The 274,026-nt window shown below is 40.8% G+C and overlaps 1 protein-coding gene, 1 non-coding gene and 2 pseudogenes across 2 annotated transcripts; 2 read left to right on the top strand and 2 right to left on the bottom strand.

Annotated features, from left to right (window-relative positions):
* Positions 1-31,170: 31,170 nt before the first annotated feature.
* Positions 31,171-178,343, bottom strand: LOC145414654 (uncharacterized). The gene is made up of 4 exons (XM_080284174.1): positions 178,285-178,343; positions 52,487-52,610; positions 51,198-51,393; positions 31,171-31,952 (listed from the first exon to the last, which is right to left on the bottom strand). The coding sequence occupies exons 1-4, from the start codon at positions 178,341-178,343 to the stop codon at positions 31,171-31,173; spliced, it is 1,161 nt and encodes a 386-aa protein (XP_080140300.1).
* LOC145414744 (5S ribosomal RNA) lies at positions 116,317-116,434 on the top strand (annotated as a pseudogene).
* On the bottom strand, positions 139,443-139,560 carry LOC145414761 (5S ribosomal RNA; annotated as a pseudogene).
* An 84,814-nt stretch (positions 178,344-263,157) lies between the features above and the next one.
* Positions 263,158-263,276, top strand: LOC145414803 (5S ribosomal RNA). The gene has a single exon (XR_013899956.1). It is a non-coding gene; the product is annotated as a 5S ribosomal RNA (ribosomal RNA).
* Positions 263,277-274,026: the final 10,750 nt, after the last annotated feature.

Below are 274,026 nucleotides of genomic sequence, written 5' to 3'. Positions count from 1 at the left end.
ACGAGAGTTGCAGTGAGGGGAGACACATGTCATGGTAGGTATGATCACACAAGAAGGTTGGGCTTGTTCAGAATAGCGGTCGTGGCCACAACCACAAGATATTAGATTAAAAATGTCTTAATACATTGTCAGATGAAACTTTGGTCACTGTTTTCGCATTAACGTACACTAATTAACAGTGAATATTTATTCCACATTAATATTCATGAATTTATTGATAATACACGAGTAAAGGACTGTAAATATGTCATCTAACCAAGAATTATACCAAAACAGTTGTTTATCATCACAGTAATCCTTGCTAAAAACTACTCGACCGAAGCCATTGCTTTTTAGCACGATTAATATTGTATAAGGCGACACACTCACAAAAAAATGGCTTTTCATGTAAACGTAATAAAAAGCATGTTAGCAGGCTGCCGATTCAATAATTGACCACCCAGCGATGAATACTATATCATTATGTTTTCGATAATCCCGCTAAGAGAGTTTGAGGTCAAATTTATTGTGATAAACACAATGGCCACACTGCCTTATCATGGTGATGTGCTTTGTTGTTTTGTCCGTTGAGGAAAATTTCCTCCAGTTAAGACTGACACCATGATTAATGTGGTCTGATCTATGTAACGTTACATTTGCCTCATCTCACCTTGACCGCCGCGCTCTGTATGGGTACTGGTGGTGCTGGATCATGTGTTGACAACCACAACTTGTATCTTTCAAAGAATACTCCTAGGAGATACCTATAAAGTTATCATTTTTATTAACCTCTTTGCTAGGCAACCAAACTGAATATACAGTGCTGACTGTATAGGGTACACTGTAAGAGGAAATAAAATGTAGTGGTGCACTTTTTTTCCTGGGAAATTCTCGCACAGAACGCAGTAACATAGCTTTTGTTTTTAATGGAAAGACTTGAAAACTTTTGAATATCTGATTATAAAATAAGTCCAGTATTTGTTGGTTGCTGTAATTACCCGCAGGTACCTGCAGTAGATGTACAGTGCATCAGTTTCCAAAAACTATAAGAAAGGACTGAAAGCGCTTACTAAAGTCTATGTTTGTCAACCAGCGATTCTAGAAGGATGTACAAGTATTCAGCTCTCTTTTCTACTTTCCCAGCATGGCTGGTGCTGGTGTCATCTAACTTATGTCCCACTCTCACTCACCCCTTGCAGGCTGCTTATTATTTGTTCATATATCATCTAAGCTTTTCTGTCTGTCTATCTATTCATCTCCAGAAGCCCCAATCCCGTAAAGGGTGGCCACAAACAAATCGCCTTCATGTCGTTCCCAGTCTCCCGCTATTTCACTGACCTGCTCCCAGCTCTAATCCCCCTCTCTCATATACCTCTCCACTCCATCCCTCCATCTCATCCTTGGCCTCCTCCTCCCTCTCCCCCCCTCCACCTCACTCACATACATTCTCCTCGTCAGTCTCTCACTCTCCATCCTCCACATGGCCAAACCACCTCAGTGTGTTTCTCTGAACGCTTCCTATCACATCCACATCCACACCACAACGCTCCATCACATCCTTATTTGTCAGTCTGTCTCTCCATGTGACGCCACATGCTCCTTTCAAATAACTAATTTCCACTGCTCTCACTTGACTTCTGTCCCTCCAACAAGGTCCAAGCTTCACTTCCATATGTTAGAGTTGGTATCATAATACTGCCATGCAGTAACTTTTTCACTTCCATGCTCACATCCCTGTCTTATCACTGCTTTCAGGGAACCAGCAACATTTCTTCCTTGTTGTACCCTTTCAAGCACTTCACCCTCCAAACTTCCATCCTTACTCATCACACTACCCAAGTATTTATACGCACTCACATTCTCCACTTCCTCCTTATCCAACCTCACTGTACATTCAGTGACTTCACTTCTCTCGAAGACCATAACTTTACTCTTCCCTACATTCACCTTTAGATTCTGTTTCTTACACACTCTTCCAAACTCATCCACCAAGCCGTGCAGCTCCCCTTCATCTTCACTTAACAACACAGTATCATCTGCAAACAACAGTATAGGGATTTTCCAAACACTGCCCTCTCTCATTAAAGCCACTCCAACTTCCACTGCCCTACCTTGTATCTCTTTTATAACCCCATCCATATACAGACTGAACAACCATGGAGACGTGACACAATCCTGTTTCAATCCAACCTTCAAGTAGAAAAATTCACTCAGTTCACTATCCACATGAACTGCAGCCTTAGCACCCTCATGCATACTCTTTACAGCATTCAACAACTTCCCATCTACTCCATATATTCTTAATACATTCTATCCACCCTGTCATATGCTTTCTCCAAATCCATGAAGGCCACATACAACTTCCTTCCCTTATCTAGAAACTTTTCCACTAAAGATCTAAGAACGAATATCTTATTTACACAACATCATCCCTTCGTGAAACCTCCCTGTTCTCCAACTAATTCTTCTGTTATTTTCCTAACTCTGTCAATCAGTATCCCACCATATACGTTTCCTATTATAATAAGAAGACAAATGCCCCTATGATTACCACACACTTCTTTTTTTCCCTTTTCATTTGAACAAGGGAGTAATTATCCCTGACTTCCAATCCTCCGGGACTCTACCTTCCTCCCAGGCCAATCTGTACATCTTCCACATCCATTCTACTACTATCTCTTCCCTGTGCTTCAGCATTTCACCACACACTCCATCAATTCCTTGGGCTTTCCCAATTTTGACTTTCTTCATTGCATCCACAACTTCCATCCTATTGATTTCTTCCTCTCTTCTCACATCCCTTCTTCTACCAGCCATTCCCCAGCCACTTATACTCGCATTACTTTCATTCTCTATGTTGAACAATTCCTTAAAGTGCTCTCTCTATCTGATCATTTTTTTCTTCCTTCTCCACTAGTAATCTACCATATTTATCTTTCACTCCCTGTCTAACGTCATTGCCACCTTGTCTAATTCTCTTTACCCTCTTTCCAGAACAATTTCTTACATTCCCTCCACTTTACACTCAAATCTCTTCCAAATTCCTCATCCACTCTCTTCTTACTCTCTCTTAGTAATCTTTTCACCTCTCCCTCCCTCTCTACATATAACTTTGTCTTCCGTCTCTCAACTTCTTCCACACCCCTGTTTCTCAACCACTCACTATATCTATCTATCTTTAGCCCGACGCCCTAAACCTACATAGGGGGCCGCAGACAAAACGTCTCCAAGTCACTCTGCCAACCACCATTTGACTGCCCTTCCCCCAGCTCACTCCCCACTACCTCATATACCTCTCAACTCACTATATGCTTTCTTCTTTTGTGCCACAGCCTGTCTCACCTCTTCATTCCGCTATGCTGTTCCTTGCACCCCCTTTCGTCTTCTCTTCATCCCACACACCACCTCACATGCTGCACAGATTTCTTCTGTGAATATCTTGCACAGACCTTCCATGTCCCCCATCTGCTCCAATCCATATTTACCCAGTCACACTGCCACTTCTCTCTTATATTCTGCCTTTTTCTCATCCCCTTGTAACCTTTCCACTTTCCTTGCATATACTACTTCCTCTCGTCCTTCCCTTCTTCTATTTCTCCATTTCATTTGGACCTTGATTCTCACCACCACCAAGTGGTGGTCAGAAAGTCCACTCCCCCAACCTCTATATGTTCTTGCGTCTATTACACACCATCACATCCCTTCATCCACACACACATGATCAACCATTGCCTTCCGTTCATTCATTTCACCACGCAACCTTCTCAACACTCACCATGTATACTTTTGGATCATTTTGTGTCTGAAGAGGGTATTGGCTATCACCAACCTCCTCCCGGCACAAATGTCCACTAAAGCACCACCAACCTCATCTATCACAGCGGGCACACCCCACTCATCAACTACTCCATCTACCTTCACATTCCCTACTGTACCATTCATATCGCCAATCAAGAACACTTTCTCATTCCTTTCAAACTTTTTCATGCAGGCGTCCACATTTGTCCAGAACTCTTCTCTCACTCTTCTTACAAGATCTGGCATTGGCGCATACATGCAAGCAATTGCCCACACTTGTAGTCCAGCTTTCAATCTTGCCCACACAATCCTTGAGCCAACTGAGCCATACTCTCTTATATTCTGCTTCCATCTGTTACTCACCATAATACACACTCCTTCTTTTTCCTCTCATTTTCGCCTATTCCTGCACATGTACCCCATCCATACTCCCATTCTCTCACACTCTCACCTCACCATTTAGTTTCAGTTAATCCACATACATCCACTTTCGCACCCACAAGCACCTGGACAATCTCTCTCTCTTTCACCTCATCATTTGCACCCCTTACATTCCACGTCGCTGTCCATTTCATGTCCTTTATTCGGTTCTTAGTCGTCACCTTTTGGTAAGTCCTGGTCCAAGGCTTCTTGTTCGTATTTTTAGTTAGTTGTTTTCCGGTTGGGGCACTAACCCTCCGCCAACCCACTTGTTGTCACGTTGGGAACACGTGTTGGTTGGTTATAAGGTTACCACCCAGAGTTGTACATTCTTTCCTGGTTTACCGGAAATTATTTGGCTTGCCGCACCATGTAGGGCTACCCCAAAAACAGAGTACCACTACACTACATGGGTGGATGATGGGCTCCCCCACCTACCACTAAGCTTTTATAACAGTCTATTCATACATTACTGGTATTGTTTGCAATAAAAATTCACAATCTTCTTTGCTATGGCCAGATAGTTGCGACCAATGATAATATATAAATATCCAGACTGGTAAACATATTGAGCTTCAAACAAGAGTAATTTCATGATCTTTTTTTTTTTTTTTTATGCGAGGAAGAAGGAACCAAAGGCCATGAGCCCGCAGTAACAGTTCCCTCCAAGAGAAAAACAAAATACAATATAGAGCCAAATTCAAGATCCGATCATTTTGAGATGCCTGGACACATTGCGTTTGAAAGACTGGAGATCATAGGCAGCAGGAAATACAGACAGAGGGAGACAGTTCCAGAGCTGACCTGTTGCATAAATGAAAGACTGGGAGTAACGGTTAACTCTTGCATTAGAGAGTTGGACAGAAAAAGGATGAGAGTTTGCTGCCAGACGGGTGCTACGCGCCCGTCGTAGAGGTGGAGGAATGCAAGCAGACAGTTCAGAGGAGCAGTGACCATTAAAGTAGCGATAGAAAAGAGATAAAGATGCAACAGTGCGGCGAAGAGACAGAGGTTGAAGGGAGTCAGTAAGAGGAGGAGAGTTAATGAGACGAAAAGCCTTTGACTCCACCCTATTGAGAAGGGCTGTATGTGGGGAGCCTCCCCACACATGAGAGTTGTACTCCACACAGGGGCGGATAAAACCCCTGTATAGAGTCAACAATTGTGCAGGGGTAAAGAAAGAGCGGAGTCGGCTTAGCACACCCAATCTCTTGGAAGCAGATTTTACAAGAGATGTAATATGATCTTTCCAAGATAAGTCCCGAGTAAATGAAACCCCAGGCATGTTCAAGGATGATGCAGGATTAAGCTGAATATTATTAAACATTAGTGGGTATACCTGTGGAAGATTTTGTCGGGTTGATAGGTGCAAGAACTGAGTCTTAGATGCATTAAAGACAACCATATTATTTTTACCCCAGTCAGAGATACGAGCCAAATCAGACATTAGGTGTGCCATAGCCTCATCCCTTGCTTGTTGAAGCAACTGTTGAGATGGGCGTTGCGGGAACCGAATGGAAAGGTGAAGGGTGGAGTCGTCAGCGTATGAGTGGATAGGGTTAGATGTACAGCTTAGAAGATCATTGATGAATAAAAGGAGGAGAGTTGGTGATAGGACAGAGCCCTGAGGAACACCACTGTTGATAGATCTAGGAGAAGAACGATGGCCGTCTACAACAGTGGCTATAGAACGACCAGAAAGGAAGCTAGCGATGAAGGCACAGATAGAAGGATAGAAACCGTAGGAGGGCAGTTTGGAAATTAAAGATTTATGCCAGACTCGATCGAAAGCCTTTGAGATGTCAAGTGCAGTGGCAAAGCTTTCGCCAAAGTCCCGAAAGGAGGATGACCAGGAGTCTGAAAGGTAGGTGAGAAGATCGCCAGTGGAGCGTCCCTGACGGAACCCATACTGACGATCGGAAAGAAGGTTGTGATAGGAAAGATGCCTTAAAATTTTTCTATTAAGAATTGACTTGAAAACTTTTGAAATACAGGACGTTAAAGCAATTGGACGATAGTTGGAGGGTTGGGAGTGGTCACCCTTCTTTGGGACTGGCTGAATGAGAGCAAACTTCCAGCAAGAAGGAAAGGTACAAGTTGACAGACAAAGGCGAAAGAGTTTGCCTAGGCAGGGTGTAAGCACAGAAGCACAGTTCTTGAGAACAACAGGAGGGACCCCATCAGGCCCATATGCCTTGTTAGTACTGAGGCCAGTGATGGCAGAAAATACATCAACTGAAGAAATTTTAATGTCAGCCATGAGGAAGTCAGAGGGGGGAAGTGATGGAGGAACAGCACCGTAATCGTCTAAGGTAGAATTGGAGGAGAAAGTCTGTGCGAAGAGATCTGCTTTATCAGTAGAAGAAATAGCTACAGAACCTTCAGAGTAGAAAAGAGGAGGGAAGGATGATGAGGTAAAGTTGTTAGAGAGATTTTTGGCAAGATGCCAGAAGGAGCGGGAAGAATTCGAGTTGGAGAGTTGAGAGCATTTAGTATGGATGAAATTATTTTTAGTAGAGCGAAGAACAGACTTAGCACGATTCCGGGCAGAAACGTAAAGATGATGTGATTCAGGGGTGGGTTGGCTCCGGTACCTTTTGTAGGCCCTCTCCTTGTTGCGGACAGCATTAGAACAAGCGTGATTAAACCAAGGCTTTCTTGCATTAGTCAAAGGATATGAGAAAGGAATGTATGCTTCCATGCCCGAGAGAATAACCTCCGTAATGCGCAAGGCACACTCAGATGGCTCACGGCCATGGAAGCAATAATCATTCCAGGGAAAATCAAAGAAGTACTGCCTGAGGGCCTCCCAGTCCGCGGCTCCAAAATGCCACAGACGACGTTTCACTGGAGGGTCCACAGGCCGTACCGGAGTGATAGGACAGGTTAAGGTAATAAGGTTGTGATCGGAGGAGCCCAACGGAGAGAAAAGATTAACAGAGTAAGCGGAAGGATTAGTTGTGAGGAAGAGGTCAAGTATGTTGGAGCTCTCTCCAAGGCGGTCAGGGATACGGGTAGGGTGCTGTACAAACTGCTCTAGGTCATTAAGGATAGAAAAGATGTAGGCTTGTTCACCAGGTGGATCTGTGAAAGGAGAGGAGAGCCAAAGGTGGTGGTGAACATTGAAATCTCCAAGAATGGAGATTTCAGAGAAAGGAGAAATGGATAGAATGTGTTCCATCGTAGAAGTAAGATAGTCGAAGAATTTTTGATAGTCAGTAGAATTAGGGGATAAGTAATGCTAATTATTGAGTCTTCCACATATATAAATAGTTTTCTGCATCACAAGCTTCCCTGGCACTACATCCTTCGTTATCACCCTTATAGCCCTTCCTTCTTCCCCAGGAACTACTGTACACCAATCGTTATATTTACATACATATTCATCTTTGAATTATTTACATCACTGTTTCTCCAGATTTATAGGAGGAGGCGGAGTTCGCATGGCCTCCTCTCCTCATACCTTTAACCAAAGTAGATGTGTACCTTACTGGCCCTTTCACTGTCAATAAACATAACTCTGCTTTAACTTTCCCCAAATTCAGTTTTACGTATGGTCAAAACTTTATTATAAATGCCCATCATTCTTTCGATTTCAATCAATCAATCAATCATTTCCTGTGGCACCCTCGGGGATGCATAGGGCCTCGATGAACTCACACCACCACATCCTATCTTGTGCTAACTCCTCAAGATCTCCCCAACACTCATCTCCAGCTTCCCGTCTCATTGTCCTCACCCACGTCTCTTTTGGCCTTCCTCTACCTCTCATACCAAGTGCCACCCACCCTGGTGTACCTCGTACTATTCCCTGTCTCCTATACACATGTCCTAGCCACTTCCATCGTGAGAATCTAACATATTCATCGATCGGCTGCACTCCCGTTATTTCTCTAATTCTACTATTTGGTATCCTTTCCCACCACTTAACTCCTAATATTCTTCTAAGTGCTTTATTTTCAAACACCAAGAATTTATTTTCCATAGTCACTGTGCTGTACCAAGACTCGTGTCCATAAATTAAGATACTCCTAACCATTACCTTATAAAGTTTGATTTTTGTATGAACAGAAAAATTGTTATTATTCCAAATATTTTTAAGCATTCCCATTGCCTGATTAGCCTTCTTTAACCTTTCCTCGAATTCAAAGTTCAAAGAACCATCCTTGGCTAAATAAGTACCTAAATATTTAAACCTATCAACTTGCTTTACAACCATACCTCCAATTACACATTCCTGCGCATTTTCCATATTCATATTGATTATTTCAGTTTTTCCACAATTAATAACCAAACCCACCTTGCGACCTTCACTCACCAAACAGTCCAACACTCTCTGCATCTCTTCTGGCCCATCACAAATCAAAACTATATCATCTGCATAATCTAAATCCAAAAGTTTCCTGTTCTCTCCCCAAAGTATACCTGCACCGGTTTCTGTTCCAACACGTTTCATAATGTAATCAATGACCAATATAAATAATAAAGGCGATAGAACACCACCTTGAATTACTCCGGACTTGACTTCAAACGAATCACTCAGACAACCATCAACCATCACTTTACAAAATGTGTCCCCATGCATGTTCATAATGACCCTCACAAACTCCTCTGGTATTCCATAATGTCTCATGATCTTCCCCATAGTCTCTCTCGAAACACTATCAAAAGCCTTTTCAAAATCAACAAAACAAAGACTTAACGGTACTCTCATTTCATTAACTTGCTGCATCAAATGCCTAACTATAAAGATATGATCATTGCAACCACGTCCCTTTCTAAAACCAGCCTGTTCATCCCTCAGAATACCCTCAACCACCGGCTCCAACCTATTTAACAACACTCTACTGAAAACTTTCAAAGCTATCGGTGACAAAGAGATTCCCCTCCAATTACCACATTCACTCAGGTCTCCTTCTTCGGAATTTTAACAATTACACCATTCTTCCAAACTGATGGTAGTAACCCCGTCACCCATATCTTATTGAATAGCTTGGTCAAGATCATTATTAATCTATCCCCCTCCACTTTAAACATTTCCGGAAATAAACCATCCTCCCCTGGTGCCTTATTATTCTTTAACTGTTTTACTGCTTTCTCCACTTCTGCAAGCCTCAACTCTCCTGTTTCTATATTTAAATCTTCCTGAGCAGACGGTATATCCTCTTCTGGTGGTATTGGTCTATTAAGAACTGTCTCAAAATGCTCTTTCCATCTATTTTTAATATCTCCAGCTTTGGTCAATAAATTTCCTTCCCTGCCTCTAATTGGTATTTCCTTGCGTTTACCTGCATTACCACTCAGTTCTCTAATCGATTCATATGCTATTCTTTGACTCTGTCCATCATTTTTGTTTATTAAGATTTCAGTCTCTGCAACCTTTTCATCCACACATCTTCTTTTATCTCTCCTAGCTAACCTTCTTACTTCTGAATTCAAACTCCAGTACGCAGCTCTTGCTAATTCAATCTCTCGTTCATCAACGCATTGCATCTCACTCCTCAATTTAGCCTCACCTCTCCTTTTTATCATATCCCACGTTTCCTCTGATATCCATTTCTTTCTCCTGAATCTATGTCTCCTTCCAATCGTACATTCAGCAGTCTCATGCAAAACTTTGTTCACATCCTCCCACATCTCATCTACACTTCTCCCCCCCTCTTCCAACGTTTCCAACACCAAAAACCTATTTCTGCATTCTAATCTGAATTCCTCCTTTTCTTCTCCTTCCCTTCTAAGCTTAACAATATCGTATCTACCAACACCAGATTTTTCCTTCTTCTGATTTTTAAGTTTAAACCTTATTTTTGCAATGCTGAGTTGATGGTCACTACCAATATCCGCTCCCCGTTTAACATGAACATCTAGCAGAGAACTTCTATGCCTCCTACTGATAGCGATGTGATCAATCTGATTTTTATATTTTCCACACGGCGACACCCAAGTTGTCTTGTGTATATTGCAATGCTGAAAGAGTGTGCCCCCAATGACTAAGTCATTTGCTAGACAGAAGCTTCCAAACCTCACTCCGTTTTCACTCATCCTACTACCAACTCCCATCTTACCCATACATGCCTCAAATCCCTCATTTGAGCAGCCCATTACTGCATTAAAATCTCCAACGCAGATCAAAACATCATGTCTAGGTACCCTTCCTACTCCTTCTTGCAACTTTTCATAAAATGTGTCTTTCCTTTCATCGAGTGCATCATTAGTAGGTGCATAACACACAAACAGACTGATGTTGCCATGATTTGATTTAAACCGTGCGTATAACAATCGCTCATCTATAGGATCCCACTCACATAATGCCTTATTTGCCTTACAACCCAGTAACAATCCTACTCCCTGATAATGCATTCCATCCTGTCGGCCAGATATCAATAAACGTATACCATCCTCCAAATCCAACTTATTGACTCCAGTTAATCTAGTTTCTGTCAGAGCACAAATATCAAGTCTGTAATTTTGAAAAAACCTTCACTAACTCATCGATTTTACCGTCATGATTTAGCGTTCTCACATTCCAGTTACCAATTTTAATTGTATTTTTTGCATTAACAAATGAATTAGATTGTAATTGAGGCAACCGTGAGATTCTTAGCACCCCCTGCCCATTTAAGGGCTGCACGGGACTGGGGGCCATTATTGTTCTTTCGGAGTCCATCAAGGTTTCTTTGGCTAACTTCCTGAACACCTCGCCAATGTGTTGCAGTCGCAGTAGGCAGCTAACTTGCCTGATTGCCCACACCCGAAAGACCCAGCTATGCTGTAGCCAGTCACGTGCCGGCATGCTTCCCAGCCATTTCACTCTCAAGGAGTTCCTCTGCCTGAGAAAGCAACCACCCCCCTGCTCCCGAGGGCTTTTGATCTGTGTAGGTAGAGGGCGATCACTCCCTCACAAATAATAATAATAGTAATAATAATAATTACTTTAATAACCCTGTCTCCTGCCATTTCACTGATCCCCCCCTCTCATATACTGATCCCCCCCTCTCATATACTTTTCCATTCCAGGTATGAATAGAAATGTAAAAATAACATACTGCAATTCAACACATACATAACTATAGTCAGTTTACTTTCATCTGATCAGGCCAATTTTTTAAACTTCAATACTAAATCATGAGTGTATAAAATTCAATAAGCCTTAGCGATGAGGTAGGAATGAGCCTCCCCGGCTACTAGCAAAATCAACTCTCCAGTCTGACTGCACTTGGCCATCTGTCAAGCCAAGAGTTTATGAATCTCTGTCAGGTGAGAGCAAACTGACTACAGTATAAATCATTGGAAATAAAATGGTACCAAAAAACACAGCCACAACAATATGTAAATGCACAGTCAGCCACAAAAAAAAAAAAAAAAAAAAAAAAAAAATTAACAAAAAACGTATTTACTAGACCTTTACTACAGGAAATATTTCCGAAGCAGAATATAATTATCCTGAAACAGAAGCTCACAACAAATATATAAGGAGGCTATCTTTTTGAAATGTGAAATAGAATGTTAAAACCGCACAGTACAGATCACCTCAAGGCTCAATCAAGTCTTTTGGTATTACAAGAATAAAAAAAAAATTACAACACTGAACACAAATGGTTTATGTGCCCATTCTAGCGTTGTCCTACCTGATGCTGTATCCTGGTGTTATATACTGGTGTTGTATACTGGCGCTGTGTTTTGGTGTTGTGTTCTGGTGTTGTATACTGGTGTTGTATACTGGTGTTGTGTTCTGGTGTTGTATACTGGTGTTGTATACTGGCGTTGTGTTTTGGTGTTGTGTTCTGGTGTTGTGTGCTGGTGTTGTGCTCTGGTGTTGTGTGCTGGTGTTGTGTTCTGGTATTGTGTGCTGGTGTTGTGTTCTGGCGTTGTGTGCTGGTGTTGTGTGCTGGTGTTGGGGCCTATGCGATATCGCATCCTGCTATTGTGTCATGGTGTTGTGCGATGGTGTTATGTCTTTGTGTCGTGTACTAGTGGTTACGCTGTATCCGGGTGTTGCGTTGTATCCTGGCTTTATGTTGTATGCTGTTATTGTTGTGTCGCGCGCGCGCGCGCGCACACACACACACACACACACACACACACACACACACACACACACACACACACGGTGAAATATTACCATCCGCGTTTATGTGAGTGAAGTGTTTTGAACATTGGGCAATTTGTTATTTGTCAAGGCTGGCAAATGCAATGGTACATATTCTTCCTGCACGTGGTAGAGCAAGAAACAGAAAAGAGCTAGATTACTTGACCACACCCGTTATTCTCAATCTACATTAATTTTATGTGGCAGGGAGTAGAAATATTCACTCTGATATACATTTCTGAAGTTATCTTCCTTCCTCATAAATAAATAAATAAATAAATAAATAAAAGATCTCATACCAGGTGTAATCTCTCCAATCCTGGAGTACTATGCACTGGTACTGTTACTATATTTCAAAAGTTGTGTAAATAATGGCTTTTCCAGTAATGAGATATTTGTGTGAAAGAAAAGGTAAGGGATTCTGATAAAAGGAGATCATTACAAAAAAAAAAAGAAAGAAAATCACGTGGAACGTTTCGACACCAAATGAATGGCATAGTGGATGTACAGTAATCAAGCCGCTGGAACAGAAGGGAGGCCATGTAAGAAGTGGGAAGATAAGGTCTATGAATCGACTTAAGCTTTCAGGCAGACAATAGTTACACTTCTATCTTCATTAAGTGATGGAGTTGAATCGAACAAGACAAAAGATCTAAACATAAATAAAAGTGTGATCAGTTTGACTGGAAACTCACTCTTCCTGTCTCTTTTATTTTGATCACTCTCATTCGAGTGGATGCAAGTATTTCTTGGTAACCCTAATGGCGTAATTTCCCATTTTGGGGCCCCGTCCCAAGAATCGACTCCGAGGCATAATTATGAAAATGATGTTCTGAGAAATGTTGGCCAATGGGCAATACCGTCAGGAAAAAAAAAAAAAATCCTGAATATTTTCCGAGCGCGACTGCACAACGGAGAATCTTTTGCGTGAACATTTTCCCCCAGTGTGCATCCAGCCTTAGTTTCTAAGAAAAAAGAAATGCAGATTGTTAAGCCTCCTATAGGACCAGGTTTTGGACTGACTGCTACTCTCACAATAACTTTGTAGATGCTTGTAGAGAAGTTTTGTAGATCAGTTATATATATATTAGACTTGTAGACGAGCGGTTGTTATACTTGAGTAGTTTTGTAAGTAGATAATCTTGGTTCCCTTTTGTCATGCAATGACAGGAGAGGTAAAGAATAGTATGAGACTATTTTTATTTGTCTTGGGAATATTAACAAAGTCTCTCACACACGAGTGAAGTATAAGCAAAGTCCCGCGAGCTACCTCCTGTCTCGCTCTCTCTCTCTCTCTCTCTTCCCTCTCCTCCATGTTGCTAGGCTCCTTCTCCCTACTACCTGTCGGTTCTATGGCCTGTCTCCTTCTGAGCTCTGCTTCCTAAATTCTGGTGTAGCAGGGGTCGTGTCACGTGTGTTACACTGTTGTTGGAATGTTCTAGAAGCCTGTGTGTGAGTATGTGTGTATGTATGGTCACGAGGCGCTGTCATGTGCCTATAAAGCATTCCTTGAGTTAGAGTGTGTAAGCATGTTTAGCATTGCTCGATTCTCGCAAACACAATACCTTCTCATCATCTGACTTGCTGCTTCTATATGTCTGTCTGTCTATCTATTTATCTATCTATCTATTATGATTTGTAATTATAATATGGAGTCCTGACACTGCTCGGCCATGCCGCTGAAGGTCCTCCGACAGCAATCATCATTGACATATGCTAATCTATTAGTACATAATACTGATTATAATATTGTATACATATAATATTCATAGTAAATTGCAATGATCTAGTAATATTACATTTTAAACAAGTTGTATACATATTTGAATAAATGTAATTGTTGTTGTATGACATTTTGTAAGATGTGTATGTATAACAGACATACGCATATAATTGTGCAATGGTAATACTGCTAGGTTATTACATTACATATTGAGATATCCCTTTAGTAATGTCTAATATTTCACCTAACTTGTATGATGATTCTGGTAATACAGAATTGTGGTAAAATTGTATGATTTTACATAATATTGTAGTAACATTGTGGTAATACATAATTGTAACATTGTGAATTGTTACATAATTGTATTGTAATTGTTACATTGTAGTAATACATAATTGTAACATTTCATGATTTGTTACATAATACTGTGGTAATGCATAATTGTGTTGGCCTTATAATTGTAGTTACATTTTGTTAATGCAACTGTTACATAATTGTGTTGGCCTTATAATTGTAGTTAAAGTTACATAAAAGTTACATCTTGTTAATGCAACTGTTACATAATTGTTACATATTGTTTGTAGTTACATATCGTTTGTAGTTACATAATTGTAATAATTGCAGTCCTGACACTGAATCTGGTCATGCTGCGGTCGATGATGTGCCATGCCACTAGCTTGTGGAGACAATAATTTGCTTTTTATTTCACTTATAGAAAGAGTTTATGTGATGATGCGCCATGCCACTTGCTTGTGGAGACAACAATTTGCTTTTTATTTCACTTATAGAAGGAGTTTATGTGATGATGTGCCATGCCACTTGCTTGTGGAGACAACAATTTGCTTTTTATTTCACTTATAGAAGGAGTTTATGTGGTATTTTGGCATTTGTAGTAACACTTACGCTTATTTTCATTTGTTTGTTATGTGATCGTACTGTTTTTTTTTTTCTTTTTTTTTGCATGTATTGATTTTCTATAGTTTGTTTTTCTTCGTTTGTCTACGCTTTTTCGGTGTTGTTCGAGGTTGCATAATTGCTGGCTAATTCCCTTGGGACCCTTTTTTAAGGTTTAGTTTATATTGCACAGATATTACTGAAAATGATATTATATAGCCCCATATTTTGTTATATATATATATATATATATATATATATATATATATATATATATATATATATATATATATATATATATATATATATATATATACTGTATATACACTATATACAGGATTAACTATATACACTGACTTGTTGTTCAATTGTACCTATCGTGGGCAATATATGTGTCAGCACTGTGTGGAAATCTTTGTCTTCACGATTGTGTTGAAGATTTTCATTCTTGCTAACGTCATTTGTGTTGGCCATTTTTTTTTTTTTTTTTTTTGGTTTTCTTTGTAACGTAATTTGTCTGTTTCCACTTGGTAACTTTAATTAATAAATGTTTAATACAGTTCTTTTAATTGCTCACTGAGTAACTGTGATGGTATATTTTCTTTATTACTTTGTAGATGTAATAATGTATAGCTGTATGTATGAAACACGTATTTTATGTAGGTATAAATGGTAACACTCGTTGGTAGTAAATAAATGCTATAGTAAATGTATGAATATATACAGTGTAGAATATTTATTGTTGGTGATTATTTAGTGTTTGAGTTATGCAGATAATTGAAGTAAGTATGTGTATGTAAGTTGTAATTATACAGCAAGTTTTATATGTTTGTGCAGCATTTTTATGTCTATCACTGTGTATTGTATAAATGAAGTAACTATGTAACTCACTAATTTTTACCGTGGTGGGAATGGTGTGAGTGGTGTTGCACGTGGTGATAGCGTTGTTCTTCACGGGTTGATTGACGTGTGGGGTGTCAGACACACGGCTCGGCGTCGTCTCAGCACACTTATGGTGACGTCGACTTCCCACACTGGTAACTGTGGTGAGTAAATGAGTAGCGATGAGTAACTTGAGTGAAGATGAGTGAGTAAGATGAGTTGTGAATATGGACTTGGTATTTGCTTCGTTGTCTTGACCTCCTCACTCCTGCGTCAGCGGTGGAGGTTGGGTGGATGTAGCAGAGAGAGGAAGGTGAGTCCTGGCGGTTGTGAGTTGTGAGTTGTGTCTCATTCTTCGTTTGTTTGTTTTGTTTTTCTTTCTTGAGGTATTCGCGGTCCTTTTTTGGATGAAGACTGCCGCTACTTGTAGGTGCATGTAGAAGATTATACAGACGACTTGTAGAGTTATTACTTGTAGTTGATTGTAGATGGTTGTAGTTCATTGGTTCGTCGTAGAAATTGCAGGATTGTTTGTATCAGTACATTGTTAAACTACTGGCAAGACGTCATGTGATCACTTCTAAATCAGCGTGATGATCGTGGAGACGGAGGGGGGGGGGGGTTGGAGAGAACTGTCAGGAGCTGGTTGTGAGTTGTTGGTTGTGAGAGGTATTTTTTGTTTTCAATCTTGATAATGCAGAATCAATTGTACACTCGTGGGCTTGTATTTTGTAGGAATTCACTGTCGATTCGTACGTTCGCTGCCGCCATATCTCACAATAACTTTGTAGATGCTTGTAGAGAAGTTTTGTTGATCAGTTACATATATATTAGACTTGTAGACGAGGGTTGTTATACTTGAGTAGTTTTGTAAGTAGATAATCTTGGTTCCCTTTTGTCATGCAATGACAGGAGAGGTAAAGAATAGTATGGGACTATTTTTATTTGTCTTGGGAATATTAACAAAGTCTCTCACGCACGAGTGAAGTACAGTATAAGCAGAGTCCCGCGAGCTACCTCCTGTCTCGCTCTCTCTCTCTTTCTCTCTCTTCCCTCTCGTCCATGTTGCTAGGCTCCTTCTCCCTACTACCTGTCGGTTCTATGGCCTGTCTCCTTCTGAGCTCTGCTTCCTACATTCTGGTGTAGCAGGGGTCGTGTCACGTGTGTTACACTGTTGTTGGAATGTTCTAGAAGCCTGTGTGTGAGTATGTGTGTATGTGTGTGTATGGTCACGAGGCGCTGTCGTGTTCCTATAGAGCATTCCTTGAGTTAGAGTGTGTAAGCATGTTTAGCATTGCTTGATTCTCGCAGACACAATACCTTCTCATCATCTGACTTGCTGCTTCTATCTGTCTGTCTGTCTATCTATTTATCTATCTATCCATTATGATTTGTAATTATAATATGGAGTCCCGACACTACCCCCAGGGGTCGCTCCTTTGAGAGAGCAGATGCAAAACGGGGGCGTTCCAGTTGACTGTGTTGCTGATGGTGCCATAGTCTCTGTTCTAATGGGACAGTTATGTCATTGTTTTATCAGTATTCAGGTTGCCATGATTTGTTTCCCAACATAACTGTGTGCTTTACACACACACACACACACACACACACACACACACACATATACTATATATGTGTTTGTGTGTATTTTATCTATCTATCTATCTATCTATCTATATTTAGAGAGAGAGAGAGAGAGAGAGAGAGAGAGAGAGAGAGAGAGAGACAGACAGACAGACAGACAGACAGACAGATAGACAGGTATAGATAGACAGATAGATAGATACAGATAGAGATATATAATTTTTACACATTAAGATACAATCACGAACTAGTACCAGGACGCTTCAAGCATGAAACATTTTGTAATATGCGATCGAAGAATTTGAGAATAACCCCCTTCTCGTGTACATCTCAATGGTTACTGTACCATGCATCAGTGCACCATACATCATTGCACTAATGTTTTAGTGTAATGATTTCACAGTGCGTCATTCCACAATCAGGCATACCAAGTATTCCATAATGACAAATTGTGTTAAGCTCATTTTTACACAGATCTTGCTCACGTGTTGAGTTGGTGAGAATCTAACTCAGTGTTTAAGCTGATACAATGTTCTTCCTGCGTATCATCACCAAATGTAATTAGTCAGAGTTTCAAATAAATTGTGAATACTTCGCTTAAATTATCGTATTCACCCTCGGTGTCTGCTTTTACCTACATGAAAATTTCTCCCTGAGATCCGGGAGTCAAAAATCATGTTCTCCATATTTTCATTTTCGGGTCATGACAACCCTATCAATTCAGGCACCCAGCGTAAAGCTGCTTTCGATCATTATCCGTACATTCTGCAACGAAATTTTTATAATATGGCCTCGGTTATGAATATCGTGCTTTTAATAATTGATTCCTGGAAAAAATACACTGTGAAAAAAATGTCTAATCAAATAAACACGCATGATCGACTAAACATAAGTGAAGTGAATCGGGACGGTAATAATTACTTGTGAGTGTCCGTGACTACCAAACTCCTATCTATTTTATAAAGAATTCTGCGACCTATTTCTGGCATTTCGTCTGAACTCGCAGCAGTTCTATCGTAGTCGATCAGTGATCCTTATTTCACTTTCCTTGTACAATTTATATTGATATGATGTCACGGAAATCCCTGTGCATTTCTAAAACATAAATGTAAGTTCCAAATTAAACGTTCGGAGCTCACCCTCATACAACAATGTAATTGGACCAGTTAGCTTAAATTAGACAACTGAGAAGTCCGACAGTTACCTACATATGCATAAACTGTAAGTTGAACCTCAGTTGGACGATAATATACTTGTATGCAGCCCCGTGTTCGTTGTGCGAAATGAGGCACTGCTTCACTGGGAAAAAGATGTGTGCGGGTTCGTCTATGAAAAATTCCCCTCCCGTTAAATCGGCCCAGGTGACCCTATTTCATATCTTCCTCGTTCCTCTAATAACATACCTATGAATTTCATATTGCGGGGCTGCGTATTAGACAGTGTATGCAAAGAAGGTTAAAAATATCACAGAGTTAAGAGACCCGATCGAAGAGGCACTCGCTTCCATAACACTAGACATACTTCATAACACATCGAATGATATTCACTTCCACCTTCATACTCTACGTGCTAACAAAGGGGCACACGTGAAAGTTTAATGAGCTACAGTCACGGAAGACAGATACATGACAACCAATTTTAGTTCTTTTATTAACAGCAGAAAACCGTTTAAAGTTAGCCTCTGTAGTAAAAATATTATGAAACTTCGTAACTAGGTGAATAATTTATGCATATCATCATCATCATGGTCATCGCGAAACCATTCTACATTTGAGGATGGGGCGAGAAATGATCCGGAGAGTTGGAAAACACCTAATGGAGAACTAACACAGTCAGCTATACTTAATGGGTCACACATTCATTCTGCATTCAAGCAACTGGAACACTGACTCCATCTCGCAGGCATCACCGTCCATCATCTAGTCACTTGATGTTGTGCTGCCTAATTCTTCCTTCACCTTTATCATTCTTTTTCTGTCTGCCCCCCTCTCTTCCTGTTTCCTCTATTTTTTCATGTTATCAAAATCTCCGCATTCTGTGGAGTTCTAATTGATATTGTCTATATTATTATTATTATTATTATTATTTTAAGATCTAGAAGGCTTGCATTCCAAGACCGTTCGAGATACAGGCTTAATATATTCAGGAGTGATATATCTTGGTTGCAGGCTCCTTTGGCACAATTTTTTGTCCCCTAGCACTAAAGACCTCTGTTATTTTTTCAATTTTTGCTCTGCTGCGGAACAAAAACTACTGAATCGATTGCTTTGCAAATGTTTCAGTATGCAATCGTCAGCATATACTACTGCACCTGGGTACTGATACTGAGATCCAGCAAATACTTTCTGAGATACTGAGGAAAATCAAAATGGCGCGTCATGCCTGAAAGTGCTAAATCGAAAAGTATTTGGCCGGTTTTTACCAAACTCGGTGGAAATGTAGTGGGTCATGAGTGAACATGATTTGCACGGTAATAATGACCTTGACGTTGATCTTAAGGTCAGAAATCAAAATTCGTAAGAAATATTCTGTCATCAAAAGTCCCGTAATATTAGGTCTACAATGCTAACAAAAGTATTTTCGTCTGGAATATGGAGTTATTTTGATAATGCTTCAGCAATTTCAGAATTTTATCATTTTATTACTTTTCTTTTCAAGTGGCTTTACACTGAGTGACAAGCCAAATGGTTTCCTGTAAGCCAGGAAATCATGTACAGCGCTGGGTGGTAACCATATAATCAACTCGTACGTGTTCCCTACGTGTCAACTAGTGGGCTGGCAGAGGGTTAGTGCCCCTCCCCGTAAAGTAAATAACTCAATGACAAACGGCTACCCTTTATGGGATTACGGAGTCTGGCTGTAGACAGGCATTACCTACCAGCTAGAGTCAGCTCGACGATTAACAAATCAAAACAGGTTTGCCAAACGTCTATTATTAACATCTCTCTCTCTCTCTCTCTCTCTCTCTCTCTCTCTCTCTCTCTCTATATATATATATATATATATATATATATATATATATATATATATATATATATATATATATATATATATATATATATATATATATATATTGTTACATAGCCTATGATTTCATCATCCTTTGTGTAATTCTAACGTACAGTATGCTGCATGTTTGATCACAGGCGTGTTCAACCTCACTCCCCCCCTCCTTCCTTATAGTAGAGTAAGTCGTTCTTTCTGTTGTTCAGAGCAGGAGTGTCAACTCTTTGTCCCCTCTGGCTTCATTTGCGCGTCCTTCTTACAAGTTGTATCAAGCTCTGCCGGCCCCTATATAATGAGCTCAGTCTCTGCATTAATTGCCACTTAGATCTACTCCTCATTTTGCTCACATCTCTGTCCTCCCCTGTACAGTTGTTATTATTGTGAGTGCTCAGGAAGTCTCCAACCATCTAGGAGCAGTGTAATTTGAGTATGAGTGTTATTACATTTTGTTCTTGTGCTGTATAGCATAAGGTGTTGATTCGTAGGCCTAGTAAAGTTTTTGTAATCCATATTGTCAGCCAGTGGTAATAATATTTTGTATCTGTAATAATATATCTTGCATTCACTAAGTATTATCTGGTTTTCTCATTTTATCAGGGCTGACTTAGATAAATTTACTCTTGCTAATTTCGTGTTAATAGAGGCTATTGCAGTTAACCATATATTTAACCTGTTTTTTGCCATTACATTATTCTTATGAGTCCTGAATGTTTTGTTTTTATTATGAGCATTAAACTTTAACTTGTAATTTTACCTAACTCTTTTGTTTTGAACCTGGAACTTTACGGGACAGTAGTGATTTTTAGTATTCTCACTTAAAGTGTACATTATCTTTCTCTGTTCCGTAACATAAATTTGGCGAACTCTTATCAAGATATTCAGGATATTATCATAAGGATATTGCTTGCTATTTTGTGACTGTGATTTATTCATGATGTCTACTATTACTACGCTTGATGAAGCCAAAGATATTATGTCAAATGTGCAAACAGTGTGTGATGTAGAAAACAGAACAAAGAATGAACTTAAGCTTGTTGCTCAACAATTGGGAATTGCTGTTCGCTCTCATCATTCTAAAGATAAAATTGTTGACATGATTAATGAAAGCTTGTTTAATGTAACTCCTCCAAATGAGCAAACGCAGATTGAATTAGCTAAGTTACAGCTAGCCCTACAGGAGGCTCGTGCTAAGGAGGCTGAATTTCAGGCAAATGCTCGTATTCAGGAGGCACAGGTACAGGCTCAGGCACAAATTGAACTTGCTAGGATTCAGGCAGACCATGAGTATCGCATGAAACAAGGTGGAACTGGATCATCTAGCTCTGATGATTTTGATGTGGCTAAAAATGTTAAACTTGTCCCTCCTTTTAATGAATCTGATTTAACAAAGTATTTTCAGTTGTTTGAGAGGGTAGCTACAGGTTTTAATTGGCCTAAGGAGTATTGGCCAGTACTCCTTCAAACTGTTCTCACCGGTAAAGCTCAAGTAACTTATGCATCTTTGCCTCAGGATCAGTCTGATAATTATGATGTAGTTAAGAGCTTGATTCTTAAGGCCTATGAACTTGTTCCTGAAGCCTATAGAGTAAAATTTAGGATAAATTATAACCAAGATAAGCAATCCCATGTTGAGTATGCAAAAATCAAAGAAGATCTGTTAGAGCAGTGGTTAAATTCTAAGAATGTGGATTCTGATTTTGACAAATTTAAGCAGATGATTTTGCTGGAGGACTTGAAAAGGTGTATTAATAAAGATGTAAGCTTATATCTTGATGAGAAAAGAATAGATAATTTGTCTGATGCTACAGTTTTACCTGATGAATATGTTCTCACTCACAAGAGATATTCTAAAGAAAAAAGGAAAGCTGAGAGTAAGTACGTTGCCTCTACTCAGAGTACAGGTAACAGGAAAGAGAATAAAGATGATGTTTCTCAGGAAGTAAATACCAGCTTCACATCTAGATTTCAGAAAAGTAAATGTACTTATTGTAGTAAGCTTGGTCATACTACGGAGAAATGTTTCAGGAGACAGCGTGATGTGAACAAAAAGGAGTCTTTAAATATTCAGTCAATTGGTCTAGTGTCCACCCTTCAGAGTTTCCAGAATTCTTTAATTGAGTTAACTGAACCTGCTTTGAGGGGTAAATTAAATTCTCATGATGAACCTCCTCTTGTGAGCAGTAACGTGGGTGACACTCTCAAGAGTTCATGTGCTAATTTCCTGTCTGATGGTTTTGTCAGTCCTCTGGACAGTAATGACAGGAAATCAGGTAAAATATATCGTGATACAGGTGCTTGCCAATCCCTTATGCTGACCAGTGTTCTAGGCTCTAATGTTAATTTCTCTGATGAAACTGTAATCCTACAAGGTGTAGGGAATAATTACTTCTCTGTCCCTCTGTGCAGAGTGAATTTAGAGTCTGGTTTTGTTAATGGTTCCGTTATGGTTGGGTTGGTTGAGACACTCCCAATGTCAGGTGTAACTTTCTTACTTGGAAATGATATTGGTGGAAGTCAAGTGTGTCCAGCTCCTCAGTTGTCTAGTGAGCCAGTGGCTGCGGCCCAGGATTGTGATGTCCCTGATGTGTTCTCTGCATGTGCTGTCACTAGGGCTAAGTCTAAAGTTACTGGTGACTTAGAGGATAATGATGATGATGATGTTATCCTAGCTGACACTTTTCTTGCTAATTTGGACCACTCACCAGATGAGGCAGTACCCCGTAGTGTTGATAATTTGTCTCGTCAAGAGTTGGTTGAGTTGCAGGTTGCTGACCCTGAGTTGAAAGGTCTAGCTAACTCTGCTTGCAGTGAGGAAGAGTCAGCCGGTGCTTCTACTTGTTATTATATAAAGTCAGGAGTACTTATGGGGAAGTGGAGACCCCCAACAGCATCAGCCGACTGTGAATGGAAGGTTGTACATCAAGTTGCCATCCCTCGTGTTTGTAGGCAGGACATCATTAGAGTGGCTCATGATTCCAGTTTGGCCGGACACCTTGGAGTGAGGAAGACTGTGGCACGCATTTTGGAACACTTCTACTGGCCAGGTATCTTCAGGGATGTTTCCTGGTATTGTAAGTCTTGTCACACCTGTCAAGTTGTGGGGAAGTGTAATCAGACCGAAAAGGTTGCACCTCTAGTTCCCATTCCTTCTTTTGAGGCGCCATTCAACCGTGTGTTGGTGGATATTGTGGGCCCTCTTCCTAAGACTTCTTCAGGATTTTCTTATGTGTTGACCCTGATTGATATGGCTACTCGTTATCCTGAAGCCATTCCACTTAGAAATATCTCAGCAAAGAACATGGTTAGGGAAATGTTAGGGTTCTTCACAAAGTTTGGTCTGCCCAAGGAGGTACAGTCAGACCGGGGAAGTAATTTCATGTCAAATGTTTTCAAGCAGTCTCTGAAAGAGTTGGGCATCACCCAGATCACGTCTTCAGCTTACCATCCCCTGACCCAAGGAGCGTTGGAGAGATATCATCAAACACTCAAATCGATGCTCAAGAAATACTGTTTGGAACATCAGAAAGACTGGGATAAAGGTCTTCCATTCGTTGTATTTGCTGCAAGAGAATCTCCAAATGAATCACTGGGCTTCTCACCTTTTGAACTACTGTTTGGCCATGAAGTAAGAGGACCCCTTAAGTTACTCAAGGAATGCTGGCTGTCGGAGGAAGATGACGTCAACCTGCTGGAGTATGTGATGAAGTTCAAAGAACAGCTGTCCACTGCTTTACAGCTGGCGAGAGAGAATTTAGGAGCTGCTCAGGAGAAGATGAAGACTTGGTATGATAAGAAGTCCAGGTTATGCCACTTTCAGCCAGGAGATCAGGTTTTGATTCTGCTACCAGTGCATGGGCAACCTCTTCAAGCCAAGTTTAGTGGTCCTTATTTCGTGGAGAAGAAACTCAGTGATGTCAACTATGTCATCGCCATACCAGATCGTAGAAAGAACAAGCAACTTTGTCACATCAACATGCTAAAGTTATATCATAGGCGGGACGAAAATAACCCAGTCTGCACTGTAGCTGTTCCACCCAAGTCTGCAAGTGAAGTTCTCCCATGCAGCATGAGCCTGAGTGATAGTTTGGGGAAGAATCCTGATATCATGAATGATCTCCAGACTAAGCTTTCTCATCTACCTCCCAAGGAAAGGCAGGAGTTTTCGACATTACTGCAGGAGTACCCGCAAGTGTTCCGTGCCACTCCAGGAAGAACCACTGTGTTGATGCATGATGTCGATGTTGGAGACGCAAAGCCAATTAAACTGCCTCCTTACCGTGTGAACCCAGTGAAAGTTCCTCTCATCCAGAAGGAGCTTGGCTACCTGTTGGACCACAAGATGACTGAGCCCTGTCAGAGCGAGTGGAGTCCTCCTGTCACACTAGTCCCTAAGCCAGGTGGGTCACAGCGGCTTTGCATCAACTACAGACGTGTTAATCAGATAACCAAAACAGACACTTACCCTCTCCCTCGCGTGGAAGATTGCATAGACAAGGTCGGAAAGGCTAGGTACATAAGTTAGTTTGATTTGTTAAAGGGATACTGGCAAGTACCTATGACTGAACGTGCTAGGGAGATCTCATGTTTTGTAACACTAGGAAAGACTTTTGCATGTTCGGTAATGCCATGTGGTATGAAGAATGCACCAGTCACATTTCAGAAGCTCATGAATGTTGTGACAGAGGGTTTGGCAGGGTGTGTTGTTTATATTGATGATGTATTAATCTTCAGTGACAACTGGAAAGATCACCTATGCCATGTCAGTAAATTTCTTGAGCGTTTGGTTCAGGCTAGTCTTGTAGCTAATTTATCAAAGTGTGAGTTTGGTCAAGCTAAAGTTCAGTACCTTGGGTAAGTAATTGGTGATGGACATGTTGCACCACCAGGAGCTAAGGTTCAGGTTATAAGTGATCTTCCCAGACCTAAAAGTATGAAAGAGCTACAAAGATTTCTGGGAATGGTAGGTTATTACAGGAGATTTGCAACGTTGGGTCTGGTTAGTACTTGGATGGGTGACCGCCTGGGAACACCAGATGCTGTTGGCATCCCTACATGTCAAGTGGGGTTGGTGGAGGATTAGTGCCCCTCCCTGTAAAACAATTAACTCTAAGCCATTGGCCACCCCATCTGGGATACATGGCGTCTGGCAATGAATGAATGAATGAATGTTCTTAACTTTTCAATTCTTGTATCACCACTTGCAGACCTACTGAAAAAGGGAGTTAAATTTGTCTGGACCAATAACTGTGAATCCTCTTTCAGCAAACTTAAAGCTATCCTATTAAGTCAGCCAGTGCTCGCTACTCCAAATTTTGCTAAGCCTTTTAAGATGGCTGTTGATGCAAGTGATACAGGAGCTGGGGCTGTTTTGCTGCAAGAGGATGATCAGGGTATTGAACACCCTGTATCTTATTACAGTAAGAAGTTCACTCCACCTCAAAAGAACTACTCAGCTATTGAGAAAGAGCTTTTGGCCTTGATTTTGGGTTTACAGCATTTTTCATTTTATTTGTGTTCTGGTTTTGACCCCATAGTCATTTATACCGATCATAACCCACTGAAATTCCTTAGTAAGTTTAAAGATAAAAATCAGAGATTGACAAGATGGAGTCTACTTCTTCAGGAGTATTCATTAGACATACAACATATCAAGGGGAAAGAAAATGTAATTGCAGATTGCTTATCTAGACTTTAGACAGATTGTTTTAGGGTAATAAGAAATTTCCTTTGTAAATTTCTTTTTCTTTTTGGGGAGGTGTTACATAGCCTATGATTTCATCATCCTTTGTGTAATTCTAACGTACAGTATGCTGCATGTTTGATCACGAGCGTGTTCTACCTCACTCCCCCCCTCCTTCCTTATAGTAGAGTAAGTCGTTCTTTCTGTTGTTCAGAGCAGGAGTGTCAACTCTTTGTCCCCTCTGGCTTCATTTGCGCGTCCTTCTTACAAGTTGTATCAAGCTCTGCCGGCCCCTATATAATGAGCTCAGTCTCTGCATTAATTGCCACTTAGATCTACTCCTCATTTTGCTCACATCTCTGTCCTCCCCTGTACAGTTGTTATTATTGTGAGTGCTCAGGAAGTCTCCAACCATCTAGGAGCAGTGTAATTTGAGTATGAGTGTTATTACATTTTGTTCTTGTGCTGTATAGCATAAGGTGTTGATTCGTAGGCCTAGTAAAGTTTTTGTAATTCATATTGTCAGCCAGTGGTAATAATATTTTGTATCTGTAATGATATATCTTGCATTCACTGAGTATTATCTGGTTTTCTCATTTTATCAGGGCTGACTTAGATAAATTTACTCTTGCTAATTTCGTGTTAATAGAGGCTATTGCAGTTAACCATGTATTTAACCTGTTTTTTGTCATTACATTATCCTTATGAGTCCTGAATGTTTTGTTGTTATTTTGAGCATTAAACTTTAACTTGTAATTTTACCTAACTCTTTTGTTTTGAACCTGGAACTTTACGGGACAGTAGTGATTTTTAGTATTCTCACTTAAAGTGTACATTATCTTTCTCTGTTCCGTAACAATATATATATATATATATATATATATATATATATATATATATATATATATATATATATATATATACAGTATATATATATATATATATATATATATATATATATATATATATATATATATATATATATATATATATATATATATATATATATATATATATACAGTATATATATATATATATATATATATATATATATATATATATATATATATATATATATATATATATATATATATCTTCACCCAATACAAAGCTCTCTGTTCCTTATGTCCAGATTCTTAATTCCTCCTTATCCACTTCAGTCGCCATGTGCAGTGTTCTACGTCTAGTTTCATGTTTTCATTAGACTGCACTGTTCCTTTCACCTCATTACATTTTCCCCATCCCTCACACCACCCAATAAGCAACACAACCTGCGTATGTGAGAACCTTATTTAGATTTTCAGCCTCCTCAGTCTGTTCCAAATTACATCCCCCTCTTTCCTGTACTCCATCTGATTTTCCTCCTCCTCTAACCCTTTTGCTCTTTTTGCAATAACAGCTCCCATCGCTTTTCCTTTAATTCTCGTCACCGATTATTTTTGCACCTTTATCTTTGACACCACTAAATAATGATCAGATGGGTCACTCCCCAATCCCATTTACTCTCTAGTAATAACCATAGACTTCATTCCGTCACCCACCCACACAGACAATAATTGCCTTACATTCAGCTAGTTCTCTTTTCATCCTTCTTCGTCCTACACATATTCTTGTGGACCAACTTGTGCCTGGACAAGATGTAGGATATTTCTAATCCATTCGCAGCAGAAATGTCCACCAGGGTGCCATCCTTCCTATCTCGTTCTGGGGGCGCAATCAACTGCGTAGCCACCCAGTCTATACGAGAATTCTTTCAGCAATCCGAAGTTGCAGCAGGCTTTTATAGAAAAAGAAAAAAAACTGATGCGCGTATCTCGGAGATGTGCGGTTTTATGCCAACATCTCAGCCCACCATCCTACTGCTGGAGGAATCGGGAAGATGTGAGGGCTGTTTGTGGAGTCTACAGGAGTCCTCGCTTGGGCTGCGATGTCTTCTCTCCCGAGCAGGTCCTTTATCAAGCCTCGTCGAGTCCACCACATGAAGGTGGCTCTCTCCAGAGGGTAGTGTATTGGTTCGGTTCAAGACCCATCTCATCTTTGTAACGTCATGTTGCATTACCTCTCTCCAAGAAGAAACAAGAAACTAACAATTGCCCAACAGCAGACTGAGTAACTCGAAAACAAACCCCCTCCTCCACCCAACAACCACTTCGCGAACATATATAAACACGTCACCACAGCAGTCAAACATTTCCACCCAAATAACATCCTTCATGAATCTCCCCCAGACATGCACCCGTCAGAAACTACTCTACCCAGGAAGACTCAAGTACACCTAACCAGACTGAGATGCGGTCACCTCCCTTCCCAGTTACAATACTAACACAAAATACAACTCTCAAACAATCCACTATGAAGCCACTGCAATGTAGCCTCCCCCCACCTCCACACACACATACATCACAACACACATTTACCACATGCGACACGCTGTCACAACACAGACAGTCCTTCAGCATAACTAAACTAACGACCTCAGGAAGCGGCACGAAGTGGCTGACTTGCAACAGTTCACTGGGTTCACAGCCACAACAACCCAGAAATCCTGCTTGTACTTTAAATATCTTGTCCTCCGTTAGAGCATACATGCATGCAGTCACTTCCCTGAGTATTTGTACTTTTTTTCTTACCAAGATAATTGTTGATTCAACTGATCCACATTCCTTTAGACTCTCCTTCCATCCTTTACAAGCAGCAACACATACACCTGCCTTCTGTCTCATTCTCATCCAGTCAGTACACGCACCCAATACTTACTCCGTTTCTCTTTTACCATTACCTTTTCATTTGGTCTCGGTCATTTGGCATTTATCTAAGTCTGTATCTAGAGATACTTAAAAGTCTTCTTTTCTTTCACTTCGTCAGTTGTACACTTTACATTTCATATCATCATCTCAGCAATGTCTTTTGACAAGTCCTTGGTGGTCAACTGTTGGTTTCTCCGAAACCAACAATTGACCCGCACTTGGAAAGCGCTGACTAAATTCCGTAATGTTGATGATGGCTTAACACACACACACACACACACACACACACACACACACACACACACACACACACACACACACACACAAATTACCTACGTTCCAATTATGACTGTCAAACGTTAGGGGCAAGTTTATATTTTCGAACTCTCAGTTTTAATAACACGGGTCATAGGCTGTTCACCCCACTGGGTCCCACCACTATACCAGGCCAGATCTTCCACTGAACTTCACTCATCCCATCCAGTTTTGTGGTGGCTACCATCCGACCTACAACGCCAATCTTCACAGGTCATGATTCCCCCTCAGTGTCCCACTACATTTCTATGCCATCCTGCTCACTCGTCTATGGCTAGCCTGAATTGTTCTGACTGGGCCAGAAATGGCTGATAGAGATGTAAATAACAGTAGGCCTACCCGAAGTAATTTGAACGGTTTGGAATGAATGAGAGAGCTGACTGCATCTGAAAAGGACCAAATACAATAGGCAAGAAAGTACCGCCACGACCAGGTATTGTTGTTGAATGCGCTTATCTACATGGAACATCTCAACACTGGCACAAGCAGGAAGAGGAATGGCGGCAAAGTGATACATGGGGCAAATATACCATACTGAGTACAGTTATAAACACAGTAAAGAAACACGATACGATAGGAAATTGAAGTAAACAAATACAGCAGAAAAACCTAAGAGGCACAGAAATTCTTCTGTAAGTACATTCATGTATAGGCATGTATGGAGACACACGGACACACAAATTGATAGATATAGATAGACAGATCATATTATATATATGCATAAATATACAATATATATTGATAAACAGATAGATTTTATATATATATATATATATATATATATATATATAGATAGATTTTATATATATATATATATATATATATATATATATTTTGTGTGTGTGTGTGTGTGTGTGTGTGTGTGTGTGTGTGTACTGTACTGTATATCTATCTATCTATTTATCTATCTATCTCTATCTGTCTATCAATCTGTCTATCTGTATAATAGTACACATACACACATATGCAGAAGAAAAGTTTGGTAAATTATAAGTTACCCTACAGCAGGTCTGTGCGGCACTAACATGAGTTGCCACTGCGGAATGTTTCTCTCCTCTACTAATGTTTTCCAACACAAAAAGATACTATACAAACAGATATCATATACAGTACTGTATCTACTGAGCAAAGTGCCCAGTGAAAATGAAGGAAACAAAGTGTATGAAATGCCCAGTGATGCACGCAATACAGTTTGCTTCCGCGACGTAGCAGTGACGTCATGATGATGGTCCAACTTCTGACGTCAGAGTTATGTAACATTACTCTGAACGCCATAGCAACATAGCTCATAGCGCGTCTTGGGGCGTACTGTTCCTCTTTGTGTGTGTGTGTGTGTGTGTGTGTGTGTGTGTGTGTGCAGTGCAATTGTGAGAACATTAGAATAGGCATTAAGTACAACATAATTATAACTGTTTTATTGTACATTGTCAAAGATTAATGGAAGTTTAAAAGATAACGAAATATAATTGAAGTACTTTTAAATTATTTATTTATTGCGCTTAGCATAGTATATAAACAGATATATTAGATACATTTACATTTTCTAGCCTAACACTAGTAGTGAGTTAGTCTTATCAGTTTCTAAATCAGTTTGTGGTCGTTCGTATTTTTGGCTTACTTTTATATTGAAAAAAAAAAAAAAAAATTGTCGCTAAAAATGGATGGATACGGTAAATGAGAGTGTGAGAAACCGATGCATGGAGGCTGAGAAAGCTTACTTGACAAGAGATGAATGGATGGATGAAGTATGAACGAGATGCATATGATAAAGATCTGGATAACCCTTTTAACTTAGCAGTCGACGGAAACCCGTAAACAATACTATATAATAATACGTGCAAATGGCATTCCCTCTAAGATGGAGACAAAATTCTGAAGACATGAACTTCATGAATGACAGTGTGGCATATTTCACAGGCCATACTGTTCAGTAGTCTATAATACTTTTTTTCATATTTTCTTTCTATTTTTCAGGAACCCACCTTACCCCAAATCTTAGGTGCTAATTAAGATTGTGATGGTGATAAATGATGATAATGATGGTGATGGTGAATTATATCTCGTCATAATGAGCTATGGTTTCCCTAATTCTGATGAATTCCTCCACACTTTCTTGCAGGATCTTGGGCAGGATCTGTCGGTAGTGCTGGAGGCGATGCTTGTTGTCGTTAATAACTAGGTGACACAGGAATTTCAGCAAAGGCACGTTGGTGGTAAATCCCCGGCGGGGGTTGAATTCGGTATAGCTGTCGATATGGTACCCATCGTTTATCAGAGAGTCATATAGGTTGGCTCTGTTGTAGTCATCCCTGAGAACCACTTGGAAAAACACGTTGGCATTGGAGGTGACGAAGATTTCGCCTCCACCCTGGCAATCGAAACCTGTGTAGTCGCAGCTGGCGATGAATTCAACAAATAGGCGCTTTTCTGTATTGGATTTGTGCTGCACTCTGGCCAGGAGATGGAAAGTGCTCCCACACCCATCATCAGTGCGGTCGATGTAATACAGGCGATCCACATTTTCCACTTCCATTTTAAATTTCTGCAGTTCCTCATAATCCCACTCTGACATTTCCCAGGGTGATGTCTTGCGATTAAACATGTGTTGGTAGTCCAGTGCTGGGAATAGATAGTCATACATGTCCTCCACGCTACTGACTCCGGGAACAAGAGACCTGAAGTCCGTAAGGTGAGACATATGCTGGGGCAAGTGTGGTTGGTGTGTGAGGGCTGGGTAGACTTGGCCGGAGGTGCCAGACAGCCGCACGGGCAGAGCGTGGACTGGTGAGTCAGTGATTCTGAGGTGAGCTCTCCCTATATTTATCCGACTGGCTCCTGTACCATACGTTCGCATGTTATTACGAAACATACTTTCTGCCGTTGAGTAAGATGATATCACCTTTCCCTTCACACACACACACACACACACACACACACACACACACACACACACACATGCACAGAGAGAGAGAGAGAGAGAGAGAGACTCTGTACTTTCATATACGTCATTCTTCCTGCAGACACATTTTGCCCCATTCAGTACTTGTCAGTGTACAAAAAGGTTAAATTCTTGCTTTCCATCCGGGGAGTACTCGTATTATTATAAGACCTAAAGAATCATATATGATGTGTATCAACTGTATAAAGCTTTGACTGATTACAGTGAAATTAATTACTGAAAACTGCATTTTCATTTCGTAAAACAGACATGTGTGCTCTGCAAAGGGATACTGGGTGGAATTACAGAGCTAAGAGAACTCTACGGAACTAATGATATTTAACCACTTTCGATTAGATAAGAATATCCTTATTATGTTGAATAAAATTCATAAGACCTTCCATGGGAAATACTGCAATACTTAGGGGAAGATCTCTACCCAAATAACTTTTATAACATAAGCCTGCCTCAAGGCAGTTAAAGAATAATGAGGGACAGCATATACAGTACTGTATATGTGATTTCCTTTACTGAAAAACTTAAAGTTTGTGTTGAAATTAATAATCCATAAAATTTTCTGCTTGGTGGTGTCGTCTGGCGTTAATCTCTGTGAAACGCACGTAGATATCCCCATACTGTAATCGCATCGGGTCTGGATCGATTACTTAACCTTAACCGGAAGTCTCCTTCGAGGTGTATGTATACATACTTTTCTATGTGGTCTGTTTACCACACTATAGGAAATGGCTCCCACTAAGCAAACGTTCACCTCTTCTTGCAACAGGTCTTGGCAGCGCAATCACCACGATTCTCTGGTTTACCGGACTCGTTTCTATGGCTAAGAGACAGGAACGTTTAGGAGCGTTAAATTAAATAGCCCCTGTTTTGCACTAGGTAAGTCTTCATTTGGCTCTTGGGTTTGCAAGGCTCTTCGGGTCAGCCTAAAAGAGTCTCTTGCACCTCTTCCTACGCGATTTATTATGTCAATAATACTTCAACAGAATGTACGTCGCTCTGATATCTACATAGACTGCATAATTAAATACAAGGAAGAAATAACGTGGCACATGCAGAAATAAGCTGACAAGGAAAGGGGCTGAAGGGATCGTCCTTATCAGTGAGGCATACAGGCTTTAGTAAATGAACCGTCTTTGTCTTCTTGCGTGTCTTCCTTCATGAACAAAAATGGTGGTCAGCACATTATGTTTAATTAAGGATTCATAGTTTGCATTGCAATTTTCCCCGCCTTTAATTTATAATAAATTCCAACATAACTTGCCACATAGATGAGATACATTATAAAAAAATATATATTTTCAGCAAAACTTATGAATGTTACACATCCTCCATCCTACCGTTCACCCAGCGCTGTGCTAATGATCACATGGATTTTTAGCAGCGAACTGAGGTGACCTTCAACTACAGTTCTCAACATTATTTTTTAATGATTATCACAGAGTTTTAGCATGACGAGAACACATAAACAGTAAACAAATAAATAAATTCTGCCACCCTTCCTCCTGTAATGACAAAAGCCATCCGAATTCAAGTTAACTCTCTTATGCCTAACAAAACTATATCAGATAAGAGTAAGTTGAATTCCGTTTGTCATCGTGGAATTGCTGTGTGCCAGAAATAAAGTGAGATTATTTAGCAAATTCAGTGAACGACTAGCATTAACAAACGAGATGGCTCCGGGTAAAAACATTTGCTTTATTGTAGGACGAATTTTTTGAGCAGATGCAAAAATGATTCATGATAATATCGACAACGGTAAGGAGGTCTGGGTGAGAGATAGACAGATAGGTAGATGGATTGATTGATAGACAGAGAGAGAGAGAGAGAGAGAGAGAGAGAGAGAGAAAGAGAGAGAGAGAGAAATAGGACTGTTACACATGCTTATCTTTAAACTGATACATACTGACTCATGAATTATCCCCATTTCAGAAAGCGATGTAGTAAAGGATACTGTCTAGCCAAAAAAGCTTCATGTAATCATATACTAACACTCAGGAGGACTGCTGGGCCTTGATAGCAGGCTGTGAAGCCTATGCCCAGAGTCGGACACATTTAAAAAAAAAAAAAAAAGTTTTTCAAATACCGCACATACAGTTTGTAAAGGGATGTCCCAGAGCGTTCTTGTTATGCTTAGGGAAAAGCCTCTCCCACTAAGGTTCCAAACTACAGCGTTCGTCACCCAGTCAAGTATAAGTAAACTGAATATATATATGACATTTAGCCAAACCGGTACTTGGATACGTCGAGCACAGATTTCTACGTCCACCTGCGTTAAAAAATCAAACAGATCACTTTTCGGGTTTACACATGTAAATTTAGTCTTTGTGGGGTCGTCCTATACGGTGGTGAGAGGAGTGAGTGGTGACGCAAACGTTAGACTGAGTGTAGGTGGAAGTAGTAATTTTCGACTGTGTAAGATTAATTTAGGATCGTCCAGTGCAATGTCGGAAAGTAAAAAATATTTCCTACCTCGCAAGATGAGCCATCACCGAGAACTGTCGTTCATTGTCATCAGAAGAGGAAATGTTAAGAGGCGTGTTAGCATGAATGAAGTGCTTTTACGAGAAAAATGTAAGAATAAAATAACAAAATGAATGGCATTAAGCACATATAAATGTTCATATATACAGGTATACAAAAATGTAATTATGAATAATGTAAATAATATCTATAAAATGAATATACGAATATCAAAGAAAAAAAAAACACACAAAAGCAAACTGGGAAAAGTGAGAAACTAAAGCAATGAAAAACTATGGGATGGGGACGACGAACTAACGGTAACGCTGGGACGGATGTGGAGAGGCGGTGCGGGGCAGAGCGAAAGCGGGGTGGACACACACACACACACACACACACACACGTACATACACACAGGAAGAGCAGTCTAGCCCCACAATGCCGGCTGCACAGGATGATCCTGATGACATTCATAGCCGAAAAAACGACAGGAAAAAAAAAGGGGGGCGAGGGGGAACAGGAGTGGTGACAGGAACAAAAAATAAGCCGAAAACAGTAGACATAAAAACCGGACGACAGGGAACAATTATACGAGTTAGCCTGAAAGGAACCCATTTTCTAGTGACGGGAGAGTGGGGAGGGGAAGGGCTGTGGTGGGTATGGCCTATTAGGGTGGAGGGTGACTCGAGAGACTGGGAAGCAGATAACTGCAGGGCTAAGGAGAACCGCAGCAGATAGGAGCAGGCCCTAAATAGTATGCAGACGCACAGCCCCAGGAGGTTCCGGGGGACAGGCAGAGCCGCTACCAACGCGCGCAGGAGACGACGGCAAACACGAAATGCAGGTAGGCCTCGGTTCTACTCGAATATAATGGTGTCCGGTATGTTGCTTAGATTTTCTGCAGAATAGTTAGATCCGGTTATGCACAAGAGCACAACAGTAGGATTAATAATGTGAAGAATTTATAAAAGACTCATGTTCCATCCAACCTTATTTAGAGCAGCACTATAATCCACGAATAAGTGGAAAATGTCTCTCACATTCTACTAGCCTCTTACAACTGTCAATCACACTGGAGGATGGAGAGGTGGGAGAGCGCGCCTTTTTGTTATGAATAAATTAAACCAGTAGCCACTGAAGGTTTCTTCATGTATAATAATGCCCTTAACAAATTGTAACCCAGCCATGCGATTTCAGGTTCATTCAAATCACTTCCCATACTCTCACCTCATTCTTTTTTTTATTTTTTTATTTCACCTCAGTTCGTCATGCCCATTCTGTTTCGCTCACTCCATTTATTTTTGATATAGTGGATATTATAATAGTCACTGATGTGGTTGTCGACCGGCTTATAACCCCAATCTTTACAGGATAGCCCATGCTTGCCACTTCATGTTCCACTGCTATCTAAGCCCATCCAGCCCACTCCTCTACCCCAGCATCAGCTGCTCTGAGTAGGCCAGAAAAGGGATTAAGCAACTTATAAAAGGATATAATAATACATGAAGTGACAAGCATGGACCTGAATTGATCTCGCTATGTACTAATGATGTGCTGGGCCTGAATGGATCAGAAGTGGCCTCAAATGACCACGAGACTAATTTCTTCCTAATTAGGTCAGGGAGGAAATTAATAGGCCACACGACTATTGCTTTTCTGATACCTATGCCGACATAAAGGTTTGCGGTCCATGAACGAGCATATAAAAATCAAGTAAGATATTTTATGCTAAAACGCAAAAAAAAAAGAAAAAAATATAGTATGAAACTATGATGTACAAAACGTTAAATAAGTCCATCATACTCTATATATATGATTCAGTACAAACCCAGACAAAAGGGAACGATTTCTCTGAGGCTGAGTGGGAACGGGTGGAATAGAAAAACTTTGGGTTGGGTAACATCTTTGAAGGGGTCTGAATAATAGTAAATAATGAAAGAAAGAAAGAAATGACACAAAGGTGGAAGAAAGGAAGAGGGAACGGGGAAGGGTCAGAGAGATAATTATATACTATTGCAAAGATACGGAAATGGAGGAGTTCTGCTTAGGTTGGCATCCTTTAAATGTTAAATGAAATACAAAGAAAAGTGATATATCCGACGAAGAAGGAGGAAGATGGAGAAGAGGATTCGATGCAGAGAGAGAGAGAGAGAGAGAGAGGGGCAAACGAAAAGCAAAATTAGAGCGATGGGCGGATTCTGGGTGGTGCTTGATATGTTGGATGAAGTTTAAAAATCAAAAAGTTGAAACAAACTTTACGAATCTATTATAAGATCCACGGACATGTTGAAAAATCACCCTCACTAATATCAATACACTAGTCCTGTATGAGACACCCCTACCTTGTATTCAATATGGACGGAAGGTGTTAGCGTCGAAGTGATGTCATGTGGAGGTGTGTGGTACGTAGGAGGACAGCTGTGCGTCAGGGATAAGGTGTTAAGCCTATGCCCAGACTGGGACGCATAAAAACAAACAAACAAACAAACAAACAATGACTAAGGCTGATGCTACTGAAAATATATTGGGGAATTTTTCTGTACATCACCATTCGACTTCATGGAATTGACTGGACATCGATATCTTGTATACAATGTTGACTTATTACACGGAAATGAATATGATGAAAACATTACCTTGTAGGCCTAGGATCAAATAAAGATTGGGAAGCTGAAAACCGTATCTAGTAACGTTTCCCGATTAGCGGGCAGTGCAATACGGAATAGTGAATTTGAGAAGGATATTCAAAATGATCTAAGCAAATGGAGTGATGTAAAAGACTGACTTGGCTAACTGTAAAGTGGGTGGCATTTATTTAATTTCTCTTTACCGTTAGATTATTAGATTTAGCTTAGGAGAGACCACTTGTGGAGAAAGGGCAGGGATTATTTCCAGTAACCTACAGTATTAGACAATACTCCTCCTCCTCCTCCTCCTCCTCCTCCTTCTCCTTCTTCTTTATTATTTTTATTATTATTATTATTTTTATTATTATTATTATTATTATTATTATTATGATTATTATTATTATGATTATTATTGTGATTATTATTATTATTATTATTATTATTAGAATTTTAGCATTACTTTTATTATTATCATTATTGCCATTCATGTTATCCCCAAGAAGATACTCTAGTAGGAATGGGGTTAACTCTACCAGAATTCAATCCCCTTCCATCTCTGTATTTAAGATTGTTCTGTATTTCTGGTAGAAAGTAGGAAGTAGTGCTATTAACTGTTCTAAATTCTTCAGACGTGAAATGACATCCAGGGTATTTTTGCACAATCGTTTTTTGAACATCAAATGGCGTCCAACGTTATCTTTACCTATACTTCTCATAATTTCCATTTCTTTAATCTTCAGACACTTGTTTTTATACACACTAACTCTTAAATGGCCTGGCCATCGATGGTCATGCATTTTGAAAGTAAAAAAAACAGTCATCATGAGAATAAAGTAAACAAAATGGAAATCGCCCGCTGAGTATTGAATTTTGTTGATTAAGTCCTCAGCTCACACACACACACACACACACACACACACACACACACACACACACACACACACACACACACACACACACACAGTGTTTCCATATCACAGAATTTAAAAATGTGAGTGTGTCCTGCTGAGAATCAGCATCGTCTATGCGGTTACGTACACGTATCTTAATTTCTGGGAAAATTCTCTATGGAGTTTTTAATAAATACTTTATATACATTTATAGCTATGTCTATATCTACATCTATCTATCTATCTATCTATCTATAAAATGGAGAGGTTTCAACTATGTTCGTCATAACCTCCACAATTTTACAGTTTAAAACTCTGGGGACATTATTTTACAGCCTTCCATGGGGATACTTGAAAATCTAAAAAAGCAAGTTATATTCATAATTAGCTCGAAAGTGACAGAGCGTAAAATTTTAGACTGGGACATGCAGTGAAGGAAGGAATGGAACTTGCAAGTGAGAGTGAGCCGAATAGTGATCATATCCCAGTAGTTTTACTGTGGTCGTAGTTATATTTTGTTCACACTAAATCCAGGTGATATTATTCAAAAGAAAGAAACATGGCGCTTTCAAAGACTTTGAAACCGTCTGTTGAAACCTTTCACCCTGATGGTTGAAAATGTATATATTTTATTTTCTGATTCCCTTGTTGCCTTAATGAATACAGAGAAATTGTACACAGGCAAATGATTGATAAAACGTTTAGAACACCAGTATTTGAATCAGATCTAGTTATTGGAAAGCGGGAAATGTCTATCGTAGCCCTCGTGTTCACATTCTCGTATCTGGTCTACTTACGGAAAGATGGGAAATGTCTCTTAAAGCGAACGTTTACCTATTCATTCAACAGACCTTCACAGCGGAAGCGGAACGTTTTTCTGGCATAGGGCGCTGATTTCTTTGCTGAGGGACATAACCCGCACTGGGGCTGTGGCTCGGCTCACTCTTCCTCCGTCCCGCACTCGGTTAGACAGCATTTCGCATTAAGGTCTGTGTTTTTGTAAGTTTAGCACTTTTTCCTTACTTTTTAACTAACAGGATGGATTATACTATACTAACCTTCACACCTTGCCTTCACCGGACACTTGTTTTAACTATCACCTGGGCCGTTTTTACTAACGATTGGAAGTAAATTATATACTTAGTGTTACAGTTTAAATTTCTGTATGGCTCAAGAAATCCTCCTACGAACTGAAAGAAAAAGAAGAATAGTGAAGGCATATTACTTTTCCAGTCTTATATCCGTAGTAATAAAAGCTATGTGATCAGAACCAAGATAATTAACTGTTGTGCCTAATCAAAGTATATCAGATTAGATAAGGGGAAGGTTGTATGATGCGGTGACATCGGTTTGTGACGAAACAGGAATTCCCTATGGGTAGATATAGGTACAGTACTTTCCTCATAACCTCCCTGGTTCTGGATTAGGATGGCTAAATTTAAGAGGTTGATTTGGAGAGAGAGAGAGAGAGAGAGAGAGAGAGAGAGAGAGAGAGAGAGAGAGAGAGAGAGAGAGAGAGAGAGAGAGAGAGAGAGAGAGTTATATAACATCACGTGGAGAATTCTTGAATCTGAAAGCAAGAACTTTCGAGTACAGTATGGTGACGCCTGATTCTTTTTATGCTTAAAGAAAGACATCCCTCAGCGAAGTAGATGAAAAAGAAAAAAAAAATCTAAATCTCGTTTAGTCTGATGACCTCTTTTTACTTTTTTCTTTTTACTCTCATATGAATTTGTACTACGTAAAGGGAGATATCTCTTAGTGAAGGAGCTGGCCACTTACCTCACGTGACGTATTTTTTGCTACGTTCCATTTACCCACGGATGATTTTATTTGGCGTAGGGGAGACGGTTTGAAATGGCGTTAGACATCGTTTTATTTTAATCTCTTCTCTACTGTCTCCAGTTTAATCTGATAAGTATTTTGCATCTCCGTTTAGTCAACTGCTTGTTATTTAATAGGAAAATACGATAATACCACATTCATACACCATATAATTAAGGTTTCTCCATAGCTACCAACTTATGTCACTTTCCGTTACCTATAAGAGTAGACTATTTAGTACAGGCAGGCAGTAGCTTTGTCAGGTGATAGTAAACCAAATAACCGGTGATCAACGCTTACTAAAAATTAAGTAATGAGGAATAATACAACAACGGTAAGTCACCGGGTGTAAGGGGCAAGAATGTTAAATCAAATTAGTAATTGTCCATTGAACTGGTCTTTCAGATGCGTAAGGACAAAGCAATCCAATGTGTAGTGGTACCATGGCAATTTTATTTTAATCATTTACAAAATCTGTCGGGTTTTTATTCGCTTAATGAAAGGATCTCTTCCACTCGTGGGATCAAAAGCTATCACGCCTACCTTATTTTGTATGAAAAAAGTCAAATTTTGTATCGGATGCCGCCATGCGTTAATTCAGCTCAAAACATAACCTATCCCTATTTAAATTTTAACCGTCTCATTCTCGGGATAACTCTGGTATTTTATATTAGTTGACGCTAGACTATTTTTTTTTTTTTTTTACCTGAGAGTAAGCCATAAGAACCTGAGAGAGCTAATACTCATTGGAACTGTTAACTCTCTCACGGAGGAGTTAATTTTAGACTACTGTTCCAGCAACACTTGACCATTATATTTAGCTGACTTACAAAAACCCGAGTGTTATAACCTATCCAGCATAGTCCCTTTTTTATAATAACAATTTATCTTTTCCACGTACTGGCCTCATGCATGGTCTTTTGATATTACTCTAAGCTCAGATTTTTTATCATGTTACGCTGATATAAGAGTAAGCAGCATGCTACATAACACCCACTAACATGCAAGTCCAAGCAGGTAGGAGTTGCTTTTGGGATTTCTCATATCTCGCATACACACAAATCTTTTTATGACACTACTGTATAATGCTGCATATTGTGAAGGATGACATCGACTAAAGTAACTCCAGGTGTATTTCTTCCTCCTCAGTAACGACCCCTCCTCCCAATTCGCACTGTGTAAACGTACATGTACGGCTGCACCTTCAGACCATTTTCATGTCAAGATCCCTCGGCAACCATACATCACAGTCGCATCCCGGTGCTGGTTTTGGATACACTAACAGAATTTACTATCAGTTCCATGGCAACAAAGATTTTCATTTGCAGGAATATCACGAGATATGGGTAGTTCTGCACTCACTTCTTTGTCCTTCCTGAAAAATAAGCTTATGATAAAAGGTTCTCTTATAACGAAGATATTATTTTGCCGAATGAACTACAGGGATGGGAAGCTCCAACGTTTGGCAGGCAAGCAGCAAAGAAATCATTTAACGCTTGCCCAAAACTGCCTTGCAGTCTTTTGGCCACAACCGTTCCAGGACCAAGATTTTACTCTGGGAATGCACCTGGGATGTATTCACTCACGGGACAGTTCTTTTGCTCGCTCGCGCTCGTGTGTGTGTGTGTGTGCGTGTGTGTGTGCGTGTGTGTGTGTGTGTGTGTATGTGTAATTCACCGGGTCGGTCATTATCACTTGATGGTCGGAAGGGAGCTGAGAGCTCATATAGTCCGATCTAAGGGCAAGGCTGTGACCTACACACACACACACCCATCCCCTTGCTCAAGGGGGACAGTAACCACCCACTTCATCAGTGAAACTTTTCGCAACCTGAGCGAGGCGCGAACTCCCGTCCACCAGTTGGCAAGCGAGATCGTTACCACTGCACCAGCGAGCGGTGTGTGTGTGTGTGTGTGTGTGAGAGAGAGAGAGAGAGAGAGAGAGAGAGAGAGAGAGTGAGCGAGCGTGCGCGCTGGCGCGCAAGTACTCTCTAAAAAGTCATGCTGAAAAAGAATTCCTTGCCCTTACGACCTTTCCATGTAAAAAAGTGTTTTGTATGTTGCATATTTCTGCTTGGCATTACTGGCCAGCACCTATCATCCACAGGTCTTGGTCTAATGCAAGCGTTCGTCACATTTATCTTTCCCTGCGTCGTTGATGAATTTCCCTGCAGATTACCGGACCTGATTACCCCATACACATACCGTAAGCACGATTATCCCAGGCATATCTAGTATTTTCCCTGCGACCCATTATTCACATATAACCCCATGAGGTCCAGCTCTATCTTTGCGTCTGCACAGTTCTTCCACAACGCCACACTTCACCTCCGACGAAACAAAGAAACATGGCATTTTTATTCACTGAAAAAGAAGAAATAACTAAGGACAAATTATAATCTTTTTCTCCTCTCTGTTTTTGATATACGAAAAAAAAACTAAATAAAAAAAGTATTAGATAGTAGTTATAAACGAGGGTGGTCTCCTAAAGTGTGTATAATTTTGCCGAGATATTTGTAAGTAATCATCCAGTAAAACTCCTTGATCACATTGGTCCCTTTCTCTCTTTTTTCTTTCAGCTTGTCAAGTACATATCATTGCTCACATAGACCCCTATATGGCCTACTTTCTCTCCCCCATTTTTAACAATCTTTCGAGTTTTTCTACTTTTAGATATACTTCTATTTTAATTAATACATACATATAAAGACTGCATTCATTACCCTCCTACGAACAAAGACCAGGAAGAACATGGAAATCTGACAAGAAAGGAAAGAAAAAAGGATATGACCAGTAACAAATTGATATCATATAATTTTTATTAATAAGTACGATTACCTTTACTTCAGCGTTCGCTTCAACTTTCAGTTTCCACCATTTTTGTTTGCAGCTTCTTTAACACGATATGTAACTACCACATTTTCAAAATTAGTCTTAAAAGGCGACTAAAAGGAATAGAGGTTGGAACTTGAAACTCCCCCTCTTTATACTGACGTACAAAGATGTGACGATCCCATCGCCCATCAGTTCGAAACTGCAACAGTACAGGAGGAGGATTATACAAGGAGTTAGTTACACTTTGTTTTAACCTGTTTCCATTGACATAAAAACTTTGCTTTGGATCCATGCACGCCATGTAATGTACAAACTTGGTATAGGTTGATTATGAAGATCTGGAAAAACTATCTTGATATGGATATTATCTAAGCTTCGGTAATGAACTTGACCTGATTATGATCACCATGTCACCTGCAGGGATGCACAGGTAAATAAAAAGTAACTTCAATAACTGCTAAAAGTTATACTGCATGTTCTTATGAACCCTCACCCTTTCTGGTAATAACATTAAGCCATGACTCCCCTCCCCTCGCCTGGCCTCACAACTCTCCTGCAGTCGTGCAGCCAGGGCCTACCTTTCCCACACAGCAGGTTAATTACTTCCTGTACACTGAACTCTCCGCAATTTAGCCCTCTCTACTTCCCCTACAACCATGTTTATCGTTCAAACCTCCATTTCCAGCACCACCACCACCACACCCATCACCACCATCATCCCTTGCCTGCCCTCCCTCGTGTCAGCTTGTTCTTCCTTTCCTCACTGTATTCTCACCTAGGGAGAAGAGATAAACAGACATTCTAGACTGGGAAATAATTCTCATTCTCTTTCCCAGCCTCACATCACAATATATGAAAACTTCTGTGTGCGCTTTCATATTTTCTTTGTTACATCAGTAAGTTAGCATGTCAACAGTACCAAAATAGATTGACTCAGTTTTCAGCTCCGTGTTTAGCGATACTCGGCACACATGAGCCACAGACTTTTCTAATTACGAAAATGAGTTGACGGAATGAATAACACACAGTTGTGTTTCTTACCTGTGCATTTATCTTCCTCATACTTTTCTCCCTGATACCAGTTCAATAAAAAAGAAAATAATGAACTCTAATTTCCGATAAAATCATAATGTATTCTGGATAGACAAACAGTGATTAAGCTAAGCAATATGGAATAGTGTTCTATGAATGATTCGGCGATGGTGGTGCAAGAGCCCCTAAGTGTTATAATATTATATGGTACGTGACGTCTTAAGACTCTTCTTCAAGTATCGATGATATTCACATTCTACGCACTCTTCAAGGCATCGGGATTAATACAAATAACTGTTCACTAACGATGCATAATGTAACAAAAACAGGATGATTGTCACGTTATATACGTGTATGTAAATAGAATTATGCGATGTTAAATTCATAATGAGATTAGTAAACTCTGAAAATAAACAGGAATTGTAATTGTAAGGATATGATATGATATTCCCAAAGTATGGTACTCCACTGACACGTAGCATTTTCATTAAATAGTAATGATCGGAGTATACCTATAATCAAAACAGTAAGAATATTTGTATAGAGTATATTATGATTCTAGACAGGCTGAAATTAACCTCTGACTGCAAATAAGTCACTCTACATAATTGTCACTCCGCAACAGGATTTCACCCCCTTGAATTTTTATCGTCATTCTTGTATGGCGGCCTTAGATATATTCCGCAAAAACTGGCTTCAGACGTTTGGCAGTTTTTGCAAGGTTACATGTTAAATATACTTAAAGGTTTGGAAAAAATATAAAAAGTTTAATATGCTATGGTGGATACGCTTCTGTGTGTGTGTGTGTATGTGTGTGTGTGTGTGTGTGTGTGTGTGTGTGTGTGTGTGTGTGTGTGTGTGTGTGTGTGTGTGTGTGTGTGTGTGTGTGTGTGTACTGCTTCAGCCATCTCGTCAACAAAATACCTGTTGCTTTATGCGTCTGCCTATAGATAATTATAATACAACATTAGTAGCAGATCCAGACTGGTTCCAGAGGATCTGCTCCCTCCACCCTATCCGCCCCTCCTCCATTTCCCATTGACATCTTATCTTTCCAGTAAAAAAAAAAAAAGGGCTCCTCTTTGAACTGACAGCTAATGTATAACAACAACCAGTATATTGAGCACCGAAAGATTCAAAGCCACACACGTTTTCTACTGACGTGTGATATGCATTGGGCCATACTTCTGAAACGTGGCACATTATTTTTGCAAAATAAAACCTAAGAAATGCATATTCCTTTTGCTACAAACTCCGATGCATGAAAATCATCAAAAAAAAGTAAAAATTAGTGGACCTCTGTGTGTTCTTCCCATTTGACCAACATTCTTTTCTTCTCAGTAAGTCTAGCCTTCCATTATCTTTTGTTGCCATTGCAGGCATTTTCCTCTTACCTTCATTTACCCACTGCAGTTTATATCATCATAAGCTTCCGCCGCATCCCCTTTCTCCTTGTTTATGACGACATACTTCAATCCCTTGTCCCTGCTTTCTCTCTCGTAAACTGTGTGTTTGTCATTGATATTCTTTGTGTATTTTTCATCTTCTTCAACAGATGGGCTTTTCTCCGTTTTCTGTTCTTTTGTATTATATATACATACATCCTCTGCTTTGTCAGGCAATCTAACTTCTTAAAGCCTTCCAACCTTCCTCTTGGTATTATTATAGATAAGAGGCAGCCAGGGTGTTGCCTGGGTCGCCCCACTGAGCACAATATTTCTGGGCCATTACCCCGACCACACTGTTCTTGAGTCAGCACAATAACCAAGTCGGGAGTGGAGACGACCGTCCTAAGTCTAAGCCAGCGGTCACACTCGCTTGCTTCCGCTTTGGTCTCTCTTCTCCTCTCTCTTCTTCTTTCGCTTCATCGCCCCCTGATACACTCATTTCTCTTCTTTCTGGTCCTTCACTGCCTTTCTTCCTGGTACTTTTATTATCCTTCTTCCTAGTGTTTTTCATTGTCTTTTCCTGGTATGTCACTGTCCTTCCTGACCATTCACTTCCATTTCTCCTGGTGCTTTCACTGCTTTTTCTAGCTCTTTACCGCCCTTGTTACTGTTCCTTCACTGTTCTGCTTCCTGGTCCATCCTCTGTCATTCTTCGTGATGTCTTCGCTGTTCTTCGTCCTGGTCGTTTCACTGCTGTTTTTTATCCTCATGTAGCTGCGAATTTTCCTGTTTTCATAGATCCCAGTCCCCCCCTCCCCCGGGGGCATAATGAGTGCTTCGAGGCATGAGATGTAGTTAAAGTCAGTAAAGGCAACGGGAGTAAACCACCCGCTATAAGAAAAAACGTTTTGGTAATGAAAGACGGGACGAATAGAGCCGCTGCTAGAGATGCTCCCGCATCTGAAAAATATTTCCAATTATTTTCTGATTCGGATTTCTGGTATTTGCGTGGGACTGGGAGATCCTGAACACGGCTCTTTAGTGTTACCGGGAGCATGATCCAGAAGGGAAAAGAAGCTCCTGGCACAGCCATGAGAAAAGTTCGCATCAGTACTCTGCCGACAGTAGCGATGAAAGGTGTTAAATGAGTAGTTTTAATATGACGGGAGTATAAAAGTATAGTAAGGAAGGATACTGTCAGTTGTTTGTGTAGGAATGAGAAATTAGAAAGGCAGGACACAGTACTGGCAGAGGATTGTCGATGACTGTTCATGCCTGTTTATATTGTATAATCATGCTGTGGTATTAATGCTTCTAATGCAAGTGCAAGGTATTGGAGTGTCTACATTCCTCTTGCAGTATTATCTGCACAGATCGACTGTTCTCAGCTACTGCAGCTACCTCTGTTTAGTCCTCAGCTCATCATTTTTTCTCCTTAAGTATGAATATATATTGGTCTGATCTTAATATAAATTATCTCAGTCAGCAGGCTTCTTGAATATTTGATTACTTTTATAAACTACTCAAAGTCTGGGAAGAGGAGGATTAATGAATTAGGTAGGCAGAAAAATAAATGTTCTTCCATCGATTTTTCTAAATGGCCTACAAGTTTAATGAACAAGGAATAGACCTGAGTTAGCTGGTTATTGCTTGCATAAGCTGCTTGATAACTGACGGTTACCAAGAGAAAAATATGTAATCGCATTTACTTGAAAGCAGTCTGGGCTGATTCATTAGGGTAATAATGGTGCGCATGTATTATATCATGCTAAAGTCATCGGATGCTCCATAATACATGTGGCTGTGTGACAGCAGAGGCCTTATTAAAGAACGTTTCTTATGTCACAAATTGCTATTGTCACTGAAAATGATACAAAAACATTTTTGGTGTTATCAGTAAAGAGCTATCGTCTGATACTGTGAAATCAGAGAGTGCATTGATCTTACTATCCTACTTTCTACTCGCAGACAGCGGTGGTGAGATGTAAGGGCCGCCTGATGGGGCTAAATGGTCCATCGGTTCGCTGCAGATTGGCATGGCTAGTGACCTGGGTAAGAGAAGGTAGGAAATGGACCGGCAAGATGGGACGAGACTACTTGTGAAATACAGGGAGGGATGCAAAGGAACAGATCTGAAGATAGCAAAATGAGCACAGAAGAACAAACATGTAACCTAACAAGTGATCCAGAAAATAAACAAATGTGAGAAACGAAAAGTCAAAACGACAGGATATGTTGAAGTTACAAAGAACATAGAAAACAACAATGGGGTATTTTACAAGTAGACTAGCCTCTGTGGGAAAAGAAGCGACTATGAGGAAAGAGGATAAGAATTTTAAAAGACAGACATCATTTTGGGAAAAGGATAGTAGTGTGCAAGAGACAATGAGGACATTTTGTGGAGTCAAGAATTATGAATGAAGAGCATAAAAGGCAAGAGTACTGAAAAAGATGTACCCTTAATTATAAACCTCTCTCTCTCTCTCTCTCTCTCTCTCAGGCTGGAGGTAGGAGTTTTTCGTCTCTATTATCCTGAAGACATATTATTCCACTCTTCATCAAGAACGAAACATTGAGAATATTTGTTTCACCAATACAAAAAATAAAACTTGACATCAAATGAGATAGGGATCTGAAACTTTAAAGAAGGACGAAGAAAGGTGTCAAGGGTTTACTGAATGTTGAGAAAGGTGGTTGAAGAGTGGGAAGAAATGAGGGAAGATAATGTATTGATAAAAAACAGAGGGACTAAATTTGCAGCCGGGAGGTGGGGAGATATATTAACTGGTGAGAAGTGAATGAGGGGGTGAAAGTGGAGGACCGAAGTTAGGGAGGAGTGATGTAAGTATTACCGGTCCATGTTTGTACTGACCGCCTGAATGATCCCGGGTCAACACTAAGGAAGTAAGCGTGTGTGATTTATATACACTGGTGGTTCACCTTAACTGAACGGACACATCATTGTCACTTCATGTAAACCGATCAAAGGGGTTCATCTTAAACTGTTCTTTCTGATCAGAAGTCGTAGGTAGTGGTATAATCTGATGGGAACCGACTACTGCTTTTTCCCTTACTCTATCTTCTTCTTAGGCCAATATATTAACCAGAGTGCAATGCTTATGCATTAAGTAAGGATCTCTGATGAGGGTCTGTGAATGGTGTCTCAAAAGTCAATCATTAAGCTATAAATAATGAAACAGAGGCTGCGTAGCTCTGCTGAGTATGCCTGAAGACTTTGTGTACTGTAATCCCCATCATGATAAAGACAATTAATTGATAAACATTTTGTAACATAAGCACCACATTTACAGAGAAAAGATAACGTGAAACCTTCATGTTAAACAGGTAATGATAACGCTATAATACTGACTGGTAAAGTGTATATTACTTAGCAACATCAAATGTATAAGTAAGTGACAATATGTCATGGGAGGTGGAGGAAGACGAGGAAGAGACGGGAAGTGGGAGGAGAAGAGGAATTTCAAAAATAACTGATGAAAAGTTTCTTTTTTGTATTCTAGGAAATAGACTCTAACGAAGATCAAAGGATGATAAGTCATTTGTGATGAGTGTGACTGTCAATCAGCCTTAATCATACTTCGCGATAAGAATTGTTAATCAATTTTTTCACGCTTACACAAAACATTTTACAATATGTGCTATCAAAACATTGCAAGAAACACCATGAAGCCTCTGTGTGACTGTCATATGGTATCCCCCCCTTTTTTTAATCTTTTTGCCCTCCGAGTGTTTTCTCATCTGTATACAATTACTTGGCAGGAGCCTTCACCAAGAAGCTAAGTAACGAAGGAGGTTATGGTAAAATGAACCTGTAGCATAATCGATTTTAGTGTGAATGTATAAAGCCTTATTTTGAGTTCTTGGGGCTCAAGTCAAACTATAGAGGTAACACATATAATTTATTTGTATAAAAAAATTTGTCTTTTATTACTAAAAGCATTGACGCAACTGGTTGGGATGGCAGAGAGTTTGGAATGTCCAGATATAGAAAATAATCTGTGGGAAATAATGCGATACCTATTGCATTTAAAATCTGTAAGGTGTGGAAGGTGGTGGCGTTCATCATCCACCCATTCAAAGTAGTGATTCTACACTAGGTGAAAACCCTAATGGTTTCCTGTAACCCAGGAACCATTCACTAAGTTGGGTGGTAACCCTATAATCAAATAAGAGGATGAAGTAGAGTCTACTATGGTGTCTCTGTTAACTGGGTGGCGAGATGGAAATGTGGCGTCCATCCAGGAACCAACTCCCCACACTCATTCCCGTTCCTCATTGTGGCAAGGCGATGTCTGCCGCAAGGGAATATTGGTCCACTGCACAGGACAGCCCTGCTGGAGTGGTCACTTGCATGCAGCTGAAGGACCTACTCGATCAGACACACTCGGATTGATCTACTACAAATTTTAAGTTGCGTCGGGGCTCGCGTACACACACACACAGACACACACAGACACACACACACACACACACACACACACACACACAGAAAGAGAGAGAGAGAGAGAGAGAGAGAGAGAGAGAGAGAGAGAGAGAGAGAGAGAGAGAGAGTCGAAGAAAGCAGTTTTGTTCATAGAAATTTGATCACATATTTCTACAGATCGTCGTTCAGAGGTAAAACTGTTCACAACTGTTGTTTCCTCTTTTGTCTTCTTTCATTGGAGTTTACTCTTTATTTAGGTATGACTTCACGAACAATTCTTATGTAAGTGTAGATTATTATCTTTCATCTTCCACCATTTCCGCAGCCATCCAAAACCTCTAGCCGAGCAGCTTCCTTCCTGAACCACCAACAGGCATCCACGTCTCAGACGCTGTCGTGCCGAAAGAGATAAGAGTGCAACTAGCCAGACCATGATGCAGTTGCATTTGTTGTTGTTCCTCAACCCTGTCCTACCTGGCCCAGCAGACCGTTGACCCTAGGTAAGCAACTGATCCTTTGGGGTCGTGCCATAGGTTTTCCACATCCGGTGATGTCGTGCCTACGTCTTAGGCCCGACTACAGGAACAAGGTTTTAGTCGGACTAGGGCTTGGAGTCAGTCTCAAGGCGAACTTGAGACGCGCCCACCAAAAACCATTTTGCAGAAACAAAGCTTGGGCTTCGCACCGGTGAAGCCAATACTCTGAAGTCCAAGTGCCTCTGAATGGGCCTGAGTTGGACTTGAGCACTGAGAATTTGTTATTTAATGATTTTGTATGGCAGACTTATTGTTAAAACGATGATGAGGACTTGTTATTTAATGATTTTGTATGGCAAACTTATTGTTAAAACAATGAATAATTCATCGGCAATTCAGCTTATTTTAAAGTAAGTCCCGTTTTGCACTTTTTATTCCACTCATTACAATTTGTACTGTAATAAGAATATTGACTTTATTATACATTTATACGCCGTCCACAATTATTGGAGTTTGTACGATATACAAGGAATCCTTGCATAGTCTATGCCACTACTTTTATAATATTATGATTGTGTAGGCTACTTATGCAATTCTTTACTAGTTTTCTTTATTGGAGAGATTATATGTAGGCTATTCAGCTGCATGAAATTGTGTGCTTCTTATTTTATAATAGGCACACAGTTTCCTACAGCATACTGCTAACGTACAAGACCCCATTCATTATATGGCTGATACTTGGCACAACTCGGCACATGAAACAATCATTGCACAAACATTACCTGAACGTCTTCAAAAATATCCCGCCTCTAGACATTCCAACAAGGTGCATTTAGGTTTAAACTGTAAGTGAGCTGTGCGAATGATGCTGGTGGAGACAGCGATGATGCATAAAGCGTTGTTCTGTTTTGTGTTCATAGTGTTGTACATGGTGTTTATTTGATTAAGAACCCATACAGAGGAGATAAAGGACATCACTGGACTGAAATATTGTCTGTAGAGTTATGAGTGTTTCTTGTTTGTCCAAAGTCTGTCCTTGTAAGTGCCCTGTATGAGATCCTTGAAGGTGAGTCCAGTGTCATATGTCACGCCAAGGTCCTTAGTGAAGAGGATGTGTGTGGCACAGGTACAATGACAAGTGTGATTTACGGGTGTTCTTGTGCTCTCGGTTGCTGCTGGTAATGGGCGTGGTAGGGGATTTGGCTGGAGTGATTGTTAGCCTGTCTTCGACCTGTGCCTGAAATGCATTGTGGTAGTCTTGTTGCAGTACGCAGGCTGTGTCTGGGATGTGTTGTGTGGATGTTATAGTAGCACTATCTGCATATGAGGCAATGTCTGCTGGTGGCTTGGGTGTGGGGATATCATGCAAGATTGAAAAGTGTAGATGGAATGGAGCTCTCTGGAATTACGTTATGAAAGTCTCGTGCGGTGTAATATATGCTTGTCTGCTCGATAAGTAGTTGCCAATTCAAGGTTTGGTGTTGTTCTTTAAGTTTGTGCTCAACATTTTGATAGTTTGCATTAGTGGATGACATCATAGGCTGCACTAACCTCTAATGTTACAAGAAATGTACACGTTGTGCGGGTCTCGTAGAGTTATCGCTATCAGATGTATGCTGTATGAGGTTGGTTTGTAAGGTGTTTGTGGACTGTAAAACTCGAACGCTGTGATGTGAGGGAACAAGGAGAACTTGAGCTGTGACTCTGATAAGACAAAATGTAACTCACAAACAAACCATGTGTTCAAGCTGCAATGCATCCGTCCCACACCTCAACACTATCCCTTGCCTCATTCACCACACTGTCACAACACGTACAATCCTTCAACACAGCTTTGTCAGAAGTTCCTTTGGAGCGCCCAGCTGAAATGGCTGGTTTCCCATACTCCACAGGTTTCACGTACAGATGAACATGGAGATGTTACAATAACAACAACTTTTCACCATTACAGAAAAAATGTAATGTTTGGTGTTACCGTTAACCAACATTCTATCGCGTCAAGCAAAAGAAAACTGACTTTTTTTCTCTTTTAATCGAGACCGGCCTACTATATGGCCGTAAAATCTTTGAATAATGAAGAGGGAATCGAATTAGACGCTTCTGAGATCAATGGTTGCTTCGTCACATTATTTCGTCTATGCCAGCAGTAGAGAGCTTTTGAATGGTATTACACCTAACTTCTGTTCAGGAGAAAAAAGTTCAAAATGTAAGATTTTGCCTCAATTATTTTATTCTTTTACCTTTTATTACATATGAATGTACGGAAATCCACGTTACAGTGCCTCCCTCTTCTTCACAGAATCATTACTGATTACCTGCAGTTAACCAATTAACATACTTTACTTACCTAACCATAAAGTTTTGCATACCTAAGATATTTTGCCAACACTTATTCCATGCAACATATTTAGTAAGAAAAAGAAAGCATTAACCCTAACCTCACTTTCAGTTCTCCTCAAATATCGCCGCGTACTGGCCCCTCGGAGTATATTACTGCTGACGGTATCCGAGGTTCCAAGTTTACTGCCGAGTTGGTGTGTCCTGACTCGGTGACCTGGTACGCTGTTTGTGAATTTATTGGACAAACCAAGTTATCTCCCAGGGAACTGTCTGCCCCATCCTGCTATTGTTGCGTTTCAACACAACCACCACCCTCACGTCCCCAACCCACCCTCTACCCACTGCACAACCTTAGTCCACCCTCCACCCACCATACTTTTCCAGTCAGCCTTCCACCCATCGCACTTCCCCATCAGCCTTCTCCCGCATTTAATTTCAAATTTCCTTTTGCCAGCAAGGCCATCCCTTCCTTGATAAATCTTCAGATAGCTAGTAAAAATGCTTTTACACTTTCATTCTATCCACTAGAGCAGATGGATTGCTCGGTCTACTAGCTGGGTAATTAGTTCTAAAACTTATCTCGTTCGGCTAACGTTTCCTCAGCTCTGTCTCTCCCACTCTATCGATCACTCTGCTACAATATAAGGTACCTTTCGGGCAACACAAATGAGCCAAATATCCCTTGCTTTGCTACGCAATCTTCTTTTTCCTTTACCTTAGCACAAGGGTATATTGTGCTTGGTATTCAGTCTACTCTGCCATTCTACAAGGCCAGTATGCACATTTTCCAAATCCATTCACTCACTATCTCTCCACCATAAATCTAACATATTGTCACGCAAACACTCTATTCTTGGTGCTTGTCCCATTTTAACTTTCTTCATTGTCTCATATACTTCCGTCCTCTTGATTCTTTCCTACCTACTTCCCTATCTCTTGCTGTCATTACCCAGTAACTTATACTGGCATCATTTTCTTCCTCTACATTCGGCAACTCTTCCTCATTAGCAATCGGCTGTTATAAAGTTGGACCCCTCTACTATCTCCTCTCTTTCCTTGTCTTACATTCTTGACATCCTTCCAAAATTACTCCTTAAATTCCTTTCACTTCACACTCAGGCTTCTTCCACTCTTCATCCATTTTTTTTTTAATTTCTCTTTCTTTCAGACAAGTCTCTTCACTTCTCTCTTCCTCTCAATATGCAACTCTTCCGTCTCTCCACACCCTCATTGCTCATATTTCTTTGATATCTTCTCTTTAACAGCTCATTTCACTTATTCTCTTCACCATTGTTTCTTTCATACCCTAACCTGTTCTCCTAACCCAACATAGTGCTTTATACAGCGCACATATTCCTTTTCCCAACACCTTACTCACTTCTTCCACTTTCCCTGTCTACAAAAGTTCAGTGCACGCGGCCACGTCTCCATTGTCATTGAACACTCCACGTCTTGTCCTCATCCTGTAGCTTATTTACTCTCTTGGCAATATCTGCTTCCTTCTGTATTCCCCTGAATCTTTCCACTCATCGCTATTGCATATTTATCTTTGCTTAAATTACTCAATGTGCAGCCAAGCCAGCCCAATTCACTTTTACACTCAAGCGTTAAGAATTGATAATCTCGTTGGCTGTACACACACCCAAACGTAATCAAGCTCCCATTCGCTCCTATTCTAGTGGATCACTTTGTGCTTGAAAATGATACTGGTGATCATTAAACCTCTCCTGGCACAAATACCCAACAAGGTACTGCCACTTATATACGCTTCAGTGGGTGCAGCCCACTGGCCAACCACCTCATCTATTCCTGCACTCCACACTTTATCATTCACATCTGCGGTGAAAAAAAAAACTCTAATTTCTATCAAACTTATCCAAATTTGAAAATTCTACCGGGGCTCTCTCTCCACTCTAACCGCTTCTCTGTGGGTGTCTTGGCGTATATAATCGTCCACGTTTATATTTCTACTTCAGGTCTTACATACACAATCCCTTATCCGACTGACCCAAACTCCATACTCCCTGATAATCTCCTTCCATCTGTTAAGCACAGAATTGCAGGCACTTTCTTAGCTCTCTTATTTTCATCCACTCAGTTACACATGCCCGATTCATTGTCCCATTTTTTTTTCACATATTTCTCACTTCAGTTGGTATCAGTTCGCATATGTCCACTTTCTCTTTTCATGAACCTGCGGACTCACCTTCTCTCTCTCTCTCTCTCTCTCTCTCTCTCTCTCTCTCTGTTATATGTATATACTGGGTAAGTCACTAATTCCCTGCAAACTTAGTCGCCTCCACAACACGTAGAGAACACGTAAGTTGTGATTTTTTCCTTATCCCAGAGAATATGTTGTAGCTGTGAAGGAGACATGTTGGAATGAGTATCATTCTCAGCAAGGATACTGAATGTTTAAATGTGACAGAGTCCCTCGGCTGGGAGTGTTAGCTAAGGCCAGCTACTATGCTTTGTCTCCTCACCAGAGGTATTTAGGCTGGCAAAGCAAAAGGCAGGGGAGGAAAATTACCAACATCTGCTGTTTTTATAGGAGACTCTTCGATGTTTCTGACCAGAATCCGGACAAGTGAATTAACAGGAGGGTGAAAGTAACTCAAAAAATATAAAGATAAGAGAAGTAAAATACCTACAGCCATCAAACGTCACTGCTGAAGGGATTTTTACCTCTGTTTCAGAGATGGTTCCTAGTGCGATTAGCAAATTAGATTAGACAGGGGTGAAGAGATAGTAGCTGCCAGGTAACGTAAGGAGAATGTAGTGTGGGGCCTGAACTGAAAGGAAATGGACTATGAGCAGAAGTGCAAGAAAAGGTGGTGTCTCGGCCTTATTTAGTGCAGCGTGGCATGGACATAGGGTAAACTAGATATCTTGCATACCATGTCAGAGCCCATGAATAGTCCTACTACTGTAAAATACAGCAGGTTTTCCTTTAAGGACAGTCATCCTCAGTGGTTTCATCATTCATTAGTCATTTAAGAAGTCAAAATGACGTCATGCTTATTCTTAATGAACACCCTGCTGAAGTTCACCATGCTATATAGCTACTGTGGCCTGGAAACTTAACCAAGCGGCAAAGCCAGGTAAGAACTTCCCAACATTTATTTAAAACCGTTTTGAAAGAGATAAATGAAATATATGTGTTATAATTCTTGTAATAGTGTCAGTATCTGACTGTATTTTGTATCGGCGTACTTCTGAGTGAGGATCTTGCCCAAAAATTATTCTTTTGCCTAAATAACAAGCTTTTAGCCACATTTCACTCTACTATTAGTGCTTCTAGATAACGATAGTAGGTAACTGTGTACAACCATTACACAGATGAAATATGCAATACCTAAGCTAACCTGACTACTCCTCCAGTGCACAACTGCAGACCAACTCCGTAGCAAGAAATGTAATCACCCAGTCACAAACTCCCCCAAGCTGCCATCAAGAGATCACACGAAGAGGCTATTTGTATGAAAATTGCTGCCTCCTCAAAGGAGGCAAGTGCCATTTGAAGTGGATGTAAGATGCAGTCTGTAATACCGAAGAGAAACAAACGTCTCTCCTTGTCTTGAAGAAGAACTGCATATCCCAAATACATTCGGAGATCAAAGAGTCTGTATTTCCTTCTACAACTCATTCTTCCTTCTTCTTCTTCTTCTTTTTTTTTTTTTTTTTACTTTTCTTTCATACCCGAAGCATCGTTGGCTGTGCTCCATGTCATATTTTTTTTTCTTTCCTGCCAGAAGATTAGGGTTCTGATAGACATCCGTAGTGCTGATCCACCTCGACACTGGATTCCTTCACAAAAGGGGGCTAGAACTGTTTTAAATTAGGAATGAGAAAAAGCATCTTTTACAACACAGCTTACTATTGTGTCAGGTGTCGGGGAGCACAAGAAAAATTCCAGGTTTCATCATACTGAGACGAAGACTGGGCTTAAACTTGAAAATCTTGAAAGACGAGTCTTATCTGGGAGTGTTTGGACCCGAATGTACACTGTACAGTGAAGACACTGGGAAGTGTCTGGTTGCTTACGGTCTGATAGTGTGCATTTTCACGAGAAGGCTGTGTCTAACCTACCTAAAAATTATAGTATCAGCATAATTTCTGTTTACCAATTCATTTGTCAGCATTTGCGCCAAACTGTTACACTCCCGCACTAGTAAACAGAATGTCTCAAAGACATCTCACCAACTCAACCAACTTCACGCTACACAGACATACACACAAGCACAAGGCTATCACAGCCACCCACAACTTTTGCCAAACAATATTCACCAAGAAATGCAATGAGGTATTCATCCCACAGTACCTGTCCTTGCCGGAGAGATACGAGTTCACTTACCCAGATGTACTTGTGGCTATAAATCTGTCCCATCTCAGTACCAGCTCAAGCTGCAATTCAAACATATAGTTTATTGGACCTCACATTCTTGCCGTCCCTGACAACACAATTTACTCACCTCATGCACATTAGCGTCACAGCACAGGCATCACAATCTGATCAAAGAATGTCTATGAGCACGTGGGTTGGATTCCTGTTCCATCAGGTTTATGTCCAGCTGAGCATGGGACTACAACAACAATTTCTTAAGACTGATAGACAACAGCTCCATGTAAGTCTTGGGCTATCACAACATGAACAGCCACTTTAGAGTAAGAGAAGATGTAATAGACCTAACAGCCATACTGTTCATCAGAAATGTGATATTTAATTGTCTTCCTCTATCCCCTGCTGGGCTGATTCTTTATGAGAGAGTTTACCTCCCCTGAGTCACTGTTTTATAAACAGTGTAAATTGTGCCACAGATAAGGCTTGGAGCATGGCTGTGCTCCAGACTGGGTCGCAGCTGAGTCAACACAAAATGGTCAGGAGATAAGCTGCGGCTAAGATCAACATTCACAGGGCCGGTTCCCCCAGAATAGAACTCTGAACGGTCAAAGGTAGTAACTTCACACGGTCGAATCGCAGATTATTGGCCAAGCAGCAACCAGTAACAGTTGGTGGACACTACGTAGGGATGGCTTCGACATTCCCACAAAGCTTAACAAATAGTGTTAACACGCTAGAACACAATCAACAAGAATCCATGTTGTTGTTGTTGTTGTTGTTCTTCTTCTTCATCTTCTTCTTCTTCTTCTTCTTCTTCTTCTTTCTCCTTTTTTCTTCTTCCCCCTTATTTCTTCTCCTTCCTTCCTTCATTCATTCATTTCTTCTTCTTTTTCTCTTCCTCCTCCTCCTCCTCGTCCTCCTCCTCTTCCTCTTCTTCACTGACCACACTTGCTCTAGAACGGCGAACCGGATCACCTTGCTATTTTCAATGAGGTGTTTCATTATCCACCATGTCGGAAGCACGGTAGATGTTTCCCGAAAAAGGTTGAAGGTCACAGGCAGGGAATAGGTCAACTTTTACAGCTCTGATCTGATTTAGACAAAATTTGATCGAAGGGTTAAGAGTGACCAAAGAATGAAGTGTTGCAATTTTGAGAACAAATGGCCAAAATTTAAGGTGACTAAATAATGTCAAACACTAGAACCTTTAACTAAAAACGCTGTTGTCTATTTCGGATTAAGTTTCATGGAACAATTTAGGGTTAATCATAGACTGAATTATTCAGTTCTGAGAACAATAGGAGAAATAACACGGTCACAAGGCAAGCTCATCTTATACACTATCGAATCTGAACCAAACTCGGTCGAAGGGCTCGTGGTTATGCAAGGATGAAATATTTTAAGTTTGGGAATAATTGGTTAAAACTCAAGGTCATACAGCTTGGTCAAAATTTCGGTCATAGACCGTTGGCGGGGAGCAGGTGTTGCTCTTTCTCGGAGCTCCTTATCATAATTTTCTCCTGATGATTTCAATCTGTTCAAGAGAGACTTTTCGAAGTGGAGCACGTTAGTCAGAGCCTTCATTAATTCGATTACTACTGTGACTTTAGTTAGATGAAAAATGTGCGAATTCCTTTGGAGCTATCTTACAAAGTCCTTAATAAATAAGAAAAACATGTATTTAAAAAATATTTAATAAACTGTATGAAGCTGTAGGGATAGCAGTACGCCAAAAAATGCTGGAACAAGGTCGAGACAGTAAAACGACATGTAATTCTATCCCTAACTCCGTTTTTTCTCTTTTCCAGTACGAGCCATTACGGTGTAGCATAAGTGCACCCGAAAAGCGTCATGATAATGGTATAAGTATTAATGAACCATGCACTGCACTAAATTATGCTACATAAAAAAGGGGGGGAGGAGGGGGGATGCACAGACGGAACTACCTGTACTTGTTTTACTGCCTCGATCTTGTTCCGATGATTTTGAACGCGTTGCCATCCCTACATCTTCGTACATTTTATTAAATGTTTTCTTACAATTGCTATACATTGTAAATTTTTTCCCTGTTACACACTGTATGCGAGGAGTACGGCAAGGTATACTCATTTTCCAGGAGGAGGAGGAGATGATGGAGGAAAAAGAGGAGAAGGAGGAAGCATAGGATAAAGCAAATGTTAAGAGAAAGCCAAGTAAATGGGAGCATCTTGTAACATACTGCTAAAAAAAACACGTATTGGGCTAACTAGCCCATCGTTACGAGCATATTTTTAGGGTATCCTATGTTGTTTTTTACGGATACTGTGAACCTCTTGGGCTCATAGGCACATGTTTTGGAGTGAAACTGAACAGTTTTGCTGTTTCTTAAGATTTTTAGTAATAATAATACTAATAATAATAAAAATAATGATAATTTTATTCATCATTCAATCCTACGTTGCCTCATGAGAAGCGTAGGAGCTCGGGGCTAGGCAAGTTGGTTCTGACATTTAAGATGAGAGTGATCAGCCTCACTCATCCCTGAGTGGCATTATGTGAGCAGTAAACCCCAACCATCCGTTGGATATAAACCTTCACCGGCTCAGTCCGATTGGAGTGCCGTAATTAAACACTAATAATTATAATAATAATAATAATAATAATAATAATAACAATAATAATAATAATGATGAGAGAGAGAGAGAGAGAGAGAGAGAGAGAGAGAGAGAGAGAGAGAGAGAGAGAGAGAGAGAACAGAGTGGAACAAAGGAATCTGAGATAAAAAAAATAACATCAAGACACTGAAGAGGATGAGGAATAAAAAGTAAACGGAAGAATCAGTGGTTATGAAACTAGAAGATTAAGAAAGAGGAACTGAATGAAAGACAAAGACAAAAACAGGACTGAGGATAAAGGGAGCAAGTTTTTCTTTTTATTCTTATACCAGGGTAATGGCACAAGTAAAGGTGAAGAATTAATGAAGAAAAATAAAAAACAAGTTAGGAAGCAACTATCTACTTTTAATGGCCACAAGCAGAAGAAATGAGCGATGCTGCGGGAAACTGTTGTCGCAGTATTTGTGGTTACTGGAAACGTAAAAGGTATTACAGCAAATTATCAAAAGAACTGTACCAATAAACAAAAGTAAAATCGAGGTGAAAAGATAGATGCAACTCATATTGTCCAAGTTTCTGGTAATCCATTTCGACTATCTTCCCAATCATTCTTGAGTTCAGTCTTTCATGATCAATGTTTCCCTACAGAACCAACTTTGTCTTATGAGTAAAGTTTCTTTACAAAGATTACGATTTTTTTTTCTTACCTCAAGGAAATCATATCTTTATGAAATACTGAAGTATAAGAAGTATGTATGGAATTCACTTGTCTTTCGACAACTTTTTTCACGAAGATTCGAAATATGACATTTCAGATAAGACGAAGATAGTAATATGAAGGTTTTGATAAACTGTGTTAGCACAGTGAATGATGTTTATGGCAGCAGAATATCCGCCATGAGAAGTACCACAACACCGTTATAAGAACATTATATATCTAGTGTTGTGCATGTAACTAAAACAAATATCTAATCATTTGTAATGACATAATCGTAACTAATACTGCATCTAACTATAGCTTTCTATAGCCAATTTTCTATTAAGGTCTTTCCTGTCTGTTTCATAACATGTTCATATGGTTTCAAATAGCTTTTAGTTTCCATGTCAAAATGGGTCAGTCTTCATTTTTTTTTAAAAGGACGACTATCGGCAGTTTCTCAGTCGTGATTATTTTTTTTTCTTTGTATAAAAAAGCTGGTCTCTGCATTCTTGTCAACCAACCTTTTCCCTCGAACGACAGGTGTTTTCTTTCCTCCACAGCTCGTTTTCCCCGTTGCCGTCCTTCCAACCCTCACGAAGTCGGCTGTTCTTATTTTGCGACAACAGATTTTTTTTTTTTTTTACACATCCTTTCATAAACATGTTATAATGGAAAAAAAAAAAAAAAAGGCATTTAGTTTATCGTATTCTTTGTTTTCATGAAGGCGACATAAGTGAGTAGTGGAGGGGTTGGAAACAAGGCAGATGACAGAGAAGGAGAAATGAGGGGGTGAAAAGCGAAATAAGGAGTGGGAAAATGACAGAAGGTAAGGGAGAGAGAGACCTAGTAGAGAGTGAAAAGAAAGAAAGGAGGGATGGGATTAAGAGAAAAGAGAAAGAAATGATAAGAGTAATGACACATTTAAAAAAAAAAAAAACTTGTTTGGTGTCCTAGCCCGACCGTGAAAATGATCCCGACCCTCATTTCTTTTTACTTTTCATTAAAAAGAAAAATTCTTAAAAATACGGCAAAATGTTTTCAAACAAAGGATCGAACAAGATGTTCATGTTTTCGTCTCTTCTTGGCTTCATACACGGCTTCTATGGCCTTTTATATATCCCTACCATACCATACGGCTATGAATGTACGCCATGGATCTTTTGCATATCATGGTATACAAAAAAAAAAAAAAAAAAAAAAAAAAAATCCACCCGACCGTGAAAAAATGAAGTGAACAGACGCTAAATAAATAACTTTTTTATGTGGCCTAAGATAGACCATACTGAAGGACAAGAGAAATGGGAATAAGTAAAAAATAGAACTGAAAGTACGATAAGGAAAAGAAGAGAAATAGAAAATAATGTAAGTGAGAGCTAAGGAGGGCACAGGGAGGGGAGGAAGTAGCGAAAGGCTAGAGGGAAGGAAAAGAATGAGAGAGGGGAGAGAGGAGGGAAGCAGAAGCTAATGGATAATATGGAAAATATGATGATTATTAAGAAATAAATAGGTACAAGAAAAAAAGAAAAAAGATCTGAGAGAGTGAGGAAAGGAAAAAAATGAAAAAAACGAGGAAGACTAGAAAGAGAATGGTGAGAAAAGAAAATGAAATAATTCAGCAAGAGAAAGGGGAACAAAGGGGAAAGAGGAGATTAAGAAATATGGAAAGTAAAGTGGACGAACGGAGAACGGAAATGGCAAATGAAAAATGCAAAAGAAGTGAATCAGGAGAGTAAGAGTGAGGAGAGAGGTGGAGGGAGTAAGAGAAAATGAACAATAAGAGGAGGAGGAGGAGAAAGCCAATGGTAAAGGCAAGAGGAAGTGCAGTAAATAAGAAAATATAATAAAATGGAAGTTGTACTTGTAGAAACTGAACGAGAAACAAAAAGGCAGTAAGAAAAATTACAATGAAAGGGGAGGGATGAAGGAGGGAATAGAATAAGAGCGAAACGCAAGGATCAGGGAAGAATGGATATAAAGAGAGAAAAGAAGAAAGACAAAACAGGAAAAGAGAAGTCAGAAAAATGCACAGGAAGACTAGTGAAATGCGGAAGAGAAGAAAGTCAATAAAAAAACAAGGCAAAGGACCAAAAGCGACAAATTAACGCTTACTTTCGGTACAAATATATTCAGAACAGAGAGAGAGAGAGAGAGAGAGAGAGAGCGTTTTTTACTAATCGCTGTTTGGTCCTTTGATGTCTGTTGCATCCAAACCCTCCATGTGAACGACTGATAATGGAGTGGCATCACTTCGCAGTTTTGATAACAAATATGGGGCGGACTGAGGCGGATTAATCATATATACACACTGACTTTTACTTAAAAGAACTGAACATTATTCGAAAATGCAATCTGATACTATTAGGTTATTCACAACTAAAGCTAAGCATATTCTGAGAACTGTTAAGGTACGCGCTGGAGAACCTCACCGTTGATGTGTTGTGCACTCACCGTCTTATGAATACTCCTATGACAACAAAATATATTTTCTTACACACGCGCGCGTGTGCATACAGCGAACGTTCGATACAGCAAACACAATGATCTTGAGGGACTCCGGCAGCGCGTGTGAAGTATAATATTCTACGATTGCCAACGGGGACAGCAACACGTCTGGTGTGGTGGCCGACAAGCTGGCGTGAAGTGTCGCAGTTCAGCATGATGAAACTGACTGTCTCGCTGTGGCACGGGAGGTGAGGTGGGACAAGCAATAAAGACAAAAACATTTTCAAACCCTTCAGTACAATAACGCATTAAAAAATTTCGTTATCGCCAAATGGTTTAATTAGGTTACGAAAGATCTTTCAGTGTGAAGGGGATTATTACAATCTGCAGTACTTCGGCAATACCCAGACGCCTTTGAGTAATTATTATTATAACCATCAGAGGATTTTCTTCTAATAGCGATAGACCACGCATAATTTACAATACCTGAATAACTTTGAGCGAAGTTCCCTGGAGACATCAATTTTCCGTCAGCATTAGAAAATGAATCCAACAATGGCTGTCCATATTATCTGGGCTGGTAAAAGGCCGCCTCTCCGATAGCAGGGAGATGATTTGAACTCCTCAGAATGAATGAGCACTTTGAACTTATTAAAATCGTATGGCAGAAACACTAACAACATTATATATATATATATATATATATATATATATATATATATATATATATATATATATATATATATATATATAGTCTTCGTAGTGAAAAGTTTATCGTACTTTGCTTGTAACCCTTTCATACTTGAGTTGTCCCCCAACTTTAATAAAATTTGCCAATGGTATATACAGCGCAATTAAAAATGGCACCGTCTTGAAATACTGCGATAAATGATTTCTGATTCCTCCAATGAAAATGAAATGTAAGATGTTGACCTACCATTTGCCCAGATCAATTAAGATGAAAAGCAAGCAGCCTGAACTCACTAGGATTCTACGCTAGCTGAGAGAGAAAGAGAGAGAGAGAGAGAGAGAGAGGAGGGGGGGACTCCTGTGGAATAAAAGAAAAGAGCCATGGATAAGTACTGAAAGGATGAGAGAATGAAGAAGTAATGAATGCTGCAAGGAACAGACAGGCGCAAGTGTGCATGCATGATGCTGATGGGGTGTTATCTTATTAGTTATTGAGACTTCGTCACACCTCTTCCTCAGCGATTTATTCTGCATTAGTTAGCACAGTTTCCTTTTGTATGGTACTGATGGAAACTATGTCGGTGTAAAACATATATGTTGAATAAAGCGCTAAAGAAAAGGTGTTATGGCATCGCCTATATCACCCATAATACGGTCCGATGTCTATATTATAGTTTTTATAAAAATGTGCATCTCACTCAATAGGCTCGTCAACTAACTTGACAAAAATAAGCCTGATACTTAAATCTCACCTGCTAGAACAAGACCCCGATTAAAATAATGGAGCAGTAAAGGTTTCCCACTACAGTTTATTAATTATGAGGATCAGAGATAGTTTAATCTCTTCATTCCGGTTATGCACGACTTTTTATGTTCTTTATGTCTTCGCACGATTTCAATACGAATTTATTTATTCAGGATAAATTTTTCAACCTGGAGATTATAATACACTTCACTGAAACCTTCACTTCAAGAGGTCTTCTTTCAGCTGAATAAACTCGTTCACTCTTTATTTACTTTTCAGGATCAAGATAAGCCCCACCCATCGACGTACAACTATCCAATCACAGGCTATGACTACTTCAGCAGAAAGTTCATGGGTATTCTTTGCGCAGATTCAGTTGGAAATGCTGATAGTGTTCCTTCAGTGCCATTCCTTTTACCTAGTACCTTCGTCACTTGAGCCCTTTGTAATAATACAGATGCTGAAATATTACCATATGTGTTTGTATAAACTCGGAGCGCAAATATATCACTCACATTATCATTGCTCAAGTTCCGTCAGTACATAGCCGGGAGACGACAAGATACCTGAGGGATAATAATTTTCCTCTTCGACTGCATGAACGAACTTCCAACCCCTTTGCAACCTATGTATTTTTACAATGATAATAAAGTAATGCTTGTAATGAGTAAAGGCATGGTATTAAATGAAAGCTTATCAAAACATACAACCATACCCGAGTCAGTAAGCTTAAAAAGTATCTGTTGCGGTTGGCATAGCCTGTAATTATATAATGATGCACAAGACATAGGGTTTATCTCGCCGTGAACATTAAATAAATAGAAGTGGTTTCAGAGAATCTTGGAAAATTGCCCTCGGTATAGAGGGCTTAACGGGCTTTGTGTTCATGAAGACGTGGTGATCTTGAGAAAATTCCTAGACCAAAACTTTTTATTCCTGTCACCGTGTAAAAACTTCCTATTTGTATACAGATAAAACACTTCCGCAAAATTAAAACCATTACAAATTGTTTTAATTCTGAGTATTTTTTATTGCACTTATTAACTCATCAAAAAAATACATTTATAATGTTTCCAGCACATCACGTTTTACTACAAAATTAAAAAGAAATTTAATTAAAATAAAGATTATTATAAATTTCAGTCGATCTATACAATATCGTTCTAAACTATCTGAAAAGAAAAATATTTAGTTAATGGAAGTTAGAGTGAGCGAGCGAGCGAGCGAGCGAACGAGCGAGAGAGAGAGAGAGAGAGGAAACAACACAAATTTTTCCACGACTCACATATAACATCTCTAGTCTTTGTAACTTTTTTTTTTTTCGTTCTAAAACTTCGTTTAGTAGGCAGACGTTTATACACTTTTTCTGGTACGTCTCCATAAATCATTCAGCAGAAGTCCGCCATCATAATGACTTCCCAACGTCCCTAGTTCCTTTCCATGTCCTTAAAATCCTGATCGAATCAAAAACCCTGTTCTTCACTCGCCACTCCAAGATTTTCGTGTGAAAATTCCAAATGCTAATCCAAAAAGTTAACTTTGAGACTCATGTTGCAACGCAGATCCTTAAACTTGACCAACAAATTTCTCACAGTTTCTTTGTAATATGGATCCTTATCTAATATACTACAGAAGTAGCCGTGTGTGTGTGTGTGTGTGTGTGTGTGTGTGTGTGTGTGTATTTTGGGCAGCTGAAACTACATATTCAAATCGCAACAAAATTGGCACAATAATTGCAAAAATTCCCTGATGTGAAAAAACTTGGTCCCATTGCGATTGATAAACTTTTACTATATTTAATGAGCAATCAAATTTTGACCAAAAAGCTCCGCTCCCGGCGCCCGGTCGGTTGCCGTGGCCAAGTGGTTATTATCTCGGACTTGTGTGCGGACAACTTGGGTTCAATTCCCGAAGCGAGGTGAGGGCGCCTTTCTTCGGTACGGAGGCGTCTTGGTGCACCAAAATTGGTATGAAATAATTCGTTAATATCGAAAAACTTGGTCCCATCCCGATTGATGATTTTTTATTGGAGTTAAAAGCGATCAAAGTTTGGTTTGGAAAACAGTTCATTCGGTACCGGGACTTTTAGAAATCGAGTCTACTCAACCCATGTGAGAAGCATGAGGAAATGAGTGCGAAGCATGAGAACGCGAGCATGCAGCACGAGAGCCCTCTGCAGGAGCAAGTGCAAGAGGGCCCGAGGGGCCCACGAGCACTTGTACTGTATATATATATATATATATATATATATATATATATATATATATATATATATATATATATATATATATATATATATATAGAGAGAGAGAGAGAGAGAGAGAGAGAGAGAGAGAGAGAGAGAGATCGTCATCGTCATCAGCCGTTTGAGTATCCACTGTAGGACGGGCGTATCCCTACCGAAGTAGGGACAATACAGCCAATGTATCTCTACCAAGTGGCTTAGGTTGTCTAGTAGAGATTGTATGTAGGGTGAGAAGTGCTTGTAAGTGTGACTGTTGTGTTAGAGTGGCTTTGGATGTGTGTGTAGTCCGTGAACCAAATGTAATCGGCCCGCACAAGCCGACTAGATGCAAGCATACTTTACAGTATGCGACACTGGTTCAACCACAGCACCCCTGATGTCTGCCAAAGCAGTACATGGCCAGAAGAACTCTCCCAAAGTTTATTACCCTGGCGGGGCGCGAACCCTCGTTCTTCAGTGTACGAAAACGCACACTTTACCACTGTACCACAAACGCTCCATATATATATATATATATAATTTTTTTATTCATATGTATATAAATAAATAAATACATAAATATATATATATATATATATATATATATATATATATATATATAGAGAGAGAGAGAGAGAGAGAGAGAGAGAGAGAGAGAGAGAGAGAGAGAGAGAGAGAGAGAGAGAGGGAAGAAGAAATGTGAGAAAATGAGTGACGGATTGATAATGCGAGAAGTGGGCAAAAGAGAAGTGAAGGGCGCCTAGGAAGGGAAAGGTGAAAATGCAGGAAAGGAAAACATTGGATAGGTGTAAGAAAATGAAAACTAAAAGATGAAAATGTGTGAAATGACAAAGAGGTGAAGGAAAATGAAGAAGCAAATGACGAAAATATAGTTTTTGAAAAGAGAGTCTATATGAGTAGACTGTAGCACCAGTCGAGCAGGGCAGTACTCCCGAGGTGGATGGAAAGCTGATGACAGGGAGTGCTGGAGCTCCCGTTTCATCAGCCCTCAGGACTAGTTCCTGACCATCCCCCTTTGCTGAACTTTTTCAGTGTCTCAGTTACACAGAGAGTAGGCCAGCATGCTCTCCAGTACAAATTTCTCTAACTATCTTCACGAAACTACATGCACAGTACACACTACACTTCCTATTCAAAATTCACCATAATGGCGTCGATACACCAAGCCTCGGAGTCCCCAGGGGGGGGGGACCATAAATGCCCCCGTCATCTGCCCCTCTCCCGGTGACGACTCGAGGTGCCTGGAACAACTGTCTGACTCTCTTCTTCTTCATTTCTGCAACATTCGCGGCCTTTCCTCTAACTTTCGCTCTGTTGAGCACCACCTCTCCTTCTCTAAACCTCACCTTCTTTTCCTAACTGAGACTCAGCTGTCTGAGGCAACTGACAGCAAACCCTTTTCTGTATCCTCCTACTTTCTCTATACTCATTTCAAAGCCAAAGGTGGCTGTTGTGTATACATACGCAACGACTTATCTTGCTCTCGTGTTCCTGAACTTGATTCTTCTGAATTCTCCACACTCTGGCTTCGGCTTTCCTGTCATTCTCTGACTAAATATATCTGTGCTGTTTACTTATCCCTTAATTCTACTGACTATCAAAAATTCTTCGACTATCTTACTTCTACGATGGAACACATTCTGTCCATTTCTCCTTTCTCTGAAATCTCCATTCTTGGAGATTTCAATGTTCACCACCACCTTTGGCTCTCCTCTCCTTTCATGGATCCACCTGATGAACAAGCCTACATCTTTTCTATCCTTAATGACCTAGAGCAGCTTGTACAGCACCCTACCCGTATCCCTGACCGCCTTGGAGAGAGCTCCAACATACTTGACCTCTTCCTCACAACTAATCCTTCTGTTTACTCTGTTAATCTTTTCTCTCCGTTGGGCTCCTCCAATCACAACCTTATTACCTTAACCTGTCCTATCACTCCGGTACGGCCTGTGGACCCTCCAGGGAAGCGTCGTCTGTGGCATTTTGGAGCTGTGGACTGGGAGGCCCTCAGGCAGTACTTCTTTGATTTTCCCTGGAATGATTATTGCTTCCATGGCCGTGAGCCATCCGAGTGTGCCTTGCGCATTACAGAGGTTATTCTCTCGGGCATGGAAGCATACATTCCTTTCTCATATCCTTTGACTAACACAAGAAAGCCTTGGTTTAATCACGCTTGTTCTAATGCTGTCCGCAACAAGGAGAAGGCCTACAAAAGGTACCGGAGCCAACTCACCCCTGAATCACATTGTCTTTACGTTTCTGCCCGGAATCGTGCTAAGTCTGTTCTTCGCTCTACTAAAAATAATTTCATCCATACTAAATGCTCTCAACTCTCCAACTCGAATTCTTCCCGCTCATTCTGGCACCTTGCCAAAAATCTTTCTAACAACTTTACCTCATCATCCTTCCCTCCTCTTTTCTACTCTGATGGTTCTGTAGCTATTTCTTCTACTGATAAAGCAGATCTCTTCGCACAGACTTTCTCCTCCAATTCCACCTTAGACGATTCCGGTGCTGTTCCTCCATCACTTCCCCCCTCTGACTTCCTCATGGCTGACATTAAAATTTCTTCAGTTGATGTATTTTCTGCCATCACTGGCCTCAGTACTAACAAGGCATATGGGCCTGATGGGGTCCCTCCTGTTGTTCTCAAGAACTGTGCTTCTGTGCTTACACCCTGCCTAGGCAAACTCTTTCGCCTTTGTCTGTCAACTTGTACCTTTCCTTCTTGCTGGAAGTTTGCTCTCATTCAGCCAGTCCTAAAGAAGGGCGACCACTCCCAACCCTCCAACTATCGTCCAATTGCTTTAACGTCCTGTATTTCAAAAGTTTTCGAGTCAATTCTTAATAGAAAAATTTTAAGTAATCTTTCCTATCACAACCTTCTTTCCGATCGTCAGTATGGGTTCCGTCAGGGACGCTCCACTGGCGATCTTCTCACCTACCTTTCAGACTCCTGGTCATCCTCCTTTCGGGAATTTGGCGAAAGCTTTGCCATTGCACTTGACATCTCAAAGGCTTTCGATCGAGTCTGGCATAAATCTTTAATTTCCAAACTGCCCTCCTACGGTTTCTATCCTTCTATCTGTGCCTTCATCGCTAGTTTCCTTTCTGGTCGTTCTATAGCCGCTGTTGTAGACGGCCATAGTTCTTCTCCTAGATCTGTCAACAGTGGTGTTCCTCAGGGCTCTGTCCTATCACCAACTCTCTTCCTTTTATTCATCAATGATCTTCTAAGCTGTACATCTAACCCTATCCACTCATACGCTGATGACTCCACCCTTCACCTTTCCATTCGGTTCCCGCAACGCCCATCTCAACAGTTACTTCAACAAACAAGGGATGAGGCTATGGCACACCTAATGTCTGACTTGGCTCGTATCTCTGACTGGGGTAAAAATAATATGGTTGTTTTTAATGCATCTAAGACTCAGTTCTTACACCTATCAACCCGACAAAATCTTCCACAGGTATACCCAATAATGTTTAATAATATTCAGCTTAATCCTGCATCATCCTTGAACATGCTTGGGGTTTCATTTACTCGGGACTTATCTTGGAAAAATCATATTACATCTCTTGTAAAATCTGCTTCCAAGAGATTGGGTGTGCTGAGCCGACTCCGCTCTTTCTTTACCCCTGCACAATTGTTGACTCTATACAGGGGTTTTATCCGCCCCTGTGTGGAGTACAACTCTCATGTGTGGGGAGGCTCCCCACATACAGCTCTTCTCAATAGGGTGGAGTCAAAGGCTTTTCGTCTCATTAACTCTCCTGCTCTTACTGACTCCCTTCAACCTCTGTCTCTTCGCCGCTCTGTTGAATCTTTATCTCTTTTCTGTCGCTACTTTAATGGTCACTGCTCCTCTGAACTGTCGCTTGCATTCCTCCACCTCTACGACGGGCGCGTAGCACCCGTCTGGCAGCAAACTCTCATCCCTTTTCTGTCCAACTCTCTAATGCAAGAGTTAACCGTTACTCCCAGTCTTTCATTTATGCAACAGGTCAGCTCTGGAACTGTCTCCCTCTGTCTGTATTTCCTGCTGCCTATGATCTCCAGTCTTTCAAACGCAGTGTGTCCAGGCATCTCAAAATGATCGGATCTTGAATTTGGCTCTCTATTGTGTTTTGTATTTTTCTTGGGGGGAACTGTTACTGCGGGCTCGTGGCCTTTGGTTCCTTCTTCCTCGCATAAAAAATATATATATATATATATATATATATATATATATATATATATATATATATATATATATATATATATATATATATATATATATATATATATATATATATATATGAAATAAGAGCAAAACAAGAGAAAACTAATAAAATGAGAAAGTTGAAAAAAGGGAATGGGAAGAAAATGAGGTCAAGGAAATATAAGAGGAGAACAGGATGAGATGAAGAAAAGAAAAACGTATGAAAGTGGTGAAGAAGAAGATGAGGTAAAATGTAATGGAAAAAAAAAATGAAAGAAAAACGAAGAGATGGAAAAAGCCGAAGAATAATGTAAATAATTAGCGAGAAGATACAGAAATTAAAAAGAAAATAGGGATATACAATAAAATGAAAAAGTAAGCGAAGAAAAATAAAAGGAAAATGGCTTTTTAAAAATGAAGGTATATTAATTAGATGAGAACGTGGGAGGAACACGAAAGAGGTGAAGAAAAGAAAGAGAGGAAAGACGGAGGAGGAAGGAATGCTTAAGAGGAGAAGGGAACATTTTATCCCCTTCTGGACGATGACACCAAATTTTTATCATAGTTGCTACCGGATTGTTACTTTTTTTTTTTTTCCCCCCTGTAGGCTCTATCAATCTTGTACTGCAAAGCAATTCTCTTAATATGCGTATAATTTTAGGTTTGGAGGTCATAATTAATGAAAAAAGGTGTCATCATCCTGCAGACGTTACGGATCGGATATATATTTTTAGGGATGGTTGTTTTATAGTTAAATATGAGGGAATTCTGAATATGCAAATTTCACTGTTGGATAATTTACAGACGGATAGTTCAGGAATAGTTGTCTTCTTGTTGGATATTTGAAGTATTTCAGAGATGGATATTTTATAATTGGATATTTTGTTGGCTGGACAGATATTTTATGACTGGATACTTTTAAGATATTTTAGAGATGGACAGTTTGCCCCGATATTCAAAAATGAAGATTATACAAATTGATACTTTACGGACTGATTTATTACACGAGGATATTTTGGCACTGATAGTTTATGGATGGATTTTGTTTTATGAATGGATATTCCTTAGTCGGATATTTTCGTGATGAATTTCTTAGAGATGGATATTTTTCAGTTGCACAATTTAGGCTTCGATAATTCTCTGAAGAAGGGCTTAGGGATGCCTGTTTCATGGTTAGATATTTTAGCAATGGATATTTCATTACTGTGCACCTGTGGGTAGAAAGTTAATGGATTTATATTTTAGGGTTGACCATTTTTGACTGGATACTTTAGGGAATGTTATGACTGGATAATAAAAAATGACTGTTTCTGGTATGGATTATTTAGGGAGGATATCTTTTTTTTATCGATATTTTATAACTGGCCATATTAGGAATGCCTAGCTTGATGAGTAGATATCTTATACTTGAATATTTTCGGAAATTTAAGGATCAACTTTTATTGGATTAGATGCTTTAGGAAATTTTAGGGACAAGTAATCAACGACTGGACTTATAAGGTATATTAGGGATGGCTGTTTAAGGATTGGAGGTTTTAGACATTTTAGGGGTGGCTATCTGATTACTGGACATTTAAGAAATTTTAAAGGTGTAAATTTTAATGGCATGGACATTGTTTGACATTTTGGCATGGATATTTTACATTTTCCTTTTTTTCTTTTTAGGTTTGGATTTTTTAGGGTACTGCAGCGTGGTGGTGCCGCGGTCTCAGGGGAGGCAGAAAGTCAACAATGTACGGCCGACGGTAAGGGAGGGGTGGGGGGTATTCAGAGAGGAAAAACTGACGTGAAGAGGCAGGCAGGGTGAATCAGGGCATGCAGGGTGGAGAGGTAGTCAGGATGAGGCAAACACACAGCATGAGGCAGGCAGGTAGGGTGATGGAAGCATGTCGGGTGAGGGACGCGGGAAGAGTTAGGAAGATAGGCAGGATGAAGAAGGCAGGAAGGTGAGACTGGTTGGCTGAGTGGAAAAAACAGGCAGGATGAGGACGGAAAGAAAAGACAGGCAGACCACGTGAGGTAGGTAGACAGAGTAAGACAGACAGGCAGGGCGAGGATGTGCAAGGCAGAAAACTGGTCAGAGATGCAGACAGAGTGAGTTCAGGAGGGGTCCGGAGGGCAGCTAGAGAGGGAGGGATACAAATAGAATATATGTCACGCCGGCGGTCATGTTGGTAGGGAGTAAGACAGAGGAAGACAGACCACGAAGTCGACAGAATGAGAATGTGTAAGTAGTACAGAGTGAAAGGGAGGAAGACTTAAGGAAAGAGAGCCAAAGGCAGCCAGGCTGAGAAGCAAGTAGGCAGAGTGGATGGGAGACAGAGACACGTGAGAGGCAGGTGGAAACGTAAGAAAGAAGACAGAGTAGGTGGATTAATGGCAGGTAGGAAGGCAGGGCAGGTATGCAGGCAGACAGGCAGGCAATTAACAAAGGGCGCGGGAAGCAGAGAGGGAAAGTGGGGGAGAGGAAGGTAGGCTATATAGGCAGGCAATGATCCTGGATAAGAGGCTGGCAGGAAGGGAGGGAGGTTGGGTGCAAGAGAACAGCAGAGAGATAAAATATGTATGGGAATTCCAGAGAAAGAGAGAGGAAGATTAAGCGAGAGAAAATCAGAGTGAGAGAGAGAGAGAGAGAGAGAGAGAGAGAGAGAGAGAGAGAGTGATGTTTAGGAATTCTGGTTGTCTGTTTTGCTTTGAGGTTCCACTTCCTACTGCCATTAATCTTTCCCTCTTTGCTCTCGACATTGTTTTTAAGGTCGCGTCTCTCACTGTCCCCACTCCCTGCCCTCTCATTTTCTCCTTTTGACTTTCCCCTCTGTCTTTTTTTTCACTCACCCTTCACACACATCCCTTGTCACTTCGGGAAAAAAAAAAAAACTCTTTAATCATTCTTGACCTAACGTCGTTTCATACAAATCTCTCCCACTTCAAAACTCTCTCTCTCTCTCTCTCTCTCTCTCTCTCTCTCTCTCTCTCTCTCTCACGGGCACACGCTTGTCGCCTCACCACAAAATCTGTTACCTCTCTGCCCATTCATTATCACACTCCTCCACTCATTTTCTTCCTGCGCATCACTCATATCCCCCCCTCTCAACACCTCTGTCCACTCACTTGCAAGCCTCTCTCCACACTCTCCCCACTCATTTCCCCCCAAACCACCCACCCCCACTAACACATCCTTCCAGTCTTTCACGCATCTCTCCTTTCCCATATTCCACTCTCCTTTCTCCAGACAGTCACTTTTACCAGTCTGACTCTCCACTTCACTCTACTCCCTGGCCTCTCACAATGCCCCCACACTCACCTCTCATCCACAACCTTCTCATTTCCCTCTCACGCCCTTGTCTCCTTCCAAACTTAAACGCATCATTCACCTCCTACTCCAACCCACTCCAAACCACTCCTCCCACCTCTCCCAACCCGTCCTCACTCACTTCACACCGCCGTCCCTCTCATATCCTTTTCACCATTCATTTCCCTCTCTCCATCCTTACCTTCACGCTCCTCCCCCTTTTTTAAGAAACTGCCCTTTCCAAAACACACGTCTCACCTCTCAGTTTTCCCCCACTCGCCTCCTGCCCACAGCCCATTCATCCGACTCTCACCTCCCTCTCATCTCCCCCTCAGCACCCACAACCCCCTCTCTTCTCTCGGCTCGCCTGTGAAGTGAGAGAGCCTTAATTAATCTCAAAATCCTTCGTAGACTCTCTCTCTCTCTCTCTCTATCTATCTGTGTGTGTGTGTGTGTGTGTGTGTGTGTGTGTATTTATTCTCTCTCTCTCTCTCTCTCTCTCTCTCTCTCTCTTTCTCCAATCACATCTAGTGTCGTCCTTTCCTCAAAACTTTTCTTCCAACTTTATTTTCTTTCGTTTCCGCTCTCTTCTCCATTTCCAACCCTAATCCTAATATTTACTTTGTCAGTCTTTCATCCTTACCTTCCATCTCCTTCGTCTTAACCCCTTCATTATGACATCCTTATTATCTTTATCTTGCTAACACCAGAAATTTTTATATAAGGAACGCCTCGTAATGAATGGGTTTGGAGCGTTTTTTTTTTCTTTGACCCGTTCAGAATATCGACGTCTTTTGTAACGTTAAAAAAAAAGACGTAAGTTAGTGTTATTGTCTGATTTTCTTTGTTTTAAAGGGCGTTGCATGATGAAAGAATACTACAAAAAACATTCTCTTTGAACGCCATCAATACGACAACGACTAAACTATTATATTCCGTATTATATTTAGCTTACAGAGTCAAGCATCGGTATAGCAAAGGAGTTAAAATAATCTTTGTTAACATCATTAGCATTTCTTGAAGGAAAATTCTCTCTCTCTCTCTCTCATACCAAATGAATTCACTTTATGATAATATTCTTACACGTAATGCATTATTCTTATGCCATTTCTCGTTTTTCATCGTCTGATATATCACTCATGTAGGCTGTGACAGGATCTTTTTAAATTTCTTTTCTTTTCGCTTGTCAGGGGTAATCTGTATCCGCCTATGATCTCTCTCTCTCTCTCTCTCTCTCTCTCTCTCTCTCCTTTAATAGGAAGTCCTGCAAATATTGGACATTCTCTCTCTCTCTCTCTCTCTCTCTCTCTCTCTCTCTCTCTCTCTCTCTCTCTCTCTCTCTCTCTCTCTCATGCAAAGTAGCTTTCTCTTCCTTTTCACTGCAGTCAAACAGCTTTTGGAAACCATAATGCGTGTGTGTTCGTTTATCTTTCTCAGCCCCCCTACTCTCTCTCTCTCTCTCTCTCTCTCTCTCTCTCTCTCTCTCTCTCTCTCCCTTAACAGGATATACAGTACCGCAAATAATGGAAATTCTCCCTCCCCTCTCTCTCTCCTTTAACAGGATATCCTGGAGATAATGAAAATTCTCTCTCTCTCTCTCTCTCTCTCTCTCTCTCTCTCTCTCTCTCTCTCTCTCTCTCTCTCTCTCTCTCTCCTTTAACAGGATATCCTGGAAATAATGGAAATCCTCTCTCTCTCTCTCTCTCTCTCTCTCTCTCTCTCTCTCTCTCTCTCTCTCTCTCTCTCTCATACCTAAAGCGCCAACTATCCAATCTCATTCCCACAGACACTTAGCAGGTACATAAACACACAGACATATAATCTAGTCAAGTGCCACTCCTTCACTAACAAAAAGTAGGGCCGGATTACTTCACTGAGGAAGGGATGATGAGCTGAATTAACCCCTTTCCATGCAAGCCAAGTACGAATCTGAAAACGAGTCGGTACGGAAAGGTAGAGTTCACATGCAGTATACATTATAGGGTGTATTCCCGTTAGCTTGGAAGTTTACGTAACATCTTTTCTGCGGCGATTTATTTTGTTTATTACACTGATGTTAAATACATCGCTATTCGAAAGGTATTAATCTGGTAATAACAGGGAAAAAATATAATGTGTACTAAGTGTTATAAATCGCTTACGAAAAGATTGTTACGAAAGGTCCGGCAGAAAAAAGGGAGTATGATCATTATCTGTGAGTGTACGAATCTGTATATATCTCATACTTCATTTAGGTGCTGAGGGGTGGATATTTTCATGTAGTGGCACCGATATAACCAGCTCGCTCAACTGCCTGGTTATAAAAGCGCCTTTTGACTACTTCCCTGTCCTCCATCGATGGATGGTAAACTGCAAGAGATCAGCTTAAGGCTGCAGTCCTCTGACTTCACTATTCAAATGGGCCCGGGGCCACAATTACTATTACAACTGCTATACTTCTTTCACCTTGATTTGGCTAAGATGTTCGTTCATTTGCAGCTTGTTGTTACCTAAAAACTTAGAAATTGCTTCTCTGAATGACAGCCAAGCCTTTCGTTCCGAGTCGTTCATTGACCATCAAATCTGCATCAGAAATCAGTTATATAATATCTGGTCCAGTAAATACGCCCTCTTTCAATTTAGCTTCAGACAAACCAGGAAACTTTCGGCACAAATACCGAAAACAGGCTTCATCTTTTGATTGGACTTCGACAAAGTGCTTCATTAATCCAAGCTTTATATGAAGCGGTGGTAGCAGCACTTTATCTGGATTCACCAGGCTAGGTCTGATGATGTTTTTGGCACCAAGCTGTAGATTTTCCTATTTGGCCATTCCTTCTGAACTCAATGTAAATAATTGGCTCTGCCGTCCCAAGCCCCCCCCCCCTCTTCCGAAAAAAAAAAAAAAAAAAGGAATTTTATATACCCTGACTGCTGAACCAGTAAGATACACAGAACTTTCAGGTCCCCAGATATGAACCAACGGTGTGTAGCTGATTTTCTCGAGAAGATTTACCAAATTCTGATAGGTTTCTTTTCAGTGCAAAGAATGATCAACACGTATTGATGCATATTTATTACCATTACGAAGGAGAACCCCTCCCAGGCTTCTTTTAGATGAACCTATAATCTTCATTCTTCTGCATTATAATCTGTGCCAAGTTTCTGCATTAGGTCAATTACGTCAGTGCAATAAACCAAGTATCCATCTTTCCTAAAATATGGTGCAAACTCTTTCTCTCTGTTTCAGTACCAAGAGAAAGTTTTGTCTGGAGGTAATAAGTTTTTACCTTTTAATCAGGACCCCAAGAGCTCTGCAGCATCTCTGGAGAGACCAAGGTCTCTTACTAAAGCATTAAGTTCATCCTGAGAGAATTGTTTTGGCTCATTACTTGAACACTTTGGAACAATTTCTTCACCGTCTACTGCTGCAGTTTCTTCCCCTGAGTGAGTTTCTACCTAATCAAGATTATCAGGTGGAGTAGGGATTGGTATATCAGGTTCATGTGGTAAAGGTCTCATTCCAGAGGGAAGATAAGGATAAACAGTTTCTTTTTGATTAGTTTTGTTGTATCCTTGAATTTTTCAGGAAAAGAAATAACAATCGTTACAAAGATTTTTGCGTTTCCTCCATATCATCGGAATACGTAAAGTAAAAGCCTTCTTCTTACCTTTTGTCCATTGTCTTGGTTCCTCAACACAAACAGAGCAGCCATTGTGAGGGGCCCACTTTTTGTCTGGTCACCAAGTTTCACTCCAAAGTAGGCGTAACAAGCTTTTTTAACAAAATCTCTTATGTTCTGTTTGTTTGTTTTTTTTGTTTTTTTTTTAGTACATACTTTCCATAAATATAGCAAAAAAAGATCAAGACTGTTCACGCAACATCTAGACGCCATTATATGATCGTTACCTGTACCCCCCCCAAAAAAAAAAAATCTGTAAAGAAAAAGCAGTAAATATCACATCTTCTTTCATAAAACTCGACTATTTTCGATAAATATCACTAATAAAAAAGAAACACTCCCCTGAAAGTAATTTACAAGCCCACTAGCCAACTAACCGAATCACACTGGGATATCGGTATGTTTGCTGCACTCCAAGACTGGTATGACACATTATTGTGTTGTGTTCCAGCTATGTACGGGCATATTATCAAAGTAAATTACTGTGTTGTCTTAAAGATGATTATTAATATTAGAAAATACTAAATTAAAACGTATTATCATTGTAAAAAATACCAATATGTTTATAATTATATAGTGCGAAATCGTAAAAAAAAATAATAATTGAAAACTAAAAGTAAAAGGTTTTGTGAAATTAGTCTATTGGTACATACATGCATATATACCGTATATATATAATATATATATATATATATATATATATATATATATATATATATATAATCATCATCGTCAGCCGTTTAGTATCCACTGCAGGACCGGCCTATCCTGACCGAAGTCGGGACGGGACAGCCAATGTATTTCTACCAAGTGGCTTAGGCTGTCTGGTAGAGATTGTATGTAGGGTGAGAAGTGCTTGTAGGTGTAACTGTATTGTTGTAGTGGTTTTGGATATGTGTGTAGTCTGTGAACCAAGTGTAATCGGCCCGCGCAAGCCGACTGGGTGCAAGCATACTTTATAGTAAGAGACACTGGTTCAACCACAGCACCCCTTCTGTCCGCCAATGCAGTACGTGGCCGGGTGAACACTCCCAAAGTTTATTAATAACCCTGGCGGGGCGCGAACCCTGGTTCACCAGTGTACGAAACGCACACTCTACCACTGTACCACATAAGATCCATATATATATATATATATATATATAATTTGTACATAGATAGATAGATAGATAGGAATATTAAATAAATAAATTAGTATATATATATAAAAGAACATAATATATATATATATATATATATATATATATATATATATATATATATATGTGTGTGTGTGTGTGTGTGTGTGTGTGATACTGATGTCTTGATAAATTAGAATAGTCCTCCTGAACACTTATAAACGAAGTCTGTTAATTTTAGCCTGTAGTCAACCTGGTTCATGTTTCAGACGAACCTGGGATTATAGATGTTACTGTTTTATGGCATGAACAAAATAGCAGCTGAGAAGCTAAGAGAAATAATAAAAAAAGGGGCCAGTTGAAAATAGGAAAGGTTTCATGTTAGCTTTCTTGCTGAGTGTGACTGAGGTTGGATCCCCTGTTTCTCTTTCTTCAAAGGTCTTCAGAGGTTAGGTGATTAGACGACTGGGATATGTAGGTCAGATTTGTAAGGTCTGTGTAAAGTGAGCAGACACAGAAATTCATTGAAATTCTTGAGAACAAAGTAAAGGCTGAGATACAGAAAAGGATGCTGATTTTGAAAACTTGATACAAGGAAGTGCAACGGCTTTAGTAGGAAGAGACTGGAATGAGGACATCGGTAAGAGCTCCATAAATGCCTGAATAGGAAAAGTAAAAATTTTGTAATTTATGGCATTGATGCATTTCATCAACGAAAATCTGTGTACTATACGGCATGGGAGAGATTCCGAAATTACAGGTCTTGAGTAGAAAACTGGTTTTACTATTATCAGTGCTATCACACTTTTTCTCTTACCTGTACACTCAGACCAGAAAGTATCGGTGCAAAATATGTGTTAAATATTATGATACATGGAACAAAGGAAACTGGAAATTGCAGTTCTGTCCTCCCAAACGCAGGCACCCCAGACGATAAATGACAGCTATATCAGATATAACTCTTGTGTCCTTCATAATGTGTAGGAAATGGCCGTAAATGTTATAATACATACAGGTGTTAACGAGCTGTCAGTGCTGCATGGTCGAATCATTCCGGATGGCATCGCACCCACAGTGCACCGATACTGTATAAATATATATATATATATATATATATATATATATATATATATATATATATATATATATATATAATCATATGCCTTCACACACACACACACACACACACACACACACACACACACACACACACACACACACACACACAAACACACACACAAATAAGAAAAACTATTATTCCGTTGTCCCCTGTGCTTTTTCATCAAATATTTTCTTTCCATCAGGGTTACAAGGCAGGTGAGTCAAGATAATATTGAAATTAGATATTCTAATTTCCTGTCACAGCCTCCACGACCCTTTATGTCGCCAAAAGGCTTCTCCAAGGGTCTCCAGTGGTGTTCGGAATTAGTATAATCTGGCTTCATATACCATAATATTCGCTAATAGTTATCTTTGGCTCTACAACCACAGCTTACCTAACCTTGTGGCGATACTCAGATCTCGTCTTAATCTATTATAGAACCCAAGCATTTACAGGTTTGTTGCTACAGCTGTGCCACCACAATCCATGACTATAATTATTACCTCAGACGTAATCTTGTTAAGTACTGAGATCCCTCAAACTTTCCCGCCATGAATCATGACCTATTAAATATCCCTTTCAATGGTCAGTTTTCCAGTAGTTAATGAGCTAATAGTTTCACGTTATTGTTCGACCTAAAGAAGAGAGAGAGAGAGAGAGAGAGAGAGAGAGACGCTTCCGCAACATATTACCCAATATTTACTGCGGGGTGGAGATATCCCGGGCGACCTAGTATGACTTAGATTATCACTTCGACTAAGGCTAAGATCACACAAATTGTCCTAAGACCTAACGTGTGGACAGCTGTGATGAACCAAGCCATATCTGGATGTAAATTATTTTAAATTATTGGTGTGACTCCATGCAAAATAAAATACAACCGTTAAGTATCCTAGCATATGCAATAATCTGAACACTTTAATTCCTGATGGTCCAGTAAGTCGTCAGCTGAGACACCTTTACGCTCAAACATCAGGTGGCATAATTAAACACGTCTTTGATACTCACATCAACTACTATCGTGAATTACGAAAGAGAGAGAGAGAGAGAGAGAGAGAGAGAGAGAGAGAGAGAGAGAGAGAGAGAGAGAGAGAGAGAGATTCACCAGAAAAGAGAATAGTAAGAAAATGGAATATTAACTGGTGTGCAAGACTCACGTTGGTTGACCTCATACTGCCACCGCTGAGCGGAATGGAAGGATGAGGAGATGGGAATCCGTGTTATAACGAGAAGTAATATGATGTGAAGACGAGGGAGAGAGGTCGTGTCTCAGTGTCGGGGAAACAAATTATGAAATGGTGGAATCTGGGCACCAAGAAGAGAGAGATAATGAAAGAAGGGTAATAATGAAGGCATATTAGCAAGAGGAGAGGTTAAGATGGAGAAATCAGCAAGAAGAGACATTTCAGTGAACACATCTACCTAAATATCTATCTGTCTATAGCTATATATCTATATCTATCTACTATATATATCTATATCTATCTATCTATCCTATATATATATATATATATATATATATATATATATATATATATATATATATATATATATATATATATATATATATATATATATATATATATATATTGCAGCCCATTTCTAGCTTGTTACAGGCGTCGCTCAGAAAGCGTTCTCTAAACATGTCTATTTTTCGTTTTGTCATATAACTCTTTTCATACTTTACAGTGTTGGCTTTAATGCACAACTGATTACTGATTTCATGAAGCTCTTCACACCAGCAAACTGAACCGTACTGGCCATTATAATGGAGCGCACAATATACGGAACCTTCCTCTACGTAAAACAAGACACAAGATTGTGAGTGAAGTTTAAGATGTATTGTGTTCACATTAACGTATTTAGTTGAGTGACTAGAACGAATTACGGAACACATCACAAAATATACACAGGCAACCTGTGTGTGTGTGTGTGTGTGTGTGTGTGTGTGTGTGTGTGTGTGTGTGTGTGTGTGTGTGTGTGTGTGTGTGTGTGTGTGTGTGTGTGTGTGTGTGTGTGTGTGTGTGTGTGTGTGTGTGTTTATAGACTTGAAGGGTTTATCTAAATTCTGTATCCAAAAGCGAGGTATAAATGGACAATAATATACGTTACGTAAGTATAAATTCTGATAGCAGACATGAAAACTGATATATACATTGTAAATATCTATTGATATTTTCTTTATAGTAATGCATAATTTTCCATATGAATTTAGTAAGATTTCACAGGGCAGAAAACTTTTGGCATTAAATAATTCATCCATCATTAGAATATTTACGTTGGGGTAGTAATATTTCTTAAAATATTTTATATTTTTGTTGTTAAAGATCGGATATGTGAAAGACTGGCGAATCTTGTTTCCGATATCATCTTATTACTTAACGGAAGAAAATATCTGCCGTGTATGTTAATATTATTATATCTACCCCTGACAATAAGTAAATTGTAGTCTTCACACTTCAACTTACGGTAGGTAACATAATCGGAGATGTGAAGGCAAATATGGATGCCTTGCCGTATACAGACATTATTTTGGAGTGGGAAAAAAAAAAAACACACATTCCAACAAACTAAGCATAAAATATAAATTGGTGGCCTGAAGCTAAGGCTGAATAATATAATCAGATAACCCTTCTAGCACTGTAGAAGTTCCAAAGAATTATAATCTTGAAATCTCACGTACTGTATATGATTGTGAAATGTTATGAGTGTGAGTGAAAGAAAGTTATCTCCTCCAAACACTCAATGCAGCCAGGAGGTAATTTGCCTTAATGAAAGAGAAGAGGCAAGTCCAATGACCTTCATCCCTTTTGACCCTCCTTGGCCGTGATGAGCTCATTAGGTATGATCAGCCTCTTCCCCAGGCTACCAACGCCTGAAGATGTAAGCTGAACGAATAGTAATAAATATTAAATACAGTGTAGTGCCAATCATATGTGCAAGGACCGTGACCTGAATCATTAGTTTCGAGTTTCATATACAGAGACAGTGTCGGTATCATGAATAACAATGTTTATTTTACAGCAACTGAACTGCACACATATTACTCTGTGTAAGAAAAAAAGGGGGGAGGGGGGATCTGATCCTGGATCTTTTAAAATAGTCCTCGCCAAAGAAAGCTGAATAAAAGCAAAACTATTAGGGGATCTTTTCACGGAGTCATATCCGGACGCATTGCTTTAAGAGACAAACAAAGACTGAAGGAATCCGTTCCATATTTGACCATTTGTGTATAGGAACGTCTCAGAGTACCGGTTAATTTTGGATCATAGAGTGTGTAGCTGGATGTATATTGCATACCAGTCATAGTCAAGAAGAGCTAAATTCACAGACTTCAGAAGCGCAATGACAAGTGAAACAGAGGCTGTAGAGAGTTGCAAAAATGCATAGAGGAGAGAGGCTGAAGAAAGCCAGTGAGAGAAGTGATTATGATTAGATGAAGTCTTTGAGTTCACCGTGCAAAGTGCAACTGTGTGTAGTGACAGTTGTACTGAACAATGTAAAGAATAAGTCGCCTGCACAAAATCAATAACTGAACAAAGTTAAGCGCATTACAGAATAGTATCAGGGCAACCTGGCTCGTGAGAAGTTGAATTCGCTGAGGTAAGGCGATTTTTTCAAGATAAACATTCATCCTTTATCAGCCACTTTTCACAACGTGATAAACATTTATCTTTGTAATCCAGTTTTCAGGACATTTCTAATTACCGTCAGCTCTTCCGTTTTCTCTTCTTTCATCGCCTTATATGGAACTCACAGTAAGTGAGAAATTGAATCAACCTACCAACACAGTGTATTTTCAGGTCCCGCTCTTCACATCACCTGAAGCAACAGTAAGTGAGAAGGACAAGTCGTATTCACAGGCTTTCTATTCCAAAAAGAAGTGGATAAATCCTGCTCTCGAGAGAAAACACGTCGGTCTGTTTTCACTGGGAGAGGAAGAATAAATGTTTGCAGAATAACGCATCAATCACTCAGTGTCTCGAAGCGAAGAATTTTACATCCGTCGAGAGCCAATATCGCGTATCTTATGGGGCGACACTTTAGCTTTCTGCATTGGTAGTTCCCCGATTTTATGTATGAGGATCTATGCAGTGAACTCTACTTTCCCGCCTATATCCCCGTCTTCCTACACTACCACTGTTAAAATCGGAATTCAAGAAAATTGGGTAAATTTATAAACATCATACAAAAGCTTCCAATGAATAAAACATACCGTAATAATTCAGTAAATTCTGTATATAAATCTGACTCGGCGTGTGAAAATTAACAACGGTGGAGCGAATTGCTTAAATAGCTGTCGTATGTGCTACCCCAATCTGTTTGATCAAGAAGATCCATCAACCGCAGGCACGTCCCGTGCAATGAATCGATATTTCCATGAGGCTGACAGGGCCTTGTCACAGCGAGGCGTTGAGATTAATGTAGTGGTCTGGTTCCTGGGTGGATGCAGCATTTGCATCTTTCCATACAATTAACTGGGACACCAAAGCAGGCTCCACATCACCCCGTTAAATGACCATATGGTTACCACCCAACGTTGTAAATGGTTTCCAGAGGTACAAGAAACCATTTGGCCTATCACTCAGTGCAGCATCACCTGAAATGGAAGGAAGAAAAGTAAACAGTGACAACAAGGATGGAAGAAATAGGAAGAGAGCATCACAGACACAGAAAAAGAATGATAGACATGAAGGACGAAGTAGGCACAACTGCATGAAATGAGTGGATGATGGGCGCTCCGCCTACCACCATGCTTAAATAGTAATGGCAAACATGAATTCATTATTTACTCCTTGACGTTAACCTCCCGAACGGTAAGATCCATGAAACCCAGAGAGCCAGTTCTGTCAGTAGAAAACAGTCAGAGGATCGAAATAGCTCCTTAACTCAATGACCTCGGGAGGCTACTCGGCGGCGAATTAGATTCTGTGATATTAGCCACAGTAAAACAGATAATTCGTCCCCTGAAGTTTAAACTTAAAGCTCCAGTCGGTGTAACGGTTACGTGACATGAGCATAGACTCAGATCAATAAACAATGGCAGTTGGTTATTCAGTTAAGTACTCCCACCAGACGTGCAGGCAGGGAATTTATCCTTGAACGTTCCGGATCACGAAAGTTTATCGTTGACTCACTACGTCTGAAAAAGGGCAACGTGAGTCTAGCTCTATTTTACCGTTATATACGATTGGAGTTGCCTCTGGGGACAGAGGAAGCTGAAAACTACCTATGTATAGCCGGCGTGTCGTAAAAGGTAATTTACAATAGAGGGGGGAGAAAGAATGACAAAATCCCAGATCCTTCCATTCTGCCCAACTCCTTTTGAATCGTCGTAAGGCCTATGCTGCCACTAAAACCAGTGAATTTGTGACCAACATCATCGTAAATCCTAAAGCATAAAAAGGAAGTGGAGGGATTGTATAAAGAACTTCTTTCCTCTTGAATCGTACTTCCACCTTCCCAACATCCCCTGTCCATTTGAATCAGCGTAAGAGTGTGGTGGCCAAAACCAGCCAAAATCTCCCACTGCGCGGAAGGGGAGAAAGGAAGAGGGGCTGCGCAAGGAGTTTGTATTCCTCTTTAATGGTTTGCCTGGTAAAGTCGAGGAGTCATACTTGTATGAAGATAGACTGGGATGAAGATGATGATACACTTTGTGGGCGGGTTCAAGTTTTCGAAGTGTTGGTTGATGTGCTTACACCTGAAAGGCTCATTTCACAAGACATGCTGGCTGTTATTTCACTTAGTTCGTGTTTTCGCCTTCTCTGTTTCTGGACCCTATCTCACCCCATCTTTTAAGCAGGAATTATGTTAGAGACGATTATGGTGACAAGTGAGAATACGAGTATTCATGAGAAATCATACGCAAAAAATAAAAGAAATATAGAATCTGTTCATATATCAACACCATTATCAAAACACATTACTCAAATACCAGTCCGCAACACTCACATATTAACACCTCATCACTCACATATCCGTACCACAGTACACACACATTACTAGCTCTGCATCAACACATTAGCATCTTAACACCTGCACACCTCAACACCTCAACACCCACACATTAGCACCACAATACTCACACATCACTGCCTCTACGCCCACACATTAGCACCTTAACACTCACACATCACGTAGACACCCACGCATTAGCACCTCAACACCCAAACATTAACACCACAGTACTCACACATCACTACATCTGCACCCACACATTAGCAACTGAACATCCACACATATAAATACCTCAGCACCCACGCATTAGCACCACAATACCCACACATCATTACCTTTGCACCCACACAATAACACTTTAACATCCACACAACAGAACACCTCAACATCCACACACATTAATGCCTCGGTACCCATAGATCAGTGTCACAATATCCACACAACACCTTAAAACACACACACACACACACACACACACACACACACACACAATAACAAGAGCAACAACAAATCAGTGCCAACAGACCAAGACGCACACTTCAGCAAAGCCACATCAACCTCAGAATCCACGAATCAACGTCCACAGAGGAACACTTCATCACCGACACATAAACACCCGTTTCCACGCATCAACACCCAATATCAACACTCCAACATACATATCAACATTTTCACAACAGCACACATCAGTTGCTCAGTGTCTATACATCAACACCCACACACAAACACTTCAACATATTGTCGTAACACCTAGCACCCACACTTTAACATCCACACTCCAACAAAAACAAAATAGCACGGCATATAACTGATGGGAGTGCTTAAATATCTTAGTGCGGATAGCTAAATAATAATGTATAAACGACGTTCTGCGTGTAGTGATGAATTTGATGACCCCCCACTTCCATTCTGTCCAGAAAACCGGAGGAAGGATGTTAACCAGGTTGTTCTGTCAAGACTTCCGCATACTTTGTCATTAGTAAGACAATAATTTTATTTTATTTCTGTATAAATTTCGTTGTCTAAGTGAAAACTTCATTAACAATATAACTTTTCACGCCATAATAGTGCTATGCACAAATTATTAACTGTGTCATTCCTTCCGGCTCTCTTCTTACTTATGACAATAATTAGACCCAGCATCTGCCTAAACATTAATTAGCAGTAGGATAAAACTGTACCTCAAAGGCCATTTGTAATGAACTAGTTAATCTGTAAAACGAATACATTCGAAGATACAAATGATTTTCGAAGGCTAATTAACTGATACGTAATAATCATACATCACAGAAATATGTCATATTAAGTATGTGTAATCCTATGACATGTGTATCAATTGCTTTACCTGACTCCACCCCTTCCACCTGGTTAACACTCTGAGGCAGACACAGGGGTTGATCCCTTTCGTCACCCGGCTTCACACCCGACTCTCTCCCAGCCTCTCCTGCTACACCCGACTCTCCCCCTTCTTCTCCTACTAATCGATTCTCTCCCTGCCTTTCCCACTACCCGACCCTCCCCCTTCCTCTCCTACTAATCGATTCTCTCCCTGCTTCTCCCACCACCCTCACCTCCCCCTTCTTCTCCTACTAAGCGATTCTCTCCCTGCCTCTCCCACCACCCTCCCCTCCCCCTTCCGCTTCTCCTAATCGATTCTCTCCCTGCCTCTCCCACTACCCGACCCTCCCCCTTCCTCTCCTACTACTCGATTCTCTCCCTGCCTCTCCCACTGCCCGATCCTCCCCTTTCCTCTTCTACTATTTAGTTCTCTCCCTGCCTCTCCCCGTCAGTGGACTTCACTCCAACTCTCATGCTGAATAATGGTTTAACTTTTATATTCTTGGCAACTCTACGTAAAATTGCAGTGAATAAATAAAAAAATCTTTTCCTGGTTCATGGAATGTGGAAAGTTTGAAGGGAAGAGCAGGGCAAGTCGTTCAGGCATTCAGCAGGAGGTGGGTGGATGTGGCACGTTTGCAGGAAGTCCGGTACAGGGGTGGATCAGCCAGAAAGATTGTTGGGAAGAACTGTTATTATAAGTTGTTTTGGTAGGAGGGAACAGACGGATATGGGGGTGTTGGTGTGATGTTTGCGAAGAAATGGGTGGAATATGTTATGAATGTTATGAGAGTAGGCGATAGGATAATGGTAGTGAAAATTCTGTTCGTGGGGAAAGATAACTACAATTATATCGGCACATGCTCCACAGGCAGGATTGGATGAAGCAGAGAAAGATAGATTTTGGGATGACTTGATAAGTGTAGTAGGTGGTATGCGGGATGAGATAGTGGTTTTGGGAGGGGACTTATATGGTCATGTAGGTGAAGCAGCTCAAGGTTATGAAGGAGTACATGGGGGATGTGCGTATGGTATAAGGAATGTGGAAGGGGAAAGGATACTCGAGTTTGGGAAGGCAACGGACGTGATTGTGTGCAACACATATTTTAGGAATAGAGAGAGTAGGTTAATTACGTACGAGACAGGGGGAAATAGCAGTCAGATAGATTATTTTCTGGTTAGGAGGACTGATAGGAGGTTAGTGAGGGATGTTAAAGTTATAGGAAATGAGGAGTGTGTGCAGCAGCACATACTATTGATTTGTGATATGGTGCTTAAAGAACGAGTGATGAAAAAGAGGACTTATGTACCCAGAAGGAAAATATGGAAGCTGAAAACCAAGTAGTAAGAGATGCCTTCTATAGCGAGATGAGAAGCATGGTGGCTGAACAGGGAGCCGTAGACAGAGGCGTACAGAGCACTCAAGAACAATCTCTTGAGAGTTACTGATGTAATATGCGGTTGGACAAGAGGCCCACCAAGACATAAAGTAACTTGGTGGTGGGATGAGGATGCAGAAGCTGCAGTTAAGGAGAAAAGAAGGCTTTTCCGGGAATGGAAGAAGGGTGGTAACAAGGAGGAATACTTGGCTGCCAAGCGTAGGGCTAGAGGAGAAGTATACAGGGCGAAGTCTGAGTCACAGAGACTTTTACTTGATAACTTAAACCACGAGGAAAGGAAAAATATGATATTTAAGGTGGCAAATCAGATGAAGAGGGATAATCGGGATATTATATGTGAGCAGTGTGTGAAGAATGATGAAGGATGGGTCGTGGTGAACAGTGGGGACATTAAAGATGTATGGAGCGAGCATTATAGCCGGTTGTTGAATGAGGAGTTTGACTGGGACAGGGAAGGTTTGGAGCCAGCAGATCCAGGGTTTGGCCCTTGGCCTTTGATTGACGCTGCTACTGTGAGTGAGGCAATAGGCAGGATGCAGGTGAGGAAGGCAGCAGGTGTGTCTGGGTTGACTGCCGAAGTATTGAAAGTCTCAGGAGATATAAGGGTGAGGTTAGTCACTGACTTGATAAATATGATTATATAAAAGTGTGTTGTCCCAGATGACTGGTTGAAAAGTGTAATTGTAAATGTGTATAAACAGAAGGGAGATGCCCTGGAAGGAGGAAATTATAGAGGTATAAAGCTTTTAGATCAGATAATGAAGGTAATGGAGAGAGTTCTAGAAGGCATGCTTAGAGAAAGAGTGAATATTGATGAGATGCAGTTTGGGTTTATGCCAGGCAGGGGGACCACTAATGCCATATTCAATGTTCGAGAGCTTCAGGAAAAATATATTGAGAAGAAAAGGGATCTGTATTTTGTTTCTGTTGATTTAGAAAAGGCTTTTGACAGAGTCCCTTGAGAGGTGGTGAAGTGGGCAATGAGAAAGCTTGGCTTGGAGGAGTGGCTGGTTATGGTGGTTATGACTATGTATGTGGGTGCTCGCACCCAGGTAAGAGTGAATGGAAATATGAGTGATGAGTTTCCGTGAACGTTGGTGTGCATCACGGGTCAGGTTTGAGTCCCATGTTGTTTATCATGGCACTTGAAGCCCTCTCACGTGACTTCAGAAAAGGACTCCCATGAGAGATGTTGTATAATGATGATTTGGTGTTGATTGCAGAGAACGAGAGGGAGGCGGAGGAAAAATTTAGGAAGTGGAGAGATGGTATGGGGCACAAGGGCTTAAGGGTAAATGCAGGTAAAACTAAAATGATGATATCTAGGGTTGGTGGCGGTACTGCCAAAGACAAGGGAGAGTGGCCATGTGCAGTTTGCCACAAGGGCGTGGGAAGTAATTCCATCTTGTGTAGTGTTTGTGATAAATGGGTGCACAAGAGATGTAGTGGTATCAGAGGTAGACTGCGAGATAATGCTGATTTTATGTGTATGGCGTGTCGGGGAGAGCAGGTGGAGATTGTCAGACGGGAAAGGATTGAACTTGCTGGTGAATCTCTTGAGTGTGTGGAAGAGTTTTGTTATTTGGGAAACATGTTGTGTGCAGGAGGTGGGGCTGGAGCTAGCTCTGTGGCTAGGGTGAGAAGTGGTTGGGAGAAGTTCAGGGAGCCATTGCCTCTCCTGACATTGACAGGACTCTCCCTACGTGCTAAAGGGTCTTTGTATGCAGCCTGTGTTAGGAGTGCAATGCTGTATGGTAGTGAGACCTGGGCAGTAAAGGAGGAGGATATTCGCCGGCTCAGACGTACAGAAATGACAATGATTAGGTGGATGTGCAGTGCGTCCCTGCGTGCAAGGTCTGGGGGGGCTGGGTTTACGATGGAAGAGTTGAGAGGTTGGATGGGACTGGAGTGTATTGGTGTTGTGATGAGGAGAGGTAGATTGAGATGGTTTGGGCATGTGGAGAGGATGGAGGATTATAATTGGGTGCATAAGGTGAGAGGTGTTAATATTGTGGGTGGGGTTATAAGGGGTAGACCGAGAAAGACATGGGACGAGGTCATTAAGTGTGACCTCAGGGTTAAGGATCTGAACAGGGAGGCTGCAGCAGATGGTGCAGCATGGAGAGCCGCCATTAGGTGACCAAGGCCGACGCATGCAAGCATGCTGGAGCTTTCAAAAATGAAAGCAAGAGTGGTAATGCAAGGTAGAGAACGATTGACAAGAAAAAAATAATATTATGATGCCCGGGAACAGTATAGAGAAAAGGCAAGTGAATACAAGAAAATATACCAGGAAAGTGTAAAATAAGAGATGCAGATAGTGGATGATATACACTTAGATACTTAGGCAGAAGCAGCACTGATCCATCGTGGTTCCCTGTATGTTATTTCACTGGAAGTCGAAGTGACTAGTTTCTGAGAGAGGTTTTCAAGAATATTGTTGCGGGAACTGTTGATGTTTCTTTATCTGCCCTTGTGATGGACGATTAGCATTAGGGTAAATATTAACAGACAGAAAAAACTCCGAAGGAGGAGAGAGATATTTAATGTAGAGATATGTGTGGGAAACTAAAGCAGACAGGTAAAGGAATTAATCGTCTAGGATTTTAAACAATTAAAATTGTTGATTATACTGGATAAAGAACTTTACATGTAAATTTTACTGAAAAAATAAAAATCTGCCCATGCATATGTATATAATTCAACTGAACTGTAGCTGAATGTCAGTATGGTACTTAGATGCTATACCACACACAGATTTTAGTAAAGGTAATTGATTATATAATCAGATGGATGAGTAGTGACCGCGAATATTCCCTGTGGTGTGTGTGTGTGTGTGTGTGTGTGTGTGTGTGTGTGTGTGTGTGTGTGTGTGTGTGTGTGTGTGTGTGTGTGTGTGTGTGTGTGTGTGTGTGTGTGTGTGTGTGTGTGTGTGTGTGTGTGTGTGTGTGTGTGTGTGTGTGTGTGTGTGTGTGTGTGTGTGTGTGTGTGTGTGTGTGTGTGTGTGTGTGTGTAAGGTAGTCAGTGCCATGGATGTGTACAGAACTCTAATCAAAAGATCATTTCTGAAGTCCTGCACTTTCATAGTTGAGCGGGAAAAGAATATTCAAACATCATTCTAACTGTTCTTCTTGCATGATATCACTCACTAACATGGATGCACATATTCACACAAACTAACATACATTTCCTTCTCTACGAATTTATTCATACCTGTGTCCATAAACACACACACATTTACGAGAATAGAACTTCATATTGTTACAACCTTAGAAAATCGTTGATATGTTGCAAACTACACGTAAACAGGCCAGGCGGTTAATCAAAGGCAGCTGAACACTTCTGAGTTTTGTTCCTTCTAAGCACAGCTGAAGTACGCTTGTAAAACACTGTGACTTTTCTTTCTCACGTTACCTCACTCCATCACTCACTACTGCTCGATCACTGCCTGATTAACTCTATTTTACTGGCTCTCTTGTGTGACTACTCCATCCTTCACTGATTACTCTTTCACTGATGACTCACTGACTGTTCGCTGATGAAAAACTGAACTCCAGTCCACACAACTCACTCCATCCCTCACTCTTGGCTAACTCAGTTGAACTGACACACTACCTGAACCAACATGAAATGAACTGGCTTGGCGGCAGGAAGGTCTCTTTAAATGAGTCCCCACCCCTCTCCACCTACCAGTACAGAACAGAACAATTCAGAACCTAGGAGAGAACTCACATTTCCTCACGCAATAATGCACTTAAATTAACAATACACAGAACAGTAATTACAAAAAATAATTCGTAAGGGAAGATAGAAAGACGACAAACACACATGCTGAAGTCTACAGAATGTTCCTCATATCTCTAGACACAAACATTAACCAAACCCTATGGCATAACACTTAATTTCCAAAATGTTCATCACATCTCCAGATATAAAACAATAACCTAATCCTACCAGCATAACACTGCCCCTCAATCAAGACTGTGTTGTCCCTGACACAGCCACCTAACCTTACTTATATACAGGTATATACAGCATAAACTTCCAGACTAGTGGGCCGTTGCCGTCGCCTCTGCTGTCTAAGTCGCACAGCATGAAGAGCTTGATCGCCAGTGCTGTTAACTTTGTCTTTCTCCTGAACCCTCCTTTCATCCCTGGCATCCACCAGCTTCTCAGCTCCATTCTAAGTGTACTTCCCAGGTCCAGGTTTCCTATGGAAAATGCATCAGCATGACTAACCAAAAGCCCCTCCAATTGTTCCATCTGTGGCTTCTCCATACACTGGGCACTCCTGGCAAACATATCCTATTAGCGGTGGGGCAGTTATTCCTGGAGCTTAACCGTACCCCTCCAACATGCACTACTCAGTGCCTCATGGTCGACATCTCGGCACATTCCCACAACTGTGCCCCAAAATATCCTTCTAGGACAAAGTCAAAAGTTGACTACGATGAAGGGTACTTCTGCTGTAGGGTCAACTAAGGTCCTGCCCACCGTCACTCTCTCTTCTATTATGCCATGGTTCCTGTGCTAGGTCAGTCCCAGGACAGTATGTAATATGTCGTAGCTCTTGCTGGGCAGCAGCATCTCTGACTGAGAGGGGGGTATGTGTAGTCCCTCTGGCCATCACTAGTAACTTTCCATGCTCCACGGCCCTCAGTGGAGTACTCTTTCCTCCTAGCTGCATTCGCATTTAATGGAAGTCAGGTAGGCACTGGCATGACACCAGGTAGCTCAGACCCAGGATGAAAGGGTCCCTGATGGCAGCATCACACACGGCCAGGGTCTCTTCCTTACCTCCCTGTTGCATCCCGACATCCACTGGTCCAAGAAGCCCAACACAGTGCCCTGTAAGTCCCCACAGCTGCTATGAAGTTTTTGGACGTGGCCTATAACCCACATTTTCCAGATGTCTCTCTGTTCCTGTGTCAACAACCATTGGGTAAGCAACTCCCTCAATCTCACCATCCCCCTCCGCGCACCTGTCACTGGCACCTAATGGGTGTGCTAGATGCTGACCCTCATCCAAACACTGTTCAACAGCCTTGACCCTGTTACTCACTTCCTGTGTTTCATTTTTCCATTTTATCATCCACTGGACAGGAAACCACTTTCCTCACTTCTCCTACCTGGATGCTTATTCTCTCTACCTCGCTGCATACCACCTCTTGTTGTTGCTTCAGTTTCCTGGTCCCATCTTGCAGCTCCTCTCATAGCTGGTGAAGCTCCTGTCTGAGCCCACTTAGTAGTTCCTCTGGCCTTGCGTGGTGTTGTGCTTGAGCTACTTCCTGTTCTTCATTATATTTCTTCTGCTCTTCTTGCTGTGGTTCCCAATACTTCCTTTGTTCTTCTCCCTATACTTCCCAATATTTCTTTTGTTCTTCATAAATTTGTTCTGTTCTTCATGAAATTTCTTTTATTCATAATCCTTCTCTTGTTCTCTATGATGTGCTCTCAACACTACAAAAATATCTGCCAGAGATATGCCCACCATTTTGTCATCCTGTCCATGAATCTCCATCTCTGAACACCAACTGTTACAACCTTAGCGGTTCGTTGATACGTCATGAACGACACACAGACAGGCCAGGCGGTTAATCAATGGCAGCTGAACACTTCTGGGTTTGATTCCTTTTAAATACAGCTGAGGTACACTTGTAATACACTGACATTTCTCTCTCACATTACCTCACTCCTTCACTCACCACAGCTCGTTCACTGGCTGACCAACTCTCACTTACTCTGTGTCATATTGCTCTGTCCTTCACAGATTACTCTCACTGTCTGACTCATTCTGTTTCTGACACACTGATGACAAACTGAACTCATGCGCAAACAACTCACTCCATCTTTCACTACTGGCTAACTCAGCTGAATTGATACACTGCCTGAACGGAACTGAAGTGAACTGACTTGGTGGCAGGACGGTCTCATTTAAAATGAGTCCCTGCCATTGACTCCACCTACCAGTACAGAACAGAACAGTTCAGAACTTACAAGGGAACTCACATTTCCTCACGAAATAAAGCACTTAAGTTAACAATACACAATAAAAATAATGACAAGAGTTAATTCCTAAGGTAAAACAGAAAGAAAAAATTCACATGCTGAAATCTCTTGAATGTTCTTCACATATCCAGATATAAACATCAACCTTATCTTACAGCACAACACATAATATCTACACGGTTCCTCACATCTCTAGATATAAAAAAAATAACCTAATCCTACCAGCTTAATGGCATATAGTTCAAGAATCATGTGGCATTTGTTTTATATTTGACTCCAGACAGCCAGTGAAGGCTGGTTCCCATTACATAAGATCTTCACTGATATTTTTCCTCTATCATATTTCATACTACTACAAAGTAACATATTCATATAATGCACAATTTTTTTTTTTTTTTTTTTTTTTTTTTGTCACTGGGCATCGGTAAACAGCACAAATCTTTTATCTCACTGATCTGATTTTTTTTTTTTTTTTTTTTTTTTGCCGGAGCAAAAATTTGTGAAAGTACAATGTAGATGGACGTACTGATGTTAGACAAGGAAGTGTGATGTCCCCATTTCTATTCGTATGCATGAATGGTGTCATGAGAGACGTCAGTGTACTTGTGGGGACCAGAGTAAAGATGGTAAAGAATGATGATAGTGGGCATATTTAAAATCCAGTGTCTGCAGATGAATCCGTGGTGCTTACAAATAATGATGGCAATCTTCGTAAACCTTTGTGAATGTTTGTGAGTAGTGAAGTCTGAAAATAAATAAAGGAAAGGAAAAAAAAATAATAGCTGCTGAGATGGAAGGGAGTTTATAGTGTAGTTTAATGGTGAATGGGGAGAGTCTGTATGTGGTGGGAGAGTTTATGAACTCGGAAGTGGAGAAACAGAAAAGTGGAGTTAGGCTAAGGTGCACAGGAAGTGAAGAAATGTGTGACTCAATGGAGGTAAAGTGGTACGTGGTTTGAGTGTGCACGTTGCAAGGGACTGCATGAAGGCGTGTTAATGCCCACATTAAAGTATGAATGTGATCCCTGAAGTAGCGCAAATACCAAAGCTCATGAATAAGATTAGTAGAAATGAGAATGTATGTGGTGCGAGGGTGGAAAGGGTAAGAAACGGGGAGATTTGTGAAGATTCAGAGTGAGGAGCTCTGTTGATCTAAGTGTCCTTAACTGGTACAGTCAACTTGAGAGGATGGATATTCAGGTACAGTACAGTACATACACAGTGTAGGGATCCAGTTCCCCATTGTGGTAGACAGCATCTCACCAGGGTTGAACCTACAGGTATAGCACAGTACATACATTATGAAGTGATCCGACACTCCCTTGTCGTAGATAGCGTCTCACCAGGGTTGGACGTACAGGTACAGGTGAATGAGATGGGGATTGTAGCAGAATGCATAAAAGGAGAAGAAGCGGTAGAATAGGGAAACTGTATGTGAATGCACTGAAGGTAATGGAGAAGTGGTGTGATGGGAAAAGAGTAGTGAAGCGCAGAGGAGGGGAAGGAGAGTGCAGTGGTGTGCGGAGGAAGAATAGTGAAGCAGGGTGCAAGAGAGGCAGACTGTAGTGGCGGGCAGGGAAGGAGAGGGAGAGTGTAGTGACGTGCAAAGGAGGAATGAAATAATGCTGTGCAGGAGAGGGAGAGTGTAGTGGTGTACAGGGAAAGAAGAAGAGGGTAGTGGTATGCTGGAGAAGAGAGGGAGAGTGCAGTGATGTGCAGAGGTGGAAGAGTGTAATGGTGCGCTGGAGAGGAAGAGTACAGTGGATTACTGGGGTGGGAAAGGAAGAGTATAGTGGCGTGCAGGAGAGGAAAAGTGTTGTGGTGAGAAGGGAGGAAGAGTGTAGTGGTGTGCAGGAGAGGGTATAGTGCTGTGATGGGGAGGAGTAAAACTTCATTTCTGATTTCCTGTGCAGGTGTTCGCACGTCTCATTACTAAGAAGTGATACTATCAAATGTTTACTGTGTTCTCAGACCCTCTTGTACCACTTCTAGTCGGTTTTGTTCCGCAATGCTCTCTTTTCCAGTTTTACTCTAACTGGGTCATTGCCACTCATCTTGTTGTATTTGCTTCTGTGTGACACTGCTGTTGTTCCAGGCCCTCTATCACAACAGAATTCTCGTCGACTGTTTACCACTCATCCTTCTCCATTTGTTCTGCAGATCTTGCTATCCTCTCTCTCTCTCTCTCTCTCTCTCTCTCCTTCAAAGTATTACTACCCTTATTTGTATGTTCTCACTGTTACATTTCGCTAAGCTGGTCTCCTTCATGGTTCTACGTCTGCTTTCTATAAAATTATCCCCCCAGCTGGTCACTGCGTGTTGGTGGGAGCTTTTGTTATGTCGAGGATGAGAGAATTATGCAGACGACCTCTTACGTCTTTTGCTGATAAACCTAATAGAAGGTGCACTGACAGGGATTTTTGTCTCACAGTTTATCCCACAACTACTTCACCTTCTTTTTGGTCTTACTCGGCCCGTTGCATCTCATTCTTCCTCAAGTAGTTTGTACTGTAGTAATTTTTTTCATTATTTTAAGGAAGATATTTTAAAACCTCGCTGCTCAGTGGGAAATATGTGAGACATTCAAGCTATATGCTATTTCAACTAACTGACCATCAGCGAGTGAAATTTTCTTCTGCTTCTTGAAAAACCCTCACCAGCTATATATGGTCCACAGATTACGTTGAAATGCATTTATTTTTTACAGTAGGTTCAAGTTTTAAACAACGAATCAAATTATCATTCTAGGAAAATAAGTTTCAAATGCGATGATTCATTAGGATAGCAATTTCAGTCCCTAAAAAATTATCCTTATTCGTAGGCTAACTTACTGCCTGGGCGAAAGGTTAACTTGGTTCACAGATTAATGCGTTATCGTTGTCCTGCTATTTCTACCTATCGTGTCCCTTCTGACGTAGCCTCTCTCCTCTGTTTCATCTTCCTCATTATGCTCATAACATTTTTGTTCTTAAATATAAAATGTGAGTAAAAAAAAAATGACATTTAGAGCACATTAATGCTCTGCAAAGCATGTGGTGTGGTAAAAGCTAATTAGGGTGAAAAAGGACAGCTGAAAACTAATACTCTTGTCAATTTCCTCAATTTATTGTCTCTGAGTAGTAGTAGTAGTAGTAGTAGTAATAGTAGTAGTAGTAGGAGGAGGAGGAGGAGGAGGAGGAGGAGAAAATCACTCTCCTGATAGCCAACTACAACAATAACACACTCATCGCCTCATTCTCTCTTAAGGTCCTTGTACTAATACCACATCTCTTCCTCAACAAGACCCGCCCAAGAGCTAGCATTGCAGAAAATATTAAGGCCATCCAAAGGAGGGTTGAAACATGGAAAAGAGGTGAAATCGACAACCTACTTGAGGAAGCAAGGGCCTTGCAGATGAGAATAAACAACAGAGGCAGAAGAAATAAGAATACCAACGATGTGGCAAGGATTTTTGGCAGCAAGATGAGACAGAGGAAGGTTTCGATGGCAACAAGATCCCTGTCAGCTGACTCACCAAACAAAGTACTTGACCTGACAGATGAAACAATGCAACAACTAAAACAAAAACACCCGACTGCACGACAAGCAAGTGCCCAGTCAAAGCTTGACGGCAACTACACTCCTCCCAATGCCATCATATATGACAGGATAACTGGAGATATGGTGTGGCGGAAGGCAATGCACACACAGGGAGGGGCAGGACCGTCAGGCCTGGATGCAAAATCTTGGCGAGTAATCCTCAGTAACATCAAGTTTGGGGAGGCAGCAACATACCTATGTAACACCATTGCCTCACTGGCGAGGAAGCTGGCTTCAAGTCAGTGTAGTAACATCGAAGCACTGACGGCTTGCAGACTAATCCCCCTTGATAAGAATCCTGGATGCAGGCCCATCGGGGTGGATTATAGGAAAATGCATCATGGAGGTGGTGAAAGATGATGTGAAGCAGGCAGTTGGCAACCTCCAGGTGTGTGCAGGCCAGCAGGCAGGAGGTGAGGCAGCAGTTCACTCCATGAGGAAAATATCTGGGGAAGAGGACTGTCAGGCAGTATTATTAGTTGATGCCTCAAATGCATTTAATTCCATCAACCGGGAGGCAATGCTGCACAATATCAAGGTTAAATGCCCAGCATTTGCCAAGTATGTGGAAAACACCTACAAAGAACCAGCAGACCTCTACATTGTGGGTAAGACAGCGGCTCACGATGTCGGTGTAATCCAGTCCACAGAAGGAACTACCCAGGGGGACCCCGTTGCCATGACTATGTACGCCCTGGCGATGACAGTGCTGCAACAACAGATCAAATACGAGGCCACCAATGTAAAACAGGTAGCCTATGCAGATGATCTCACGGGTGCTGGCAAGGTGGAGGATGTGAGGAAATGGTGGGACCTTGTAACATCTCATGGCCCTGAAATAGGTTACTACCCCAATGCAAGTAAGTCCATCTTGATCGTGAAACCAGCTTACTATCAAGATGCACAAGAAGCATTTAGAGGCACAAACGTGATAGTGACCAAGGAAGGTCAGAAGCATCTAGGGGCTGTGATTGGAACTAAGAAATTCAAAGACAAATATGTGAGTGATAAGGTAAAGACATGGGTAGAGGAAATTCATACACTATCCAGCCACGTAAAAACAGAACCCCATGCAGCATACAGTGCATTTACCTATGGCGTAAAGCACAAGTGGACCTTCGTGATGAGGACCATACCAGACATCGAGTTGCTGCTACAACCACTGGAGGGTGCAATCAGGGATTCATTCCTCCGATCTCTAACCAATGGCCACATCCCCACACCAGAAGAGAGGGACCTTCTAGCACTACCACCCAGGATGGGAAGCCTTGGCATTATAAATCCAGTAGCCGTGGCAAGCTATGAACACAGAAATTCACTCAGGCTCACCGAATCCTTGTCACAGAAGAACTGCGCCCAGGTTGAGACGAGTGAAATCGATCACCAATGGCAGAAAGACATAAAGACACAGATAAGCAAGGAGCGTGAAGCAAGTCAAAAAGACCAACTGCAGCACAAAATCGAACATCTAACACCAGACCAGTGCAGAAGAGTTGAAATTGCACAGGAGGATGGGGCATCGAACTGGCTCACAACCCTGCCTCTCAAGGCAAAAGGCTTCCACTTCAACAAACAAGAATTTATTGACGCCATAGCCTTGAGATATGGGTGACCAATAGAGAACCTACCTCAACACTGCGCCTGTGGCACTGCCTTTGATGCAAACCATGCAATGGTATGCAAGAAGGGAGGCTTTGTTTGCATCCGACAGGATGAAGTACGCGACCTCACTGCCAAAATGCTGCAGCAAATATGCCATGATGTCACGACTGAGCCAGCTCTGCTACCCCTGGACGGCGAGCACTTCACCCACAGAATAGCAAACACATCAAATGATGCAAGAGTGGATGTCAGTGCTCGAGGTTTCTGGACACGTGGGCAGAGGGCGTTCTTCGACATCAGGATATTCGATCCCATGGCAGCATGTCATCGTGAACTTTCTCTCGAGGCTGCACACAAGAGGAATGAACAAGAAAAAAATAGATTTTATCAAGAAAGGATCCAACATGTGGACCATGGTCGATTCACTCCCCTTGTGTTCACGACATCAGGTGGGATGGGTCCAGAGGCAGTGAGATTCTACTCGAGACTGGCAGAGGTTCTTTCTGAGAAGAAACGTCAACCGCAGAGTTCTGTTATGGCCTGGATGAGATGTCGACTCTCATTCTCCCTCGTGAGGTCTGCTCTGCTATGTCTCAGGGGCACAAGATCATCAGCCCTCAGGTCTGTCCTGGCGGGTATGGATTACGAAGCTACAGTGGTCGAGAGTCGCATAGACCAGTGACTCCAATAGTTTAATGTCTTTATTTACACTGTAATATCAATAAATAAAAAATAAAATAATAATAGTAATAGCAGATGGTTGGTAACCACAGCCGTTGGCGTGCTTGGGGCCAACGGATTGTAATATGAGGGTTAGTGTTAACCTTCACATTACAACTCCAAATGGTGAACTGTATTAGCAAGGTTGGTTTTGATCTTCACAGTATAATTCACTAATGGATGGAGGTGATTTTTAATCTAAAAAAAAAAAGTAGTAGTAGTAGTAGCAGTAGTAGTAGTTTTTCAATTCAATTCAATCAGCTTTATTTCGTATCTCTCGATACATAGTAGTAGTAGTAGTAGTAGTAGTATCAGGTTCATTCAGATGAATCTGTGGTTGCAGCTACTACTCAGTAGACTGCAAGCTCAAACTGCCCTTCTCCCACAGTCCACCATCTCCCTTTCAGGGGATAGGAAGGGAGTGGTACTGTTGCAAGGTGCATTAACTTGAAGAAATCATCGCCCATGGACACACTGAAGCAAATGCTTAATCATATATAATGGTATTTTGAATACATACTTTATATATTTGACCCAAGACCTACAATGACAATAGATGGAGGGCAGAACTAATTATTGGGATGTGTTGGGTATGATAGTGAACTTAGTGGACGATGCAGAGATCACTAGAAGGTATACTCAGCGTCAAACAGGTAGTGAATAAATAAATAAGGAAGTACGCAGGTAGCTGAAAGTTGTATTTGTCTCATTCACCTACTGAAAGAGTATCAGTTTATCTCTCCGGTGCCACTTGATCCTTAATTCATATATTTTCCAAAATCAATATGGTTAACGTACTACAAAACCCTGTGCCCATATTCCTCCTTCACTCTGAGCCACAGCAGCTCCCGTGTCAATACCATGGCGCCAAAATTACTGATGCCATTATAGAGGTAAACACTCCCAGCCGGACAAAGGTGGAAACGCAAAACCATGCACAGACAGAAGGAGAAAAATCGAACTTGAACCCTACAACAGTTCTAACTGCATCAAAAGTAATCTGAGAACACAGCTATGCCACACCTGAAGTTTGACCTTGAGATTTGATTGATCTACATCAAAATCGAACCACTCTTTCCTATCCACAGAATCAGCGTTAGTTCAAGCCTAATCCCAATCGGAACAAACATTTATGAAGTAACACCATTCTGAAATTTTACCTCAACCAGTAACCTTAATTTTTGACTGACTTGCTCCAAAATGAAATATTTCCTTCCACACATACAGACACAATGTACTGGCAGTTTAGCTTCAAATCTGTTCAAGCATTCATATTTTGTTAGCATGCATACAGAGACAGATAGATACATCAAACGTATTGGATGATGCACAGTTGCAGTCGGCGTCGCTAAAAATTATAGTATCACTCATGCTATACCCACCACTATATTTATCACCACTCAGTAAAGTAATCGTTTACATTATCAATCCACTAAAATTCTACTTAAGTAATTGAAGATGTTGCTTGCATAATTCCCCTTGAAGCAAATGTGCATTTATAGTTAATATTCCTTTTTTTACTATCCTGCCGTACCTATCTAGATTCAAACATTCATTCACCACTCGGCATCTAACATCTATTGTCACCAGTTGCCCAACGTGGACCCCACAAAAGGCACAAAAGTCAATGACAACAAATCAAAGAACAATCTATTAGTGTCTCTCACTGTTGCCTCAGTGCCGAATAATGTCCTCGTTGCGGTAAGCTGGACCGAAAACTGATTTATATATATTACTTTCATGTTAAAGTGTAACCTTATTGCCAACAAGGATAGCTTTTTGGTATAATTGTTAGCTTTCACTCTGTCCTACGAGCATTGTAGCAGGGATGTTAAACACCACGTATATAGCCGTTCTATCAGCTTTCTTTGTTAGTAATGGCGGGCAAGAAACTGTTCATGGATTATCATCAGCGATATGGAATGAAGATAGGAGGAAAGTGAGGTATGAAACTTGTCTCTTTCTCCATCAGTGATCTCCAGATCAATTTTCTGTCTCAGTTATCTCGCTAAAATATCTTCTCTCTCCTGCTTCCGCACCCCAAACAACTCTCCCCACCCCCAGCCCCACACACACCACTGCCACCACGATGTACCCAGATCTCTCATCCACACGACTAAATTTTTCCTGTCGTCTCGTTAGGGATAATACACTTCCACCTCATGGGCGTCGCTGCCGCAACCACTAATTCCCAGCCCTTCAGTGAGAGTCTGGCGGGATTATCTGGTGTTGTGCCCTGAGCTTCCTCTCCTCTCATCTCCCTCCACCACCACCGTAAATACAGTATATGGTACTGAGTTGTTCGTATACCACCCCTTCCCCTCGACCAAAGCATTTTTTTTTTTTTTTTTTGAAGGGTGGCAGATAATAGAAAGGATGATGTGAATGCATTAAAGCATGAAAGAGATTAGAGAGGAAGTGGTGTGGTGAAACGGGAAGAGAAGCAAGGAGAGAATATAGCGAAGTAGCGAAGAAAAGAGCAGAGAATGCTATGAATAAGAAAGATAATGTTATGTTTGTGAGAAGGAAAATATAAATATAAGATGTAGGTATCTTTCTAGAGGGAACTCTAGAAAAATGGGTTCATTAACCATTACATCGCTGCAAATCCCCAAGCGGGAAATCAGTACTGTAGCAATGGAAGGACAAATGCCTTTACACAAGACACTGCAACTTCTGGATCATTCATTAAAAACTCCACTTTCCTTCCTGATGATTCCCATATTCCACCTAGCATTAGACACAGTGCCACGAAAGCAAATATCAGATGCCAGCTTAAGGGAAGTATCCACTAGCAGGGGGCATCTGCCAACAGTTACAACAGGATCCGGGGAATTAGGCATTCGGGAACGATCAACAATTATACTTTTAATTTCCCTTCCATTAAGCTCCATTTTCAAGGCTTGACACCATTACTCAGTGCGCCTAACAGCCTTTGTCATACTACCGGCCACCACTGGCCTGCTCACTAACATATCAACCAGAGCACTTCGCATAACGTGAGGTCCAAACACTAACACTCACGTTTTTAGCACTCTAAACACAACTGGCGAGTGAGGACTGAGGACAGTGAACCCGCAGAAAGAGAACAGAGATATGCACTAGTGATACCCGCTGAAAAGCAATGGATAGCAGCTTCGTACAAGCAGAAAATTTGTTATAGATTATCTCGCAAAGCATAAAGTTATAGACTGATTCATTCAGAGGAACTCTGAGTTGATGCCGAAGCTTATATCCAACAGGTTAATATTCAGTGGATAAAGTGATGAGGGCACGGAGAGAAATACCACCCCTATTTGCTAGAATTTGCCAACTATCTTTTTAAAAAAGGAAAAACCACTCCCATACTTCCACTGCTGCGGTATAGAGGCCTGACGATAGGCTAACATGGCCCATATATATCGCTAGTGGGAGACACATCTACGTCCTTTGCTGAATTTTACATACTAATTAATCCTTCCGCCATCCTTCTAATTCCAACCGTTGGATGTGGATGTAAGGTGAGGCATTTTCCGACCTGACTACCCATCCAGCAGACCACTAGGCGTCAGTAATATGCATAGTTGCAATAGTTACAATGAAAATCCTGGATAGTTGATGGACACCTTAATGTCAAAGCAAATGCATGTACGAATACTCATGCACAGATCTTAATAATATTTACCATGATATGTTTCCCAGTGTATTGATACATGAGATTAACACAGTGGAATGACAGCAAGGTGAACGAATAAACATTTGCTAGATGTTGGCATTACGTGAAGTTTTAGATATCTAAACTTAACATTGTGGAACGTGTGCAAGTGAGCAATCTTGCTTATGCAAGCTTTTGACACTCAAACTTTGTGCTAAGCCTGCTGGAGCTTCAAAAATTTTCCACGCAGTCAAGTTCTAGTGCTCATTTTAGTATATTCGGTGTTAGCAGCAATATGATTGACAATTTTAAGGAAAGTGACTTCAGGGATATCATTACTTTCCCGTATCCTTTCACGTAACATGCGTAAGTTCGCGGCAAGTATAATAATTTCCTAGACAGGGCAGTTTTCGTGCTCATTTCGGCACTTCTTGTCTTGTCGAATATGGTGGCATACTTTGAGAGACGCCACTTTAGTATCATCATTTACTTTTCCAGTTGCTTTCCCCAAACCCACCCAACTAAGTCCAAAAATAAGTTTCTATCTCACCTAAACCCCTAAATCGCTTTAAAACAAGCTAAACTAAGCCTAAAAGTAGTTTACAACTCACTTAACCCGAAAAATAAAATCTGAAAATCATCAAAAATTAGTCTGGAAAAATCAAACTTAGTAAACTGTACCCAAAAATGACAGGGTTCACCTCACCTATGACTAAAACACATTAATCTAAGTCTAGAAACAGTTTATAAATCAACCTAAACACAAAATTTAAGTCTAAATATCGTCAAAAATTGGTTCAACAAAACCGATCAGTTAACCGGGGACTGGCCATCGAAAGGCGGGGAGGGATGTTAGTTTTTTAACATTGCTAAGGTGGGGTATTGTATAGCGATGGATCGTATAGTAGGGAATGTCTGTAATTTCCGAAAAAAAATCTAGGTTTAGTGCTCCATTATGCTCTGTTTGGCTTTCTTCAGCAGTGTAGTGGTGAATTTTAAGAAAAGTATCTTAAGTAACACTTTTTACTTATTTAATGAATTTCCAAAATGTACGAGGATCCACTGTAGCTTTAAAGACCTGTGAAACATCGCACATTTGGTACTGATCATGGTTTAAGTTGATAACCTATTACATGTCTGACAATGTTTTCCATTGCACGCTGTAAGAGCTAGATGAAAATTGATTTATAATATTAATGAACTTAAAATAGACGAATTTGCAATTCATTTAATAGAATAACAAGGCCATGAAAGGTCTTCAAGGTAACAGATAACAAGGAGACTTCTCAAACATTTGCAAGTAGATTAAAATGATGTTTGCTTTCAATAATCATGTTAATTATTTAGGCAACTGTTAATTCAAGAGCAAACCTAAATGGAGGGTTTAATGATCGTTTAGGCTATAGCTCTGTGGGAAAATGGAAGAGGGTAGTGATAGTGGTGTGGTGCAAGTTGGTGGTGGCGATGTTGGTCGTCCATGTACACCAGGACTACTATCAGCTTACTATATCACACATATCAGTTTTCTCATTGAAAATGTCATGACGGTTGATAAACCATGATTATTCCAGAAACCATGTCGTGGTTCTGATAATCTTCTTCTAAATGGAGATTTGCAGTATATTAACTCTAATTGTGATATGTAACAATTTAAATGCTAGTAATATTAAATTCATTTAAACTAGTTTCTGGGTTAATAAAAAAAAAAGCGATACATACGCTAATTTCCAATCAAGTTACGGTACAGTGCCAATCCTTAGTGATACGTTGATATTTTGAGCTATAGGTACTGACATTTCATCCTGTGGCTCCTTTATACGAATATCCTTTTGGAATATGCTCGTATTGTCTGGTCTTATTTAGCTGATCTTCAGTTTATTGGTAACAAACAGGATACCTTTCTCATTGATCGTAATGTCATGGATTATGTTATCTTATGCTAAGTGTATGAGCGAAGTTGGAGAAATCGAACATGAATTTTCTACCGTCAATAAAAATTTAATGAAATCGTCAAGAATTTCAGTCGTCTCGGTTTCATTGTTAATATCTTTCTCAGTTAGTAAACTATCAGGCTACACGCTAATTATGTTCATGTCTTTAAGCTTCTGATATGACAAAAAAATAATGCTGGATTTTATTTACTGTTTTGGTAATTATGACATCAAGCTTTTTTCATGCACTTCTCTACTATATTCCTCAGGAATACGATACAACAATCGAAACAAACTTTATTTAACAGCCTGACCTGTCCTAGAATCAAACTCTAGGTCTTCCAGTTCTTAGATGGATATAGTATATTATCATTGCACCACCGACTCTCCAATAGGCTACAATGAAGGGCAGAGAAGAAGGTTAGTTCAACAGTGATTGTTATTAATGATGGAAGCCACCTATGATTACAAGAGAAAATAAGAATTACAGACGTATGCTAGTTACTCAAACACAGGTAAAAGATTCACAAAATCACAGTCAATTTGCTGTCTTATCCTAGATGTGTTTTCACAGGAAGGACATGGAAAACTTGAATTCGTTCCATGTCTCTTGTCCTTCTTGCAAATACAGATCCTAGTTACAAGAGCTGTAACAAGAAAAGGAGAAAGAAACTTTCCATGCCTCTTATTCTTCCTACAAATCAGAAATTGAGTCATACTAGCGAGTCCAACGCCAACATGCTCGAGTATCGAACCCTGGTGTAAGAAAAAATTCCACCAAAAGGCAGATAAATGGAAAAGAAATTTTACAGGTACAGTAGATTAGCTTGGTAGGACGATAGTAAAGAATGACAAGTTAATCCTTGAACTATGAATTAAGACACCTGCTTTGGATTTCGTTCCAACTAACATTATATATAGTATTCTTCTATGATTTAGAGAAACATAAAACAAAAGACTTAAAACCATTACTATTAACGGTTTATCTAAGAATAATGAAATTTATATTTCATTCAATCACTACATACACATGGACACACACCGCAGCCAGTGAGTTAAGTCGGCATGCAGTTGACAACGAGAAGTACAAGGCGGGTCAGCACGTTAACTCCAATGACGTACGAGTATTAGTGCAGTTTGTTCATGCTACCTCCACACGTTTTCATTCAGCTCAGGAGGGCCTCTTTTAGTGCAGGAGGCCATGAAAGCTTTGTCTTACCCCTTTCAGTTCGCAAGGTCTCTTCTGATAATAAACTCGTCTGGAGGTAACAAAATAAACCAAAAAGTCCGTCAGCAGATTTGAAGGAGTAAAGCTGATGTACAAAAAGGAAACGAGATAAGTTTGGTTATTATGAAGAAAGGAGTTTAACCTTTCTGTCCGATGTGTGTGTGTGTGTGTGTGTGTGTGTGTGTGTGTGTGTGTGTGTGTGTGTGTGTGTGTGTGTGTGTGTGTTTTCAAGCATTAGACGATTTTATTCAACTTGCAATCTTTTCAAGAGACATCATTATAAGAGGCATTCCCTAAGCTGAATAATATCTTTTAATGGCAGGAAGAAAGGAGGAAAAGATAATACGAGCTCGGAATGAACTAAAGTACGCCAATGACTATAGCGCGTTTGTACTAACCAGACAGAGATCCTTAACGCCTTCCAACTCTTTATAAAATCAAGTTTTGTCAGGCTAATACTCGTAACATTGGACAATCTTCTCTGCCTCATAATTAACGCTGTTTCAGTTTCATGCGGCGACTACAGTACATATTGTTTGAGTTGTTGCAGTGATGCTGATGCCAGTCTGTCAAGTGATAGCAAATGATCAGCAGGAAGGAGAAATGGAAGGTGTAAAATAAGCTGGCAGACAGGAGATAAGAAGGTTGTCTAGTTAGCAGGTATGAGGGATGATGATAATACGTTTACAAACAAGCAAGAATGGAGAAATTCAGGTAAGAAAGAGCTTCGTACAATGCTGATGCTTCTCTAGTTAATCAGATGGGAGGGTTGACGAAGCAGACAAGACGGATGGAGGAAAGGAGTAACAGTCAGAGAAAAGGAAAGGGAAAAATAAGCAGGAAGGAAGCAAAACTGGGCAGTCAGAGAAGTACGTCTCTTGAGGTTGGGAGGCAGGTACGATCGTTATCCACAGAACTGTATTATAAGTGAACATGAAGATATCATAACTCTTCACTTCTTTCTTTCTTAGTAATGTAATCTGCACATTGCACCTGATTATTCTCTCCTATATTATTGCTGCGATAATGCATGCACGAACAACAACCTGGCGCGCTCGCACGCACGCACGCACGCACACACACACACACACACACACACACACACACACACACACACACACACACACACACACACACACACACACACACACACACACACACACAACCACTTTTCCCTTTCCTCACCTACCCCCTCGGGGTAGGGGGGGTTTTCAAGAATACTCCCCCAGCATCCCTGCTTGTCGTAAAAGGCGACTAAAAGGGATGGCGGAGGGTTAGTGCCCCTCCCCGGAAAACAACTAACTAAAAAAACAAATAAGAAGCCTCGGACAAGGACTGACCAAACGATGAAGACCCAGGACCGGACAAAGGACTTGGTAATGGCTACGTGGAATGTAAGAGGAGCGAATGATGAGGAGAAAGAGAAAAAGATTGTCCAGGTACTTGAGGGTGCAAAAGTGGATGTATGTGGAATGACTGAAACAAAATGGAGAGGAGAAAGTGTGAGAGAATGGGAGTATGGATGGGGTATATGTGCAGGAGTAGGTGAGAATGAGAGGGCAAAGGAAGGAGTATGTATAGTTGTGAGTAAAAGATGGAAGAAGAGCATAAGACAGTATGGATCAGTTGGGTCAAGGATTGTGTGGGTAAAGTTGAAAGTTGGAACACAAATGTGGGCGATTGTGTGTGTGTATGCGCCAACGAAAGATCGTGCTAGAAGAGTGAGAGAAGAGTTCTGGACAAATGTGGAAGTGTGCATGGAAAAGTCTGGAAGGAATGAGAGAGTGTTTTTGATCGGTGATATGAATGATAAAGTAGGGAATGTGAAGGTGGATGGAATAGTTGGTGAGCGGTGTGTGCCTGCTGTGATAGATGAGAATGGCGGTGCGTTAGAGGACATTTGTGCTGGGAGGAGTTGGTGATGACCAATACCCTCTTCAGGCATAAAATGATCCACAGGAATACATGGCGAGTGATGAGAAAGGTGGGTGGTGAACTGAATGAAAGGAAGGCAATGATTGATTATGTGTGTGTGGATGAAAGGATGCGAAGATGTGTAATGGATGCAAGAGCTTATAAAGGTTGGGAGAGTGGACTTTCTGACCACTACTTGGTGGTGGCCAGAATTAGGATACAAGTAAGATGGAGGAATAGAAGAAGGGAAAGACGAGAGGAAGGAGTAGTTCCAAGCAGAGTGGAAAGGTTACAAGAGGATGAGAAAAAGACAGAGTATAAGAGACAAGTGGAGGAACGATTGGGCAAATATGAAATGGAGCAGATGGGGGACGTGGAAGGTGTGTGCAGGATATTTACAGAAGAAATATGTGCAGCATGTGATGTGGTGTGTGGGAGGAAGAGAAGACGGAGGGGGGTGCAAGAAACAGTGTGGTGGACTGAAGAGGTGAGACAGGCTGTGGCACAAAAGAAGAAAGCATACAATGAATGGATGAGAAATAGGGGCGTGGAAGAAGTTGAGAGGCGGAAGAGAAAGTTATATGTAGAAAGAAAGAGAGAGGTGAAAAGGTTAGTAAGAGAGAGTAAGAAGAGAGTGGATGAGGAATTTGGAAGAAATTTGAGTGTAAAGTGGAGGGACTGTAAGAATATGTTCTGGAAAGAGGTGAAGAGAGTAAGACAGGGTGGAAGTGAGGTTAGCAGGGGAATGAAAGATAAAAATGGTAGATTACTAGTGGAGAAGGGAGAAAAAGTGAGCAGATGGAGAGAACACTTTAAGGAATTGTTGAACATACAAGATGGAAGTAATGCGAATATAAGTGGCTGGGGAATGGCTGGGAGAAGGAGGGAGGTGAGAAGACAGGAAGAAATCAGTAGGATAGAAGTTGTGGAAGCAATGAGGAAAGTTAAACTGGGGAAAGCCCCAGGAATTGATGGAGTGTGTGGTGAAATGCTGAAGCATGGGGGAGAGATAGTAGCAGAATGGATGTGAAAGATGTGTTGATTGGCCTGGGAGGAAGATAGAGTCCCGGAGGATTGGAAGTCAGGTATAATTATTCCCTTGTACAATGGAAAAGGGGAAAAGAAGTGTGTGGTAATCATAGGGGCATTTGTCTTCTTAGTATAATAGGAAAAGTGTATGGTAGGATACTTATTGACAGAGTTAGAGAAAGAACGGAGGAATTAGTTGGAGAAGAACAGGGAGGCTTTAGGAATGGAAGAGGTTGTGTAGATCAGATATTCATTCTTAGATCTTTAGTGGAAAAGTTTCTAGAGAAGGGAAAGAAGTTGTATGCGGCTTTCATGGATTTGGAGAAAGCATATGACAGGGTGGATAGACAAGGATTGTGGAAAGTATTAAGAATATATGGAGTAGATGGAAAGTTGCTGAATGCCGTGAAGAGTATGTATGATGGTGCTAAGGCTGCAGTGCGTGTGGATGGTGAACTAAGTGAATTTTTCTCTTTGGAGGTTGGGTTGAAACAGGGATGTGTCATGTCTCCATGGTTGTTCAATCTGTTCATGGATGGGGTAATAAAAGAGGTACAAGGTAGGGTAGTGGATGTTGGAGTGGCCCTGGTGAGAGAGGATAGTGTTTGGAAACTCCCTATACTGTTGTTTGCAGATGATACTGTGTTGTTGAGTGAAGACGAAGGGGAGCTGCAAGGCTTGGTGGATGAGTTTGGGAGAGTGTGCAGGAAACGGAATCTAAAGGTGAATGTAGGGAAGTTTAAAGTGATGGTCTTTGAGAGAGGTGAAGTCAATGAATGTACAACGAGGTTGGATTGTGAGGAATTGGAAAATGAGAGTATGTTTAAGTACTTGGGTAATTTGATGAGTAAGGATGGAGGTTTGGAAGGTGAAGTGCTTGAAAGGGTACAGCAGGGAAGAAAGGTTGCTGGTTCTTTGAAAGTAGTGATAAGAAACAGGGAAGTGAGCATGGAAGTGAAAAAGTTACTACATGACAGTATTGTGATACCAACTTTAAAGTATGGAAGTGAAGCTTGGACATTGTTGGAAGGACACAAGTCAAGAGTGAGAGCAGTGGAAATGAGTTATTTAAGAGGAGCCTGTGGAGTCACATGGAGAGACAGGCTGACGAATGAGGATATGAAGAAGCATTGTGGTGTGGATGTGGATGTGATAGGAAGTGTTATGAGGAACAAACTGAGTTGGTTTGGCGATGTGGAGAGGATGGAGGACTGACGAAGAGAGTGTATGTGAGTGAGGTGACGAAGAGAGTGTATGTGAGTGAGGTGGAGGGGGGGAAGAGGGAGGGGGAGGCCGAGGATGAGATGGAGGGATGGAGTGGAGAGGTATATGAGAGAGGGGGGTGTGAGTTGGGAGCAGGGCAGTGAAATGGCAGGGGACAGGACGACGTGGAGGCGATTTGTTTGTGGCCACCCCAAACGGGATTGAGGCGTCTGGCAATAGATAGATAGATAGACGAAGATTTCATAACACTTCACTTCTTTCTTAGTAATGTAATCTGCACATTGCACCTGATTATTCTCTCCTATATTATTGCTGCGATAATGCATGCACGAACAACAACCTGGGACGCACGCACGCACACACACACACACACACACACACACACACACACACACACACACACACACACACACACACACACACACACACACACACACACAACCACTTCTCCCTTTCCTCACCTCTCCCTGTTCACGTCCAATGTGAGGCAGTGATACGAGGCAGCTCCAGGTAAACCCGCCTGAGTCCTCCACAAACAAACTCTCTGATGGTCGAGCTGCAATATGATCCCTGTGAATCGCCTGGTTTTATGCTGCCTTTTCTTTATGCTTGGTGGGTATCTTTTTTCTTTCTTTCATTTTCGTTTTTATATAAAGGTTGAAGGCTAACTTCACAATTATTATATATCATCACATAATCAACCTTCCTTTAGCTTTTGATTTCTCCATAGTTTGCTTTCAGACTTTCAAAAAATAATGTCTCATCGCCTGCCGTCGAACATCTAATAATACACATTAGGTCGTTTACATTCATTGGGAGCTTTTGATCTTGTTGCCTCTGCGCCTCCACCCCCCTCTTCATCCTGTGATAGCTTCCCAGAAACACCTCATCTCGCTCGTCTTGTTAAGGTGAAAATCTAAGTCTGGTACACTTATGAACCTCGAGTCCACACTAAGTACTGGTTTGCAGTTGCCTTTTGTGTAATCGTGGTCTTGCAAGGATATGCTTTGCTGTTGTTGATGGTGATCGTAAGTTTACACACCCTGTCAGACTAACACGTATATTTCTGTGCAAGGGATGTTATTTTTTCCCATCCTTACGAGAAGTCAAATAATAATTAGAAGTATACGAGTTGTCAAATTGGGACTTGTGAGAGGTAATACAACTAAGCTGGGAAGCAATGTTCTGCAGGTATAAGTTACTGCTACCAGAAGTCGTTGAAACCTAAAAACTTCACATATAACACTGACTAACCTTAACGATGCTGGCTAACAGTGAAAGACTAACTGAGATGCAGAATTCGTTGTTGAACTTATTGATAGTTGGGAAGATTTTGTTTAGGAATTCCTAAAATGCTGTGGATCATTTAATATCTACATTATATGAATGTTATAATAGTAGCCAATTAGTAACAGCGTATCAATCTTAAGCGTTGCAGTTTAGACATTTTTTTTTTGTCTGATCACACTTCCTCGATTGTGCTGATGATTAGAATTAGGTAATTTGGGGGTTCAGAGACAGGTAATTCACCAGTGGTACTAAAACATTAATACTGCTGTCCTGTTAATTTTTAGACATTGTGATGGGAGGAGGTGATAGTGGTGAAGATGCAGAAAAGTGGACTGCAGACCAAAAGGACGTGAGGTCGATTCTATTGTAGACCCTAGGAGTGAACAGTTAGGGGATTTGCATTTCGTTAAATCAGTCAAAAATAATATCTCGTAAGACTGACCTAATTCTTTTTGCATTATGTCATGGTAAGCCCATGGAGTGTCAGAGAAATACCAAACAAAAATTATGGCAATCGCGCGCGACGCGACGGCGCGAAAGTGACGGAAACTGCGACACTCGAAAATATGCAAAAGTTAATTTTCTCGACATTTTGGTTAGAAGTTGTCACCGCAGGATCAATAACTGTGTGGAAATAAAGATAATGGTATTTGTAAACATTTTGTGATGGAAAGACTCTTAGTTAATCCCACATACTTTTGTGGGCAAGCACTAGTATATATATATATATATATATATATATATATATATATATATATATATATATATATATATATATATATATATATATATATATATATATATATATATATTGGAGAAGTTCATCGTTCTTTGTAGTAGTAGTAGTAGTAGTAATTGTTCCCTAGGCAGTCTGGCCGAACAGCCCCGAGTCCCTAAGGAAGGCCATGGACGAGATCGGGCCCCAGAGCTCTCAAGAATTGTATGTTATTGTTGGCATAGGTGATTGTGTGCAGTGCAGACTTCCATGATGTGCTTAATAGTATGGGGTGCTGTGTTGCATTCTGGACATGCATCAGCGATGGAGTCATCCAGCCTCTTCTGGTAATTTAAGAGGACTGGATGATGCCCATACCTCAGCCTGGCCAGGTGGACCCTGTCCTCACGAGGGAGATAGGATTCGGAGGGATAGATATCAGGAGGCCGTACATGTAGCTGTGTGTCGTCTTAAAGTGACTGAATGGAGCGGCGAGTGATTTGAGTATGGATATGCATCTGGAAGCTGGTCTGAGGCAGGCAAGGGGGGAGAGATGACAGTATTTGTGTATGATATTGTGTGCTGGGTGTTGTTTTAATGTACCTTGGTGTGTGTGGACGTGTTGCCATGTAGTGTACTGGATGTTGTGGGTTTGTGAAGGCTGCAGCGAGAATTTGGGTGCCTCTCATGTCTAGGTGATCCTTGATTTTGAGGACTTCGGTTCCTTGATGTAGGTGGTCGGTGGGTGTAGTAGCTGTGCAGCCTGTGATTATTTATAGAGCCTTATTCTGTATGGTCTGTAGAGTGTTGTAGTGTGTCTTAGTGAGGTTAGGAGCCCAAGCAGGGCTTGCATAATTCATCACTGAACGTATATAATGTTTGTATACTGTGGTGGTGGTTCCAAATGTTGTGTGGGCAAGTGACCTTAAGGCATTGTCTTGGTGTTATTTTATTATTAATGTTGGTGATGTGTTGTTTAAATGACATTGATGTATTGTATGTTACACCAAAGATTGTGTGTGTGTGTGTGTGTGTGTGTGTGTGTGTGTGTGTGTGTGTGTGTGTGTGTGTGTGTGTGTGTGTGTGTGTGTGTGTGTGTGTGTGTGTGTGTGTGTGTGTGTGTGTGTGTGTGTGTGTGTGTGTGGTAGGGGAATGTTGTTTATGGTGAGGTGTGGAATGTGACTGTGTTCTGCTGTCCAGTTTGTGAGAAGGGTCACTGTAGATTTGGCTGGGGCTATTTTGAGCCTGTTTGTGGTGAACCATTCGTGTAGTGTGTTGAGGTAAGGTTGGAGGATGTGTGCAGCTGTGTTTGCGTTTTGATGTGTACATGTGAGTGTTATGTTATCTGCATGGGAAGCTATGTGTATCTGTGGTGTGTGGGCATGTCGTGCATGTATATGTTAAAGAGAGTAGGGGACAAAACAGATCCTTGGGAGATGCCATTTGTGAAGTTTCTGATGTTTGAAGACTGACCGGCAAATGTTACATGTGCACATCTGCCTGATAAGTAGTTTGCTAGCCATCTTTTTGTGTTATTGTGCATGTTTGTGTTGAATATATTGTTTGTGAGGTTGCGGCGGGGGATGGCATCAAAAGCTTTGCTAATGTCTAGTGTGACTAAGAGTGTTCTGTGTGGTGGCCTAGCTGAATTCATGCCAAGAAAAACTCTCTGTTTAAGGTCTGTAAGAGGAGTGTTTGTGGAATGTAGTGGCCTAAAGCCATGTTGTGATTGGGCTAGGTGGGTGTGAGGTGTAACTAGTTGTAGTACCAGTCGTTCAGTGACTTTAGAGAGGGTGCAGAGGAGTGTGATGGGGCGGTGTGAGGAAGTTAATGTGGGGTCTTTGTTGAATTTAGGGATAGTGATGATAGTGCCATGCTTCCAGATGTTGGATATTATGTTGTGTGAGTAGCCATAGTTAGATATGTTGGTGAGTGCTTGTATGCCTTGTGGCCCAAGGTGTTTAAGGTGAATGTTACTTATGGTGTCTGGTCCACAGGCAGATGAGTGCTTAAAGTTGCTGATGATGTACTTCGTCTGGTTGTAAGTGAAAGGTGCGTAGTCTGGGTCTGTGGGGAACTGTCTCTTACGTCGGATGATAGGTCGGTCATTACTATGGGGGTTTAGATGGCTGACATGTGAAAAGTGATTGATTAGAGTGTGCTTGTTGTTTGTTTGAAGATATGGTGCCTGTTGTTGTGATGGCAGCGTGTGATTGTGTAGTGTTGTTCTTGGAGAGTGTGATGCTGTTTAGTGTTCTGAAGAGTTTGCTGATGTTTGTTTTGTAGTTATGTGTTTGGAGATGATTTTTCCAGTTTAATGTTTGCTGTTCTGATATTTTATTGTTTATTTAAGTGTTGCGTTCTTGTATTTGTTGTACTTTGTCTTGGGTATGAGGTGTTGAGAAGTGTCGTTGTGTGTCCCGTTGACTGATGAGGCCTTTAATTTCTGGTGTGAAGCTGGGGTTGTGTCTCTTTCTGTTGCCTCTAGGGATGTGTCTTTTGTCTGAGTTTTGTATAACTGCACTGAATGTGTGCACAGCGGTGTTGATGTTTGTGATGGGTGTTTCGAAATGTTGTTCTGTTTCGGTTGTGAAGGCCTCCCAACTGGCTCTCTTGTAATTAGTGTATGTACAGTATGTTTGTGGCCAGCTGGGGTAATGCTGATTTTGGTAGTCATGATGATTGGGAGGTGATCAGACCCAAGGGTTTTGACCATTCACCAGGATGTTGTGGGGGCGAGATTTGGGGAACAGAAGTGATGTCTGGGGATGATGGGGGAAAGAGGGGTTGGTGTGGGATATGGGTATATTGATGGAGATTATTCAGTATGAAAAGATGATCTGTTTGGGATTGTAGTACCAGCCCTCTGTCTGTGTCAGTGTTGTTGACATGCCAGGCCGACGCCTTGGCGTTGAAATCACCACACATGATGAAGCTGGGTATGTTAGTGATGTGGTGTATTTGTGGAGAGTAATTGTGTGGTACTGTGTGGGAAGATTAGGGGAGAATGTATGTGTTGGCGATTGTTATATGTGATTTGTTACCAGTGCGTATTTTAATTGATTGTATTTCTGTTGTGGTGTCATGTGGGAGGAGAAGTGACTTTGTGTGTGCACTGGTATCTGAGAAGTTAATGGATTTGTGTACGAGGGTGATGAGTCCACCGCCGCCGCCGTCGGCCCGGTCTTGTCGAATGGTGGTGAAATTATGAAACGTAGGTGTTTTATGGCATACCACGTTGAGTACACCGTTTCCAGTCCGATCAGCGAAGTTAAGCAACGTTGGGTCTGGTTAGTACTTGGATGGGTGACCGCCTGGGAACACCAGATGCTGTTGGCATCCCTACGTGAGTGGGGTTGGTGGAGGATTAGTGCCCCTCCCTGTAAAACAATTAACTCTAAGCCCTTGGTCACCCCGGTTGGGATACATGGCGTCTGGCAATGAATGAATGATGAGGTGTTTTTTGTGTTCTGTGTAGTTTTGTTTCTTGTAAGATGGCAATGTGTATGTTTTGTTGTTTGATAAATTGTGTGAGTTCTTGTTTTTTGGTGTTTATGCCATCTATGCTTAACAGAAGGATGTTTATGTTGTGTGTTCTTTGTTTCAGAGTCAGCCGTAGTTTATCTGGTGATGACTACACGAGGTTGTGTTAAGAGTTCGGACCGCTTCTGTTACATCTGTCGTGAATCTGTCATAAGGAAATAATCGAGAAATAGCGCAGACTTTGTTAAAAGAAAAAGCGTCATATGCATACTTTGGAGCAAAACTAGGAAACTAGAAGAATCTATGGGCTTCCAATAAAATCAGTACTATTTGCGCTGAGTTAATGCAATTGGCATAGGAAAGAACAGAGTGTTTTCGCTTTGGTGTTCCTATGATTTGAAGGGAACCGAAGAATCACAGTGAAGACTGCTGCTCATGCCCATATTATGTTCAAGGATTTAATATTATTAATGGAAAAAAAATTACTCAAACCTCTCCTCTGCCTTACGACGTATTGCTCATGGACCAGATATACTGTCGCAATACTAGCTGAGAACCTTGAAAACATATAGTGTATTGTAGCTCTGACCAAGAAAGCAATGGAAACAGTGATGAGGCAAATCTCCAGTGTGATACGGATAACACAGAACCTCAAGTTTTCTTCTCAGTATGATCTAAATGATCTGGTGAGAGACATAAGTCTTGTTAAGGAGTCTGCTGAGATTTTAGGCTGCAAACTTAAATCCAAAACTTTATACTGTAAGCGCCCGTAAATTATTTTCTTAGTATCGGAACCAACAAAGTGATTGTTTCCCCATATTTTACCCAAGAAAATAATCTGGTTTATTGTACAGATCCTGCTGGATGAGCAGAAATGTTTGGTGTCATTTACAGTGTTGATGAGTAGAGACTGGTCATTGATTTTTTGAAAAGAAGTCTTAAGGAAGTTCTTTTACGTAACATGTATGATTCTGTTCCTGTTACCCATTTAGTGCACCTCAAGGAAAGTTATGAAATCTTACTTATAGTTTTATATAAGATTAATGACAAAGATATAAATGAGTGATTTGTGGAGACTTAATGGTACTCTGTATGCTGCTTGAACAGTAGTCGGGCTACATAAAGTATTCGTGTTTCTTGTGTGAATGGGATAGCAGGGCCAGGAATCAACATTGGTCCCAGAAATAATGGCAAAGTAGGAGACAATTTTCTCCAGGGACAAAGAAAACTGTACGAGAATGTTTGGTTCATTCCCCTCCCCCCCCAAAAAAAAAGGTTCTATTGCCCACCTCTACATACAGTACTTGGCCTACCGGTAATGAGGAAATTTGTTAAAGCTTTGCAACAAGGCGGAGAAAATTTCAGGAATTTGTGAAAGAGGTTTCCAGGGACTGTCGCATGCCAAGCTCAAGGTATATTTATCGAACCTTATGTATGGCAGGGACGTAGCGAAGGGGGGGGGGCAGAGGAGGAGGCCGCCCCCCCTTTGATGATCTTGAAATCGTATAGGGTTAAACAAATAACAATAAATCCTTAAAAATAACAAGGTAATGAATATATAAATCACCTTATATATATATATATATTGTTACATAGCCTATGATTTCATCATCCTTTGTGTAATTTTAACGCATAGTTGCTGCATGTTTGATCACGAGCGTGTTCTGCCTCAGTCCCCCCCCCTTCTACCGTTATAGTAGAGTAAGTTGTTCTCTCTGTTATTCCGAGCGGGATTTTCAGCTCTCTGTCCCCATGGCTTCATTTGCGCGTCCCTCTTACAAGTTATATCAGGCTCTGCCGGCCCCTATATAATGAGCTCAATCTCTGCATCTTTGCCACTTAGATCTGCTCCTTATTTTGTTCACATCTCTGTCCTCCCCTGTACAGATATTATTATTGTGAGTGCTCAAGAAATCTCCAACCATCTAGCAGCTGTGTGTAATTTGAGTATAACTGTTGTTGCATTTTTTCTTGTACTGTATAGCATAAGTTTAATTTGTAGGCCTAGTGAAGTTTTTGTAATTCGTGTGGGGTTCTTTATGTCAGTCATTTTTGATAATAGTTTGTATCTGTAATTATTTATCTGGCATTCACTGAGTATTATCTGGTATCTCATTTTATCAGGGCTGACTTAGATAAAATTTACTCTTGCTAATTTCGTGTTAATAGAGGCTATTGCAGTTAACCATATATTTAACCTGTTTTTGCCATTACATTATCCTTATGAGTCCTGAATGTTTTGTTGTTAATTTAAGCATTAAACTTTAACTTGTAATTTTACCTAACTTTTTTGTTTTGAACCTGGAACTTTACGGGACAGTAGTGATTTTTAGCATTCTCACTTAAAGTGTACATTATCTTTCTCTGTTCCGTAACATAAATTTGGCGACCTCATATCAGGATATTCAGGATATTATCATAAGGATATTGTTTGATATTTTGTGACTGTGATATATTCATGATGGCTACTATTTCTACACTTGATGAAGCCAAAGATTTTTTGTCAAATGTGCAAACAGTGTGTGATATAGAAAACAGAACAAAGAATGAACTTAAGCTTGTTGCTCAACAATTGGGAATTGCAGTTCACTCTCATCATTCTAAAGATCAAATTGTTGGCATGATTAATAAAAGCTTGTTTAATGTAACTCCTCCAAATGAGCAAACGCAGATTGAATTAGCTAAGTTACAGCTAGCTCTGCAGGAGGCTAAGGCTAAGGAGGCGGAGTCTCGTGTTAAGGAAGCAAATGCTCGTATTGAAGAGGCACAGGTACAGGCTCAGGCACAAATTGAACTTGCCAGGATTCAGGCAGACCATGAGTATCGCATGAAACAAGGTGGAACTGGATCATCTAGCTCTGATGATTTTGATGTGGCTAAAAATGTTAAACTTGTCCCTCCTTTTAATGAATCTGATTTAACAAAGTATTTTCAGTTGTTTGAGAGGGTAGCTACAGGTTTTAATTGGCCTAAGGAGTATTGGCCAGTACTCCTTCAAACTGTTCTCACCGGTAAAGCTCAAGTAACTTATGCATCTTTGCCTCAGGATCAGTCTGATAATTATGATGTAGTTAAGAGCTTGATTCTTAAGGCCTATGAGCTTGTTCCTGAAGCCTATAGAGTAAAATTTAGGACAACTTACAAGCAAGATAAGCAATCCCATGTTGAGTATGCAAAAATCAAAGAAGATCTGTTAGAGCAGTGGTTAAATTCTAAGAATGTGGATTCTGATTTTGACAAATTTAAGCAGATGATTTTGCTGGAGGACTTCAAAAGGTGTATTTATAAAGATGTAAGCCTATATCTTGATGAGAAAAGAATAGATAATTTGTCTGATGCTGCAGTTTTAGCTGATGAGTATGTTCTCACTCACAAGAGATATTCTAGAGAAAAAGGGAAAGCTGAGAGTAAGTACGTTGCCTCTACTCAGAGTACAGGTAACAGGAAAGAGAATAAAGATGATGTTTCTCAGGAAGTAAATACCAGCTTCACCTCTAGATTTCAGAAAAGTAAATGTACTTATTGTAGTAAGCTTGGTCATACTACGGAGAGATGTTTCAGGAGACAGCGTGATGTGAACAAAAAGGAGTCTTTAAATATTCAGTCAATTGGTCTAGTGTCCACTCTTGAGAGTTCCCAGAATTCTTTAACTGAGTTAACTGAACCTGCTTTGAGGTAACTTAAATTCTCATGATGGAGCTCCTCTTTTGAGCAGTAACGTGGGTGACACTCTCAAGAGTTCATGTGCTAATTTCCTGTCTGATGGTTTTGTCAGTCCTCTGGACAGTAATGACAGGAAATCAGTTCAAATATATCGTGATACAGGTGCTTGCCAATCCCTTATGCTGACCTGTGTTCTAGGCTCTAATTTTAATTCCTCTGATGAAACTGTAATCTTACAAGGTGTAGGGAATAATTACTTCTCTGTTCCTCTGTGCAGAGTGAATTTAGAGTCTGGTTTTGTTAATGGTTCTGTTATGGTTGGGTTGGTTGAGACACTCCCAATGTCAGGTGTAACTTTCTTACTTGGAAATGATATTGGTGGAAGTCAAGTGTGTCCAGCTCCTCAGTTGTCTAGTGAGCCAGTGGCTGTGTCCCGGGATTGTGATGTCCCTGATGTGTTCCCTGCATGTGCTGTCACTAGGGCTAAGTCTAAAGTTACTGGTGATTTAGAGGATAATGATGATGATGATGTTATCCTAGCTGACACTTTTCTTGCTAATTTGGACCACTCACCAGATGAGGCAGTACCCCGTAGTGTTGATAATTTGTCTCGTCCAGAGTTGGTTGAGTTGCAGGTTGCTGACCCTGAGTTGAAAGGTCTAGCTAACTCTGCTTACAGTGAAGAAGAGTCAGCCGGTGCTTCTACTTGTTATTATGTAAAGTCAGGAGTACTTATGAGGAAGTGGAGACCCCCAACAGCATCAGCCGACTGTGAATGGGAGGTTGTACATCAAGTTGTCATCCCTCGTGTTTGTAGGCAGGATATCATTCGAGTGGCTCATGATTCCAGTTTGGCAGGACACCTTGGAGTGAGGAAGACTGTGGCACGCATTTTGAAACACTTCTACTGGCCAGGTATCTTCAGGGATGTTTCCTGGTATTGTAAGTCTTGTCACACCTGTCAAGTTGTGGGAAAGTGTAATCAGACCGAAAAGGTTGCACCTCTAGTTCCCATTCCTCCTTTTGAGGCGCCTTTCACCCGTGTGTTGGTGGATATTGTGGGCCCTCTTCCTAAGACTTCTTCAGGATTTTCTTATGTGTTGACCATGACTGATACGGCTACTCGTTATCCTGAAGCCATTCCACTTAGAAACATCTCAGCAAAGAACGTGGTTAAGGAAATGCTAGGGTTCTTCACAAAGTTTGGTCTGCCCAAGGAGGTACAGTCCGACCGGGGAAGTAATTTCATGTCAAATGTTTTCAAGCAGTCTCTGAAAGAGTTGGGCATCTCCCAGATCACGTCTTCAGCTTACCATCCCCAGACCCAAGGAGCGTTGGAGAGATATCATCAAACACTCAAATCGATGCTCAAGAAATACTGTTTGGAACATCAGAAAGACTGGGATAAAGGTCTTCCATTCGTTGTGTTTGCTGCAAGAGAATCTCCAAATGAATCACTGGGCTTCTCACCTTTTGAACTACTGTTTGGCCATGAAGTAAGAGGACCCCTTAAGCTACTCAAGGAATGCTGGCTGTCGGAGGAAGATGACGTCAACCTGCTGGAGTATGTGATGAATTTCAAAGAACGGCTGTCCACTGCTTTACAGCTGGCGAGAAAATTTAGGAGCTGCTCAGGAGAAGATGAAGACTTGGTATGATAAGAAGTCCAGGTTACGCCACTTTCAGCCAGGAGATCAGGTTTTGATTCTGTTACCAGTTCATGGGCAACCTCTTCAAGCCAAGTTTAGTGGCCCTTATTTCGTGGAGAAGAAACTCAGTGATGTCAACTATGTCATCGCCACCAGATCGTAGAAAGAGCAAGCAACTATGTCACATCAACATGCTAAAGTTATATCACAGGCGGGACGAAAATAATCCAGTCTGCACTGTAGCTGTTCCACCCGAGTCTGCAAGTGAAGCTCTCCCATGCAGTATGAGCCTGAGTGATAGTTTGGGGAAGAATCCTGATATCATAAATGATCTCAGACTAAGCTTTCTCATCTACCACCCAAGGAAAGGCAGGAGTTTTCGGCATTACTGCAGGAGTGCCCACCTGCAAGTGTTCCATGCCACTCCAGGAAGAACCACTGTGTTGATGCATGATGTCGATGTTGGAGACGCAAAGCCAATTAAATTGCCTCCTTACCGTGTGAACCCAGTGAAAGTTCCTCTCATCCAGAAGGAGCTTGGCTACCTGTTGGACCACAAGATGATTGAGCCCTGTCAGAGCAGTGGAGTTCTCCTGTCACTCTAGTCCCTAAGCCAGGTGGGTCACAGAGGCTTTGCATCGACTACAGACGTGTTAATCAGATAACCAAAACAGACACTTACCCTCTCCCTCGTGTGGAAGATTGCATAGACAAGATCGGAAAGGCTAGGTACATAAGTAAGTTTGATTTGTTAAAGGGATACTGGCAAGTACCTATGACTGAACGTGCTAGGGAGATCTCATGTTTTGTAAAATTAGGAAAGACTTTTGCATGTTCTGTAATGCCATGTACAGATTGTTTTAGAGTAATAAGAAATTTCCTTTGTAAATTTCTTTTTTCTTTGTGGGGAGGTGTTACATAGCCTATGATTTCATCATCCTTTGTGTAATTTTAACGCACAGTTGCTGCATGTTTGATCACGAGCGTGTTCTGCCTCAGTCCCCCCCCTTCTACCGTTATAGTAGAGTAAGTTGTTCTCTCTGTTATTCCGAGCGGGATTTTCAGCTCTCTGTCCCCATGGCTTCATTTGCGCGTCCCTCTTACAAGTTGTATCAGGCTCTGCCGGCCCCTATATAATGAGCTCAATCTCTGCATCATTGCCACTTAGATCTGCTCCTCATTTTGTTCACATCTCTGTCCTCCCCTGTACAGATATTATTATTGTGAGTGCTCAAGAAATCTCCAACCATCTAGCAGCTGTGTGTAATTTGAGTATAACTGTTGTTGCATTTTTTCTTGTACTGTATAGCATAAGTTTAATTTGTAGGCCTAGTGAAGTTTTTGTAATTCGTGTGGGGTTCTTTATGTCAGTCATTTTTGATAATAGTTTGTATCTGTAATTATTTATCTGGCATTCACTGAGTATTATCTGGTATCTCATTTTATCAGGGCTGACTTAGATAAAATTTACTCTTGCTAATTTCGTGTTAATAGAGGCTATTGCAGTTAACCATATATTTAACCTGTTTTTGCCATTACATTATCCTTATGAGTCCTGAATGTTTTGTTGTTAATTTAAGCATTAAACTTTAACTTGTAATTTTACCTAACTTTTGTTTTGAACCTGGAACTTTACGGGACAGTAGTGATTTTTAGCATTCTCACTTAAAGTGTACATTATCTTTCTCTGTTCCGTAACAATATATATATATATATATATATATATATATATATATATATATATATATATATATATATATATATATATATATATATACTGTACATGTGTGTGTGTGTGTGTGTGTGTGTGTGTAAGGTGATTTAGTGGTAGGTGGGGGCGCCCATCATCCACCCACTCAGTGTAGAGTGATGTCATATGAGCTCTACACTGAGTGACGAGCCAAATGGTTTCCTGTACCCATGAAACCATTTACTACGCTGGGTGGTAGCCATATAACCGGGGTTTCTGGCAGGGTTAAGTGTTCCCCAGATTCCCCTATCCAAAATCACTTAATCATGGCAGTTGTTTTAGAGAGCCTCGGAGGGCCCAATACCTGCCCAGGGCCCCAACCAAATAGGCAAACTGGCGTGGCCATGTGGAATGTGTGAGGCGTGAATGAGGAGAGCAAGAGGGTGGAAGTGATGAATGTGTTCAAGAGTGAGAAATATGCTGTGATGGCATTGTTTGAAACGAAGATGAAAGGGTGCGAAATGGAGGAGTGGGAGGGTGTGATATGTGTAAGACTGGGAATGAATGGGAGAGGAATATGTAAGGAAGGAGTTGCTTTGTTGATGAATGAGGTGTGGCAGAGTGGAATGAGAGACTACAAATGTGTCAGCTCGAGGTGTATGTATGTCAAGTTCAGGTCTGACAAGGTGAAGGTGGCAGTGATAGTAGCATATGCACCGTGTGAGGACAGGAATGAGAGAGAGGAAGACAGGTTTTGGAATGAGCTGGGTGAAGTAGTGGGAGAAATGCCCAGGAGGTATAAAGCTATCGTGATGGGAGATATGAAGAGAAGAGTAGGCACTGGTCCTGAGGATGACATAATGGGTTGTTATGGAGTACCAGGAGAAAATGATAATGGGAATCGACTAAAGGATATGTGTCAGGAGAGGAGGTTGTGCATTTGTAATTCGTATTTCAAACACAAAGATGCACATAAATATACATGGTATGGAGGAAAGGGGGATCGTGTTGAAAGAAGCCTGATTAATTACGTGCTCGTAGATAGGTCGATGATGGGAATGGTTGCTGATACCAGGGCCGTGAGAGGACGATGTGGAGGTCTGTCAGATCATATGACTGTGGTATGCAAGATCAAGCTGAGAGAAGTGAGGTGGATCACGAGAGAGAGAGGAGCAGTCAGGGAGAAAGACTGAAAGTCGAGAAGATGAGGATCAAAGAAATGGCAGATGAATACAGGACCAAAGTAGAGAACGAGTTAGAATCAGTGAATTGGAATGAATTGGATCTGGACAGCCTGTGGAATGCATATAGGGATTGCTTAGTTAGGAATGATAAAGTGGTGTGTGGTGTGGCAAGAGTATCAACACAAAAGATGGGCACGGCATGGTGGGATGAGGAGGTTTTGAAAGCGATGGAGGAAAAGATGAAGAAGTGGCTAAAGTGGTTACAGGATAGAGGTTCAGTTGAAATAAGAACTGAGTATATCGAGAGCAAGAAGCACGTAAAGAGACTAGTGAAGAGGAAAAAGAAGGACGTAAATGATGATCTGGGAAGAACAATGGATGCGAACTACTCTGAAAATAGAAAGTTATTCTGGAAAGAGGTGCGGAAATGTAGAAGTGAAAGCGGAAAGAAATGTGATGATGTGAAGGATGCAGGTGGTAGGTTACTAACCCATGGAGATGAAGTAAGGACCAGATGGAAAGAATATTATGAAAGCCTGATGAATAGGAATAGAGAGAGCAGAGCGGCTGTAAACATGATTGGTTTTGGGGGTGTGCAGAGAAGGAATGCAGTATCAGGAGACGTGACACTCGCACAGGTGAAGAGTACCGTGAAGCGGCTGAAAAATGGGAAAGCAGCTGGGGTTGATGAGGTGTATGCACCGATGCTTAAGTGTAGTGGAAAGAGCGGAATGAAGTGCTTGTTGGAGATATGTAAGAAGGCATGGATGAGTGAAACTGTGCCTGCAGAGTGGAAAAAGGCTGTGATTGTACCCCTGTACACAAATAAAGGTGAGCGAAGTAAGTGCAAGAATTATCGTGGCATAAGTATATTGAGTGTGGTGGGGAAGGTATATAGAAGAATTATTATAGAGAAAGTAAGAGAGATATCAGAAGTCCTAGTGAGCGATGAACAGGGTGGCTTTAGGAGTGGCAAGGGATGTGTGGATCAAGTATTTGCAGTGAGACAGATAGCAGAGAAGGCTTGTGAGAAGGACAATAAGGTGTTTATGGCATTCATGGATCTGGAAAAAGCATACGACAAAGTAGACAGAGTGGGATTGTGGAAAGTTTTGCGCATGTATGGTGTAGATGGTTAGCTGCTAGGTGCTGTCAAGAGTATTTATGATGGTAGCGAAGCAAGTGTCACGACCGGTGTGGCCGTGCGACAAGGTTGTGTGATGTCCCCATGGTTGTTCAATATATATATGGATGGGGTGATGAGAGAAGTAAAAACACGAGTAATGGAGAGAGGGATGGAGTTGGTAATGAATGGTGATAGATGGAATATCTCAAATTTGTTGTATGCTAATGATGCAGTATTGCTTGCAAGTACCGGACAAGAACTTGGTAGGCTAGTGCAGAGTTTTGCTGATGTCTGTGAGCGTCGTGCCTTGAGAGTAAAACATGGTTACAGAGAGAGAAGATGACTCCCAGTGTGATGTCACAGTGATTGGAGAAAGACTGGAATTGATGAGAGAGTTCAAATACTTGGGTACAGTGATAGAAAAAGGACGAAAATGTGCAAAAGAAGTTGAAAGTAGAGTGACACAAGAAAGAAAAGTAGCTGGTGCAATGAAGGCCTTGATAAGAAAGAGGCTTGAGTGTTGCAGCTGCACGAGACTTACATGAGGGAGTGTTAGTGCCAACTTTAACATATCGGTGTGAGACTAAGGCGTGGTATGAAAATGAAAAGTCAAGAGTAAGAGCAGTGGAGATGGGACTCCTGAGGAATGTATGTGGAGTACAGAGGGTGGATAGGATACGAAATCATTTGATTCGTGAAAGGTGTGGAGTGAGGAAGTCGGTAGACACCAGAACTGAAGAGAGTGTCCTGAGATAGTATGGTCATGTGAAAAGAATGGATAACAACAGAGTGGTGAAAAAGGTATACCTGAGCGAATTTGAAGGAGGGAGGAGGCGAGGTAGGCCAAGGAGAGGGTGGAGAGATATGGTGGATGAGTGTCTGAGGAAGAGAGGTTTGGAAGTCGGTGAGGCTAGGGAACTGACAAAAGATCGAGCTGGCTGGATGAATGTTGTGAGAAGTGCATGATCAGGGATTTTGGCACCCCTTGTGAGCATGGCAGCGTCCGGATTGACTCAATCCGATACGTTTGTGTGAAGCTGCAGAATGTGGTGAATCTTTTTGGCGTATCCGGTAGAGCCAGGATTCCGGGGGCTTGAATGATGAGTGAATGGATGCGTGGCCTATTGGCTTGGGCAAGTTTGTGCTGTCTGGACACTGCTACTCCTCACCCTGCAATTGGGTGGGAAAGGAGGTTCGGATGATGAAGAATGATATATATATATATATATATATATATATATATATATATATATATATATATATATATATATATATATATATATATATATATAGAGAGAGAGAGAGAGAGAGAGAGAGAGATGTATATATATATATATATATATAGATATATAGATAGATAGATAGATATAGATAGATAGATAGATAGATAGACAGATACCAAGTCAACAATTCACTAAAAGATCGTACTCTCCAAAATGGTTTGATAGCAACTGTGCCAGAGCAACAGCCCCAAAATCATCAGCATTATAAGAATTACTTAAAATCAAAAACATCTGAATCACTCTCTCAATGTAAAATTGCTAGAAACCATGCAAAAGCTGTAATAAATCTTGCTAAATCAAATTTTCTTCAAAACCAAGCGTCAAAACTACTTAACAACCCTAATGGCAATAGAATATTCTGGTCAACTCTCAATTTTTTCAATAATAACTTTAAGTCATCATTCATTCCCCCACTAAAATCTCCAGATGGCAACATTACAAATGACCCGCGTGGGAAAGCAGATATCTTTGCCAGTACATTTGCCAGAAATTCTACCTTAGAGGAAGCCAGCCAGAACGTCCCAGTACAAGAACTTGACTCTCCCGAAACTGTTCCACTTAAAATACAGACAAGGTACGTGAAATCCATCGTAGACAATTTACCTACCAACAAAGCTCCAGGCCCAGATGGAATTCCTCCAATTGTTTTGAAAAAATGTTCCCCAGAACTTGCCTCTGTTCTTGCTAAATTATTCAGACTATGCATACGTACTTCTTCATTCCCTTATTCATGGAAAGAAGCCAATATCCACCCAGTTCCAAAGAAAGGAAGTTCCTCTGACCCCTCTGATTACAGACCAATAGCTGTCATATCTTCTCTTGGTGATGTTTTAGAAACTGTAATTAATAAGCACATAGTTAAACATCTTGAATCCAACAACTAAATTAGTGATAGACAAAATGGTTTTCGCCAAGAAAGATCCACCATTGACATACTCAGTCTCCTGACTCATACCATCCATCAATCAGTTGACCTACATGGAGAAACTCAAGCAGTAGCCCTGGAGATTTCTAAAGCTTTCTACAGAGTGTGGCACCATTCCCTGTTGTCCAAACTCCCTTGCTATGGACTAAACTCTTTTGTTCCTTTGATTTCCTCATATCTCAGCAACAGAAAAATGAGAGTGAAAGTAGATGATGTATATTCCAATTTCCACTTAATTAACGCTGGCGTGTCGCAGGGATCAGTTCTGGCACCAACCCTGTTCCTCGTTCATATTAATGATCTCTTATCTGTCACCCACAAACCCATCCATTCATATGCAGATGACTCAACACTTCATAGTTCATTCACACTCAGACATCCATTTACAGAGTCTGATATCTTTAACTCTTAACTCAGTACAGCCATCTCTTTAAATCAAGACTAACACGATCAGTGAATGAGGACAGAATAACCTTGTCTCATTTAATGCTAGTAAAACTAAATATATACAATTTACTAATAGACAGGTATTGCCAGAATCGTTTATTACCTTCAGTGCTACAAATATTCCCATTTCCAAAAGTATTGAAATTCACTGCGTCTCGCTTAACAAATGCTCTCTGCTGGACCTCTCATGTCAGATCACTTGCTAAAACTGCCTCAAAGAAACTTGGATTATTGTACAGAGTCAGTAACTTCTTCACTGACGAGCAGTTAATTATAATTTATAAGTCATGTGCGCTCTCAGCTTGAATACTGCTCACCCTTGTGGAATGGATGTGGAGAGGTTGCATTAAAATAACTAGACAAAATTCAGAACAAAGCTGTTAGAATTATTAATAACCCTGCTATTACTAATAAACTACCTCCCCTACAAGTAAGAAGGAATGATGCCTCCCTTGCGTTATTTTACACATATTTTTATAGCAAATGCTCAGACGAAGTTGCGTCCATTGTGTCACCTCTCCATGCCTTCCATTGTGCTACACGGGCATCTGGCAGCGCTCATGACTGGAATGTCACTCAGCCATACTGCAGAACTTCTGCCTATCAGAATTTTTTCATTCCCCGAACTGCATCTCTCTGGAACTCGCTTCCCCAGAGTTGTTTCCCTCCAAACTTCAACCTACGGCTGTTCAAGTCTAAGTGTTACAGATACTTTATGAACAGAGGACACCGGTGATCTGGTGCATGGATTTTTTTTTTTAATTCATTTGTTTTTCCTTCCTCTGTTCTGTTACTAATATATATATATATATATATATATATATATATATATATATATATATATATATATATATATATATATCTATCTATCTATCTATCTATCTATATATATATATATATATATATATATACAGTGGAACCTCGGTCCTCGAACGTCTCACATGTCGAACAAATCGGACCTCGACCAAAAAATTCAAGAAATTTTTGCTCCAGAGGTCGACCAAAATATCGGACCTCGACCAACCTGAACGTAGCCAAACGAAGGGAAGCTGGCCGACCGACAGTCACTTGTCCACCTTTGTTGTTCGTCAACGTGGTCGTCCTGATGTGCTTCACATTTTTCTGGATTCAGTGCAGTATTAGCCCCTAATAATGGCTCCAAAGAAAGCAAGTCATCCAGTACGGCTACTGGCAGTGAAAAGAGGAAAGTAGTGCGGAAAATAATTGAAGAAGTGGAAAAATTATTGCTTATCTTCATCAATGAGAAACAGTTAGCAGGAGACAGTGTTAGTGAGTATATAATTTGTGAAAAGGCAAGAGAAATATACAGTCACCTCGTAAAGGAAAGCACTGGTACCAGTGCTGAAACTTAAATAGGTAAGCATCTGGGGTCTTGGAACGGATTAAATTGATTTACATTATTTCTTATGGGGAAAATTAGTTCGGTCCTCGACCAATTCGGTCCTGGAACAGCCTTCCAGAACGGATTGTGTTCGAGGACCGAGGTTCTACTGTATATATATATATATATATATATATATATATATATATATATATATACATACATACATACATATATATATATATATATATATATATATATATATAGTACGCAGATTTGCAGTGCATGGCACATTTATAATTATAGATGATGTACGTACTATGGAAGTGGTTCTTAATATGTTATATGATAACTGAGTCTTGAGGTACCAAGATATCTGTGATACGGTATATTTAAAATTATATTGCATTCATTTACAACACAATAATATGTTGTTGTGATCACCTTTTGTCAGATTGATTTTGACATTTCCAAGCTCCAACTAACTTAGCTAAGATTATTATGCTCTCAAAGGCGAGGAAAATGTACATGAGACTCCCAGATGTATTATTGTTCTTTTATTGCATAAGGATAATTAAAAAAGCTTCTTTTCTCAGCCAAAATCATTTTCTTACTCTATGTTTCGCCATTTTCACTATAATGAGTTATCATCTGAATATTCCAAGACATACTTTCATAGGCCTCAGAAAGCCCCTAAACATAATTTTCAAAAACTTTTCCGGGGAGCTCACAGCGCCCCCACCCCCAGACCCCCCAGCTGCAGAGGCTCGCTCTGCTCGCCTGCCACCACTTTTTCAAGACTCCACAGACATCTTTCAACCCCGCCTTGTGAATTTTCTGGCTACGCCCCTTGTGTATGGAGGCTTGCCATGGATGCAAAATCTGAAAACTCTTCTTGTTGCTGAAAAAAAAAAAAAAGATGGAATATCTTGGAAGATGTCACTGAAAACTTCTTTTTACATAACTGTAAGGATTCACACTAGACAATGTAAGCCGGATGCTGGAAAACTTCAAGGCCATAGGATGTAACATGAGTCTAAAAGTATTTTTCCTGAATGCTCATTTGGACACCTTCTGAAAAATCTGAGAGCTATGAGTGAAGAACAAGGAGAAAGACTTCATCAGGACATAAAGGAGATGGAGAGAAGAAAAAGTGGGAAATGTACTGAAAACGTGATAGTCGACTATCGGTGGATGTTGCATCGCAAGAATCCACCAAAAATCCATAAGTGGAGAAATTTCAAGAGCAGTTTTGAAGCAAAAATGCAGCGGGTTTGAATGAAGAAGTCTGTGCTCTATTAGTGGCTTACATTTGGTTTGATGTCAGTCAATATATGCACCTGTACAGTATATGCATTTTCAATTTTGATATTTCTTTCCTATATGTCAGTTAATGCATACACTGAGTTCTATTTTTCATCATTTTATGAGAATACCTTACGTGATGGAGGAAAACCAGTGTGAAACTTGGAGTATACTAATAAAGCAAAAATCACTAAAACACTCCTAAACTGGTTACATTTTGTAGACCCGTGTCACCAGCCTGGGTTTCCTGTCTCGGATCACAAAAGGAATAGTAATAACTGGTATGAAGAAGCAGTCAAATCTGGCTGTTGAAATACGAGAGAGAGAGAGAGAGAGAGAGAGAGAGAGAGAGACAGACAGACAGACAGACAGACAGACAGAAAGAGAGAGAGGGAGAAAGAGAGAGAGAGAAAGTGTGTGTGTGTGTGTGTGTGTGTGTGTGTGTGTGTGTGTGTGTGTGTGTGCGTGTGTGCGTGTGTGTGTGTGTGTGTGCGTGTGTGTGTGCGTGTGTGTGTGTGTGTGTGTGTGTGTGTGTGTGTGTGTGTGTGTGTGTGTGTGTGTGTGTGTGTGTGTGTGTGTTTTGCAGTTTTTGTGTCCCTATGTTCATACTGCTTCTTCGTGACTCAGATGATTGCTGTAATAAAAATATTAAATGATGATGATTATATCTCAAAAATTTGATCCCGTCTTCACTATGTCATTTAGGACTGGAACTGTATCAAATGAATGAAACTAGCTACTGTAACTCGTGACACATAGGCGTACAATGCAGGGGTTTGGGGGCTGTCCCCCCTCCCCCAGAAGAAGGAAAATATATATATATTTTTGGCAAAAGCTGATTTTTCAGGGCTAAGGCTGATTTTCAGGGTTGGGGGTAGGGGGATTTCCAGAATACTCCCCAACTATCCCTGCTTGTTGTATGAGGCGACTAAATGGGTTGGTGGTGGGTTAGCGCCCCACCCCGTAAAAAGAAGTAACTAAACAAGCGAACAAAGCGCCTCGGATCAGGACGGTCAATACGTTGACGACCAAGGAACGGACAAGGGACATTCTAAGACGGGAACGTGCAATGTGAGAGGAGTGAATGATGAAGTGAAAGAGAGAGAGATTGTTCAGGTGCTTGAGGATGCAAGCGTGGATTTATGTGGACTGACTGAAACAAAATGTGAAAGGGTGAGAGAATGGAAGTATGGTTTAGGAATATATGCGGGAGTTAATGAGAAAGAGAGGGCAAGAGAGGGAGTATGTCTGATGATAAGCAAGAAGTGGAAGGAGAATATAAGAGAATATGGAACAGTGGGTGCAAGGATTGTATGGGTGAGGATGAAAGTAGGTATACAAGCTTGGGCGATTGTGTGTGCGTATGCACCGACGGAGGGCCGAGTGGCAAGAGTGAAAGATGAGTTTTGGGCTTGTGTAGAAGCATATATGGATAAGTTTGAGAGGAGCGAGTGTTTTTGACTGGAGACATGAATGACTAGTTGGGAATGTAAGAGTGGATTGAGTGGTTGGTCAGTGGGGTGTGCCAGCTGAAGCAGATTGGAATGGGAGTGCTTTGGTGGACATCTGTGCTGGCAAGGGGTTGGCAATAGCCAACACCTTCTTCCGGCATAAGATGATCCACAGGTATATATGGAGAATCATGAGGAGGACAGACGGTGAACTTGTTGAACGAGAGGTAATGATAGATTACGTGTGTGTGTGGATGAGCGAATGAGAACACAAGTGTTGGATGCAAGAATGTGGAGAGAGTGGGGGAATGGAATCTCGGACCATCACTTAGTGATGGCCAAGGTAAGGTTGCAAAGAAAATGGGTGAAGAAACGAAGGGGAAGACAGGAGGAAACAGCTCCTGTGAAAAGAGTGGTGAGTTGCAAAAGAGTGAGAAAATGGCAGAGTATAAGAGCATATTTTTTTTTTTTTTTCTTAAGATAATGAATGTAGGAAGGGAAAAAAAAAATAAGTCCATGTGCCTAAAGGCATCCTCCATTCATAAAATATTTATAACAACTGGATTTAAATTGAAGTGGATTAAATGTTTGTGGGAAACAACTTCCAGGAAGTGAATTCCAGAGAGTAGTAGTTCTGGGGATAAATGAATTTTGATAAGCAGAGGTTCTGCACTGCGGGGGAGACAGTGTGAGTTCATTGGCGTTCCCAGCTGCCCGAGTATTTCGGGAGAAGATGTGAAGGGGAGGCACAATTGAAGCCAGTTCGTTAGAGCACTTACGGTAAACGTATCGATAAAATAATGCTAAAGAAGCAACATCTCTACTAACTGATAATGGAGGAAGGTCCTGCGTTAAGGCAGGATTATTGATTAATCTAATGGCTTTATTTTGAATTTTGTCCAACTGCCTCAGTGCAACCACTCTACATCCACTCCACAGTGGTGAACAGTATTTGAGCTGAGAACGCACATGACTTTTGTATATTGTGGCCATCTGCTCGTCAGTGAAGAACTCGCAAACTCTGTACAAAAGTCCCAATTTTTTGGAAGCATTATTAGCAAGGGATTTAACATACGCTGTCCAGCTTAGGTTGGGGTTTAGAGTAACACCTAGGATATCAGTTGTAGTGGATATGGGAATATTGACATCATTTAAAATTATGTGAGAGTCTGTGGGATTGTTTCTGTTGGAGAAATTAATGTATTTAGTTTTCTGAGCATTAAATGAGACCAGATTTGTTTGTTCCCACTGATTAATTTTAGAAAGGTCCTGGTTCAGAGAATCTGCTGTGTTTATTTGGGAATTTATAATATCAAACTGTGTAAAGGAGGTACTAAATGTGAAAGAACTATGAAGGATCGAATCATCTTTGGGTTGTGAGTGACAGATAGGAGGTCATTTATATGAATGAGAAAGAGGGTTGGCGCCAAAACTGATCCCTGAGGTACGCCAGCATTTATGGAATGAAACTGAGAATAAATTCCATCTACCATGACCCGTATTTTTCTATTATGAAGGTAAGAAGAAATTAGAGGAACCAGTGATGCAAGGCCATAGTGTGACATCATAGACAATAAGGCCATGTGCCATACTCTGTCAAATGCTTTTGATATATCAAGTGCTATTGTGTGTGTTTCACCGCGTTGGTCTGTTGTTTTGTTAATCTAATGGGTAAGAAGGCAGAGAATGTCTACAGTTGAACGTTCTTGTCTAAATCTATACTGCCGATCATTGATTAATTGATTTCTAGATCCTTGATTATGTGTTTGTTAATTAGTGTCTCAAAAACTTTACCGAGAATGGAAGTTATTGCAACTGGTCTATAGTTTGATGGATCAGAAGTTGTCCCCTTTTAAGGAACAGGATGGATATTTGCTTCTTTCTAAGAGGCTGGAAAACTTGAGGTAAGGTAAGGATGCATAAACGGAAAAAATTTGCCATTACAGGAGCCAACACTGAGGAGCAATTTTTAAGTACTACTGAAGGAATTTCATCTGGACCAGTAACTTTGTCTGCTGAGAGATTCTGTAATACAGCTTGTACGTATCTGGTGTGAATCATGAAAGGAGGTATTTGAGGGGAATCAAAATCAAGTACAGGAATATTGTGATTTTCTGTATTTAGGGTTGAGTGTTGAAAAAATGTCAACAAGAAATTTGGATTTTCCACGTGGGTCACTTACTAGATTTCCATGGGGGGACTGTAACGATGGAATGGAAGAGGTGGTAGTGAATTTAGTTTTGAATGAATTAAGGGGTGACCAGAATATTTTGTTATCATTTGGGTTGTTTAGTAGTTTGTTAGCCTGTCTATGTAGAAAGTTTGATTTAGAAAGATTGATAATAGTTTTGGGATTGTTTCTGATATTTTTTTAATAGTTAAAGGCTACTTTGGTTTTAGTCCTAGTATAAGTGTTATAGGCTATTGTTTTATGTTCTGTTACAGTAGCACAATTGTGGTCAAACCATTTAGGAGAATCACATCTTTTTCTGTAATTATGATGGGGAATGAATGTTTCCATACCGACTTTAATGAAATTCTGTATGTGGCCCAATGTGGAATTTGCATCATGGGAGAAAAAAGAAGGTCCAAGGAACATCAATGAGAAAATTTTGAAGTCCCTCCCAGTCTGCCCTGTCGTAGTGCCATTTAGTCACCACGACAGGTTCAGAGCAGGAGGGTGTGGTAGGTGTTAAACTGGTGGCTTGAATCAGACAATGATCCGAGGATCCGAGGAGGGACTTCACTTCGACATTATAATGATCTGAATTGGTTGTTAGAAACAAGCCCAATAGGTGGAGATTTTGATCGGGGTTGTCTGGTACATGGGTGGGTTGTCTGACTAACTGTGTGAGATTAAATGAGTCTGCAAATAGCTCACATTCAAGACCAGAGTCATCAGTTCTGGCTGAATAAGCGAGCCATTCAACATTATGGACATAAAATCACTCAGAATAGTGATTTCTGATACTTAGCTGTGAAGACAGAGAGTCAAATAAACTCGGCTCTGGAGGGGCATTAGGGGAACGATAAACACAACAGAAATACTTAACTTTACCAAAAGAATTTAATTTGTATAATGAATAGTCGAAATAAGGACAATTAAATTTAGTAATCTCCTCCAGGGCAATTTCTTAATTATCAAGGCAGCATACGCCACCTTTGGGTCTGAAATTTTGAATCAAGATATAACCAGGAAAGTTAAATCTAGCAAAACCAGAGGTGAAGCTTACTTGCGTGTCTGTCAAAAATAGCAGATCAGGGGATTAAAACTGGAGGAAATTTTGAACAGAGTTAATGTTGGAGTGAAGTCCCCTAATATTGCAAAAGAAAATTTTACTGCACTGACGAGCAGATTTAGGGCGCCGCAATACTGGAGGTGGCACAGTCGCTTGACGACCGCGAGGGCCCTGTGCAGGTGACCCAGCCCGCCGGTAGTGGTCACCCGAGAAACCACCGCACTAATTCCCAGTATAGCAGCAGCCATGGTTCTTTTTATGGGGGGGAGAGCAGGGATGTGTTGCGGAATGTGTATGATAAGTAATGACAAGATCGGTGTTTTATGGAGAGAGGATAGCTGGTTTAAGACAATGTGATATAATGTGGATGTGTGTGTTGTGTAAAGAGGGCAGCCTGATGCCCTCTGATATTTGAGGCAAAAAGATGTGTAACCAGCTGCCAAGGCCTAGGAGAGAAAATGGAATCCAGGCTATTCCTTGATGAGTTAGGGCAGATGGAAGGAGTGGAAGAAGTATGCAAGATATTCACGAAAGAGATAGGCTGCGAGTTGGTTTGTGGAGTGAGGAGGAGATGCAGGGGTGTGCAAGGGATAGCATGGTGGAATGATGTGGTGAAACGAGCTGTGGAACAAAAGAAGAAGGCATACTGTAAGTGGCTAGCGAGTATAGGTAGGGGAGAAGATGAGAGAGAAAAGAGAGATGTTTATGTGAGCAGGAGAAGTGAGGTGAAGAAATTGGTGAAGCAGAGTAAGAAGAGAGTGGGTGAAGAGGTTAGGAGCAATCTGAGTGTGAAATGGAGGGTGAGTAAGAAATTGTTTTGGAATGAGGTAGAGAAAGTACGACAGTGTGAAAGGGAAAATAGTAGGGGAGTGAAAGATAGGTATAAGAGATTGTTGTTGGAGAAAAGAGAGAAAATGAGGAGATGGAAGGAACACAGAGGATTTAGTGAATGTAGAGAGTGAAAGCAGTGCGAGTAGAAGTGGCCTGGGAATGGCTGGGAGAAGAAAAGATGAGAGGAGGGATGAGGAGATCAGTAGGGCGGAAGTAGTTGAAGCAATGAAGAAGATCAGGATGGGAAAGGCCCCAGGAATTGATGGAGTGTGTGGTGAAATATTGAAGTATGGGGGTGAAATTGTTGTGGAGTGGATATGGAAGTTGTATGGATTGACTTGGGAAGAGGGAAGGGTTCCAGAGGACTGGAAATCAGGTATAATTGTTCCTTTATACAAAGGAAAAGGAGAGAGAGAAATATGTGGTAACCATAGGGGTGTTTGCCTTCTTAGTGTGACTGGAAAAATATATGGTCCAATACTTATTGTTAAGATTAGGAATATAACAGAGGAGCTAGTTGGAGAAGAACAAGTGGGATCTATGAAGGGAAATGGTTGTGTAGATCAGATATTTGTTCGAAGATGTTTAGTGGAGAAATATCTAGAGAAGGGAAAGAAAGTGTATGCTGCCTTCATGGACTTGAAGAAAGCTTACGACAGAGTAGACAGGCAAGGTATGTGTGGAAGGTATTAAGAATATATGGAGTGGATGGGAAATTGCTGAGTGCTGTGAAGAGTATGTACGAGGGAGCTAGGGCTAAGGAGCGAGTGGATGGTGAGCTGAGTGAGTTCTTTAATCTAAATGTGGGACTAAAACAGGGATATGTGATGTCTCCATGTCTGTTTAATATATTCATGGATGGGGTTGTAAAGGAAGTGCAAGGTAGGGCAGTGGATGTGGGGGTGGCTTTAATGAATGTGGGTGAGGTGTGGAAGATTCCGATGTTGCTGTTTGCTGATGATACAGTATTGTTGAGTGAATATGAATGGGAGTTATAAGGTTTGATGAATGAATTTGGGACAGTGTGTAAGAAGAGGAATCTGAAAGTTAATGTAAACATGAGGAAAGTTATGGTGTTTGAGAGGAATGAAGACACAGAATGCACAGTGAGGTTGGATGGTGAGGATATGGAGAATATGAGTGCATTCAAGTACTTGGGTAGTGTGATGAGTAAGGATGGAAGTTTGGGGAATGAAGTGCTTGAAAGGGTACAGCAGGGAAGTAAGGTTGTTAGTTCACTGAAAGCGGTGATGAGAAGTAGGGAGGTGAGTATGGAAGTTAAGAAGTCACTGCATGATAGTATTGTGTTCCCCACCCTGACATATGGAAGCGAGGCGTGGACCTTGCTAGAGGCGAACAAGTCAAGAGTGAGAGCAGTGGAAATGAGTCATCTGATAGGAGCATGCAGAGTGACATGGAGGGACAGGTTGACAAATGAAGAAGTGAAAGAATGTTGTGGGGTGGATGTGGATGTGATTGAGAAAATTAAGAGAAATACACTGAGGTGGTGTGGACATGTGGAGAGAATGGAGTATGAAAGACTGACTAAGAGGGTGTATGTAGGTGAGGTGGAGGGGGTAAGAGGGAAGGGGAGATTGAGGATGAGGTGGAGGGAAGGAGTTGAGAGGTATATGAGGGAGGGGGGAGTGAGTTGGGGGGAGGGCAGTCACATGGTGGGTGACAGAGTGACTTGGAGGCATTTTGTCTGCGGCCACCCTTTGCGGAATTGGGGCGTCGGGCTATATATAGATAGATAGATAGATAAATAGATGCTTTTGAAGGTGTACTGGTACCTTTGAAAGGAAATATAGTTTAAGCTATTTGAATCATTGCATAAGGTATCTCCTCCATGTGTGGTGGTAAACTGCTTTCATTGTTTTTGGTTAATTCTAATACATATTCACTACCCAGGGCAAGTTATCATGTGAATACAAATCTGACCAAGAGATTTTAAGCAAATAAATTTCTTGTACAAAAATGATTTTAATGTATGCTCAACTATGCAGGCTATTATGGATATCTGGTAGTAATAATTAAGAAATCAGGGCAACTTCAAACACTTTTAGGGTAAATTTCTTCCACCCCACTGTGAAATGTCGTTCTGTAGTCTTATGCTCTGATATTTAAAGAGCGTAATTAATCCCACCTTATATTACCGACCAATCTGCTTAACCCGCCGACTCTTGATGACGTATATATACGTCCACACGTTTGTCACTGTGAGTCCCGTTGACTTATATAAACGCACAGCAATTGCAAGGTCCCTAATTTGCACAATTTTCAAATTTCGCAAGTGATTTTCGGTACGTATACATGGGACACCTTCCTCTACAAGATGCCAGGCAGGGTTAATGCCTTACCCCGCACGCCATTGTCTCGGCAATTCACCTGTTACCAGTGACCTGGCCAGTAAAGACATGTCGTGCCACGGTAAGATATTCAAGGCCAGAGTGATTCCTCAATAGATGACAATGTGGAGGACAAAGTTTACATAGCTTTAGAGTAAGAAACAGTCAGAAATGATGATCAGGTAATGTCGCTAAGAAAGGTCAGGTATGTTGATGTGCTTGGTGAGTGAAACAATGCTTATATTGCCTAAATTCATTCATTCATTCATTGCCAGATGCCATGTATCCCAAACGGGGTGGCCAAGGGCTTGGAGTTAATTGTTTTACAGGGAGGGGCACTAATCCTCCACCAACCCCACTTGACACGTAGGGAGAATGTTATGCCAACAGCATCTGGTGTTCCCAGGCGGTCACCCATCCAAGTACTAACCAGACCCAACATTGCTTAACTTCGCTGATCAGACGGGAAGCGGTGTACTCAACCTAAATTACTGTGTGAAAACCAATATACTCACGTACTACATATAAATTTGTACCAATAAATAAATAAATACCGTTTATGAGTGGTGTGGAATAATTACCCTCCCATAGAACTCGTTTTCTTTGGAGCCAGCCTGATACAAAACACAGTAAGGTAAGGGCTACTGCTACCTGTATAGAGTATTTTAAAGCTCAGGTGAGCGATTTCTCTATGAATTTTCGATGTTTTTCACCAAAAGCGGAGGTTTGAGCCAAAAAATGATTTTTTCCAAAATTGGTTGGGATGGGGGGGGGGGCAGTGGTGGAAAATCAGCTGGGACGGGGCAGGTTAACATCAGTAGCGTGCAAATTGTTGGAAACCAAAATTAGAGAAAGACTAGTAAACACTTGGAAGAAATAATTTCATGGAAGACTCGCATCATAGTTTCTAGGATAATCAATCTTGTACCAGTCTCCTTGACATCTCCAGTGATATGATTTATATTTACCATAAAACAATATCCCTCGCTGTAATGAATCTGTATTTCCAGAAAGCACTTGATAAAGTTCCCAGTACAAGGTCTTGTTGAGAAACCTAAGAGTCAATAGTATCACTGTTAATGTATTAAGGTGAAAAGAAATTTGAGTTACAGAATGTCATAAAAAGTTGTAATGAATGGGAGGGAGTCAGGCTGGAGGGGTTCAGTTCTGGATATCATGCCTTTTTTTGGTTAACAGCAATGATGCTAATGATGGTTTGTGTTGTAAAACATCCAGCTTTGTCGAAGATGCAAAAACTGGCAATGGAGTTGATGCACCAGAACGAAGATAGATAACTCAAACATGTGTTGCTAAACTATTTGAGTGGATTCAGACACAGCACTTAATATCGATAAATACAAAGTTTTGAATGTTAACTACACTGTGAATGAAACTCAGTTTGAGAATGTAAGCCAAGGATAGTATTTAGTATTAATCATAACAAATTATATCAGACCACGACTACAGCGCACAGAAGCGGTGAAGAAAGCTAACAAACCAGCAGGCTTCATAGACAGGGCATTTGAATTCTGACTGGGAAAAAAAAAAAAAAAACTAATCCTATACAGTTCATTAGTGCACCTGCATCTGGAGTGCTGTGTACAATTTTGGTCTTCATATTGCAAACAAGATACAGTGAAATCAGCGAATGCAAGAAAGTGTGACACAAATGATACCCCGACTAAAAACCAAACCATTCAAAGAACATCTAGAAAAATTAAATCTGTTTTACTTGTTAAAGTGCAGGATAGGGGGGTATGAGATTTAAGTGTACAAGATTTTTAAAGGACATGATAATATGAAAGATGATAAGTACTTTGGAATAAAACAGTGAAATTACAACAAAGGTAATAACTATAAAACTCTTGGTCAGCATACAAGTAAAAAATGATAAATATATCTTCTTTAACAGAGTTGTAAACATTTGGATCAGGCTGCTTAGGAATGTAGTAGAATGTGTCACAGTTACAACATTTAAAAGCTGTTTGGATAAGAATTTGGCCTCAAATCCCCAGTTTACTACCTTCATAGGTGAATAATTAAATAACATATGACCGAATATTTCTTCTTCTAACCCATATCATAGAAAATGCGACAGAGTTCAACAGCGCAAGTACTTGATGGTACTTTTCTCTTACATATTTAATGAGTGGACAATATGCTTCTCCATTAACCCTTTCCTATGAGATTTAAGTGAGTGCTTTTCTAGACTGAATGGTGGTATTTCTCACATTTTCCTACCAGCTTCGGCTGGAGGATTTGGTGGGAAGAAGAGGAAGTCTTCCTGTTTTTTTACCTCTGCTGAGGAGGTTATGTTTTACCCCACGTTTGTTTGTTTATTTTTTTGTTTGTCTATCTGTTAGCCGAATTACTCAAAAGGTTATGAATGGATTCTGATGAAATTTTGTGGAAGGATGAGCCATGGGCTAAGGAAGAAATGATTAAATTTGGGGGCCGATCCAGATCCGAAGTATCCTGCACAGTATCTCTAAAAGTTCTCAATGAATTCCAATGAAATTTTGTGGAAAAGTGGGCCATGAACCAAAAAAGAGTTAATTAAATTTTGGGTGGGATCCGGATCCAGATCCTATATCCACGGATCCGGATCCGGATCCTTTTTAATGGCAATGGCATTGGCGGAGGTATACGCTCTCTGAGCACTTTCTAATCTATCCTTGCTTTTGATTCATATTTGTCACGTACCGGTAGTTATATTCTACGTCATAACAGGGAGCCTCGAAATGATCGACAGGTCTGGTGCTGTTTGCTTTCCTTTGTGCTCTCTTGATTCAAACAGCTGTGCAAAACTCAGTACAGGGGCAAGGTGTAAGTAATCATATTGCAGCTCCTATAGTAGAAACAGTGATGCTGTGTTTAGGCTGCATAATAATGTTGATAAAAATCTAGGTTTAGATACGAGTGAAACAGAGCGATACAGTTTCACTTAAGTTTTTTTTTACCATGCCTTGAAGAGAGATTTAAGATTTTCAGTTGTAAGAAAGTTATGGTACCACTACAGAATTCTGACCCCCGCCCCGTCCCGTCGACGTATGGGTACGTTGCAACAATTTGCATTTGCCAGTCCCGGCGACGTACCAGTACGTCGTGCAATTGCGATTTGCATAATTTCGACAATTTTCAAATTTCGCGCTTGATTTGTGGTACATACCCTCGCATGACCTTCCCCTACCTGCCACCAGGCGGGGACACTCGGCGACCCCGCGCGACCCGCGCTAGCACACCACTCGTCCACTCACCTGGTAGTCACGGTCCTGCTCAGACATGGCTAAGAGAGGTCTCTCAGACAGCGAAATTCAAGTCGCCCTGGACACCTTTACCAGCGACAGTGATTCCCCAATGGACGACGAGGATATGGACAAGGATTATGTGCAGCCAGAGGAGGATGAAACCACCAGCAGTGACGAGGAAGTTCTGTCTCCCAGGAAGCGGCAGTACGTGACTTACCGTGCTGCTAGAGAGGGGCAGGAGGCAAAGAAGGCACGTGGTATATCCTATCCCTATCCCCAGCGTGATTTGGAACCAGAATTCGTGGACGAGGACGAGGACGAGGACGGAGCCGTGGGACGTGCTGCCACGTGGTATGGACAGGAGGTGATTACACATCGTGGCCCAGAGCGCACACCACGTCGTATGAGCAGGTATGGGCCTAGCATTCTGTTTGGGGAGCTAGGAAGTCAAGTGGAGGGAGTGGGGAGTGAAAGGGAAAGTCCAGGGAGGATTAGGGAAAGTGAGAGTGACGTGAGTGAGTCATTGCTCTCCCTACGTAGTGTGAGGCGGCGTAGTGGATCACGTGGGCCAGTGCAGGTGCGTTCCTTATCACGTGGGTTGTGAGGGAGGGGGAAGGTGGAGAGGAACCACTCCAAAGCACGTCTTATGCTCCTCAATATCCCCTAACTCGTGGTCGAGCTAGGTTGCGTGAGAGAGCACGTGGTGTTGTAATGGAGGGGGAAAGTGGGAAGGAACCACTCCCCAGCACGTCTTATGCTCCCCAATATCCCCTAACACGTGGTCGAGCTAGGGTGCGTGAGAAAGCACGTGGTGTTCTAATGGAGGGGGAAGGTGGGGAGGAACCACTCCCCAGCACGTCTTCTGCTCCCCAATATTCCCCTATTTCATCCCCACAGCCCCCTAATGTTCCTCAAGGCCGTAAGGGTAAGGGAAAGGGAAAGGGTAAAGGCAGAGGGAAGAGGAGTGACAGTGGGGAAGCCGTCCGCACTCCTTCTCCCCCACCTCCCCAACCAGGATCTCCTCCCCACCCAGACGAAGGCGGTGATGGGGCTGATGGGGGCGAGGGATTTGTGTCATGGGATTGGGAGGATGGGAGTGATTTTTCTCCCCTCATTCACCCCTTCACTGAGCAGGGGCGATCTGGCTGTATTGCACCAGGAATTCACCGTAATTCCACCAGGTTGGATTTTTTCCACCTGTTTTTCAGTGAGGCATTTGTTGATCAGATTGTATACCAAACGAACCTGTTTGCAAGCGCCCAGCGCCTAGAGAGTGAAAGATTGGGAACAAGGAGTAGGCATTCTATGATCTATGATTACCCTGTCTCCCTTCCAGAAATGTTCTTATTTTTTGCCCTGGTCCTTTTGATGGGTATTATAAGAAAGAATAGAATTCCTGCTTACTGGACTAGGGACCCTGTTATGTTTACCCCTATATTTGGTCAAGTGATGAGCCGTAATCGGTTTCAACAAATTCTAAGTCGCTTCCATTTCTATGATGCTCATGACCCTGCAAATGCAAACAACACTGATAAAATGAGGCGAATTCGGTTGGTCTTTGATCACCTCAGGCAAACCTTTCGTTCCTCATTTTATCCCTATAGAGACCTCGTCATAGATGAGAGTCTCGTGTTGTGGAGTGGCAATATTTCATTCAGACAGTATATACCCAGCAAAAGGCACCGTTTTGGGTTCAAGATCTTTGTTATGTGTGACTGTAGGACTGGATACGTGCAAGACATAGTCTTGTACACCGGTGCACAGACAGACATAATAGAAGATCGAAGTATTGGACTGTCGAGAGCAGTGGTAAAGACGATGATAGAAGACTACCTTCATCGTGGTCACGTTCTCTACCTCGACAATTGGTTCACTAGCCCTCTTCTCGCTCGTTATCTTCACATACATGAAACGGGAGTCTGTGGAACCGTAAAGGTGAACCGGCGTCACATGGCCAAGGTAGGGCGGAAACTTGCAAGGAATGAGGTTGTCTTCTTCAAAGCCAACAACATCCTTGCAACAATGTGGAACCACAACAGAGAAGTAAGCCTCTTGTCCACGGTTCACCGCCCCTTGATGCACCGTACTGATTCAGTAGATTACCGTAGCGAGAGCAGGCGTCGTGTTTGGAAACCTGAGTGTGTTATGGATTACAATATAAACATGCGCCTCGTGGACCAGACTCCATGATATCGGCGGTAGAGTGTGCCAGGACCACGATGAAGTGGTATAAAAAACTGTTCTTTCACTTGCTAGATATCACTGCTCTGAATTGCCACCACCTTCACGCCATGATCACAGGAGTTCAGGAAACATTTGAAGGGTTTGTGAGGGAGCTCACAAGAGAAATCTTTGCAAAGTATTCTGTTGAAAGGCCCCAACATCGCACCCGCACTGCCCATATTGCCCAAACTCCCCTGAGAATATCCGGCCGCCATTTCCCCACTCCTATCCCTCCCCAGCCAAACAGACCTAGGCCCCAACGCAGGTGTCACGTGTGCAGTAATTCCCAGGTGAGACTCACGACACAGAGGAAGGACACCCGCTATGAGTGCGTGCAGTGTGACGTGGGTCTCTGTACTCACCCATGTTTTAGTGAATATCACACGTTGATGCAATTTTAGTATGGTGTGAATGCGAAAGGACGCTGAAATTATGAGGTAAATGCGACAGACAGACGCTCAGTGAAATTATCAGTCATGTTGATCTCCAAATATTAGTATTAAGTGCATACGGGTAGAACATAAGTGAAAACATTGTATGTAAGTATATAAATCTGCCCTAAGTTGAAACTTACATAGCGAGGGTTTTATGATGCCATATTCTGTCGCTCAGTGCAATAAATACGGCCCGTAATTATATAATTATTATTATGGGAAATTCTTACGGGTATAATATAAGTTCAAATTATTGTATGTGATGATATATATTCTAAGTCAAATATTCATAGCGTGTGTATAGAGATGCGATTTCCTGACGCTCAGTCGAATGAATAAGGCACGTATTAGTCAAAATAAAAGTCAGCAAGTGATAAAGTGAATAATTAGTATATAAGTGTGTGAGTGAATTAGTATATAAGTGTGTGAGTATTAAGTTTGTCGAAACATTCCTTGCGAGGGTATTTTCAGGCGATATTCTCACGCTCACTTGAATAAATAATGGCAGTAAGTATGTACACTGCATTATAGGGGTGTAAACGTGTGTAATGTAAGTGGGAAATTATAAGTGGAGTGAATAAATAAAGTAGATGATGAAACACGAGTGTTTGAGATCGTGGTTGCTACGTGAATATGCGCTAGCATATCGCTAAATGCCCTCGTAATGAATGAAAATAATTGAAAACCTTTACAGTGGTGGAGGAAAGGTTCTATGTAAAGGGGAAAATAATTGGAAAGTGATAAAACAATTTGGTATGTTGAAGTACGAGTCATAGCGAGTGCGCTTACTAAGCTGATGTGCGCTATACTTATGCTGCATGTCATCATAATGAATGAAAACATCTGAAAACACTTACAAACAGTTGTAATTGGTAAAATGTCATTGAAACAGAAGTATACAAGTAGAAAAAATGATAGGTTGACTCATACCAGACACTTAGCATATAGCATGTTACGACTCGGACCAAACTCGCTATGCTCGCGCGATGGTACAATGCTTATTTTTCATATATATGTGTCTGAAATCCATTATATTGTTACTGTTATTGTTTATTAGTTCAAATTCAATAAATATAGAGGTGTTGTGTGTTGTTTCTCCCATTATTCCTTACCATAGAAAACGTAAAGGCATATCCAGCCCATTACAGAACACCATACCTGCGGGGGGGGAACCGCACCTGTACGGACCACTTATAGACCGCGGGAACCACTCTCTTTGTGATTTTCCTTCGTTTCTCGACCTAAGCGGAAGTTTTAGCAAAAAAATTTTTTTCCAAAAAGGCTCGGGACTGGGGGATGTCATAGGTGCGGAAAACCTCGGGACGTGACGGGTTAAGAATTGCTTATGACACTGTACTGATACAATAGTACAAGAAGAGAGAGAGAGAGAGAGAGAAATATTGACAGGTGACGCACAATGACGGATTCAAAGTCAATGAGTGATCAAATCACCCATGTAATAGACGATGCCGGGAAAAATCAGTACATGGAGTTAACTGCTGACCGGGAGCTTCAACTGCTGGTTTTCGGTGCGAGTACATGGAATACATAGCGTACATATAAGAGGTACATGTAACAGGAAGCCCATTAGCCCATGACGAGGTTATCTGTAAAAAAAAAAAAAATGTTAATGCTACTAGGATCTAACCAATGTATAACAAAGAACATGGAAATTATTATAGGAGAGGCATAAGAGGAACAACTAAGTACTACGTAATCTGTGCTCTACAGATCTGTAAAGAAAGAGCATATGCAGTCGTAGAATGTTCTTACAATTCAACAAACGTCTGACTGTCGTCAGCATACACTTCATCTTGGAAATGCTAACACAACTAGTAATAGCCAATAATCTCGAAATATTGACCTTCCCGAATTTTGAATGTATCAATAGTTTTTGCACTAACTACTGACGCTGGTAACTTAATGTATTGTTTCACTCTGTGAATATCAACAAAATTTCCCTTTGTTAGTGTTGCATCACTTGCTTCGGAGTTTCATTTATTTACTTCTTGGCGCTGAATCATTCTGTATTAAGAACAAATCTGACGTCACCGACTTTAAGAATTTTAAATACTTGTATTAGAGCTCCTCTGAGGGGTAGCTTTTTGGGAGAAAACTTAAAGCTTCATCAGTCGTTCTTCTTGGGGTTAATTTCGCAGTGATGGGATAATTTTAATGGGGAAGTTTATTATGCGACAGCGAAAAGTTTTCATAGCAGGTTAATCACTGCAAATGGGCAGATCTAACTTGATGGGCTGATTAGTAGATAATTTTGAGATGAATGTAGGTAGGAACGTATACTTGGTGCTGGATGTCAGCCAGTCCTCTAGTTATGGGAGTTGAGGGGCCACAGGTGAGCTGCCATAGCCAAGTTCTGTTGGAATGCAATTTCCTTTGATCACAGAGTTGCTCCAGCGGGTGGCTAGTTTACAGTAATTTCAGCCTCATTGATCTTATCAAAGGCGAGACCCTTCTTGGTCGCGTCAATGGACGTGGGGGGAAATAAATGAATAGTTGTAGGCTATACAACGAGGAACTGGCATTACCATCTGTTTCACTGGCAGCAGGCGTGGGAGGTTGAATACCACTGCCAAGAACCAGCAATAGCACAGTAAGGGAGTAATCCTTGGGAGGAGGAAGTGAGGGTTGTACCCACATAGCACGATCCGCGTGTCTGCGATATCTACGTAGGTTTCCTTGCTCGTGTATTTCTCATTGTTGTATATCTTATACGACATTTTGATGAAATAATTTACAGCTATTGCACCAGTGAGTTTCTCAAGATCCAGAAGAATATAAAAGTTCAGTGTAGACAGCAAGTGTATTTGTGGAGTGATGTGTAGAGCATGTTCCACGGTCAGTGTTCTCCCAATTTTGGAGAAGGGCAGGGTCACATTATCATCCTCACCTTGGTTGTATTAGCTCCTTCACAGCAGTATGTGCTGCATAACTGTTCTGTTATAACAGTGAAAATGAAAGAGGTCTTGGTAAAGATATCTCATCTGGTTCTCCTTTTATCAGCATAGTACATCATAGAAAAGATTATTTTCCACTGAGGTATTGTACATATTTAAAATTATCATCTCCCTGTCGCGTCTCGTGTTTGAGGACTTATGTTGGTTAAAGTGCCATATCTAGATATAGATTGTTGCTTTGCTTATCCACGGAATTCAACGTGCGAAGTCTGATTTAATTTTTGTGACACACCACACTGGCGCACACTACTTTACTCTCACGACACCCATTTATGTAGCATTTCAAAGCCACATTTAGTAACTGTTATTTGTCTTTACCAATTTCAGCTTACCCTCATAATGCATGCGAAAAGATTATTTTTGCTATTCATTTATATAATTAATAACTATATATATACAGAGAGAGAGAGAGAGAGAGAGAGAGAGAGAGAGAGACGGGGGGGGGGGGGTGAGGAGGTCCGGCGTTATGAGCGGGTATGGTGGTAAAAGTTACTGTGTGCTGAAATGTACAGCAGAAATCAGCTGTGGGCAAGAAGAATGCATATAATGACTGGATGGGAAGCAGAGGGATTGAAGGTGTGTTGGGACGGAATGAAAGATGCTGTTATGTAAGCAGGATAAGAAAGTCAGATAGGTTGGTAAGGGAGGTAGCAGGGGAGGGGGAATTAATGATACAATATTGGTGGAGAAAGTAGAAAGTCATCAGATGGCGCGAGCATCCTAATGGGCTGTTGAAAACAGAGTGAAAACAGTGCTAAAATAAAAAGGAACACTCAGAGAGTGCATTGTCCACAACTACTGATTGGTCTAACGGCCAAGCACTTTACTTTGCCTGTGACCTTAACCTTCGACCAACTCCTCTCAAAATCCAATTACTTTATTTTTGCCCGAACTTTAACATTTCCAATAATTTTGCTACTAATCGGATCAGAGCTGTTTTAGTTGATCTTGTTCTGCACCTTGACGTTTGACCTTTCCCCGGGACCTTGACCATTAACTGATCGTTCCCCAATTCGAATCCATTTGTCTTTACCTTATCCCGAATCTTTCCAGAAAGTTTGGTTAAAAAAAAAATAAAAAGCTTTTAAAGCTGACAATACCACGTAACCTAGTCCTTTGACCTACGGTTCTCAATCATATTTCGTCGCCCTCATGGCTATTCATTAACACCTACCAAGATTGACACAAGTCAGTTATTTTGTCATAGACACACGGGTCGATAATTGACCTTAACCTGTGGTCTTCACCTCTGACTAATCGTTTTCAAACTGAGTCATTTCCTTTTTGTCTTAATTACAACCATTTCATTATGTTTGGTGTAAATCGGATTCAGGCCATAAAAGTTAATATTACTGGGTCAAATTCTAATCAAGCCCCATGACCATGGCCTATTGACCTATTGCCTGAAAAATAATAGGCTTCTCGTTCCTTGATCCGCAACACTTCCACCAAATTTAGTTAAAACCAGATAAAAACTGCTTGAGTTATTTTCTTCACACACACACACACACACACACACACACACACACACACACACACACACACAATACCAGCTCTAGCTTCGCAGTCGCGGTTATAAGTCGTTGAATAATGCTTGTGTGAATAAAGGAGGCAAGAAGGGGGGAATGAATCAGTGGGATAGAACTGTACGAGACCCTGAAGACAGAATGGGGAAGCACCACTAACTAATGGAGTGTGTTGTGAAATGATGAAATGTAGGGAAGATAGCGACTGAGTGGACCTGAAATATTTGCAGATCTGGCTGAGAGGTGAGTAGAGTGCCAGAGAGCTGGATGTCAGGGATAATGACTTCCTTGAATAGAGGGAAAGTGGAAAGAGAATTGTGTGACAATGATAGGGGTAATTATCTTCTGAGTGTAGTGGGAAAGATATGCCACCAGAGAGAGAGAGAGAGAAAGTGGGTAGGGGTTCTGGAAACCTTATATTCTCCCTAGGGTACCCCAATATATATATATCTATATCTATATCTATCTATCTGTCATATATATATATCCAGGGGCAGGATCCCACTGCTACCTGGCGCGTCCCCGGGTGGCGGATAGGGGAAGGCCTTGTAGATATACGAGGTACCGTCTTAGACGGCGCGGACCTGGGACCCCCTATAGATATATAGGGCTCCACCGAATATAACGAATAAGTGTAGTGCCACACATTTGATATTCATGTATGTATTTAGTAGTACTGTAATTTTAAGTTAGATAGGGTGTAACCTGAATATTAGTTTATAAGTTCCTACCCTAAGTAGTAATTCATATATTAATAATTACTGTAGGGCTAACTCTATTTTTTATATGTATGTACCTCTGTATCTATGCAGTGGGTGATGTAATTGTGGATGTTGAGCTATGGGAATTCCCCGTCTCGTAGAGTAACGAATAACAGACAGATGTGCCAACGTTTCTTGTCGTTGTTGGACGCTGAGTTTAAACCTTAAACAGAGTAATGATGATTATACAATTCTTTCCGTAACCTAGTTGTGAAATGTTTGCTAATGAAGCTGCTAGAACACAAGTATGTAAGATTAGCAGTCCAAAAGGCCTAAATAATGTCATTTGTGAGGATTTAAAGTCCCGTTTACCTTGACCGTCACTAGATGGCATGAGCTGCTCTCAGATTCAAATTGAAATAGTGATAGAATCAGTATCTAAATTAAGTAAGGAATAAATCCCAAATTTTCCCCAATTCAATCAAAAGTCTTGTCGTCATGGGTACACTGCTAAATAAATTGTAAAGAGAATTGAAACCCACCATACTTCAAAAACACCACCTCATTTGACTTGAGCAGTGGCGTCCTTAGTGCCCGACATACCCCACTTGCTGCCCAGACATCGTGTGTAACAGACGTTCGTTTAGGTGAGTCGTCCACATTTCTTCTTCCTCCCCCTCTTTTTCTTTGTTTAATCCATACTTATTGTGAACTATGAGAAGTAATATTGTTGAGAGTTTAACGTAGTGACTTGCTGCCCAGACATCGTGTGTAACAGACGTTCGTTTAGTCCCCAGACACCGGCGGCGACGTCCGTGGGAGCACGCCATTATTCCCAAGTATTGCCCATAGACTTTTACACTTACACTTACAGCACTCACGAGTTATTATTACAAACCGAAGGTATTTGTTGTGTTATTAATGATTCTATCAAGGGAATTCTTTTTTTTTGTAGATAAGGAATAGAAGTATAGAAGTGATATGTTCTGTAACGGAAAGGAGAATTCAAATTCATCAACTGTTCTCTTTCTTTAAAATTAGTTTATTAGAAAAAAAATTATAATCAGGAGTGTGGAAGGGAACTTACTGATTGTGAACAATAATGTGATATTTAAGTTGTACCTCGAGGCTAAACAAGCCCGAGTGATTGAGGTGTTCCTAGTGATTGTATTTCTTTTTTTTTAATTATTCCTCGAGGCTAGACAGGCCCGAGAGATTATGTATTTCTAGTGATTATATAACATTGTCGATGGTGAAACGTGAAAAACAATACTGATTTGATGTGAGAACCGAGAAAATTATATGAGGAGAATACCTTATATGGGTGAAAGATGAATACAAATAATCATTCTTATTGATACGAGGCTATGCCAGCCCGAACAGACAAATCATATCCGTAAAAGTGTCCCTGTCTTGAGGCCAATGTTGAGCCCAAGAGTAACGGCCAAAAAAGAAAGTAAAGTACAACGACTCCATATCTCGAGTGTATCAAATTGTTTCGTCTGGTAATAATGTTAGAGGAATGATCACCCAAAAGCCTTAGTAACATTTACAATCTTCTCCCATACTAAAAAGGGTCATGTAATAAAGAAATGATAGTTTTGTGGAAATTAACAGAATTATTAAAGTAGAGTAAAGTATATAGCATTTTCTTTTCTTTATTAATATACCTAATCAAGGAAATTATGTCCTCAAGCCAAATTCACTCCCCTTCCAATTCAAGATTCCTTCGCTGAGGGAACGACAACCACCTGAGGTATCGACTAAATCTAAACTCGGCCAAACACTACAAACGCTACCACAATTCATTCTTTTCATAAATATTTACCATCCACTATATTAAGTCGAGTACCACGTGTATATCCATGGGTGAGTTGATCAATACCCACAACAGGTAAGAAAATACATTAATCAGCATTACACTGGTGGCAACTGGTGGGATAAAGTTTCAGGCTTTACACTGGTGGCAATAGCGGTGGGATACTCATCGTTCCCAAATTAGTGGCGTTGGTGAGAAAATGAAGGGAAGTGAAAGGCAAAGAGACAATATTTCAAAATTTAATTTCCTTTTTTTTTGTGAGTAAGAATAGTACATTAGTCACCATGTCTCTATATGGACAGTTGTTTGCTCAGACGCAGCCGGAAGCTGATCGTCCGTCACGAGTAGGGCGAGATCATGTAACTATTCAATTGGATGAGGCTGAGGAACAGTTCGGTGCTACTAACAGAACGCTGCTTTCACACTCGACCCCTTGTTCATACATTATGAGTTCACACCACTCTCTCACAAAACCGCGCGATATCCCAATTTTGGAATTGAATCAGCTACAAGGGATAGAAGCTACATCTCGCCTTGAAATGTTTTGTGAGGCGGTGGAACAGACTCACACTAGCAACGCAACTAGAATTCAGGTTGCCAAGAGTCGAATGGGTTCTGAATTGGCCACTTTTATTCATAACTATCAAAAGAAACATTTTGCACTGTCATGGCCCGAGCTTAAAAAATTCTTGAATGCGGAGTTTGCCATCGAGTTGAGTGTAGATCGAGCGTGGCAAGAGTTAGAGAACATGACCTATGACTGGGAGGAATCACCCCAGGCGTTTGTACATAGGTTCATGTGTAAGCATGCGGCTCTCGAAACAAAGTTCCCGAAAGAAAGGTTTCCCTCGCGAGATAAACGGATCAAGAAGAAACTGTGGTATGGTCTTCCACTTGAGTCTAGGGAAAAATTGGAAGCTTACCTTGATGACGGATATCCAATCCGTAAATTCATCGACAGGATCGAAAATGAAAGGCAGCTTCTCGAAGAGAGGTATACCACCAGAGTTAATGCAATGCCGGATAGAGACAATAAAAGTGAAAATCCCTCAGATACCAATGTAGTTGATAATCCACCAAGACCATCCCATGATAACTGCCAATCCGAGTCAGACAAGGAAGTGACTGAATTGAGAGCTCAATTAAAGGATTTGAAAACAAATTTAGAACAACTCAATCAAAAACAATCTACTGAAACACCGAGGCGAAAATACTGCAGTCATTGTTTGAAGAGTTCACATACGTTGCGAGAATGTTGGGCCAAACCACCACCAGGCCACTGTTTTGATTGCCGTAGGTTGGGATGTCGTAGAGGCAGTAATGATTGCCCAGGGCGCATAAACCGCAGCGCAGCGATGCGGGGCAATAACAGATTTCACCCACCCAGTCCAAATGTGAGGCAGACTGCCACTCAAAGTAAGTTCCCCCATCAGGCTATTTGACTAACCGCCGGTATAACATCGCCCACAATAAGTGTCAACGTGAATGATAAAATAGTGGAAACTGTTGTTGACACAGGGAGTGGATATACCTTAATTAAAGAGGCCACCGCGAAGCGGTTAGGAACAGAAATAAACACGAGGAGAAATCCACCGAGATTACAGGGAGTCACAGGAGCGCCACTCCGTATCCTGGGTATGGTCAAAGTAGATATTAGAGTGGGAGATGAGAAAGTTCATCAACAGTGGTGTCCAGTCGTTCCGAACGCCTACTTGACTACTGAAATGTTGTTGGGATGTGATGTCCTCGGACAATCTCCGTTGATCTGGAATGGTGCACAACGAGCGCTAATGTGGGGAGGAGCCCCGTACGTCGTGAACTACGTTCCGCGGCGAAAAGGAAAAGTTGAACGAGTCCAGGCCACACCTATCAGAGCCGTCAGGAACCCTCAACAGTTGAAACAAATTAATCTTGTAACAGTAGAGAGACTCACCCCATATCAAACCAAATTCATTGCCGTGCCAGTGAGTGAGGAGCCTAAAACCACTTTACTATTTTACCCACAAGCACGTTTCAGTCACAATAGTCACCTTTACTTATTACAGGTGAATTCAGAGGGCCTAGTCTATTTGCCCCTCAATAATAGAGCCAAACAAGACAAACTGTTTCGGATAGGTACCATTCTAGGCTCATATGAAATTATTGACGATCCTCCTGTAAGTCCAGTTAACTCAGTAACCAAAATCCAAAATGATCTGATCCCTACCAGTGATCGAACAGATGAAAGTGGAACTCGTGTTCAACGACTCCGAAAGCTAATTGACGAACAGACATGGCCACACTTAGATTCGACTCAACAAGAAGAATTAGCTAACGTAATTCTGCAACACGATCCTCTCTTCATTTTGGAAAAAGGAGAACTAGGAACCATCAGCGGTCCCTCCGTTCACATTAAAGTAGCCGATCCACAGCCCAGCCGTGGACCGATCTATCGATACCCTGAACAAGCTAAACAGGTGATCGCTGAAATGTTGCAAGACATGGAAGAGAGAGAAATTATTGAAAGATCAACAGCTGCCTGGTTATCTCCTATTGTATTAGTTAACAAGCCGGACGGCAGCAAGCGCATGTGTTTAGATTATCGCCACGTGAATCAACACCTAGCCACGGATATCTATCCACTGCCCAGACTGGAAGAGTTAGTCGAGCAGGCTGCAGGTCATAAATACTATGTGACTCTTGATATGCGTGAGGCGTATTTTCAAATCATGTTGGACGAGGAAAGTCGTGATTTAACCACATTCAGTGATGGAGTCACACTTTACAGATTTAGGCGCTTACCATTCGGACTAAAATGTTCCCCAGCCATATTTTCCCGACGAATGCAGGACATTCTTACTCCATTGTTGAAGCAAGGATGGGTAAAGAATTATTTAGATGATTTGATAATCTGGGCTGATGACTTCTCCATGTTGTTGAGTCGCTTACAGCAACTATTCACTTTACTCTCACAGAATGGGGCCAAGTTAAATTTAAGTAAATGTACCTTTGGGTTAAAAGAAGTGACCTTTCTTGGCCATAAAATCTCAGCAGCCGGGAGTACGCCGGACCCAAAAAACATAGAGGCTATCAACAAAATGCAAAGACCCACCAAAGTAAAAGAAGTCCGGAGATTCCTTGGAATGTGCGGATTCTACCGAAAACACGTACCTTCGTTCGCAAAAATAGCAGCTCCCCTAACTAACTTAACCAGATCCAGAATAGCATTCGAATGGTCAGATGAGTGTCAATCTGCTTTTGATCAATTGAAGTCGAGCTTAGTGAATGCGCCAGTATTGGTAAGAGCCAACGTGACTCGACCATTCATTGTAACCACCGACGCGAGTAACACTCATATTGGTGGCGTATTGAGTCAGATCCAACCAGACAACTCCAACTTGCCAATTGGTTACTTTTCCAAAAAGCTCAATCCTTGCGAGAGAAAATATTCCGCAACAGACAAAGAAGCATTGGCAGTTGTTCTCACATGCCGTAACTATCACCATTACTTGTGGGGTTCTCATTTTACTATCTTGACAGATCATCAACCGCTTACTAGTATATTTAAGCGAAAAACCAAATCCCCACGTATGAACAGATGGATTCTCGAGATGCGTGAGTACGACTACAACGTGCAGTATGTCAAGGGTAAATATAATGTAGTCGCTGATCAACTATCTAGACCTGTCAGAGTGATATTCCACCAGTCAGAAACCAACTGGCTTGGATTTAGTCGAGACGAGATGAGAGCTAAGCAACGAGAAGAACCCATGTGGGATGAGTTAGTTAAGTACTTGCGTAGTGAGAAGCTCCCTGCTAAAAGACTACCGAAAGCTATGTTGAGCCAGTTCGCATTGATTGATGAACTATTATATTTTGCCCGTGAAACAAGTGATGGTAGCATCCAATATTGTTTGGTGATTCCTAAGTCAATCAGTAGAGAAGCAATCAAACACGCACACGAAACCTCAGGACATCTAGGTCAGAAGAAATCTATTAAGAAAGCCGAAGAACTATTCTATTGGCCAAATCTAAAGGTAGATGTATGCGAGTATGTGAAACAATGTCCCACTTGTCAAAGATTCAAGGGTGAAACTGGGTTGCAGCAACCTTGGAAAGGTTTCCCGCCTGTAAGTAAACCATTGGAACGTATCGGGATTGACTTGACTGATATGGTTGCTGGATCTCAGGGTTACCGCTATGTCCTTACTGTGATAGATCATTATAGTAGGTTCGTCAAATATTATGCCATCAGGGATAAACATACACAACACATCATACACTGTCTTGGGCAATACTTCACCGACTTTGGGACGCCACGAGGTATCGTGCTGGACAACGGCGGAGAGTTCACGAGTGGAGAGTTCAAGAAGTTCTGCCGGAGGAACCAGGTGGACTTGTTCTACGTTACCCCTTATCATCCCCAGGGAAACTCTACCACTGAAAGGATGCATCGGACAATGAAAAGCATCCTAGCGTCTCTCTGCAATGGACATCCCTTACGTTGGCCTCAGCTGCTTCAATCGTGTCAAACCGTTATAAATCAAGCGGTGCACTCGAGCACGGGACAACAACCTTATTATGCCTTCTTCTCACGCCATCCCCCTCGCCTCATTGGTACCTTATTGCCTTCTGTGGATGCAGAGGAGGACGACCTGGCGATAGCACACACACTCATAAAGGATACAACCCAACGGATGACGAGGCGATACCGAGAGGTGGCCAATAGGCGGAGGAAAGCACAGAAGGTTGAAGTCAATAGCTTAGTGTGGGCGAAAAAAGAGACCATACAGCCGGGTACCTGTAGAAAACTGAATGCCAAATGGGACGGCCCGTACAAAGTGATTGAAGTACTGCTAGATGGAAGTGTTTATATCATTGAAAATGTATTTAGTGGAAAAAAAATACAAAGGGCTGCTGAAAAGGTAAAACCATATTACGGTACCGAGGAATGGCTCTTAGAACCGCTGCAGCGGGAGCTCGCCCCGGAGCCCGAGGATGAGCGATTACCACCGCGAGTGAGGATTGCCCCTCGGAGACTCATAGAGGAGTGTTAGAAAAGTGGATAAGTGCATGTGACGAATGTTGTGAAACATAACTGCTTAAAGTTATGTTCCGGGTGGACTCATCCCCGAGGAGAGGGTGTAAAAAGGAAAAGAGTGAAGAGTTCCTGTTGGAACAGGGAAGTGCCTTACTTCGAGGGGAGCAGCTGATCCCCTCACCTTACAGTTAGCACGGTTTGTGAGGTAGTGGAGTCTTCAGGACAGAATGAGCGCTCACCTCTTACGGGCGGAAAGCTGGAAACAAAAGGACAGAGTGAATGTAATTGTGAATGGAAGAGTGTAAGGAAGCGCCTCCCGTGGTGATCTCAATCTCGAGAGACCCTGTCGAGCTCAGGTGAGTGACAAGCTATCCTCCAAAACCTGAGGCTGACTGGGGCATAAATTCCCTCATAACATCTCGAGTAAGGAGTGATCATACCTCCTAATGTAGTGAGTAAGCGACCTTCCGAGGTACGCATCAGGTGTTTAATGTGGACCGACAGGTGCCACCGATTGTGGGGAAAAGTATTCCAATTCAAAATGTTTATAGCAGTTATCAGAGTAACAACATTCCATCCATGCACATGTCATAGAAAATTGACTTGGGTAAAATTTGTTTTCCGAACGTGGGAGCCGTGTAGTGCCACACATTTGATATTCATGTATGTATTTAGTAGTACTGTAATTTTAAGTTAGATAGGGTGTAACCTGAATATTAGTTTATAAGTTCCTACCCTAAGTAGTAATTCATATATTAATTACTGTAGGGCTAACTCTATTTTTTATATGTATGTACCTCTGTATCTATGCAGTGGGTGATGTAATTGTGGATGTTGAGCTATGGGAATTCCCCGTCTCGTAGAGTAACGAATAACAGACAGATGTGCCAACGTTTCTTGTCGTTGTTGGACGCTGAGTTTAAACCTTAAACAGAGTAATGATGATTATACAATTCTTTCCGTAACCTAGTTGTGAAATGTTTGCTAATGAAGCTGCTAGAACACAAGTATGTAAGATTAGCAGTCCAAAAGGCCTAAATAATGTCATTTGTGAGGATTTAAAGTCCCGTTTACCTTGACCGTCACTAGATGGCATGAGCTGCTCTCAGATTCAAATTGAAATAGTGATAGAATCAGTATCTAAATTAAGTAAGGAATAAATCCCAAATTTTCCCCAATTCAATCAAAAGTCTTGTCGTCATGGGTACACTGCTAAATAAATTGTAAAGAGAATTGAAACCCACCATACTTCAAAAACACCACCTCATTTGACTTGAGCAGTGGCGTCCTTAGTGCCCGACATACCCCACTTGCTGCCCAGACATCGTGTGTAACAGACGTTCGTTTAGGTGAGTCGTCCACATTTCTTCTTCCTCCCCCTCTTTTTCTTTGTTTAATCCATACTTATTGTGAACTATGAGAAGTAATATTGTTGAGAGTTTAACGTAGTGACTTGCTGCCCAGACATCGTGTGTAACAGACGTTCGTTTAGTCCCCAGACACCGGCGGCGACGTCCGTGGGAGCACGCCATTATTCCCAAGTATTGCCCATAGACTTTTACACTTACACTTACAGCACTCACGAGTTATTATTACAAACCGAAGGTATTTGTTGTGTTATTAATGATTCTATCAAGGGAATTCTTTTTTTTTGTAGATAAGGAATAGAAGTATAGAAGTGATATGTTCTGTAACGGAAAGGAGAATTCAAATTCATCAACTGTTCTCTTTCTTTAAAATTAGTTTATTAGAAAAAAAATTATAATCAGGAGTGTGGAAGGGAACTTACTGATTGTGAACAATAATGTGATATTTAAGTTGTACCTCGAGGCTAAACAAGCCCGAGTGATTGAGGTGTTCCTAGTGATTGTATTTCTTTTTTTTTAATTATTCCTCGAGGCTAGACAGGCCCGAGAGATTATGTATTTCTAGTGATTATATAACATTGTCGATGGTGAAACGTGAAAAACAATACTGATTTGATGTGAGAACCGAGAAAATTATATGAGGAGAATACCTTATATGGGTGAAAGATGAATACAAATAATCATTCTTATTGATACGAGGCTATGCCAGCCCGAACAGACAAATCATATCCGTAAAAGTGTCCCTGTCTTGAGGCCAATGTTGAGCCCAAGAGTAACGGCCAAAAAGAAAGTAAAGTACAACGACTCCATATCTCGAGTGTATCAAATTGTTTCGTCTGGTAATAATGTTAGAGGAATGATCACCCAAAAGCCTTAGTAACATTTACAATCTTCTCCCATACTAAAAAGGGTCATGTAATAAAGAAATGATAGTTTTGTGGAAATTAACAGAATTATTAAAGTAGAGTAAAGTATATAGCATTTTCTTTTCTTTATTAATATACCTAATCAAGGAAATTATGTCCTCAAGCCAAATTCACTCCCCTTCCAATTCAAGATTCCTTCGCTGAGGGAACGACAACCACCTGAGGTATCGACTAAATCTAAACTCGGCCAAACACTACAAACGCTACCACAATTCATTCTTTTCATAAATATTTACCATCCACTATATTAAGTCGAGTACCACGTGTATATCCATGGGTGAGTTGATCAATACCCACAACAGGTAAGAAAATACATTAATCAGCATTACACTGGTGGCAACTGGTGGGATAAAGTTTCAGGCTTTACATAAGGTGGCAGAAAAAATTACATCTCACCAGAAACTATGTGGCAGGGAGGTGAGATAATTTGCCACAATCCTCCCAACCAAATATGAGTTATATTGCAAAGTATTTGACGGCGTTCCTGTTGGATCATCGTCTATTAAAGGTCCAACCGCACTGCCTCCTGTGCTTATGGGCAGTGTGCCACCGAAAGTGAGTAAGCACTGTGTTGACAAGATAGAGTCTGGGATATTAAACACTCTTAAATCCATGAAGATCTATGCATACAATGTAAGAAGCCTCGCTGAAGATTACAAACTTGATAACTTAATAGCTGCACTGGAAAACATTAGTTGGGATATTGTAAGTTTGAGTGAGACCCACAGAAAAGAAGAAAAAGTAATTCAGCTAAATGACAGTGGCCACCTATTTTACCACAGAGGAAGGGAAAATGAAAGAGTTAGTGGTGTAGGATTTCTAATTAACAGAAATCTTGCAGACAACATTGTTAAATTCAGCAGTGCATCTGACAGAGCAGCAGTGGTTGTAATTAGACTGTGCAAAAAATATACCCTGAAAGTGATACAAGTATATACACTAACTTCTCAGAGCTCAGATGAAGAAATTGAAACATTCTGTGATGACATCTCCCAGATTATGGAAGAAGAAAAGACCACCTATACTATACTCAATGCAAAAGTTGGAAAATCAAAAAATGGAGAAACATGTATGGGAAAATTTGGAGTGGGAGAAAGGAACGAAAGTGGAGAAATGTTGGTAAACTTTGCAGAAATGTTTAACATGAGAATAATAAACACATTCTTTCACAAAAGAACAGGGAGAAGTTGGACCTGGAGAAGCCCAAATGGAGAAACAAAGAATGAAATCGACTTCATTATAGCAAATAAGAATAACACAATCACAAATGTCACAGTTGTCAACAAAGTAAATATTGGAAGTGACCATAGAATGGTGGGTTGCACAGCAAGATTCAATTTCAAAAGTGAAAGAAAGAAGATGATTAAAGACAAAAAGATATGCCCACTAAAAGTCAGCAAAAACAAAGCAGCTTTTCAGTTGGAAATAAGGAACAGATTTCAGGCTCTCAGTAATGCTGAATGTGACATTGATGAGCTGAATGACAAACTAACAAAAGTGCTAAAAGAATCAGCGGAGGTAGTAGGAAAACCTAATACAACCAAAGCCGGGAAGTATTCAGAGAAGACACTTGAGCTTATGAAAAAAAGAAAGGTAATGAAAGTAAAAACAAAGAAAGATGAAATAGAACGAGCGGAATTAAACAAGCTTATCAACAAAAGACAAAGAGAAGAAACAAGAAAGAGAAACATGGATCAAATCAAAGAAACCATCAAAAAGGAAAAAGTCTGAAACAGGTCCGAAATAAAATGGCACTTGGAAAGCAACAAATTACATCACTAAAAGACAAAAACGGTGAAGCCATTAAATGCAGAGATATGATGCTGAGGAGAGTTCAAGAATTTTACAAAGAACTGTAGCCTATGCATCAAAGACAGTAGTACCAATAGCTAACTTTTCTGCTGACACATGTGAAATACTTGAGGAAACACCAGACGAAGTAAATATTTCTCTTAAAATTATGAAAAGAGGGAAGGCTCCGGGAGAAGATGGAATAGTAGCAGATTTACTGTTGGATGCAGGAGCAGAAGTACAAAATAGGCTTGCTCACTTATTTACCCAATGTATAAAACAGAAGAAAATTCCCAAAACATGGTGTAATGCAATTGTTATTCTACTTTATAAAAAAGGCGACTCAAAAGACCTTAGTAACTATAGACCCATTAGCTTGCTATCAGTCATTTACAAACTTTTCACTAAAGTCCTTACAAACAGAATAGCTACAAATTTTGAGGAAAACCAACCTCGTGAACAGGCAGGATTCCGATGCGGGTATTCGACCACTGATCATCTGCAAACAATGAATCAGCTAACTGAGAAAACTACAGAATATAATAAACCACTGTGCCTAGGTTTTGTTGATTACGAAAAGGCTTTCGACTCAGTGGAGCACATAGCAATTATAAATTCATTGCGAGAACAAGGAGTGAATGAGAACATTGTAAAACTGCTCGAAAACATATATATAGAGGGAACTGCTACAGTTAAATTACATAAGGACTCAGAGAAAATTAAGATTGATAAGGGCGTGCGTCAGGGAGATACAATTTCACCAAAGTTATTTACAGCATGCCTAGAAAGTATTTTCAGAAAGCTAGACTGGGAAAACAAAGGAGTAAACATAGATGGAGAAAAGCTAAACCATTTAAGATTTGCAGATGACATTGTCCTAATCTCAGAAAAAGCAGACATTGCAAGAAATGTTAAATGACCTGAATAGAGAAAGTCTCAAAGTAGGGCTAAAGATGAACCGGAGTAAAACTAATGTTTAATCCTCAAACACAAAAGAATAAGTGAAGAAATTCTTGAAGAAGTTGAGGAGTACAATTACCTGGGACAAATACTAAAATTAACAAAAGATAATGATAGCGAAATAAAAAGACGCATTACAATTGGATGGAAAGCTTTCGGTAAACATAGAGACATTATGAAAAATAGCTTGCCAGTTTGTATGAAACGAAAAGTATATAACGAATGTATAATTCCAGCTATGACGTATGGTTGTGAGACTTGGAAACTAACAAAATCGATGGAAAATAAATCAATTCGTTCTCAGAGAGCAATGGAAAGGTCAATGTTGGGAATATCTTTAAGAGACAGGAAAAGATCAACTTGGGTGAGACAGCAGACTAAAGTCAAAGATATAGAAGTTATAAAAGAACAGAAATGGAGGTGGGCAGGCCATGTAGTAAGAACAAGGGATAATCGATGGAGCAAGAGGTTAACTGAGTGGACACCAAGAGATGGTAAGCGTAGCAGAAAAAGGCCAGACAGGAGGTGGAGAGATGAGATAGAGAAATTTGCAGGGAAAACGTGGCAAAGATTGGCTTAGTCAAGGATTTCGTGGAGAAGGTTGGGGGAGGCCTTTGTTCAGCAGTGGACTTGTAATGGCTGATGATGATGATTATATATATATATATATATATATTGTTACGGAACAAAGATAATGTACACTTTAAGTGAGAATACTAAAAATCACTACAGTCCCGTAAAGTTCCAGGTTCAAAACAAAAGAGTTAGGTAAAATTACAAGTTAAAGTTTAATGCTCAAACTAACAACAAAACATTCAGGACTCATAAGGATAATGTAATGGCAAATAAACAGGTTAAATATATGGTTAACTGCAATAGCCTCTATTAACACGAAATTAGCAAGAGTAAATTTATCTAAGTCAGCCCTGATAAAATGAGATACCAGATAATACTCAGTGAATGCCAGATAAATTATTACAGATACAAACTATTATCAAAAATGACTGACATAACCCAACATTAATCAAAAACCTCACTAGGCCTAAGAATTAACCTTATGCTACACAGTACAAGAAAAAATGCAATAACACTTATACTCAAATTACACACAGCTGCTAGATGTTTGGAGATTTCTTGAGCACTCACAATAATAATATCTGTACAGGGGAGGACAGAGATGTGAACAAAATGAGGAGCAGATCTAAGTGGCAACGATGCAGAGACTGAGCTCATTATATAGGGGCCAGCAGAGCTTGATACAATTTGTAAGAAGGACGTGCAAATGAAGCCATGGGAACAAAGAGCTGAAAATCCCGTACTGAACTCCAGAAATGACGACTTACTCTACTATAACGGTAGAAGCGGGGGACTGAGGCAGAACACGTTCGTGATCAAACATGCAGCATACTGTGCGTTAAAATTACACAAAGGATGATGAAATCATAGGCTATGTAACACCTCCCCACAAAGAAAAAGAAATTTACAAAGGAAATTTCTTATTACTCTAAAACAATCTGTCTAAAGTCTAGATAAGCAATCTGCAATAACATTTTCTTTCCCCTTGACATGTTGTATGTCTAATGAATACTCCTGAAGAAGTAGACTCCATCTTGTCAATCTCTGATTTTTATCTTTAAACTTACTAAGGAATTTCAGTGGGTTATGATCGGTATAAATGACTATGGGGTCAAAACCAGAACACAAATAAAATGAAAAATGCTGTAAACCCAAAATCAAGGCCAAAAGCTCTTTCTCAATAGTTGAGTAGTTCTTTTGAGGTGGAGTGAACTTCTTACTGTAATAAGATACAGGGTGTTCAATACCCTGATCATCCTCTTGCAGCAAAACAGCCCCAGCTCCTGTATCACTTGCATCAACAGCCATCTTAAAAGGCTTAGCAAAATTTGGAGTAGCGAGCACTGGCTGACTTAATAGGATAGCTTTAAGTTTGTTGAAAGAGGATTCACAGTTATCGGTCCAGACAAATTTAACTCCCTTTTTCAGTAGGTCTTTAAGTGGTGATACAAGAATAGAAAAGTTAAGAACAAATCTCCTGTAATAACCTACCATTCTCAAAAATCTTTGTAGCTCTTTCCTACTTTTAGGTCTGGGAAGATCACTTATAACCTGAACCTTAGCTCCTGGTGGTGCAACATGTCCATCACCAATTACATACCCAAGGTACTGAACTTTAGCTTGACCAAACTCACACTTTGATAAATTAGCTACAAGATTAGCATGAACTAAACGGTCAAGAAATTTACTGACATGGCATAGGTGATCTTTCCAGTTGTCACTGAAGATTAATACATCGTCAATATAAACAACACACCCTGCCAAACCCTCTGTTACAACATTCATGAGCTTCTGAAATGTGGCTGGTGCATTCTTCATACCATACGGCATTACAGAAAATGCAAAAGCCTTTCCTAGTGTTACAAAACATGAGATCTCCCTAGCACGTTCAGTCATAGGTACTTGCCAGTATCCCTTTAACAAATCAAACTTACTTATGTACCTAGCCTTTCCGATCTTGTCTATGCAATCTTCCACACGAGGGAGAGGGTAAGTGTCTGTTTTAGTTATCTGATTAACACGTCTGTAGTCGATGCAAAGCCGCTGTGACCCACCTGGCTTAGGGACTAGAGTGACAGGAGAACTCCACTCGCTCTGACAGGGCTCAATCATCTTGTGGTCCAACAGGTAGCCAAGCTCCTTCTGGATGAGAGGAACTTTCACTGGGTTCACACGGTAAGGAGGTAATTTAATTGGCTTTGCGTCTCCAACATCGACATCATGCATCAACACAGTGGTTCTTCCTGGAGTAGCACGGAACACTTGCGGGTACTCCTGCAGTAATGCCGAAAACTCCTGCCTTTCCTTGGGAGGTAGATGAGAAAGCTTAGTCTGGAGATCATTCATGATATCAGGATTCTTCCCCAAACTATCACTCAGGCTCATGCTGCATGGGAGAACTTCACTTGTAGACTCGGGTGGAACAGCTACAGTGCAGACTGGATTATTTTCGTCCCGCCTGTGATATAACTTTAGCATGTTGATGTGACATAGTTGCTTGCTCTTTCTACGATCTGGTGTGGCGATGACATAGTTGACATCACTGAGTTTCTTCTCCACGAAATAAGGACCACTAAACTTGGCTTGAAGAGGTTGCCCATGAACTGGTAGCAGAATCAAAACCTGATCTCCTGGCTGAAAGTGGCGTAACCTGGACTTCTTATCATACCATGTCTTCATCTTCTCCTGAGCAGCTCCTAAATTCTCTCTCGCCAGCTGTAAAGCAGTGGACAGCCAATCTTTGAACTTCATCACATACTCCAGCAGGTTGACGTCATCTTCCTCCGACAGCCAGCATTCCTTGAGTAACTTAAGGGGTCCTCTTACTTCATGGCCAAACAGTAGTTCAAAAGGTGAGAAGCCCAGTGATTCATTTGGAGATTCTCTTGCAGCAAATACAACGAATGGAAGACCTTTATCCCAGTCTTTCTGATGTTCCAAACAGTATTTCTTGAGCATCGATTTGAGTGTTTGATGATATCTCTCCAACGCTCCTTGGGTCTGGGGATGGTAAGCTGAAGACGTGATCTGGGTGATGCCCAACTCTTTCAGAGACTGCTTGAAAACGTTTGACATGAAATTACTTCCCCGGTCTGACTGTACCTCCTTGGGCAGACCAAACTTTGTGAAGAACCTAGCATTTCCTTAACCACGTTCTTTGCTGAGATGTTTCTAAGTGGAATGGCTTCAGGATAACGAGTAGCCATATCAATCAGGGTCAACACATAAGAAAAACCTGAAGAAGTCTTAGGAAGAGGGCCCACAATATCCACCAACACACGGGTGAAAGGCGCCTCAAAAGGAGGAATGGGAACTAGAGGTGCAACCTTTTCGGTCTGATTACACTTCCCCACAACTTGACAGGTGTGACAAGACTTACAATACCAGGAAACATCCCTGAAGATACCTGGCCAGTAGAAGTGTTTCAAAATGCGTGCCACAGTCTTCCTCACTCCAAGGTGTCCTGCCAAACTGGAATCATGAGCCACTCGAATGATATCCTGCCTACAAACACGAGGGATGACAACTTGATGTACAACCTCCCATTCACAGTCGGCTGATGCTGTTGGGGGTCTCCATTTCCTCATAAGTACTCCTGACTTTACATAATAACAAGTAGAAGCACCGGCTGACTCTTCTTCACTGTAAGCAGAGTTAGCTAGACCTTTCAACTCAGGGTCAGCAACCTGCAACTCAACCAACTCTTGACGAGACAAATTATCAACACTACGGGGTACTGCCTCATCTGGTGAGTGGTCCAAATTAGCAAGAAAAGTGTCAGCTAGGATAACATCATCATCATCATTATCCTCTAAATCACCAGTAACTTTAGACTTAGCCCTAGTGACAGCACATGCAGGGAACACATCAGGGACATCACAATCCTGGGACACAGCCACTGGCTCACTAGACAACTGAGGAGCTGGACACACCTGACTTCCACCAATATCATTTCCAAGTAAGAAAGTTACACCCGACATTGGGAGTGTCTCAACCAACCCAACCATAACGGAACCATTAACAAAACCAGACTCTAAATTCACTCTGCACAGAGGGACAGAGAAGTAATTATTCCCTACACCTTGTAAGATTACAGTTTCATCAGAGGAATTAACATTAGGGCCTAGAACACTGGTCAGCATAAGGGATTGGCAAGCACCTGTATCACGATATATTTTAACTGATTTCCTGTCATTATTGTCCAGAGGACTGACAAAACCATCAGACAGGAAATTAGCACATGAACTCTTGAGAGTGTCACCCACGTTACTGCTCAAAAGAGGAGCTCCATCATGAGAATTTAAGTTACCCCTCAAAGCAGGTTCAGTTAACTCAGTTGAAGAATTCTGGGAACTCTCAAGGGTGGACACTAGACCAATTGACTGAATATTTAAAGACTCCTTTTTGTTCACATCACGCTGTCTCCTGAAACATTTCTCCGTAGTATGACCAAGCTTACTACAATAAGTACATTTACTTTTCTGAAATCTAGAGGTGAAGCTGGTATTTACTTCCTGAGAAACATCATCTTTATTCTCTTTCCTATTACCTGTACTCTGAGTAGAGGCAACGTACTTACTCTCAGCTTTCCCTTTTTCTTTAGAATATCTCTTGTGAGTGAGAACATATTCATCAGCTAAAACTGCAGCATCAGACAAATTATCTATTCTTTTCTCATCAAGATATAGGCTTACATCTTTATAAATACACCTTTTGAAGTCCTCCAGCAAAATCATCTGCTTAAATTTTCAAAATCAGAATCCACATTCTTAGAATTTAACTACTGCTCTAACAGATCTTCTTTGATTTTTGCATACTCAACATGGGATTGCTTATCTTGCTTGTAAGTTGTCCTAAATTTTACTCTATAGGCTTCAGGAACAAGCTCATAGGCCTTAAGAATCAAGCTCTTAACTACATCGTAATTATCAGACTGATCCTGAGGCAAAGATGCATAAGTTACTTGAGCTTTACCGGTGAGAACAGTTTGAAGGAGTACTGGCCAATACTCCTTAGGCCAATTAAAACCTGTAGCTACCCTCTCAAACAACTGAAAATACTTTGTTAAATCAGATTCATTAAAAGGAGGGACAAGTTTAACATTTTTAGCCACATCAAAATCATCAGAGTTAGATGATCCAGTTCCACCTTGTTTCATGCGATACTCATGGTCTGCCTGAATCCTAGCAATTTCAACTTGTGCCTCAGCCTCCCTAGCACGGGCCTCCTGCAGGGCTAGCTGTAACTTAGCTAATTCAATCTGCGTTTGCTCATTTGGAGGAGTTACATTAAACAGGCTTTCATTAATCAAGTCAACAATTTGATCTTTAGAATGATGAGAGCGAACAACAATTCCCAATTGTTGAGGAACAAGCTTAAGTTCATTCTTTGTTCTGTTTTCTATATCACACACTGTTTGCACATTTGACAAAAAATCTTTGGCTTCATCAAGTGTAGTAATAGTAGACATAATTAATAAGTAACAGTCACAAAATATCAAGCAATATCCTTATGATAATATCCTGAATATCCTGATATGAGGTCGCCAAATTTATGTTACGGAACAGAGAAAGATAATGTACACTTTAAGTGAGAATACTAAAAATCACTACAGTCCCGTAAAGTTCCAGGTTCAAAACAAAAGAGTTAGGTAAAATTTCAAGTTAAAGTTTAATGCTCAAACTAACAACAAAACATTCAGGACTCATAAGGATAATGTAATGGCAAATAAACAGGTTAAATATATGGTTAACTGCAATAGCCTCTATTAACACGAAATTAGCAATAGTAAATTTATCTAAGTCAGCCCTGATAAAATGAGATACCAGATAATACTCAGTGAATGCCAGATAAATTATTACAGATACAAACTATTATCAAAAATGACTGACATAACCCAACATTAATCAAAAACCTCACTAGGCCTAAGAATTAATCTTATGCTACACAGTACAAGAAAAAATGCAATAACACTTATACTCAAATTACACACAGCTGCTAGATGTTTGGAGATTTCTTGAGCACTCACAATAATAATATCTGTACAGGGGAGGACAGAGATGTGAACAAAATGAGGAGCAGATCTAAGTGGCAACGATGCAGAGACTGAGCTCATTATATAGGGGCCAGCAGAGCTTGATACAACTTGTAAGAAGGACGCGCAAATGAAGCCGTGGGGACAAAGAGCTGAAAATCCCGTACTGAACTCCAGAAATGACTACTTACTCTACTATAACGGTAGAAGGGGGGGACTGAGGCAGAACACGCTCGTGATCAAACATGCAGCATACTGTGCGTTAAAATTACACAAAGGATGATGAAATCATAGGCTATGTAACAATATATATATATATTTATATATATATATATATATATATATATATATATATATATATATATATATATATATAATGTGTAAAATTATTAAGCTGCAGGGATGGAAAAGGTACTGTACAGGAAAAAACATAGACAACACAGCATTTGGAACTGGTGCAGAATCAGGGTTCTATATCTATTACTACATTCCACCAGGTACAAACAGTTTTTGAGTACAGTGTGGAATGTAGTGATTAGTAATGAACTCTGTCTCTCCTCCCATACCAAATGCTCTCTTATTTTTGTACCTTCTCCTCTCTGGCTTCTTCACTTTTTCTAGCCCTAGATCTTAACGATAATGCTGGTATAAAAATTGTTGTTTTCTAGTTTATGATCATTTCACTGAAGCTACTTACCAAATGAACTTTAGCTACACGATAAAACGACTGATACAGTATTTGTACAATGCTAACATGCAGTTAGGCTACAGGAATCCTTGGAGTTTAACAAATAAACTAATAACTTTAAGAGGATGACGTACAACCTGAGAGGAATTATAAATCTAATATAAATAATTTCAAACGGAATCTGAACCGTGATTATGGAAGAGGTATTAGATGCAAAATACTTTCAAATCTCCTTTCCAGGGAAGCTCTCCAAGACTTTAGGAATGTAAATAGTACGACTGGCTAGAGAGTAATGATTTACAAGTTGGAAATTATCTCTACATGTTGGAAACCCTTTATCAAACATAACGAATGAGAGATCATCTGCAATAATACGTTCCGGTAAACGTTAACACCACCACCAACACCACCGACATCATGGTCATCATCCCATCATGCCACATCTGGGCCACTGGAGAACATGAACCTCTCTCTTCTCCGTACTGATAAACCATTCACATCACCATATCAGCTTTGGAGGCTGCCAACGTACTGAAGAATACAAAAGATTTCCAACTCAGTTGATCCCATTGGATAGTCTACCCCAGATTTTGCAACAGTGAAAAAATTTGACACAATCATTATGCTCATGTAAATACTAAGACCCATAGATATATAAATATTTGAATACAGACGTAGGCAAATCAGTATTAAGCAAGAGATGGAGGTACAATACATGACTGAGTAAATTATGCATAGTTGACGTGACTGTATTACAATATTACAACAAAATATTGTTATGCATATTTCTCTCACAATCAAAATCAACATAATTTCTAATGAAGGGAAAACAGTATTTACTGTAAGTAAAGGGATTTGTCAGGGCGTGGGTGTCCGGGCCTTCTTTTTTCTGTGCAATCTGTTTTCATTCTTCCAATGAAACGCAACATGGTTTCTCCCCTCTATCCACCCCTATATATATATATATATATATATATATATATATATATATATATATATATACTTTTTTTTATGCAAGGAAGAAGGAACCAAAGGCCATGAGCCCGCAGTAAGTTCCCTCCAAGAGAAAAACAAAATACAATAGAGAGCCTGTCTGTGCGTTTGTTCGTTTCTTTCACGAGAACAGTAATAGATTAAGACTTAATTTTTGTTTTTGCCTTAGGTGAGGGTAAGTCCACGGAGTGTCAGAAAAATACCAAACAGAAATTGGAAATCATGCGCAAAGCGACCGCTCGATATTGTCGGAAGTCGCGACACCCGAAAATATGCGAAAATCATTTTTTCGATTCTTTGGTCAGAACTGGTCACTGGAGGCTCAGTAACGATATGGAAACAAAGATAAAGGTATCTGCAAACATTTTGTGATGGAAAGGCTATTAGTTAGTCCCGCATATTTTTATGGGCAAGCGCTAGTATATATATATATATATATATATATATATATATATATATATATATATATATATATATATAAACGGTATACAACGTAAAAATGTAGTCACAATCTGCACCCACGAGTCTGAAAGCCACAGCAATCAATTTGAGCTCAGAGACAATCCACATTTTTTTTTTTTTCCAGTTTTTTTTTTTTTTTTTTTTTTATGGTGTGTAAATCAAACCGGTGTAGCACCGTGCGGCGGTGATCACTGATACCTACACAGAAATTTAATCTGGATAGTGTCGATGGATACGTAGAACTGGCCGGGGCTTATCTTATATTCCTGCTTCCCTTTCTCTATTTAACCATTTGATGTTTATATGTGTGTTTTAGTAACTGCCGTATGATACAAGAAATGAATGATCCTTTGTTCAAAGTAATAGGTACATACCTGTTGAACCTTATTATCCTTTGTGTGTGTGTGTGTGTGTGTGTGTGTGTGTGTGTGTGTGTGTGTGTGTGTGTGTGTGTGTAAAAAAAATGACAAGAAGGAGCCCGCAGAGAACTGTAAAATCGATGTGACATGTTACACTATGTCATGTGACTCTCATCTTTAACCAACATTTTCAGATTCAGTTCCTCTCATCTTTGACACACAGCACATCCACCAGCTCTGAGCTAAATCGGATCAAAACTGTCTGAGATTTGTTTCCATATGACATTGACCTTTGATCCATTGCTCTCTAAAAAGAATTACTTCATCTTTGGCTGACTCAGTGTTTCAGGAAAGCTTGAACCAAACTGGGAAAAACTTACTGAATTATACTATTCTTACACACACACACACACACACACACACACACACACACACACACACACACACACACACACACTTGTTTTCTTGTCCGTTGATCAGCTACTGTAGTTCAGAATATATTGCTCCATAAAATGTTCCAGACTGGCTACACTCACTGAAATTGACCAAATAATAGTGATTAAAACGACCTGTTATTAACTCAGACCAACCTTAAGCTGCCCCACCACTCCTGATCTGGCAAGGAAGGTGACACACGGGATCCTCTCCTCTGCATAACTAAGCCGGTTGCCTGTATCGAGATATCTCGTTTCAGAAGAGCCTCACATTGCCGTCTCACACCTTCGTTATCTGACACGCACACTAATAATCTCTCTCTCTCTCTCCCACTTCATGGCGATGATGGTTTTTTCCACAAGATTTTATAAAATTTAGGAGAGTATTTTCAAAATGTAGAGCTTAGATACATTCTTCTTTAATTCATTTATAACTATGGCGGTATTCTCAGCTCAAAAATTTTTCTTTCAGCAGGAAGGTTAAAATGAAAGTCACGTCGTACTTGTGCTGAAGGGTGAAGCTACTGGTCTCACTTTTTATTCATATATATATATATATATATATATATATATATATATATATATATATATATATGTTCAAACTGACCACCAGACAAATGAAAGCAGGCTTTAAGTACTTTCGTATATTACATTTTCGGACAAACCAACATGCAGACATGAGGGTTGAGGTCTTATATACACGCCTGCAGCAGGAAGGGGGACATAGAACAAAGGAAGACCTGACCTGATCTGACCCAAGACCTCACCTCACCTCACCTTGGCCTAACTTAAGCCCCTGTCACGCATACGCAACTCAAGGTCCGATCGTCGCGCGACTCAAGGTCGTGTCTTACTTGGCTCCCATGCCTCCCGACTGGCCCCGAATCTGCTCTGCCCATGACTGCCTAACGACCGCGTCAGGACTGCCTCACAACTGGTCGTGACGTCCTCAAGAACGCGACAAGATCATGAGGTGACTGCGAGGCGACGGAGCTACGAGTCTTCAAATTTGATATTTAACGAATTTTTGTCAGCCACGACCATGACACAATCCCCCACAAACGCAAGACTAATGCGTGACGCATTTGGGGAACGCATCCCGACCCCCCCACGACCGACCCATGGGGCGGGGCATCATACCTGGACCACCAATGACACCCAGAGTGGAGCAGGGCATCACACCTGGACCACCAATGACACCCAGTACATCACCATGGACCTCTCCTGTGTCTAGTCATTTGAGCAGGGACATGCAGTCATAATGTTTTTTTTTTTGTTGGCGACAGCATCACGACACGCAACAACCGCATCACGATGCATCTGATTGAGCTAAGACTGCTTCATGACTGACCTACGACACTCCCGACTGCGACGCAACTGTGACATGACTTTTGGCAAATCGCAAGGCGGCCACAATTTTTTAATGCGTTTGTTAAAAAAACGTGAGTCCCAACGAGTCGTCCCAGCGGCTCACAAGCTCCCTAAAGAGTCCGGACTTTGTCAGCGTATCAAGGGACGATCGATTAAAAAAATACGTTACGACCTTGAGTCGCTCCGCGGTCGGCCCTTGAGTCTCTTGTGTGCGACAGGGGCTTTACATCCTAACCATAGCAAGCCTACAGGTATACAAAGAATATCTAGCTGTGGGATACTAATTTATAATTAATTTTGTTAATTTTTCATATTTAAAATGACCATAGCTAATGTTTACATTATTCTCATATGTATCAGTAATTAAGCATGATTCACTTACATTTCATTTATCAAAGCTATTTGACCTACTAGTATCTTGGAATCTGGCCATTCAGTGTGGTGATCATTGGAAGCTTTGTGTTGGAATATGTCACTACACTGTTGTGCCGTTCTTGCACTATAATTATGCTGTGAGATCCTGTTTTCCAAGTCTTTTTCAGTTTTCTCATGCAAATTTATAATATATAGCCTATAATGTTTGACAGGCTATTCTTGATGGGGGTGAAATTACTCTTTCTATTTCCAGTATATTCTCCTGTGGTCAATCTGCATACGTTTCTTCACGGTGAAGTGAAGCTTCTTCATATATATATATATATATATATATATTGACAGGTAGATAGAATCTATAAAGAATGAACCACCGACATATTATATCGAAAATTCATCCTTTTCGAAGACAGCAAATACTATACAGATCACTCATCGAAGCAGGTCTTGTCAAAATATGTTGTAAATGATAATAGTTTGTAAGCAGGAGGAACGAAGGACTAAGAATGACTGTTGCCCTCTAGAGTTGACTGCCTGAAGCCTGTACATGGTTGACTGAGTATTCTACTTGACAAGGTTAAGTGCAATATACAAGATAATGTGCATACAGGATATGGCCGCAGCATAGAGCCTTAATGGAAGTATGTAGAGAACCAGTTTTGAAGAAGAGTGTTGAAATGCATTAGCCGTACAAATTGCATCACCACTGCTATAAAAATAATATGGTAACAATTAGTCTTATAATAACCTTTTCGGGTGCAGGAGGGATCGATGCTGAAGAATGCTACCAGTCCACATTTAAACTTCAGTCAACATGTTTTCTATCCAGTTTACCATAACTGCAACACGTGCGGCTACATCTTAGATTCTTACCATAACGCGATAACGTACGGCCATCTACGAGTCCTGACTTCTACCACCAAGCCATCACGACATTAGCTAAATATATTGTTATAATTCCATATTATTCTACTCTCCTCCTCATACTTCTTCCTATGTGTCCTTTGTTTTTGTTCCTTTCTAATCTTCGCTTCTTTCAACATGTACGAGCTAACAGAAAATTCAAGCCACACTGTCCCAGAGTGTGTTAAGTCGACCTTAACGTCTTTTCGTAGTCAGAGCTTACTCTATCATATTACATAATTTATTACTTGCTTTATTATCCAAGCTCTTATTATTCCCATCTTCCTAGTCCCTCTCTTCATCCCTCCCATCTTTCTCACATCCCTCTTCCGTCTCTCTGCGATTCTGTTCTGCCCAAATAATTTTCACCACTGTTTCTTTCTAACCTCTCCATCATTTTTATCCTTCTCTCTACTACTTCGCCGATATTGTTGACTCTACATTTTGCCTAATGCTACTGTAGGACACATATTTTCATTTGCTCGACGTACAGCCATAAGCAAATGTACTCCGACACTTCCTTGCCGGCTGTGCGAAGGAAGGTGCTATATAAAATGGTTTTATGTGACAGCAATATGAAGTACTCAGCAAAAGATCATGAGAGAGGAGGATACTCCTCCTACTTTCTCTATACTCATTTCAAAGCCAAAGGTGGCTGTTGTGTATAAATACGCAACGCCTTATCTTGCTCTCGTGTTCCTGAACTCGATTCTTCTGAATTCTCTACACTCTGGCTTCGGCTTTCCTGTCATTCTCTGACTAAATATATCTGTGCTCTTTACTTATCCCCTAATTCTACTGACTATCAAAAATTCTTCGACTATCTTACTTCTACGATGGAACACATTCTATCCATTTCTCCTTTCTCTGAAATCTCCATTCTAGGAGATTTCATTGTTCACCACCACCTTTGGTTCTCCTCTCCTTTCACGGATCCACCTGGTGAACAAGCCTACATCTTTTCTATCCTTAATGACCTAGAGCAGCTTGTACAACACCCTACCCGTATCCCTGACCGCCTTGGAGAGAGCTCCAACATACTTGACCTCTTCCTCACAACTAATCCTTCTGCTTACTCTGTTAACCTTTTCTCTCCGTTGGGCTCCTCCGATCACAACCTTATTACCTTAACCTGTCCTATCACTCCGGTACGGCCTGTGGACCCTCCAGGGAAACGTCGTCTGTGGCATTTTGGAGCCGTGGACTGGGAGGCCCTCAGGCAGTACTACTTTGATTTTCCCTGGAATGATTATTGCTTCCATGGCCGTGAGCCATCTGAGTGTGCCTTGTGCATTATGGAGGTTATTCTCTTGGGCATGGAGGCATACATTCCTTTCTCATACCCTTTGACTAACGCAAGAAAGCCTTGGTTTAATCACGCTTGTTCTAATGCTGTCCGCAACAAGGAGAGGGCCTACAAAAGGTACCGGAGCCAACCCACCCCTGAATCACATCATCTTTACGCTTCTGCCCGGAAACGTGCTAAGTCTGTTCTTCGCTCAACTAAAAATAATTTCATCCATACTAAATGCTCTCAACTCTCCAACTCGAATTTTTCCCGCTCCTTCTGGCACCTTGCCAAAAATCTTTCTAACAACTTTACCTCATCATCCTTCCCTCCTCTTTTCTACTCTGATGGTTCTGTAGCTATTTCTTCTACTGATAAAGCAGATCTCTTCACACACACTTTCTCCTCCAATTCCACCTTAGACGATTCCGGTGCTGTCCCTCCATCACTACCCCCCTCTGACTTCCTCATGGCTGACATTAAAATTTCTTCAGTTGATGTATTTTCTGCCATCACTGGCCTCAGTACTAACAAGGCATATGGGCCTGATGGGGTTCCTCCTGTTGTTCTCAAGAACTGTGCTTCTGTGCTTACACCCTGCCTAGGCAAACTCTTTCGCCTTTGTCTGTCAACTTGTACCTTTCCTTCTTGCTGGAAGTTTGCTCTCTTTCAGCCAGTCCCAAAGAAGGGTGACCACTCCCAACCCTCCAACTATCGTCCAATTGCTTTAACGTCCTGTATTTCAAAAGTTTTCGAGTCAATTCTCAATAGAAAAATTTTAAGGCATCTTTCCTATCACAACCTTCTTTCCGATCGTCAGTATGGGTTCCGTCAGGGACGCTCCACTGGCGATCTTCTCACCTACCTTTCAGACTCCTGGTCATCCTCCTTTCGGGACTTTGGCGAAAGCTTTGCCATTGCACTTGACATCTCAAAGGCTTTCGATCGAGTCTGGCATAAAACTTTAATTTCCAAACTGCCCTCCTACGGTTTCTATCCTTCTATCTGTGCCTTCATCGCTAGCTTCCTTTCTGGTTGTTCTATAGCCGCTGTTGTAGACGGCCATCGTTCTTCTCCTAGATCTATCAACAGTGGTGTTCCTCAGGGCTCTGTCCTATCACCAACTCTCTTCCTTTTATTCATCAATGATCTTCTAAGCTGTACATCTAACCCTATCCACTCATACGCTGATGACTCCACCCTTCACCTTTCCATTCGGTTCCCGCAATGCCCATCTCAACAGTTACTTCAACAAACAAGGGATGAGGCTATGGCACACCTAATGTCTGACTTGGCTCGTATCTCTGACTGGGGTAAAAATAATATGGTTGTTTTTAATGCATCTAAGACTCAGTTCTTACACCTATCAACCCGACAAAATCTTCCACAGGTATACCCACTAATGTTTAATAATATTCAGCTTAATCATGCATCATCCTTGAACATGCTTGGGGTTTCATTTACTCGGGACTTATCTTGGAAAGATCATATTACATCTCTTGTAAAATCTGCTTCCAAGAGATTGGGTGTGCTAAGCCGACTCCGCTCTTTCTTTACCCCTGCACAATTGTTGACTCTATACAGGGGTTTTATCCGCCCCTGTGTGGAGTACAACTCTCATGTGTGGGGAGGCTCCCCACATACAGCTCTTCTCAATAGGGTGGAGTCAAAGGCCTTTCATCTCATTAACTCTCCTCCTCTTACTGACTCCCTTCAACCTCTGTCTCTTCGCCGCACCGTTACATCTTTATCTCTTTTCTATCACTACTTTAATGGTCACTGCTCCTCTGAACTGTCAGCTTGCATTTCTCCACCTCTACGACGGGCGCGTAGCACCCGTCTGGCAGCAAACTCTCATCCTTTTTCTGTCCAACTCTCTAATGCAAGAGTTAACCGTTACTCCCAGTCTTTCATTTATGCAACAGGTCAGCTCTGGAACTGTCCCCCTCTGTCTGTATTTCCTGCTGCCTATGATCTCCAGTCTTTCAAACGCAATGTGTCCAGGCATCTCAAAATGATCGGATCTTGAATTTGGCTCTCTATTGTATTTTGTTTTTCTCTTGGAGGGAACTGTTACTGCGGGCTCATAGCCTTTGGTTCCTTCTTTCTCGCATTAAAAAAAAAAAAATCTCGCTGACATCGTTCAGAGAGGAAAGAAAACTACAGAAGGCGGGACAAAATGCCGGATGTGGATTGTAGGCGAACTTTAGCTCATGGCTCTATCTTGAAGCTCAGTTTGGCGAGTATATATTGACTCAAAGGATCAACATAGTAACCCTTTATCCCACGAATATGAGGTGGGAGTTATCGTGAAATAGGAAAAGGAAAGCATGCACGCATGCGCACGCATGCGCACGCACGCACACACACACACACACACACACACACACACACACACACACACACACACACACACACACACACACACACACACACACTCAGATGAAATAAAATGAGAACCATCAAGTAAGCGTAAAGTAAATGGGCCATACATCCACTAACTCGTTAAAGTCTTCAAGCCTTAATCACGCACAAAGTGAAGTCCAAACATTTAAGATATATGTCCAGTCACCTTTAAATGAGTGGCACTATGTAAACAATAATCCCAACCAACCTTTGAAGTTAAACCCCAAAGAACCACACTCGGTTAGATTGCCTTAGCCAGTAAGTCACCAGGCGTCCGTCTATTAGTTATACACAACCCAACTATCGTAATTTATGGTTTACTGACATGTTACTCAACGCAGACTTACCTGAAAGCAGCACTTTGACGGGTAAGTGCATAGCGGGCACCCTTTTCCTTAAGAATCATGTTTGAAGGTTTCTTCATATTTCTCTATATTTCGAAAACATTTGAAAATGTTAAAACACACTCTACCAGTATGCTGGCTTTTTATTTATTTATTTATTTATTATTATTATTATTATTATATTTTTTCAATGACATTAAAGCACCAGTAGTGTTAATATTCAGCAACATGTGCGAAATCAACATGAAAGCTCTTGCCCTCGGTTTTGACGTCCTTAGAGAGGTCCAGGTGGACCGAAAGTAAAAAAAGGAAAGAATCGAAGAGTAATACTCTCAGAAGTAGGAAAATAAGGTCGCTCTGTTATTGCAGTGATACTGACTCTTTCAAAGACGTCCTAGCAAGTGAACGTAGTACTGATCACTAACTAAATAACTCACTACGGGGATCTCTCCTTAGCTAAGTATAGTCATCGGACAGTGGTATAAATAAGATAAAAAATATTACTGGTAATGAAGGAGTTGCAGAGAAAAGACATTCACCATAATGGTCGTCTATCTTTTAGTGCTCAAAGTTTGCCATGACTACCAGCGATAATATAACCACATGATTTTGCGTATTCCAATTTTTTAAACGTCTTGTGCTCCTTAAGAATTGTTTCTTCCTACTTAATCTATTCAGTTCGACATCAATTATTATATTAATGGTACTATCGTATCAACTTACAGGATAACTCTGTCATCCGGATATGAACCCAGTGGACAGCAGGAAATTGATGCTGCAGTCCATCATCCTCCCGTTTGAGAGGTGGCGTACGGTTTGTGCAACCAGGCAGGTTCTCTGTTCGGGTTTATCAGCACTACCACAACACGGCTCCTCTCTCGCAGCGCTACCTCTGCTGAGACAGAGTTAAATACTGTCAGCTAAACTGGTCACCGCATTGACTTCTTTTATTTGTATTCTTGCTACAGCCAGAGGATTTCATTCGGTTTCAAGGAGAACGTCGTTGTGAACGGGTTAAGAAACTGGCTGCCACTGCCTCAGATCCTCAGAACTAAGAGCTTAATATTACGTTCTCGAGGAAGGTTGGTTATATTTTATGACTTTCATTCTTGTCTCCAGGATGTAAACATTTCCATTGTGTTGGCTTCCAAGAAGTGTTTTTTTCAAACGCACCTTGATTCGCCGTCTGCTAGGTTTGTGTATATCAGAAAAAAAAAAAAAAAAAACAGGATTAAGAAAATGAAAGGTACTGCAAGAGAACGCAGATAAAATGTCATAAAATTATTGTAATGGGTGAAAGAAACGTTACAAAACTGTGCAGCCCCACTCCAAGAACAGGAGAGTGTATAAACCTAGAGGATCCCAACAAGCGTGGAGTGGGAAAAATAAAACCCCTCGCAAACACTCAAAAGAAAACAATAAATTAATAAACAAATAAAGATAAATGCAGGTAACTAAAACAAGATGGTGGGCTACTACGAAGAGAACAATGAAATACTATTATATATATATATGTATATATATATATATATATATATATATATATATATATAGAGAGAGAGAGAGAGAGAGAGAGAGAGAGAGAGAGAGAGAGAGAGAGCATAATACATACAGAGATAAAGCTATAGATAAATATATAGGTACCGGTATATACCCATATTAGTACTGATATGATAATATTGAAGGGATCAGTAAGATCCTGACATTTACTTTCTGTCGCAGTTCTTACAACAGTTTCATGATGTACACTTTTACTTTTTAGGTGATACATTCAGTTCCTGCAGAGCTCTTTTGAGCTGCTATTATTGACTTCTCATCCAGACGTCGCTGCCTGGCTGCAAGATCTGTTTGCAAATCGTCATTTCGTAATACTGTTCAATAAAAAGTGTACAAAGTTAAATCAACCGTGCAAATGAAAGATAACTGTTTGTTCATTTACCAAAATACAATAGCTCAGAATTTGATAGGTTCACAAACAATGAAGTTCAATCATTGTTCAAAGCATGGAAGTGAGCCACAGTAGCGTTATTAATAATTTTGTATACAAAACTGCCGTGATTATTGATGCAATGGATATGAAAATTTATTTTACTGCTGTTGAAATTTTAAATTTTCCGTTGTCCCCATTTGCCTGTAAGCTGAAGTAAATAAACAAACCGCTGCTGCACAGTGCTAGCCTTAACCTAACGTAGGCATATCTGTACAGGTATACCTTCCATACATGTAAGTGTTTGTGTGTGTGGAGTCATTATAGTAGGAATGGCAAGCACTATCAGTGGACTGCATATATATTTACTTACATATGGCCTACGTGAATGTGTTAAGCTTACGAAGAGATCACGTGCAGTACATTTGGCCTGACAGGAGTCATTCATGTAGGGAGTGAATTTAATCCCAGTAGGTGTGCTGAGAGATAATGTTATGGAAGTGGGTGGGTGGGATGAACGGATAAAGTAGTTACCGGAGTAGCATTTGAATAGTACAGTCCCACTAACTCCTGATTATATTGTCCCCAGTTCTTGTCCAGCAAACTTAGGTCAATGGTGCGTAAGAGGGTGGATGCACGCAACATCATTACACTGAAAGTTGTCCACCACTTGTTCTTTGACTTAATCAGAAGTCATTAAATGACTTTTGATAAAGTTAAAGAACATGTGATGGACAAAGGGATCCCACCAATTGTATAAAGAGAGCTCAAAGTGGAGTGAATGTGTGGGTGTTAGCATGTGGCTGCTTGTATTATGTCACCAAGTGTCGGTTGCCACCTTATACATTTGTGTTTATTTCTGAACGTTTTGTTATCTAGAGAGAAGGGCTTAGAATATGCTCTGTATTCTTGACTTGACTCCTTTGTCATATTTTAGACTCTAAATCAGCCTTTCAGGCAGAAAACTCCTTGTAAGACTGATTCTAATGATATCCAGAGCAGAATCTTTGATAAACTGCCCTCTTGCAACAGTTCATTGACATTGATGATGTCTGACTGATTGGGCTGACTGACTTGGAGAGTCGGCTGTAGAGTACAAGACTCATGGCATTCCAAATGACCTTCGATCGAGACTTTCTCTTGGAAAGAAGTCGATAAATCTTCTGTGACGAGGCCAGTGGACCAGACTGGACGTGTTCTAGTATAAACCAACACTTGGCGTCTGGGTATCTGACAACAGTCCCAGTCGCCTGGAAGAGAAAATATTGGCATTTCTTAGAATGAACTACACCTTCATTTTTCATACACTGCCTTACATACAAAAACCGTTTCCACCGCACAGTGACATCTGTGCTATGTTCTCTATCATTTATATCATCCTGCGCAGTCGGTAATTTATTTGTGGACGCAAACCATATATAAATTATTGCAGGACAGCAGACGTCCCATCAACTTTCGCACTGTCGTGGGTGATTTGGATCTTGATAGAAATGATACATCGATGGCTTTCCTGACTGAAGAGACCGGGTGGATCAGGATGATGTGACATTTTTACCAGATCTTGGTTATGTTTTTTATTGGATGTAAATACTATACATGTATTTTGCATTCTTTAATTTAGGGTAAACAGATGGCGTATATGGAATAGTTCCTTCTTCAGCCGGTATATATATATATATATATATATATATATATATATATATATATATATATACATCACCGGGTCGGTCAGGATCACATGATGGTCGTGATCGTCAGCTTTTACCCTCCCGGAAGGGAGCTGAGAGCTCATATAGTCCGATCTAAGGGCAAGGCTGTGACCTTCACACATACACACACACACACACACACACCCATCCCCTTGCTCAAGGGGGACAGTAACCACCCACTTCGTCAGTGAAACTTTTCGCAACCTGAGCGAGGCGCGAACTCCCGTCCACCAGTTGGCAAGCGAGAACGTTACCACTGCACCAGCGAGCGGTGTGTGTGTGTGTGTGTGTGTGTGTGTGTGTGTGTGTGTGTGTGTGTGTGTGTGTGTGTGTGTGTGTGGAAAGGCTCCTCTTTCGGACTTTCCAGAGGTTCTGTTTCATTGATGCCTCCAATATAAAACCACTTGCATCCCCTGACAGTCAGCAGGTGATGGGCGATAGTGCGTAATACAGAGAGGTATTGCACATTTATCGTCCATGGTTGTGTGTGTGTGTGTGTGTGTGTGTGTGTGTGTGTGTGTGTGTGTGTGTGTGTGTGTGTTCTTTTGGTGCTTTCCCATTTGCGTAAGTCCAAAATGACTCTTTAGTTGGGCTTCGCTGTTGATCTCTTCTTTTTTTTTTTAATTTAAGGATAGCTGTTTGTTTGTTAATATTCAAAATATTAGGGGACATACGTTAGGCTCATTGTAAGTTACTTTAAAAAATGTAAAAAATATATGTATACTGAAATATAAAAAAAAAAAAACGAATTAATGACCTTCACCCGAAGCCAGTGTCAGCATCTATCTATCTACCTATCTATTTATCCATCTATCTATCTGTATGTCTGTCTGTCTATCTGCCTATCTGTATGCAAAGCAATCAATAACACCTGATTCATAGATATGCTAATACCTGCAGTGGAAAAGGAAACACGAAATATCCTTAGCACTTCCATGTATTTATATCTTCAGGGGGCAGCTAAGTGAATGTGACAGAACACTGGATCTTTTTAGCTACTTATTCAGCTCCCTAGCTACTTTCGCATCCATCTTTCTGTATAAAAATGACAGATGTACTCAACCTCTTTTACTTTGCTCTCCCCAGAAGATGTGAACACAAGAAAGCGCTGGGGATAATTCATGTTTCCTTTTTCCTTCAGGCCCTCTCGCACTTGCTCCTGCGGAGGGCTCTCACGCTGCGCGCTCACTTTCTCATGCTTCGCACTCGTTTCCTCGTGCTTCTCACTCGTTTCCTTGCGCTTTGCGTGCGCGTTGCGATCATTTCAGGTAATCCGAGTCACGTTTATGCGCTGTTCTAGTCTAACATTGTCACTATCGGCCGTCCAGGCAACATCGAAGGGTCCATGATAGTCCGTTTATGTGCTGTTCTAGTCTACCGTTGTCACTTGGATTTTTTGCAGCTAACCAATTGATAATGTTAATTGCAGCTTCGGGAATGGAACCCAAGTTGTCCACACGCAAGTCCAAGATATTAGCCACTTGGACACGGTAACCGACCAGGTGCAGGGGGCGGCGTTCTTTGGTCAAAATTTGATCGCACTATGTATATTAGATAAAGCCATAAAAAAACTCTATGGTGAACGCAACACTAATTTCACGCACTCACGCTAGGAGCGGCGTTTTTTGGTTAAACTTTGATCACTCATTAAATATAGTAACAGCTTTTAAATCGTAATGGGACCAAGATTTTTTTCACATCAGCGAATTTTTTGCGATTTTTGTGCCAATTTTGGTGCGATTTGTATGTGTAATTTCGGCTGCCCAAAATACAAACACACACACACACACACACACACACACACACACACACATGCCTACTGCTATAGTATACTAGAGGGCTCCATCGAATATACTGAATAAGGTGGCAGAAAAATAGCATCTCACCAAAAACTATGTGCCAGAGAGGTGAGATTATTTGCCATAATCCTCCTAACCAAACATGGATTTGATGGGTCTTCCTGTTGGGTCACCATCTACTAAAGGTCCAACCGCACTGCCTCCTGTACTTGCAGGCGGTGTGCCACCGAAAGTGAGTAGGCACTATCTTGGCAAATCAGAGATCGGGACATTAAACAAACTGAAATTCAAGATCTATACAAACAATGTAAGAAGCCTTGCAGAATGTAACGAACTTGATAATATAATGGATCAATTAGAAAACATTAGTTGCGGTAATGTAGTTTCAGTAAGATCAACAGGAAAGATGAAAAATTAATTCAGCACAAAGACAACCACTCATTTTTCTATAGGGAAGGCAGTATGAAAGAGTTAGTGTAAGATTTTCAATTAGCAGGAAATTTGCAGTAAACATTGTTTAATTCAGCAATGTATCTAACAGAGTAACATGAATTGTAATCAGACTATGCAAAAGATACTCTCTGAAAGTAATGCAAGTATATGAACCGACTTCTCAAAGCTCAGATGAAGTAGTGGAAACTTTCTGTGTCGACATCTCCCAGAACATGGAAGAAGAAAAGACCAAATATACTAAACTCATGGGAGACTTCAATGAAAAAGTTGACAAATAAAAAAATGAAGAAACATAAATGGGAAACTTCGGAGTGGGAGAAAAGAATGACAGAGGTGAAATGGTGGTAAATTTTGCTGAAATGTATTACATGACAATAATGAACACGTTTTCACAAAAGAACAGGGATTAAATGGACCAATGGAGAAACAAAGAATGAACACGAGTTCAATACAGCAGATAAGAATAACACGATCATAAATGCCACAGTTATCAACAAAGTAAATACGGGAAGTGGCCATAGAATGGTGGGTTGCACAGCCATATTCAGTTTCAGAAGTGAAAGAAAAATGATTAAAAATACAAAGATATGCTCAATAAAAGTAAGTGAAAACAAAGTAACATTTCATTTAGAAACAACAAACAGATTTTAGGCTTGAAGTTATGCTGAGTGTGACATTGATGAGTTGCATGATAGACTAACAAAGTGCTAAGAGAATCAGCTGACGTAGTAGGGAAACCTAATGCAACCAAAGCCAACAACTATTCAGAAAAGACCTTCGAGCTCATGAAATGAAGGAAAGAGATGAAAGTAAAAACAAGGAAAGATGAAACAGGAATAATGGAATTAAATAAGCTTATCAACGAGATAGATAGATAGATAGATAGAGAGAGAGAGAGAGAGAGAGAGAGAGAGAGAGAGAGAGAGAGAGAAAAGAGAGAAACGTAGATCAGATCAAAGAAACCATCAAATAAGAGGAAAAGTCTGAAACATGTCCGAAGTAGAATAGCACTAGGAAAACAAAAAATTATGTCACGGAAAGACAAAAACGGTAAAGTCATTAAATGAAGAGATAAGATGATGATGAGGGTTGAGGAATTTCACAAAGAGCTGTAAATATAAAAGACAATACAGTAGTATCAAAGGCTAACTTTTCAGCTGACATAAGTGGAATACCTGAGGTAACACAAGTTGAAGTAATCATTTCTCTCAATAGTATGAAAGGAGGGGAGACCCCAGGAAAAGATGGAATAATTGCAGACTGACTGTATGATACATATGTACAAGTACAAAACAAGTTCACCCACTATTTACCCCGTGTATAAAACAGAAGAAAATTCCCAAAGCATGGTGTAAAGCAATAATTATTTTACTATACAAAAGAGAGGATTCAGAAGTTCTTAATAACCCTCTACCCATTACCTTATTACCAGGTATTTACGAACTCTTCACTAAAATCCTGATGAACAGAACAACAGCAAATATGGAAGAAAATCAATCTCGTGAGCAGGCAGGATTCCGAAGCGGGCATTCGACCACTGGTTGATACACTCAATGAATCAGTTAACTGGGAAAACTGTAGAGTATAATAAACCACTGTGCTCAGATTTTGTTGATTACGAAAAGGCTTTCCACTCAGTGTTGCACATAGCAATTATAAATACATGGCGGAAACATGGAGTAAATGAGAACATTGTAAAACTGCTTGAAAACGTATATAAAGAGAGAACTGCTACTGTTAAGGTAAACACTGAAAACACTGGACGAGCCATCCTTTCAGCATTTCAGAAATCACTAAACGAAGGAAATAAGGAGCTTATTTATAAGCCTCCTGAATATGACTGATGACTGATGGGATGATGGTAGGCTATTTGTGAGTGAAGATCGAACACAAAGACAAGGATGCACACATTTATTTATTCATTAGGCTTCAGAGCCTATTCCTTAAGGCCCAGTAATTCCCCTGCGTACTCTACACCTTCGCATGCCATCACTCCGGCGCTAACACTCGCCGTCCATACTGAGTATCATACAGAACTGATGTACTGGAATTACCGGAAATATTTTTACATGTCGGCGGGCCTTATGACAAATCAATAAAGTCTGCTTTAACGAAAATAATATAATTAAAATGTTCACTGTCCCTTCCGCTATTCGAACTGGGTCCATTGTTGTCAGGACACTAAAATATCATAACACACTACATAATTGCTAGTGACATATATGCAGTTAATATGTAATATAGAGGTTTGAAGAAAGTCGTCCCTAAGCTTGAGAGAGCTGGAGGAAACAGCAGTGCAGATTCTAGCCAGGGAATTTACGCACACAGCACAATACGACGTAATGGAAAACTCCACAGGTGTGGAAATCACCACACATGCCCACACACATGGCCCAACCAGTCATATACAGGGGAAACTGGAGAGACAGGAGACAAAGGGTTAGGGCGTGATAGGAGAGAGAAGAGGCACGGTGGAAAAGGCAGGAGTAGAGGGCACGGAGTTAGCTGGTATAAACTGGTCTCACCTTAGTACTGCTCTTGTCAAGATAACTTCCTCTTGAGAATAAAACTGCAATCAAACCCCAGACTCATCTTTCTCTCTTGCTAGCCACGACAACATCAACTTGAAAATTCTCTCCTCTGACAACCCCTATAGCCTCTCGATAGCGTGGTCGTAAGTACTTGTAGGGAGATAGGGGGGTCGGTTGTAGATCGTTGGAGCACTGCCAGAATAAAGCCGTGAGACGTAATATGGCTCGAACTTGTCGCTGCTTATTACACGGTGTATCGTCGGATAGAGTGAATAGGCAGCTCTCTCTTTCTCTCTCTCTCTCTCTTACTTTCCCCCTTTGTGTATCAGCTGGGTTACGGAGTTTATTGTACAGTTATATAGAACTGTGATTTACAGCGTAACGTAGCGTGACGGCAAAGCCTCCTAGCTGACCCTCGTGTTATTGGGTCTGCTCTTCAACCCCTTCTGATCTTAAGGGAATCTCTCCGACATTATATACAACTTGGAGAGGATGTGTGGTGTAATGCAGTGTCTGGTAGATTTCCATTCACGTGGGCTAACCGACTAGAGCTGGTTACTCCACGTGCTTGAATACGTCATGAAATTCTTCCTTGTCTGGACTAAAAAGAGATTGTTTGAGATACATCATATGTTAAGAATTCTTTATGGACTGAGACAACAAGATTGTGGATATATTTTATGTGGATTGACATTCCTAGTGAGAAGCTGTATATGTCTCCAGCAGACATTACATCCAGTACATTGTGTTAAGAGATATATACTAGTGCCTATATAATATCTGCACAACCTAACACTTTTGAAAATGCCTCGGCGACGGCTACGAGATTGTGACTGCAAGCTACCTCTTTACTGACTCACTCTGAATGTGATATAACATTTCATATTAAACGGAGTGATCCCTAGTGCTTGCACAAGGGCCGTTCAAGTAGATAACCACTATGTATTTAAAATCTGAGGAGAGAGTCTGCATACCCACCTGCATTTCATTTGTAAGAACATATTATAAAAGTTTTAGTTTAAATCTGTGACAGAGACTAAGAATTTGGTAATTTTGACAATATGCTATTTGGTAAAACGTAAATATCATCCTGGCCTGCACCAAGTTAGAAAGAGATATTATTTTGCTTATTAGTATCAGTAAAATAGAACCCTCACAAGCTGAATGTGTCATTTTTATGATTTTATTATAACTTAAAAAAGCAAACTTTTCGAGGTATCTGTTCTGTGACAACAGTGTTCCTAGTTACTAGAAGAATAGACAAAATGGAGCAGAATAGTTGAAATGTCGTGTGTGTGTGTGTGTGTGTGTGTGTGTGTGTGTGTGTGTGTGTGTGTGTGTGTGTGTGTGTGTGTGTGTGTGTGTGTGTGTGTGTGTGTGTGTGTGTGTGTGTGTGTGTGTGTGTGTGTGTGTGTGTGTGTGTGTGAAAGGATAAACCGTACGCTGAGAATGCTGTATATTCTTAAACTTCAGACTGTTTAACTGAAAACAAAAAAGTTACATGGCCCAATCAATGTGGTAGGTCTCCATATTATAATTGCAAATCATAATAGATAGATAGATAAATAGATAGATAGAGAGACAGATAGAAGCAGGAAGTCAGATGATTGAGAAGGTGTTGTGTCTGCGAGAATCGAGCAGTGCTAAACATGCTTACACAACACTGAGGAAAGCTGACGACAGCGGCCAGTAAGGAGATGATGCAGTTAGCTGTCAGCAGTCCTCTCGTGAACAAAGATCTAGTCCACCCACGAGGAACACACGTGACACACCCCTGCTACACCAGAATTTAGGAAAGAGAGCTCAGACGGAGATTAGCCACCGAACAGGCTAGACAGAAGGAGACAAGCGACCCTAGAGAGAGGTCGAGACGGAGATTAGCCTTAGAATAGAATGAGAGAGAGATAGCGAGACAGGGAGGTAGCTACCCGGGACTTATACTCTTCCCATGGAAGAGACCTGTTTAATATTTCCAAGACAAATAAAAATAGTCCCATACTATTCTTTACCTCTCCCGTCACTACATGACATCTGGTGGGGAAACTACTACAAGATATAAAAGCCGCTCGACCACAAGTCTAAAATATACTTCTCTACAAGTAACTACAAAGTCTTTTATGACATCAATACACCGCTTTGTTGATATTCTCGTTATGAAGCTGTTCTGTTGGTATTGGTTCTAAGTAGCTAAATTTTAGTCTAATGGGATACTGAAACCAGAATATGCTTTAATTGGGGACTCCAATGCAATGGCAATGTAACTGAAGCAACAACGCCGGCAACAGCAGTATGATCAAGAGATCGAACGTTTATCAGATGAAATAAAATAAAGTATTTTATGATCAAAAACTGAGTAATGACCCTCAAAAAATAAAATTCAGTATTTATTTCAACTGAAAAATCTGCACCATCAATTACAGGTGTGGAGAACCTGACTTAAAAATTACGTCAGTAGCAGCCTATTGATGTCTACGGTTCTATGTCCGGCTCACAACGGACGTAAAAACAGTGAAACATTGAATATTATCAATGCTTAAGTGATTTCCTTCCTGTAACCCACACTGTATGCTCAATACATTAGAAAGTGTGGATGCCGTGTGAAAATTGAAACCGTATTGAAATGAATTATAATTACTAGAGTGGATTTTAACCTACCTGAATCCCTGCGGATGGACTTCAAGTGTCAAGGAATGTAAAAAAACATAAATAACCATAGCCGCTATATCTCTGAAGTTACTGTATCAATAAGGGTGAAGTTTGGCTCACGTCCCCAAAAGCATGACTTGGCTACTGTATGTGTACTGATCCGAGTCAATTGCGGTGGACCCAAAGTGATCCAAAAGGCCTTAAAGTAACTTACATTATCAAAATAGGCCATAATTATTGATCTGCTTAGGCCAGAACGTAGCTTAAATGCCAGTAGTATGTCAGAACATATCCAAGTTGACCTAACTGAATCTTAAAGGACAAAATGCGGCTGGCATTGATTTGAATGGTACTGAACGATTATGACTGAACACAGCTAGATATGAATACACGGAGTTAATAGGTATGAATGGCTCTAACTGGAAATAAATGCCCTGAACTGACCTCAGTCTGTCTGCATAGATGTTGACATAAATGAACCACCGAAATGACCTGACTGGATTAAAATGGATGTGAAGGGTCTGGCTAGACCTGAAATAGCACTGATGAATCTAACTGGACGTAAGTGCCCTTAACTAGCCCTAAACCCAATTGAACTACCAAGACTGGACAGAGCTGGGCGTAATGTCCACGGGTGGGTCTAAAATAGACTAACTGGTCTTCAGCTGACCTAATTGATAAAAAATAGACCTGAATTACTCTGGCTGAACTGGATTAGATCGAATTAATACAGTTTGAAACGACCGGAATCAATGTTAGTGGCCCGAAAATGACTTGACGGAACTTAAATTAACACAAGCAGACCCAAGTTGCTCTTGAGTTTGGACTTTGCTGAGATAAGCTACAAGGCTGAATGTGATAGCACATGAAAAGAGCTGAATGGACTTGCTTTGGCTGGAAACGATGTGAAAGACCTAAATGAACTTGAAATAGCCTAAATTAACCACTGGCCTGCTTATTCCTGGCCATTTGAACTGTTTTCCTAAGGAATGTCAGCTGACGATTATGCTTCCTGGCATATTAGCTGGCTGACGGTTATTACACCATCACCCATGCATGTGGCCGATGAATGTGTTTGTTAGCCTGTTGTCTGCTAAGTCTACTGTAGTGGGTGGTATGGAAAGGGTGCTAAATTAACAATATTTTATCAATTACTTGAACAGTCGTACTTGAAGTATCCTGTTGTACTTTTAAATGTAATAAAAACAGAAAGTAAAGATTCATTTCCAGTTAAGAGCAGAACGAGCAAATCAGTGCCTACAGCTTTTGATTCTTCCTCACACGTGGAGTTGAGGAAGTTATTAGGATGAGAGGGTGTAGTGTTGTGGGTCGCCTAGTCTAGCCTCCTAGTCCAAGTCCTGAAGGAGATTCTGACACGAAGCTAACTTAGTGAGAGTTTCAAATATATTAAGTGTTGCTTTTCTTGGCTGAGCAACAGTAATATTCCTGGAGCGAGCACAATAGGTAATTATTTGCCTCAAACTTGGCTGCTGTTATAATATATTTAGGCTACTTTCCATGCCATATTTACTCTCAAGGTAGTGTGCCCAGTCACTTTAAAGTTGAAGACCTAAAACAAAGAGGAGGATCGTGGTTATGCCTCACTGCGCCATCATAACAGTCTATTTTATGCAGTAGTTCAATACTGCATGATTCACTTTTAGTGTGCTTCCACGGTGACATACCTAGATGCAAACGCTTGTAAATCTTCGTATTAATGAATAGGATCATAAAGTAGAAAAGGTACTCTCTTAGTTCATCACTGGAAAGTATAATGAAATGAAACAGAGTAAAGCAAATTAAGTCTATATCATGAGTCACCAGAGTCTCTCCCGCGGCAAGAGGTCTCAACCAATTATTGTACAGCAGCATCGGGTGATGAAGGGTGATGGAAAACATACACAAGGTGATATATAGCATGTCCAATTACAACAACTCGCTGCCATCATTACAGAGAAATATTCACGTTAATTCACGAGCTTCAATTAAGCAAGAGCAGATACTGTAGAGAGAATGATCTGAGTAATTAATGTTGTAAAGGAAATGACCGCTCCATGATGAGTTTTGCTGATTAGTTTGCAGCTGGAGGGATGGAGGGTGGAGCAAGATATATAGGTGGCAGGAAGAAGTGGAGCAGACGGCTTAGAGCAACAAGTGACAAAAATAGTAGTAGGTAAATAAAGATGAGAACTGAGGTTGAAAGTATTACTGAACGTTTAAAGGGTGTAGCACATTAAAGAAGACAGCTAAAGGAAAAGGATCAGTTTCTGTCAGCTCAGATCAAAGAATATTTTCTCAATGATCGAATGTACAGCCGTAAACACTAGTAAAGGGACAAGGTAAATGTCAAAAGTGTGCAGATAGAGGACGGCTTAATCACACAAGTTCTCCCCCCACCATCCACCACCTTCCTCCTCCAGAACACTGGTTTGTTTGTCGGAAGGGTCGGAGGTCTGAAGCTTCGCTCACACTCCTGTTTTGGTGAGTGTTGTATTTAATCTGCTCTTGTATGTACTGTATAAGCATAGCTGAGCTGAAAGTTTCTGAAAAAATAATATTTATGGCGTTAAAACACATTTCACAAGAATGAAATTATAATTGATTTTCAAAACAATTTCCCAGTCTCCGAAGGATTATAAAAAAAAAAAAAAGTAGTTGCAGTGAATTATTCTGTTAAACTTAGCATGTCTAAACATCATCTAGTTATATATTTAAAATGTGGAATGATTAAAAAAAAGGTGGGTAAGTTGGTGGGAATGCGGGGTGGGTGGAATGTGTTGGGTGGTGTGGGACGTTGGGTCGACAGGTTATGTGGGCAGGGTGATGAGGACGACGAGGTGGATGGGAGGCTGGGTTAGCAAGTAGATAAACAGGGAGGGCAGGATTGGCTAGTTGACAAGGTGGGTGAGTGGATGGGTAGTGAGAGCGTTTTGGGCAAAGTTGCTGCGGTGGGTGGGTAGGCAGAGTTGGTGAGGAGGTGGAGCAGGAGGCGCATATGGTTGGGGTGGGCAGGGTGAGTGAGACTGCTGGGTGGGCAAGTTGAGCTGAGTGGGTGTGTTGACAAGGTAGTAAGTGGGTAGGATTAATCTCCGAGCTAGACCTCATCAGATCATATAGCTCTGTTAGGGTCACAGGAGAGCGCTACCCCTCCCAGCACAGCAGCCACCGGGCGGGGCGCAAACTCGCAATCTCGTTATTACGAGCCCAACGCCCTACCAGTGAGCTACCGCGCTTCCGTAAGTGGATGGGGTTAATGGATGGATGGGTGGGCACGGTGGGTGGAGATGATGGGAATGGGTGGGTTGGTGAGTGGCAGGTGAACTTTGTGGGCGAGTGGATGGATCTGTGTCTTTCCGGAGGATTAGGCCGAAGACGGGCGCGACTATAAACAAATAAATATATAAACAGGCAGTGATAAAGATATATAAATAGTAAGACAGACAGATATAACATCGATGCTTATATTTAAGAATATTCTCTAATGCATGATTCGCCTGTGAAAGATTTGGAGCAAGTGTACTGATGACGCGTAAGATCCAGAGTTTGAGGTAGATTTGCCATTACAGCATGCCAGTACCATCCTATCGAACAAATTACTTAGCATCCAGTATTCGAGCAAGACTCTGTATAGGCACACAAAATTAGCATTTATCCAAATATGGTGTGACATCGAGTTTTCTTTATTACCGGTAAGTCTGAGTATTTCACCCGTTAGTCTTTGATCAGAGAGTTGTGTGTCTGAGAGCAATCCAAATGACTTGTAATTTGGCTGAAAAATAGTAAAAAAAAAAAAAAAAAATCGTATTCACACTGAATTACTGTGGACTAGTCTCATGTTTGACATTCATACCCAATGAGCCAATCCTAGTTTCTCACCAGAAGGATTAAAGCCAAAGGAAAGAAAACCTAAATTAACATCTGAAATTAATTGTTGTTTTTAATCACTCCACATTTAAAAACAGTATATGTAACTAGATAATGTACAGACAAGCATGCTTACAAGACGAATAATTCACTGCAGCTACCTGGATTTTAATATAATTCTTAAAAGACACTGGGATATCATATTGAATATAAAGGATGGAATAGGGCAAGAAAACCGGTATAATACTTTTGAACATCCTCACACAAAGCTTTCCGTGCTTCATTCTCCTGTTCCCTCCGACCCCTCCGCACCCACCCTTCACACAGCATTACCTAATTATCTGCCTTGATATCAGCATTGATTATAGCGTTATATATTGAATGCACCAATAGAAATTGCTGCATGACCGGATTTTCATGTAAGCCTCAGTCCGTCATACCTCTAATCTTCTCCAATCTTCTAATCCCTTTACCTACAGTCGCAGGCAGAATACCCAAACTTTTGACCTTTGGCCCGCATGCTGAGGCCGTTGTCTCTTATCCCGATGATCTGGACGCCTACAGCTACTCAGGTAAGTTGCCTGTCCATGATGCATCGAGGAAGAGTAGACACTGATCTCATAGCTAGACGATGTGACGGGCAACACCTCGTTTTTGTAGTTTTGATAGACCATGAAAAAGCGAAATCTTACTTTCATTAATAACCTAGCTGACGGAAATTTGATTTTAACGTGTCTATCTCCAGGGAATGTGGTATATGAGCGCGGAAAAAAAAAATCCTTCAGTTCAGTTTCCTTCTCTGAAAACACGTGGATTTTACATAAAGTTATGAAGACCTACTTTTATCAACAACACAAAGATTGTCGAAAGCGGCACCTCTTTTCGTCGGGAGAATAACCCAAGCCGACTGTTCTCTGATCAGAAATGCTCAGTCATTTACCAAGAAATTCTATATAAATTTACATTTGAAGTCAATTAATAATATCCATTAACTTCTGTAAACCATTATACAAACAAACGTTTCGCATTTATCCAGATAACAATAGTTTTCAATGGAGACTGAAGGCGAACGGAGTTGGAATGGATTTGGGTTGCTGAAACTGTTATTAGAAGAAGAGATTGTCCTAGTCATACCTCAGGTTGAAGATTGATTTAGAAACAATGTGCTGAGAATAGCTTCAATGCAACATATAGTATGTTGTTGTTCCTAAGTATTTATTGGTGCACATTCATGCATTAATCATTGTCATAAATAATCATATTTTCCTAATAATATGGCAACGTTTAGTCCATTCGCTCCGATAAGGTATTTTATATTTTATACTTTCTACTTTCAGATTATTTCACACAGCTCTGGAAAGATCCTTCTGTGGTAAAGAGTTATGAATAGTATTCATTAACCTCTCACTTACAAAAAATCGTCTGTAGATGTCAAGAATAATATACCGTCATCGGATTAAAGACGTTAAAAAAATTTTAAACTCCCACTCCCTATTGCCTATGTGTGTGTGTGTGTGTGTGTGTGTGTGTGTGTGTGTGTGTGTGTGTGTGTGTGTGTGTGTGTGTGTGTGTGTGTGTGTGTAAACAGAGCTAATGTTGTGCTATTTGCACCAGTTCTCTAGTTAAATACTAAAATTGTCACAGAATGTTATACTTGATAACAAGTGCTCGTGGGCCCTTCGGGCCCGTCGCACTTGCTCCTGCAAAGGGCTCTCGCCCTGCGCGCTCGCTTTCTCGTGCTTGTCACTCATTTCCTCGCGCTTCGCGCGCGCGTTGCAATCATTTCAGGTAATCCGAGTCAAGTTTATGTGCTGCTCTAGTCTAACGTTATCACTTGGATTTTTTGCAGCTAACCAATTGATCGTGTTATTTGCAGCTTCGGGAATGGAACCCAAATTGTCCGAACGCAAGTCCGAAATACACACAGAGACACACGGCTACTACTATAGTATATTTTAGTTATAGCTATGGGCAAAAAATTCTACGGTGATCCTATGCTGGGCGCTGGGAGCGGCGTTTTTGGTCAAAATGTGATCGCTCATTAAATATAGTGAAAGTTTTTCAATCGTGATGAGACCAAGTTATTTCACATCAGCGAATTTTCTGCGATTTTTGTGCCAATTTTGGTGCGATTGGAATGTGTAGTTTCGGCTGCCCAAAACACACACACATACACACACACACACACACACACACACACACACATGGCTAGCGCTATAGTATATTAGATATATTCTGTTTATCTTAACGTAATCATTAGTGAATTTAATATGAAAACTAAATCCTTCCTTTCTCGCATCCGACAGTTTTTTCACTCTCCTCTAACTCTATAACCCGCCATTCGTCATAATCTCTCTCCCTTCCTTTCCCTTGTCCTATATTTCCTACTGCCCGTTTCCCCCTCGTCACTAGTGGCTCGAAACTTGAGTCGACTAAGCGTGAGGGTTCGCATCCAGGGAGAGATTAGACTGATAATTCTAATTGTAGCAGATGGAAATGCAAGCCCGTGTACATGTCTAATCATAGTTTCACAATTCAATGGCGTCACTTACGATATAACTTGCTGAACATTAAAAAAACGTTTGGGTAATACAGGGTTAGATGGTCATACTACATTTTGTCAAGCAAACGTATCTAGTTACATATAACACATTTAAGGTGTCGTAATACCCGCAACAGAAGGCGGATAACAATTACACAACATATGTATGGGGGTTATGCCACGTGGCAATGTGTTTTTTGTACCGGTAAGTTCATATACATGTGTTGTGTGTGTCTGTATGTGGGTTTATTCGTTTCTATAACGAGAAAGATAATAGATATCGACCTAATTTCCGCAAGGTCGGAGAAAATCCAAAATTATAGCAAAAATGCCAAACAAAAATATTGGCGGTCCACGCGACGCAACGGCGTGAAATTGTCGACAATCGTGACAAGCGAAAATGTGCAAAAACAATTTTTTCGACTTTTTGGTCAGAATTGGTCACTGTGGGCTAATCAACGGTATGGAAACAGATAATGATATTTGCAAACATTTTGTGATGGAATGGCTTTAGTCTCAAACTTTTGTGTGTGTGTGTGTGTGTGTGTGTGTGTGTGGATATATATATATATATATATATATATATATATATATATATATATATACATATATATATATATATATATATATATATACATATATATATATATATATATATATATATATATATATATATACATATACATATATATATATATATATATATATATATATATATATATATATATATACATATATATATATACATATATATATATATATATATATATATATATATATATATATATATATATATATATATATATATATATATGTATACATACGCTGATGTGGTCCCAGGATGATGGGGCTCCACCTCACTTTGCACGAGTACGAGGGATTTCTTTAATGCTATGTACCCTGACAAGTGGATAGGCCGCGGAGTTCCCATTGCATGGCCACCTAGATCACCCGACCTAACTCTACTTGACTTTTATCTTTGGAGACACCTGAAGAGCACGGTGTATGCTACACCAGTCAACACCTGTCAGGAACTGTGGCAAAGAGTTCAAGAGGCGTCCAGAGAGGTAAGGAACACACCAGGAGTATTAGAATGTGTTCGCCAGTCACTTATGTGCCGAGCCCAAGCCTGTATCAACGAGGGGGGAAGAAATTTCGAGCACCTATTGTAATTCTGTAGTGCACAATACATCGGTGTACACAAATGTATGAAAAAATAAAGGTATTGATGTGATGGTAAGCTACTGAACGTTTTCATCCCCTAGATCTTCCTATTAAACATAAAATGTGTAATATCACTGTAAATATGATAAATTTCCAAAAATGTCACATAGTAAAGTATATTTATATTTTCCTAAACTATTCATTCTGCAATTTACGAACACTATTTTCCTAACAACCCCGTATATATATATATACACAGTGTGGGCCACGGAAGGTGGAACCCACGTATCGGTTGATAAATCTGTAAAAATTATAAATTTGTTCTTCTGTTTCAGATTCAGACTAAGGAGACCATAACAATTGGATATCAAGTAAGAAATGTCTTGGACAACTGAGCAAAAAGCGTTCTGTGTTACTACCTATTTAGAGACAAAATTGTACAAGACGGTCTAATCAAAATACCGCAGGAAGTTTAACTTCAACAACTATCCACAGAAGAGCCAAATCTTTCGGTGGGTGAACAAGTTTAAAGCCAAGAGAAAAGTAAACAACTTAACAAGAGTGTCAGACCTCCTTTTGGCGCGAAGGTGACTGCAAGAACTCCAGAAAATGTCAATGCCGTGAGAGATTCGGTTGGAAGGAGCCCAAAGAAGTCCACTCGAAGGTGCAGCCAAGAGCTTGGAATTTCCCGTTCCACTTTGCGAAGAATCTTGCTGAAGGACCTTCAGCTTTACCCATACAGAATCCAGATCAAACATCAACTCACAGCAGCTGACATGCGCAAACGAGAAGATTAGAGGGGACCCCGACATTCTCGACAATGTTTGGTTTAGTGACGAGACCCACTTTCTGCTTTCCGGCCGTGTCAGCAGAAGGAACAATATGTTTTGGGGCACACAGTCCCCAGATGAGGTGCTTCAGAGGCCCTTGCACTCAGTCAAATGCACAGCCTGTGTGGTCATATCGAAGCACGGCATAATCGGGCCATTCTGGTTTGAGGACGACGACAACAATGCAGTCATGGTCACGAAAGAATGCTACATTGTGGTGCTTAACAAGTTCTGGAGGGGACTTGGAACTCGCCGTGGTCTGAACAGGAATGAGCAATGGTTCCAACAGGATGGAGCAACTCCACATACAGCAAACATCGCCATGGAGTGGCTGGATGAGAGATTCCCTGACCGTCTGATCAGCAGGCGAGCCCGAGTGAGCCCCGCATTCACCATATTCACCACCCAGATTTTTTCCTGTGGGGGCTCTTGAAGGACCATGTCTACGAGAATCTCCTCAATCCATTGTGGAACTGAAGCAGGCCAACGCCACCAAGATTAAAGCCATAAAGAAGGAAGAGTGCGTCAGAGTGATAAACAACTTCGCTTTCCAGATCCAGGAGTGTCTGAGACGAGACGGTGGTCATCCGGAGCATGTGTTGAAATAAATTCACCTCTTGTAGCTGAGACTTCACCCCTTGACTTTTTTTTTTATTGTTATTGTGTCACCTTTCAGGTAATATAGTCATTTTTAGTGTACCTTGTCTCATTAATAAATTATTGTCAAGTGAAAGGGTTCCACCTTTTGTGGCCCATCCTGTAGCAGAAAAAGTCCAGACAGGAGGTAGAGAGATGAGATACAGAAGTTTTCAGGAAAAACGTGACAAAGACTAGCTCTGTCAAGGCATTCATGGTAAAGGGTGGGGGAGGCCTTTGTTCCGCAGTGGACTTAGCAATAGCTGCTGCTGTTCATGATGATGTTGATGGTGATGATATATATGTATATATATAAAATGTGTGTGCACGTGTGTGTATGTATGTATATATGGAATCTAAGTTTATTGTTCATATAACTGAAGTATATGCAGTAGATGATGACTTAATCGCAGAAAGTTTCGTATCAGAAACTCCAAGAGTCATAATATAAAGGAAAAAGTTGTTCTTTCTGTGCCAAGCCTCGACTCCCTCCCCATTCTCCAGCCGCCCACCCAAGTATTAGTGTTATTGCTGTTGGTTTAGGCAAAGTCTGTGGGCAGTTTCCTGTGGACGTGACCTGCTGGGTAATTTGTCCAGCCCGGGGTGTGTAGAAACTGCAGGCGCAAAATGACAAAACATTTTACAGGTTTTTAGTCTCAAATATATTAACCTCTTAATGACATGGGGCATGGAAATTTGTCAGGTGCGGGCAGGAATCAAATATAAGGACGCCATCTTTGTCATGGGGATAGAGGAGGCTGAATTTAACACCTTCATACTTGTACCACAGGCGGCAAATAAGTGAGAGGAGAAAGTAGGAACGAGAGAGAGAGAGAGAGAGAGAGAGAGAGAGAGAGAGAGAGAGAGAGAGAGAGAGAGAGAGAGAGAGAGAGAGAGAAGTAGGACAGGGGATGCAGATGAACGGGATGCCTATTCACTGAGGGGAAGAGATGGAAAAAGATGCTCTTGTTGGATGAGACTTAGTTGCAGGTTTAAAAGTGTTTCTTCAAGAGAGTCCTTTTAAAGCTGAATGAAATCGTTGGGCAGCAACGAGGATATAATCCCACATGTTGCTGTTCTGAACGCATCTTAGTAACTGTTTCCAGCCCTTCCAACTGACAGGTTATTAGTAAGCTGAATGCAATATTGTATGAAAATCGGGATTAGGTAAAAGAAAAGTCTTAGTGAAGAGGTTAAACTCTCAGATTAATTGGTCAAGAGACTGAGAGAAGTTAACAAAAGTGATGCAGAACTGGAAGAGCGTTAGTGCGTCACGTTAATTAAAGTTTAGTACGACAAATAAAGTAATGCGCCATTCGTATCACTGGAAGCAGCTGGTATCAGTTTGTGCAGTTCACTTCTCGCACAGAAATCAAGTTCTTAACTATATATATATATATATATATATATATATATATATATATATATATATGAGAGCCACCGAGATTAAGGTTTAAAAAACTGACACTGATTGTTTTGACTGACGCTGTGTGCTGTAATAACTGACTTTGACAAACGAATTCCATGCATAGCTATCTTTCCGTACATTAAACCCATTCAGTACAAGGGCGTCTGTTTGATTTTGTTCGAGTTGCCACCAGATGATTGCATTCAGCTGACGATTTCGAACTGTGGGGGGGTTAGATGTAAGCTTCATTAACTATAAACTATTCCTCTCGGTCCCTATTCTTTAACCTTTTCAGACTAAGGACGCCATTAAATCCTCGCGGGGAACGCAGGGACGTATTGTATTGCTTGGTTTGTGTGTGTGTGTGTGTGTGTGTGTGTGTGTGTGTGTGTGTGTGTGTGTGTGTGTGTTACTCAGATTTAGAAAAAACAAGAGTGGAAGGGTGGAGGGTCTGTTTTGAAATAAATGAGTTGATTTATAGGAGATCAAAGGCCAAGGTTACGTAGTCAGGCCAACTTAGTTTTGATTCGATTCAGACCCAACATGGTGGAAATCTTGTGGGTCAGCCAAAGATGCAATGATATAATTTTGAGAATAACCATTTAAAGATGAAAATCACAGGACAATGTCAAATGGATCGACCCAAATGCGAAACATTTCTGATTCCATTTAGATCAGGTTTCATGAAAGGGTTCAAGGCCACACAAGAATGAACTTGTTTCATTTTGAGAACAATGTATAAGAGGTCATAGTCATAGGTCAAATTCAGTTCAAAGAGTTTTGGTTCGATTTGGACCATACATGGTGAAAGGCTTGGTGATCAGACAAGGGTAGAGTACTTCGATTTTGAGAACAATTAGTCAATGACATGGTCAGAATTCGGTCCTTAGATCGATCGTAGGACTCGGGTGTTGCACTCCTTAAGTGCTTTTTGTGGTCTGCATTTTACACCCTTTACCTCTAAACGGGTTTATTCTGCCTGGGGTAAGCCTTTTGTGAAATTGCAAATGAAATATATAACTGATCTAACTATATAAAAAAGTTTCTCGTAAGCTCAGTAAAACGTATTGTGTTAGCAAGAATAAGAAAAAAAAAAAAACATTGTAATGTGCGGGCCAAGAACTCAAATATCATTTCCTCCCACCCATTTCTTCCTTAACTGGTTCGAGAGAGAGAGAGAGAGAGAGAGAGAGAGAGAGAGAGAGAGAGAGAGTGTAGTATAATCTGGAATAAGCAAGGAAGCCCCTCACCCACGCATCTCCTTACATTTTCAAACCCTATTACTTTGTCATTAATACCAAAACATTTATACAGATACATTCTACAAACAGTTCCACACTTGTGAAATAGTATTAGCTTTACTGCTGATTGGCGAAACTACTTGACAATCTAACTACAGTATTTCCCTTCTCGTCCTCCAGTAAATATGTCTGCTATTAATTATTTGACAACATGAGAACCATATTTTCAGTGTGCTTAGTCCATATCTACAAGGGAAGTCTACGTTAAAAGAAAAAGACAACAAAATGCCGGCCCACGCACAGCTACGGACCAGTAAACTTCCCCAGAGATAATGAACTTCTCTAGAGACGGCTGGAGTGGCGGAGTGAACGAATCTGATTATTACCAGGGAAGACGATATCTGGCGCTCACATTATTGCTTATCTAGCTCCCAAGTGAATAAAAGAACGAAGAGATGAGAAGAATAAACAGCTATTTTAGGCCAAGGAAGGCCAGACGACAGATATCGAGAGAGTTACATCATCGCTTTGAGAGGATAACTGTTGAGTGTGCGTGTCAGTAGCTCCAAAACTGCCATGCTGTGTCAAAATTGATTATATAGTTGATGTCAGTTACTAATGGAACACTGAAACCACCTATATTTTCTGTTACCTTTACATGAAATAAGAACGTAGATTAGCCTATCATTAAAACACTTGCGTTAGGCACCAGTGTGCTAATGGTCGTGTAATGTTTTAGTTTCACGGAAGAATCTCATGAAATTTAGTTAAGTACCGAAATAAATACCAAGTTGGTTTCAAGGTCTGTATTAGGTAATCAATATTTGCTTCAAAATTAATGGGGAACGGAGCTAATGTGGTGCTGAAAGGATTTTCTGGGGGCTGAAAACCTCCCAAGCCCCCACTCGATGGTGAGGATTATCAATTTATTTAAGGTGTGCACGAGTTGACAATGTCTGAGTGAGGATGGCGTTGTGTACTGGTGGTTTTAGTAATGGTATATGGTATATGAGGATTGTGATGGAGGCTGAAAGTGTGCGTGTTGAGGGAACTTTGGAGAAAAATGTGTTTGTGATTGAAGTTTTGATATACGTGTTAATCTTCTGACTCACTCACTCCACTCACTGATATTCAACAGAAAAACTCTACGCATTGCTGTGAGAGGGTAAGGATAAGGTGTACTTTGGAGTGAATATTTTATGAGACAGGTTGTGCATGAGTACGTAAAATTTTAGGGCAACTATTATTTAGCTTATGAGGATACTAAAGTGTCATGCACTATTGTGAAACAAAACTTAGGTAAAAAATAAGAATATGACTACAAATATTTTATATTTATAGTTATAAAATACGGACAGAAGGATGGAGCAAGGACAGAGAGAGAGAGAGAGAGAGAGAGAGAGAGAGAGAGAGAGAGGGTGGGGGCTAAAATATTGAATGAAAAAGAGTAATGAAATGGGGTGGGAGCTAAAATACTGAATGAAAAAGAGTAATGAAGGAAGAATAGGTCGCGATTTTACATGCTTAGTAGAGAGACTTCAAGGGAAAAAAAAATAAATAAAATAAATGTCAGGTTGTGATTTCCAACAAATTTATAAAGCCCTCGAATGAACGACACTAATTTTCATTCCCTGAGCTAAACAAGCCGCCCTTGAGCGCACAAGCAAGCATCACTCATAATGTCCAGAATCAAAACATATTTTTTTTCTTCAGTGGAATAACCTTAATCCCTGGGGGAAGGGTAATAGTCTACACACCTAAATTATCACGTGGTACATTACTTACTGTATGAGATAGTCATGAATTGTCAGGGTTTCACACATACACACACACACACACACACACACACACACACACACACACACACACACACACACACACACACACACACACACACACACACACACACACAAAATCCTTACTTTGTGCGTGAAATGAAAATGTCATTGTCTACAGTAGAAAAAACATAACCTTGCGTGTCATAACATATGACAACCTCCGCGGAGTGGCGACGAACGATCCGTAATCGAAACTGAAAAAAATGAGGAATAAATAATGACTTCTGAACACATGGCACCCTCGAGAATATTTCATGGATCATCTCATATTATTTTTATGATGATGTTCCGTGTAGTACCTTCGAAAGTGCCTTGCATTTTTTTCCCCAACCTCCATTTTCTTGGTTTATCGATTATGGCAGTCCAGGACAGGATTTATGGAGCAGCACATGGGACAACTGCCCAGACCCTCCACCACTTGGAAGGCACCCACCTGCCATGTGAAAAACATCAGAGTGGCTACGCTGAGGAGCAGAAAGGGGCAGGGGCCCACCTACTGCCATTTGTGGAAGGGCGAAAGTTTCTTCTGGTGCCCTATGTATTGGGATTATTAGTTAGGTTTTCTGCCGTCTGAAGGTTAAGACTGATGGAGCTGTCACTAAATGGAGGTGTAGCTCGTTCTCATGTGGCATTTTGTTGTAAGATTTTTTCCAGTTCTTGTATCCTACCCACGCCATTACGATGATGGGACTAATATACTGATGTTAATAAGATTAAGGTCTAAGATACTGGGGACACTGAATGTATGACAGAGAGGTCAGTGACACGGAAAGCAAATACTGGAATTATTGAGGGATTAGTAGCATAAAAATATTATGAGGATGTAAATTTTGGACCTTAAAGGCAAAAGAAAGAAAGGAGACTGGGGCACCGGAGATGAAGTGTTTGAGATACGATACGAGAAGTAAGTTGGTTTTAATAGAGTGAGAAAGATGAGTGGTAGTAAGAAAAGTTTCGGTGAAAGAAAAGAGGATGGAGGACTGAAGTGCTTTTCATGGAAAGTGGACGATGATAGACTGATAAAGAGGGATATAAGGCATAATTATCGATTAGACAGGCTTGACGAACAGTGGCCTGGACTTTCAGAAGGGTGAAAGGCGTGCAAAGGATAAAATGGGTATGTCCAATGTGGTTTACGGAGGATAGCGAACATTATCAGTGGATTGAGCTATGAGTGTGAGGCGGCTGAACTGGGGTAAACTGAAATACCGGGTCCTAGTTTTGGATGTTGTACTAGGCCATCAGTACTAGTAAAGCGGGTATGGAGTGTAGATGATAACGAATTTTGGAGAATACATGAAAGGTGAATGTTTTATGTTGTTCTTTTTCTAGTTTATTCTATTATCCTTTCTCTTCTGCGTGTTGATGCCACCCCACAGAACAGGAAAATGCAGTAAATGTGAAAAAAAAGGACAATTTTATGAGACCTAAATTGGACAGTAGTCATATATTCAACGCTGTCATTTGCATTGTAATTGTTACTAATATTAAAATATCTGATAAGGAAGGAAGGGATCTGTGCATTCTTGACTCAGTGTGTTTCTCTAAACTCAGGATTGAAATTAACAACCGTGACTCCGCTACGAAAATTCTAATCATATAATCAACACTGGTCAGTCCCTTTCTTAGCTGTAGGGCACGCAGTGCGCTTCTTCGTGTTCCATGTTTAAACATTTAAAAATGGTTTTATCTGTTATCTGCCTGAGAAAGACTGTAACATGAAAAGTCAAGGAACTTCAACATCAGTAAAAAGACAAATTGCTTTGCTAGTCTTCTTTTACATCTGGTACAAATTAATATGAAGTATGTGTGCAAACTGGTGCTGCTCTTGCAGTGTACTGATGACAAAATGTGTCATACCACCGACCCATGGTATAAGACATACTTATCAGTGAAAGTGAAAGGCATAGTACTTCATAGTTATTATATTACAAACGTTACAAACAGGAGGGCAGGGGTCTTCACCATTTGTTGGCCTAGGGTCTACACAACCCTAACACAGTGCCATAATGGCATGGTGGTGTTGCTCCAATATAGTGGTACGTGATGGCGACCATCTTCCACTCACTTGATGTAGTACTGCCAACTTCTTTCTTCACCTTTGTCATTCTATTTCTGTGTCTGCCTTCCTCACCTCCTACTTCTTCGTTTCCATCCTGCCACTATTAGCACTTTATTTTTTATTATTATTTTTTTTTCAGTTAGGTCGCTCCGCATTAAGTAACCCAGGAACCCATTTGTAACGCTGGGTGGTTACCATTTTGCCAGATAACAGGATGATTTGGATCCAGCTATGGTGTCCCTATTAACTGGGTGGAGAGACGCAATTGCCGCACCCATTCAGGAACCACACCTTCACACTTTTACCTGCGCTTAGTGTGGCGAGGCGCTGTCAGTCGCACGGAACATCAGTTCTCTGCCCGGGACGCATATTTCCCTTCTGTATTACGGTTCCGCACAGGGAACGTCAGCTAGGAACGACGCTCTCCCCGTCGTTTCAAACCTGACCATATGTTTTTCTCGGAAATATGCTCAATGTGTTTCCCAGCCAAAATTACTATGTTACCTGCACCTAACCTAGCCTAGCGTTAACCTATACCACTAGGGCTGCCTGGCTGAGGGTGGTGCTGCCACCCTACAGGGGCGGTTGCTTGCCTGCGGTTGATGGGTCTGCTCGGCCATACAGACCGGGATTGAACAACAACAACACAGATAGTCTCTTAAGTTAAAAAATTAGTGTATTGCCCTTACATGTCGTTCAAGGGAATATACATAGCATGCTATACGCATAAACTTAAGTAGAATGGTGTGACAATAATTATAACACGAAATATTAAATCCAGCTCAGTACTGTAAACAGTTGCTTCCACCCCATTAGTATGCACAAGTGTGGTACTGTGCGCAGACAAGACAAATGTCCGCAATTTCAACTTTGCTGTCTGAGGTTCTGGACGATAAACAGGCCTGAAATAACGCCCAGGCAGCTGCATCAGCGAGCCCACAAACTTTCAGTCACTGAGAACACACAGTAGTTCCTCCGAGATTCTGTAAACTTTGGAATCCCTGGTCATCACAGCTCGGTTCACGAAGCATTTATCCCAGTGGTAATGTGTATTCCGTTTTGCAAGAGTGTTAGGGGACTTATCTCTTATCGCTAATTTAGAACTTACAGTACCTTTTTCTTGCACTTTTCTCAACAATTTACCCTGTTTTACGTAATGTACAGTAAGTATTACGTAATAAAAAATAATGGAGGTTTTATTTTGTTTTGCATTCGTGTGTCACTTTTCGTTTAACAGAAACAGATGAGGTACGGCATTTTCGGTGCAGCAGTTGTTTACTGAATGTGTGTTTTCTGCTTTATTTTAGTTATTTTACCTGTTGTACTTGGAAATAAGAATGGCAATATCGCAGTGAAACTCATACTCGGAACACTCCTTTTATATTGTATGAATGATCTCGTTAATTATCTTTCAGAATGTGAATTTATCTATATGTATGTATGTATGTATGTATGTATGTATGTATGCAAACACACACACACACACACACACACACACACATTCTCTCTCTCTCTCTCTCTCTCTCTCTCTCTCTCCACTATCTGGACGTCTTTTGCATGTTTTCTTTCCACCACTAGACGATGTTCAACTTACGAGAGACTTGTGGTGGTGAAGGGAATAGAAGCAGTCATCGTTTACCATTTCCGTGATCTCTAGAAGGGAGCCTTAATAAAAAGAAAAAAGGGGTCCTCTTACTGAAAGGATTATACTAAACGTCTTTTTTTTTTCCTTTTTTAATAATCCAATTGTTCAGAAGCACCATATCCTGTGCAATTAAATTACTATTATTTTTCTCTCGGTGACAAATTTCGTGCACTGAGGATGGGTGACTGAGCGGGTAGGACAATATCTCCATTCGAGCCTCGTTTACTGAAGGTGGAGACTAGGCAACGAGGGATCAGAGGGAATGGGGAAGGAAGAGGGTACGGTTGGGGTAGGGGGAAAATAGGGAATGGGAGATGGTGAAGGAATGGGAGGAGCATGGGCGCAGCCAATGGGGACAGGGAGGAGGCGACGGGACCTTGTCTCTTCTTTCCAACAGAATAAGCTGACTGGGAAAGTGGCAGTTCAGTCATTTTTTTATATTTTTATTTATTCATTCAGGTATGAATGATTGTTTCTTGGGTTGCTTCCTTTACTGTTTAGCATTAGATACATTTTCATTACTCCAGATACAAACGCAATACTTTATACGTAGCTGTAATTCAAGAATAATGGCAACCAAAATTAGCTTCCCTCCCAACAAAATCCTTGGTAAGTGATAAGTCCTTGGGGAGAGGACATGGGGAGGGAGAGAACTAGGAAAGGAGGGAAAAGCAGAAGGCATGGGAAAGCTAAGGGAAAGCAGAAAGAAAGAAGGGGGCATAAGAAGGAAAGAGGGATGGCCGCGAGAAGGGCAGGGCATCTTGAGGGCGGACAAGAGGGGAAAGAGGGAAGGTAAGGGAGAGACCAGGATATGATTGGAAAGGGACAATGGGAGGTTATCAGAGAGGAAACAAAGAGGTTAAATAAAGGGAAATGAGAAAGGGAGGGTAACCAAGCAGAGGAGGGGAAGTAGGGAGGGAAGAGTTAGGAATGAGATAGCTGGATGATAAATAGCAAAGGGAGCTTGAGATGACGAATAGTCTAGAGTTGATGACGCGTTGGGAGTACCCAGAATGGGATTAGAATGGAGTAATATGGAAGTGATGGAAGGGAGGGAGTTGTCTAAAATTGATAGAGATTGAAGGAATAAACTTGAAGTGATTGAGATGAAAGATGAGTGGGGGTGGGGGGAAGGTGCAGCTGGAGGTGACTGAGATGGTAGTCTGGAATGTTGGAATGAGGGAGCGGATGGGCTATGTTGGACACAGGAAGTATTCTACATTTGATGGAGGAAGTAGGCCTCATGTGATGGGGAGGGAAGACGTTGGAAATGGAAAGGGCCGTGGGAGTTGGAAGATGAATGGAGGAGATTGTATATAGAGAAGTCAGAGAGAAGGTCGGAGGAAGAAAGAGTGGAGGAAAACTAGGGATGACCAGCGAGAAGTGTGCGGATATTAGAATGCAGGGGAGTTTGGAGGAAGGCAGAGGCAGAAAGTTTGTGGAGGATGGCAGGTTGTTGAAGGTTGGAAGAGATGAAGGTGCAGGGGAAAGCTGAAGGAAAAGAGAGTGTAGAGGAGGCTTATAGGCGGAAGAGATTAGAGGAAACCTGGGGAGAAGGGAGAGTGTGGAAGAGGATTAGATGAGGAGGGTATGCAAAATTTTTAAAGGAGAGGGCTGGGTTGATGGCTGTGGGCTGGGTGAGACTGGTGGGTTTACACCCAATCGAGTGCATTATAAAGGCAACAAGTAAAGTTCACTGCTGCTAGAAATGCTCTATCATCTCTTAATTCAAAATTTTTAAATGTCGGTACAAATCCATTTTCCTCAGTGAGAATATTGTTCATCTTTCACAACAGCATGGTCCGCTTCAGGCTGTTTCTACTACACCCTCTGTATCATTGATACATCAGATGAAAGCTGAATATACAATACTCCCAGAGTTAGTCATTATCTGAAAAATGTGATCACAACTTCATTCTTACGATTGTTTAAAGTTATATGAGACTAAATTTTCATAATGTTTTGTTTACTTCACAGTTTTAAAGAACCAGGTACTTGTATAGCATCTTACTTTCATCAATGAACTCTCATCCTGTTAAGACTGATCGACGATTACTAACAAATCAAGAGCATTTTGGAAGGAGTGAACTGAAGTGTATATGATAAAGCAAGATCGATGAGATTCATTACCTGCACGAACATGGCTTCTTTTCTGTTTAATGGAATTCTCTCAGGCTGGGAGTAATCTTAGGGACGGCTGCAGTTTCCCGATTCAACAGTAAAGACCTGTTCACTGTTCGCATAATTAACGGAAGGTAAGGTGATTTTGAATAAGAGGAGAGTTTACATCATTCATAGTTGACTGCTGGACGAGCTTTCTTGTTGGTCTGTGCATGTGCACGTCCTGTATCTGTGTGTAAGGGGATACCTCTATATTTATTCATTCATTCATTCATTGCCAGACGCCATGTATCCCAAACGGGGTGGTCAAGGGCTTAGAGTTAATTGTTTTACAGGGAGGGGCACTAATCCTCCACCAACCCCACTTGACACGTAGGGATACAGTGAATATTCTGAAAAAAGTATGCGCCATCATACTTTGTAATTCAGTCATGAGTGGAATTTTTATATTTTATGAGGACTAGCTCTTTTTAAATACAACACAAACTCAAGGAACATTCTGAATTTACCCCTGGAGACGAACAACTGTGGATGTGTCCTACCCCAGAAACTGCCAGACAAGAGGGCTGGAAGGACTGAATGAGGTCACCACAGAAAATTTTTTGCATTGCACGTGTAGTTTTGTAACATAATGTATACTTTTCTAGCACATCACACTACATGAGGTGGTGATAAGGATATAACGCCGTAGTTGATAATTTAGCGACAGTCCTGGAGTTCGACATGAAATATTTCAAGAATATTTAGTTGAAATAAGCAAAAAGGTGCACTGACAAACACACGCTTTCTACAACGTGTCTAGGGGTCGTGCATTTGATTTGATCTTATAACCTTAACCTTAAACCGGTTGTTAAAAAAAAAAAAAAAATCTTATCTCACCCTCAACTCTTCTGACAGAATTGATCCAAATCGGAAGGGTGACATTTTCCTGTGACCATTGTTTTTGACCTATTATTCTAAAAAAAAAAAAAATGTCTTCACTCACCCACAATCATTCCACCAACATTAGTCGGATATATTCAAACTGAGTTAAAGAAACATTTGAACTTTTCCTGTGACCTAGAAGTTTAAGTGTTTTCAAAATCGGATCTTTTAGTATGTGTCTTACCTTGAACCGTTCCACCAAGTTTTGATTAAACTGAATAAAAATTATTTACGTGACCCTTCCCATGTAGCACAGACCTTCAACTTACAGTTCTCAAAAATAGTATGTTAACTCTTTGGTTGACTCTCAACAATTTCATCCAGTCTAGACCGAATTAGATCATAACTATTTTAGCTTTTTTCCCTCACATAGACACACATGGGTCGAACTTTGACCTTGCCTTGTGGCCTTGGCATTTAACTGTTCCAAAAACAGCTCTTTATCCTTGGCTTACCCTAAACAACTCTACCACAGTTGGTCTAAATGGATTCAGAATTGCTTAAGTTGTCCTTGGTAAGTGACATTAACTTTTGCCATTGCCCTGTGGCCTTGAACTTCGACTGTTCACAAAAAGGCGTACCTTCATCCGTGCCTTCCCTCGAACCCTTCCACTAAATTTTGTTTTGATCAAATAAAAACTGTTTAAACTGAGCTTAGCCTGTGATCGTGACCATTGACGTATTGCTTAGAATGCAGTAGGCCAACCCTTTCGCTGATCCTCAGCCTTTCCACCAAGAAGATTTGCCCAAATCATATCAAAACTGTTTCAGTTATTTTGTTCATACGCAGACACAGAACAGAATTTAACCTTGGGCTGTTACCATGAAGTCTAATTGTTTACTAAATCGAATCCCTTCATTCTTGCCTTTACAATAACGTTTCTTTGGTCTAAATCAGGTCAAGATTCTAAAAGGTGACCTTGTTCTTTGGCTTATTGTTCTCAGATACATTCGGTCAGCCCCTTGACTTACCCTCAACCATTTCGCCCACGTTGAATTACGTCAGTTTAAGCCTTGAGTTATATTGTACACACACACACACACACACACACACACACACACACACACACACACACACACACACACACACACACACACACACACACACACACAACCAAGAAAACAATATCTCTCCTCATCACGTAGTAAAAGATGCTAGATGAAACAAAGCTTTAGTGGAAATAAGAGGGGAGATACTGGAAGAGTTGACTGGGAAAAGAATATTTGTGAAGACACTCGTGAAACATTGTCCTAATCAGATAATTACTAGCCATACATATAATAGGTGATCGGAAATCAAAATGTACACGGAGGGAAACTGAGAGAGAGTAATGTACTACAATCCACATTAATTTTAATCAGTTACCTCATCATACACCTCTAGTGGATCACCTGACCTCCAGCCTCTGCTTACATGTTAAAAGTCTGCAGTTCGCCGAGCTGTTTTGTAAATAAATTGAAATGGCATTGATTGTGCTTAAAACACACAGCATGCTCTGTAATATATCAGCACCGTAGTTTAAGATACCCATTTGAAAGCATTTCCAGTGCTTCCCTGAAGTTCAAATATAGCACAGTTACCCTCACCAAAACTTACTGTTGCTCTCATGAGGAATGGCTCTGAAATAACTGTTCTTATTACAACCCATTAAAGTAAAACATGTGATCAGCCTGAACATTTACATATTCAGAATACACATATGCAGAAAAATTGTTCAGGTCCAGTTACAACAAAAGTAGAAACACTGATTATTACTTCCGCCATCAGTGTTGAACCAAGGTTTATATTCACCCGAGTCAATTTGTCTGTTTGTGTACAAGATATCTCAAATAGCTGGCGTCAGATTTTTTTATAAAATTATATGAATACGTGGGCGGTGAGTAGGAAAATTCGATCAGATTTTGAGTTTGATTCTAATCCGGATGCGGGAATAAATGATATATTTTCTTGGCGTTGGCAGATGAATGTGTTGTCTATGACTGTGTAACAGGGCAGTCATAGATCATAGTCAGATCGTAGAAGTAGTTATGTGAGACCGTAAAAGTATTCGATTGGTATGAAAGATTAGTACGGCAGCAAATCTCTCACTTCTTTAGTTTTATTGAGGCACAGCCCTGGCCAATGATTTTTTTGCACTTCTGAGATTCCGAACTAGGCCTAAATGAAGCAAAAGCACTCAACCTACCTGATTACTGTTGCTGGTAAGATTAACAAGACTCCATTAGGGATAACGTGTTTTTCGAGGCAGTGTGAAAACATAATTTACCGCACCTATACACTAAGAATCTCTCCGAGGTTTGGTGAATATACCATCTAAAAACCCAGTCATCCGAAACATCCATTATTCCGGCTGATGATTTGGTTGTTTCATTATATTTAAAAATATATACATATCCAGCTGGGAAGATAACTAACTCACTCAAGGTAAGTTTGCGTCCACTAGAACATAGCCAGATCAGTTTAGGTCCATCCAACTCAGTTCATGTCCACAGACCAGAATTAGATTCATAATCTTTAAATTTAGTTTTCTTTCAGAGAACATGGGCCCATTTACATACCTTCATGCAGCTTCCAGTCCATTCATCTTAAATTCAGTCTAGCCATTCATGTTTATTTCAGCCTTACTGAGAACCAAACAGATCAGTTCAGCCAAATATCAGTCAGGTTAGGCTATTTCAGGTAATTTTAGGACACACCACATCATCACAATGACTTTGGTCAGTATAGAAGGATTCAGGTGGGAAATCTAATGGAGATATTGACAGGGCTTTTGCTTTAAATTGATTCTTTAGTGCGGTACATCCAACCAGATGCGTGGTTTTTGATTGTTGGGTTAACTGGTTGTTATAGTTTTGTCGATACCAACCTGAAAATATGATGGCTTAGGACCACCCCTGAAGGTTTCCCTTAGGTTAAACGTAGTAGCAGGCACGAACCACCGACAATAGTGGCGTAATTAGGCGTTAACGGGAGTTTGTTATTTTGCCAGGGTCCTTTATAAAGCGTCAATGATGTGCAGGGCCACTGAGACACAGTGTGAGAGAAAGCATAGTGTACCTCTGAACAGGTCTCCTCTAAGCCAAATAAAAGAACAATATAGACTACCGGTATTCGTCATCGGCCTGAGGGGATTAATGGAGGTAGTTTTTCATTCGCCAGACAGGCATTTCCTTCTCAAGCTGATTATAATAATTCACAGGTAGCCACGGCAGAGCAAAATTCAAACAGTTTTGCAAAAGTGTTGCTCTGGACACCCGTGTTCAGCTCGCATGTGGCAGACAGACACAGATTCAGAGGCCACTCGTAAACCCGTTTGTGCATCTATTCATAGCCAACTTAAGGAAGATTAAGGCAATATAGGCTTAAATGAAGGAGATAACCGTGAAGTAGGTGTGCTCCTCAGCCTGCTTATGGGGTGATGGGATTAGGCCATGGTTATCGATTTGAGGGCAGCTGAAGGATCTTGTGAGTTCTGAGGATATTACAGTATGGGCAAGCAATTCATGTTATCTGATGATTCCCTTACATTAATCTCCTCACTGGGAGAGGCCTTACCTGAGCTGAATGTAATCGTCTCATATTATCAACGACATAATGAATCATCTTCGTGGTGAAGGGATTGACGGTTATTGTATGTTATATCTTCACTCTCCCCCAACCCGAGCAAAACTTTCTGACATAAGAACGTTACTTATAAAAGTTTTCCTAGTGAAAGGAATAATGTTTCAGTTTCATGCATCTCAGTTTTATTGTACAGCTGGGACAATTATTCGTTTACACATTTGGATTCAAGACTAATGAAGCAAGAGTATAACCATCTAACCTGATTAAATAATGCTGCTTAATTTAGTGCATGTGATTTCGTTACACAATGACGCAGTTTCGAGACGATGAAAAGGAATTACTGACCACAGCTGAATGTGTTATATATATTCCGCGCCAGCCAACTTATCCATAAAGCTGTACCCTCTCAGCCATCATCGGAGAAACACACAAAATCAGCGTAAATTTAGAATAAATATGAGAACAATCCGTGCAGATTAGCATTTGGTCAATAAGCAGAAAAATATCTTTCTAGTCAACGGCGACTATTAAGAAAGCTGTGAATCTAGACAAATTGGTTGGCGCAGAGCACAGTAGGTACAGCGCCTGTCATTTCTCCCTTCCTCTGCCATGATTGTTGAAAATCAGTTTTAGTTTATATTTGTCTTTTTTTAAGGCTCCAATTTAAATAACTGTAAGCGACACTTCTCGTCTGCCTACCAAGCTGCTTTACGACCACATTTTCCAATAGGACTTTTTATTCCATCAGCAAAGACTAGTACGGAACGTCAGGGCTGGTCAGCAAAGTCAGGTTCCATTTTCAGTCCGGAGAATACGAGGTCTCTGTATACTGCATTTTGTTTACCTGCAGCAAAATACATATAAGTACCACAGGGTAAAGTTAATGTTATTGTGATGCAGTTTTGACTTCAGGAAACAAATAAAATAATGACTAGTGGTTTTGTGGGTATGGACTCGCTTTCAGAATTAGTCTTAACGTGAGGGTACGAGCCGGGAGACTTGAGCAGGAAGGGAGTAGGCGACACGATAAAACTCACGAAATCCTATGTGAGTGGCCACACTGAATGAGCGGGGAGGTTTGTCATTCCGCTTACCCTCCACGCAGTCGCTACGTGATGCAGCATTTTCTATAATGTCGCGCACTGCCTAGCAACATCCCCAGGCATGTCTGCACCGATGAACAGCTTCTGACTAACAGTCGCGCGCGAGTTTGCTGCTTCCTATTTGAACAGGCATCGTGTTGACACCCACCTTGCCGCTCATCGCTCGACGCTACCTCCCCACTCATAGCGTCTGGTGTGGCTATGTGGCCATAGCCGATGACTATGAGGTCGCTGAACGAACTTAATATGACAGTGGGAAAATGAAAGAACACATAAGTCTTCACTTCACGAAGGATGAAATGATTTAAATGAGAAACAAGAGAAGCACACAAAAATGACTGCAAATTTTATGTATGAAATCACACACTCAACACACATCCTCTTTCTGTGTTCTTCACTGAGTTCATCATCTCACAATCCCGCCACACCTTCTCATCATCGACAATCACCAGCACAGGTACAGCTCTAACATCACACATAACGATGTACCTGTGCCACATTTAACGATGTACCTGTGCCACACATATGCCACATATCTCCTCAACCATGATCCTTGGAGTGATATATAACCCGGGATACACCTTCAAGGACCATGTACAAAATATCAGGAGGCGATACACCCCTAGGTCAAAGGAACTTATAGGGGCAGACTGATGGTAGGTAGGGGCACCCATCACGTTTCTTTATGTCATTTTTTTTTTTCTGTGTCTGTCCTCCTTTCTTTCGATTTCTCCCATCCTTCCTGTCACTTTATAACTCTTACCCTTCTTTCTACTTTAGGTAGCTCTACGCTGCGTGACATGCCAAATGGTTTCCTGTAACTCAAGAAATAATTTACTATGCTGGGTGGTAACCATATAGCCAAATAACTGGGAGACGTGGAGCCTAAGATAGTGCCCCCGTTAACTGGGTGGAGAGAAGGAAATGCGGCGTCCACCCAGGATCCAAGCTTCCACAGCAATTCCCGCCCCTCGCATTGGGAGAGGTGCTGCACAGGACAGCCCTGCAGGAGCGGTTGCGTGCCTGCGGTTGACGGGTCTCTTCGATCAGGTAAGTTGGAGTAGCAGAACACCATCAACAGACAGATCCTGGACATCAAAAAGTTAATTTCTCCCTACTCTACAAACAGTGTATCAGTTCAGTGATGTTTCATGTTGCCTTAGGATGGAGTCCCATCCTAAGACCCACTACAATACCTTACACAAACCATAAAGAACAGCGATTTATGAATCATCCCTGCAGCAGTACTGCTTCCATAACCTACTTACACTTTGATACTAAAATCTTCCCTGCCAATGAAAATCTCGTTATGAAAAGCACACAGTTCTTTGTGGCAGCCTGTGCTAACACACAACAACCCTGACATTATGACAGAGCCAAACAGTACAGCTGGGCACATAAAACCATCACCACAAAAACATTACCGGACCCTTTTCATCAACATCTCATCTCCAGCCATTCCTATTCTAGCAATGAAGAAACACTATATACATTTTGATGCACAGATGTAGCCCTAAAAAAGAGCTGATCGGTTTTTCCTTATTAGGCTTAAATAAACCCTCCTAGTATATCATCCTAGATATGGATTGGATAGAATTACTTATGACACTTGCCAGGCCCACGTTATATAACATACCGGTACATAATGGATCACTGAACAGCTAAGATAGACACAACATAGCAGTTTAGGGATACTATGGGATGACCTTTATTGAGGTGTTTATGTATCTGCCGTCGACGCGTCTACTGCATCACGTGAACTGGAGTTAAGTAACAGCAACTATAAAATCTCACTCGAAGTTGCCATGGATTCTCTGTAAAGTGTTTTATTGGCAGATTATACCACAAGAAGTGGCGGCCGCTGTGAGTCTCCCCTACTGTGTAATGTTCCTGGTTACTGCAGCCTAGTCCCAGGCTTACACCTCAGAGGGAGTATTATGGGACTGTGTTACACGTTAAAATACCACTATCGTTGCTACTGGTATAACTATCTATACTCCAAACATCACAGCTCCTTAATAGAGTCCGTAATGAGTGTTTACAAAAGTGTTTTAATGACAAAAATCATCCCATCACTTGGCTACTGGATACGATCTGCAGATACGATGATCCCAAGCTTTGCAGATTAATACACATTTGACATTCTATATGTAAAGTGATGGTGTTGGTATGAAGGAGCGGTTGTATGTAGATAAAGTTCGACAAAAGGCAATTGCGGTATTATGAGAGGCTTAGACAACAAGACGTGGAAACCCTTGACTTGGTGGGGGACAAGATCAGCACATAAATCCGAGGACCAAGCATCCTTAAAAAAAAAAATCTTTGATTTATAAGGCAAATTTTCAATGTGGAGGTGTAGGAGGATTACTGGGCCTTGGGATAGGCTACTGCCTCCGAGATATAGGCCCTGAAAGCCCTTGCCCGGAGTCGGACACATAAAAAAAAAAAAAAAAAGCCATACTGCATGGGAAGAACAGGCAATTCTTTTCATATCACGCAAACTGTACCTTTGCTGTAGTGTTATATCCTCTGCCTTCAGATCCAGATTCTTAATATTTTCCTGTGCATGATTATGGTTATAGTTCGTAACACTGATCTGATTCCCCATTTGCTTGCATAGCCAATAAATCTTACTGTAGAAGAGAAGGCTTTCCCTATAGTCTGTCTAGTCCTCCCCATTCATATCTTCACCTAATCACTAAAAAAAAAAAAAAAAAAGTTGTATAGGACTTAGTTCTGTAAAAAATTTATTCTGACAAAGTAATGTATTTGCATACTAAACATTTCTTTATATATATATATATATATATATATATATCTATATATATATATATATATATATATATATATATATATATATATCTATCTATCTATCTATCTATCTATCTATCTATCTATATATATATATATATATATATATATATATATATATATCTATATCTATATATCTATATATATATATATATATATATATATATATATATATATATATATATATATATATATATATATATATATATATCTTTTGTGTGTGTGACATTGAATGAATGTAGGCTGATTCCAAATTAATTAATGGTTTAACATAAGAGTCGCCATTTATATTCATCCTTTTAACTGTTGAAATACACATACGAATATCTTGCTGATAGACGGAATTTAAATCAGAAGCCACGGGACACTGTACAGTGGGCACATAATGTTTTGCACGTTGTGTGTGTTAAATGGGCCCCCTTGTATTTTGCCATTCTTCTTGGGGATTAAGGCGTTCTTGTGGATATGGATAAGTTTCTACTTTTGTCCTCTTTTCATTTTTATACACAAATTAAGCTGTAAACTAATATTGCGAAATGGATATTAAAATCATTCAGACTAAAAGCAACATAGGTAGTGAAGCTATACCACAACACGTAAGTCACTTTATTATTCTCCATAGCACAGCAGCTTTGCTCTTTCACTATAACGATCTATTTGCTTTGCTTATTATATTTATTTATTTTTTCTACATCCAGACGACATACTAAGCTATGGGACGACTTTTCGAACTGGAAGAAGCTAAATATATCCCTGCATATCTCTTCATTACAACAGCTCAGTAAATACCGAACATCATCATACAAATAAAATACATTATCGTACAGTTATTATTCCAGACATTACCGTGTATCGAACAACATCATATTACTGTTACATATCTTACGATCACGTTAGTCATCCGCCATCACATCGCAACAACCAGTATTACATTGCAATATACCACCAGGTCAATTAAAGAATTCTAAGAGCGAGGCCTCGTAGGAATCTCACCACTGCTGGTCCAAAAGATGTGTTACCACCACGTATATTGTTATATCCTTTGGAATTCCCACAACGCGACCAAGTGCAAAGGGGGGTGAGAGTGTGTGTTTAATGTGACTACGATGGTTGTCACATAAATACATTAATCACAGCAAGAAAGAGAATCTACACAGCCGCTTTTTAAACACTGGCGTCCTCAGAGCTGAATATTATCACACTGCAGGGATTCGTATACCAGAACCCGACTGTTTCGGACAATACCTAGTGTTCACTAGTCATTACTCTCTATCAGTTTTCATCAAAACAGGAGGTTACCATTTTCACTCCGCTATGACGCATGGCAACACACTATTATGTCTCGGTCACATACTTTCACTTGCTCTCCTCTCTGTCGAGAGAGAGAGAGAGAGAGAGAGAGACAGACACACACACACACACACACACACACACACACACTCTGACCTCCACCTTAATGTGCCACTTGACCTCACTTATAATTGATTACGGACTTTCACGCGCACTCACGTATTCTCTCTTTTCGCCTGCACTTCGTTGTGACACTTGGCAACACACTTTTTATCCTTACTTGCACCTTAATTTAACCTTAGATAACACACTCTGGCCTCGTTTCCACGCAGAGAATACACACCTGATACACTGTAACAAAACCTCCACTCCGAGGTGATGTCATACAACGCACACAGTGACCTTGCCTCCTGTTTATCGTCTTCGTTCTCACATTTACTCAAACTTTCCACTACCCTCGAAATCCCACAAACCCAGGATATTATATATATATATATATATATATATATATATATATATATATATATATATATATATATATATATATATACACACACACAGTATATATCATTCATCCATCATCCAATCCTACATTACCTCATGAGGAGCGTAGGAGCCCGGGGCTAGGCAGTTGGTCCCGACATTTAAGATGAGAGTGGCCAGCCTCACTCATCCCTGAGTGGCAATACATGAGCAATCAACCCCAACCACCCCTTGGATATAAACCTTCACCGTCTCAATCCGACTGGAGCTCAAAAATTACCCACTAAACCACCAGGCGGCAAATTTGGTAATATGGTTACAACCTAGCGTAATAAAAGGTTTCCTGGGGCACAGGAAACCTTTTGGCTTGTCACTTAGTGTAGAGTCACCCACAGGCAGAAAGAAGAGGAAAGAATGAAGGAAAGACAGAAGAGGGAGTGTAAAGTCACCCGTAGGCAGAAGGACAAGGAAAGAATGAAGGAAAGAAAGACAGAAGAGGATGGAAGGAAAGAAGGATGCAGGAGAGGAAAGGGTAGACACCCGACAGCAGCACTACATCGAGTGAGTGGATGGTGAGTGCCCCCACCTACCACAATATATATATATATATATATATATATATATATATATATATATATATATATATATATATATATATATATATATATATATATATATATATATACTTCATTGTTTAACGTGTTACGCTTGTTATAATATTATACAGGATCCTACTATAGGTATTGTAATACGTATTTGCATTTCGAGTATTGCTTCACTTTTTTAATGGAACATTTATGAAATTATTACACAATATTTTGAAAAGTTTTTGAGTTCCGAAGACGGCATGACTGGGTGTGGACTGTCATCGTTCACTGTCTTGTTATTTACCACAAAGATCCCGATTGTTATTCATCTCAGCAATAGTACTTAAGAAACCTATATTTGTGTATCTGTATTTATATTACTCCATACTAGGGTCCAATTTCGACCTGACCTCTTCGGACAGCGTGTTATCTACAGAATTTGCCCTTCCTCATGCTGGTGTGGTACGAATGGAGAAATGGTGTCTAAAGGAAGGGTGATGGATGTGAATGATGGAGTGTTGTAATGGCTATGTTGTGTTTTAGTCTGCATATGCCATCAGTCGAACAGAAAGGGTGCGAATATATGTCAGTATATGAATTGGCATCCCGCCACCCACGGTTTAGGCTCGAACCATTAACTGGGAGCGCTTAGGTATATGAACATTCTCGTGAGGCTCAAATTATAATAAGTTCTTTGTAAATAACCATTGGTGAAAAAGGGAAGGTAAAATTATATTTAGTGTTTACGAACGGTAACCAAGCCTTCCTTTTCCTAATTGTTAATTTTTATCTGAATACTTAATTATTTCCAATGTAGGCGGTGATTTAACTCATACTGGGTTACTCGCGAGACCTCATTCCACAGTAAATATTGTCTGGAGGTTCCCTGGCCTTTTTTGATCATGTGTGTATGCACCTGTCCCATTATCCTTGTCAAAACCACGGACACTACAACCGCACACAAAACGAGACTCATGGATAACATACATTCAAACTTTTATGCCTACAGCCACACCAATTCACACAAAATGATACTGAAATGTTCATAGACACTGATGCTCATATATACTCCCAAACTCTCACTGGAAATTCAACACTTACCGTACATGGGTGTTACTTCCTGCAAATGAGAAACAGGGTGAAAATGAGCAAGATGAATTGATTTCGAAGTTTCCTGGCACGTTTGGTATGATATGTAATGGAAACGTGGCGTCATGGATAAAATTTATTAAGTAAAAGGATTGTTCTTCGTTACAATACTGAATAATGGTCACAATATTTTTTCGGTACTTATCCTCTGAACAGGAGATACTGACATACATGGGAAATGGGAAAAAAAGACTCTGCGAATATGCATGTCACTTGATGTTACTTACATACAATGCTAAAAAAAGAATAGCATTAAATTTCTGTCTCCTTTCTTATTTAAGCTTTATATCGAACATTACTTTAAATATAACTAACATCAGCCGAGGGTGGGTTTTTATTTTCGTGTAATTACTCCTTATGCGAAATTACACAGAGGGCTCTGTGCTCTCCGCTTATGCAGGAGAGTTACGAACAATATTTTTGCAAATTTCTATTGTAATGAACTGTAAATAAAATTTAGGATAAAAGGTAAATTGTAAATGTAAAACTATTTTTACTTTGAACAACGGTAGAGATTACTGACGGGTATAACCATCCCAGGCACGTGATGTGTCATGAATGTAAAGACAGGAAAACACTCAGTAGATTTCATGCTAATGTTAGTGATATTTCTGGGCATTTTAATAGGCTAGAGAGCAGTATCTTAGTGATTTCTCTTTAATTCATCATGTAAGAACGTTTACTGAGTACCATTTGTGAGCCACAAGGATAAACGAACAGTAGGCTACATCAGGTATATACAGACGTGTCCAAGTAGCTTAACTCCCTTGGCGATGCTCAGTAAGTCGTGACCCATTCGATGACCACTGAAAACCAATGAGAATTACACTTTACATGAGGGAAGCCTGATGCGTATATTTAAATCTGTGTTGAAAATAAACAGTATTATCATCAGTATCGTATCTAATTAAGGAAATACATTTGGGGTTGCTTTCTTTGGAGATACACTTATCTTTTAAAGCACTTTATTTTATACTTAATGATTACTGTTCACAATACCTGCAGTATGTACAGAAAACAGTGTCTACATTGGAAGGAAGCAAGCCTTCTAAGCTTTTTTTTTTTTCTCTCTCAATACTGCCATCAAACAATTTTTTGTTTTCCACCGTAATATCCTAGAAAAACTTATCCACAAGCTGTTAGTGAGGAAAGTGTTGTCACAATAACTAAAGTCTATTTAGTTTACCTGGGCAGCTGAGGTGTATGGGCCGAGTAGGGTGTGTTTGATTCGTGGCTGCTGATTAGCCGCCGGTGATGTAATCTACAGCTCATCATATTTTAGCACACATACTGTATATCTATATTTGTAAACTGCTTGCAATATAAGCAGCCAGTTTAAATATGGAATAATTTCCGAAGCTTAAGAGGTCAAAATTGGCTATAAAAGTTGAACTTTATCAACGAAAATTTAAGTTGATAATAAAGTTTTATAAAACGATGAGTGACGTTTGAAGTAAATTATCCACCCACTGTGTACACCTACGTCCGCATGTTGAACTGCATCCATCAACGGTATACACCTACTCCCGCACGTTGCACTATAATATCCACCCACGGTGTACACCTAAGTCCATATGTTGTAATACAATAGGCTACATGCCTACATTTAATTCAATGACATTATCGGCGGCCAATCAGCAGCTGCGAATCAGACACACCCTACTTGCCCTATACATCTCAAGTGCACAGGTCAATCAAACAGACTATAACATGCAGCATAATTCATCACAATAACCATACTTTTTTTACCAAGACTTGGCCTGAGTTTACCGTCTTTCCATCCTTAATGCTGAGCTAGGATAACAGATTAAAACTAGAATAAGGCCCTAGTCACGAAGAAGTACTACGCAGAGTATGTACAGCAAAAAATTTGTTGATTTCAATTAACACACTTGTTAATTTCATTTCATAATGTTGTGTATGGGATGTTTTTGGCGTTGTCTTGTATATGCAAACGTTTGTCAGCATCGTCCGGGTCTTCCTTGTCAGTGCGGTGCGTCTCGATTATAATGGAAACTGTGAACAAAAATATTACTTTTCAGTTACATTTTTTTCGGCAAAGTTAACAATTAGCAGCGACACAAAAATATTGCAGGTTGGGTGGGTCAGTACGAGGGGAGGGAGGGAGGAGGGGGAGGAACCAGTGTGTTTGTTGCTCCTCTTGTTCTCGAAACTGGCAGTATATTTGTTCTTTTCCAGACCCTTAATTTTCAAGGTAATTTTCTCTTTCACCAGCATGGAAGTGCTACAAATTTTCACGAACTAAATGGAAATATATTCTGCACATCCTTTACACTTCGCTGGTACTGTCAGCTCGCCTTCATATTTATACTTGGTCGGCGTACATTCTCTCTCTCTCCCTCTTTCTCGTGCGGGGGGGGGGGACGCACGCACGTACGAACACACACACACACACACACACACACACACACACACACTTCTAGCAGACGGAATATATGTGTTGGCGGCTAATTATAATGCTTGACAAATTTATCATCTACATGATACCCTCCATTTCTTTTTTACCATTTCTATTTTAGCCTGGTGGTAGGTGGTAGCAATAGCCATCCACTCACTTGATATAGAGCATCCTTTATCTTTCTTTTTCTCAGCCGTCCTCTCTTCCATTTTCTTTCTTTTTTTTTTTCACATCCTTCCTGTCACTTTTTAATACTCTTCTTTCCACTCCGGGTGGCTTAACATCACGTAACAAGCCTAATGGTTTCCTGTAAATCAGGAAACCATTTACAGTGCTGCGTGGTAACCATATAACCAGATAACTGGATGATATGCAGTTCCCTATGATGTTCCTGTTAACTGAGTGGACAGACGCAAATATGGCGTCCACCCAGGAACCAAACCTCCACACACTTCCCCGCACCGCGCTGTTCCGAAGCTCTGTCCACTGCAGAGGAACTTAGGTTCACTGCATGGGATGGCCCTTTAGGAGCTGTTGCTTGCCTGTGGTTGATGGGTCTGCTTGGCCAGACAGACCAGGGTTACCCAACAACAACGACCCTGTAAGTCAATCGGGGAAGTTTCTCTACTTTCCCCTCTCACAGCCATCCACTCCCTCACCTCTCACATCCAACCGCTCCCTCACCTCTCACATCCAACCGCTCCCTCACCTCTCACAGCCATCTACTCCCTCACCCCTCACAACCACCCACGCCCTCACCTCTCACAACCATCTACTCCCTCACCTCTTACATCCATCCACTCCCTCACCTCTCACAACCACCGACTCCCCCACCTCTTACAGCCATCCACTCCCTCACCTCTCACAACCATCCATTTCCCCTCCTCTAATTCCCATTCACTCCCTCACATCTCAGTCGTCCACTACCGTACTTCACCGTGGTGTGGTACTAAGTGTTATGTTGAAGTATGGTGTCTTGTAGAAGGGTATGGTGTGGTGTAATTTAATGACACTGGTTTGGTAGTGTGATATAATGTTGGATAGTGTGCTGTATGATGAGGTGAAGCATGGAATGGTGTAGTACAATGTAACAACAGTAGTGAAGCGTAGTGTGGTGAAGGAGAATGTAATAACAGTAGCGCAGCGTAGTGTTTTCTAATGTAGTAGGATATAGAGTGGTGTGATGCAGTTTGATGTGGTGAAGTGTGGAGTATTCTTTAAAGACCTGTTTACAATGCCATGGTATATGACGCTGAGAATTGTGGTGTGATATATTATGCCTATATTGTTGCTATTTTATGGTGTGGTGCAGTGTGATGTTATTTGGTGTTACGCCGTGAAATGTGCTGCGGTGAAATGTTAAGCGGTGTAGTGCAGAGTGGTGTAATACTGCGATAAATACTTTTGTATTGTGTGGTGACGCACAATTTAGTGTGCATTGTAATAGCACTATGATGTAAGACGAAGTGGCAGATACAGGGTTAAATACTTATTGCTGTCACAACAAAGCAGTGGTATAAAAGCAGACAGGCTCATACGGGTGGATATAGTGAAGGATGAGTGGCAATGAGCAGAAAGAAAACAACAAAAAAAAGTTTTCCATGAAAACCAACACAAACCACCCCATAGAGCAGTTTCCTTGTAGCCTAGTCCCATGTAAGTGCCTCCACCCCATATCAGTCTTCAAACGACATCTTCCTGACGCCAAAACCCATAAATTCCTGGACTTTCATTTGGATTCAGTCGTCTCAGATTATATCCTCGCAAAGTTATTAGTGTTAAAGATTCTTGCTTTGCCGCGCTACTGTCACCACATGTTCTTTGTTTTTTCTGTTTTTTCTTCTATGGCAATTGTATTCGTTGTAGGCATATAATTTTTTTCTTCGATAATTATTTTGAATACCAAAAAAGCATGTTTTAATATATTATAATTCAGGTTGGGTTACCTTTAGCACTCTGTTGAATGTAAACAAGTGGCCAAAATCATAACTAAATTGCAAGTAGGCAGATCAAGGTAAAGGAAAGGGTATTTTCCAGAATGTGATTTGGCAGTCTGGTTTTGGAATTCGCTTGGTTCTGACACTGGTCGCCTGGCATTGCTGGCCAAATGCTGGGATTTACACCTTTACAGTGTTGGTCTGGTGCTGACAGACTAGTGCCCACAGTTGGCGACCTAGTTCTGACGTCAAGGACTCTATCGCGGATGAAGGAATAACATGCTGGAGTGGCCATATGGGAGGTGAATGAGTATTGAAAAAAAAAAAAAAAAAATCAGAGGGGGCAGCAGCAGCGCTTAGGTGGCTGGAATAGGAGGGGACGATAATAATGGGGTTGTGTCAAGTGTTGTTGGATGGGTTCATTAGAAAGAGATACCGATTTTCTTTAACCCTCTTCAGGTAAACCTACAGTTTCTCATACAACACAGGTAGGCCTACACCTGGGTCTGTCAGAGCCAGCATAATAAAAATGCTGTAGTGTCACACTTGTTTCATGTAATGAATTCCTGAATATCCTACAATGTATTAGGTCATATCGGTTACAAATTATGCAAAAAAGTTTTAAGTCACATAACTCTACATATTTTTCAGAAAGTTTTGACAAAAAAAAATGACAAACAAAAATTTTTCTTTTTGGCAGTAGCCATACAAGAAAACAAAGAACACTATGAGCCTAGCATCTGTGTCACAACTTGTGGAATGGAGGTCCTTCATGAGTGGATACCCCATAGCATAAAGAAAACCTGCAAACTAAGAGAGAAAAAATATCCCCCCTTCTCAGGTACACCTGGGCCTCACAGACCCGACATGCAATTCTGAGTGATATAATGCAAAAACATAGAGACACAGTAGTAATCCCCCTACACCCTGCATGGGCACAAAATGTTAGTAAGCTGTTGAGAGGGATAGGGATCCCAGGCATCTGTAAGTTACTGAACTATAGCATCGAACAAATCGACCAGGTCTGTCTGAACCAAATTTACTTGAGGAAGGTTAATCCATCCATCTTCAACAAGTCATAGAGAAAGAGAATGCAGCTGTTAAGCAAGAGTCAGTGTTTATTCAAAAACTTTTCTTACACTCCATGAATACCACTAAGGACATCATTTTGCTTTTATCCATAACTTCAAACGAAGAAACCTGCTTTTAGCTCAGTGAATATTTAGCTACTAGATCATTATTGTCCAGTATGCAACATATATAACTTATGACTTGGAAGAGTTATTTTTTTATGGTTGCGATAATTACCTGGACATTCTTTCTTTTTTTTTTTTTTTTTTCGGAGTTCAGTACTTGTGAAGAAGGCCGTGATGTTCTCTCAAGCCATAGGACGGCTCATAGACTCACGGTGTGAAATCACGAAGAGAGAGAGAGAGAGAGTGTGTGTGTGTGTGTGTGTGTGTGTGTGTGTGTGTGTGTGTGTGTGTGTGTGTGATTGGTCAAATTGTAGTTAAGTTACTAATCAGATGTGTAATGATTTCCATCTTTCATTAAGTCTATATAGATGCACTGATCAACCCTTTAATACTTCGCTTGTTTTGTGGACCATAATTGTTTGCTAATATCTGATGTGCTGTTTATCATGCTAAGGTTTCTTGTTGCTTGAAATCCTGTCTGTGTAACTGGATATTGTGGTCAATAAATACTTACTTACTTAATGTGTGTGTGTGTGTGTGTGTGTGTGTGTGTGTGTGTGTGTGTGTGTGTGTGTGTGTGTGTGTGTGTGTGTGTGTGTGTGTGTGTGTGTGTGTGTGTGTGTGTGTGTGTGTCGACGTGGGCTGTAAAGAAGCGGTGCAGAGGAGCTCCGTTATTTTCAAGCGCCTCCAGTGAACAGGAACCTTGCACAAAATCCTGAGGTGGTCTCAAAGCTCCGCGAGTTGTGGCAGAATTAAGTAATCAAGTTTTGGGGTCTTGGGTATAGCTAGACTTAGTCGCTGTAGCCTCATAAAAGTGAAATACTCTGGCTATACCCTCCCTTTGACCTTGATCCTGGCTTCTGCGCATGAGCAGTAAGGCGCCGTGACGTCACTGAGACAGCTGTCTAGTACTCACTGCACGTCCCCTCCCCCCTGCTAACCTCACCTCCCCACCTCGGCCCCAAGCACCAAACAGCTATTTACCGCCGTTATGACGAGGAGTTTGGCCGAGCTGATGAAGATGCAGCGGAATCAGCTGGCAAGAATTAATAAAGAAGAGCTGATAGAGACGATATTAGCTTCTCAAGAGGGGGATGAAACACCCGTACTGAGGACGCTTAATGAGAAGTTGAATGCAGTTATGGCAGAAGTGGCTGAGCTCAAGAAAGTGATAGCATCACCTGAGAGTTTTATCGCCAAGAAGTTCGCCGAACTGCATGATAGAATTGACAAGCAGCCAGAGTTAATCTCGAAGCAACAACGTTTTTTAGAGATGCTGGATCGGAAGGAGCGGGAGATGAACATCGTGGTGCTGGGACTGCCGGACGAGGGTGAGGCGCTGGACTGTGCGGTCACGGACGCATACAGGTTGGAGCGAGTGTGGGAGAAGGTGGGCGTGGCCGGTGTGGAGTGTCAACACCGGAGGCTGGGTGCAGAGGCTGATAGAAGGAGGTGCAACAGACCCCTGCTGCTTACGGTTCGGGACAAGGAGATGTGGTCGCGAATCCTCGCTAATGCCAAAAATCTCAAGACTGCCAGAGAGAAATACTCTAGGATTTATGTTATGAAAGACGTCCATCCGGCCGTGAGGAAGGAGTGGCTGCGACTACGCAAGGCGGAGACGAGGGAAAAGGAACGGCCAGATAATGTAGGGTGTGATATCAGGCTGGACACATGGCAGCACAAGCTCTACCGTGATGGTGAAGTCATAGACACATAGAACCCACAGTTTTTGTAAAAAGACCACAGCGTGCCGAAAGTTTTAAGATACTATCATGGAACGTTAATGGCGTATACACAAAGCTAGAAAAAGTCAACGTGGATCGTATGTTGTTTGTGTATGATATAATTGCACTCATCGAAGTTAAAATGACTCTACCCGTCCATCTGCCTGGGTTCATGTCCTACCGTGGGAAAACGGTGGGCACTGTGGAGTTGGTATTGTGGTGCTAGTCAAAAATCATTCAAGCAATTTTGTTCATAACATTGATTTAAGTATAGGTGATCAAGTATGGTTGCAGCTTAGCATTTTTTAACATATCATGTTTGGTTTCTGCTATGTACCCCCGTGTGACTCCCAGTACTACTCCCTTGATGCTTTTGCTTCAGTCCAGGAAAAGATAATGTCTAATCATATGACGAACGGCTATGTGATTATGGGCGACATGAATGCCAGATTTGGGAAGGCTTTGAGAGACTTGGCAATGATGTATGAGTTGCCAGCTATATTTCTTACCCCATCATTGAAGATGACGTGGTTCTAATAAACACTAATGCAGGATTTTTATCATCAGTATGTCTGGACAATGAGCTACTTGTGCTGAATAACCTTAAATCTCAACACAGACACTATATTAGTAGTAAGACTTCTCGGAAGCATGACACATGGGTGTCTGAGTTAGACACATGTATTGCGTCTCCCTGTTTAGTAGAACATATTCACGACTTTGTGGTCATTAAGTGGGTAGATCTTCCCTCCGACTACACCCCCTTCAGTGTATCTATGAGCAATCCAGGGACGCATTTGGAAGTTTTGGTCAGGGCTGAATTCCTGGGGAACCACGCGGTGCTGTATGGCAGTGGCGCGAGGTGTGGTGTGACAAGGAAACCTGTGAGGTTTGCTAACATAGATAGGCAGAAATTTGCTGTTAATATTGCATGTACGGATATTCCTAAAGTGGGTAATTATATCAATGCCTTTGCTAAGAACGTGTCAGACACACTATATGAGTGCGCTGAGAGCAGCAGGAGTACAGTTGTGGCAGGTGTTAGTCAGGGTGATGCACACTTGAGTAGATGGGAGAGGCTGTTGGGCGATGCTGATGATGCTACAATGTGGAAAGCCATTAGCTGGAAAAGGGACTTCGAGACGTCCAGGTGTAATATGGCAAATCTCCACAGCGATGAGGATTTTAAGTTCCATTTTGAGTGCGTGCTGAACCCCAACCCTGCCCCACCATCCCTGCACATCAGCACCGATGTGACGATACCGGTGCTGGATGGCCCCATCTCACCCGCGGAGGTGGAATGTCAGGTTAAGAGAATGAAAGTGGACAAAGCTTGCGGGCCAGATGGGCTCACCCCTGGTGTCCTCACAATCTTGCCAGCCCAGTGGCTGTTAACCATTACCACATTATTTAACACGGACATTATGTCTGGCATGTACCTTGTGTCATGGGTGAGGGCTATGATTTTTACTGTTTTTAAGAGAGGAAGCAAATTTGATGTCAATAATTTCAGGGGTAATAGCGTCATTAATTATCTTGCTAAGTTATTTGATATGGTTCTTTGCAACAGACTAAATCTGTGGTTCCGCCCATTCCATGAGCAGCCGGGAGCCCAGAGCAAGCGCGGGTGTATTGAGCACATTGTCACATTACGTCTTCCCACGGACATGGCGCGCCAGAAAAATGTAAACTATTTGTAACCTTTGTTGATTTTATTAAAGCTTATGATATGGTCCCCCTTAACAAACTATTTATGATTTTAAAGCGTATGGGTTGCGGGTTGGTAATGTTAGGTGCATTGGTGGCTATGTATAGTGTCACAGAATCGGTGATAGGGGGAGCCATCATGACTGCCAAGCTTGGGGTCCGGCAGGGCTCATCCACGTCTTGCCTCCTCTTCATAGCGTTTATGAATGAGCTCATTAGGGTGTTCAAGCAGAGGTGCGCGCCTGACGGGTTCCTGGGCTGGCTCCATATGCTAGTTTTAATGGATGATTCAGTATTGTTACCCACGACCAGGGGGGGCATGATGAACAAACTTAGGATTTTGCAAACTTTTGTAAAGATCATGGCATGATTATCAGTGAATCAAAGATGAATTTTTTTGTCATTAGCGACACAGAGGAGGAGGCGGAGCCCTTGTGGGTGGATGGGCTAGTTAACTCGCCCCGTCCCGACCACTTTTTGACCACTGGTACCCCCCAATCACGACCATTTTTCGACCATTTTTTTTTTTTGCTAAAACTTTCGCTTTTGGTGAGAAACATCGAAAATTCATAGAGAAATTGCTCACCTGAGGTTTAAAATACTCATTACAGGTAGGAGAGCCTCCTTACCTTACTGGGTTTTCTATCAGGCTGGCACCAAAGAAAACAAGTTCTATGGGAGGATAACTATTTCACACCACTCATAAACGGTATTTTTTTATTTACTGTTACGAATTTATATGTAGTACAAGAGTATATTGGTTTTCAAGCAGTAATATAGGCATTATAAGCATTGTTTCACTCACTAATACCTGACCTTTTTTTGCCACATTACCTGATCATCATTTCTAACTGTTTCTTCCTCTAATGCTATGTAAAGTTTGTCCTCCACATTGTCATTGATTGGGGAATCACTCTGGCCCTGAATTTCGTACCGTGGCATGACATGGCTATACTGGCCAGGTCACTGATAACAGGTGAATTACTGAGACAATGGCATGCAGGGGGGGGGAGGAGGTCATGCTGGGTAAGGCATTGTCTCTGCCTGGCATCTTGTTGAGGAAGGTGTCACGTGTATACGTACCAAAAATGACTCTCGAAAATTGAAAATTGTGGAAATTATGAACCTTGCAATTGCAGGACGTTGAAGTACGTCCCCGGGATTAGCTATGACAAAACGTGAGGACGTGGAAGTACGTCCCCGGGACGCCGCGGGTTAATGCCCCCTGCACTTCATACGTGTACCTGGGGTCGCCCTTCATCAGTGACGGATCTGCCTTGTCTGTGCTCAAGTTACATGCAAAGAGGAAATTATGTCACGTGCTCAAGGTCGTATCATTTGTTAGAAAGAACAATGACGTGCCTTTTGTGGTGAAGCAAAGGGTATTCGATGCGGCGTTGATGTCTTTGTTACTCTATGGCTGCGAGTCATGGGTGGGAGCTGACCTAAAACCTATCGTTAAGCTTTATAATTGGGCCGTTAAGCAACTCTTGAGAGTGAAAAAGGCTACCCCGAATGATGTTTGTTATGCCGAGGTAGGATACCCTTCGTTACCCGACTTGGTTAGATTTAAGCAACATATATTTTACTCCAAAATGGTATCAGAGAGATCCAGTCTGACAGACGATCCCTTGATTTTTGCCATTGATATTGCCACTAGAGGTATTACTGGGATGAGCAGGACGATTAGAGGGTTCATACATACGAACGTGCCAGATATGAGAGCTCTCATGCAGAATGCGTACGCACTTATCACAGCGTCCAGTGGTTCAAGGTGTGCAGTGTACCGTAGCTTGAACCTCAACTTTAAGCTCCACAGTATATACAAGGACCGTCATACGGTGAACGATCGCTTTAGAATGGCTTTCACCCGTTTCCGTGTGTCGGGTCACAGTTTGTGAATTGAAACTGGACGATGGAACAGGCGGGGACGGGGTCGTTTACCCCTGGAAGAGCGTCTATGCGTATGTGGAGAGGTTCAGACAGAAAGGCACGTTGTGGAGAGTTGTCCTGTCACGAGCGATATTAGGCAAAATGCAAGCTTAACTTGTGTAGAAGAGCTCTTCAGTGGCAAGTACGCAAATGACGTTGCTAATTGTTTATGACATTCTTAAATTATATCCATAGGGCGTACGTATATTTGTTGGTTCCTGGCATGATGATGACCGACCATTATCATTTTCTTTGTTTCTTGTTCAAGTTATTCTGTGGACTGCAAAAATTAATTTTCGTTTTAACAGTTCACATTTTATTTACTATATATGTTGATTTTTTTTTTTCGTATTGTAAAAAGCAAATGTAACTGTGGTCAATAAAATATCTACTATCTATGTGCGTGTGTGTGTGTGTGTGTGTGTGTGTGTGTGTGTGTGTGTCGGAGAGAGAGAGAGAGAGAGAGAGAGAGAGAGAGAGAGAGAGAGAAAGAAAGAAAATGGGAGTAACTAGCGTTTCAGATGATAACTATGGTAACTGGGTTGAGAGGAAGTCAGGAGAGACACTTTGGTACGGTGGTACTCAGTCAACAAGCAACTGTGAGCAGACTGAAGCACAACAACAATTACCATCAGTTAGACTAAATTTTATTGCATATTACTTGCAGAATATTGATCCTCGATGTAGGCTAAAATAGACAAAGACTATGTTCACCCTATATGAGAAGATCATTCGACGGAAACATGATTTTAGTAAAAAGGAGAGGAGTCATTTTTAGCTATCAATAATAGCAACTATAATACTGTTTTTGTATATTCAACAATTTATTAAAGAAGAACGTACACTTTCTTATGCAAAAGGAATATTACTGATGCATGTGATACCGCATCTATATATTCTTTTTATCAAGCAGCTTGATAAAATTAAGGTCAAAAATATCTCACTGGTAATTAAAGCGAAATTCTACCTTTGATATTCTTTAATGCCTCATTAACGAAGCGCTTTTTAATTACACCACTTTTATGAGTTTTCAGGTGGGGTGGACTGCAAGGGCGGTGGGAATGGTAATGAGTCAAGTGGTGGTAACTGTAAGAGTGCGTGTGTGGTAGCAACTGTGCCCTGTTTGCCCCTTCAATCGGATGACGTATTTTGTACCTTACACTTGTTACCACAGGACAATTTTATTCAGCCTCTGGAAGACTGTTTTGCAGTGAGGGAAATAACGATGGTTATATCTAACTCCTATAGTATGAAACCTCTCTTGAGCTGAGTAAAATAGATTTTAAAAAGTAATCTTGTCGCTTTTCATGCTAAAACTCAGTCCTTACATATTTCGACCTGTCAAAATCTACCGCAAGAGTATCCTCTAATTTTTAACAATATCCAACCTAATCCTGCATTATCTTTGAACATACTTAGGGTTGTTTCATTTTCTTGGCATTTATCTTGGAAAGATCGTATTACCTCTCTTGTAAAATCTTCTTCCATGAGGTTAGGTGTGCTAAGGCGACTCCGTGCCTTCCCAACCCCTCCACAGATGTTGACTTTTTACAGAGGTTTTATTCGCCCCTGTGTAGGGTACAACTCTTGTGTGGGGAGGCTCCTCACCTACAGCTTTTCTCAACAAGGTGGAGTAAAAGGCATTTCGTCTCATTAACTCTCCTCTCGTACTGGCTCCATTCAATCTCCGTCTCTTTGTTGCCCTGTTGCATCTTTATCTCTTTTCTTTTGCTACTTCAGTGGTCACTGCTTCTCTGAACTGTCTGCTTGCATTCCTTCAGCACTACGGCCTGCTCATAACACCAATGTAGCAACAAACTCTTATCCCTTTCTGTCCAACTCTACTTCAAGAGTTAACCGCTACTCCTAGTCCTTCATATATGTAACAGGACAACTCTGGAAACTGTCTTACTCTGTCTGCATTTCCTACTGCCTTTGACCTTCAGTCTTTTAAATACGGTTTGTCCAGACATCTCGAAATGAACGGCCCTTGAATTTGGCTCTCTGTTATCTTGTTTTTATGTTTTCTTGGAGGGGACAGTCTTCCAGGTAATCTCGCCTTTGGTTCGTTCTTCTATTTAAAAAAAAAAAAAATGGTAGTACGAATAAACCTAAGTGAACGTCACAGGAGTCAGAGGGTTGAAAGCTGTAATGATGCTGCTGCATATTTGAAGATATCGCCTTTCACTGCCTCCATCAAAATTCTGAACAAGCATATTTCGACCCACACCACAATCGTAGTCGAAAGTACCAGGTTTCGTTTGTAAAATTTTGTTTCTTTCTACAATGGAGCAAAAACAAGTACATATATATATATATATATATATATATATATATATATATATATATATATATATATATATATATATATATATATATATATATATATATATATATATATATATAAAGTAAAAGTCCCATTATTCGTCAGCTGATTATTCGGTAGATCCGATATTTCGGCAGTTTTTTTTTAGAAATAGTCCCATTTACAAAAGTCTTTGATTGTTCGGCAGATTTCTGGAGTCATCTCAGCAGTCCAGGAAGTGTTATCTGTGACTTGTAGCCCTACTGTTTCATTACACTTGTATATGTTCACTAGCTTTTATATTCTTTATATTCAGGTATAGTGCTGTACTGACTACATTATTGGACAGTATCAACCCCTCCCAACCCTAAATGAGAGAGGGTTACGTTCCAAACCCCGTGGCTAATTTTTGAAATCCACTAATTCTTGGCGACTTCCTGAAAATGACATTTACCGGTAATTGCGTAGCCCATGAACCACTGATACTGTAATGCATTACCCATAAATAAACGTTGCTTGTTGAATCTATTTCCCCATTGTTTTTAGCTGCAGTGCCGTGACAGCTCTTGTACTTTGATTCCTCATCATAATGGCGGAAGGGACTGTCTTAAGTGTTTAACTAAACCTAACCTAACCGAATTTAACTATACCTAATTATTTAACCAAACCTAACCTAAAGTAGGAAAAATACATAAAAAATAAACAGGAGGAATATGAATAGGTAAGGTCTTTCTGACGAAAGTTAAATGTACATTTAGCGCTCATTCTTTTGTTCGTTTTTGTCTTTATATGTGAAAGGGAGAGTATTGATGCAAACAGTAATGTATTCCATTAACCCTGTAATAACCTCCGCCATTGAACAACCTTTCACAGTACCAGTGTCAGTGACGTCGAGTTAATGTGAGCTGTAAAAAATTGTGAATAATTATTGGAAAGGAACGAAGGTCACTGGTATGTTTACACAACGATACGATTCCAAGCAGTCAGGCGGTCGCTTATCCCAGATATTTTCGCCCATTTGATAAATGCACTGTAACTTTATCAATTCTTCCATGAATCATAGCGAATCACAAAATGGGTTTAGGAAGTTAAATAACACATTGCTAGGTGCGCCAGACGATTATCTTCACATCTTTAAGAAAATTAAATTGATTTAAGAGGAATGGAAGAAACTTACTCTACGTAAGCAGATGGATTAAATTTCTTCCATTTAATTTTCTTAAAGATGTGAAGAGAATCGTCTGGCGCACCTAGCGATGTGTTTTTTAGCTTCCTAAACCCATGCTATGATTAGCTATGATTCACGGAAGAATTGATACGGTGCATTTACCAAATGGACGAAAACATCTGAGATTAAGCGACTGCTTGACTGCTTGGAATAGTATCCTAAAGTCGTGTAAACATACCAGTGACCTTCGTTCCCTTCCCATACATGTTCATGTTTTTTTTTTTATAACACACTAACTCGACGTCACTGACACCGGTACTGTGAAGGGTTGTTCAATGCCTGGGGCAATTAAGAGGTTAATGGAATACATTATGCTTTGTGTTAATACTCTCCCTTTCACATATAAAGATAAAAACGAACAAAAGAATGAGTGCTAAATGTACGTTTAACTTTCGTCAGAACGACCTTACCAATTCATATTCCTCCAGTTTATTTTATATATTTTTCCCACTACAGTATTTTATTTTGTGTTTGGAGAGAGTACTGTATACAATACTCACTCCAAACACATTTGTAATAATATAAGTAGTGATGACAGAGTTTACCAATACAAATGATGTACTGAGCGGGTAGGTAATACAGTATTCCGTAGGCCAGTGCAGATTTTTGCTGATGTCTGTAAGCGTCGTGCCTTGAGTGTAATTGTAGAAGAGTAAAGTGATGGTTATTGAGAGAGAAGTGACCCCCAGTGCGATGTAACAGTGAATGGAGAGAGACTGGAATTAGTGAGAGAGTTCAAATACCTAGGTACAGTGATAGAAAAGAGAGGAAAATGTGCAAAAGAAGTTGAAAGTAGAGTGACACAAGGAAGAAAAGTAGCTGGTGCAATGAAGGCATTGATAAGAAACAGAGGCTTGAGTGTTGCAGCTGCACGAGGCTTACATGAAGGAGTGTTAGTGCCAACTCAAACATATGGATACGAGACGAAGGTGTGGCATGAAAATGAAAAGTCAAAAGTAAGCGCAGTTGAGATGGGACTGCTGAGGAATGTATGTGGAGTACAAAGGGTGGATAGCAGGGTTGGCACCAAAGTGGGTAACCCGGTTTTACCCACCCCGGTTTTTTCAGTAAAACCCACTTAAAAAAAAAAAAAAAAACATTATTTTACCCACTTTGCTTTTTATATTTTTTATAATGTATTTAATACCAAATTCAGTTTTTTTGTATTAATTGGTTATATTTTTGCGCACAATATCAGAAGAAAATAATAGCTACCTAATCATATTCTATTTCACTGCTTAAAAAAACACATCACCATCTATCCATCCATCCATCATCCAATCCCACATTGCCCCAAGAGCGTAGGAACCCGGGGCTAGGCAGTTGGTCCTGACATTTAAGATGAGAGTGAACAGCCTCACTCATCCCTGAGTAGCATTACATGAGCACTCAACCCCAACCATTCCTTGGATATAAACCTTCACCGGCCCAATCCTATTGGAGCACAATAATTACCCACTAAACCACCAGGCGCCAAAATTTGGTTATATGGTTACCACCCAGCGTAGTAAATGGTTTCCTGGTGCACAGGAAACTATTTGGCTTGTCACGCAGCGTAGAGTAACCCACAGGCAGAAGGAAGAGGAAAGAATGAAGGAAAGAAAGAAGAGGGAGTGTAAAGGCATCCGTAGGCAGAAGACAAGGAAAGAATGAAGAAAAGGAAGACAGAGGAGGATGGAAGGAAAGAAGGATGGAGGAGAGGAAAGGGCAGACACCCGACAGCAGCACTACATCGAGTGAGTGGATGGTGAATGCCCCCACAACATCACCAAGTATTTATAATATTTTGGAAGTATAAGCTTTGATTAAAAAAAAAAAAAAAGGTTATTGCATTTCTCATCACCAACATAAGTAAAACTTGCTCTCTGCAAGTATGAATGTTGTTCTTTGATTTTTTCAATACTATTTAAAATACTTCTATTTTTCTAATAGCTTTTATAACCAATATCCTTTTCTTTTGAAATGATAATATTTTTGTGTCACAGTAAATTATGGTTCTTGTCGTGTTACCCAACCAACAAAAAAAAAAAAAAATTAATAAAAATGAAATTCTTTGCCTCAGTGATAAAATAAAAATGACACTTCACTTCAAAATGACTTACGAACATGAAATAGTAGTATTTCCTGGAAAATAATAACAATATTCCTTACTGTAATTAAAAAAAAATCAGGTCAAAGTTTTCTTCATCTTAAGAATATTTTTACATTGCTTTCCTTCTCAGCGGATTCAGTTTTTATGTGGTGAATACAAACTTTACAGCCAGCACTACCTGTCCCTAATTTTAAAAGTTTTAAAATTAAGAGTAAAATTGTGTTTGATAGATGTTGGTTTTAGTTTTATTAAGGAGTGGGGCAAATTTGTTACATAACAGTAATCATTACTGGAGTTAACTTATACTATATGTTGTCTCATATCATTACCAAATATCAATTATTCTATAGAAATATATTATAAACATTGCTTTCTGTTTAAAATAGATGTATTTTATAGGCTTTGATATTTGGTTACCAAAAGCTATTATTACTTTTAAGATAATGTGTGAAATCACGTATGCCACAGAATTTTCAATAATAATTACTTAGAAGATTGAGAAATGCAAGTATATAATTACCAAAGAATGGAGAATAGCAAGGCAAATGACTTCTACTACTGTGTAGTGTGAACTGATCTTTGCCAGCTCATGAGTGTAACTTGTGCAGTGCTCTCAAGCGTCTCATGTTGAAGCATGTTTTGCTGTGTAGCAGGCAGCCCAAGGATAACAGCCAAAAAGGTCAAAACATAATTCTGTTCATTTCCCTCATTCAAATAACTGTGTGGAAAATAAGATTCTATTGGGCCATTCATAATTATGTATAACGGAAACATTATTTTATTTGAATTTAAGGTAAACTTTGAAAAAAAAAAAAAAAAAACTTTTGCCCGGGTTTTTGGGGGTATCTTGTGAAAAAAAAAAAACGAAAAAAAAAAAAAAACAGGTGGTTTGGGCTTTTTCTAAAAAAGTAAGTTTTTTGCCAACCCTGGTGGATAGGATACGAAATAATGTGATTCATGAAAGATGCGGAGTGAGGAAGTCGGTGGACACCAGAATTGAAGAGAGTACACTGAGATAGTATGGTCATGTGGCGAGAATGGATAACAATAGAGTGGTGAAAAAGGTATATCTGAGAGAATTTGAAGGAGGGAGAAGGCGAGGTAAGCCAAAGAGAAGGTGGAGAGATATGGTGGATGAATGTGTAAGGAAGAAAGAGTTGGAAGTCGGTGAGGCTAGGGAACTGACAGGAGATCGAGCTGGTTGGATGAATGTTGTGAAGAGAAGTGCATGATCAGGGATTCTGGCACCCCTTTTTTACATGGCAGCATCTGGATTGACTCTATCGGATACAATTATGTGAAGCTATAGAACGTGGTGAATGTTTTTGGCATATCCGATTGAGCCATGATTCCAGGGACTTGAATGATGAGTGAATGGAAACGTGGCCCATTGCACTGGGCAAATTTGGACTGTCTGGACGTTGCTACTTCTCATCCTGCCCTAGGGTGGTAAAGGAGGTCCGGGTGATGATGATGATGATATATATATATATATATATATATATATATATATATATATATATATATATATATATATATATATATATTGTTACGGAACAGAGAAAGATAATGTACACTTTAAGTGAGAATACTAAAAATCACTACTGTCCCGTAAAGTTCCAGGTTCAAAAGAAAGAGTTAGGTAAAATTACAAGTTAAAGTTTAATGCACAAACTAACAACAAAACATTCAGGACTCATAAGGATAATGTAATGGCAAAAAACAGGTTAAATATATGGTTAACTGAAATAGCCTCTATTAACACGAAATTAGCGAGAGTAAATTTATCTAAGTCAGCCCTGATAAAATGAAAATACACTGGGTAATGCTCAGTTAATGCAAGATAAATTATTACAGATACAAACTCTTATTAATGATGGCTGACAACAAGAACCCTACATAAATTGCAAAAACCTTCTAGGCCTAAGAATTAACCTTATGCTACACAGTACAAGAAAAAATGCAATAACAGTTATACTCAAATTACACACAGCTGCTAGATGGTTGGAGACTTCCTGAGCACTCAATAATAACTGTACAGGGGAGGACAGAGATGTGAACAAAATGAGGAGTAGATCTAAGTGGCCATGATGCAGAGACTGAGCTCATTATATAGGGGCCAGCAGAGCTTGATACAACTTGTAAGAAGGACGCGCAAATGAAGCCATGGGGACAAAGAGCTGAAAATCCTACTCTGAACAACAGAAAGGACGACTTACTCTACTATAACGGTAGAAGGGGGGGACTGAGGCAGAACTCGCTCGTGATCAAACATGCAGCATACTGTGCGTTAAAATTACACAAAGGATGATGAAATCATAGGCTATGTAACAATATATATATATATATATATATATATATACCGCTATAATAGATGTGATGCATCAAGTGGAGGTTCTTTGCAGGATCCCACCTCCCATCTAGATATCTATCAGTCGGTCATAAATCAGGCAGATGCGAAAACTTCTGCTCTTGTAGAGTACGTTACCTTCATGTAACACGAAGTCAGGCACCTCGGTGAAGGGCACTGTCTTCCGTGATCATAAGAAATAAACTGATGCTACAACTGCACCGACAGCTCCTCCTCCTGTTGTACATCCCGTCTTCTGCACATAGGATTACTAATTGCTGCACGTGATCAACGTAAAATGAGAATTGATGTTTTGAACACAGGTTCACTTCAGCGTGAAGCCATTGGAATCTAACCACTTTAGTGGGGACCGCAACCAGATAATTATCTTTTAGAGATAATACCTATACTTTGTTGATGCCTTGTCTGCTGCTTCCAGAATCTTCGTCATGACAGAGGAGTGTTTAGGTTGCACATCTGTTACACATCATGCATGCTTATTCATCTGCTCTTCATCCCGTGCCACTCCCATTGACATACAAATTACCTGTCTCTCTGATCTCAGATTTCTTGAGGCATTCCTCTTCCAACATCATCAACAAGAAGGTGCATGCAGAGAGTACATCCGCATCCTACAGTTGGTCCAAGGGGTGAATATAAGACTGCCGTGTTACCTTGACGTTCGCCCAAATGTACTCAGAATCGAATTGCCTACTTGACCCTCAACATTTCCATCAAGTTTGGTTTAATTGCCGTGTGATCTTGAAGTTCAACAACATTGCTCGGATAATTTATCCATGCTTGACCCTCAACATTTTCACCGATTTTGGTTAAACTTTAATTTAATTTTTTGTTAGTTTAATTTTCCTTTTGACTTTGGCTTTTTATCAATTGTTTTCAGTATAAAATATCGTTCACTCGTTCTTGGCTCTCAACCCTTCCACCATATGGTCCAAATCAAATATAAATTGTTTAGGTAAATGAGCAGTACTTTTATCTTGCTCTCTGACTGACCTTTCATTAGTCTCAAAGTGAAATCATTTTATTCATAATCTATCTTCAAGCATTCCACCAAGTTTGGCTTACATAAGATCAAAACTTTTTAAAGCTATGTTTGCCATGTGACCTTGACTTTTTACCTATCGTTGTCAAAATCATTAGGTAAACCCCAGGGAAGACCCTCAGACTTATCGTCAAATTTGGTTGAAATTAGACCAAAACTGAGTTATATGGTTTGCATACCACCCACCCACCCACACACACACACACACACACACTCCTGAAATACACTCCTCTAGGTACCGCGAATGGAGATGCAATTATCGTCATCTAACTCTTTAATTGTCACTGCTTATCTGCATTTGTCCACGTGGCCACTCTATCTCAGACTATTCACTTCATTTGCTCTATAACCACACTGCATACCTTTATCTTCCTTCATTTCTTCATATCGAAATTTTCATATGTTCTTTATTTTTCCTTATGTTATCTGTCTTTAAGTCTACAGTAAGCTTCTAAATATAAATGGACCTGTGAAAGACAAAGGGAAAGTATGATTCTTGTTATTATTGAGTAATTCCGGTCTGTCTGGCTGAAGTGATCAGTCACATGGAAGCATATATATATATATATATATATATATATATATATATATATATATATATATAGGCTCGCACAGTGCGCGTCATCACAGTGAGCGATTTACACTGTGCGAGTGACCAAAAATCATATCCAAAAACCTTGAATGCACGAATTTACCTCACAGAACGCTAGGTAGATGCAAAGAGTAGCTCAAAATTGCCATTTTCTATTAGTACGCGACCACCCCTCACACAACGCGTCATGTGTCATCATGTTGATGCGCAGAAATTCCTGGGCATTCTACTGCGCAGCTTGGGGTACAAGGCATCGGGAGCGCCATAACAGTCCTGGCTCTTGCACAGTGCGGATCCGCTCTCTACAGCTAACCTGTTGTGTACCACGTGTCGCGTTTTTTTTTGCTGCTCCATCCTGGCCTGTACTTTCCCTCACCATGGCTCCAACCCCAAGAGTTAAGAAACTTCTGATGCACACCACCAAGTTAGAGATCATCAAGATGAAGGAGCGGGGTTGAGGAAACACCGCCATCGGGAAAGCCCTGGGACTGGCTGAATCAACAGTGAGAACACGGTAGAAGAACCGTGATGCCATAAGTGCTGTAGTGAAGACATATGGTGCCTCTTATCTAGACAGCCGTTTGCAGGTTGGAAATCGTGCAATGATACTAATGGAGTGGTATCTTGCCACCTTCATAATGAGGAAGGAGAAGGAAGGTGTTCCACTAAATGGAAGATTTATTCAGAACCAAGCCCAGCTCTTTTACAAGGCAGCATCTCGGGAGTTAAATGTGGACAAACCTTTCAAGGCATCGGTTGGATGGCTGAACCATTTTCTCAAGCGCAAGGAACTCCGACACATCGAAACTCCGTCACGTCGAAGTGTCTGGTGAACGTGCCTCTGCTGACGAGCTGGTCGCGACAGACTATCCTGCGATATTTAGAGCACTTCTTGAAGAGGGACAGTACACCAAGGACCAGATCTACAACGTCGATGAAACGTTGTTTTACTACAAGGCCATGCCCAAATCAACTTACATCTCTAAAAGACAGAAACAAGCCCCTGGTCGCAAGCTCCAGAAGTGTAAGATGACGGTAAAGTTCGCTGTAAACCTGTCTGGGAGCCACAAGATGAGGCCAGTTGTTGTACAGACAGCTTCACATCCAAGGTGCTACAAAAACCTCACGAACATGGACGCAAGTGGCGTGTACTGGTACAAGTCTACAAATGGTTCGATGACCGGGAACATTATGGCAGGCTGGTTAACGAGGCGCTGCATCCCCGATAACAGGGCCAAGTGTCAGGAACTGGGCATTCCATTTAAGATGCTCCTTGTGCTTGACAATGCACCAAGGCACCCTCCATACCTAGAAGATCTGCACAAGGATTGTCGTGTTATGTTTCTGCCACCCCGCATGACATCACTGGTGCAGCCACTGGATCATGAACTGATCGCCACTGTGAAGCATGTCTACCATAAGCAAGTGTACAACTACCTACGCACGAAGACCGTCACACAAGAGGAGCTTCATGCCCTGCAAGAAGATTACAACGAAGACCTCAATGAGGCACCTGCTCCCATTCCATCTCCACCAGCAGCTGTATCCCGACCCGCCACAGGTGACATGGCTGTTGAGGCATTTTGGCGTCATTTTACTGCGAAGGACGTAGTTGAATTTCTCCTGCAAGCCTGGCACCAGATTACACCTGCAACGGTGAACCATGCGTGGCGAATGCTCGTGCCTCACTTATGCACGACCCAGAAGACGGCCATTCAACCACTGGCCGAGGCTGAGGTAGCTACACTGACAGCAGCACAAGCTGTACCAGGTTTCAAGGACGTTACATTGGCGGACATACGAGAAGTGCACGCTGCTAATGAGGAACAGCCTCCCGAAGAAGTGTCGCAATGGATAGACAAGGCTGACGCAGAGCCCGGCGCCAGGCAGAATCAAGTTGAGCAGCCTAGTGTGATGGAGGGAAGGACTGAGCTGTGTATGTTAAGAATAACCAAGATCCTTGCTGCCGTGGATAAGCTCAGGGAAGAGGTGAAGGAACAGGAAGTGAGCAGCCTAAGAACAGAGAAAGTTCAGGTTAGTATTGACAAACTCTTCTGTTTCTCCACAGACTGGCACAGGCAAGAAATAAACAGAAGACAGACGCTCATAACAAGTTACACACAGCAGGCTCGAGTTAGTGAAAATGAGGAACCAGCTACATCGTCTGCTCCTGTTCCTGTTGAGGATGAAGAGGATGCAATGTCAGAAGTGTCAGCATTGGACTTCGAGGGGTTTATGGCCGAAGTGAGTGACTTTGAAGCTCCTGGGGAAGGTGCTCAAGAGGAGTCTGTGGAGGGAAGTGTTGATGCGGCAGGAGGTGCAGCGGGGGGTGCGGCACTGTACTGTAAGTGTTCCGTGCCTTGGAACCCCTGTTATTTAAGTCCATCAGGCCTGTTGTCTACTGTTGTTAAGGTGAATACCCATAATTTTGTTACTGTAGCTATATCTGTAGTTCAATGTCTGAAAAATATGACCTTTATTATGTCTCTAAGGGCCAAAAAATGTCCAGGTATGAGGGGGCACCACCCATTTGTAATTTTTCCCATAAGAATATGTATTCACAGTGCACCAATTCTCAGTGCGCGAGGTCGTGGACCGCCCAATCTCTTGTGCATTGTGCGAGCCTATATATATATATATATATATATATTGTTACATGGCCTGTGATTTTATCGTCCTTTGTGTAATTCTGACGTGCAGCGTGCTGCGTGTTTGATCACGAGCGTATTCTACCTCACTCCCCCCTTCTGCCCTTGTGGTGGGGTGAGTCGTTCTTTCTGTTGTACAGAGCAGGATTGTCAACTCTTTGTCCCCATGGCTTCGTTTGCGGGTCCTTCTTGCAAGTTGTATTGAGCTCTGCCGGCCCCTATATAGTGGGCTTAGTTTCTGCATTGGTTGCCACTTAGATCTACTCCTCATTTCGTTCACATCTCTGTCCTCCCCTGTACAGTTGTTATTACTGTGAGTGCTCAGGAAGTCTCCAACCATCTAGCAGCTGTGTAATTTGAGTATAACTGTTATTGCAATTTTTCTTGTACTGTGGAGCGTAAGGTGTTAATTCTTAGGCCTAGTAAGGTTTTTGTTATTCATGTGTTTTGGGTGTCAGCCCTTATTAATAATATTTTGTATCTGTAATAATATATCTTGCATTCACTGAGTATTATCTAGTATTCTCATTTTATCAGGGCTGACTTGGATAAATTTACTCATGCTAATTTCGTGTTAATAGAGGCTATTGCAGTTAACCATATATTTAACCTGTTTTTTGCCATTACATTATCCTTATGAGTCCTGAATGTTTTGTTGTTAGTTTGAGCATTAAACTTTAACTTGTAATTTTACCTAACTCTTTTGTTTTGAACCTGGAACTTTACGGGACAGTAGTGATTTTTAGTATTCCCATTTAAAGTGTACATTATCTTTCTCTGTTCCGTAACATAAATTTGGCGACCTCTTATCAGGATATTCAGGATATTATCATAAGGATTATGGTTGATATTTTGTGACTGTGATTTATTCATGATGTCTACTATTACTACGCTTGATGAAGCCAAAGATTTTTTTGTCAAATGTGCAAACAGTGTGTGATGTAGAAAACAGAACAAAGAATGAACTTAAGCTTGTTGCTCAACAATTGGGAATTGCTGTTCGCTCTCATCATTCTAAAGATCAAATTGTTGACATGATTAATGAATGCTTGTTTAATGTAACTCCTCCAAATGAGCAAACGCAGATTGAATTAGCTAAGTTACAGCTAGCCCTGCAGGAGGCTCGTGCTAAGGAGGCTGAATTTCAGGCAAATGCTAAGGAGGCTGAGTTTCAGGCTCGTGCTAAGGAGGCTGAGGCACAAGTTGAACTTGCTAGGATTCAGGCAGACCATGAGTATCGCATGAAACAAGGTGGAACTGGATCATCTAGCTCTGATGATTTTGATGTGGCTAAAAATGTTAAACTTGTCCCTCCTTTTAATGAATCTGATTTAACAAAGTATTTTCAGTTGTTTGAGAGGGTAGCTACAGGTTTTAATTGGCCCAAGGAGTATTGGCCAGTACTCCTTCAAACTCTTCTCACCGGTAAAGCTCAAGTAACTTATGCATCTTTGCCTCAGGATCAATCTGGTAGTTAAGAGCTTGATTCTTAACGCCTATGAGCTTGTTCCTGAAGCCTATAGAGTAAAATTTAGGACAACTTATAAGCAAGATAAGCAATCCCATGTTGAGTATGCAAAAATCAAAGAAGATCTGTTAGAGCAGTGGTTAAATTCTAAGAATGTGGATTCTGATTTTGACAAATTTAAGCACATGATTTTGCTGGAGGACTTCAAAAGGTGTATTAATAATGATGTAAGCCTATATCTTGATGAGAAAAGAATAGATAATTTGTCTGATGCTGCAGTTTTAGCTGATGAATATGTTCTCACTCACAAGAGATATTTTAAAGAAAAAAGGAAAGCTGAGAGTAAGTACGTTGCCTCCACTCAGAGTACAGGTAACAGGAAAGAGAATAAAGATGATGTTTCTCAGGAAGTAAATACCAGCTTCACCTCTAGATTTCAGAAAAGTAAATGTACTTATTGTAGTAAGCTTGGTCATACTACGGAGAAATGTTTCAGGAGACAGCGTGATGTGAACAAAAAGGAGTCTTTAAATATTCAGTCAACTGGTCTAGTGTCCACCCTTGAGAGTTCCCAGAATTCTTTAACCGAGTTAACTGAACCTGCTTTGAGGGATAACTTAAATTCTCATGATGAAGCTCCTCTTTTGAGCAGTGACGTGGGTGACACTCTCAAGAGTTCATGTACTAATTTCCTGTCTGATGGTTTTGTCAGTCCTCTGGACAGTAATGACAGGAAATCAGTTAAAATATATCGTGATACAGGTGCTTGCCAATCCCTTATGCTGACCAGTGTTCTAGGCTCTAATGTTAATTCCTCTGATGAAACTGTAATCTTACAAGGTGTAGGGAAAAATTACTTCTCTGTCCCTCTGTGCAGAGTGAATTTAGAGTCTGGTTTTGTTAATGGTTCCGTTATGGTTGGGTTGGTTGAGACACTCCCAGTGTCAGGTGTAACTTTCTTACTTGGAAATGATATTGGTGGAAGTCAAGTGTGTCCAGCTCCTCAGTTGTCTAGTGAGCCAGTGGCTGCGACCCAGGATTGTGATGTCCCTGATGTGTTCTCTACATGTGCTGTCACTATGGCTAAGTCTAAAGTTACTGGTGACTTAGAGGATAATGATGATGATGATGTTATCCTAGCTGACACTTTTCTTGCTAATTTGGACCACACACCAGATGAGGCAGTACCCCGTAGTGGTGATAATTTGTCTCGTCAAGAGTTGGTTGAGTTGCAGGTTGCTGACCCTGAGTTGAAAGGTCTAGCTAACTCTGCTTGCAGTGAGGAAGAGTCAGCCGGTGCTTCTACTTGTTATTATATAAAGTCAGGAGTACTTATGAGGAAGTGGAGACCCCCAACAGCATCAGCCGACTGTGAATGTGAGGTTGTACATCAAGTTGTCATCCCTTGTGTTTGTAGGCAGGATATCATTAGAGTGGCTCATGATTCCAGTTTGGCAGGACACCTTGGAGTGAGGAAGACTGTGGCACGCATTTTGGAACACTTCTACTGGCCAGGTATCTTCAGGGATGTTTCCTGGTATTGTAAGTCTTGCCACACCTGTCAAGTTGTGGGGAAGTGTAATCAGACCGAACAAGTTGCACCTCTAGTTCCCATTCCTCCTTTTGAGGCGCCATTCACCCGTGTGTTGGTGGATATTGTGGGCCCTCTTCCTAAGACTTCTTCAGGATTTTCTTATGTGTTGACCCTGATTGATATGGCTACTCGTTATCCTGAAGCCATTCCACTTAGAAATATCTCAGCAAAGAACGTGGTTAAGGAAATGCTGGGGTTCTTCACAAAGTTTGGTCTGCCCAAGGAGGTACAGTCAGACCGGGGAAGTAATTTCATGTCAAATGTTTTCAAGCAGTCTCTGAAAGAGTTGGGCATCACCCAGATCACGTCTTCAGCTTACCATCCCCAGACCCAAGGAGCGTTGGAGAGATATCATCAAACACTCAAATCGATGCTCAAGAAATACTGTTTGGAACATCAGAAAGACTGGGATAAAGGTCTTCCATTCGTTGTGTTTGCTGCAAGAGAATCTCCAAATGAATCACTGGGCTTCTCACCCTTTGAACTACTGTTTGGCCATGAAGTAAGAGGACCCCTTAAGCTACTCAAGGAATGCTGGCTGTCGGAGGATGATGACGTCAACCTGCTGGAGTATGTGATGAAGTTCAAAGAACGGCTGTCCACTGCTTTACAGCTGGCAAGAGAGAATTTAGGAGCTGCTCAGAAGATGAAGACTTGGTATGAAAAGAAGTCCAGGTTACGCCACTTTCAGCCAGGAGATCAGGTTTTGATTCTGCTACCGGTGCATGGGCAACCTCTTCAAGCCAAGTTTAGTGGTCCTTATTTCGTGGAGAAGAAACTCAGTGATGTTAACTATGTCATCGCCACACCAGATCGTAGAAAGAACAAGCAACTTTGTCACATCAACATGCTAGTGTTATATCACAGGCGGGACGAAAATAACCCAGTCTGCACTGTAGCTATTCCACCCGAGTCCGCAAGTGAAGTTCTCCCATGCAGCGTGAGCCTGGGTGATGGTTTGGGGAGGAGTCCTGATATCGTGAGTGATCTCCAGACTAAGCTTTCTCATCTGCCTCCCGAGGAGGGGCAGGAGTTTTCGGCGTTGCTGCGGGAGTGCCTGCAAGTGTTCCGTGCCACTCTGGGAAGAGCCACTGTGTTGGTGCATGATGTCGATGTTGGAGACGCAAAGCCAGTATGTTGCCTCCTTGCCGTGTGAACCCAGTGAAAGTTCCTCTCATCCAGAGGGAGCTTGGCTGCCTGTTGGACCACAAGATGATTGAGCCCTGTCAGAGCAAGTGGAGTTCTCCTGTCACTCTGGTCCCTGAGCCGGGTGGGTCGCAGCGGCTTTGCATCGGCTGCAGACATGTTGGTCAGATGGCCAAAGCAGACACTTGCCCTCTCCCTCGCGTGGAGGATTGCATGGACGAGATCGGAAGGGCTATGTGCATGGGTGGGTCTGATTTGTTGGAGGGATGCTGGCAGGTACCTGTGGCCGAGCGTGCTGGGGAGATCTCATGTTTTGTGGCACTGGGAGGGACTTTTGCATGTTCTGTGATGCCATATGGTATGGAGAATGCACTAGCCACATTTCAGAAGCTCGTGAGTGTTGTGGCGGGGAGTTTGGCGGGGTGTGTTGTTTGTGTTGATGATGTGTTGATCTTCAGTGACAGCTGGAAGGATCACCTGTGCCATGTCAGTGGATTTCTTGAGCGTTTGGTTCAGGCTGATCTTGTGGCTGGTTTGTCAAAGTGTGAGTTTGGTCAAGCTGGAGTTCGGTGCCTTGGGTGTGTGATTGGTGATGGACATGTTGCACCATCAGCAGCTGGGGTTCAGGTTGTGAGTGATCTTCCCAGACCTAAAAGTGGGAGGGAGCTGCAGGGATTTGTGGGAATGGTGGGTTGTTGCAGGAGATTTGTTCTTGGCTTTTCAATTCTTGTATCACCACTTGCAGACCTGCTGAAGGGGGGAGTTGGGTTTGTCTGGACCGATAGCTGTGGATCCTCTTTCAGCAAGCTTGAAGCTGTTCTGTTGAGTCAGCCAGTGCTTGCTACTCCAGATTTTGCTAAGCCTTTTGGGATGGCTGTTGATGCGGGTGATACAGGAGCTGGGGCTGTTTTGCTGCGGGAGGATGGTCAGGGTGTTGAGCACCCTGTGTCTTGTTACAGTGAGAGGTTCGCTTCACCTCAAAAGAACTGCTCAACTGTTGAGAGGGAGCTTTTGGCCTTGATTTTGGGTTTGCAGCATTTTTCATTTTATTTGTGTTCTGGTTTTGACCCCGTAGTCGTTTATAACGACCATAACTCACTGAAATTCCTTAGTGGGTTTGGAGATGAAGGTCGGAGATTGGCAAGATGGAGTCTGCTTCTTCGGGAGTATTCGTTAGACATACAACATGTCAAGGGGAAGGAGGGTGTTGTTGTGGATTGCTTATCTGGACTTTGGACAGGTTGTTTTAGAGTAATAAGAGGTTTCCTTTGTGGATTTCTTTTTCTTTGTGAGGAGGTGTTGCATGGCCTGTGATTTCATCGTCCTTTGTGTAATTCTGACGCGCAGCGTGCTGCGTGTTTGATCACGAGCGTGTTCTACCTCACTCCCCCCTTCTGCCCTTGTGGTGGGGTGAGTCGTTCTTTCTGTTGTTCAGAGTAGGATTGTCAACTTTTTGTCCCCATGGCTTCGTTTGCGGGTCCTTCTTGCAAGTTGTATCGAGCTCTGCTGGCCCCTATATAGTGGGCTCAGTTTCTGCATTGGTTGCCACTTAGATCTACTCCTCATTTTGTTCACATCTCTGTCCTCCCCTGTACAGTTGTTATTATTGTGAGTGCTCAGGAAGTCTCCAACCATCTAGCAGCTGTGTAATTTGAATATAACTGTTATTGCAATTTTTCTTGTACTGTGGAGCGTAAGGTGTTAATTCTTAGGCCTAGTAAGGTTTTTGTTATTCATGTGTTTTGGGTGTCAGCCCTTATTAATAATATTTTGTATCTGTAATAATATATCTTGCATTCACTGAGTATTATCTAGTATTCTCATTTTATCAGGGCTGACTTAGATAAATTTACTCATGCTAATTTCGTGTTAATAGAGGCTATTGCAGTTAACCATATATTTAACCTGTTTTTTGCCATTACATTATCCTTATGAGTCCTGAATGTTTTGTTGTTAGTTTGAGCATTAAACTTTAACTTGTAATTTTACCTAACTCTTTTGTTTTGAACCTGGAACTTTACGGGACAGTAGTGATTTTTAGTATTCTCACTTAAAGTGTACATTATCTTTCTCTGTTCCGTAACAATATATATATATATATATATATATATATATATATATATATATATATATATATATATATATATATATATATATATATATATATATATATATATATATATATATATATATATATATATATATATATATATATATATATATATATATATATATATATATATACACACAATGACAACGGAGGAAGGAAAAACAAATGAATAAAAAAAATGATCAGTGCACCTGATTACAGGTGTCCTCCATTCATAAAAAAATCTGTAACAGTTGGACTTGAACAGCAGTAGGTTGAAGTTTGGGGGAAAACCATTCTGAGGAAGGGAGTTCCAAAGAGATGCGGTTCGGAGAATAAGAGAATTCTGATAGGCAGAATTTCTGTAATATGGCAGTGTGACAGTCCAGTCATGAGCGCTACCAGAGGCCCGTGTAGCACGCAGGAAGGCGTGGAGAGGTGGCACAATGGATGCAAGTTCATCTGAACATTTGCCATAAATGTATCTGTAAAATAATGCAAGGGATGCAACATTTCTTTTTACCTGTAAGGGAGATAGTTATTTGTAATAGTGGGGTTATTAATAATTCTAATAGCTTTGTTCTGAATTTTGTCCAGTTGTTTTAGTGCAACCTCATCACAACCATTCCACAAGGGCGAGCAATATTCCAGCTGAGAGTGCACATAACTTGTGAATTATAGCTACCTGGTCGTCAGTGAAGAAGTTACGGACTCTGTACAATAATCCAAATTTCTTTTAAGTGGTTTTAGCAAGTGATCTAACATGAAAGGTCCAGCAGAGGGCACTATTAAGTGAAACACCGAGAATTTCAATACGTTTAGAGATAGGAATAATAGTAGCATTGAAGGTAACATAGGAATCAGGCAATATCTGTCTATCAATAAACTGTATATATTTGGTTTTCCTAGCATTAAATGACTCAGTGTTATTTTGTCCCCAGTCCGTGATCTTAGATAAATCTTGATTTTTGGAGACTGCTGTACTGAGTTACAAGTTAGAGATATTAAACTTTGTGAATGGGTGTTTAAGCGTGAATGAACTGTGAAATGTTGAGTCATCTGCATATGAGTGAATGTAATTATGGTTGACAGATAAGAGATCATTAAGATGAATTAGGAATAGAGTTGGAGCCAGAATTGATCCTTGTGTCACACCGGCATTAATCGAGTGGAAATTGAAATATACATCATCTACTTTTACTCTTATCTTACTGTCGCTAAGATATGAGGAAATTAGAGGAACAAAAGATGATAGGCCATAGCAAGGGAGTTTGGATAGCAGGGAACGGTGCCACACTCTGTCAAAAGCTTTAGAAATATCAAGGGCTACTGCATAAGTTTCTCCATGTTGGTATGAGTCAGGAGACTGAGTATATCAACAGTGGATCTTTCGTGACAAAAACCATACTGTCTATCACTGATTAAGTTGCTCGATTCAAGATGTTTAACAATGTGCTTATTAATTACAATTTCAAATACTTTATCAAGGGAAGATGTGATAGCTATTGGCCTGTAATCAGAAGGGTCAGAAGAACTTCCTTTCTTTGGATCTGGGTGGATATTGGCTTCTTCCAAGAATTAGGGAATGAAGAAGTGCGTATGCATAATCTGAATAATTTAGCTTGAACAGGAGCAAGTTCTGGGGAGCACTTTTTCAAAACAATTGGAGGAATTCCATCTGGACCTGGAGCTTTGTTGGTCGGTAAATTATCCGGGATGGATTTTACGTACCGGTATCTAGTCTGTATTTTAAGTGGAGCTGTTTCTGGGGAGTGAAGTTTTAGTATAGGGATGTTCTGGCTAGCTTCTTCTAAGGTAGAATTTCTGGCAAATGTACTGGCAAGGATGTTCGCTTTACCACGCGGGTCATTTATAGTATTACCGTCAGAAGATTTTAGTGGGGGAATGAGTGATGATCTGCTAAAGTTATTATTGAAAGAATTAAGAGCTGACAAGAATATTCTATTGTCAATAAGTTTTTTTTAAAGTCTGGACGCTTGGTTGTGAAGAAAGTTTGATTTAGCGAAATCCATCACCTCTTTTGCATGGTTTCTAGCATTAAAAATTAACCGAGTGATTCAGATGATTTAGATTTTAAGTAAATGTTATATGCTAAGGATTTTGGGGCTGTTGCTCTGGCACAATTTCTGTCAAGCCAGTTTGGGGGGTCCGATCTTTTAGTGAACTGTTGACTGGGTATGAGCAATTCCATACCAGCTTTCATTATATAAGTCATTAATGTGGGACTGGGTAGAATTGGTGTCATTGGAGAAGAAAGGCTGCAATGATATATCGGCAAGATAATTTCTAAATTCATCCCAGTCTGCCCTATCAAAGTGCCATCTGCTCACCTTGACTGGTTCAGAATGGGGACGTCTGGGGCAGCTGACTACTGAGGTTTTGATAGGCTGTGGTTGGAGGATCCAAGTGGTGACAGTACTTCCATCCTGTATGGATCTGGATCTTTTGTCAGGAAGAGGTCCATGAGATAGGCGTTATGGTCAGGATTATCTGGTATTCTGGTTGGTTGTTTTACCAATTGGGTGAGATTAAACGATTCTGCAAACAGCTCACCCTCTAAACTAGTATCAACAGTCCTGGCAGAATGCGATAACCATTCTACATCACTGATGTTGAAATTTACCCATTACGGTAATTTTAGTGGTAAGGGTGAGGTTAAGGTTAGTCAATTGTGTGGATACGGAGTCAAATACTCTGGGTTTTAAAGAAGGATTGAGGGAGCGATAAACAGACATATTTGGTAATATTTAGATAATTTACTTTATATACTGAATAATCAAAATTAGTTGAAGTAAAGTTCAAAAAGGTGTTAGCACCAAATTCAGATTTGATGTACCAACAGGTGCCACCTTTGTTACGGAAGTTTGTGAGGGGATGGTAACCAGGAAAACAAACGGGGATATGTCAGTGGAGGGAGAGATTTGGGTTTCTATGAGGAACAGTGCTAGAGAGGATATGGATTGGAGGAAAAATTGAATGGAATTCAAATTGGTACTAAGCCCACGGATATTAGTGAAATATAAGGCCGAACCTGCGCTTTTCCGCTGACGAGTATGAAAGGTGTTTGCAACAGCCGCTGTCGGCACAACTGCTTAATTACAACCGGGAGGACCGTGTGCCGCCAGCCCTACCGTGCCGGTGGTGGCAATCCGAGATACCACTGGATTTACTGATAATAAAGCAGCGGCCATTGCTAAGGGGGTTGGTTACTACCCAACGTTGTGAATGGTTTCCTGGGATAGAGGAAAACATTGAGCATATCACTCAGTGTACACCCACCTGAAGTAGAAAGAGGGGCAATTAAAAGTAACAGGAAGGAAAGGAGAAATAGGAAAAGAGGAAGGCAGACACACAAAAAGAATGATAAAAGTAAAGGAAGACATAGGCAACACTACATCAAGTGAGTGGATGATGGTTGCCATCACCTATCACCAGGGAAGGCAGTTAAGAAAAATCAAAGGTAACATATCATGTGTGTTCGTCGGAGGGAAAAAAAAAAACATTTTCTGAAATTTTGCCGTAGTGATTCTAAGCCTGTTTTAACCTTTGACCTCGATAACGTTTCGCAACAAAACCATTTATAAATTTACGTTAAAGAAGAGACAAGGACAACAAGCTAGATTTTTCGAACTGCAGGGGTTATATACAGCCCTCGTTAATCCCTTCACTACATGAAACCTGTCCCTAAAGCTTAACAAAGCCGCTGAGCAGCAGCAAGAATACAATATTTAATATATACTATATGTATATTATATATATTATATACATTGTATAACCAGTTTGAAAGGGTAAAGGATAGGTAATTGGCCTTCGCTCCAGGTCGCACTGTAAAACTGACACATTTTCAGCCATCTCGCAAGAATCTTGAGGTTTTGTACTGATGTGTCCAATACACATGGCACGTTACCTCCCGATTGGTGTCTTGAATTTCTACACCACCAGGCGTATAATGTAACACACACACACACACACACACACACACACACACACACACACACACACACACACACACACACACAGAAAGAGGGGTGGTAAAGTAAAAAGCCAACCTAATAAAGAAACCACTGGCGGCCACCATCCTTCCATCTCATTGAGTGGGAGAGTAAAGAGCGCCAGCAAAGGGGAAGGAACGGCAGGAATATATGTAAACATCATCACTCCTTTGACACTGTGAGCCCCTGTCTTCCTTATGACTATGAACAATGCTGAGGAAATATACTACCCTCTCCGCTAAAAGCATAAGAGTGTATGAACATTTTCTAGAAAAAAAATAAAAAAACTATTATTATGCAGATGTAAGCGTCTACATTTGAATCTGTGGAACTTTTTCGAGCAAGCAAGGTTTCCAATATTATTATAATAGGTAAAAGACGTGTACCATCCCACTTATCTAATATTAATGCACACACTGAAATGATCCACCTTATTTCAGAAAGCACATACTGTTAGTTTAGGAACTCTGGACCCTCATGCCAAAGCATGGAGGACCACACACTTCACTCAAAAAATGTGCGCAGTTTTGTGCTTTTTCTTCCCTTTGATAAAAACTTCTTAAAGTCGTATCCATTACTCTCACATAAAGTTTCCAATTATAAGTGTTGGTCCGCCGTAGCTCTTGCTAATTTCAGAGATAACCCAGTTTAGGTGCACAGTTTGGTGATTTAGTTTTCTTTTTCTTTGGTGTGTGTGTGTGTGTGTGTGTGTGTGTGTGTGTGTGTGTGTGTGTGTGTGTGTGTGTGTGTGTGTGTGTGTGTGTGTGTGTGTGTGTGTGTGTGTGTGATATGACTGCGACTTTTGGGAAATGCAGTTTAAGAAGTGTATAATATTTTCCCATAGGCTTTCCAGAGATGTGTTTTGATCATCTGTAGCTTTGGCAGCTTCCAATGCGACACAGTTTCGGTGATGGGTTTTGGCATTTTGCAGGTCTTTCTTTTTTAGCAGTATGTTGGCGATTTTTGAAAATTGTCACACAAATAATTCTTGTTATTCTTTTTTTCCTATTGCATCCCAACAATGTACGCAAATCTGAAATTACACAATTTAGATGCTATTTGGTGCTCAGTCTGGAGCATTTTGGCTTTGTCAGCAATATGGTAGCGAATTTCGAAGAGAGTCACTGAAGGAACACTTCTCACTTCTTATGATATTCTCTGAATTAACATAGTTTTGATGTTCTTTAGTGCTCACTTCGGCGCTTTTAGATTTTCTTCAGCTCTGTTGTGACGAATCGGGGAAGGCGGTGACTGAATAGGTAGAGAGGTGATATAAAGTCGTAATTGGCCCAGGTTTGAATCCGGCTGGGACAGGGAACAATATAAGGATTTGAATGTCAAACAGTAGACTTTACTGATATACCAAAAGACCGCCGACGTGTCGTAAAAATACCCTTGTTAATAACAATACACGAGCCTTAGCATGTATTCAATATGGACGGTGGGTGTTAGCGCCGAAGTGGTGAAATGTGGAGTTGCATAATATGTAGGACAATTGGTCCTTGGAAAAAGACTGAGTAGTCTATGCCAAAAGTTGGGGAAAAATAAAGGGAGTAAATTCAGTTAATTAGCACCTTTTATTTTTACGTGAGTTTTCCAGTGATATGCGTAGGTACGCTGTAGGCTTTATATTCTGCAAAATAACACAGTTTTGGTGCTGTGAGTGTTATTGACGAAACAACATGTTGAATGACATTCTCCCTTGCTTCGCTCGCTCGAACTACTCATATTAAATAACTGTGCTTAATTTTGTGGATTTGTGAGAGCTTTAGGTTTGCTAGCACATATGTTTGCAACTGTAATGGCTACATAGTTAAGTGAAGAATAGGAATGTGATGGTCGGTGCTGGCAACTACATGAAGATGATCGACTGTCATTATGCCAAAAGAGACGAATATAGTATAATCAGTGTGTCCTTCCTATCCGGGTGTATGAACTGGAATCCTGGAGTCTAATTAAATTCATTGGAAACCAGAATGGAAAATGATGGCAGCAGCTTTCGTCCTGCAGTAGAATAATTAGCTGATAATGACGATGGTGATGAGGAGTGAAATTCTTGAAGTAATGGAATGTAAATAAGGTTTTGCTTACCACCATGAGTAAGGAGTGGTGGGAGACTTATGAGAGGGATATTGGGAAACTCCTGAAACTCCAGTAACTTGAAAGCACAATTTTTTTTTTCCTTTTGATTTCTTTTTTTTCACATTACATATGCGAACGGCGAAGAGCCCTGGATTATCATACATCGCTTGCAGAATCTGAGCAGTAATGGAACAAATTTCCAAGGAAAAAATGTTTTATCAAGTTTTACCAGGCAGGACTTCGAACGAATGGTTTATTAAACTGATAAACCGTTGTGCCTCGTGCCTGAAAGAAAAAAAGTTGATTAATGAATGTTTCTAAAATATTTTCCAACGCCATAGAAGGAGCGTGTATAAGAAAAATAATCTCCCCGTTCAAACATCTAATAACTTTATATCTCATCGAGCTGTGAGGAAATGCACACAAATTTCACCAATAGGACTAAGGCAGTAATAAAGTCCTGATACCGTGGTGACGTGTGCAGTGGAGTGGCCTGACAATCCTACTCTCAGGCAACGACGGTGAGATACTGTTGTTGACAGGGAGCCTGATGGTGGTAAATGGTCCATCAGTTGGCTGTATGTCGATCTACTTGATGGTCTGTGTACATGTTGAGTGGAAGAAAAAGCACAGGGATGGGGACAAGTTAGTGGTAGCAGCAAAGGTGAAAAATGATACATTGGAGGGACGCAGGTAGTGACAGGCGAACAGTAAGAAGAAAATGGAGATATATGAAATATACTTAGGGAATATTACACATGATTTCATGGCATTCTAGTTTACAGCGTGCCTATTTTTTCGTCTTCATTGTAGTGATGTGTCTCTCATTATACTCTTGCTGTCTTCAGGGGATTTTATGTAACTCAGGAAACATTTTCGAACTCCTGGGGTATTCTCTTGAAGCTGAGTGAAATCGTCTCTTAACAACAAGAATATAAAAATGACGTCCTTGGGCTGATGTATTAACGCATTTTTTTGCACGTTTATTTTTACATGAAAATTATATACACATCAGTAACCTTTCAACAGGGAAACTTGAATATGAAGAAAATTACATTGAAAAAGTAACAAACAGGTGAAGTGGGGTGATGAAGAGGAGAGGGAATGAAACGAAGTATCAAGATCTATTAATGTAAGATCGTGGTGGACGAAGTAAAACAGAATGCTATCAAATGGCGCTCGACATATGAGTACATAAATGTAAATAGGGAAGTGCAGTTAACAGGAGGTCTGTTGTCTCGTGACGAGGTTATCTGTTGGAGAAAGGCTAATTCTACTAAGATCTAACCAACGTGGAAGAGAAAAGGATAGTAGAGATGAAGGCTCTCCTACACGCAGCACACCATCCGGTTAATGCTGCAGGAAAAAGATAGAACAAAAAAACATGCTTGTTAGAAGGAGCAAGCATAGGAAGTTTTACAGGAGAAGCACAGGTGGAATAACCCCGCACTACGTAATATCTATTCTGCAGATCTGTATAAGAAAGAGCATACATAATCGATTGACAGGGGAGTAATGAGGGTAAGCTGAAGAAAGCAACAACAGGAGGGACTGAGAAGATGAGGAGTGGGAAAAGAATGATTAATGGACGAGGTACGTTGCATGGGAAGTTATGGCTGGAAAAGAAGGGAAGTACCTGGTTAAATGTCGCTCAACAACGGGTGGAAAGGTATCGTAAAGAGATGACGAAGATAAACTGAAGCAATAACAACAAAAGAAAATAGGGCGATAACGAACTGGAGAGGATGACAAGGGGTGTGAGGAATGTGATGAGAGGAATGGTCGTGGGGCAATAAGTATGAATCTCGTCACTGCAATGACGTTAGTTTTTACTTGCAATCTTTTTTTCCCCTCAGGATAAAGTTCATGTAGTGAAAGGATTAATGAAGTCTGTTACAAACTCCTCCTTTTCGAAAAGTGTCTCTGAAGCTAAATAAAATCATCATGCAGAATTACATACAAAATATAAAAATAATGCCATTGTGCTCAATTGGTAAAGTATGAAAATAACAAATAGGAATGGGGATGATGAGGAGTGGGAAAGTACTGATAAGGAGTGAAAGGGATCTATTGAAGGGTAAGCCTGGTGGACGAAAAATGTGAGGCCGTGGGTATACAGTAGTGGACTAGGGATGAAGAGGGGAAGAAACAGAAGTGACGATAAGTCTGAACTGGGAGGGGAGGAATGGGAAAGAAGTGATAAGGGAAGAAAGGTATAATGATGATAGATGAGTCTGATGGACGGAGAGGAAAAGGGTGTTGAATGCTGCTGTGCGAGGCATGGATTGAGATGGTGGTGGAGTGGTGAGGAAAAGTGACGGGTATGGAGTGAATGAAGGATTGAGCAGGTTTTACAGAGAAGAGAAGTCAACTTACTCATTACGACGGGCTTCTCCTATCCAGAATAATTTAACCCTGTATTAGCCGGGACAAGGTATAAAACACGACATAGAAATGGCCAAACTAACATAAAATTTCGAACCTCTTCAGTGCATAGGGCGTCTCTTAAGCTTAATATAACTCTGAAGCTGTGGCCCAGATCAAGAAGGAATAAAATTATTCGAGATGATAAAAATTGGGAGAGTGAGAGAGGAGGAGGAGGAGTAGGATATGGGACTAAAACAGGACTGAATGTTAAGGGTAACTGTCTATGTTTATGTAGACCGCCTAAAGTGCCCCGGGTCAACACTAGGAAAGCCAACGTGTATGCCTCAGCTAGATTGCTACGTGAACCGTAATTAAAGGTATACATCATTTTCACTTCAAGTAAATTAATAAATGAGGCTGTTAAAATATTCAGTCTATAAAGCACTGTTTTATTTCGCTGTAGATAAAGAAAAAGATACTAATTGTACTTTGTCTCACTACTCCGTTTTTTTTTATCGAGGCGAAAATGAACTTGACAGATTGGTAATTATTGGCTGAATGCAACATTACTTCATAATTTAGCATTATTAACTGACAACAAATATCTGAGGGGGAAATTTGAGCTAGTAAATATTTTTTGGACATGTTGCATTCAGCCAGTCATCATCAACCTGTCAAGTGCATCTTCGCCTCAATTAAAAAAAAAAAATAGAGTATAGGTAGGCTGTATTTAAGCTAACGGGATTCCTTACAAAAAAGTAATAATTTTGAGTTACTGTAAATCTAGAATGGAAGCATTAAACACCAACATGTACCAGGAGTATACCGACAGTAATCTGATAACTTTTTTGAGAATGCCGCAAAATAATGTGTGGAGGACAGGACGGGAGGTTGGATCCATGAGGCTTAAATTTGGTCATAAGTACTTGAATGACAGTGACGGTAGCAGACAGTGAAATATCTCGAACTATCATGGCAGACGTTAACATCGGATCCCTGTCGTGAGTTCAGGTAAAATATTTGTCCATAGCCATACATCATAGCCTTAAACAGATGGATCAAGGACCAACAAGACAGCATCGTGAAGTGGCTTTCGGGTTAATCAATCAACATTCATAGTTTTGCTCCTCTGGGACTAAAAAGTTTAACGAAGGCCAAGTGATGATAAATTACTAAGGGTGGTGGTCGAAGAGCCGTCGAATGTTATTAGTTACGCCTGACTTGGTGAAGCACTGCTAATGAAGACAAAATGATGATAAATTTCCGAGGGTGGGAGTCCTGACAGCCGTAAAATGATGTTGTTCACGCTTGACTTACGAGGCGCAATCGAATCTTTTTTTTTTTTTTTTTTTTTTTTTTTTTTTTTTTGCTGATTTAAAGCAGATTCCCATGTAACTCTTTCCCCAAGTCTTTTACACACGGAGGATGTTATTCTGGTTAGCGCTTGATCAATTTACTAGGCAGAAGACTCCACTTAGCATGTTCTGGGTAAACAGTGAAGACTCCTGCACAAAATGTCATCGAAATCCTAGTAAATATAGAAGAATATCACCGTTTTTTAATTACTGACTTGTAGGCAGATAGTACCAGAGGCTCTTATTTTTAATGATGAAGAGAGAGCTTAAATAATACCGTGGAGATAAGTGTGATTCTTATCCATTACGAGAATCAGTCAGTAAGCAGGAGAGAGAGGATTCAAAATCTTAAAAGTATGCCTCGAGGCAAATAGAAATAATTAATTATAATGAAAGAAGGAGACAGCGCAATTTTTCGTGTTCCAAATTTGATAGGATGCGTTATGGAGAGATCTGAAGCCACTCTGTTGTTCCTCAGTATAAGACTTTCTATTATCACTACCAGCCGTTCTGCAGTGATTAATCATTTAAATAATTAATTTGTTTATTTATGCCAATAAAAGCCGAACAGAAATAACTGAGAAGCTTCCATACTGAATGAGGTAAATGTCTACTTACCAGCCAGAATATAAATTGGAAGATCTTCCCCGACTGAGTGACAGTTATTAAAATTAATAATTTATAGTGTGAATTTAACCAATAAAAAGAACAAGCAATTGCCCAGCAAAGTTCTCTCTCTCTCTCTCTCTCTCTCTCTCTCTCTCTCTCTCTCTCTCTCTCTCTCTATATATATATATATATATATATATATATATATATACAGAGAGAGGGACTGTAAGAAAATGTTCTGGAAATATGTGAAGAGAGTACGACAGGGTGGAAGAAAAAAATGGTAGATTGCTAGTGGAGAAGGGAGAAAAAGTAAGCAGATGGAGAGAACACTTTAAGGAATTGTTGAACATACAGTATGGAAGTAATGCGAGTATAAGTGGCTGGGGAATGGCTAGGAGGAGGAGGGAGGTGAGAAGACAGGAAGAAATCAGTAGGATAGCAGTTGTGGAAGCAATGAAGAAAGTTAAACTGGGGAAAGCCCCAGGAATTGATGGAGTGTGTGGTGAAATGCTAAAGCTTGAGGGAGAGATAGTAGTAGAATGGATGTGGAAGATGTGCAGATTGGCCTGGGAGGAAGGTAGAGTTCCGGAGGATTGGAAGTCAGGTATAATTATTCCCTTGTTCAAAGGAAAATGGGAAAAAGAAGCGTGTGGTAATCATAGGGGCATTTGTCTTCTTAGTATAATAGGAAAAGTGTATGGTAGGATACTTATTGACAGAGTTAGAGAAAGAACAGAGGAATTAGTTGGAGAAGAACAGGGAGGCTTTAGGAAGGGAAGAGGTTGTGTAGATCAGGTATTCATTCTTAGATCTTTAGTGGAAAAGTTTCTAGAGAAGGGAAAAAAGTTGTATGTGGCTTTCATGGATTTGGAGAAAGCATATGACAGGGTGGATAGACAAGGATCGTGGAAAGTATTAAGAATATATGGAGTAGATGGGAAGTTGTTGAATGCTGTGAAGAGTATGTATGTTGGTGCTAAGGCTGCAGTGCGTGTGGATGGTGAACTAAGTGAATTTTTCTCTTTGAAGGGTGGGTTGAAACAGGGATGTGCCATGTTTCCATGGTTGTTCAATCTGTACATGGATAGGGTAATAAAAGAGGTACAAGGTAGGGTGGTGGATGTTGGAGTGGCCCTGGTGAGAGAGGACAGTGTTTGGAAACTCCCTGTATTTGCAGATGATACTGTGTTGTTGAGTGAAGACGAAGGGGAGCTGCAAGGCTTGGTGGATGAGTTTGGGAGAGTGTGTAAGAAACGGAATCTAAAGGTGAATGTACGGAAGAGTAAAGTGATGGTCTTTGAGAGAGGTGAAGTCAGTGAATGTACAGCGAGGTTGGATGGTGAAGAATTGGAAAATGTGAGTACGTTTAAGTACTTGGGAAGTGTGCTGAGTAAGGATGGAGGTTTGGAGGGTGAAGTGCTTGATAGGGTACAGCAGGGAAGAAAGGTTGCTGGTTCTTTGAAAGCAGTGATAAGGAACAGGGAAGTGAGCATGGAAGTGAAAAAGTTACTACATGACAGTATTGTGATACCAACTCTAACGTATGGAAGTGAAGCTTGGACGTTGTTGGAAGGACACAAGTCAAGAGTGAGAGCAGTGGAAATGAGTTATTTAAGAGGAGCCTGTAGAGTCACATGGAGAGACAGGCTGACCAATGAGGATATAAAGGAGCATTGTGGTGTGGATGTGGATGTGATAGGATGCGTTATGAGGAACACACTGAGGTGGTTTGGCCATGTGGAGAGGATGGAGGGTGAGAGACTGACGAAGAGAGTGTATGTGAGTGAGGTGGAGGGGGGAAGAGGGAGGGAGAGGCCGAGGATGAGATGGAGGGATGGGGTAGAGGGGTATATGAGAGAGGGGGGTGTGAGTTGGGAGCAGGGCAGTGAAAGTGAAATGGCGGGGGACAGGGCGACGTGGAGGCGATTTGTTTGTGGCCACCCCAAACGGGATTGAGGCCTCTAGCAATATATATATATATATATATATATATATATATATATATATATATATATATATATATATATATATATATATATATATATATATATATATATCTTTGGCTGTATTCTAGTAAATATCAAAGGAGTTGACATATCCCGAGTAGTCTACTGTATATTTCACTTCAGCGATAGTAAAACGATTTTGTACAGTATCCTCCACCATCAGAAGATTTCCCCGATTATAAATGGGCTACAACCTGACATCTAATTTGGAAGTTTGTCTCCCCCGGCCATAAGCAAAGTGTTCTGTTCGTAAAAAGATCAACAGTAGCACATAATAGGGCTCCAAGCTGTATCCATAATCCTACATAAATTTACGTTGAATCGGGTTCTCAAATTAAGAAAGCTTCTACATTTGATCCTGAAGTCTTTACTAACACCCTCAGTAATGCAGTTTTTTCAAAGTCTAACACTTTCATAGGCGCTTGAGCATTGGATAACTTTTCCGATAGTTATAGTTAGTGCAATGAAATGGTCCTCGGTTCTTGAGGGTAACGCTGTGCAGTAATAAAGAGGTAAAACGAAGGCCCTAATTTGTGGGTAGAGTATTTGAAGCAATGAAATTTAGGTTAAAAGAACTGCAATAATGTTAAGCTTTTTTTTAGGATAAGGATCTTATATTAGCCAACGGCCATACCACGTTGAGTACACCGCTTCCCGTCCGATCAGCGAAGTTAAGCAACGTTGGGTCTGGTTAGTACTTGGATGGGTGACCGCCTGGGAACACCAGATGCTGTTGGCATCCCTACGTGTCAAGTGGGGTTGGTGGAGGATTAGTGCCCCTCCCTGTAAAACAATTAACTCTGAACCCTTGCCACCCCGTTTGGGATACATGGCGTCTGACAATGAATGAATGATATATATATATATATATATATATATCCATCCAATCCAACGTTGCCCCATAAGGAGCGTCGGAGCCCGGGGCTAGGCATGTTGGTCCTGACATTTAAGATGAGAGCGACCAGCCTCACTCCTCCCTGAGTGGCACTACGTGAGCAATAAACCCCAACCATCCCTTGGATATAAACCTTCACCGGCTCAATCCGATTGGAGCTCCGTAATTACCCACTAAACCACCAGGCGCCAAAATTTGGTTATATGGTTACCACACAGCGCAGTAAATGGTTTTCTGGTGTACAGGTAACAATTTGGCTTGTCACTCAGTGTAGAGGCACCCACAGGCTGAAGGAAGAGGAAAGAATGAAGGAAAGACAAAGAGAGAGCTAAAAGTCACCCGGAGGTAGAGGGACGAGGAAAGAATGAAGGAAAGAAAAACAGAAGGGATGAAAGGAAGGAAGGAAGGATGGAGGAGAGGAAACGTCAGACACCTGAGAGCAGCGCTACATCGAGTGAGTGGATGTTGAGCGCCCCCACCTCCCATATATATATATATATATATATATATATATATATATATATATATATATATATATATATATATATATATATATATAGTGTGTGTGTGTGTGTGTGTGTGTGTGTGTGTGTGTGTGTGTGGTGTCCAAAGAGATATATACTGGTCTTTGTTTTCAAGCCATTTTGAACTTGCACAAATCCTCATATTGACCCCTGTTGTCCCCTCTCTTCCTTTGTTCCAACTCTGACGAAAATAATATTGCTATTTCCAGAGCTGTGTGTCTCAGTTGGCCTCTCTGACACTACTGACCTTCCACACTGTTGTTGAATTTCGGGTCTAAATCAAATTACCTGCCAGGGAACTCAGCCAAGTCTCGCTGTTGTCCCCTTCCAATCCACCGTCCTCCACCACTCCTTCCCACCCACGCTTCACCCACTACTCCTCCCCGCTCACCCTCCACCCACCACTCCTTCCCGCTCACCCTCTATCCACCACATTTCCCCGCTCACCCTCAACCCACCACACCTTTTCCCGCCCTCCATCCACCATAACTCCCCACTCACATTCCACCCGCTACACCTCCCCTCCCACTTTCCACCCATTACATCTTCCTGCCTTCCTCCCATCCACCTGTCTGCCTCCCATCCACCGCACTTCCTTGCTCATTCTCCTCCCACTATTCCTCCACGCCCTCCCTCCACCCACCTTCCATCCACCACTCCTCAGCGCCCACCCTCCTCCATCGCGCTTCCTCTGCCGGCTACGCGGCAATGCAACATTATTAGGTTGTTGTGCAAGGTCAGTTTCATTGCGCAAGTCAGTTTTCTTTTCACTTCCCTTGAGCAAATTTGTTTGATATTGTTAATTTCCATTTTTTTGTTCATTCTTCTTTTGTTTTGCTCTTTAATCTGGCTTTGGCTCCACGATTTAAAATATCAAGTTCATAACCAAGATTTCCATGGCAGGGCATAGGTAAGACAGCCTCCTTAGTGACTGCAGTAAATCTCGTCTCCCTTTAGGGACTAGGCCATTAAGGCAGTAATGGTAAAATCAGTCAGCTTGATGAGCCACAGATTTTTCAGATGTCAAGTGAGAGGCGTGCCGGGGTGATATATGCTTTCTCACCCGAGATGTTATGTATGTTGTTGTTGTTCAGTAACCCCGTTCTGTCTGGCTGAGCAGTCCCATCAACCGCTGGCAGACAACCGCTCTTTAAACCATGAAAGCTAAAAAATTATCCATAAATTATCTTTGCAGAAGAATAGTTAATACAATTTCTCCTTTATCAATGTGCTTTTATACTGATTGGTGTCTGGTCGTGATTTGAACCAACTTTATTTTTATCTGGTCTATGAACGTCCTTGGCAAGTCAAGATAAAGACACAGTCTAGATGAACACCTGGCCACGGACGCAGCGCCCAAAGAGAACACCCATCCTTGACTGAAAACGATAAGGAATATTTCAAACAGTGTATAGTGGTGTTAAGCTGAGATAGGGCGTGTGAGACGACAGTGGCTGGTGAGTGCGTGATGGCTAACGGAAGGGCGAACATGTCACAGGTGGAGAAAAGTTTTTTGTTAAGGGAGGACAGAATGTGCGATATCTGTGTTACCTACTAAAAATAAATGCTGTTATAATTTTGGAGAATATGTGATATCTGTGTTACCTACTACAAATAAATACTGTTATAATTTGGAAAAGAATATACACAGATTTCTCAGCAAGTCCTCCAGTTTTCAAGAACAAACACTATATAATAAGTCCTTCTCCATAACATACGGCTCCTTTATGTTCAGTTGTTCATACTTCGACCTTTGGGTACGGTTGTGGTGACTCCATACCTCCCTGTACTTGTGTTGCATGCACCCACGTATTTCTTACGTTACAGGTTGGAAAAGTAAGGTATTATCACCCTAGCTTACGTTTTTCTCGAATTATTGACTCCAGTGAAATAATATAACTGTGTTTTTAATCTCAGTATCCAACGAAATGTCCAGAAATGGGTTAGGATAATTATGATGTAAAATAATGAAGAAAATTTTAGTTTAGATACTTATCATACACAGAAGCACTCAGAATACCCCTCCCAGCTAGATCTTGAATGTCACAAATACACTCTCACATTCCTAACCCATAGCAGTTACTTGTCCTTTGCCATTCCATTCATCTCGGGCAGATATTCACCGTATAGCCTCATTTAGCCGTGTCTGGTGTCTAGGGTCTTGACCATGATAGTGTCAGGCAAAATCCAGCTCTTTAGCTGCGGGTCTGTTTTTATTCCTAGTAAGGATGGAGGATAGGAAAGGGCAGACACCAGAGAGCAGCACTACACTCGCTCGATGTAGTACTGCTCTCGAGTGTCTGCCCTTTCCTCTCCTCCATCCTTCTTTCCTTCCATCCTCTTCTGTCTTTCTTTCCTTCATTCTTTCCTCGCCTTCCTGATTATGGGTGACTTTACACTCCCCCTTCTGTCTTTCTTTCCTTCATTCGTCCCTCTTCCTTCTGCCTGTAGGGGACTACACTGAGTGACAAGCCAAAGATTTCCTGTACACCAGGAAATCATTTACTACGCTGGGTGGTAACCATATAACCAGATTTTGGCGCCTGGTGGTTTAGCGAGTAATTACGGCGCTCCAGTCGGATTGAGCCGGTGAAGGTTTCTGTCCAAGGGGTAGTTGGGGTTGATTGCTCACGTAATGTTACTCAGGGAGGAGTGAGGCTAGTCACTCTCATCTTAAATGTCAGGACCAACTTGCCTAGCCCCTGGCTCCTACGCTTCTCATGGGGAAATGTAGGATTGGCTGATGGATTAAAAAAAAAATGATTAGGTTCTTTTATTACTACTGTCTGAGCATGGTGTAAAAAACTCATGTTTTGCATATCATTGTTACCTCCTTTACCCCCCCCCCCACAAAAAAAAAAAAAAGAAACCGAGCTTCATTTCTACATTTGCACTGATAAGAGAAAGTGTGAGGTTATATCACTCTTAGCCTTTTATAATTTTAATGTATTATAAAAATACAAAGATAAGCATCAGCCTAAGAAAAATATCCCAAATTCTTGAAGTTTTAAGCCTAAGAAAACAATTCTTAAAAGCCGATAATGGAAGAAAAAGTACCGTAAGTTCTTCATAAATTATTTAGAATATAATTATTAAAAACAGATGGGTGTACTTGTAGATAACTATTAATAGATATATTCCCTGCATAGAAAATATGAAATGGATATTGAATAAATGAAAATAAAATAGATATTTCGGGGCTTTTTCTTCCTTCATTTCTCTGTACCCATTCATTTTTTTTCTTTCAAACAACAAGTCATTGTGCTCCATGTACATTTTATTACTTCTTCATATATTACACTCATATGCTGACTTGCCACTCTTCAGCCATTTCATGACATCCTTCATTTAACCATTTTGTTATTACTGAGCATCATACTCCTTTAGGCAACGTTTAACCCAGTCGTGTTACCCACCGCCGTGATCTTCTCTTATTTTAATAGAACATTAAAAAAAAGGCCCACTTAAAAATATAGCCTATATAGATAGATAGATCATGCGTAAGTTAGTAAAAGCAGCAGAAAGTAACTGCTACGTTATGTCTCAATATCACTGGCCACAAAAGCCATCGGTTTTAAATAATTACTTTAAATTAGCGATAGAAAAGAGATAAAGATGCAACAGAGCGGCGAAAAGACAGAGGTTGAAGAGAGTCAGTAAGAGGAGGAGAGTTAATGAGGCGAAAAGCCTTTGACTCCACCCTATTGAGAAAAGCTGTATGTGGGGAGCCTCCCCACACATGACAGTCATACTCCACACAGGGGCGGATAAAACCCCTGTACAGAGTCAACAATTGTGCAGGGGTAAAGAAAGAACGGAGTCGGCTTAGCACACCCAATCTCTTGGAAGCAGATTTTACAAGAGATGTAATATGATCTTTCCAAGATAATTCCCGAGTAAATAAAACCCCAAGCATGTTCAAGGATGATGCAGGATTAAGCTGAATATTATTAAACACTAGTGGGTATACCTGTGGAAGATTTTGACGGGTTGATAGGTGTAAGAACTGAGTCTTAGATGCATTAAAAACAACAAGATTATTTTTACCCAAGTCAGAGATACGAGCCAAGTCAGACATTAGGTGTGCCATAGCCTCATCCCTTGTTTGTTGAAGTAACTGCTGAGATGAGCGTTGCGGGAACCGAATGGAAAGGTGAAGGGTGGAGTCATCAGCGTATGAGTGGATAGGGTTAGATGTACAGGTTAGAAGGTCATTGATGAATAAAAGGAAGAGAGTTGGTGATAGGATAGAGCACTGAGGAACACCACTGTTCATAGATCTAGGAGAAAAATGATGGCCGTCTACAACAGCGGCTATAGAACGACCAGAAAGGAAGCTAGCGATGAAGGCACAGATACTTCGTAGAAGGATAGAAACCGTAAGAGGGCAGTTTGGAAATTAAAGATTTATGCCAGACTCGATCAAAAGCCTTAGAGATGTCAAGTGCAATGGCAAAGCTTTCGCCAAAGTCCCAAAAGGAGGATGACCAGGAGTCTGAAAGGTAGGTGAGAAGATCACCAGTGGAGCGTCCCTGACAGAACCCGTACAGACGATCAGAAAGAAGGTTGTGATAGGAAAGATGCCTTAAAATTTTTCTTGACTCGAAAACTTTTGAAATACAGGATGTTAAAGCAATTGGACGCTAGTTGGAGGGTTGGGAGTGGTCACCCTTCTTTGGGACTGGCTGAATGAGAGCAAACTTCCAGCAAGAAGGAAAGGTACAAGTTGACAGACAAAGACGAAAGAGTTTGCCTAGGCAGGGTGTAAGCACGGAAGCACAGTTCTTGAGAACAACAGGAGGGACTTCATCAGGCCCATATGCCTTGTTAGTATTGAGGCTAGTGATGGCAGAAAATCCATCAGCTGAAGAAATTTTAATGTCAGCCATGAGGAAGTCAGAGGCGGGAAGTGATGGAGGAACAGCACCGGAATCGTCTAAGGTGGAATTGGAGGAGAAAGTCTGTGCGAAGAGATCTGCTTTATCAGTAGAAGAAATAGCTACAGAACCATCAGAGTAGAAAAGAGGATGGAAGGATGATGAGGTAAAGTTGTTAGAAAGGTTTTTTGCAAGGTGCCAGAAGGAGCAGGAAGAATTCGAGTTGGAGAGTTGAGAGCATTTAATACGGATGAAATTGTTTTTAGCAGAGCGAAAAACAGACTTAGCACGATTCCGTGCAGAAAAGTAAAGATGATGTGATTCAGGGGTGGGTTGGCTCCGGTACCTTTTATAGGCCCTCTCCTTGTTGTGGACAGCATGAGAACAAGCGTGATTAAACCAAGGCTTTCTTGCGTTAGTCAAAGGATATGAGAAAGGAATGTATGCTTCCATGCCCGAGAGAATAACCTCCGTAATGCGCAAGGCACACTCAGATGGCTCCAGGCCATGGAAGCAATAATCATTCCAGGGAAAATCAAAGATGTACTGCCTGAGGGCCTCCCAATCCGCGGCTCCAAAATGCCACAGACGACGTTTCCCTGGAAGGTCCACAGGCCGTACCGGAGTGATAGGACAGGTTAAGGTGATAAGGTTGTGATCGGAGAAGCCCAACGGAGAAAAAGATTAACAGTGTAAGCAGAAGGATTAGTTGTAAGGAAGAGATCAAGTATGTTGGAGCTCTCTCCAAGGCGGTCTGAGACACGGGTAGGGTGCTGTACAAGCTGCTCTAGGTCATTAAGGATAGAAAAGTTGTAGGCTTGTTCGCCAGGTGGATCAGTGAAAGGAGAGGAGAGCCAAAGGTGGTGATGAACATTGAAATCTCCTAGAATGGAGATTTCAGAGAAAGGAGAAATGGATAGAATGTGTTCCATCGTAGAAGTATGATAGTCGAAGAATTTTTGATAGTCAGTAGAATTAGGGGACAAGTAAACAGCAAAGATATATTTAGTCAGAGAATGACAGGAAAGCCGAAGCCAGAGTGTAGAGAATTAAGAAGAATCGAGTTCAGGAACACGAGAGGAAGATAAGTCGTTGCGTATATATACACAACAGCCACATTTGGCTTTGAAATGAGTATAGAGAAAGTAGGAGGATACAGAAAAGGGTTTGCTGTCAGTTGCCTCAGACAGCTGAGTCTCAGTTAGAAAAAGAAGGTGAGGTTTAGAGGAGGAGAGGTGGTGCTCAACAAAGAGAAAGTTAGAGGAAAGGCCGTGAATGTTGCAGAAATGAAGAACAAGAGAGTCAGACATTTATATGTATGTATATATATATATATATATATATATATATATATATATATATATATATATATATATATATATATCATCCGGACATCCTTTCCCACCCTAGGGCAAGGTGAGGAGTAGCAATGTCCAGACAACCGAAATTTGCCCAATCCAATGGGCCACACTTCCATTCACTCATCATTCAAGCCCCCGGAACCCTGGATATCGGATACGCCAAAAACATTCACCACGTTATGTTGCTTCACATAATCATTATATATATATATATCTATATATATATATATATATATATATATATATATATATATATATATATATATATAAATAAACGGAATCTAAAGGTGAATGTAGGGAAGAGTAAAGTGATGGTCTTTGAGAGAGGTGAAGTCAGTGAATGTACAGCGAGGTTGGATGGTGTGGAATTGGAAAATGTGAGTACGTTTAAGTACTTGGGTAGTGTGATGAGTAAGGATGGAGGTTTGGAGGGTAAAGTGCTTGAAAGGGTACAGCAGGGAAGAAAGGTTGCTGGTTCTTTGAAAGCAGTGATAAGAAACAGGGAAGTGAGCATGGAAGTGAAAAAGTTACTACATGACAGTATTGTGATACCAACTCTAACGTACGGAAGTGAAGCTTGGACGTTGTTGGAAGGACACAAGTCAAGAGTGAGAGCCGTGGAAATGAGTTATTTAAGAGGAGCCTGTGGAGTCACATGGAGAGACAGGCTGACGAATGAGGATATAAAGGAGCGTTGTGGTGTTGATGTGGATGTGATAGGAAGCGTTATGAGGAACACACTGAGGTGGTTTGGCCATGTGGAGAGGATGGAGGGTGAAAGACTGACGAAGAGAGTATATGTGAGTGAGGTGGAGGGGGAGAGAGGGAGGGGGAGGCCGAGGATGAGATGGAGAGATGGGGTGCAGAGGTATATGAGAGCGGGGGGGGTGAGTTGGGAGCAGGGGAGTGAAATGGCAGGGGACAGGGCGACTTGGAGGCTATTTGTTTGTGGCCACCCCAAACGGGATTGAGGCGTCTGGGAATATATATATATATATATATATATATATATATATATATATATATATATATATATATATATATATATATATATATATATATATATATATACTGTATATATAATATACAGTATATATTGTTCTCAAGAACTGTTCTTCTGTGCTTACACCCTGCCTAGGCAAACTCTTTCGCCTTTGTCAGTCAACTTGTACCTTTCCTTCTTGCTGTAAGTTTGCTCTCATTCAGCCAGTCCCAAAGAAGGGTGACCACTCTCAACCCTTCAACTATCATCCAATTGCTTTAACGTCCTGTATTTCAAAAGTTTTCGAGTCTATTCTCAATAGAAAAATTTTAAGGCATCTTTCCTATCACAACCTTCTTTCTGATCGTCAGTACGGGTTCCGTCAGGGACGCTCCACTGGCGATCTTCTCACCTACCTTTCAGACTCCTGGTCATCCTCCTTTCGGGACTTTGGCGAAAGCTTTGCCATTGGACTTGACATTTCAAAGGCTTTCGATCGAGTCTGGCCTAAATCTTTAACCCCTAAAGCCCTGCCAATGGACAGCCGACCCCCCCCCCCGGGTGGTGGGGTTGTATCGGGGTCTGAGTATCTGTAGGAAAATATTAGCCAAAAATCAGAGATTAAACCTAGAACATTATACTTGGTATGGCAGATAGTACTTACATTCAGCTTTCTCCAAAGAGAGGTGTAGAGCCTTCGTGGAGTACTCAATGACTTGTGGAGACTTGCAAAGTTGGGTAACAAAATCTTCACTTTCACACCTCCAGCAACCCGGTTTCCCCCCTACCACAGCCTCATTCTGTCACAGTAAACTTTATACGACAACGTACAGGTAGTTTGGAATCCGTATTTGTACAATAAGCACTGAAAATAAGGCCAAAATCAATGAAGCGTACGGCCGACATGCAGCGCGGCGGCGGTCTTCCCGTCACTCACCAAACATTTCCATTTTCACAGCTAAAAACACGTATACTACATTATTTTCAATCATATTACTTCCCAAAAGTTCACCGCGGCGCGCTTTTTATTCTGCCTTACGCCTGTCACTTTATTCTCATTCCTGTCGGCCGCTTGCACTGACTCGGAAGAGCTAGAACTTGCCATAATGTCACTTTGAAAGCCTGCGGTAAACTGACGCTAAACAGGGGCAAACCGTGCGAAAAAAAGCTAGTGTGACAACTGGGGAAACAAGCGTTTCCTATTATAATAAACTGCTTGTGAGAGGAGAGCGCAGATTTACAGTTCTGAGCAGTCAGAGCGCTTCCATATATCACAGCCAGGCTGGCTGGGCCGTGGTGGGGGGGGAAGGGGGAAAAACGCAATACTTGGCAACAATGGAGGTCAGTAGTACAAAGGTAAATTATGCTAATTGTAGCTAAAGGGTGGTGGTACTGATAGACAATACCAGCTGGAACATCCTTGCCCGTGTTTATTCAAAATTAACTCGAATCACAAACGCGACGATCCGCCGTTATGTCCTTTTTGGCGAGCGTCGCAAACACGACGACCCGCGCTTAAGGGGTTTCCAAACTGCCCTCTTACGGTTTCTGTCCTTCTATCTGTGCCTTCATTGCTAGCTTCCTTTCTGGTCGTTCTATAGCCGCTGTTGTAGACGGCCATCATTCTTCTCCTAGATCTATCAACAGTTGTGTTCCTCAGGGCTCTGTCCTATCACCAACTCTCTTCCTTTTATTCATCAATGACCTTCTAAGCTGTACATCTAACCCTATCCACTCATACGCTGATGACTCCACCCTTCACCTTTCCATTCAGTTCCTGCAACGCCCATCTCAGCAGTTACTTCAACAAACATGGGATGAGGCTATGGCACACCTAATGTCTGACTTGGCTAATATCTCTGACTGGGGTAGAAATAATCTTGTTGTGTTTAATGCATCTAAGACTCAATTCTTATACCTATCAACCCTTCAAAATCTTCCACAGGTATACCCACTAATGTTTAATAATATTCAGCTTAATCCTGCATCATCCTTGAACATGCTTGGGGTTTCATATACTCAGGACTTATCTTGGAAAGATCATATTACATCTCTTGTAAAATCTGCTTCCAAGAGATTGGGCGTGCTAAGCTGACTCCGTTCTTTCTTTACCCCTGCACAATTGTTTACTCTATACCGGGGTTTTATCCCGCCCTGTGTGGAATACAACTTTCATGTGTGGGGAGGCTCCCCACATACAGCTCTTCTCAATAGGGTGGAGTCAAAGGCTTTTCGTCTCATTAATTCTCCTCCTCTTACTGACTCCCTTCAACCTCTGTCTCTTCGCCACACTGTTGCATCTTTATCTCTTTTCTATCGCTACTTTAATGGTCACTGCTCCTCTGAACTGTCTGATTGCATTCCTCCACCGCTACGACGGGCGCGTAGCACCTGTCTAGCAGCAAACTCTCATCCCTTTTCTGTCTGGCTCTCTAATGCAAGAGTTATCCGTTACTCCCAGTCCTTCATTTATGCAACAGGTCAACTCTGGAACTGTCTCCCTCTGTCTTTATTTCCTGCTGCCTATGATCTCCAGTCTTTCAAACGCAGTGTGTCCAGGCATCTCGAAATGAATGGATCTTGAATTTGGCTCTCTCTTGTATTATGTTTTTCTCTTGGAGGGAACTGTTATTGCGGGCTCATGGGCTTTGGTTCCTTCTTCCTCGCATAAAATATATATATATATATATATATATATATATATATATATATATATATATATATATATATAATGTTTGAATGTATCTATCTATCGAGATTATTTACAATTCTAATCCGTAATTCAGTTTTAGGTACGAACAGGCTGGAGTAAAGACGATCTTGGCCAAATATTTCAAATCCAGCCCGGGA

Source organism: Coenobita brevimanus, chromosome 100 (assembly GCF_032717465.1).
Source record: "Coenobita brevimanus isolate Jiangsu-jjx chromosome 100, ASM3271746v2, whole genome shotgun sequence".
NCBI classification, from domain to species: Eukaryota; Metazoa; Arthropoda; class Malacostraca; order Decapoda; family Coenobitidae; genus Coenobita; species Coenobita brevimanus.
The sequence above is the reverse complement of the archived record's forward strand: the minus strand, read 5'-3'. Positions and strand labels throughout refer to the sequence as shown.

Coding starts and splice junctions, on each gene's coding strand:
- LOC145414654 (XM_080284174.1), bottom strand. CDS start 178,343: ATGATTCTTAAGGAAAAGGGTGCCCGCTATGCACTTACCCGTCAAAGT. Junction 52,611..178,284: donor CGTCAAAGTGCTGCTTTCAG/GTAAGTCTGCGT, acceptor ATTCACAAACAG/CGTACCAGGTCACCGAGTCA. Junction 31,953..51,197: donor CCGAGAGCACAAGAACACCC/GTAAATCACACT, acceptor CGTATGGTACAG/GAGCCAGTCGGATAAATATA.